The sequence below is a fragment of the Bufo gargarizans genome, chromosome 8 (genome assembly GCF_014858855.1).
Source record: "Bufo gargarizans isolate SCDJY-AF-19 chromosome 8, ASM1485885v1, whole genome shotgun sequence".
Taxonomy (NCBI): Eukaryota; Metazoa; Chordata; class Amphibia; order Anura; family Bufonidae; genus Bufo; species Bufo gargarizans.
Window position 1 is genome coordinate 77,749,401 of NC_058087.1, and position 288,358 is coordinate 78,037,758.

Below are 288,358 nucleotides of genomic sequence, written 5' to 3' on the forward strand. Positions count from 1 at the left end.
TCCGCTGTGTGATTGACAGGGCCAGGGAATGGGATCTGCTGGCCCTGTTTGAATTCAAAATATCGCGCCTGCGCCGTACCTGTCTTTAATCGGCGCAGGCGCACTGAGGCGGCCGCTCTGTCGGCCGCTCCATCCTCCATGCGCCTGCGCTGATACTGTCACATCTACACCCGGCGCAGGCGCATTGATGATGGAGCGGCGCAATCCGGCGCAGGGTAAATATGACTTAGGGCTCATTCACACATCAGTGTTTTGGTCAGCTATTTCCATCAGTGATTGTGAGCCAAAAGTAGGACTGGAGCCTCCACAGACACAAGGAATAATGGAAAGATCTCCACCTGTTTTAGCAACAACTAGTTTTGGCTCAAAACCACTGATGGAAATAACTGACCAAACACTAACGTCTGAATAAGGCCTCATGCACACGACCGTTGTGTGCATCCGTGGCCGTTGTGCCGTTTTCAGTTTTTTTTTTTCGCGGACCCATTGACTCTCAATGGGTCCGTGGAAAAATCGGAAAATGCACCGTTTTGCCGAGACCGTGATCCGTGTATCCTGTCCATCAAAAAAATATGACCTGTCCTATTTTTTTGACGGACAACGGTTCACGGACCCATTCAAGTCAATGGGTCCGTGAAAGAACACGGATGCACACAAGATTGGCATCAGCGTCCGTGGCTACTTTTACACAGACGGATCCACAGATCCGTCTGCATAAAAGCTTTTTCAGAGCTGAGTTTTAACTCGATGGTGGCCAGTGCGCCCGCCCCCCTGTAGTTAAGGGGGAGGGAGGGGGGGGGCCCACAGGCCACCAACGAGTTAACTCGTTGGTGGCCAGTGGGCCCCCCCCCGTAGTTAACTCGTTGGTGGCCAGTGGGCCCCCCCCGTAGTTAACTCGGTGGCCAGTGGGCCCCCCCCGTAGTTAACCCGTTGGTGGCCAGTGGGCCCCCCCGTAGTTAACTCGTTGGTGGCCAGTGGGCCCCTCCCCTGTAGTTAACTCGTTGGTGGCCAGTAGGCCCCCCCTGTAGTTAACTCGTTGGTGACCAGCCCCCCCCTCCCTCGTAGTTAACTCGTTGGTGACCAGCCCCCCCCTCCCTCTCCTGTAGTTAACTCGTTGGTGACCAGCCCCCCCCCTCCCCTGTAGTTAACTCGTTGGTGGCAAGTGGGCCCTCCCCCCTCCTAATTAAAATCTCCCCCCCTATCATTGGTGGCAGTGGAGCGTACCGATCGGAGTCCCAGTTTAATCGCTGGGGCTCCGATCGGTAACCATGGCAACCAGGATACTACTGCGGTCCATGGTTACTTAGCAATTTGTAGAAGCATTATACTTACCTGCGAGCTGCGATGTCTGAGCTCCTCCTACTGGTAAGTGACAGGTCTGTGCGGCGCATTGCTTAATGATCTGTCACTTACCAGTAGGAGGAGCTACAGTAGGTCACCAACGAGTTAACTACAGGGGAGGGAGGGGGGGCTGGTCACCAACGAGTTAACTACAGGGGGAGAGGGGAGGGGAGGAGAGGGGGAGGGGAGGAGGGGGGGGCTGGCCGCACTGGCCACCAATGAGTTAAAAACATGTACACAGTTCTTTTAGTATATTCTAACCTGAAGCGTCCCCATCACCATGGGAACGCCTCTGTGTTAGAATGTACTGTCGAATCTGAGTTTCACGATGTAACTCATATCCGACAGTATATTCTAACATAGAGACGTTCCCATGGTGATGGGGACGCTTCAAGTTAAAATATACCATCGGATTGGAGAAAACTCCGATCCGATGGCCTTTTCAGCTCAGCAAGAAAGATGTGAGCCCCATTACTACCGTTACCTTCCCTGATAAAGTCCATGGCAAATAAATTCCTGCTAAAATGGACCAACACAACTTAATGCCCTAGCACAGTGATGGGGGGGGGGGGGGGGGTCATTATTCGGTATTGGGGGCCACGTGGGGTCATTATACTGTGTAAAGGGCCCTCACACAATATAATGACCCCCCCAGTGGGCCTCTCACACAGTATAATGACCTCCCCCCTCACGTACCCGCCATTGCTGGAGTGCAATTATTCACACCGAGTCCCCTCACATAGTATTTATTTTTTTTCCCCCTTAGTGACAACAGACAGTAGTAATCAGATTAAGATTATGTGCCCCCTCACAGTAGTTTTGTCCAGATATGTCCCCTTCACAGTAGTTATGCCAGATTATGTGCCTCCTCACAGTAATTAAGACAGATTATTTGCCCCCTTCAGGGGATATAAAACAAAAACTGTAAATGCTCACCTGGTTCCTCCGATGCTCAGATGCTAGCGCTCCACAGCAGCAGCAGGAATCTGCAAGACATGACACTGCTGTGTAGGATGAAGAGCACACAGCTGATTCCCAGCAGCGCAATATACGACAGTACATCGCGCTGCTGAGGAGCGCCGGCTGAGGTCATGACATCTCTGCTTGGCCAGGCCTGGAGGAAGGAAATAGGTGCTCCAGCAATGGGCGCTAACATCTTTATTGATCAAAACATTTATAGCAGCTGGCCCTGTGCGCATGCCCTCTCTGGCATGCGTGCTATAGGTTCGCCACCACTGCCCTAGCATCTTGTGAAGCTAAAAAAATAAATAAAATTGAATCTTTTTTTCTAAAGACTCATTCACAGGTCAGTGTTTTGGTCAGTGATTGTGGGTCAAAACCAGGATTGGAGCCTCCACAGACATAGGATATAATGGAAAGATCTGCACCTGTTCTGTGTTTAGCGTCGCACCCAGTTTTGGAAATAGCTGACCAAAACACTGATGTGTGAATGAGGCACAAAACATCAGCATAAGCAATAATTAACGAAGGCCTCATGCACACGGCCGTGCCATTTCTTTTGCGGTCTGCAAGCCGCCTGTGTTGCCTTCCAATATAAATGCCTATTCGTATCCACAAAGCGCGGACAAGAATAGGACATGTTATATTTTTTTTGCGGGGCCGCGGAACGGAGCCACGGATGCGGACAGCACACGGAGTGCTGTCCGCATCTTTTGCGGCCCCATTGAAATGAATGGGTCCGCATCCGAGCCGCCAAGATGGCGGCTCAGATGCGGACCCAAACAATGGTCGTGTGCATGAGGCCTAAATCTTGTTTTGTGGTCCGCAAATTGTGGATGTGCAAAACATGGATGCCGCCTGTGTGCTTTCCACAATTTGCGGAATGGAACGTGCTGGCCATAATAGAAATGGCTATTCTTGTCCGCAAAATGGACAAGAATAGGACATATTTTATTTATTTTTTTGCGGCCCCATGGAACGGAGCAATGGATATGGACAGCACACGGCAGGCCCCATTGAAGTGAATGCGTTCACACCGAGCCACAAAAAAATAAATTTATAATAATAGTCTCGAATGCGTAACCAAATCACGTTCGTGTGCATGAGCCCTAATTTTGGGGCCTGGGATCCATAACAGTTGTGGATGACCCTCCTAGTGGTAAAATAATGAAGTGGAGTCTATAGTCGAAGCAATTGTATGTTATAAATGCCATTGAAATTCCTTAAGTCTGGCTTTGCCGAGACTGCAGCCGTGGCACAGAACTGCTGTCCCCTCACACTGCAGGGTCTCAATGTTTTTCCTGAATAATACAGCTTGAGGCTGTCTGCCCTGTCATCTCACTCCCCTGTAGTTTTCTCTGGGCCCACACTGCACTGTCAGGACCTAGGCACGCACTATGACATTGTACGCCATCAGGTCACAGTGCTGTGTGGGCCTGGAGAAGACAAGTGTGCGGAAACTGCAGGAGAGAACACCGGACCTGGAGAGTAGTGACTGAACAGGAGAGGTAAGTTCATTTATTTATTTTGGGTCTGATCTGAAGTCTGAGGATCTGCTATGAGGATCTAATATGGGGGTCTGAGAATCTAATATGAGAGGGGTCTAACATGGAGGTCTCATCTGAGGTTTTATATGGGAGTCTGAGGATCTGATATGGGGGTTTGATTTGAGGATCTAATAGAGTCTGATCTGAGAATCTGATAAGGCCTGATATTGGGGTCTGACAGGTCTAAAGGGGGTCTCATCTGAGGTTTGATATGGTGGTCTGATCTAAAAGGTAAGGGAATATATTTTGTACTGGCGCACATTGTAAGGGATATTTTTCTACTGGCACACATTAGGGGAATTATTACTGGAGGACTACAGGGAACATGATTACTAGTATGGGCACTATTACTGTGGCGGGCATCAGGGGCGTAGCGTGGGGGGGCCGGGGAGGGCCGTTCCCCCGGGCGCCGTCACAAGTTAAATCGCAGACGCCGTGTTTTTTTTTTTCGTCACACAGCGTCCGGCTGCAGAGCAGAGTGAGGAGGCGGGCCATGCACGGCAGTTCCCGATAGGCTCTGCCCACCTTCCAGGCGGGAAAGACAGTGCAGACTGCAGAGCCAGGAGCCGGAGCAAGAAGAAGAAGATGGCTGCAGCTGAATCAGTAGTAGACTGTAGTCCAGCCTAGAGACAGTGATTCAAGCGACCCTGAGACAGAGTGAGTGACAGTCAGTGTCACTGTCCCAGAGTCCCACCCTGAGTGTGTAATTAGGTCAGTAGTGTACTGTGTTGGCATGGGCTGAGGGCAGGCAGGCTTTAGGGGTAATATATGATAATATGAGTTAAAGGGCTTCTGTCACCCCACTAAACAGTTTTTTTTTTTTGTTGTGTGTACTTATAATCCCTATACTGCAATTTATCCATACATAATGTGATTAATCATTTTGGTTCAGTAGATTTTGCTAAAAACGTACTTTTATAATATGTAAATTACCTGTCTACCAGCAAGTAGGGCGGCTACTTGCTGGTAGCAGCAGCATTCTCCTATCATAATGACACCCCCTCCGCATGTTGATTGACAGGGCTAGCGAACAGGATCGTTCTCTGCTGGCCCTGTTTGCATTCAAAATCTGGCGCCTGCGCCGTACCTGTCTTCAATCGGCGCAGGCGTACTGAGAGACGGACGCTCGCTCGGCCGCTCCATCCTCAATGCGCCTGTGCCGGGTGTAGATGTGTCATCGGCGCATTGAGGATGGAGCGGCCGAGCGAGCGTCAGTCTCTCAGTACGCCTGCGCCGATTGAAGACAGGTACGGCGCAGGTGCCAGATTTTGAATGCAAACAGGGCCAGCAGAGAACGATCCCGTTCGCTAGCCCTGTCAATCAACATGCGGAGGGGGTGTCATTATGATAGGAGAATGCTGCTGCTACCAGCAAGTAGCCGCCCTACTTGCTGGTAGACAGGCAATTTACATATTATAAAAGTACGTTTTTAGCAAAATCTACTGAACCAAAATGATTAATCACATTATGTATGGATAAATTGCAGTATAGGGATTATAAGTACACACAAAAAAAAAAAAAAAAGTTTAGTGGGGTGACAGAAGCCCTTTAAGTGCCACTGAGCCAGTCAGTGTCATGAGAGCCAGGCCAAGGCTGCCAAGCAGATGGCACCATGGCACTGCAGTCAGAGTGCTGGTGAAGGATGACCAGGGACACAGACAGTATGCCTCTCTGGGATGCCATCTGCCCATCTCTGCTGTCCATATACCAGGCCTACCATGGTATATGGACAGCAGAGATGGGCAGATGGCATCCTCTGGGCAGTACTGTCTCTCTGGTCTTCCTTCACCAGCACCCTGACTGCCACAGTCCTGCTTGGCCTGGCTCTCATGGCACTTGGCCTGGTGCTTGGCTATCAGCGCTGAGTGACTCAGTCACACTGCAACATTGACTGAGTCACTCAGTGCTGATAGCCGAGCACCAGGCAGTGAAGTGCCAGCATTACCCCTTGATATACCACCTGCCCGCCTGGTCACCCCACCTAACACTCAGGGAGACAAGTGACTCAGACTCTTAGGGGTGGGGGGGACCAGGCGGTATATGGACAGGAGAGATGGGCAGATGGCATCCTCTGGGGGTTGTGTCTTACATGGGACTGTATGCTGGAGGAGCTGAAGGGACAGTGATGTATTTTACATGGGACTGTTTGGAAGAAGGACTGAAGGCAGGGGGAGTGATGTATCTTACACGGGACTGTATGCTGGAGGGGCTGAAGGGGGCCATAATTATTACTATAATAATACAGAGGGGGCCATTATATATTATAATTATACAGGGAGCATTATACTTATGGGCACTACGGGGGAAGGGGACGTCTGTTATCTGAGGACGATAGTAAATGAGGAATCTAAAACATTTTCTGCGAAACTTTGCAGAGACGAGACGCGGCTGAAAGAAGGTGTTATGACGGTCCTATCTCCGAATGAAGACGTTGAGGAAAGTCTATATCACAGGAGATGTCACTGGATGTAACAGGTATGGTGCTGTATTCTCCTGTATATTTCAGAGCAATGTATGTAATGTCCATCCAAATATCTGTTGTAGGGTAGGGGGGAGGGGGGTATATAGAATTTGTCCCACACTGCCTCAGTCTGGCCCCAGACTTGAGGTCACACTGTGTGTCTTCTGAATTCTGGGACCTCACACTCATCTACTACATTATCTGTACTCAGAGAGCCATCAGTGTGTTATCTGTGGTGTTACATAGGACTGCAGGCGACATCTACAACATTATTTGTAAAAAAAAAAAAAACTTGCAAAACTTGGCTTGCCCCGGGTGCTGGCTACCCACGCTACGTCACTGGAGGGGATCGTAGCACAATATCAGCTTAGAACAATTATTTTTGGGGGACATTATGTTTATACTATTAGTATCAGGAACACTATTTGTTGGGCGCAGTTATGTTTTAGGGCACTTTGTGCCAATAATTATTGAGGAGGGCACTTTTAGCGAGGTACTAGTACAAACCGGATTCCAAAAAAGTTGGGACACTATACAAATTGTGAATAAAAACTGAATGCGATGATGTGGAGATGGCAAATGTCAATATTTTATTTGTAATAGAACGTAGATGACAGATCAAACATTTAATCCGAGTAAATATATCATTTTAAAGGAAAAATATGTTGATTCAAATTTTCACGGTGTCAACAAATCCCAAAAAAGTTGGGACAAGTAGCAATAAGAGGCTGGAAAAAGTAAATTTGAGCATAACGAAGAGCTGGAAGACCAATTGACACTAATTAGGTCAATTGGCAACATGATTGGGTATAAAAAGAGCTTCTCAGAGTGGCAGTGTCTCTCAGAAGCCAAGATGGGTAGAGGATCAACAATTCCCACAATGTTGCGCAGAAAGATAGTGGAGCAATATCAGAAAGGTGTTACCCAGCGAAAAATTGCAAAGACTTTGCATCTATCATCATCAACTGTGCATAACATCATCCGAAGATTCAGAGAATCTGGAACAATCTCTGTGCGTAAGGGTCAAGGCCGTAAAACCATACTGGATGCCCGTGATCTCCGGGCCCTTAAACGACACTGGACCACAAACAGGAATGCTACTGTAAAGGAAATCACTGAATGGGCTCAGGAATACTTCCAGAAACCATTGTCAGTGAACACAATCCACCGTGCCATCCGCCGTTGCCAGCTGAAACTCTACAGTGCAAAGAAGAAGCCATTTCTAAGCAAGATCCACAAGCTCAGGCGTTTTCACTGGGCCAGGGATCATTTAAAATGGTGTGGCAAAATGGAAGACTGTTCTGTGGTCAGACGAGTCACGATTCGAAATCTGGGACGCCATGTCATCCGGACCAAAGAGGACAAGGACAACCCAAGTTGTTATCAACGCTCAGTTCAGAAGCCTGCATCTCTGATGGTATGGGGTTGCATGAGTGCGTGTGGCATGGGCAGCTTGCATGTCTGGAAAGGCACCATCAATGCAGAAAAATATATTCAGGTTCTAGAACAACATATGCTCCCATCCAGACATCATCTCTTTCAGGGAAGACCCTGCATTTTTCAACAAGATAATGCCAGACCACATTCTGCATCAATCACAACATCATGGCTGCGTAGGAGAAGGATCCGGGTACTGAAATGGCCAGTCTGCAGTCCAGATCTTTCACCTATAGAGAACATTTGGCGCATCATAAAGAGGAAGGTGCAAATAAGAAGGCCCAAGACGATTGAACAGTTAGAGGCCTGTATTAGACAAGAATGGGAGAGCATTCCTATTTCTAAACTTGAGAAACTGGTCTCCTCGGTCCCCAGACGTCTGTTGAGTGTTGTAAGAAGAAGGGGAGATGCCACACAGTGGTGAAAATGGCCTTGTCCCAACTTTTTGGGGATTTGTTGACACCATGAAATTCTTATTCAACATATTTTTCCCTTAAAATTTTACATTTTCTCAGTTTAAACTTTTGTTCCGTGATTTATGTTCTATTCTGAATAAAATATTAGAAGTTGGCACCTCCACATCATTGCATTCAGTTTTTATTCACGATTTGTATAGTGTCCCAACTTTTTTGGAATCCGGTTTGTATTTTGAGGGGGGATTATCTGTTTCTGCTGTATAGTATTGGAGAGCACAGTGTCCACAGTATTGGGGTGTTGAGAAGGTGGGAGGATGATGGAAAAGTAGGAAACCAAGATTTTGTCAATCGCTGCAGTGACAAGAGATGGCTGAAAGAAATCATCACGGCGGTCTGGTCTGAATGGAGAAGATGAGGAAAGAACTACATCAGAGGAGATGTCACTGGATGTAAGAGCTATGTGGCACTGTATTACCCTATATGTTTTCCAAGTAGGTTAGGGTTGAGAATTTGGCAGGGGGCTAGAAAGGGAAGGGGGTTGTCTGTTTCAATTTTTGCCTCAGCAGAAAGGTTAGGTGCACCGCTGCTCTTTGCCACACAGCACTGAAGGAAGGGGGCCCAAGCTGAACTCTTGCACCAGGCACATGGTGATCTTAGGCCTCTTTCACATAGGTGTTGCGTGTGAGGGCCGGATAGGATGCGGGTGCGTTGGCGGGAAAATGCACGATTTTTCCGCGCGAGTGCAAAGCATTTTAATGTGTTTTGCATGCGCGTGAGAAAAATCGGCATGTTTGGTACCCGGACTTCTTCACAGAAGTTCAGGTTTGGGTTAGGTGTTCTGTAGATTTTATTATTTTCCCTTATAACATGGTTATAAAGTAAAATGTCCATTGAGGGGTTAAAAATAATAAACAAATTTAAGTCATGCCATCAACTTGGTCGCGTAGTGGATCTCCTCTTCTTTCATCAGGACCTGGGTAAAGGACCTTTGATGACATCACTGCACTCATGACATGGTTTATCACATGGTGATAAACCATGTGATGAGCTCAGTGACGTCATCAAAGGTCCTTTACCCAGGGTCCTGAAGAAAGAACAGGAGATCCGCTACGCGACCAAGTGGATGGGGGGAGTTAAATGTGTTTATTTTTTAACCTCTCCATCCCTAATATACTTAGCATTCAGTTTTAAGAATGCTATTATTTTCCCTTATAACTATAAGGCAAAATAATAAAGATTAGGGTCCCCATCCCGATGTGATGCGTGTGAAAGAGGCCTTAGGCTTGTTTGTAGATTATAGAAACCCATTTAGTCAAGCTCTGGCCACATAAAGGCTGATTTAGCAAAGTATTTTTGAGTAATTAAGATATTTCCTGATGTGAACAAAGTTATCAATATATTGCAACTGGTCTATGTGTGTTTTGCACCTCGTACAACAGTTTTAGTAGTCCAGCTGTTCTATGGTGTGTCATGCATACAAGTGGGGACTAGCACTCTGGAAGGTCTCTGAAGCCAAGTATACTACAGCTGGCTGCACTGCATAGGCTCCGAAAACAATAGGGCACTGCACAAGCAGTGGGAATAAACTTGTTTTGCTTTGAAGATGGCCAGCAGATACCGCAACAAAAGACAGTATAAAGGGTACACACGTTCTTGTGTCCTGCAGAGTCCAGTGACTTGGTAACATGGTAAAAAAAAAAAAAAAAAAATATATATATATATATATATATATTTACACACACACACTTTTTTTTTTTTACAATGGGACTCTATGGTGAATGGATGGCACTGTATGGCATCAGTCTGAGGATCCGATTAACCTATACTTATTTCTTTTATGCGTTAAATGGGTGGGAAAAACGCAGTGTGAACCCAGACTTAGATACAAGACGACTTGAGCTTTAAAGGGCTTCTGTCAGCCCACTAAACCCTTTTTTTTTTTCGTTAATATTAATCCCTACACTGCAAGCTCCCTGTACATATGCTAAATATTAATTTTCGTTCAGTAGATATTGTTAAAAATCAAGTTTTACCATATGTAAATTACCTGTCTACCAGCAAGTAGGGCGGCTACTTGCTGGTAGCAGCCGCATCCTCCTCTCATCATGACGCCCCCTCCGCCGTTTGATTGACAGGGCCAGGGAACGGGTTCGTTCTCTGCTGGCCCTGTTCGAATTCAAAATATCGCGCCTGCGCCGTACCTTTCTTTAATCGGTGCAGGCGCACTGAGAGGCGGCCTCTCTCCCGGCCGCTCCATCCTCAATGCGCCTGCGCTCTACAGAGCACTAGCGAGACCTTATTTGGAGTATTGTGCTCAGTACTGGAGACCATATCTCCAGAAGGATATTGATACTTTGGAGAGAGTTCAGAGAAGAGCTACTAAACTGGTACATGGATTGCAGGATAAAACTTACCAGGAAAGATTAACATGTATAGCTTGGAAGAAAGACGAGACTGAGGGGATATGATAGAAACTTTTAAATACATAAAGGGAATCAACAAGGTAAAAGAGGAGAGAATATTTAAAAGAAGAAAAACTGCTACAAGAGGACATCGTTTTAAATTAAAGGGGCAAAGGTTTAAAAGTAATATCAGGAAGCATTACTTTACTGAGAGAGTAGTGGATGCATGGAATAGCCTTCCTGCAGAAGTGGTAGCTGCAAATACAGTGAAGGAGTTTAAGCATGCATGGGATAGGCATAAGGCCATCCTTCATATAAGATAGGGCCAGGGGCTATCCATAGTACTTAGTATATTGGGCAGACTAGATGGGCCAAATGGTTCTTATCTGCCGACACATCATATGTTTCTAGGAGTGGTTTTTTTCTCTCTGGCTGTGAGCGCATCCAATCAGAGCGCCCTGCTCTTAGCCAGGGAGAAGGAGCTCAAGTTCTCGCGAGAATCACAGAACAGGTGCAGATACCTCATCTCTGTGGAGGCATCAATCCTGGTTTTGGCTCACAATCTCTGATTAAAATCACTGACGTGTGAATAAGGCTTTAGGCTGGTGTGGAGGTGGCCTGTCGCCTGTTTTTTTTTTGGCTAGCATTTTCAGGCATAAATTGTCAGCACCAGATGTTGCAAAAGAGAAAAGTAGAACGAGTTCTGAACGATCAATAAAATCAAGAAGTATCTGCTCCTTTAGATAGAGAAATACAAGCAGCCTCTCAATCCAGGTAGGGATATTCACAATACTTAGGCCTCTTTCACACGGGCGAGATTTCCACGCGGGTGCAATGCGTGAGGTGAACGCATTGCGCCCACGCTGAATCTGGATCCATTCACTTCAATGGGGCTGTGCAGATTAGCGGTGATTTTTACGCATCACTTGTGCGTTGCGTGAAAATCGCTGCATGCTCTATATTGTGCATTTTCCACGCAACACAGGCCCCATAGAAGTGAATGGGGCTGCATGAAAATAGCAAGCATCCGCAAGCAAGTGTGGATGCGGTGCGATTTTCATGCACGGTTGCTAGGAGACTATCGGGATGGAGACCCGATCATTATTATTTTCCCTTATAACATGGTTATAAGGGAAAATAATAGCATTCTTAATACAGAATGCATAGTACAATAGGGCTGGAGGGGTTAAAAAATTATTTTTAACTCACCTTAATCCACTTCTCTTAACCCGGCTTCTCTTCTGTCTTCATCTTTGCTGTGCACAGGAAAAGGACCTGTGGTGACGTCACTACACTCATCACATGGTCCGTCACATGATCCACCACCATGGTAAAAAAAATCATGTGATGGACCGTGTGATGAGCGCAGTGACGTCATCACTCAAAGAAGACGACAGAAAAGAAGCCGGGCTGCGCAAACAAGTGGATTTTAGGAGAGTTAAAAAAAAATAATTATATATATATATATATATATATATATATATATATATATATATATATATATATATTTTAACCCCTCCAGCCCTATTATACTATGCATTCTGTATTAAAAATGCTATTATTTTCCCTTATAACCATGTTCTAAGGGAAAATAATACAATCTACACAACACCTAACCAAAACCCGAACTTCTATGAAGTTCGGGTTTGGGTACCAAACATGCTGATTTTTCTCACGCGTATGTAAAACGCATTACAATATTTTGCACTCGCGCGAAAAAATTGCGCATGTTCCTGTAACGCACCTGCATCTTTTACCGCAATGCCTGTGTGAAACCAGCCTTAGAGCCACAACAGTAGTATTGAATCTAAACAGACTTCCTCTCAGCATCCTCCCATTCACATGGCCAGAAAATCAGTGACAAATATAGGAAATCCCTTTTATATCTTCCAGTAATTATACAGGGAGTGCAGAATTATTAGGCAAATGAGTATTTTGACCACATCATCCTCTTTATGCATGTTGTCTTACTCCAAGCTGTATAGGCTCGAAAGCCTACTACCAATTAAGCATATTAGGTGATGTGCATCTCTGTAATGAGAAGGGGTGTGGTCTAATGACATCAACACCCTATATCAGGTGTGCATAATTATTAGGCAACTTCCTTTCCTTTGGCAAAATGGGTCAAAAGAAGGACTTGACAGGCTCAGAAAAGTCAAAAATAGTGAGATATCTTGCAGAGGGATGCAGCACTCTTAAAATTGCAAAGCTTCTGAAGCGTGATCATCGAACAATCAAGCGTTTCATTCAAAATAGTCAACAGGGTCGCAAGAAGCGTGTGGAAAAACCAAGGCGCAAAATAACTGCCCATGAACTGAGAAAAGTCAAGCGTGCAGCTGCCAAGATGCCACTTGCCACCAGTTTGGCCATATTTCAGAGCTGCAACATCACTGGAGTGCCCAAAAGCACAAGGTGTGCAATACTCAGAGACATGGCCAAGGTAAGAAAGGCTGAAAGACGACCACCACTGAACAAGACACACAAGCTGAAACGTCAAGACTGGGCCAAGAAATATCTCAAGACTGATTTTTCTAAGGTTTTATGGACTGATGAAATGAGAGTGAGTCTTGATGGGCCAGATGGATGGGCCCGTGACTGGATTGGTAAAGGGCAGAGAGCTCCAGTCCGACTCAGACGCCAGCAAGGTGGAGGTGGAGTACTGGTTTGGGCTGGTATCATCAAAGATGAGCTTGTGGGGCCTTTTCGGGTTGAGGATGGAGTCAAGCTCAACTCCCAGTCCTACTGCCAGTTTCTGGAAGACACCTTCTTCAAGCAGTGGTACAGGAAGAAGTCTGCATCCTTCAAGAAAAACATGATTTTCATGCAGGACAATGCTCCATCACACGCGTCCAAGTACTCCACAGCGTGGCTGGCAAGAAAGGGTATAAAAGAAGAAAATCTAATGACATGGCCTCCTTGTTCACCTGATCTGAACCCCATTGAGAACCTGTGGTCCATCATCAAATGTGAGATTTACAAGAAGGGAAAACAGTACACCTCTCTGAACAGTGTCTGGGAGGCTGTGGTTTCTGCTGCACGCAATGTTGATGGTGAACAGATCAAAACACTGACAGAATCCATGGATGGCAGGCTTTTGAGTGTCCTTGCAAAGAAAGGTGGCTATATTGGTCACTGATTTGTTTTTGTTTTGAATGTCAGAAATGTATATTTGTGAATGTTGAGATGTTATATTGGTTTCATTGGTAAAAATAAATAATTGAAATGGGTATATATTTGTTTTTTGTTAAGTTGCCTAATAATTATGCACAGTAATAGTCACCTGCACACACAGATATCCCCCTAAAATAGCTAAAACTAAAAACAAACTAAAAACTACTTCCAAAAATATTCAGCTTTGATATTAATGAGTTTTTTTGGGTTCATTGAGAACATGGTTGTTCAATAATAAAATTAATCCTCAAAAATACAACTTGCCTAATAATTCTGCACTCCCTGTATAGGGATGGATACTTTATCGGGTGAAGATTATAATTAAAGGATTGAAGTCAACACTAGAATCATTGCCTTCAAAGAGACAAAACCTTTTTCCTTCTCACTGATGTAGCTGTAAGGGGGCTGTAGTTTTAGTACTATTAACATGTTACTTTTTATTCTATAGGTCAGTATGACCTAATTCAGAGCATGTTTTTGTTTTTTTTTACTACTTTTGCATGACAAAAACTCTTTAAGTGCTCATGCACACGAACATGTGCTCCCGATGCTGCGGATCACAAATCGCTATCTGCAATGCACAGGTAACGGCCATGTGCCCGCCATTTGAGGATGCAGACCCTTTCACTAGAATGGGTCAGCGATCCGTTAAATTCAGTTCACACTGCAAAAAAATAGAATATTCTATTTATTTGCGTTGCGTATTTTCAAGTGGATTGGTCAGCATCCGTTATACAGATGAGACCATATTCTGAGACACAAAAGTTGAAAATTATTTTACTGAAGACCTGTGCATCACACAAATACGGCGATCTAACTTTGTGAGCAAGGAGGAGATTCGGAGGACGCAGGCGGTGCTGGGCTCCTTCACAGGGGGACGTGGCTGGGCTCCAAGAAGGTTAGTACAGCCCCTTGGGCTCCTTACCAGGCTCATTTACATATCTATAAAATCATTTTTTTAAACACAATTAATAGTACAAGCAGTTTTTGGACTCTGAGATACCCATGATCATTGTTTTTTATTTTAATAAATTTAATTTTGTTTTAAGGGGATGATTTCAATTTTAATACTTTTAAAAACTACCTTTTTTTTGTCGCCCTACATTAGATTGGTATTTGTATCCTGTTATGGTATTTTATCCATTACATAATTCAGAATATTCCAATGTAGTGCTGCCACCTGCAGGCCTGTATTGGAATATAAAAGTGGCCAAAGAGGCATCAAGCAGGCTCCAGCCTATCATTGCACACCCAATCTCAGCGGGGAAAGCGGTTACTGGAGCGGGTGCACGTGGGTCCTTCATTTTGACCACAGCATCTGAGGGATTAAATGTCCATGATTGCCGTTATCGCCAATTGCAGACATAAGACCCTGGTATCTACTGTGTGATACCTGGCAGCTATGGAGCTCGCTCTGCGTGCCATCTTTAAAGGCCCAACATCCACCATACATCTACGGAGAACGTCAGGTGTGGGTTAATATTAGATTAACTGCAGTCCGACTCCCTGCACCCGCCAATCAGTTTGAAGAGGTAGCTGCACTAGCCTGATTGCTGCTTGTGCTTCAAAATTACATACACCTCATCTCAGTTGTAGAGGCGGCGCAGTGTCATTATATCCATTCAAGTTAGACAGGATGAGACATTGTAGTTACACTGTGCGGCCATTGCAAACAAGGTGGTACTTACGTAATTTTGAAACTGATGGGAGGGGTGTCGGAAGCCGGACCCCCTATCTGAGCATAGGTCTCCAATATCTTTGCACTGCACAATCCCTTTAACCCCTTAAGGACCAGGCTCATTTTCACCTTAAGGACCAGGCCATTTTTTGCAAATCTGACCAGTGTCACTTTAAGTGCTCATAACTTTAAAACGCTTCGACTTACCCAGGCCGTTCTGAGATTGTTTTTTCGTCACATATTGTACTTCATGACACTGCTAAAATTGGGTCAAAAAAGTTAATTTTTTTGCATAAAAAAATACATTTTTTACCAAAAATTTTGAAAAATTAGCAAATTTCAAAGTTTCAGTTTCTCTACTTCTGTAATACATAGTAATACCCCCAAAAATTGTGATGACTTTACATTCCCCATATGTCTACTTCATGTTTGTAGCATTTTGGGAATGATATTTTATTTTTTGGGGATGTTACAAGGCTTAGAAGTTTAGAAGCAAATTTTGAAATTTTTGAGAAATCTTCAAAATCCCACTTTTTATGGACCAGTTCAGGTTTGCAGTCATATTGTGAGGCTTAGATAATAGAAACCTCCCAAAAATGACCCCATTCTAGAAACTACACCCCTCAAGGTATTCAAAACTGTTTTTTCAAACTTTATTAACCCTTTAGGTCTTCCACAAGAGTTGATGGCAGATGGAGAAACAATTTTGAAATTTCTATTTTTTGGAAAATTTTCCAATATAATCAATTTTTTCCAGGAGTAAAACAAGGGTTAACTGCCAAACAACACTCAAAATGGGTTGCCCTGATTCTGTAGTTTGCAGAAACACCCCATATGTGGTCGTAAACTACTGTTTGGCCGAACGGTAGCACATAGAAGGAGGGGAACACCATATGGGTTTTGGAAGGCAGATTTTGCAGGACTGGTTTTGTTTATACCATGTCCCATTTGAAGCCCCCTGTTGCACCCCTAGAATAGAAATTTCAAAAAAGTGACTCCATCTAAGAAAGTACACCCCTCAAGGTATTCAAAACTGGGTTTACAAACTTTGTTAACCCTTTAGGTGTTCCACAAGAGTTAATGGCAGATGGAGAAACAATTTTGAAATTTCTATTTTTTGGAAAATTTTCCAATATAATCAATTTTTTCCAGGAGTAAAACAAGGGTTAACTGCCAAACAACACTCAAAATGGGTTGCCCTGATTCTGTAGTTTGCAAAAACACCCCATATGTGGTCGTAAACTACTGTTTGGCCGAACGGTAGCACATAGAAGGAGGGGAACACCATATGGGTTTTGGAAGGCAGATTTTGCAGGACTGGTTTTGTTTATACCATGTCCCATTTGAAGCCCCCTGTTGCACCCCTAGAATAGAAATTTCAAAAAAGTGACTCCATCTAAGAAAGTACACCCCTCAAGGTATTCAAAACTGGGTTTACAAACTTTGTTAACCCTTTAGGTGTTCCACAAGAGTTAATGGCAGATGGAGAAACAATTTTGAAATTTCTATTTTTTGGAAAATTTTCCAATATAATCAATTTTTTCCAGGAGTAAAACAAGGGTTAACTGCCAAACAACACTCAAAATGGGTTGCCCTGATTCTGTAGTTTGCAAAAACACCCCATATGTGGTCGTAAACTACTGTTTGGCCGAACGGTAGCACATAGAAGGAGGGGAACACCATATGGGTTTTGGAAGGCAGATTTTGCAGGACTGGTTTTGTTTATACCATGTCCCATTTGAAGCCCCCTGTTGCACCCCTAGAATAGAAATTTCAAAAAAGTGACTCCATCTAAGAAAGTACACCCCTCAAGGTATTCAAAACTGGGTTTACAAACTTTGTTAACCCTTTAGGTGTTCCACAAGAGTTAATGGCAGATGGAGAAACAATTTTGAAATTTCTATTTTTTGGAAAATTTTCCAATATAATCAATTTTTTCCAGGAGTAAAACAAGGGTTAACTGCCAAACAACACTCAAAATGGGTTGCCCTGATTCTGTAGTTTGCAAAAACACCCCATATGTGGTCGTAAACTACTGTTTGGCCGAACGGTAGCACATAGAAGGAGGGGAACACCATATGGGTTTTGGAAGGCAGATTTTGCAGGACTGGTTTTGTTTATACCATGTCCCATTTGAAGCCCCCTGTTGCACCCCTAGAATAGAAATTTCAAAAAAGTGACTCCATCTAAGAAAGTACACCCCTCAAGGTATTCAAAACTGGGTTTACAAACTTTGTTAACCCTTTAGGTGTTCCACAAGAGTTAATGGCAGATGGAGAAACAATTTTGAAATTTCTATTTTTTGGAAAATTTTCCAATATAATCAATTTTTTCCAGGAGTAAAACAAGGGTTAACTGCCAAACAACACTCAAAATGGGTTGCCCTGATTCTGTAGTTTGCAAAAACACCCCAAATGTGGTCGTAAACTACTGTTTGGCTAAACGGCAGGACATAGAAGAAGGGGAACGCCATACGGTTTTTGGAAGGCAGATTTTGCTGGACTGGTTTATTTACACCATGTACCCTTTCAAGCCCCCTGATGCACCCCTAGAGTAGAAACTCCATAAAAGTGACCCCATCTAGGAAACTACGGGATAAGGTGGTTGTTGTTTTGGGACAATTTTTGGGGTAAATTAGATTTTTGGTTGCTCTATATTACTCTTTTTTGAGGCAATGTAACAAAAAAATTTAATTCTAAAATTGTTTCTACATTCGCTATTTAGTTTTGTGGAACACCTAAAGGGTTAACATAGTTTGTAAAGTAATTTTTGAATACCTTGAGGGGTGTAGTTTCTTAGATGGGGTCACTTTTTTGGAGTTTCTAGTCTAGGCTACATCAGGGGGGGCTTCTAATGGGACATGGTGTAAAAAAAAAAAACTGTCCATCAAAATCTGCCTTCCAGAAACCATATGGAGTTCCCTTCGTTCTATGCCCTGCCGTGCGGCTATATAGCCATTTACGACCACATATGGGGTGTTTCTGCAAACTACAGAATTGGGGCAATAAATGTTTAGTTTTGTTTGGCTGTTAACCCTTGCTTTATTACCGGCAAAATGGATTTAAATTTAAATTTTGCCCAAAAATAGGTGTTTTGGCACCGTTTTTATTTTATATTTTTAACACCGTTCATCCGAGGCGTTTGGTAAAAAGTTATTTTTATAGCGACGACTTTTACGCACGCGACGATGCCCAATATGTATGGCTCTCAGACTTTGGAGACACTAAGCAGGCATCCTAAAACTGCGGCCCTCCAGATGATGTAAAACTACAATTCCCACCATGCCCTGATGATGGCTGTAGGTTGTCTGGGCATGCTGGGAGTTATAGTTTTACAACATCTGGAGGGCCGCAGTTTGAGGATGCCTGCACTAAAACTAATATTTTTTGGGGAAAGAAAAATTGTTTTCGTGTCTCCAAAGTCTGAGAGCCATAGTGTTTTATGTTCTCTAGTGAACTGTTGGGGATTATAAAAATTTAGTACTCCATGGAAGTGTGATACTCCCTGAAGCAATCGATAATGCAGAGGCCCGGATGATCGGGGCACGTGTCACATTGAGTTGTGGTGTCCTTCCGTATCCCCCTCTTGTGACACACTCTGCACTTTTTTTGGGTTCGTCCCTTCTTTCCAGTATGGGGGACCACACCTGGAAAGTGTTGGCCAGGGACGATCCGGGCGCCTCCAGTTCCCGAGGTACTCCGGCCTGCTCTTTCCCGGTCCGAAAAGATCAGGTCTTTGAGGACTGCCTCATAGAATTGGAGGAATGTCCCTGTGCTGCCAGCGCTTCGGGATAGTACAAAAGAGTTGTACATGGCAACCTGCACCATGTAGACCGCAACTTTTTTGTACCATGCCCGGGTTTTGCGCATGGCGTTATATGGCGTGAGGACTTGATCAGAGAGATCAACTCCTCCCATATACCGATTGTAGTCGACGATACAATCGGGCTTGAGGACCGTTGCCGCGGTACCTCGCACAGGGACTGGGGTGGTGCTGTTACCGTGGATTGTGGACAGCATAAGGACATCCCTCTTGTCCTTATACCTGACCAGCAACAGGTTTCCACTGGTAAGTGCACGGGTCTCACCCCTGGGGATAGGTACCTGGAGGGGGTAGGCAGGGAGGCCGCGTTGATTTTTCCGCACGGTCCCACAAGCGAACGTGGATCTGGCGGCAAGGGACCTGAACAAGGGAATGCTGGTATAAAAGTTGTCCACGTACAAGTGGTAACCCTTATCCAGCAGTGGGTACATAAGGTCCCACACGAGTTTCCCGGTAACACCCAGAGTGGGGGGACATTCTGGTGGTTGAATCCGGGAATCTCGCCCCTCGTACACACGAAATTTGTAAGTGTACCCTGAGGTACTCTCACAAATTTTGTATAGCTTCACGCCATACCTCGCCCGCTTTGTGGGAATGTATTGGCGGAAACTGAGTCTCCCCTTGAACGCAACGAGAGACTCATCAACCGCGACCTCCCTTCCAGGTACGTAGGCCTGCTGAAATGTGGCCCCAAAGTGATCGATGACCGGCCGTATCTTGTACAGCCGGTCATAGGCAGGATCACCTCGGGGTGGACATGCTGCATTATCGGAATAATGCAGACATTTCCGGATGGCCTCAAACCGGTGACGTGTCATGACCATACTGTACAGTGGGGTCTGGTACAGGACGTCCCCACTCCAGTATTGCCTGACACTGGGTTTTTGGACTAGACCCATATGCAGCACGAGGCCCCAAAATGTCCTCATTTCGGTTGCACTGACCGGCGTCCAGCCACCGGGTCTAGCCAAAACTGAGCCTGGGTTTTGAGCGACGAACTGTTGGGCGTACAGATTCGTCTGCTCCACCATCAAATTCACCAGTGGGTTACTGAAAAAAAAACTAAAAAAGTCTATTTCAGTAAACCCCACTGTGGGAATCTGGATTCCAGGATTGCCAGCGAAATCCGGAATCTCAGGCTCAAAGTCCACTGGGGGACACCAGCTAAGTTCATCGGCAGGGGGCTCCGGTGAACTTATTTGGTGGGCCGGGAAACCAGTACGAACCCCAGGGCGGCTCGTACTAGGGTGGGCCACAGGATCCCTAGCATGTGTGGCCCCTGGCTCCGCCTGGCGGCGTCTCCGCTGCCTTGGTGGCTCATCGTCATCCGATGATGATGAGGAGGATGCGGATGACAAAAGGAACGTGGGGTCATCCTCATCCTCACTGGGGCTCTCAGAGTCGGAGGCAATCTGGGCATATGCCTCCTCGGCCGAGAACACCCGGCGGGCCATGGGTGTGTGTGTGTGCGTGTGTATGTGCGTGCGTGTAAAACTTTATTCTATGTGCGTGTGTGTGGGGGCACGGGTGTTCACGTACTAAAAAGTCCAGGCAAAAAAAAGTGTTAGGAAAAAAAAAAAAAAAAAAGTTCAAACTTGCTGATCTGCGGTTCAACGCTGATCAGCGGTCGGTGGGGTGGTGGGGCGGGCGATGCGCTAACAGTGGACGGACGCTAAAAAGTGCCGGCCAGTCAGCGCACGCAGAAAAAAAAAAAAAGTGAAGGGTCTGGTGGGGGGGGGGAGGGGGTTGGGGGGGGGGGAGGGGGTTGGTGGGGGGGGGAGGGGGTTGGTGGGTGGGGGGGGGGGGTTGGTGGGTGGGGGGGGGGGCTGGTGGTGGGGGGGATGGGGGGGGGGGGAGGGGGTTGGTGGGGGGGGGGGAGGGGGTTGGTGGGTGGGGGGGGGGGCTGGTGGTGGGGGGGATGGGGGGGGGAGGGGGTTGGTGGGTGGGGGGGGGGGCTGGTGGTGGGGGGAGGGGGTTGGTGGGTGGGGGGGGGGGCTGGTGGTGGGGGGGATGGGGGGGGGAGGGGGTTGGTGGGTGGGGGGGGGGGGCTGGTGGTGGGGGGGATGCGGGGGGGGCTGGTGGTGGGGGGGATGCGGGGGGGGCAAGTGGCAGGGGGGGTCTGGGGTCTGAAAGTTGAAAAAAAAAAGTTTGGAATAAATGTGCTTTTTTTTTTTTTTTTTCTAACTTTTCCCTTCTATCCCTGCCTAAAGGTGCCTCTCCCTCACTGACCCTAACCTACCTGGGTGGCGATGGGTGCAGGAGGGTGATGGATGCCGATTTAGGGGGACACAGGAGCTGGTGCTGGACGATGCTGCACGGTCAGGGTGCTGGACAGGAAGAGGAGGGGAGAGAGGAGCGCAGGAAGTTTGAATCTCGCGCCTCTCTCCCCTGCACCAATCAGCACCCTGGACAGCGGCGTTCAGCACCAGGGCCAGCTCCGCCTCTGCAAATCCTCGGACTGCGATTGGTGGTGTAAAATTACGCCACCGATCGCAGTCTTTTTCCGGTTCATCGGGTCACAGGACACCCGAATGGACCGGAAACGCAGAAAACCGCAGGTCTGAATTGACCTGCGGTTTTCTGCGATCGCCGATACGGGGGGGGTCCAATGACCCCCCCCTGCGTTGTTACGGGATGCCGGCTGAATGATTTCAGCCGAAATCCCGTTTCGATTAACCCCCGCGGCGCCGGAATTCAGATTTTAAGTCAGGACGTACCGGTACGTCCTCGGTCCTTAAGGACTCGGGAAATAGGGCGTACCGGTACGTCCTCGGTCCTTAAGGGGTTAAAGAAGGTGATCATTTTATATTTCAGGTTATATAGACAAGTGGATACCAACAGTCTGCAAAGTTATGCACTAACAAATGCCATATAGTGATGTTAGGGTCGAACACACAAATACCATTGTAATGTGGCAAGGCAGATGAAACCTGAAACATCACAACAAAAGATACAGGTTCCATTTTGTCATTGTGTATATTTATTGTATATGTCTTGCAGATACGTTCAGCAATAATTAATATGCAGGGCAAAAGAGAGATTACACTGTGTAGCAACAGTGAACAGTTATTTCCCACAACATTACTAGAGCTGATGGTTTTACTTAAATTTATATACAATTAAATTAGTTAAGAAAAAAGGGCTCAATAATGTAACAACTCAGATGTAGCTGCCGCTCTCACTTTTACTAGGTCACTTTACATAGTTCAGCATAAGGAAAAAGCATGCTGCATCTTCTATACATCAAAGCTCCGTCACATGGGCATCTCAGCCTCCTACAGTCACAAAAAAGAAATGACATATAATGCTTAGTAGGTGCATCCAACACAATGTGATCCTATAATCTGCACCCAGGTCGGCTCAGACACCAAACTGAACTGGCTGTAAAGCACCAATGAGAAATCAACACGTTGCTTTGTATCTAACTGATGCAATATACATTTGCTAGCGGTGGGACATTCAGACATCATCTTCTACCTACTAGGACAGTCTGGAAATTGGAATGAAATGTGCCTATACATACAATTTAAATATACAGTGGCAGTTATTCATCAAGGTGCTAATGTGCATTGACACAAAGCAACAAACCAGCAATTGGCTTTGCTCAATCTAGTGCACGTTTCCCAGAAGCAAGCAGTGGTCTGCTATAAAGCTGCAGATTATAACCCCCAGTGATGGTGTAAACAGGTACCTTTACTTGGTACTCACTTGGTTTAGTGTTATGCAACATGCACATGTAAAGGTTAAATACTCACAATGTTATATACAGTATATAAAAAAAAAAATATATATATATATATATATAAATAAAAGACACCGCAGCACATCCGTTGGTGAAATAGTGGATCTTTAATCACCCAAGCGACGTTTCAGTCCGGTTACTGCGATCTTTCTCAAGCAATACATCATACCAAACTGTGTTTTTTTATGTGGTCATTGGTAATTAACATACATGAATGACAATTAATAATTTATACAAAAATGTGCAAGAAAATCTCATATAAATCCATATAAAAAAGACATCATACCTAGAAAAGAATATATCCAATACAGATAATCGTATGTCAAAAACATCCAGGTATAGTGATTGTTCAGTAACATAAGAAATTACATAAGTGGCAATCAATGATATATAATCATCACCTGTGCATGTGTAATTATGAACAGACCTAGTGTGGAATCGGGCAGGCTCAATAGTCGGCTGATACAGTGTTGCGGATATCACCGCATGGAAACGGCGTCCCGGAACTCAAGCTGCGCATGTCCATGATGTCACAACGGGGGCTATCACGTGTTCCCGTGTGGAGGCATGGAACTGGAACTGCACCTGTCCGTGACATCACCTTAGGGCTAATCACATGACCCCATATGGAAACATCTCATGACAGGCCGCATAATAATTCACTATAGTCAAATAAATGTAAGCGTCTTTATCGATGCGTAAATCGAAAGCAGCGGCTAATAAAGCAGGATGAAACACCCCGGGTATGATTTCGGATGACGTGCTATCTTACGATGCACTGTCATCCGAAGGGTATAAGTGAAGAAGGAGGGGACCGGCGGCAGCCGTTGCCCTCCCCTCTCACTCATGTAACCCTATCAGGTGAGATAAGCCGTGTAGATTCATGAGTATCCAGCTTCCTGTTGAGCAAAGCCCTTCCATCCAAGGTCCTATAAGTGGCAAAAATAAAAAAAATATTATCCAAATATATTTATTAAAAGAGGACAAATTTTTCAATATATGAGCTGACAGGGACAGAAGAGCGGGAAGTCATATAAATAGCCATGGCTTATATTCTACATTCAAACCACCCGGTTTAACAGTTTGTAACCTAAAGATCCATTCAGACTCTAGTTTTTTGAGCATTTTCATGCAATTGCCGCCAGTCCGCGGCTGTGGAACATGGTCAAGAATCATAAATTTTAAGTCACCTTCAACATGGCCCAAATCCGCAAAATGATGTGAAACAGGCAGGTCCCTACATTTCTTACATATAGAGAAACGGTGCTGGTTGAAGCGCGACTTAAAATCGCATGTGGTCTCCCCCACATACAAAAGTTTGCAGGGACACCATAAAACATAAATAACGAAACTTGAATCGCAAGTCAAATAAAATTTGAGGGGATAAGAAATCCCTGTGTGCGGATGCGTAAAATCACGTCCCTTCACCATGTACTTACAGTTCACACAGTGAAGGCACGGAAAGCTGCCACTTTTCCTAGGGGCCAAAAATCTTTGACTTATACCTTTTTGTGGCCCTATATCGTTCTTAACAAGTTTATCTTTTAAGTTACAAGCTCTCTTATAGGACATAAACGGTCTAGTGATAAATTCTGGAATATTTTTGTGTTTTGTACTCCGCATCAACCAATATTTGTTAATAATCTTACTCACATACGGGCTAGCTTCACAAAAGGTAGATACAAAGGGTATTTTCTGGGATTGGTCCCTCTTAGTGCCTCGAAATAATTCACTTCGTTCTTTCTGATTAATACGTTTGAATTGCTCTTGCAATGTAGATACCGGATAATGCCTGTTTAAAGCATTGTGTCATCTTATCCAGAGTTTTATCCAGTAAGGATGTATCACTGATTATTCTCTTTGCTCTAGTAAATTGACTATACGGTAATGACCGCACCATCGTCTGAGGATGAGCACTGTCAAACCTAAGGACGGTGTTGCGGTCAGTAGGTTTGGTATAGACCTCAGTGCTTAACACACTACCAGTGCGTCGAACATTAACATCCAAAAAGTGCATTGTGCTAGTGGAGAATTCCAACGTGAATTGTATATCGGGAATCAGGCTATTTAAAAAAATTATGAAACAATTGCAACTCTGATGTTGTGCCCGTCCAAATAACGAAAATATCATCTATGTATCTCCACCACCTCAGCACATGGCTGAAGTGGTGGGACACATAGATATGCTGCTCCTCCAAATGGGAGACTACCATGTTGGCATAAGTGGGGGCCACATTCGTCCCCATGGCCGTCCCCCTAATTTGCATATAATAATCATCTCTGAAAAGGAAATAATTATTATATAAAATCATCTGTAATAGAGCCAGAAAAAAAGTTTGAGCCTCAATGGTATAATAAAACGGATTTCACAACAGCCATACCAATGTTGTGCTGTATAGAAGTATACAGACTGACGATGTCGAAGGAGGCCAAAATGGCGTCCTCCTGCACAGTCACGTCTACCAACTCGACCAAAAAAATCTGTAGTGTCCTTCAAGTAAGATTTAGAATTAACTACATAAATCTGTAGCACTTTACTCAGTAATGCTTCCATTTTTTTGGATAAAGAGCCACGGCTAGAAACTATAGGTCAGCCGGGAGGGCACTGCAGATTCTTGTGGATTTTTGGTAATAAATAAAATAAAGGGGTAACTGGATAATATTTAATAAAAATTCACTAAGTTGCTCATCTATGAGCCCTATTAATGTATATCGGCTAACAAGTGATTTTGATTCGCGCTGTATGTCAAATTTGGGGTCCCTCTGGCGGGCAACCTCTGCTAAATACATAGAAGTATCCATGACCACTACCGCACCACACTTGTCAGCTGACTTGATTGTGAGGGAGTGGTCATGGATTAACTGATTAAGTGCCTTTAACTCCTGTTTGGTCACATTTGGATGTTGAATGTGATCAAAAAGGCCCGATTGTTTTAATTCTTGTATGTCTCAGCACTGCATCTGAAAATACTTCGAAAGCTTTAGAAGATATATGAGGGGAAAAATCTTTTTTTAATCTTAATACTGTGTGCATCCTGAAAGTGAATCTTTAGTTTAATTAATCTAAAAAAAAATACAACAAATAAGCTTCTAGTTCATACCAATTAGTAGCACTAGCTGGACAAAAACTTAAACCCTTGTCTAGCAACTGTAGTTGTACCGGTGTCAAAATATGAGATGAAATATTTACCACAGTCTGTTCAATCAGGCATGGGTCTTTCGCAGTGTTTTCCGACTCCTTGTTTTTACGGTATCTGTTTCTGTGCCGACCATCCCTTCTTGTGGCTTTTTTACGTTGGCGAGTGGTCCTAAAAAAGTTGCAGAGTTGCTAGTAGTTGGCTCATCCCTCTTTTTTACTCTCTTTTGACTCTGGTTAAAGTTGGGTCTATTACGGTCTGTCCAGTTATATGTGTGTCCCGTCGTATAGTCCATGGTATCTCTTTGCCATTTACCTCTTTTGGTTTCTTGAATCTCGTTTTTGAGCTTATTCAAATGAGGTTGGAACTTATTGTAATATTCGTCAAAGTCCTGTGTGGACAAGGTTGCCCTCAATGCGGTCTACTCCTCCATTTTGCTGGCTGTTATAGACATTAATTCTTTACGCATAAACTCTATGTTCAAAAGCATCAAGTCCAATGAATATTTATTGGAAATCTGTTGAGCCTGCCCGATTCCACACTTGGTCTGTACATAATTACACATGCACAGGTGATGAATATATATCATTGCTTGCCACTTATGTAATTTCTTATGTTACTGAACAATCACTATACCTGGATGTTTTTGATATACGATTATCTGTATTGGATATATTCTTTTCTAGGTATGATGTCTTTTTTATATGGATTTATTTGAGATTTTCTTGCACATTTTTGTATAAATTATTAATTGTCATTCATGTATGTTAATTACCAATGACCACATAAAAACCCACAGTTTGGTATGATGTATTGCTTGAGAAAGGTACCAGTAAGTGGACTGAAACGTCGCTTGGGTGAATAAAGATCCACTATTTCACCAACGGATGTGCTGCGGTGTCTTCTATTTTTGTATTGCACACCTTGGTCAGGTGTTTTCATCGCTGGCACCCGATCATTCATTACCAGGAGTGCTGCCCTGAATTTGAATTTATTATATATATATATATATATATATATATCTATCCATATTGGGAGAAGTGGGGAAAAACATTTATTCTATTCTGTTAAGGTCTGCCATTTTTTACATACTTAAAGGGATACTGTCAAAACTATTTGCCAACTTTATATATGGCGCTGTAAATCGCATCACATCAAAACCATTACTCGGATTACATTTTGAAATTGTAACTTTCCACATGGAAGTGAGGATCTGGTGTCATCGGGCTGAGTCACCTTCGCAGGCCTATCTGTATTTGACAGAGATCTCCCAACTGCTCGTTGTAATCCCAAATGTATTTGAAATCCTGTACATCCCATTTCCCTTCTCCTCTTCGGACATGTACAGTGAACTGATGTATATACACCTTAGGAGCAGGTGAAAAGAGAATGCAAGCTAGATGTATGGTGAACGCACTGAGGATCATGTGGAACAGGCAGGGGGATGTCAATCAAGGCGAGATAGGTAGGCTTGTGGCGGTGACTCCTTGACTTGGCCAGTGAAAGGAGATGACCCTATAATTCCAGGTCCCCCATATACATATGGAAAAGTAATTTTTCAAAGTGTAAGTAACTTAGCGTTTTCAATTCCGGCATTGAGATCAGTCACAGGGTCTAGCTTAAGAAAACACTTCAGTTTTGTCCCCATTCATTGTCAAAGGGGACAAAACTTAACGAAACGTCTTGGCTATAGAAGACATAATACAACCGGATCCGTTCATGACTGATGCAGACGGTTGTATCATTGTAACGGAAGCCTAAGGCTACTTTCACATCTGCGCTTTCCCTTTCTGCTTTTGAGATCCGTCATAAGATCTCAATAGCGAGGGGACACAAAACTGAACTGAGCGAAACGGAATGCACCAAAATGCATTCTGTTGTGTTTGGTTGCGTCCCCATCACGGACAGAATGTGGTGCAGAGCAAGACGGATCAATCATGACACACAATGTAAGTCAACGGGGACGGATCAATTTTCTCTGGCACAATAGAAAACGGATCACAACCGGATCTGTTCATAACGGAAGCAGACGTTTGTATTATCGTGACGGAAGAGTTTTTGCTGATCCCTGCCGGATCCGGCAAAAACACTGGTCTGAAAGTGGCCTAAAACGAAATAGCAAAGCAGACAGCTGTGATGTGATCTACAGCTCCATATACCCAACGGAGTATGGCAAACTTTGCTTACAGTTTTCCTTTAAATACATTGTGACAAAATCAGGTTTTATCACAAAAAAACAAGAAAAGATAAAAGGTAGCACAATGCACAGCAATACTTCTATATGGGTTCAGATATTAGAGCTGCCACATTCTTCAAGGAGAAGTGATAATCTTAAAACAGAATGAATGAAATGTATCTAATTATACATTATTATTCATTCTTAATACCCTTACAATAAGCATCTTCCGGTGCTTGGCCAGAGGCACCTCTCTGAGAATCATTCATAATTAAATGCATTTTTAAGTATAAATAAAAAAAACTTCTGTCATTCATATGAAACATCCCAATATTCCCAACGCTCTGACGTCTGTTTTATTAATAAGATTTGTAGAATGACTTTTTGGATGCTCTTTATCAGCAATGGAGGAACAGGAACGCGGTGTAAAGAAGTTGATAAGAAAGGCAGAGCTGTCAATACAGGGGTTATCCTGCATTTTACAGTATTAGGAAGGTTATTGTTAGATTGGTTGAAAGTTGTGAAAAAAAAACATCTGACAACTGAAATAGTCCCTCGCTTTCCTAAAATAAGAGTTTTCAAGTATCACTGCCATCACAATCAAGGGATTTATTTCCTCATTATACCTACTGGCTCTATTAGGCTCCATTCACATTTTGCAGACCGCACATCGCCGGCACTAATAGAATATGCCTATTCTTGTCAGCAATTGCGGACAAGAATAGGACATGTTCTAGAATTGCGGACTCGGAAGTCGGGACCGCAATTCCATATCCGGGCAGCAGAAATTAATGGGTCCGCATTTCCGTTCTGCAAATTGCAGACGTGTGAATGGGGCCTTACACTGGCAAAGGGTCGGTTAAATCAGCGCTAACAAGCGTTAGTAGGGGCGCTTGTTAGTGATAATCTGAAGGTGTAAAGGTGTTGCCGTTTACCCGAAGGCAGTCACCTCTTTTATGCATGCAACAAAAAAAAAAATAATAATTTGCCATCAGCAGATTGTGCCATCTAATCACACTCTGTTGCTGGCAAGTAGTGGCTCTGTATGGGGAGGAGCAATGGTATTAGTGATCGCTGCATGTAATCGCTGAGCAGGTGGTTGTCAGGAAGGAACACTTCCTTCCCGACAGTCATCGGTTTAATCTCTCAGTGTAATACAGCCCATGCTATCCACATTCTACTCCACGGAGCCCTGGTTTCCATATCTTGCACTGATGAACAGCTGTGCTTTATAATAGCAATTCTATTGTCAAATACTAGTGGATGGAAGATTGGACATAGTTACTTTGTGTTCATTTGACTAATTAAACAGGTTGTCAGACCGATCATTTTATAAAGGCTCAAAGTGGCATAAAAAAGTCATACGTACCTCAACCGGTCTTCCACAGTTCACATTCTGACAGTCCCAGGATCCCACAGCAGGTAATAGTACCTTCATTATTAGGTCTATGTGCGCTCAATAGTAAGGTATTCCATGGTCAGGTTTAAGTTATTTTTGCAACGTACACCCTTAAAACAAGTATATGGGAAAAGTAATTTGCTTCTAGGAAGAATCAAACTGTACCACTCACCAACAGGATGTCTAAGGGATCATTGATGTATCTGAAAAATCAAAACCTGGAGCTAACTGGATTTAGAATGCAAATGACCATTAAAGCGATTGTCTCACTTCAGCAAATGGCATTATACACGGCTCGTATCCAGGGGTTATGGCCACCGCTGCAGCACAGATATGAGGGGACCAGAACAGGAGCTTATGCGCACTCTTGTGGTCCCAGCTACCAGAGAGGCCAGGGCTTATTCTTGTAGTGTGCAGGCATTGCCACCACTGTGGGGGTCATAACACCTGGAGATGAGCAGTGTATACAAATGAATCAAGCCAGCAAAGGAGGCAATATGGAGAATCACAATACATTAGGAAGTGCCTGTTATTAACTTTGTCTATGTGATAAATGCCATTTGCTGATGTGAGACAACCCCTTTAAGTTAAAAGGGATGTTTGAGCTCAGCACTAAAGGTATGGCCAGACAGAAAAGTTGGCCACACATTAAAGCCATGTCCACCTGCGGCAGCATGATGGCACAGCTTTGCGGTAAGACTGTGCGATCATTGGCTGCTGCGGGTGGGACAGGCTCGGGTTTGTTTTCTTCTTCCAAAAAACAGTGCTAATCTTGTCCATTGGCTGTGTGTAATATCGCAGACCAGCCAAATGTAACCAAATGTTTCTGGAAGACAAAAAAAACAGTCCCTCTTTTTTTAATCTCATACAACTTTGTTTTAATGGTCGGTCATTTGTCTCAGAGCCCCAGGCGCTTCCAAATCAGGATAAAATCTAACCAGAATAGTCATGGCAAAGCTTCTTAAAAGTAGAGCTGATGTTTTGCTTGGTAATAGATTTGTGAAATAATTATGTAAATTACTTTTCTGGATGATGCACCATAATCATTTTACTCGTTATTTCAGACCATAAGCATGGAAGATCATTGTGGAAGTAATTGGATAAAGACAAAAGGGAAGAAAACAGATAAAATACAGGGACGCAGAAGATAGCCTCTCTGCATATGTCCTACATGTAAAACACCAAGTCGCCTACAAAGGATAACAGTGCATCTTATAACTGTGCACGCTGATAAGCTGAGACAGCACATTTCAATTTTAGTTATGATCAAAAGGATGATAGTAAATGCTACACACTACCGTAACGTGAGAAATGACAGAATCCGGAAGAAAACCTAATACACAATATGACAATAGCACCCCTTAGCAATTAAGGCAGACCTCAGTTCATGACTTACGGTACTTACTGGCCACTGACTGAACCAGATTACAAGCTCATAAAAATAATAGTCTTTCTTGAGGCATATCTTTTGCACCAAGTATCAAGTTTGATGATTGTATACTATTCTTTGGGTGGAAACAGACATATTGAAATAAAACATTCTTGTTATCTTTTATTTTACAGCTGCTATATTATTACTTACAGAATTATATGCCTATTGTAGGAATACATGCAGAGACACACTGCACACCAACGTACACTACAAAAAGATTTCATTATATGTAGATTATGAGTAGACTTTTGGTCCTGTCCATACTGAGAATAGTAACTGATCACCAGATTCTTTTTCTGTCCAGAAAAGTGCACAATGACCCTTATTCTGAAACGGCAATGTTTGATTGAATATTATACAATGAATCTAAGTTAATGGTACATTTGTCAGCCGGGTGTGCAAGAAGTCCAAAAATGTTTATGACATGGGTTACCAGTCTCTAGAAAGTTTGGTATTCTGGTCTCTTTTAGGTGGGGCTGGTGGTGGTCCCCTTCGTAACGTTGCATAGCCTGATAAATGACTGCCTCCATAGCAATTAGCTTTTTGATGATCGCCTAAAAGTTCTGGTGGTGGAGGAGGCAATACCATATCATCCATAGTAGCAGTGGGTTCAGGCCGTGATAAACGGGCTGAGGACAGAGAACTATGTCGAGTAATAGATTTTCGCTGCAGAGTCTTATTTAGGTCAGCAAGGAATCCAGGCTGTACACTAAGGCCAGGCTTGGGTGAAGTTGGAACTTGTGGACTTGCGGGGGAAGGTTCTGTCATTTCAGCTTGCATTGCTCTCATACTATCATTCCGTTTTGGCCTAGTAGGAGGTGGCGCTTTCTTTACAGATGATTTGGACCAGGTCTGCGGCTGTGGATTCACTACTGCTACTTTTGGTGAGGTATTTCCAGAAAATAACATTGGTGGGGCATCTACAGGTGGAGGTGGAGGGGGTAGAAGCTCAAGATCAGCTGGTGGAGGAGGAAATTCAGACTCTGAATCAGAAGGAGGAGATGGAAATTCTGTTGCGTGTTCTTTTGCTGTATGAATAATATGGGCAGAGAGATTTCCTTGTTGAAAAACCATTGGCAAGTTTACCCCTGAAAGATTAAGTTTAACAGGTTTTGGCGGAGCTGCTGGTGGGGGTAATGACTCTTTAGAAGGAGATCCAGGGGGCTCTGAAAATTTACACACAAGACTGTCCACAGATGTCTTCTTGGATTCATGATACTCAGCAGAACTATTGGACTTAATACTAGAATTTCGTTGTGGCGTGGGTGGAGGTTTTTTCCCTCCAGGACTTGATGTCTTGGTTTGTTTCTTAATAGGGGAACCTGATTTGTCTGGTGTAGGGGAAGGTGGTGGAACAGGGGATGTTGATGGTGGGGGTGGAGGGGGTGGGGGCGGTGGAGGAAGTAATGCTAAGCTACTTTCAGGAGGAGGAGGAGGAAATTCTGGTGAAGGAACAGAAAACGGCTGCCATTTTGGTTTTGCTTTCACAGCTGGGGGAGACTGAGGAGCAGTACTTGGTGTTGCTGGCTTAGTTGGATCTGACGGAACAGGTGGTGGAAACTGACTAACAATTTGCTTAACCGAGGGCATGGCTGACTGTGGAGAGGAAGGAGGCTTGGCAGAAAAACTTTGCTGTTTCGGTAATGTTGGTGGTGGTGTAGGACCGGATGGAGCTGATGTAGATATTAAAGGTTGTTGAATTTGGGGAGGAGTAAAGTGCAACTGCTTTTTGGGTGCTGTAGGTGGTCCTGTGGTTGCTGTAGTTGGTGGATTACTAACAGGGGCTGTAATTTTACTTACAGGTGGAAACTGCTTGACAGGAGCTTGGAATGAAGGTGGAGGGGGTGGAGGTGGTGGTAATGGTGGCGGTGGAGGAGGCTGTGCACTCTGGATAGTAATATTCTGTGGAACTTGATTAATCTTTATAGGAGGTGGTGGTGGTGTAAACTGAGGAGTGGATGGTGCACATGGGTTAGGTTTTAGCATTGCCATAGCAGAACCAGGGGGAGGTGGTGGAGGCGGAGGGGGAGGTGGTGGGGGCGGAGGAATAGCTCCATTTGGAGTGACAACCATTTGAGGTTTTGTACTTAGTGTAGAATGTTGCACTACATGGGTAGCTGATGGTGCCTTAAAATGAGGCCCTGGATATTGGGCAGCATTTTGCAATCTTGTAATTGTACTGTACTTTGCAAATAATATTGGGGTGGATTTGGAATGTGTGGGAAGAGGTGGAGGAGGTGGTGGAGGCGGCGGTGGAGGTGGTGGTGGAGGAGGAGGTGGTGGCGCAAGCGGTGAGGGTTGAGATAACCCATGTGGAGACACAGCTCTTATCTGAACCTGTGACTGAGGGGTCAATGAAGTTAAGGGACGTGTTAGAGTTTCAATGCGAGCCTAGAATGACAACAGAAAAGAAAACATGAATATAATCAATGATATTTACATGCAACATTCTTTAAACTGTACTATAACATGGTACTTTGTTAAATGTGTATTTATGCCTGCCTAGGCATTGCATCATGCAACATCTTTAACAGGGTTTTCCTGGATTTTAGTATTGATGCCCCATCTTCAGCATAGGTCATCGATACCAGATTAGCAGGGGTCCAACACCCCCATCGATCAGCTGTTTGAAGAGAAGGCTGCACTCGTGCCAGCAATGCCTTCCCTTCATTGTTTGCCTGTTTGCAGCCGAGCAGGTGTAATTACAAAATGCTGTCTCTTTCATTTCTATGGGGCGGCTCGTTCCTATAAACTTGAATGGGAAGGAGCCGTCCCATAGAAGTGAATAGGACGGCTTGCAATTACTGCTGCTCACCTCTGCGATGTCGACAGCAAGCAGGTAAACAATGAAAGGAAGGCATGCTGGCACAAGCGTAGCCTTCTCTTCTAATAACTGACCGGATTCCCGCCGATCTGATATTGATGACCTATCCTAAGGATAGGTTATCAATTTGAAAATCCCAGAAAACTCTTTACAATGTGCAGATCTTGGACATAAACAGTTACCAAACAATATGTCCAGAACTGGAAGCTAAACATCAGAGAACAGTTAAGCAGTACAGAACTACAGAAAGCATTACAAGTAAAAATAAAGGACATGGAAACATGAATGCACATCAGTGACTGATAGATGAAACCGCAGGGCAAAGACAAGTAAGGCTATGTTCACATTAGCTACTGAAAATTCTTTTTTCTAAGTTTTTATTTTCCTTTTAACAAAGGGAAATAGGGTTTGAAATACAGATGAACTGAAAGATTGTATCAGGTTTTTTCATGAATTTAGCAACATTAATTCTGAAACAAATGTGCACTGTCATCAGCGGTTTTTTTTTACATTAGGGTACTTTCACATTAGCGGCAGGGGACTCCGGCAGGCTGTTCCGGCGGGAGTTCATGTGTGCCCCCAGGACTGTCTCTCCGTCCCCATTGACTATAATGGGGGTGGGGGTGGAGTTCCGGCGGTGGCACGGCGAGAGGCAGACGGACTAAAAGTACAATGGGGACGGAGCGGCAGTCCGGGAACACGCGTGAACTAGTGGCAGGACAGATCTGACAGGCTGTTCACCCGCCAGAACAGCCTGCCGCTAGTGTGAAACTAGCCTTACATTGATGGCCAATGGGACAAAGGGTGTTGCCCAGTTGATATTAATGGGGTTGTCCAAGTTATGAAAAAATAAAAAAATTATAATTATATATATATATAAAAATAATCACTGTAAATTTGATGGGCAGCAATATATAACTGAGCCAAGCAAGTTTTAGGTAAAAAAAAAAAAAAAAAAAAAATATCTATTTCCTTATTTTCCTGGTTCTTTTCTAGCCCTTTGTTTACCTGCAATAACAACAATTTCTGCCCCTCCCCCTGCTCTGCAAAGGTAGTGAATAAGGGCACTTTCACACTTGCGGCAGAGGATTCCGGCAGGCAGTTCTGTCACCGGAACTGCCTGCCGGATCCGCCAATCCGGACGAAAACAGATGGCATTTGTCAGACGGATCCGTCTGACAAATGCATTAAAATACCAGATCCGTCTCTCCGGAAAAACGGATCCGTTTTTTTTTTTTCCCACAGATTTAAAAGGTCTGCCCATGCGCGGACAGGAACAACGGTTCCGTCAATGCGGCAATTTTAATGCCAGATACGGCACTAATATATTTCAATGGAAATTAATGCCGGCAAATGTTCAGGATTTTTGGCCGGAGAGAAAAATATAACATGCTGCAGTATTTTCTCCAGCCAAAAAACGTAAGAGGGACTGAACTGATGTATCCTGAATGGAATGCTCTCTATTCAGAATGCATTAGGATTAAACTGATCAGTTTTTTCCAGTATTGAGCCCCTGTGACAGAGCTCAATATCGGAAAAGAACACTAGTGTGAAAGTACCCCAAGTCTGCCCTGAGTGACATGTCTATCTGCTGGGAGACTCAGCAGCATGTCATGTCAGCTGTACAATGACACTGCTGATTCACAAAAAATCTTCCTCTACCTCTGTCAGCTCTTGTGCTCAGCATTTGTCTCCTCGCTACCTGCAGCTACTCAGGAAAGCCTTCAGCCCTGAGTCTGTGCTGCTGAAGGGGGTTAAGAATCCAGAGAGAGAGCAATAAGCAGCAGCCATCAGTGCAGGGGGCGTGGCCAGCACTGTGACGTCTGGTGTACAGACACAGATCTGCTCTGTCAGGCTTGTGCACCAAACATTATCAGAGCAGGGAGAGAAGCTGACATCACAGGTCATGTGACCCTCAGTGAAATCTGAGAAAGGAGCAACTACAGATGCAGTAAGTGCATGGTAAAGCTGTTACATTTGATTAGTTAGAAACATACAAAGAACATAAAAATAACTCGGACAACCCCTTTAACAAGAATGTATCTGTGGTGGACAGGATGTATACAAATTATCTTGTCCATCACAAATATCTATATAAAAGCAAATGCCAACCAATGCATTTCAAGGGTTTTTCAGGAGTTCAATATTGATTACCTATCCTCAGGAAAAGTCATCAATATCTGATTGTGGGGCACCCCCACCGATAAGCTATTTGAAGAGGCTGCACCACTCAATTGAGTTCACAGCCTTTTCCTAGGCCAGTCACAATACATTCATTAGTCATATAGCCTAGGCACAGTTCAGTCTCATTCATGTGAATGGAGCGGAGCTGCAATAACAAGCACAGCCGCTATATAAAGGGCAATGTTGGGCTTGGCAAGCTGTGAAGAGGCCACATTGCTCTTGGAAGCACCGCAGCCTCTTCAAACAGCTAATCAGTAGTGGTGTCGGGAGTTAGACCTCCACGATCAGGTCATCCATATCGAAACCTTAAAGACTGTGTGAAAAACAAAATCCCATTGAAATAAATTTAATCCATTGAGACCTCTGTTTCTGAATGCATTTTAGTCACAGAAAGATTAATGTAAACTTTGACAAAATCTGAAGGATGTGAACAGAGCCTAAATTGTAAAGAGAAATAGAGGAGGATGGTGAGAAGAGGCAAGTTAAGCAGAACATAACTGGCATTCCTACACTGCAAAGGAGGCCCTAGAAGAGATGTAGCATTCCCTCTGCAGCCAGTTGGAAAGAGAAGAGTAGTCCTCTGTGCCCCAGTATAAACTTTCTATTTGTATGTATTTTAGCCATTTTAAGCCTAATTTAGTCAATAGAGTGTACATCCAGATTCATCAGTAAATGACTGGTTCTATGCCTGCTGCAGAAACTGCACTCTTGGTGCAGGTCTCACATGTAATAAAAATGGAACTTTTATATAAGAGTATGTGCACTGAAGGCTCAGCAGCAGCTTAGCGGGGAGAGGGTCTGTGCAAGTCATGCACCATTCTACTATAACCTCAAACTACAGACCACCATTTATGTTTCTGAAGAAATATTATTTATGTACCAAGCAGAACCATTATCATCAGTTACTAATTTCCAGAGTTTTAAAACCTCCTCCCCAAGTGATCATCTCCGGATCTGAAATTGCAAGAACAGGACTGTTCATCTACAAGTAACTGGATTAATCCACAGCTTTCTATGGCAGATTTGTAACCCATGCGTTGTCTCCATAAATGTACTGACAAATGTAACCCCCACTCCCTGAAGTAGGCTGTCTTAGATGAAATATTAACACAGTACATATTTAAGTGGTTGTCCAAGTTATATGAAAACTTGGGCAACCCCTGTAAATGGCCTAAAATAACAAATTAATGCATACTCGCCTATTTTCTCCTCTGCTTCTTCCCTTGCTGCACTCCAGTCCTCCCCACTGGCTGATGCCAGCGATTGGCTGCAGAGGTAACTTTTGCACGGAATGTCACTGTTGCAGCCAAGTAGATGACATCAGCAGCAGGATGACCGGAGCGTAGCGCTCAAAGAAACAGCAGAGAAAACAGGCTTGTATCCATTCATTAGTCATTTTAGGCCATTTACAGGGCTTGCCCAAGTTGTTATACAATTCAGACAACCCCTTTAACATGTGGGAGCACAACTCAACTTATACCTCTCAAACCAATACACAAACCAATCTAAAGCGGAATTCCAGCTGAATTCTAAAAACTACTATTCAAGCCATTTAGATGCTTAATTGCTGTTTATTCTGTTCACTGTTGGTACTTTTTTTTACTATCTTTACAGTGCATATATACACTCACTGACAAAAAAACTAACAAAACAAAAAAAACGCACCCATATAGAGATGTCGGATTGCTGCAAAACGCATCCTGCAGTTGTGTCTGAGGCTGACATGTAAATGATTACAGGCAGTGTTCCCTGTAAGCTGAGCGCTCTGGAAAGCAGAGGATTAACAAGCCCAACAACAGCTTTAGGCTACTATCACACTGCCGTTTCTGGGTCCGCTTGTAAGATCCGTTCAGGGCTCTCACAAGTGGCCCAAAACGTATCAGTTCAGCCCCAATACATTCTGAATGGATAAGGATCCATTCAGAATGCATCAATTTGGCTGCGTTTGGTCTCCATAGTGTTTTTGAGGTGGTCACTAAAACGTAGCTTGCAGCGTTTTGGTGTCCGCCTGACAATGCGGAGCCAAAAGGATCCGTCCTGACTTACAATGTAAGTGAATGGGGACGGATCCGTTTTCACTGACACAATATGGTGCAATTGAAAACAGATTATTGATGTGGATCCGTCTGTGCAGATCTAAGACAGATCCCCACCGAACGCCAGTGTGAAAGTAGCCTTACCTGCGGCAAAGTTTGGAATTTTTAACTCTTTCAATTTCAGAAAACACAGTTTAGAGGGAATAGTGATTACAGGTGTGGTCCGACTAGATACTGGGTCTTGCCACAAGAGGGTGAAAAATTGCTTTCAAAGGATACTTTTGGGTAGTGTACCTCTTGTTGACAGATCAGTGACTGCGATGGGGAGCGTCAGTAGGCTGAGAGAAGCAGGATGGTCTTTTCTACAACTTGCCCACCATCTAGGCCGTTCTGACCTAGCTGTTAGGAGGCGTTGAGAGCAGTGTTTATGTGAAGGCACGCACACACGGCGAACCGGCTCCAGACGGCCCAGACAGACCACCAGTAAGGTGGCCGACAAGCACACCACCTTCACTACACACCCCTGTCTCTGCGCTTGGTGGAAGGAACTTTGGTGTTATGGCACCCCTTGCTTGCAGTGCTGTTGTGAATGAAAAACCTGGACTTCTAGAGACTGGAACCAAATCAGTGATGAATCCTGGTTCTGTCTGGGATCTGCCGACGCCCAGGTTACAGTATGGAGGCCTCGTGGCGTGCGGTTCTTTTGCTTTGGATCAGTATACTGCCCAAAACCCTGGCGTAATGAACCGGAGAGCCATTGCATATGACAGTCAGTCACCCCTAGTAGTGATACGATGGACACTAAGGGTACGTTGACAGAATGGATTTTGGAAAATCTGCTTACAAAATTCACGGTGGAATTTTCCATGTTTTTTTTGCGTTTTTTGTGTGCATTTTTGGCACGTTTCTAACATTTTTTTAACCAATGGGTGTTTACTTTAGCACAAAACTGCACTTTCAACGCATGGTTTTGGTTGAGTATGGAGCTGAATAGGCTTGCACTGTTCAATAGGAGGCGGACTCCACCACAAGATAGGGCATGCCACTTCTTTTTTTCCCATGTGGAAAAATAATCAAGTGCTGCTTCCCATTGAAATGAATGAGGGGCTGTTTTGAGTTGGAATTGACGCAAAATAAACGCCAGAAAAAAAAAAACGGTGTGAACTGAACCTAACAGCTCAGTGACTTGCAGGACCTCCTGCCTGCACATGTGTTACCTCTTATAGCAAGGCTTGAAAATTGCATTTTTTGACAGGATAATGCTCATCCACACACATCAAGGGTTTCCCAGAAACATCAGAATACACTTCCTTGGCTGCCTGGTATATCTGTAAAGAATAAATCAAGGCAACTGGACGTACTGTAGCTTTCTTGAAAACGTTTCACTCGTTCTTCCAACGAGCTTTCTCAATCCTGAATGACTGTACAAAAATTCTGGGAATAAATATGTAACTGAATCAACATCTGGTAATTATACCCAGCATTGGGTCAAAGGTGTTGATTCCATTATCCTAATTGGAGTCAGTAGGTGGTAAAGACTCAGAATTGAGAAAGCTCATTGGAAGAACGAGTGAAACGTTTTCAAGAAGTCTACAGTACGTCCAGTTGCCTTGATTTATTCTTTACAGATATATACCATGACCTGGATAAAGGAGAACCTTCACAGACACTTGGCTGCCTGGTCACCAGCATTTATGGGACCAGCTGGGACTCCAGCTTCAGCATCCTATGAGCGTGCAGGATCTAGAGGCCCAGCTCTGTGTCACCAGACACCGTAGGAAGCCTGTATTCTTCCACGCCCAACCGCATCTGTAGCCAAGCTCGAGGCAGCACAAAAGGGTACTAGAGCCTCCTTTCACCTGTACAGTTTTCCGTAATAAACCTATCCTTTCGCTCTAATATTGTAATCATATACATGTATCATCTTTACATTCACACATAGAAAGTTTTATTTGATTCCAACAACTCCTTCTTGGTGCCTTATTTTTTGTCAGTGAGTGTAGACGTCACCAGCAGACAAGCTTTGCATGTTCTCTATTGTCTGTAACTTATGTGGGTATTTTGGGTGTAACTCCACACATTTTGGCATAAAAAAGGTGAGACACAGACCACATGATGTCAAATGAAATCCAAGGCACTTGTGCTGCAAAATACTGTGGAGTTAAACCAACATATCTGGTACTAGTACTCTGTTCAATCTATTAATGTGAAGTTTTTCATGATACTAAGATAAAGGTGTGGAGTTTCTGATGTAATAAATTACCAGTACCATGGATATTTTTTTTAACGGATTGATCTGGACATATACAGGTCCTTCATAGGCACCAATGTTACTAATATGGTATGCTGGTAATAATAGTAATCTTTAATACAGACCAACATTTACACTAGAAAAGAATGATATTTGGGCAAGGAAAAATATATGTTAACCAGAAGCCGGGGGGTGTTTGTGTTAAGGTTCATATTTTCAAGAAAGGATTAAGGATTCTTTTCTTTTTTAGACAGTTAGTCTGGAAAATTCCTGTTAACAACATCCAGGTTAAATGTGCTTTTCATAGGACCCCTGACCTTAATACTGCCCCGTACAAATCGCTGTGGGCTTGATGGCCTTAGCCGAGGTGGGCTTCACATTTGGAACCTGGGACAATGAGGCAACAGGAGAAACACGAGCAGTGAAACAAAATGCGTGGCGACAGAACAGCAACATGATGCAAATGTGTATATGCTGACCCCATTCAAAAGAATTTCCCATATTACAATGAGATGTTCAAATATATATGACACTTTCGATTAAACATAGTTCGAGACTCAGATTGGGAAAATAATTGATTTACTGTCTCAAAGAGGTTTCAGCAATGGTCTACAAACTTGCCCAGTGGGATGACCACATGACAACAAAACAAATGGCAATGATCTGATATACTCTATGAGTGACACTATACAGTAATCTACATTATGGAATGGGAAATCAGGTATGGGGCACAGAAATTATAGTTGAAGAAACCAGCAGCCCGCAAGTCATGCAGCCTAGCTGCGCATGCCTTAATCTGTTAAATGGGCATTATCTGCAGGCGTTGCTACCTTGCTGGATTCCTCCAGCTGGGTTCCTCTCTTCCAGGCTTCAGAGAAGATCGAGCTCACGATGCTCTGGGAACGTACATGGCTGGTGGCCAGGGAATCAGACAGTCCACTATCTGACTGGTTTGAATGGTTTGACTGGGATTCTGTATAAGGAAAATAAATAGGATAAAAAAAACAACAACATTTCATAATAACTAAATGTAAATGGTAATGACTTGACATGGGAGCTTCCACTATACCTGGTAAACTAGAAGAGCTGGACCCAGATTTCATGCTGGAGCTGGACAAAGATGTCCAGTCATAAGCAGCTTCTGTCCTCTTCAAGGCCTCTTGATAATTGGTGTAAAGCTGCTTCCCATACTACAATGAAAAGAGTAGTGTCTGTAGGTTACAAAGACTCAACATGTAAAACACAATAGATGTAAAGTCAAAGTATCTAACTTTTTTTTTTTATACACATACAAGCAATTGACAACACACTTCTGCACAAGCTGATATACAGTTGATATAAAAACTTTGGACAGAGGTGCACAATGGTGTAGTGAATCTCTATTTGCTGGATGTTAATGTACGGCTTATTGCAGCATGTTACGTGAATATGCCTTCACATAAATGTGAGGCAACAATTGTAAAGAATTATTTTTCACTTCATTCTCGTGACTTGGAGCCACTTGCCCTGGGCAGTTCAGTGGCATGACCTCTGCTGCTTCTTTTGATGTCCGTTTACATGGCGTTCCCTTTAGATCGTGCAGGTAACATGATACAGAATGAGCATGCTGTCAGTAAACTGATCACTGCTTCTTTCACTGGGGCTGAATAAATCCGATGAAGACAATGGTCCTGGACACTTTTGCCCCTGGGCACATGTAAGAAGAGAGAGAAGGTCAGAAATGGGTTGACATAAAATACCTTTGCTATACGGATTCCATTAACCCACTGGTGCAATGTTCGGACATCATCGCAGCACAGATACTTGATATACTGAGACTTTTTCTGGATTTGTGGATGCTGTAAAAAAAATAAATGAATAACAATGCACATCATCTGTAGTAATTCGTGATGAGCGGCATGGGCAATATGAGTTTTTTTAGATATTTTGTGAATTTTTTGCATAATATTCGCAATAAATTCGCAAATTTGTGATCTCCAGTCATTTTATGTTCGCAATTGCGCAAATCGGCACTAATGATGCGCATATTTTGGGTGCAATACATACAACTTTCCATTTTATCAGGTCTGAGTAGATATTACTGATTGGTGCACTTATTGTTGTGGCATCACAGCACTATGTCTGTAGCATGTATGTATGTATGGACAGCAGAGAAACAGTAAGTCCTATCACACTACCTAACACCCTGCACTGGAGCCTATCAGCTACACTATATCACAATCTAACCTACACTGACTATCTGTATTACACATAAGTTAACTATCTAATGTAGTGTGGAAAGCACAGAGCTCAGCAATAACACTGCTGTCTCTGTCAGATCTGCAAAATACTGCATACAAGGGCTGCTGGGGAGGTTCTTATATAGTAAGGGGTAGGCAACTTTCCTATTGGTTGCTAGGGATGTTGCTAAGCTCAGACAAAGACACTGCAGCCTTCTCATTGGCCCACAAGCAAGAAAGGAGGTTACTGATGGAAATAAAACAAATAATATAATCTATAGCACTATATTCTACATCTTCGCGATAAAAATTTGCAATTAGAATATTCACAATCAACACTAGTAGTAATATGCACGGAATAGGTACTCTGACGACCCCTTACCTAAGCCGTAAAGGTTTTATTTTTATAAAAATATGATATAGTCTATTAGGATTAATAAAGATGCAGGTAGGGATTACATTTTTATGTATTTGTGCCCTATTTATAAAATGGCCATTCTTAGATATGCTTGTGCAGAATTTTACAAACAAGGTGACCAGATTTTAATCATCATCAAGTAATAAATATTTTTTCCTTCAGAAATTATATCTGAATGTTCACAAACCTTGAAAAAATATTCACAAAAAAACTAACATACAGTAAAAAGGAATTCATTAAACGTTGCAACAAGCACATTAAAGGAAAAAAGCAGAGGACTTATTGCAATGTGGTACCAGTTAAAAATGACAGCTGTTTGCATTAGTTGCACTAATTAGCGCATACAAGGATTTTGTTTCAATGAAGCCAAGTGAAAATGAATACAAAAAAGAGCAAATCAAATGAAAAGTTACTACGGGTAACTGCTAGACTAAGATTTCACCGTAGTGCTGTAATCCAATATCTTACCACTAGGTGGCAGTATATACACAAAACACTGGAGCTGAATGATGATGTAATGATGTAGAGAAGTACACTAATATGAAACTGAAGCCTCTGTGGCCAATAAATTTCCTTAAGTGTGAAATAAAACAAGCCCGTTCCTTCCCCAATAAAAAAAAAAAAGCTGTTTTTGCCAACAAGATTAGAGGAATGTGTTGCATAATCTTAGGACATTCCAGCCTATGGGGTTATTACAGAGCACCAGTAATAAAACGTTACCTTTAATACTAGGCAGTAGTCTGTAGGAGCTTTGTACTTGCTCCGGTACTCCTGACCATAGTAAACATTGACATGATCCAGCTGAAGGAAGCAGACAAGGTCTCGAGATGCCTAGCAAGAAGAATGCACGGTTAGAATAGCAGCAAGTACACAAATTAAACAATAAGGAGCATATCAATGTGCTTCCCAAGCAGACAAAAGCCATCAGCCTTAAACCTAATGGCAGTGTAACTGAATTATTCATAAAAAATATTCTCAAAGTACTAAATATATGTATATTGTCTACATAATTTAAAGTGTTACATGAACACTGTGCAAATAACAGCACAGTCTGGGGGAAGGGCTGGGACCTCATCGATACAGATTTCAGTAGAACTGCTGGGTCATTTCAAGTTACTGACCCATTGTTGTGCTAAGCAGGTCTGTCACCAATTTACGGCGCTCTTAGGGCACCATAAAACTGGTGACAGATTCCCTTTAAGAGTTAATTATGTGTTTGATACACCTAAATATGTTTTACCCGATCAATAAAAATTGATCCCTGAGGCAGATACTAAATTAAACCCAAATTTGCCTTCTAAAGTGAATACCCACTCTGATTTCTTTACCCGATTATTGCCACAATTCTGTGCAGATTCCTCTATAGAGGGCAGTTACAAAGCTCCAAGTTTCCTACATTGACTATTCTAGCTGCCAGCAGCCACATCTAGGGGGACATTTGGAGATTCATACATATGTCTGATAGATGTAGGGGATCTCTAGAACAGGGGTCCACTAGAAGCATAACTGTTTCCGTGACCCCTCCAAATTGTCTATTCAATCACACCCTGCATGCGGCGGCCAGAGGCCACGTTAAACGCGTTGGGGGGGGGGGGGGAGGACCCAATTCTAGAGAGAGGTGCAGGTTTCAGAGGGCCCTTTAGATATGCCCAAATGTCTAAGATTAGGATAGAGGATAACTATTAAATATCAGTGAGGGACCTACTAATAACTAGAACGGGGGCCCCTAAACTGAACAGAGTGGCTGGTTGGCAATGCAGGAGGCCGCTCCATTCATTTCTATGGGAATTAGAGATAGCCAGGCACTGTACTCTGTTATCTCCAGAAATCCCATAGAAATGAATGGACTGGCCATACGCATGTTTGACCGGCCACTCTGTTCATTTCAGGGGGCTGCAAGAGGTAGGGAACACTCGTTCTCGTGATCAGTTGGGGATAGGGGATACATTAATCTAACTGGAATACCCCTGTAGGTTCCTGCCTGCTGTTGCATTGAGGTAAAGCAACCTGAAAACAGGTTTGTACGTAAGACACCAGCTGAGGTATGTGACATATGAGGAGTCCCCAGGATCATGGATGCCTTGTCTAAATCCGTAACTCTGGCTCCATTTACTGACAGCTACATGTTCCTCACCTTTGCTTTCCCTTTTGGTACATAGTAAATACCAGATGCTCTGAGTAGGAAATATCTCTTCTTCCAGGACTTCTTTCCATCATCCTTCAGCCACAGGACTCCCTCTATTTCCGGGACAGTTACTGAACTACCACAGAAGCATTCCTGCAGACAAAAGACAGAATTTAAACAAATCCAGACACTTTTGTGTCTGTTCTGTTCCCATTGAGCACTCCCGCATAGCCGAATTGCTGTCAGTTTAAAGAAGAGTACGTGAGACGCTCTCTCAAATAAAAAAAAAAACTGACATGTGTCTACCATGTGGTGCAAGGGAGCGACTAATGCTGGATCAAAGACATTCCCAGTCATGTGCTTTTTTTATGAGGAAGAGGACAGAGGCATTTATCCCCCCGAGAATACAAGACTTTATCACACCATCTACATTTAATATCCTCACCAATAAGGTCCTTAACCCATTGCTTGGAGTTAAGGACATAGTGTTGTTGTTGTCCTATGTTTAACATATACTTGGGGAGGGGGGATTCAAAAGCATAGTATATTACGCTTTTCCATCCTGAAGAGTCCAGCAAAAAAGCACATGCGTTAAACTGATGTTTTTCTTTACAATGGAAAAGCATTCACCTAAGGTGTCTAATGTACAGTGCCTTGAAAAAGTATTCATACCCCTTGAACTTTTCCATATTTGTCACGTTACACCCACAAACTCAATAGAAGTTTATTGGGATTTTGTGTGTTAGACCAACACAAAGTAGCAAGTATTTGTGAATTGAAAAGAAAATGATACATGGTTTTGATTTTTTTTTTATAAATAATCAAAAAAGTGTTGCGTGCATTTGTATTCAGCCTCCTGTAGTCTGTTACCCTAAATAAAATCCAGTGTGACAAACTGCCTTCAGAAGTCACCTAATTAGTAAATAGTAGAGTCCATCTGTGTGTAATTTATAGTCAGTTATTTATTCTAATTCTAAAGATGTTCTGTGAATTACTTAGAGGTTTGTTAGTGATCAAACAGTATCATGAAAACCAAAGAACACACTGGACAGGTCAGGGATAAAGTTGTGGAGAAGTGTAAAGCAGGGTTAGGGTCTAAAAAAATATCCCAAGCTCTGAACATCTCGCAGAGCACTGTTCAATCCATCATCTGAAAATGGAATAAGTATGGTACAACTGCAAACCTACCAAGACATGACCACCCACCTAAACTGACAGCTGTCCACAGGCCAACTATTAGTCGTGTGCTCCACAAATCTTTACGGAAGAGTGGCAAGTAGAAAGCCATTTTTGAAAGCAAGCCATAAGAAGTCATGTTTGCAGTTTGCCACAAGCCATGTAGGGGACACAGGAAACATGTGGAAGAAGGTGCTCTGGTCAGATGATTCCAAATTTGACCTTTTTGACCTAAATGCAAAAAAGGCAACATGTGGCGGAAAACTAACACTGTACATCGCCCTGAACACACCACCCCCACCATGAAACATGGTAGTGGCAGCATCATGTTCTGGGGATGCTTTTCTTTAGCATGGACAGGGAAGCTAATCAGAGTTGATGGGAAGATGGCTGGAGCTAAATACAGGACAATCCTGGAGGAAAACCTGGTACAGGCGGCAAAAGATTTGAGACTGGGATGGAGGCTCACCTGGCAGGACAGCGATCCTAAACATACAGCCAGAGCTACAATGGAATGGTTTAGATCAAAGCATATTCAGATTTTAGAATGGCCCAGTCAAAGACTAGACTTAAATCCCATTGAGAATCTGTGGCAAGACTTGAAAATTGCTGTTCACAGTTGCTCTCTATCCAATCTGACTGAGCCTAAGCTATTTTGCAAAGAAGAATGGGTAAAAATGTCAGCCTCTAGATGTGCAAAGCTGGTAGAAACAAAAGATGTGCAGCTGTAATTGCTACAACAGTATTGACTCGGGGCTGAATATAAATGCACACCACACTTTCCAGATTTTTATTTTATTAAACATTTTGAAAACCATGCATCATACTTGTTACTTTGTGTTGGCCTATCACATAAATCCCAATATAATACATTTAAAGCCTCATGCACACGAACATATTTTCTTTCCGTGTCCGTTCCATTTTTTTTGTGGACCGTATACAGAACCATTCATTTCAATGGGTCTGCAAAAGAAAATGGAAGTTACTCTGCGTGCGTTCCGTTTCTGTTGAGCAAAAAATAAATAAAAAATAGAACATGTCCTATTATTGTCTGCATTACGGACAAGGATAGTACTATTCTATTAGTGGCCAGCTGTTCCATTCCGCAAAATACGGAATGGACACGGATGTCATCCATATTTTTTGCGGATCAGTTTTTTGCGGACCACAAGATACATATGTTCGTGTGCATGAGGCCTCAGTTTGTGAGTGTAATGTAAAAAAATGTGGAAAAGTTCAAGGGGTAAGAATACTTTATTAAAGCGTTATATATGTCACACGATGATAAATGGGACATAAACATTATGTGAACACAGCCTTACACTGCTAGCGGAATTCAATTTATCCTCTCTGAAGTATGAAGTAGAGAAAAATGATTGAATTCACAAGAACATAACATATTTGACTATCTTATCCAGGACACAGCTACACACACTACGAAAAAATATACCCTACCCCATTATCCCTGAAGAACAGAGGGTTTTCATTTGAAGACTGGTTTCATATCCCAATATACTTAAGATTAAAAGGCTGGATTCTCAAAAAGTTTTTATTTACCTCTTGGCTAAATAACTTTTTGCAACTAGTACATCTGTTCAGCTTAATATTAAAACCCTGACAGGCGAAGACATAACCTTTTATCCACAGCTCCTTCCCTGTGATATTCTATTTTGTTGGCACACCATATCGTTAACACGTTGCAGCTGTTCTTTATAATTTTTGAATTTTTACTTCTGAAAAGTTAATAAAAGTCTGTTTGCCAGACGAGCAACAATCGGACAGAGAAGTTGTAATTTAACTGCGTGAATAAAGCATAGACACCGTTCTGTCCTTGATATCCAGATGGGCTTCTTCCCCATATTTCAGCAGTATTGATTTGCTGTATACTCTTGGTTATCTTGGGCTAGGTTTCCCTTTGTCACCTTTTTTTTTTTTGTTAAGGGTTTAAATAAAGTAGAAGAATTTAATACAATATTAACTGCTGTGCCTATGTGTACATGAAGGTACTAAAAATGACTGATAGTTTTTCCAACCAACACAGTACAATGTCATGTATAGAAATGAGGCTGTAACTATACAGGTAGGATTTATTTTTTTACAGTGATGGAAAGGGAATACAAGACTTGCATTTGCCACACTAATAACTCAGTCAAGGCCATTTGAATTAAGGGGACATATAACCCTTTACAAGTGACAGCCCATCTTCTAGATAGGCTTGGATCTGACACCCTCCAGTACCTCTGATGCTGGAAGTGCACAGCTCTGTCCACCGCATAACGGACCGAGCGCGGTACTGTCTGCACCAGAGCTACTGCAGAACAGCGCGTCGGGGGGCGAGATGTCAGGTGCCCGGCAATCAGTTAGTGTTTGCCTATCCTGAGGACAGGCAATCACTTGTAAAGGGTTGGACAACTCCTGCAAGGAATATAAATAAAGAAAAACTACAGATAAAACAGAATATCCTAACTAAGACGTCTTACGGGTTGTACTGACAAATACAACACACGTGCTTAGGGCTACTTTAACAAGAAATGGCAGCAGGGCCTGGGATACCTTTAGGAGGCCATAAGGAAGTGATGGTTTTCAGAAGATATAAAGAGCGAAGAAGGAAACGGTGAAAAGTAGATCTAAAGAGGTGGATGAAGAAGGTCAGCTGGATTCACACATACTAGGATTGCTGTTTGCCAATTGCTATAATGTGCTGAATGGAGGGAAACATTTATTGACAGAATGAGAATAACTTGAATCAATGGTCACAAACCTGTTAGAATACCGACACTCACCTCTAATAAGACTTCCTTATTTCTGTCAGCCATCTCAGAAGTCTCTTTCCTTCCTAAAAGATAGTTCTGAAATAGAAAATTATTCATTACCAAAAGGAGTGATGACTCACTGCTCCATCAGAGTCAGTCGGCATTTTGGAAGAAAGATTAAGCAAAAGTATAAATTATTTATACAGCTACCCACACAAGCAATATGCCCATTCAACTGTTCTCTACAAGCTGGATTCTGTCTTTTCACAGGTTAGCACAGCAGCCAGCGGGAATCAGTGGATACCCAAAGATTCCTCACACAAGTCAACAGGGCACGAGGGCAGTTTTAGGTAGTACTGGACTTAACATAACCTTTCATTCTAAACTATCCGGGGGGGAGGGGGGGGGGGGGGGGCATTTAGCCCTTATACTGGATGATGTAGGAGACTCCAATGAAAAGACTGATCTGAGGTAGTACTCAAAGAAAATACAAGAAAGATATAGGACACTACAGTAAACTATGGCAAGTCTGTTTTTTTGCTACAACTGGTAACTGCCCTGTATATTTCTAAGGCCTCACACACGGCTGTTGTGCGACCGTTCCGTGCACTGGGGACCGCAATTTACACGGGCAACATCCGTGCAGCGGCCAGGATGGATTGAGACCTATTTAACTTGAATGGGTCCGTGATCCGTCCGCACCGTAGTGCTTCCGTGCATCCGTTCCGCACCGCAACTCCGGATTGTGTACCCATTTAAGAGTCATTTATGGGTCCGAATCCCTGATGCGGGGAGCACACGGCTAGTGCCTGCATATTGTGGACCCGCTGTTTGTGGGCCGCTATACGGCCACGGCCGCGTGCATGAGGCCCTAATACGGATCTTTATTCAGGTTCTTACACAATCGTTACTTTATAACATTGGCTTATTTTTTCTGTACTAATCATGGTCCACAACACAGAAGAATTGGCAAGCTGCTTAGACGGCCCTCATTCTACCCACTGTGTGCCTTTCGGAAGCTCAATAACCTCGTTCATTCAATTCGCCTTAACACATTCCCCACTGCATCATTCCCAGACACTCCTCCTCAGCACTTCTGGTGATTTCTGGACAGCTTTGTATCTGGTCCTATGCAATGTGCTGTTCAAGCTTCATTATATTATTACAGTGGTTAATGCTCATGAACACAAAACTGTTTGCTTATCTTATCAGATCCTTAAGCACATTTGCATGTAGTGCAGCATTTTCAGTTGCAATTTAACTCTATTTATATGTTTTTTTTCTATTAATATGAATATTACAGTTTTGACAGATGAATTAGATGTGACATTTTTACCTACACATGAAAGCATGTACATACAAATACTTTCTTTAATAAAACTATAATTGTTCTGATGTACTGAAAAATAGTGCAGGTAAAGATGTATCAAACATTAAGGATTTTACTCCAAATAACAGAATTTCGCTAATTTTTTCTTTTTTGAAAAGTAGGGATAAAAGAACGCGCATTACAAATTGAGTTTTTAACATATACCGGATTCATTAACAGGTTGTGCCCTCTGGGTGCATGCTGCCCTGGGGGAATGGCTGTGCGGACATTACACACAACAGCAAAAAAATTAAAAGCAGATAAACTGTCACTTTTTAACAGACTTTTCACTGATGTCTTTCTGAAAAACGGATGTTTAAAATGTAAAAAAATTAACTGTTGTGTGAATAACCCCATAGACTACCATTATGCTGTCCGCAAAAATGCGGATATGTTTTTTTTTGCGGACAGTTCAGCATGTCCGTAAAAAAAAAAAAAAAAAAAAAAAAAAAAAAAAAGGATAGCATTCAGTATTTTTGCGGACCCATAGACTTCAATGAGGCCATGTCCTGATTTTCACAGACAAGTATAGGACAGGTTTAATTTGTTTTGTGGAACCGTGGAATAGAAAAGGGCCCCATAGAAGTGAATGGGTCAGCATCTAATCCGCAAAAAAACGGATCTGCATTTTTGCGGATAGCATACGTCTGTCTGAATGAGCCCTAAAACAGATGTGTGTCCGTCACACGTCCATTTTTTACTGCCATGTGAATGTAGCCTTAAAGGGAACCCGTCATCAACTTTATGCTGACCGTACTGAGGGCAGCGTAAATAGTGACAGAAATGCTAATGTCAGCGATGTCACACATCAGCTAAAAGTAAGTGGTTGCTGAGAACCAGCATCATAGTCATTGCAGCCCAGGCCTTGAAAAGAGTCAAATCTACCTGAGAAGAGTCATGGTTATTCATGAAATCCTGCTCACCTGCTGATGACTGACAGCCTTCTCCCTAGTTTTCTCCCTTCCTCTCTAGGAGAGAACTGCCAATCATCAGCAGACGGGGAGAGAGCAGGAGATTATGGATACCTCTGACTCTTCTCAGGTAGATTTGACTCTTTTCCAGGCCTGGGCTGCAATGATTATGATGCTGGTTCTCAGCAACCACTTACTTTTAGCTGATGTGTGACATCGCTGACATCAGCATTTCTGTCAGTACTTTATACTGTCCTCAGTACGGTCAGCATAAGGTTGATGACTGGTTCACTTTAAAGGGGTTGTCTCACTTCAGGAAATGGCATTTATGACGTAGAGGCAAGGCACTTACTAATATATTATGAATGTCCATATTGCCTCCTTTGCTAAATTGATTCATTTTTACATCACAATATACACTTGTCGTATTCCAGTAGTTACGACCACCCTGTAATACAGCAGCGGTGGCCGTGCTTCGACACTACAGGAAAAAGCATCAGCCGCTGCAGCGGTGGCCATAACCCCTGGATAGGAGCAGTGTATAATGCAATGGAAAAATGAATCCATCCAGCAAAGGAGCCAATACGGACAATCACAATACATTAGTAAGTGCCTTGTATTAACCCCTTTAAGAAACTGAATTCCTCATTATTCAATTAGGATAAGAAAAGGGGCTGCAGCAAAATTCTACCCGGATATGAAGGCCACATGATTCTGCAGGTAAAACAGATATAACCTTCAAAATCGTGTGGCTACTGACTACCACATGCAGCTGGGGATTCGACTGCATGTGCTGCCGCGTGTTTCATCTCTTTTGTTTTTTACATTTTTATTGAATATTAAAAAAAAATTATATATATGTTTTACAATAACAAACCCCTGTCACCAGCTTCTTCTCTATTTTAATATGGTGTAACTGGAGAAGGTAATTAAGAGGAATAAAGCCTAATGAAGCAGTAGGCATTAGCAGGAAATGGAAGCATTTTTGGCTCGATACATAATAGCCATCTTTGCAGAGACATTTCATTACAGGGATGGGACGCAAGATTACAGTGTGGTTTGCGTGTCACAAAAAACAGAAATGATGACTCAATTGTACAACAAGAATGAGGATTAAATAGAAAAGAAAAAAAAAGACATAGCCGTCTTTATTCCTAATGATCTTATTGGAACAACCAAATAGAGCAAGCAGCTGTGCGAAAGTCAAAAACGCTTTGCTCTAAGCAGAACTATTCTATTATAGTGTAGCAGCTTTTTCTTACTGCGGCCTTGCAGAACAGCTTCATATAATGTGTCTTTCCGGCAAGCGGCCTCATTGTTCTGTAAGCCACAATCACACAAGCCTTGAAAACTGGCTGATCATGAACATGTGCATTAACCGCTCTTCAAATGTACGGAGCTGCTGTTCTCTAGACATTGCAGGTGTCAAGGTAATTAGAAAGTCCTAAGCCCCTGGGTGCTTGACAGAGATTAGTAGAAGGGAACTTATAATTACTCATGCCAGAATATGTGCTCTCATCCATTTATACAGAAATTCATGGTATAGCAGCACTTCAATAGGAAAGTACCTCGGTGCTGCATGGAGGATGACTAACCAGCTATTACAAAGCCAGTATTGACTGGCCATTTTTCGACGGAGGTCTGATTCAGCGGAGGCAGTGGAATTTCAATGTGCACGTTCACATAAAATAAAGAAGCCTTTCAAGGAATTTAATAGTTATCTGCCGAGAACCAGATATCTCATGACAGGTTTTAGCAGGCAGATCAAATGGTGTTTTCTCCAAAAGAAGAAAAAAAATGAGCTGAAAGCAATATTCCAGAATACATTTCTGTATACAGTGGATTCGGAAAGTCTTTAGACCCTTTTGCTTGCTTTTTTTTTTTACCATTTATTATGTTGCGGCCTCGTGCTAAAATAAAAAAAAGTAAACATTTTCCCGGTCATTCTGCACCTAATCCCACTTAGGCCACTTTCAGACGAGCGAGTTCCACGCTCTGGACTCCCACCACGAGTATGCAGCAGCTCCTGTCCTGACCTCTCAGCACTCACAGGTTCACATAGCATTATAGTGATTTACAGTTCTAGAATGTATTGGATAACACTGACTTTACTAAGGCCCTCCCCCTCCCTTCCTTCCCAAATTTACTTAGTTTGGTAGGATGCCCAGTCATAGGAAGAGTCCTGGTTGTTCCATTTAATAATTATTGAGGCCACTGTGCTCTTGGAAACTTTCAGTTGTCCCCTTTCCAGATCAGTGCCTTCATACAATCCTGTCTCTAATTCTCTACAGGCAGTCCTTTCCTCTTTTTGCTTTATCTGTGAGACCTCATAGACAGGCTGTCGCTTTTCAAATCATGTCCAATCAACAGAATTTACCACAGGTGGACTCCAATCAAGGTGTAGAAAGAAAAAAGGGCAGCCCCCAGAGCTAAATTTCAAATGTCATAGTAAAAGGGTGTGAATGCTTATGTCCATGTGAAATTTAAGTTTTTATTTTTGAATAAATTTGCAAACATAAAAATTCTATTTTCACTTTCTGATTATGGGGTATTGTGTTCATTGATGGGAGAAAACTTGATTTTCTTTTTACATTTTAGCACAAGATCACAAAATAACAAAATTTAAAAAAAGTGAAAGGGTCTGAAGACTTTAAGAAAGCACTGTATATAGTGGGGACTATGGATGCGTTGTCCTGAACATGCAGATCTAGCTGCATTTATTTTGAGATTGCAGTTCCCATGAATATTTTAATGACTTAACACTGGTCATGTATAATTAAAGTTGAGCTCCAACTTTCAACCACTTGAAACCTCGCATCTGCATATTCTGTGATATTACACTGATGGCCTATCCTTGTACTGCAGCTCTTCAAAGTATGGTAATACTCCAGAAAACCAGTTGAAATTCCTGGTGTTGTCAGAACAATACTGGCACTGGTAAACTCACCTGCACTGTGAAAGGAGACTTAAAGGGATGCGGATGTACAGTAAAGACCCACAGATGCCTTTGGGCACCACATCTGAAATCTGCGTAATACATATATTGTATGAGCCCTTAAAGGATCGATCCAGAATAATAAAAATGTGGCAGAAACCAAGGGACATGCTAAAATAATAGAATAAGTATAACTTGTCTGGAAAACTTGGTGCCCCTCCAGAGCTCCCGTCTCTCTGTTGCTCATGATCACCCACATAGGACTGCCGCAGCCAATCACAGTACACCAATTGGCTGCAGCGGTCACAACGTTATCACCGCAGCACAGAGTCCAGCAGGAGCGGTGGAGCGATGTGTGTAATACTCTCGTTATTGCTAGCACAGTCACTGCTGCCATGACAGCCCCTTTAATTGAGGGTTAGCGGGAATATTTTTACCAATGCTTCACTTTAAATTTTTTATGTTAATTCGTACTAAGAAAGTAATTGAATGATGTGTTTGCTTTTCCGTCATTGCTGTTCAAGGTGATCTTTTTTATATTCTTTCAGTAGATTTTTACAGTTAGTGTTTCTTATATACAAGGGAACAGCAGTTTTCTAATATACTTCTACTATATAAGAAAGGCCTTAAAAAAATATACACATGTTTTGTCCATGAAGCAAATGCTATACTCCTATATGAAATAACTGTTGGTTATATAGATCTGTAAGTGCAGGTTCACCAATGGTGATGTTTTTTGATTAGCTTTAGTCTTACTTGTGGATTTTTGAACAAAGCATATTTCTCAATGCGCTCCACAAACATCAGCTTGTTCTGGCTATCCCGAGTCCAGTTCAATAAGTTCTCAACTAAATTTTCATGATCTTCAAAGATACGATCTGTGAGGAACACAAAGTTATATCAATATAATATTATCTGTGGTTTGTAACAATAATGCATTTAATAAAAAGACCTTCTCCAACCGTCCAGCCCACACCATTAACCAAGCTGTCCTACAAGGTGACTACATGAAAGAACGAAGTTGTGCTGCTCTTGTTATTACTTCAGCAATTACTGAAAATGAGACGTGGGGTTGTAATAAAATAGCAAAATTGCAGCTCTGCTGTTAATTAAACATATGCTAAAAATGTGTTGAAGCTTAACATACAAGCAATACATTCCGCAGGGGACAAGGATTAACTAACCGCTCTGAATAGCTGTGGCAAGTTAATATAATGAAGACCGAGCGACTGGTGCTGATGATTTGCTGCATTTTCCTTAATTACATCATTCATGGTGTATGAGAAGAAAATTAAACCATTTTATTTGGATTATAGAAATAGTTCCACTATTTTAAGGAATAAAAATTAATTACAGAAAAAATAAAAATCACAAATACAAGCTTTTTATATGAAATCTCTACAAATGCTCCTGAACTTGCTTACTTAAACACTGTGCTACTTTCTCCTTTCCAAACTATCAGAAAAAACTATGGATTAAGTGGTGATGTTAAAGGGGTTGTCACTTCAGCAAATGGCATATATTATGTAGAGGGAGTTAATACAAGGCCATTACTAGTGTATTGTTATTGTCCATATTGCCTCCTTTGCTGGCTTGAATAATTTTTCAACAATATTAGGCTGCTTTCACACTAGCGTTCGATCGGATCCGTTCTGAACGGATCCGATCATATTAATGCAGACGGAGGCTCCGTTCAGTACGGATCCGTCTGCATTAATAACTTAGAAAATTTTCTAAGTGCGCAAGATGCCTGAGCGGATCCGCTTGAAGATTGAGCCATATGGTGACCTCTTCAAGCGGATCCGTTCCCATTGACTTACATTGTAAGTCTGAACGGATCCGCTCGCCTCCGCACGGCCAGCAGCGTTCAGCTGTCCGCCTGGCTGTGCGGAGGCGAGCGGAGCGGAGGCTGAACGCCGCCAGACTGATGCAGTCTGAGCGGATCCGCTCCATTCAGACTGCATCAGGGCTGGACGGCTGCGTTCGGGTCCGCTCGTGAGCTCCTTCAAACGGAGCTCACGAGCGGACCGACGAACGCTAGTGTGAAACTAGCCTTATACACGCCTCGTTTCAATGGTCATGACCACCATGACCACTCTGGAATCCAGCAGCGGTGGCCGTGCTTGCACAATATAGGAAAAGACACCCGCCTATGTGCTGTCCCATGGTCCTGGCCACCAGAGGAGCTGGCGCGTTTTCCTATAGTGTGCAAGCACGACCACCACTGGTGGACTGCAGGGTGGACTGCAGGGTGGGTGTAACCATGGAAACGAGCAGTGCATAATGTAATGGAAAAATGCATCCAGCCAGCAAAGGAAGCAATATGGACAATCACAATACATTAGTAAGTGGCTTGTACTAACTTTCTCTACATGATAAATGCTATTTGCTTAAGTGAGACAACCCCTTTAAGAGCAGCAGTACATAATGGCTCTCAGGTGTAAAAGTGTCAGTGTTGTCCACAGTAGCGCCCAGTTTTCAGGGAGTAGTCTGGTGGCTATAAGTAATAAGGACAGTGCTTTCCAGAACAATATTTGCGCATGAAAGTGAATGTATCCTTAATGGACCACATAATCCAAAAGGTCACAAAATACAGTTTTCTTAAGCATTTGCTTCACCTTCTACCATATTCATTGTTTCTTCCAGTTTAATGATAAACAGTGTATGAGCTGTTAAGAAGTGCAAGCGACAACTGCTCTGAGAAAATGTCAGATAGGTTGTCACTTCTCAAGTCCATTTAACCGTTGATGCAATAAAGTAAACAGAAAATATTTACTCTGTCAATACGAGACACATATGAGAATTTACAGATACCTGGGAGGCATCTTCCAATACTCTGTATATTTACAGCTGTGTAAAACTGATCTACTAACCCATTTGTAGCTCAGAAATGGTCTCAACTAGTGACCAATCCAGGCTGTATCCACAGTGGGATTTGTCCATCAAGTTGTCCAGGACCTGGCGTACTGTTTGCCTCTCGTCCACCATCATTGTCTTGGAGCTGTCATCTGACATGTGCACTCGGATCACCAGCTGCGGAGAGGGTGAAATAAGGGGATCAGTGATATTGAGTGCAGGAGATGCTGGGACTTTCCACAATGTTCATAAAATATGGAACATCGGTTAATACACATATTTATTGATATAATACCATAGGCCTAACTAACTGGGACAAAGTCCTCAAAAAACAAAATGTGAGAGGTACATACCTTATGGGAATAAAGATTAGGGAACAAGAAAAAAACAATGTGGATAAATATAACTGTAAAGAAAGCAATAAATGACAAACAGAAAGCATAAAAAAAAAAAAAAAATCACTAAAACAGGAGGGTAACGGGTATATATATATATATATATATATATATATATATATATATATATATATATATATATAAGCAGCCAAACTAGAGACCGAGAGATCAATTGCCAAAGAGAAGATAACTAACCCTAAAATGTTCAATTATGTAAATGGTAAAAAGAATAAATCTAAAGGTGTTGGCCCTTTACAGAGTAATGAGGGGGAGTTGCAGAGAGCAATGAGGAGAAAGCAAAGTCATAAAATATTTTTTTCTCCACTGTATTCACTAAAGACAATAAACTGTCAGATGAAATGCAGAATGTAAAAGTAAATTCCCCATTAAAAGTGCCCTGTCTGACCCAGGAAGAAGATTAAAATAGACAAATAGCCAGGACCGGATGGCATACACCTCTGTATCCTAAGAGAATTAAGTAATGTCATAGCTAGACCCTTATTTCTGATATTTAGGGACTCTATACTGACAGGGAGTGTTCCACAGGATTGGCGCAGGGAGTGTTCCAGGCACAGAGCCTGGAAACTATAGGCCGGTAAGTTTAACATCTGTCGTGGGTAAACTGTTTGAAGGTTTTCTAAGAGATGCTATTTTGGAGTATCTCAAGGAAAATAAGCAAATAGTGCAAGTGCTCGGTGCTACGTGCTCGGGCTCAGACATGTCCTTGAAGCAGGATATGTTGGCTAATCTCAAAATTTTTGCAGATGACACTAAACTGTGTAAAGTAATTGACAGGGAAGCTACAGATGGATCTGGATAGATTGGAGGCTTGGGCAGAAAAGTGGAAGATGAGGTTTAACACAAAATGTAAAGTTACGCACATGGGAAGGAAAAATGCAAGTCACCCGTACATACTAAATGGTAAAACACTGGGTAAGACAGCTGCTGCCAAGGCCAGTTAGATAGTGGGTTCAATCAAAAGGGGCATAAATGCTCGTGATCAGAACATAGTGATACCACTCTACAAATCATTAGTCAGACCACACTTGGAGTACTGTGTACAGTTCTGGGCTTCTGTGAACAAGGCAGACATAGCAGAGCTGGAGAGGGTCCAGAGGAGGGCAACTAAAGTAATAACTGGAATGGGGGGACTACAGTACCCTGAAATAAAATTTGGGTTATCCACTTTAGAAAAAAAAAAAGACAAGGGGAGATCTAATAACCATGTATAAATATATCAGGGGTCAGTACAAAGATCTATCCCATCATCTATTTATCCCCAGGACTGTGACTGTGACGAGGGGACATCCTCTGCGTCTGGAGGAAAGAAGGTTTGTACACAAACATAGAAGAGGATTCTTTACGGTAAGAGCAGTGAGACTATGGAACTCTCTGCCTGAGGAGGTGGTGATGTTGAATTCACTAAAGGAGTTGAAGAGGGGCCTGGATGTATTTCTGGAGCGTAATAATATTACAGGCTATAGCTACTAGAGAGGGGTCGTTGATCCGGGGAGTTTTTCGGATTGCCTGATTGGAGTTGGGAAGGAATTTTTTTCTCTTTAAGTGGGGAAAATTGGCTTCTACCTCAGAGTTTTTTTTTTGCCTTCCTCTGGATCAACTTACAGGATAACAGGCCGAACTGGAAGGACAGATATCTTTTTTCGGCCTTATCTACTATGTTACTATGTAATACTAGATTATACAGCATGATAACAATCTGGACAATGTTCTGGTAATGTGCTATACAATTTAGGGTACTTTCACACTTACGGCAGGACGGATCCGACAGGCTGTTCACCCTGTTGGATCTGTCCTTCTGCTGTTTCGCCGTGCCGCCGCTCTGTCCCCATTGACTATAATGGGGATGGGGTGGCGCTACGGCGCAGTACGGCAGTTCGCGGCTAAAGGCCGCCGGACTAAAAAGTCGGACATGCAGGACTTTTACCTTTTGCCGTGCACTGCTGTACCGCGCCGGAGCGCCGCCCCCGTCCCCATTATAGTCAATGGTGACAGAGCGGCAGTCCGGTGTAAAAGTGGAAGGACGGATCCGACGGGGTGAACAGCCTGTGGGATCCGTCCTGCCGCAAGTGTGAAAGTACCCTTATAGGCTTTCAATGTAAATAAATCCAGTTGTGTGCTGCATGATGTGGAATATACCTCAATTTTTAACCATGAATAACTGTTTTTCAAGGATCATTTAAATGGTGTTCCTGATTATCAGTGCTAGCAGCTTGGTTCTTCTATGGTGCTCCAATGCCTTACTCCCCTTTTACATAAGCAAATTGACTAACTGATCATCCCAGGCTGAATCCTGAAGTAACGCAACACCCTAAAATGTACAGGGGATTAGTTTGACAAACCCTTAGCTGTACTTAGCTGTCAGCTCAGGAACAACACTTTCAGGATATTGCTTGTAGGCGAACTGTAACCCTGTCTTCAGCTATAAAACCATCAATGGTGACACTTTAGGGGTATTCTTAAAGGGTGTCGAGTTTTAAAGTTATCACCTATCCACAGGGAATCCCTCAACGATCTCAAGAATGAATATCCCTTTCCCCCGATCTGATGGAGAGGCAGGTCAAGTATGCACCCTGTACCTGTATTCATTCTCTGCGTGACCTCAGGAAATACGGTAACGGAGCTCCTTACTCAGCCATCCCTGGTGGTCAAATAGAGAATGAATGGAGTGGCAAGGTGCATGCCCAAACTGCCACTCCATGAGATCAAGGGAATAGGACTCTCATTCTTGGGATCAGTGGAGGTCCCAGCAGTTGGACCACCACCGATCAGTTAGTTATCCCCTATCCTGTGGATAAGGGATATCTTACTAAGCACAACCCCTTTAAAGGGTTTGTCTGCTTTTTACTATTGATAACCTATCCTCATCGTCAATATCAGATACACGGGGGTCTGAATTCGGGCATCCCTGCTGATAAGCTGTTTGAAGAGCTGTTTTACCTGCTTGCTGCAGCAATTGCAGTGGTGAGCAGGTTTAGGCCTCATGCACACGTCCGTTTTTTCGGGTCCGCACTTGAGCCGCAGTTTATGCGGCTTGGGTGCGGACCCATTCACTTCAATGGGGCCGCAAAAGATGCGGACAGCATCCGTTGCTCCGTTCCGTGGCCCCGCAAAAAAAAAAAAAAAAAAAGTCCTATTCTTGTCCGTTGAGGAAAGATCATCAACATTAAAAAGCGGACAACCCCTTTAGTTGTTCAATTGTAGACAGTGGAAATCACTGGGTGTTACTAAACTTGCTCAAGGGGTCTCATACTTATTTTAATACCATTTAGCAGCTACAAAGGGAATTTAATTTACCACATTGCTGTTTTTAACAATACATTTAATTACGACATGCATATCGTGCCCAAAAGAAGACTATGGGCCAGATTTATCACGACTCTAACAGCTCACTCCACTTTCACATATGGCTAAAGTCAGTTTTAGCCAAGTCAGATTTATGATCGCCCCTTTAAGACTGTAATAAATGTGGTTTGACGGTAGCAGTTTATCCGTCCGTAAGCAGCTTTACAAAAGTCGCAAGTTTTTATGAAAAAGTCGCATGTTCTATTAAAAAGTCTCATAAGATAAGCATGATCCTCACTGGAGTGAAGTTGCGACTTTTTTGCGACTTAAAAAAAAAGTCCCAATAGTAAATCTGTCTAGAGATTCATTTACATACGAAAACACGCCCACTTTCAGAAAACTGGCGAGCATAGTGCAGAGCAGAAAAAAGTCGCAAATTTGTGCGCAGTTTTAGCCTTTGGGACTTTTTTGCGACTTTTCCACTCCACAAAAGTGACTTTGCCTAATGATATATCTGGCCCTATGTTCTTTATAATAACGAGGTGTGCTAAATTCTAAACTATCAGACAATTGTGCCTCAGGACTGATCGCGAATAAGGACTGATTGTGAATAAAGCTCTTTTGTCAACCTTCATAGAAAAACGTCCATAATTGTAGATGCATAAATGGGAAGGGGATTTTTTGTAAGAGCACTGGTCCAGTATATTGGAATCTGTTCCTAATATACGGTATCTTTGAAAGAAAAAAAAAATCGACAGTTCTATATTCTTCATGAAAAGTAGGATATGGACCAGATATTAAACATCCAAAATGTAGTATGGAGCCTGTGGATCTTCTGTATATGCTATAGAGTTGTGAGTACCGCACTGTATAGTGGACTACCATTCTAGGATTATTAATAAGGTATATCCTGTCACTCTCCAGCATGAGCCCAAGATCTGTTTACTAGGCCAAGTAGAAGATCTATCATTAGATACAGATCATAAAATAGCTGTAGGTTGCTTACTATATTCTGCATGTAAACTGCACACCACTGAATCCCAGCTAGTAGGGAATGTATGGATAAGGTGAATACATTATTGCTACATGAAAGCACAATTTATCAGAAAACGGAGGCTTACTTCACATTTGAAAAGCTATGGCCTCCAGGGTTGGATTCACTGGGCATGGCTGTTCAGGAACAGGGTGCTACCTCTTCCAATCCCTTTGTAAGTACTAATCTGTTAATATTCTTTAACCTACGTAGTGATGGTTTGTGTGGAAATCTGGATGGGTGTGCGATTAGAACGGCTTTTGTTTTTTGGACTGTGTTCAATGTGCACTAAAAAATGACGTTACAGCATTATAATATGTATGTAGTTTTTCTCATGCTTTGCTCCAAAAAAAAAAAAAAAAAAAAAAAAAAAAAGATTTTTTTTTATGTTGCCATATTCTGACACCTATAACTTCTGTATTATATTTTCATATTTATATGAATATTTTACACAATTGTGAGAGGATCTGTTGCTTTTGCAATGAGTAAAGGAATAAAAAATAAAATAAAAATTGCACCCTTAGAGGAGCTAAAATAGGGGTGATCGTTTCATCACTTATACCACAGCCTAAAATACTTTAGTACTGCAGTGAATGTGATTTCTTCCTTTAAAGCTCTACAGCAAGCAAGGCTTAAAGGGGTACACTGGTTGCAATAAGTTTTCCCCTATCCATAGAGGCCCCCACCGATTATGAGAACAGAAACCATGTACCCCTCAGAGTCCCCAAAAATGAAGGGAATAGCCGGTTGAGCGCGCTCCATTCATCTCTACAGGAGTTCTAGAGACAGCCAAGTTCAGCTATTTCCAGAACTACTATGGGACCCCAACAGATCAGGAGGAGAGAGACATGAGACAACTTGTTACAAATGGAATATCCCTACAGAGGGTTTGTCCCATCTGGACATTTGATATATTGATAGGATATGACAAATGTCTTAATAGGTGTTAATGCCACCCCTGGGAGGGGATTCTGTTACAAAAGAAGGGTCATGCTATGAAAAAAGAGGTCAAAGTCCCATAAGCAGTGAATGGAGAAAACATATCGCTATGCCATGCATGCCCAGATGGGTTAAACCCTTTATTAAATAGATTAAAATCGCAACCCTGGGAGCCTTCACAAGGTCCAAGCTGCAATGACAACAGTTAGGGCAATCCGTAATTTCACCGTGTGTGCGCACTAGGGTTGGGAGAGCAGAGCACAGAGGGAGCCTTCAAGATAGGGGATAAGTATCTGATTGGTGGGACTGCCAAGAATGAAGTCCCAGAGTCCCTAGAGTGAGGGGTGGTCAGACATGAGCGCTGGCGCTCTACTCAACTCTATGGGACTGCTGGAGAAAACACAGAGCAGCAGTCCCAGAGAGTTACGTGAACGGAAGTGTGCATGCATGACTGCTGCCCCATTCACTCTGGGGACTTTAGCATCCCTATAACCCAGGCATGCTCAACCTGCGGCCCTCCAGCTGTTGGAAAACTACAACTCCCATAAATCCCAGACAGCCTACAGCTATCAGCCTACAGAAGGGCATGGTGGGAGTTGTAGTTTTACAACAGCTGGAGAGCCGCAGGTTGAGCATCTCTGCTATAATCCATGGGGATGAACCCCCACTAATCAGATACTTCTACTTTATCCTGTAGATAGGAGATAAGGTCTTGTAATGGAAATGGCTCTTTAGTGGTCATGGTCATTTAGTGGGAAAAAGAGGCATGTCCATCAAGTAAAACCTTCCTCAGATCAATTATACATTATTCATAATTTCATTGCTAAATTAATTATAACCCTCAATGCAATGTACCCTTAGATAAGCATCTAGCCTTTCTGAATGTTGTCATAGTATCTACAGTACCTTTTTAACTTGAGCTTCTTTTATCTTTTCTAAAGCTACTCGAATCTTCTCTGCCTTTATTTTAGCAGCCTGTTCCTCCTGTGGAAATAGAATAAAACATTTAATAATTAAAGCTGCATAAATTAAACTTTTCTTTATGGTACTTTATCTGACTATACACACACTATAACAAGAATATGCAGAAATCGGCCATAACATTAAAACCAAATACTGAGTGGTTAATCTCATGCAGCCCAAACAGGGATGAGTGTAGGCAACAGATCCTGTAAGTTGTGAGGTGGGTCCTTCATGGATGAGACTCGTTTTTCTGGCACATCCCAGCAGAACATTGCACAGACTATCACATACCTCCGTCTGCCTTCTTCCCACAGGACATCCTGGTGTCATCTCTTATCCAGCTAAATAACACAGAGACCCAGCCATCCACATTATGTAAAAGAAACAGACAAGGACACCTTCTTCCTTAGCTCCATTGTCTGGTTCTGATGGATCAATAAACCCTCTATAGGTCCAATTAACAGTGAACAGGGATCAGCATGGACACTCCAATGGGCAGAAGCTATGCCAACCCAAACACAGTAAGCAGTGGGTTCTGATACTTCTTCTTTTAGGCTAGCTGCACACCAGCATTAAAATCTTCCAGCAAGCTGTTCCAGCAGAGGAACAGACTGCCAGAGTACATCATATCGCATAGCGGAGAAGGCCGGAGCACCACCAGGCCCCACCGATAATAAGGGGGCCCAGAGGGGATCCAGCCTGTTTGTGGCATTAGTGCCGGGATTCGGCTGGACCCAAAAAAATGTGCTTGAGGCGCTAATTCTGGAAACAGGCTGGATCACCGACAAGTCCCACTATAGTCAATAATTAGTGTTGAGCGAACTTGTGTTTTAAGTTTGGCGTCTAAAGTTCGGGTTATCGAAGTATCCCGTTATGGATTCCACTACCACGGACCATAACGGAATTTAGAATCCATAACGGGATACTTCAATAACCTGAACTCGAACTTTAGACACAAGTTCGCTCAACACTATCAATAAGCTCTGACAGGGAAAGGCAGTATCTGGCCATGCCAACTCTCTGCCGGAACAGCCTGCCGGAAGATTTTAAAGTTAGTGTGCAACAAGCCTTAAAGAGGTATTCAATTTTTCAGCAATATGTGCTACAGTAGCCTTCCAGGCTTATAAGAACAGACGGCTAGCCTCCCCTTCACAGGCGCATCAATAATCCTTGGTCCCCCATATACCTAGCAGTGCTCACCGGTTGTTCTTTCTTAAACCATTTTAGGTAGATGCTAACCAGTGAATACCAAGAACACCCCACATGATGCTTTTGGAGATGCTCTCACAATTTTGGTCTTTCAGGCCACACAGGTTCTCACAACTGTCTGCTTCCAACACACCATCTAATTGTTCACTCGCTGCCCGATATCCCTCCTCTGACCGGTCTCATTCACTGGTCAGTGGTTTAATGTTATAGTAGAGAAGTGCCTACACTCAAGAGTGCTGCACATACGAAATACAGAAGGGTTTAAATGCAAACTATGAATAAAGGATAATCACAAATGTTATATAGTTAAAAAGCATTGAAGGATTTCAGGCCCACACTATATTATAGTATTATTCTGGGTTAAAACAATCAGGAACCAACAAAAACCCTTTGACTGAAGACATACAGTTACATAAAGTACAGATAACATAACACAGCTTCCATCATATTATGCCATTCTCTTATCATATACAAAGTTTTTAATTGAAGCTTCAGCGATCAATGTTTGGAAAAAAGCCAAAGCTCTGCTCGTCTTCAGACAACACTGTACATTGTCTGTGGGCCGAGAGCTTACTTCCAATAGGATCTTCAGAAACATTCCTTGCCGAAACACAGAAACCACTGAAAGCAAATGACCCTCATCCTGCAGTGACTACAGTACTGTGTATTTGTACTGTCCTTTTGTTTTGGGGGTTTTGATCATTGATAAAACTATGATAATCTCCGCCAAGCTGACCAGTGAGTACAATGAGAGTGCGTCTGTCCTTTATCCGCTTTAGATTACCTAGAACTAAGGCTACTTCCACACTTGCGTTTTGTGCGGATCCGTCATGGGCGGATCCGTTCAGATAATGCAACCGTCTGCATCCATTCAGAACGGATCAGTTTGTATTATCTTTAACATAGCCAAGTCAATGGAGGACGGATCCGTTTTCTATTGTGTCAGTGAAAACAGATCCGTCCCCATTGACTTGCTTTGTGTGCCAGGACGGATCCGTTTGGCTCCGTTTCATCAGACGGACACCAAAGCGCTGCAAGCGGAATCGAGACTGAACTGATGCAAACTGATGCATTCTGAGCGGATCCTTTTCCATTCAGAATGCATTAGAATGCAAACTGATCCGTTTGGACCGCTTGTGAGAGGCCTGAACGGATCTTACAAATGGAAAGCCAAAACGCGAGTGTGAAAGTAGCCTAAGCCGGCAACACCAGGCTAATTTACTTGTTTTTCCAGTGGAATGACCAAGGTGTAAATTACTTTAGCATACCTGCACATTTTCAAAGTCATCATATTAGTTGAGCTTGCAATTATTATATTAGGGCTAATGAGCTTAGTCCAGAATATTATATGCAGATAATTCCAGTTAAAAACTATGGACGCCTTTAAGGGCAAGTTTTTTTTTATCATTGAATCTTACTCATTTTGGAATAAAAGTCATTCAATGGGTCTTAGCTCAAAATGTTCAACAGTTTTTCATCTACAGCTTTTTTTTCCACTGCATCTCCAGACTAGAGTCCACCAGGGAGCTGCTGTGACGGCTGGATCTGTAGCTCTTCTCTCTGATCTCCTGACAGCTCAGTAAGGCTACTTTCACACTAGCGTTCTGCTGTCCACTCGTGAGCTCCGTTTGAAGGGGCTCACGAGCGGAGCAGAACGCTTCCGTCCAGCCCTGATGCAGTCTGAATGGATGCGGATCCGCTCAGACTGCATCAGTCTGGCGGCGTTCAGCCTCCGCTTCGCTCGCCTCCGCACGGCCAGGCGGACAGCTGAACGCTGCTTGCAGCGTTCAGGCTGTCCGCCTGGCCGTGCGGATCCGTCCAGACTTACAATGTAGTCAATGGGAACGGATCCGCTTGAAGATGACACCATATGGCTCAATCTTCAAGCGGATCCGTCCCCCATTGACTTTACATTGAAAGTCTGAACGGATCCGCTCAGGCTACTTTCGCACTTAGAAATTTTTCTAAGTTATTAATGCAGACGGATCCGTACTGAACGGAGCCTCCGTCTGCATTAATATGATCGGATCTGATCAAGCGCAAGTGTGAAAGTAGCCTTACACTGGTCACAACTAAATTCTTATCAAACTAAGGTACTTTCGCACTCGCCGCAGAGGATTCCGGCAGGCAGTTCCGTCGCCGAAACTGCCTGCCGGATACGGCACTCCGGACGCAAACGGATAGCATTTATCAGATACCGGATCCGTCTCTCCGGTGTCATCTGGAAAAACAGATGCGGTCTAAAAAATTTTCACAGATTTAAAGGTCTGTACATGCGCGGACCGGAAGAACGGATCAGTCAATGCAGCAATTCTAATGCCGGATCCGGCACTAATACTTTCCAATGGAAATTAATACTGGATCCGGCATTCCAGCAAGTCTTCAGGATTTTTGGCTGCAGAAAATATCGCAATACACTGCGGTATTTTCTCTGGCCAAATTTCCATAAGAGGGACTGAACTGAAGACATCCTGATGCATTGAAATGTATTAATGCCGGATTCGGTACTGAGTGTTCTGGAAAGATGGACCCGGTTTCCCGGTCTGCGCATGCGCAGACCTTTAAAAGTGCGAAAAAAATTAATACCGGATCTGTTTTTCGGGATGACACCGGAGAGACTGATCCGGTATTTCAATGCATATTTCAGACAGATCCGGAAACAAATGCTATCCATTTGCATACGGATTTCTGGATCCGGCAGGCAGTTCCAGCAAAAGAACTGCCTGCCGGAATCCTCTAACGCAAGTGTGTAAGTACCGTAATAAGAATATGACTTCAATTAATGTTTACATTTGCACTGGGTAATCATTATGACTGATCTGGGTGATCATTGTCCCGTGTAAAAGCTAGCTGTTGTTAACTGCATCTTCGTTTTACTTATCCCAAGGCTTAGACTAGATACAGTAAATTCACTTGGTGTCACTCATGTTTCACATACCAGAAAAAAACTGAATTCTTATCTTTTCGACCAAACATATTAGATTAATGTCAGCCAAACCCGCTGTTTTTATCAGGACTAGCCGACCATTTAAAGGGACAGTTTATATCACCGTGTCATTATCTGTTCTTCTAATCCACCAGAAGACCAGAAAAGAAAAAAAAAAAAACTTAAGAAAAAACAATATCAATAAGAGCTCACTGAAATATAGGTCGGCTTGCTATACCACCTAGCTGCTTAATACAATTAATAATAAATGGCCGGCTGTTTATCAATCATATATCTACATTTATTTTATGCAGAATATAGATAAATCTCAACAATTTGACACAATAAAAAAAACGTTAAAATGCTTAAAAATAAAACATATGAAGATAAAGTAATATATAGTCACGGTCCCTCTATTTGTAATTAGTGCGGAGCTCAGGCACTTTTCAGAATTATCTCCCACAGCAGTACTAAAGGAGTTCGCAAGATATCCCGTTATTCCAACTCTCACGATGTGACGTTTTTAGTTTGTTTAAAGTAAGCCTATTCTGGCTATTTTGTATATCAAATAGTTACGGTTGTAAAGTCTTATAGTTGCCACTTTTTTACTTAATTTTGTGCAAGGCACACAGTGATGGTTAAGTGGTTTTACAGTCACTGTTTGATCGATCAATACAACAGATAGCACAAGTGTCATGTGTTTTAACCATGCAGCTTATGAGGTTATCTGCTTACCAGACTGTCGCTGGTAAGCAGATAACAGCATTTAGGCATTTTAAAGTTTTTTTATTGTGTCAAATTGTGATTTATGTATATTCTATATAAAATAAATGTAGATATATGATTGATAAACAGCCGGCCATTTAATATCAAGAAAAGAAAAAAAAAAAAAAGGCTCCTGTGCATCAGTTATGCACATCTGGCATCCTTTTGAGATACGTAATATAATATATATACAGTACAGACCAAAAGTTTGGACACAACTTCTCATTCAAAGAGTTTTCTTTATTTTCACGACTATGAAAATTGTAGATTCCCACTGAAGGCATCAAAACTATGAATTAACACATGTGGAATTATATACATAACAAAAAAGTGTGAAACAACCGAAAATAAGTCATATTCTAGGTTCTTCAAAGTAGCCACCTTTTGCTTTGATTACTGCTTTGCACACTCTTGGCATTCTCTTGATGAGCTTCAAGAGGTAGTCACCTGAAATGGTCTTCCAACAGTCTTGAAGGAGTTCCCAGAGATGCTTAGCACTTGTTGGCCCTTTTGCCTTCACTCTGCGGTCCAGCTCACCCCAAACCATCTCGATTGGGTTCAGGTCCGGTGACTGTGGAGGCCAGGTCATCTGGCGCAGAACCCCATCACTCTCCTTTATGGTCAAATAGCCCTTACACAGCCTGGAGGTGTGTTTGGGGTCATTGTCCTGTTGAAAAATAAATGATGGTCCAAATAAAAACGCAAACCTGATGGAATAGCATGCCGCTGCAAGATGCTGTGGTAGCCATGCTGGTTCAGTATGCCTTCAATTTTGAATGAATCCCCAACAGTGTCACCAGTAAAGCACCATCACACCTCCTCCTCCATGCTTCACGGTGGGAACCAGGCATGTAGAGTCCATCTGTTCACCTTTTCTGCGTCGCACAAAGACACGGTGGTTGGAACCAAAGATCTCAAATTTGGACTCATTAGACCAAAGTACAGATTTCCACTGGTCTAATGTCCATTCCTTGTGTTCTTTAGCCCAAACAAGTCTCTTCTGCTTGTTGCCTGTCCTTAGCAGTGGTTTCCTAGCAGATATTCTACCATGAAGGCCTGATTCACACAGTCTCCTCTTAACAGTTGTTCTAGAGATGTGTCTGCTGCTAGAACTCTGTGTGGCATTGACCTTGTCTCTAATCTGAGCTGCTGTTAACCTGCGATTTCTGAGGCTGGTGACTCGGATGAATTTATCCTCCGCAGCAGAGGTGACTCTTGGTCTTCCTTTCCTGGGGCAGTCCGCATGTGAGCCAGTTTCTTTGTAGCGCTTGATGGTTTTTGTGACTGCACCTGGGGACACTTTCAAAGTTTTCCAAATTTTTCGGACTGACTGACCTTCATTTCTTAAAGTAATGATTGCCCACTCGTTTTTCTTTACTTAGCTGCTTTTTTCTTGCCATAATACAAATTCTAATAGTCTATTCAGTAGGACTATCAGCTGTGTATCCACCTGACTTCTCCACAACGCAACTGATGGTCCCAACCCCATTTATAAGGCAAGAAATCCCACTTATTAAACCTGACAGGGCACACCTGTGAAGGGAAAACCATTTCAGGTGACTACCTCTTGAAGCTCATCAAGAGAATGCCAAGAGTGTGCAAAGCAGTAATCAAAGCAAAAGGTGGCTACTTTGAAGAACCTACAATATGACATATTTTCAGTTGTTTCACCCTTTTTTGTTATGTATATAATTCCACATGTGTTAATTCATAGTTTTGATGCCTTCAGTGTGAATCTACAATTTTCACAGTCATAAAAATAAAGAAAACTCTTTGAATGAGGTGTGTCCAAACTTTTGGTCTGTACTGTACATATATATATACATATATATATATATATATACACACACATACACACACACGTATGTGTGTGTGTATATATATATAAAAATACGGCGGCCCCAGTAAACTGGCTTTACCCTTAATATACACCAGAAATAGGACAGCACTCCAAGACTTGAAAAAAACTGTGTCTTTATTCACCCATGTGAAGCAGTAGTGATGTTTCAGCTCAGTTGTGAGCTGAAACGTCGCTACTGCTTCACATGGGTGAATAAAGACACCGTTTTTTTCAAGTCTTGGAGTGCTGTCCTATATCTGGTGTATTATATATATATATATATATATATATATATATATATATATATATATATATATATACACACACACACACACACACACATATATATACATACACACACACACACACACACACGAGAAACTTGAAAAATTTGACTATCGTGCAAAGTTCCTTTATTTCAGTAATGCAACTCAAAAGGTGAAACTAACATGTGATAGACTCATTACATGCAAAGCGAGATATTTCAAGCCTTTATTTGTTATAATTTTGATGATTATGGCTTATAGCTTTTGAAACCTTAAAGTCACAATTTTGAGGTACCCTTTGCTCAGGGGATATAGATTAATTAGCCGACTACAGTGCGACACTTTGAGCCTAGAATATTGAACCTTTTCACAATATTCTAATTTTAACCTCTTCCCGACTGCCATGCGGCTATATACGTGCTATCTGCACATGCCCCGTGCAGCTAGCACGTATATGCACATGCAGGCAGCTGATCAGCGCTGAAATTAAAGCTTCTGCAATCTAGTAGGAGAAGGTTGGGTCCCGGCTGAGACTCAACGGGGACCCTGAGGAGAAGACAGGAGCGGTTTATTACCGCTTCTGCCTTCTCCTGTGCTGGCAGGAGATCGCTGAAGGAGCGCACAGTGGAGAGAACAGGCAGAACCGCTTCCTCTGTTACTCCCGGCGGTCATGTGACCGCTGGGGGGGGTCTGGAGCTAGGGTAGGAGCAGAGCTGCACGGTCTAGAGACCCTGATCCGCTCTGCCTATGTGTAATGCCCCCACAGGCAGTTTTCCTCTATAACTGGGGCTCCTGTGCAATGCAGAGGGTGGACTCAGCAGCAGTATCTCCATCCCTTGTGTTTGTACCAGATGGCTCTCCATCCTGGCACTATAAGAGGGGGGCCCTGATTAAAGGATTCCCTCCATTATGAACTCCATATGCCATAGCAGGACATAGGGGTGGGCGGTATAGGCGATATAGGCGATATGCGATATGAATTTGGGCCACGATATGGATTTTCGCCATATCGCCTATATCGCCGGACCGCGATATGATCGCGCGCACCATGTTCTGAGCCGGCCGGCACAGCGGAGGGAGGAGGAGGGAGTCTCTCCCTCCCCACTGTGCGCGGCTGCCGCTGAACACCAATGAGGACAGAGTAGGAGGAGGAGGGGAGGGACTGTGGCCACTGCACTACCAATGAATGTGCCGGCCATATCCCTCAGGGTCCCCCTCCTCCACCCCATCATTGGTGGCAGTTTGCAGTTCCGATCGGAGCCCCAGCAGTGTAATGCTGGGGCTCCGATCGGTTACCATGGCAGCCAGGAGTCACGCTGCTGTAGTCCTAGCTGCCATGGTATGTTAGTGAGCAGAGAGCAGCGCATTATACTCACGTGCGCTGTGGCCGGCGGTCGCTCCTTCTTCTGTCTGTGCGGCGGATAGCTAATGCTTACAGCATTAGCAATGCGCCGCACAGACCTATGAGAAGAAGGAGCGACCGGCGGCCACAGCGCACGTGAGTATAATGCGCTGCTCTCTGCTCACTAACATACCATGGCAGCCTGGACTTCAGCAGCGTGACTCCTGGCTGCCATGGTAACCGATCGGTGCCCCAGCATTACACTGCTGGGGCTCCGATCGGAACTGCAAACTGCCACCAATGATGGGGGGGAGGAGGGGGACCCTGTGGCCACTGCCACCAATGATTAATACTGGGGAGGGGGGGTTTGCGTTACCAGAGGGGGCAGATCAGAGGCTGGGGAAGGGAGGCAGATCATAGGCTGGGGAAGGGAGGCAGATCAGAGGCTGGGGAAGGGGGGCAGATCAGAGGCTGGGGAAGGGGGGGCAGATCAGAGGCTGGGGAAGGGGGGCAGATCAGAGGCTGGGGAAGGGGGGCAGATCAGAGGCTGGGGAAGGGGGGCAGATCAGAGGCTGGGGAAGGGGGGCAGATCAGAGGCTGGGGAAAAGATCAGAGGCTGGGGAAAAGATCAGAGGCTGGGGTAAAGATCAGAGGCTGGGGAAAAGATCAGAGGCTGGGGAGAAGATCAGAGGCTGGGGAAGGGGGGCAGATCAGAGGCTGGGGAGAAGATCAGAGGCTGGGGAGAAGATCAGAGGCTGGGGAGAAGATCAGAGGCTGGGGAGAAGATCAGAGGCTGGGGAGAAGATCAGAGGCTGGGGAGAAGATCAGAGGCTGGGGGGCAGATCAGAGGCTGGGGGGCAGATCAGAGGCTGGGGGGCAGATCAGAGGCTGGGGGGCAGATCAGAGGCTGGGGGGCAGATCAGAGGCTGGGGAAGGGGGGCAGATCAGAGGCTGGGGAAGGGGGGCAGATCAGAGGCTGGGGGGGGCAGATCAGAGGCTGGGGGGGGGGGGGGGCAGATCAGAGGCTGCCGCCATGGTCAGCTCCCTGCTGTTGTGTGCACTATGCACAGGGCAGCAGGGAGAGTGTAAAGTCCTATTCACCCTAATAGAGCTCTATTAGGGTGAATATGACAAGGGTTCTAGCCCTTAAGGAGGCCAATAGTTAATAAATAAAAAGTAAAAAATAAATAAAATTTAAACACCCCCCCCCCCAATATAGAAAACAATATATCGCAATATATATCGCATATCGCACATGCTTAAAATTATATCGCAATATAGATTTTAGGCCATATCGCCCACCCCTAGCAGGACATATAGATATGGGGTTCATGCTGTGAGACAACCTCTGTAGCAGCCTCAGAAAGCAAACGTAAAAATCTGGAGCTTTCCATTTATGAAGGTAAAGGAAGAGGCATCTCAACATTCATGTACTAAGAAAATACAAATAAAATCACAATATGAAGTAAAATTCATCACATGAATCGACTTGTAGGACGAATAGAGTGAAGAGTTAACAAATCAACAATAGGAAACGACAAAAAAAGCATCAAAGCATTTCTTGAGAATAAACATTTGAAGGAGTTTGCCCGGATGAATTATCTCCCAAGCAACATAAAATATTAAAGAGTAGGCAGCCATCTGGGGAAAGCCATTCAATGAAAGTAAGAGTGTCCGTCTATCTGCCTGTGCCAAGCGTGCCCAGGACTCTACAACAAACCAGGATCCTGTTCTCTCAACACATGGATCGAAACTCAAGGCTCGGGTTTCAGGCTCCTTCTGTCATTCACTGCTGCACAACATCGGGCAGGGAGTGGTGACATGTTTTATAGAGCCTTCTGCACTGTTCACACCATAACAGACATAGCCGACTACTGCAACATGAACACTTTATGGAGTACGGCCAGCACAGAAGTGCTGGCTAACAACCTACGTACACTCGCCTACGGGTCGGGCGCGCTTTGTTCTGACTACAGCTCTTACAAACACAAGAAAAATCCCACTGCAATGGAGAAATCTGGTCTTGTAAATGTTTTTTTTTTAAGAACACAGCCTACATAAGGGCTCTTTCACACGAGCGGATCCCATGCGTGGAATCCTCTGCATGAAAGACAGCCAAGCCCTGTTCCGGACAGCGGAGACACGGAGCAGTAACATGACTGATAATGCTCCGTGCCTCTCTGTGATCTTTTTACTACAAAATCACAGTTAGATAAAGTTGTCACCGTGTTTTTGTAGTAAAAAGGTCACAGAGCTGCACGGAGCATTATCAATGATGTTACTGCTCCATGTCGCTGCTGTCCCGAACGGGGCTTGACTGTCTTACACGCAGCGGATTACACAAACGGAATCCACTTGTGTAAAAGAGCCCTCAGAGTCCGAATAAGAATAAGGCTACATGCACATGACCGTAGGTGGTTTGTGGTCCACAAAAAAATAAATAAAAAAATATGCCATCCGTTTATTTATTTTTTTGCAGATCCGTTGTAACAATGCCTAAAACAGACAAGAATAGGACATGTTGTATATTTTTGCGGGGCTACGGAACGGACATACTGATGTGGACATTTCTGACGGTCCCATTGAAATCATAACGTCCACATCCTATCTGCAAAAAAAATAAATAATCGGAACGGACGCGGAAACAAAATATGTTCGTGTGCATGTAGCCTAAGTGCAAGATTTTTTTTTCTGCATTTTTGTGGCTTATGTTTTGCAATTTGTGTGCTAAACCCCCCCCCCCCCCCCCCCCAAAAAAAACAAAAAACTGTTGTACATGCTTTGCAGTGAATTTATCAAGTGTTTTAGACACTTTTCTAACCTTTTTACACCTTGTCTGACAAGGGGGAAGTGGCTTGGTGGAGAAAGGTGCGGCTTAAATGTACCTCTTTGGACAAAAAAAATAAAAAATTTAAGCAGCAAAATAAGTAAAGCTAAACTAACTTATAGGTGGCGTAAAGTAAAAAGTCTAAAGAGGTGAAAGATTTATCCTCCAGCATCAGCCTATGATAAATCTGGAACAGTTGACACCGACTCCACATCTGTGGTAGCAGTGTTCCTCTAGCCTGTTCCAGCAGGCAAGCGGAGGATCGTCCGGATACAAACCGCAGCATGCAGCAGTTTTTACAGCATTTCACCTTTTTCATTGCAAGGATGAGATCTGGGACAAAATCACATCAAATCCGCACCAAAATAAGTAAGCAACTCATGTGGTATTTGGTGCGCATTTGGCGTGGAAACACAGAAATCCTCACAGAAATTCGGGGGGCATTTCTACAAGACAGCTGGCACCCGTGGCCAGGTAGCCTCATGCTGGTTTGCTTGCTTTTTATTTCTTCGCTAATTTTCTCTCCTTAGTAAACTGATAGTTCTCATCACTTAATTGATAAAATACATAAAAATTAAGTCATTGCTACTAAATAATAGTACATCTGATCCCCTATCTGTTTGCGCTTGGATTTATTTTCCCATTTTTCATTCTTTCTGCGACCATATCTCCCTACAAAGTCTACCTTAAGAGAGTTGTCCAGATAGAAAAATAATTTCAAATAGTCTTCATAACATACAGCACTTGAGCTAAAAAAAGGGTCCATCAATCTCTTGGTGTTAGCCCCCAATCCAGGACAGAGCGTCTGGTGACCAGTGGCCGGCTGGCTCATTTCAATAGCAAAGCCTGACCACTCTACTGTCTCAGCCAATGCATGGGCAGAGAAGGGGGTGGGCTTTTTTCTAGCTTAAAAAAAAAAAAAGGTAACTTTAAATTTTAAAAAGGTTATTTAATGGAAGAAACTGTCGTATGGCCACCCTCAAAACCCCCCTGTCAAAGCCAGGACAGAAAGCGGCTCTGTTAAAGGTGACTGCACGTTTATCGGAATACACATGGGTTTTACCGTGCTCGTTCCCATGCAAAAAAAAAAATAAAAATGAATCACACGTACACTTTGAAAAAAAAATTCCATGCGGAATTTAACCTGCTGTGCAGATTTAGAAATCCACAGCATGTCAATTATGTTTGCTGTTTTAGCTGCAGATTTCAGCCTTTTCAAACGAAAGGAGAGATCTGCGGCAAACCGCATTAAATCTTTGTGAAAAAAACACCATTAGAAATAGCAGTTTTTGGTGCGGTTTGGATCCAGAAACACATCAGAAATCTGCATGTTGAAAGGCCAAGAGAGTCTTCTGCTGTGATGGACCAGGCCAGTATGCATTATATAAATGCCACCATTTCTTGACCTCTGTTTTAGGCCTCTTTCACACTACCGTTTTTTTTTTCCGTTTTGCGGTCCGTATACGGAACCATTCATTTCAATGGTTCCGCAAAAAAACGGAATGTGTTCCGTATGCATTCCGTTTCCGTTCCGTTGAAAAGATAGAACATGTCCTATATTTGGCCGCAAATCACAGTCCGTGGCTCCATTCAAGTCAATGGGTCCGCAAAAAAAAACGGAACACATACGGAAATGCATCCGTATGTCTTCCGTATCCGTTCCGTTTTTTGCGGAACCATCAATTGAAAATGTTATGCCCAGCCCATTTTTTTCTATGTAATTACTGTATACTGTATATACCATACGGAAAAACGGAACGGAACAACGGAACGGAACAACGGAACGGAAACGGAACCACAACGGAAGCAAAAAACGGAACAACGGATCCGTGAAAAACGGAACGCAAAACACTGAATTCAACATACTGTAGTGTGAAAGAGGCCTTAAATGGGGATAGCTTCATGAGACATCCTTTCCAATGTGAATGTCCCTTTCTGGACCTGTCACTGTGTAAGGGTAAAGTTCACCTACTATTTATTGGCCACTTTATTCTGGACATACATAAGTGTGCCTTCAGGCAGGCCAAATTTTGTTGCCGAAATTTTCGGCATACGAAAATCAGTTCCATTCACCTGAAATGTGAATGTGACCAGGCAAATTGCCTCTATGTGAGGTCTCCTCCATTCAAATACACTGTACCTGCCGTAGACTCCCAACAGTGCAAGTACAGATGGCAGGTGCAGTCTATTTGAATGGAGGAGAGGAGACCTTACATGGAGATGACTTGCCTGGTCACATGACCCTCCATCAGCAGCCATCTTATGGACAGGACCTCTGTGCGGACAGAACAAAAGACTTGGCAAACAAGGGGTATACCTTATGAAATATAGAAAACGGCACAGAGTTTCAACAAAGGCTATATTAGTAAGTGTCATATTACCATCTTACAAACACATTGATCAAAAGTAACCAGAAAGTGGCCAACCCTTTAAGGAGAAAAACATTAAAAATATAATTAAATAAACTCCAGAAGATCTGAAGGCATATCCACACCATTACAGTGGGTGTCAAGCTTTCCCCAAGGAACCTTTAACTTGAGTTTTAATGGAGACTAATATAACCGCTAGGAACTATCCCCTCTCATTATGTCTTGCCCAGGTATCAGATAGTCAAATCACATTTAACAGAATATATATGTATATAAATCATTCAAAATTCAACAAGAAGGTTGATCACCATATATGAAGCCAAATGCAGAAGAAAGGCTGCACACAGTCACGCATGTCACAGGCCTGGTGCCAATGCCGGGTAGTGTGGCAATGCAAGCAAGTCTAGATTATTTTTTGAGAGCGAAATGGTGACATTATTGCACATGGGAAGTTTTTGTGAATGAGGATGAGATCCGTTACTGAACAGAGTACCGCTTGACTTTTTAAAAATTAAAATATATAAAATACACGTTTTAGAGTGAGGCTTTGCCGTATCTTGATGAAGTAATAGAAACCATGCAGTAAACCCCAAAGCTGCATTCTTGTGTCCATTACATCCTAACAATAACTATAAAAAAAAAACAATATTTTGTTACAATACATTATACATAATATAACAAACTTCTGTCCTGTAGAGGTGCAGGGAATAAGGAAAAAAGAACATGTTAAACCGATAATACAAATCAGACCTATTAGAAGATTCCCCCCATTGGTAACCATACAAATAGACACAGCCGAGGTACACAAGGGAGAGGGGGCAGCAGTACATATTACAGTCTTGCACTTAATAGACATTTCCATTCATAATTTAGAAGACTGTGTAACTGATGTGCACAACTGGGAAAACAAGTAAGGCAGCTGGAGGCGTATGACTGACACGTGTCCAAATATACATTACATTGCAAGACTATTAAGGAAGAAGCTGATGCAAGGATTATTGTATGTGGAAGATATTATAATATCAATAATAATAATATCTACAGGAACACCACTAAAGAGCTCTCTTTCTATTATAGTAACTTCTGATATGACATAGATAGACAGTTATGGTTGTAGACATCAGACTGGGTCAGGATCTAATCAATCTAACAGATTAATACCTGGTATAACAGGAAATTATTCTTAAAACAGTTTTATGCATTTAGGTAATAAACTAAAGTCATGCAGTTAACCAGTTACTATAGATAGAATATTAAAATTCATACAGTTTAATATGTTTCACAGTGAATGGTTTATGACCTTTAAACAAACTAGATTAGTAAAAGGACATGTGAACTGGGCTGGCTGCAAAAACCTGCTCCATCACCTGAAGGTATGGCCGTTTTGCATAATTTATTTATTTATATATATATATTTTTTATCCTAACCCCTGCAGTACCCTCGGTATATAGTATGCCCTCCCTCCCATAGAGCTCCAGTATTATAAATGACCCCCATAATGCCCCCAGTAGCATATATAACCCCATAGCGCCCACAGAATTATAGATGTCCCCAATAGTGCCCCCAGTAGTATATATATGGTACCATAGTGTCCAATATATATTATATATATCCGCCTAAGTTGTGTAGAGGTGCCGGCTTCTACATAACTTAGGCTCCTTTCACACCTGCGTTCAGGTGTCCGCTCGTGAGCTCCGTTTGAAGCGGCCCTGAACGCAGCCGTCTGGCCCTAATGCATTCTCAGTGGAGGCGGATCCACTGAGAATGCATCCGTCTGCCAGCGCTCAGCCTCCGCTCCGCTCAGTGAGCGGACACCTGAATGCTGCAAGCAGCGTTCAGGTGTCCGCCTGGCCGTGCGGAGGCAAGCGTATCCGTTCCGACTTATAATAGAAGTCAATGGGGACGGATCCGCTTGAAGATGACACCATATGGCTCAATCTTCAAGCGGATCCGTCCCCCATTGACTTTCAATGTAAAGTCTGAACAGATCCGCTCAGGCTACTTTCACACTTAGAAAATTTTTCTAAGTTATAATGCAGACGGATCCGTTCTGAACGGAGCCACCGTCTGCATTAATATGAACGGATCCGCTCGAACGCTAGTGTGAATGTAGCCTTAGGTGGACTTCAAACTTGTCTAAAGCTCCCTCACTGGCATAGATTTAGACCATTTTCTACGCCTAAAAGAGGAGTAGAAAATGATAAATGAGACGGGCTGCCCTTTTCCCTGCCCACACTATGCCCTCTTTTTTTAAACCTGGTGTGAGCAGCGGAAAAGGGGAAAAAAAAGTCGCTGATTGTGGCGCAAATACCTATTGCGCCACAATCTGCGACAGATACAAGCCAAAAAGTGGCGTATATCTGTTCCTAAATAACCTCTATAATACATTCAAGTGTTTGCATTTCTCCCCTCGGTGAACTGCGAGTATAGAAGATATATACGAGATCGTGGCTTATAGCAATTAAACAGCACGTGAGCATATGCCTGCATGCTGTACAATGCTCCCGACGCCCCGGAGTTTCCGTTTCACAGTTGGTACAGTTTAGCTGAAGAGGTAAATCATGCAGATGGAAAGAGCAAGCTTCATCACCTTAGTCAGCAAGTGAGAGGGCTTTCCTGAAATGTTTCTGAGCAGAAGGGAGGTCTCCCTGTCCAGATAGGAGTGCTTGCACAGAAAAAGAAACAGACAGAAAGAGAAAAAAGTGGAAAATACAATTAAAAGAAAAATCTGAGCAGGGCATATTCATTTGTGTGTTCTGATTAATGCAGTAGGCGTGCAAAGGAAAAGATACAACTCCCTAATACATGATATGTTAACGTCCAAATTCCCATATAAACAGGCAGATGTCCCCATTCTACCATCCTACTATGCTGAAATATAGACAAGGCACAAAATAAAATCTCAGGATAATTGTTACAGATACTAGTCCACCCATACATACAGAGAGTGTGCAGTCCTCTTTACAATACTATAAGTTACCCGTTTTCCTTGTGTAAAAGGTTTCAACACAGAGAAACTACAACTCTCAGCATGCACACTTGCTCAATTTTTCTCAGAACTTTTATAAAAGGAAACGGAGCATGCTAAGATTTGTACATTTATGCCGAAAAGCAGCCAAGTCCCCGCCAGATCCCATTATAGTCAATGAGGATCGGGTGGTTCCGGCATTATCTGGCTGTGCCGGATAAGGTGAACTCCAGCAGGGTACTCCTCTGTCAGAACAGCCTGCTGGATTTTGAACACTGGTGTGAATGTACCCTTAGAGGATCTGTGTACTTGTCCACTATCCATAGATTTTTCAGGATGATTTTCTAGAGGACTTTACCAGCAATAGGGCTCAGTCCCACAAAAACAAGGAAAGCACAGTGGCAATCCAAGTGAGTCGCAATGGTGACCACGACATTACTCTGATGTGTCCAATCACAGTTTTTGCCACTAGCTATCCATTAAACAATTGATTGGATGGTAAAGGCAATATAAACAGAACCAAAACCATAAAACAGCAAAAATGCACATATTTATCAATGTAACTTTTTATGGGGCATCTGGTTATCAGAAAGAGTCCTACAGTTCTTTTAGATGGGTCAAGGATGAGAGCAGTTATTGGTGAGGAGCCATCGTACAAAATTCACTCCCAATAATTGGGAAACGCTTATTCATCAGCCGATCACATCTTTTATAGGTCGTATAGTCCTGTGTAAACAAGGATGTATAGGGAAGAGCAATCACACCAGCGACCAAGACTGAAGCAATCACCTTATCATTTCTTCTAGGAAAGTCCAGTCACATACTTGCATTTCTTAGAAGCAATAATTTTCAATAGGAAACTAGTAAAATTATATGGATAAAAACAATTTAAGCTTCATTATTATGTCTGCTACAAAGGGTCCTTGAAGAGGATACCCCCCCTGAAATAACAATATTGTCAAAAATAAAGGTCTTTGATTTTTAAATTTAGTTCTCCTTGTGCTGGGTTACAATCCTCCCCGAGAAAGGGTGCAATAGTGGACATAATCACTAGCAGACTATTTCTGCAGAAACCGATCCAGCTAAGCAATGTCGAAACCAAAAGTTAAGAATTTTGTTGGCATTTTTGGGTCATTTCAAGGGGAACAGCTCTTCAAACAGCAGAATTCATGCATAGTGGTCATGCTCCACTATTTAGCTGCCTATCATCTATGGCTAAGAACAAAAGGCATGCAGCTCTTTCCTTCAACTTACAGGGCTCACTTCAGCCTCTTGCGCAAAGTCAAGGCGACGCCTGGCTTGAAAGGGTCTTCTCAATATAACATGCTGTAAAATTGGGTCAGACGAGGCAAATGGAAGGAATAAAAGGTGCACAGGAACAGTGGGGTGAGAGAGTGACCAAAGGTTCATGCAAAAGTGACCAAGATAACAAACACAAGTGCATTATTCATAAACCACATGCAGGACAAACATCAGGTAAAAAAAAAAACTGAGCCATGCCTGAGGTTGACATAAAATTAGCAGTAAATCATTAGTCTGAGTGGTAACTAAAGTTTAGAATTTAGTTTTCTCCCTTTTTACAGTTATTTGTATGCTTTATGGAGCATTCATATTAGTGTAAGTGACAGCAGGAAGTGCAGCCACGCTGATCATCAGTTTAGAAGAAGTGGCATCTCAGGTAACCGATGGTAAAATGCCTTTCTGTCCACATATACATAACAATAAAAAAAATATATGACATCAGTAAAAAAAATTGGTTGCTCTAAAAGAAAACCTGTTGGGAGTGCATTGTTTTTCATTTATTTTATCAAAAATGTATGGTAAAAACATCAATGCTGGACCATAAAATAAATAGTTTGTCATGTATGCTCCCCCTCAGGTCCTTTGAAGAACTATAGGACTCACAGGACACCACATGGATGTCCACCTGTGTTGAGTTTGTGAGGTTCTTTTACCAGCATTTTAAAGGACCACAATATAAGAGCAATTGTGCCTAGAAATTCAGTTTTGACAGCTCATATATATTGAAGTGTGTGTAATAAAAAAATGAATAAATAATAATAATAATAATATAATATATATATATATATATATATATATATACACAGTACAGACCAAAAGTTTGGACACATTTCATTCAAAGAGTTCTCTTTATTTTTATGACTATGAAAATTGTAGATTCACACTGAAGGCATCAAAACTATGAATTAACACATGTGGAATTATATACATAACAAAAAAGTGTGAAACAACTGAAAATATGTCATATTCTAGGTTCTTCAAAGTAGCCACCTTTTGCTTTGATTACTGCTTTGCACACTCTTGGCATTCTCTTGTTGAGCTTCAAGAGGTAGTCACCTGAAATGGTTTTACTTCACAGGTGTGCCCCGTCAGGTTTAATAAGTGGGATTTCTTGCCTTATAAATGGGGTTGGGACCATCAGTTGCGTTGTGGAGAAGTCAGGTGGATACAAAGCTTCCCAAAAATTGGGAAAACTTTGAAAGTGTCCCCAAGTGCAGTCACAAAAACCATCAAGCGCTACAAAGAAACTGGCTCACATGCGGACCGCCCCAGGAAAGGAAGACCAAGAGTCACCTCTGCTGCGGAGGATAAGTTCATCCGAGTCACCAGCCTCAGAAATCGCAGGTTAACAGCAGCTCAGATTAGAGACCAGGTCAATGCCACACAGAATTCTAGCAGCAGACACATCTCTAGAACAACTGTTAAGAGGAGACTGTGTGAATCAGGCCTTCATGGTAGAATATCTGCTAGGAAACCACTGCTAAGGACAGGCAACAAGCAGAAGAGACTTGTTTGGGCTAAAGAACACAAGGAATGGACATTAGATCAGTGGAAATCTGTACTTTGGTCTGATGAGTCCAAATTTGGTTCCCAACGTGAAGCATGGAGTAGGAGGTGTGATGGTGTGGGGGTGCTTTTCTGGTGACACTGTTGGGGATTTATTCAAAATTGAAGGCATGCTGAACAAGCATGGCTAACACAGCATCTTGCAGCGGCATGCTATTCCATCCGGTTTGCGTTTAGTTGGACCATCAGTTATTTTTCAACAGGACAATGACCCCAAACACACCTCCAGGATGTGTAAGGGCTATTTGACCATGAAGGAGAGTGATGGGGTGCTGCGCCAGATGACCTGGCCTCCACAGTCACCGGACCTGAACCCAATCGAGATGGTTTGGGGTGAGCTGGACTGCAGAGTGACGGCAAAAGGGTCAACAAGTGCTAAGCATCTCTGGGAACTCCTTCAAGACTGTTGTAAGACCATTTCAGGTGACTACCTCTTGAAGCTCATCAAGAGAATGCCAAGAGTGTGCAAAGCAGTAATCAAAGCAAAAGGTGGCTACTTTGAAGAACCTAGAATATGACATATTTTCAGTTGTTTCACACTTTTTTGTTATGTATATAATTCCACATGTGTTAATTCATAGTTTTGATGCCTTCAGTGTGAATCTACAATTTTCATAGTCATGAAAATAAAGAACTCTTTGAATGAGAAGGTGTGTCCAAACTTTTGGTCTGTACTGTATATAATTTTATTTTTTAATACCTGGGTACAGCAGGTATACATTAAGGATTCACTAACTTTAAAAAAAAAACAACTTGGTTGGTGGGGTTGCTTAGGGCTGTATCATTGCTAAAAGGCATTTGAAGTAATGCTCGTTAACGAAGATTTGCCAGAGTAAAAGTGCTTGTTCATTGGGCCATCGCAATTTTTAAGCAGGCTAAAAAAAAATTTTATGTTTGCCGGCGGCAGATGATGCAGTCTAATCACGCTCTGCTGCCAGAAAATAAGGATTCAGTATGGGGACGAGAGATGGCATTTGTGATCATTGCATGTAAGTGCGCTGGTCTCCCCCGCTGACAAGCAGGCAATTGTATGCACATATACAGAGCAGCATCCTGAGGAGCAGAGGGGGGACAGAGGAGCGCTGCTCTGCATACACCAGACTCAAACTACGTGTGCGGCGGATTCTTTCACCGCTCCTAGCAGCCAGACAACACAGTACTTTAGCAGCTAGCAGTACAGACCCTTAGCTGTAATGATGCTTGCACATAGGCCTCAGTTGGGACGTGCCATTCGTGTACATTTGACTGCTGAAGCAAGTGACTGGCTGCAGGGGTCGCATGACCAAAAACAGGTTCCATCACTTCTGCCCACCACTGGAACGGAGGGCACCTTAAAAAGTCAGCGAGTTTTTTTTCTTTTTTTAATCCCACTCCTGCCCACCATTTATTTTTGAATTATGGCGGACGACCCCATTGAGGTCACATTTGCATCAGAAGCTCTGTTCGGGGTCCATCAAAAACCTCAAAAAGCACAGGAAGCTTGACTTATTTTGCCCTGACTCCCAAATGGAAACCCAATGGACCCCATTATAGTCACTGGTGTGTGTCCGGCACGGCCGGATCTGGCATTTCCACCATTTTCCTTGTTCTTCTCCTGTTCTGCTCATTAGTGCAGTGAACAAGCCCTAGCTAACTGATCGGCTTTAAAACCCACGGGGGTTTCCTAGAATGCACCGATTTGGTGAGCCTCACTGCAATGCGAGAACGAATGGCAGGAAAATGTTATTTCTGTCACACAACCCAATGCTGAAAGCTTTATAAACCGTTCCGAGGTTACGGTGATGTACAGCAATCCTCAGAAACAAGCCTCCAGTTATTTTTACCATAGACTAATTGCATTATCCCATGGGCGCCTTCTGATTGTTTTAGTAAATGTTTCAGTGTTAAAAATCATCAGTTTCTATGGCAACTCGTCAGTGCTCTGGGATCAAGGGACATACCGACTCTCAAATGCTACAAAAAAATAAAAATAAAAACATCCCTCATTAGACAAAAACGTATAGACATAAAAATATACTATTACAGGTGTGAGTGCACACACTGAAGGACGACGAAGCGTTAACCACGGGTTGGCTTACGAAAAGCGAGCTTCCAACTGCATGCAGAAGTAGATTAGTACATAATCTCATGACAGGCTGACGGCTATCAGACACCAGATAAACCAGTCAGACGATGAAAGACAGATCATCCGGTTGTTAGAGGTAGGTGGACTTCTCTGAATGACCACAGGGATCCAGTCATACACATGGAAACATCAGTATCTTCAGACCCCAGCATTTCCTCCTGGATGCCACATTGCAGATATAATACTGTGCGCATTTCATTTTTTCTTATTATTTGGAGCAGGGTATACATGACCATTTTCGGTTTAATAGACTGAACTACATGAATGTGCGGCCATAAACGTCTGACGGCGCATATCAATCAATATCGCTCCGTTAAGTCTGCTTCTTCATTTATGTACCACTTTACAATTCAATGGGTTGCATTCTGGTGCTACACGACAAAGAATCTGACGACAACCTTTGGGAACGTCACCATCATAACCAAATCATGCGCCTGAAAACAGACGGGATACTCTCTGGCTCTTGTATGATGGGACACTACAGTATCGATGGGCGTAAAAACTGCGACAGACAAGTGAGTGGCTGAACAGACTGACTCTATCCAATGAGTGCTGCCATGTTCAGACTGTGCAGGTACACCCCCCCCCCCCCCCCCCTAAACTTGTTACATCCCCTCTGCACCCTTACTGCAGACTGCTAGCAATTCATTCATAACTTCTAGTAGAAATAATACAGGAATTACACAACATACAGACATGAAGCTATTGAAACAGGCATGTCAGGAGCGGTGACAGGTCCTCTTTAACTTCCTGTGCTCACCCCAGGAGGAATGGCAGGCAGAAAATACTGGTGTGGGGTATTAATATGTACGATTCCTATGACAATGACATAATATATAGACATGTCAATATTCCAATGATAATAGACATAAATCTATATAAATGTGTGTTAATAGTAACAAGGGGCCGTGATGGTATGACATATATATAGGCAACTGATATGGAATTGGGGATATAGATATACTTCTATCTCAGCAGCAGTAGACATGGTTGTGTTTGTGCATCCCAGGTATGGAGGTGGACGTATCAGGCAGGAGCTGATCACCACCACCCACCAAACCAGTTCCTTGTATAAATCCAAGCATCCGTATCACAACATCTGGTAGCAGCTTGGGGACACATGATGACATATTCCAACTTTTCTTATTTGGATATATTCAAACACATTTCATCACAAAATATACAATTATCCATAATATGACTAATCAGGACAGGCCACAATATAGTCAATGGCTAAAGAGTACACTGAGGAGATAGGAAGGGAAGAACCAAGCAAGAACAGGAGTAGAACGAAAACCACGTCCCCACCTATCCCTTGGTTGAACTTGGACGGATGGACTTATGTCTTTTTTCAACAGTGTTAACTACGCAGGCTGTGCAGGAAAAGACCGCTGGACGGTAGATATGATCATATCCCTTTATAATATTGCGCACATCCACAACTGTATATGTTTTGTATAGGTTTTAATTTAGACTATTTTATGTTGGAATTATTGTAATAGTATATATGTTTAGTAGTATAATATGTTTTATTGTGACATGCTTGTGTTACACATCTGTACTGACCTGTCCTTCACATATGTTGTGATTTTGGTGTATAGGGAGTGGGTGGCTGCTAATCATGGCAACCCCCATGTGTGTTTCATTTTTAAATGTTTTTATGGCGCTAGTTATACATGGTATGCATTTGGGACTTTAATAAAGCTGGACAATATCTTTTAGATTTGCCCTTGGTGTGCTCCACTTTACTGCCTACCATTCTTCTTTAGTGTTGTATGGTTATCTTCCGGTATGGCAGAGTAGCACTCATTGTATGTATTCTGGGTTGTGCACCTGTTTGTTGCTGGTATAAATACTTACATTATAATGCTGTATCCGTACAGCATTAAAATGTATTGGCTCCCTGGAGCCAAAGTTAATTTTGCCCGAAGTCGCACAAGACTTCGGCTAATTCCTACTGTATACATATCTGAATATTGAAAAACAATTTAAAATGGGAATCTAAAGTGGGCTTTGGTACCAAGGTACCAGTCAGTACCAAAGCCCAGTTTGGATTGTTATTTTAAATAGTTTTTCAATACTCAGATATGCCTACAGTAGGAATTAACCGAAGTCTCGCGCAACTTTGGGCGAAATTTACTTTGGCTCCAGGGAGCCAATACATTTTAATGCTGTACGGAATACAGCATTAAAATGTAAGTAGAAGAAAAAAAAAATAGAAAAATCAGCGGCACTCACCAGCTGCAGGGTATCTCCATTTCTTTATTGCAGTAGCAAAAAACATGCAGACATAGCAGGGCTGAGGCGGACGAGCCTTCACAACAAACAGCCGCCTGAGCGGCGAGGGGCAGCAACGGCCGTTTTGCACGAATGTGCTTCTTCCGGCTACCTGTATGACGCAGACAGGTGTGCCAGCCTATTTAAGGAGGAGCGCGAGGTTAACCCTAAAAGGGCATAGCTCTAAATCCGCAGAGGACACCACTTGTATGCGTGTTATAAATCAATCAACATAGCAATCAAATTACATCATAAGTAATAACATGTATATTTCAAACAAATACACTAAGGTCATTGTGATCATTAAGGCCTAAGGGACCCATTGCATTTTGTAATAGGAGGCGATGCCTATCACCTCCTTGTGTCATTGCTGGAACCACCTCAAGTCCTGCAAAACCCAGGCATTGTACAGATTGACTTCGATATGCTCAAGCCTCGTTATATGTACTGCCTTGAATGCTTGCTTAATCAAAACCTTCCAAGGAGGCATAGACTTATTTACCGTGTGACCCAAGACCTTTGGCTGTCCTGACTAATATGTTGCCTGGAGCAGATTCCTCCGGTTCTGAATCTTTAATGCCCAGGTATAGCTGTAGGTATCCATGTGTAGTTAGCACATGAATACAAACATCTATAAACTGGGGTAATTTTCCCAGTAATCTGCCGTGTAAACGTGCTGCCGATCACATGATGAACAAGTAAGGCTACTTTCACATTAGCGTTTTTTGCAGATCAGTCATGGATCTGCAAAAACGCTTCCATTACCATGATACAACCGCATGCATCTGTCATAACCGGATTCGGTTGTATTAGGTCTTCTATAGCCATGACGGATCCGCCTTAAACACCATTGAAAGTCATTAGGGGAAGGATCCGTTTTCTATTGTGTCGGAGAAAACTGATCAATCCAGATTGACTTACATTGTGTGTCAGCACCACATCGCAGTGGGAGCGCAACCAAACGGAACAGAATGCATTGTGGTGCACTCCGTTTCGTTCAGTTCAGTTTTATCCCCATTGACAATGAATGGGGACAAAACTGAAGCGTTTTCTTCCACTATTGAGATCCTATGACGGATCTCAATAGCGGAATTGAAAACACTAATGTGAAAGTAGCCTAAGGCTACTTTCACACTAGCATTTTTGCTGGATCCAGCAGGTTCAGCAAAAACGGTTCCGTTACTGATAATACAACCATCTGCATCTGTTATGAATGGATCTGGTTGTATTATCTTTAACACAGCCAAGACGGATCCGTCATGAACACCATTGAAAGTCAATGGGGAACAGATCTGTTTTCTATTGTGTCAGATTGTTCCAGAGAAAACGGATCCATTTCCATTGACTTGCACTGTGGGTCATGACGGATCCGTTTTTGCTCCACATTCCAGGACAGAAAGCATGCTGGGGTTTGCTCTCCGGTATAAGAACGCAATGCATTTTGGAGCACTCCGTTCTGTTCAGCTGTGTTTTGTCCCCATTGACAATGAATGGGGACAAAACAGAAGCGTTTTTTCCGGTATTGAGACCCTATGAGGGATCTCAATACAGGAAAATATCCATCGGGCGAAATGATCTTCCATGATCTTCAGCACATTAAATCATCTGCAATCTGCTGCCCAGAAACAATTAATCTGTATGAGGAGAAGCTGTAAATAAAGCTCTTTACCTCCACCGACCAAAAGGCAGTTATCGGGAAGGAACTTCCTGATAATTGCCTGCTCCATCGGTACATGAAAATTTGCCTTAAAGGGGTTGTCTCACTTCAGCAGATGGCATTTATCAGGTAGACAAAAGTTATTACAAGGCACTTACTAATTTATTATTATTCATATTATTTCCAGCAGAGGTGGTCGTACTTGTACACTATAGAAAAAAGCTCCGATCGATGCGTGTTCCCGGCCACCAGAGCCGGCACTTTCTCCTATAGTGTGTAAGCACAACCACCAGTGATGGATTGCAGGGTGGTCGTAACCCCCTGGAAACGAGCAGTGTATAATGTGATAGGAAAATCAAGCCCCCAAAGGAGGCAATACAGAATCACAATACATTAATAAGTGCCTTGCGTTAACTCTGTATACATGATAAATGTCATTTGCTAAAGTGAGACAGCCCCTTTACATTTATACCAGGCACTGTGCTCCATTAAAGTCAATATAGGCTGTCAGGCGCTATAGGGATCCATCATATGGCTGTCATTTTCTTATGGCAAAATAAGAAAAACAGAAAAGTGGACTATGATGACAGCCTAGCCTAACACTTGTGACTTACATAGAGCGGATGTCAATAATGGCCACAAGAAAACGTAGCATTGCGGCGCTGGGCGTGTGAATCCTGAAGGGATCACATAAACGGTCTCCTTCACAAGCTTAGAGAACATAATAGTCCATCTTAAGGGAAAGCTGCAACTATGGCCTGAACAATGGGAGCGCTGGGATCGCCTACAGCAGGGTCTGTGGTTCCAAACACCCCGACAAAGGCCACTTTATTCCGAGATATCTCGAGCACGGGGAAGGAAACAGGAACTAAGGGGTTTTACCACACTGATTAAACCCTTTGAAATAAACCTGATGAACTGAATTTGTAAACTCTACATACAATATGTTTTCCATTACACGCAATTACGAAAGGATTTGACTGGAACGTCATTAAGTAAATAAAGAAAACCTGAATCTTCTGCAATTCTCTGCATGTGTTTCTAAGAAAATGCTTTTCCAAGAACTCCCCCACGAGGAGAAGACGTCAGACCCAAGTTCTACTGTATGAAACCTACAACTAATAGGAGATACAGTACATAGGACATATGTGAAGAATCTAAAGCCGCAGACCGAAGCCTTGCCAAGCTTTGACAGGACTTCATTCAAGTTGGAGAACTTCAGGAATCCCTCGGGCTACCTTAAAATCTAACAGGATATGCCGTATTTCGAGCTACAATATGTCTGTTTTTTGTCTTTTAGGTTGGGTTTAGGTTTTAGCATTGACATTTGCTCCACAATCCACATACAGTATGTAGCACGCTTATTTTACACGTTGCATTTCAACATGTGCGATCCACTACCAATGGGCAATGATATGCCTAGAATATGCTGCCAGACTAGGTTTCCATAAGGCCCCATGCACATGATCGTATTTATGGTCCTCAATTTTTGCAGATCAGATGTGGACCCATTCATTTTAATGGGGCCACAAAAGATACGGACAGCACATGTGTGTTACACCTTCTCGGAATGCACAGACGGTATGCACAATTTGCAGACCACAAATTTGGTCGTGTGGATGGGGCCTTAGTCACTATATTTACTTCCATTACAATAAAATATGTTTTACCGATATGTAGTAGTCTAAAGGTGGCCATACACATTAGAATAATGTCAGCTGAAGCCCCCAACCATCTAATGTGTATGACGGTGTACCAACTCCCCCTATCATCAGATGACAGATTTCAATATGCCCAATCCATCTGTTCTTACAGGAGATAAGATACTGTCAGACATGTCTGGCAGCAGCTAACGCCCCCTTCCCATTCAAAGCACATGCATGCCCAGGCTAGCCAAGCATACAGGTGTATGGCAGGGCAACAATGTCAGAAGAATAAACAATCAGGCTATTGAAATACAACATGCCCGATCCTTCCAGAACACACGCATGCTTGATCGACTGCAACTGCTTCTAGACTGTGTGGCCTGCTAAAGGCTCTTCTCAATTTGGCTTAGGCTTCTCTCACACTAGCGTTTTTACTGGATCCAGCAGCGTCCAGCAAAAACGCTTCAGTTACTGATAATACAACCATCTGGTATGAATGGATCCGGTTGTATCATCTTTAAAGGGAACCTGTCACCGGGATTTTGTGTATAGATCTGAGGACATGGGTTGCTAGATGGACGTTAGCACATCCGCAATACCCAGTCCCCATAGCTCTGTGTGCTTTTATTGTGTAAAAAAAAACGATTTGATACATATGCAAATTAACCTGAGATGAGTCCTGTATGCGAGATGAGTCAGGGACAGGACTCATCTCAGGTTAATTTGCATATGCATCAAATCGTTTTTTTTTACACATCAAAAGCACACAGAGCTATGGGGACTGGGTATTGCGGATGTGCTAACGTCCATCTAGCAACGCATGTCCTCAGATCTATACACAAAATCCCGATGACAGGTTCCCTTTAACATCACCAAGACAGATCAGTCATGAACTCCATTGAAAATCAATGGGGGACAGATCTGTTTTCTATTGTGCCAGAGAAAACGGATCCGCTTTTCTCCACATCCAAGGACGGAAAGCAAACTACAACATGCTGCGGTTTGCTCTCCGGTATGGGAACGGAACAGAATGCATTTTGGAGCACTCCGTTCTGTTCAGTTTTGTCCCTATTGACAATGAATGGGGACAAAACTGAAGCATTTTTTTCAGGTATTGAGACCCTATGGCGGATCTCAATACCGGAAAATATTAACGCTAGTGTGAAAGTAGCCTTAGGCCAAAAAACACATACTCAACCATTCCTTGCTGATGATTGTAGCCAATGGGGCAAATCTATGAAAAATGTAGACTATATTTCATGGCACATCCCCTTTAAGCATTTCATAAATATTTCCAAATGTTTCTCAAGTTCATCTCCTCATACTTTCCACATACGTTTTTTTCTACAGATGGAAAATTTTTAGTCACCAAATTCCTTAATGTCACCAGCTAAAACAAAAAAAAAAGTGTCTTTCCAGAACGTAAGCAGGCTTAGCAAAAGGAAAAAATTAGTTACTATATTAGAAACAGACTCATTTAAAACAGGTCTAAAAATCCACGGCAGTCTCAGACACGTGTCTACCGCCTCAGACGTGGCCACTTTAAGATCTTTGTGGCACAGAAATGTAACGGTAAAAACTTGTGATCCCATAAAACGGTCACGTGCCTGCCAATGCTGCATTACTGACTGCGGATTGTGACATCTCCGTCTTCCTGTGTGTGTACACGCTTGTGGCAATAAAAATACATGCGACAGGGCTCAGAGGGCATGCGTGTGCTTAACGGGGGGAGTCCTTTTAAAAACATGTTGAAAGTCAGGACAAACTTCAAGCTCTTTCACACGAGCGGATCCCGTGCGGGTAATATGCTGCGTGAAAGACAGCCAAGCCCCGTTCCGGACAGCAGAGACACGGAGCAGTAACATGACTGATAATGCTCCGCGCCTCTCTGTGACATTTTTACTACAACATCACGCAGCCAACTTTATCTCACTGTGGTTTTGTAGTAAAAAGATCACAGAGAGGTAAAGAGCACTATCAGTCATGTTACTGCTATGTGTCTCCGCTGTCCGGAACGGGGCTTGGCTGTCTTTCACGCAGCAGATTACCCGCACGGCATCCGCTCGTGTGAAAGAGCCTTTAGGCATCGTCCACAATTCCATGTCAGTATGATGTCATTGAAAATTATCGTCTGTGTTTCACCTGTGAAGATGTCCGTGAAGAAACATGTTTGGTACGTGTCCGTTGTTACCCTGCGTGTGTCATTTGTACTCCACGGACGTTGCTCAGCTGAAAATTTATTTCCAAAGCACCTCCTACCAGTCTTCTGTGAAAAACAGACGCAACACAGATGCAATCCATGTTTCGTCTGTGATTGTCACGGACCCACAGACTTCAATGGGCATGTCGGTCTGTAAAAAAGTACTGATGTATGAACAGATTCAAAACAATGGGTACATGTGCTGTCCGTGGAAAAGCAGCACACGTCAGATAAAAATCGCAAATGTATGCAAGGCCTAAAACATGTTCATCTAACGTGTATGGCCACCTTTAGAGAGCATCTGTCAGCAGATTTTGTACCTATGAAACTGGCTCTGCTCTCTCTGCACCTGCCGGTGTCCTCTGCACTTTGCTTTACAGGGCCAGGCAGTGTAAACATGGTCATGCCTGACCCTGACTTCTCCTAACGTCTCACACGGCACCATGTGCTTCAGTATCCAGCGCAGGCGCAGTACTGGGAAGTGGCTCACAGTACAGAAGAGAGCTGCCGGATACTGAAGAGCACAGTGCAGCACGAGACTTTGGGAAAAATCAGGGCCAGGCATGATTACGTTTAATTGACAGAGCCAGGCAGAGTAAAGAGCAGCAATTCTTTTCAGCAATTCGGGCACACAGGAACATGGGACCAACACAGATGCCTTCAGCTGCCAAGCTCACACGCAGCAGGTCAGCCAGTGTCATGGGTAGAAATTTACTCAGAGGGGAGGGGGTGCTGGGGGAATAGTGATGCACAATTCTCCCAGTTGAGAAATACTTAACTTGCCAATCTACTGCCACTCCTGTGTCGCTCCTGTCCGCCAGTCTCTGTATCCTAGCCTCTAGTGATGAGGTTTTAATGAATGGCTGCAGCAGTCAAAGTAATCCCAGCAGGTGTGTTGCTCTCAGCAAGGTGGGGGGGGGGGGTTGATCCGGGAAGCAGTGGATCGGGAGTGGCAGACAACTTCTTAGTTTAGGATTACTCATTTTGTTATTTCACACCCCTCTAAACAAGGTAAAAAAGCGGCTGTACAGTTCTCATTCCGAGCAGGACAACCCCGGGCATCAGCTATTATCGCCCTCAGCAGGAGTTCTATGCCAGTCAGGGCATATAATAAACGTCTAATAAATTCTACAAGCTGTACATCAATGGTAACATATAATCATGTTAAATATACATTGGCAGTGAACTGGATTATGTTGGTATGCAAGTGACACCACACAAATTTGATAGCAATCTGTAATTCCATTCAAGTAAATATTAAATGGTAGCGGAGGTATGCCCGACTAAGGCTACTTTCACACTAGCGTTCGCTGGTCCGCTCGTGAGCTCCGTTTGAAGGGGCTCACGAGCGGACCCGAACGCAGCCGTCCAGCCCTGATGCAGTCTGAATGGAGCGGATCCGCTCAGACTGCATCAGTCTGGCGGCGTTCAGCCTCCGCTCCGCTCGCCTCCGCACGGACAGGCGGACAGCTGAACGCTGCTTGCAGCGTTCGGGTGTCCGCCTGGCCGTGCGGAGGCGTGCGGATCCGTCCAGACTTACAATGTAAGTCAATGGGGACGGATCCGTTTGAAGATGCCACAATGTGGCTCAATCTTCAAGCGGATCCGTCCCCCATTGACTTTACATTGAAAGTCTGGACGGATCCGTCCGAGGCTATTTTCACACTAAGCTTTTTTTTTGCCATTTTAATGCAGACGGATCCGTTCTGAGCGGAGCCTCCGTCTGCATTATTATGAGCGGATCCGTTCAGAACGGATCCGCCCGAACGCTAGTGTGAAAGTAGCCTAACGGTCATGGGAAGCAGACTGTTTTTTGGGTTCTGGCCCGTGTCATTGAAAAGCAAACAATGCACAAACAGGATGTACAAGGCCAATTTATAGTGGTAAGGTAAGGTTTGCTCAGGACTGCCAAACAAGGGGTATAACATGCCCCTTGAGGATACAATGCAGCAGGAACACTTACCAAAGAGCCGAAATCTTAATGCTGACGAAAAATGGGATTGAATAGAAAAAGAGAAGCTCTTGTCAAAAGAGAAAACTTCTAGCAGCACAAGATGCATGGCCTCTCTCTCTGAATACACAGCGCTGTCACGTGGCCAGAAAAGATGGGCAAACTACCAACCCCAATGCCATCAATACAGCGCAGGCTAATTGGAATTGTAGCATTTCCAACAACCCAGAGTCATGACGGCCTACCGATCACAGCACGTGAAAAGTTACTTTGGGGGACAAAATACTGAATCTGCACCTTCTAAAGATAGTCATGTCACATTCAGTCTAGATGGACTTGGGCCTCACTATAAGGCCTCTTTCTTTTTTTCCCCGTTTACGGGTCGTTTTTTCCGTTCCGTGTATGGTCCGTATACGGAACCATTCATTTCAATTGTTCCGCAAAAAAATTGTAAAAAAAAATGGAATGTGTTCCATATGCATTGCGTTTCCATATTTCCGTTTTTCTGTTCTGTTAGATAGAACATGTCCTATTATTGCCCGCAAATCACGTTCCGTGGCTCTATTCAAGTCAATGGGTCCGCAAAAAAAAAAAAAAACAGAACACATACAGAAATGCATACGTATGTCTACCGTATCCGTTCCGTTTTTGCAGAACCATCTATTGAAAATTTTATGCCCAGACCAATTTTTTTATATGCAATTACTGTATACGCCATACGAAAAAACTGAACAAAAACGGCAACACAACGGAAACAAAAAACGGAACAATGGATCCATGAAAAACGGACAGCAAAACACTGAAAAAGCTATACGGTCATGTGAAAGAGGCCAAAGGGTGCATTCAGACAGCCGTAATTCTGGGTCTGCATCCGTTCGGCAATTTTGCGGAACGGGTGCAGACCCATTCACTTCAATAGAGCCGAAAAATATGTGGACAGTACACAGTGTGCTGTCCGCATTCGTTGTTCTGTTCTGCGGCCCTGCAAAAAATATAGAACATGTCCTATTGTCCGAAATCGCGGACAATAGGCATTTTCTATATAACACCAGTCATGTGCAGTATGCAAAATGCGGATCGCACACGGGCAGCATCAGTGTTTTGAACACCTGGAATTTATGGACTGCGGTTGTGTGAATGCACCCTACTATAGTAGTTTTCACTGTACTTTGTGGAGCGAACAGGTTTCCTTCACACATACACACGGTCATACCACAGTTTAAACAGGTTGTCTATTTAAGTCACTCACTTTCTCTGGTATTGTTTTTTGGTTTTTTGTTTTATTCCAATTTTTTTATTCATTTAAAAGGGGTTCTCCGGGAATAAAAAAAAAAAGAAAAAAATACTTAAATATGGCTCTATAGTACAGACAAAACCTGTCCTAATCACACAGCAGGACAAGTTACTTCACAACACTGAGGTAAAGAGCTGCCTCATCCTCCTCCTCCTTTTCTCTACTTGTCAGGGGACTTTAGTTCATGAGACCTGAAGTACAGAGAGGACGGACAGGACAGCTGTGGTAATGGAGACTGCATACAAATGATACTGCTCATTAGCCACACCTCACCCTCCTTTCATGTCTCATCATCTCTATTCCCACAGAGATTCACCTGTATTCAGGATCCTGATTCCTGACAAGCAGAGCAGAGTGGAGGATGAGGCAGCACTTTAGCTCAGTGTTCAGAAGTAACTTGCCCTCCTGTGTAATTAGGACAGGTTTAGGCCTCTTTCACACTACCGTATGGCTATTTTAGTGTTTTGCGGTCCATTTTTCACGGATCCGTTGTTCCGTTTTTTTGTTTCCGTTGTGTTTCCGTTTCGTTTTTCCATATGGCATATACAGTATACAGTAATTAGATAGAAAAAATTTGGCTGGGTATAACATTTTCAATAGATGGTTCCGCAAAAACGGAACGGATACGGAAGACATACGGATGCATTTCCGTATGTGTTCTGTTTTTTTTTTTGCGGACCCATTGACTTGAATGGGGCCACGGAACGTGATTTGCGGGCAATAATAGGACATGTTCTATCTTTCAACGGAACCGAAAAACTGAAATACGGAAACGGAATGCATACAGAGTACATTCAGTTATTTTTGCGGAACCATTGAAATGAATTAATGAATACGGAACGCAAAAAACGGCCTGCAAAACGGAAAAAAAAAAAACGGTAGTGTGAAAGAGGCCTTAGTGTGTACTGATATGATGGCGGACATTTTATTTCTCCTAATGATTCCGTATGACCTGGAGGAGGGGCAGACACTTGGAGAGCTGCAAGCAAATCATTTCAAGTGCTTTTAGTCGATCATACCTTGTATGATTTATTTTTATTTATTTTTTTACTAATTAAAGCAAGATAGATTAGAAGAAGGAACAGATTTTACTATTTCTATTTTCTGGTGGTAGATATTTTAAAATCTATTTTCTGTATGCGATTACAAGGACGGCCATCTTGCCTGAGCGCTTGGTAACAGCAAGTCAGAGATATGCTTTATAGCTGCCACCATGGGCCATAAGAGCCTGTAATCTGGCAATGTGGGCCATAAGAGCCTGTAATCTGGCAATGTGGGCCATAAGAGCCTGTAATCTGGAGACAGCTCATTGTCATTTTCTTCCATAGAATTAATCTGTGACAAAGGTCATAGTGCAAGGAGTGGGAGAAGGTCAGATGTGACAATCGCCTACTGTGAATGGTGAATCCTGCGTTACCCATCACTGTAACCCTTCTTGTGATAATAAGATGACTACTGAAAAGTGATTTCTACAGAATAGGATTTTTTTTTTTTTTTTTATATACATATTGAAATGGCAAATTAAAAAAATGTCCAGGCTGAGCTCAAATATAAAAAAAATATATATAAAAAAAAAAATATATATAAATAAAAAAAAAAAAAAAAAAAAATAAAAAAAAGGTGGTGGTGGGGGTAACAAACACTTACCTGGTGCCCTCTTTTTTATCTTTTCAGCTGCAGATCCTCCAAGTCGTACTGTGCATTTGGTAGTCCAAGACACTTTCTGCTTGCCCAGCCCTGCTCTTGGATTGGCCAATCCAAGAACTGAAGGAAGGGTTTTGGGCTACCAAATGCACAGCATACATTTTTAATTAAAGCTATTACTTTTTAGCCCCAAATATAAAAACACATACTAGTGAGCTGGTATAAATAGTTTCTAAATGACTAAAAAACAGTGTGTGATGTTAATTGCAAAAATATACTTTTTTTTTGTTTTTGTTTTTTTAACAGCCTTACCTCAGAAATGGGCTGACTTTGTATCAGGTCTAGCTCCTGAGGTCTTGTAATTTTGTCAATATCCAGGGAGTCCATACTGGAGGTTGCTGATGTAATGCTGGAACGTGAGGAGTTGCTAACAGAACGAATATCACCATCGCTGACTGTGCCTGCTGAAGCTGTCCGCCTATGATGGATGGTTACAGCTGGCTTAGCATCTTCTACAGCTGTCTGCCGTGCCGCCTCATCCATGCTTAGAGAGGCCTGTTCCAACTGTGCAGTGATATCATCCAATGAAAAATTGGCATGAGAAGGTTTAGTTATCCTCCCAGATGAAGAAGGCAATCCTCTTAAACTGCTCTGTTTGGTGCTTGTACGTCCAGCTGGTGGCTTCTGGGAAGACCTGCGTTCATGAGTCTTATGGGTGTTCATGGAGGAATGGGACCCAAAGCTGCTAAGTTCCTGCTCAATTGAGCAGAGGTCTGCCATGAGAGCATCTAAATCCACGGTTTCTCCTTGATTTAAAGCTTCTACAAAAGACACAAAATGCAAACATCAAAATACATAAAAGAAGCTCCCATAACACAGTGGGGGGCATTTCCTAATGCTTTTATGTCTCTAGTGTGGCGTAAAAACCATACAAATTATGGTGCATGCCAGAACTCACAACTTTTTAAGGGGATGGGACTTGGCACAACCCACCAGGATTACTACAACTTGCGCCAGAAACTGACATAAGTTATAGCTCAAGTCTACGCCAGCCTCTGTGCACCAGAAACTCAAGTCTACTCCAGGCAGATTGTAGAACAATTTATTAAAGGGATTCTCCAGCAATTAAGCAAAGGAAAATACTTAATTAGGACTTTATTATAAATATATTCCCAAAGACTTTTCATTAGTTATAATGGTTCATTTTGTCTGGGGAGCAATCATCAGGGAAAATAAAATGGCCGGCGTCCTATTAATACACATAAAACCTGTCCTAATCACACAGCAGGACAAGTTACTTCACAACACTGGGCCAAAGAGCTGCCTCATCCTCCTCTCCTACATGTCAGGAATTATGATACTAAATACAGATAAGATCTTCAGCTGAATCTCTGTAGTAATGGAGTTCATGAGGAGACATGAAGTACAGAGAGGAAGTGGGGATGTGGCTAATGAGCAGCAGCTCTTGTTTACAGTCTCCACTACCACAGCCCCACATTACCACCGTCTGCCCTGTCTGTCCTCTCTTTACTTCAGGTCTCTTCATGAGCTTTATTCCCACAGAGATTCAGCTGAAGATCATATTAAACTGTATTCAGGATCATAATCACTGACAAGTAGAGCGGAGAGGAGGGTGAGGCAGCTCTTTACCTCAGTGTTTTGAAGTGACTTGTGCTGCTGTGTGATTAGGACAGGTTGTGTGTGCACTAATAGGACGGCAGCCATTTTATTTCCCCTGATAATGGCTCCCTAGATAAAATTAGCCATTATATCTAATGAAAGGTATTTGGGAATATATTTATAATAAAGTAATATTTAAGTATTTTCATTTTATTAATTCCTGGAGAACCCCTTTAGAGATTTCTGACCCTTAATAAATTAGGCACATCTTACTCCAGTGCAGGAGATTAATACTGGCATATGAGAACACTAGACTTGAAAAATCTCCCCCAGTCTGTTTTCCAGTGATACAATTATATAAGTAAGCTATAATGTAACGTATTGAATGGTTTTTAAAATTGTCTTTAAAATCACTCCTTCAGCTTTAGCTCGACGTTGGGGCAGCGATAGACTGCAGCAAAAGTTTAAAAAAAAGAATAAAAAATAAAATAAATCCCTCAGGGGCCACCAGAGGTGGGGTATTAAATTGGTGTATAACCTCTCGAGTAAGGCCTCGTGCACACGACCGTGCCGGTTTTTGCGGTCCGCAAACAGAGGATCCACAAAAACCGGAAGCTGCCCGTGTGCCTTTTGCAATATGCGGAACGGAACTGGCGGCCCATTGTAGAAATGCCTATTCTTGTCCGCAAAACGGCCTCGGAATGGAGCAACTGGAATGGAGTGCTGTCCGCATCTTTTGCCAAAATGGCAGCTCAGATGTGGACCAAAACAACGGCCGCGTGCATGAGGCCTTAAGATTATAAAACAGTTTCACTTGTAGAAATCTTAGACAACCTCTAAGTGGCCAAAAATAAATCGAATACTTCAGAGCTGAACTCTAGGAAGTAAGTATCACTTCTTGTATTTAGCTTTTAACACTTGAAGATCAGACATTTAGTCGAGTTACATTTTTTTAAATTCTGTCTCTTACCATTTATGTTGTACATGGAAAACCTATATGAAAAGTTAGCAAGATTTGTGTCCTGGCGCAGAGGTGATCTCTTCACTGGTTCTTCTGGCTTCTCAGTGTCCAGACTCTGAGAAGAAATGAAGAAAATACTGACATCAGATCTGAGTTTGCTAGTATGTATAAATCAGGCTCTGTTAACATCACATTTATGGCTTCCCTTTAAGGTATACAGGTCTATAGGTGATGGAGGTTTGATCTGAGGCTGATGGTGGTCTGATCTGAGGTCTGAGGAGAATGGGAGTCTGATGAGGATTGGAGGTATGATCTGACGTCTGATAAAAAATATTTATATTTTCGTGTTTTACTCCTGTAAATCCTAGATGCGTCTTATAGACAGGTGCGTCTTATAGTCAGAAAAATATGGTACATTTAAAATATGCATCAATTATTCTTACTAGGTACTGTGGTATGGAATATGTTAGTCTGAAGTATACTGGCCAGACAAAAGCCAAAAGGATATTAATCTAGCTAATGTAATCCTATTAGACACGTTTAGCATCTGAGATATCACAGCATACACCCTAAATGTATAATCACAAATGTGCTGTGAACCGAGCCTTACAGACACTACGTAAAATGTGACCTTAAATCCTGCCATCTAATTGTCATCCTATCACTTTACTGCACGACAGGGACTGGGCTTGTTAATAACCACTGAATACGGTACATGCTCTAAGATCTAATACATGTTTATGTTCTGTAAGCTAGTAACTGCTCTAAAGCCAGAGGGGCACATTAATCATAGGAAATGCACCAAAAAAACTGCTGCATTAGACAAATGATACAAATGACATGTCTGTGGATGTCGACCATTTTTAATCTGTTGTATGACACACAGTACAGCTTTGAATGATAAATGATAAAGTCATGTCTAAACAACTTGTGATGTTTGCACATTTATGACGACTGCAATTTAGTGCCATGAATATAGAAAAGAGAACAGTTGGCAGCACTATACATAAAAGTGCCCCACCGTGTCACCGAGTAGGGTAAGGTTCTGTTGTATATATAGTGTCACCGCTGAATACCACATTCCTATATTAAAAAAAAAAAAAAAAAAAAGCATACAAGTTTCACGCATTTCAGACTATAGTCCTAACCCAGGTGAGTTGCTCCATTCGTTACTTTGTATTAGTTTACATAGTGATAACATACTATGCAGAACTGACCATACACACTTTGTCATTTGTCATACAAACATCGGTTTTAAATGAATAAATCTAAAAAAAAGTCCATTCACACTGGCTGATTATCAGGAACGAAAGTTCATACGAAAACTTGTACCAGATAACCGGCCCGTGTAAAGGTGCAGCCAATCACCCAGAGACCAAGGAAACATTCGTTCATCAGAGCAGCAGATTATCGGGATTGAAGCGTAGCTTCCTGACAATTTGCTACTTGCTGGTGGAGGAAACTGCTTTATTTACATGCAGTGATCTCCTCCACAGTATGGGGAGGAATGATCACCAATGCCACCGCTCTTGCCCATAATGACTCGTTGTTTGAGGACAGCAGATCGTGTCTACACAGCACAATCTGCTGCCGGCAAAGGAGGATTTTCATGTCCGAACAAACGATTAGAGTAACTGGGTAATCGGCGGTGCGTTAACACGGCCAGATAATCGCTCCTTATGAAAGTTCGTTAGCGATTATCTTTAAGATTCTTGGTCCATGTAAAGGGCCCTTAACACCCAAGCCATTGTTTCTGTGCAGCAAATCATGCTGTGTAAACAGTGATCAGAAACAATTAATCTGTATGGGGACGGACTTACAAGAGATTACAAGAGCGATCGCTTTTCCCCATACGACGATGATTGCTACATGTAAACACAGCTCTCGTCTGCTCGGATACGCAATTATTGGGAATGAACAGTTCTTTCTGATAACTGCCTGCTTAGTCGGCCCGTGTAAACTGGCTTTAAGATAATCTTTGTTTTCACCTGAGTAAGCTTGTCCAGCTCCCCTAGCCAAGCTCCAAACATCTTATCCAGATCCTGGTCTTCCTTATCACTGTCTTCTTCTGCTCCATGATCAATCTCCTCATCTGATAATTGCTCCATCTGCAATTTAAAGTCAAGAGTCAATATCAATTTTATAACATGCAAAAACTGTAAAGCGAGCAGTGTTTTCAACAGCAAGGTTTAAAAGAAGGATTGGCTTCTTTGTAGAAGTGAGATCCACTCACTCAACCTATGGATCGTTTCTAGTTCTAGCATTCTCTTTTAAAGGCTCTCTTATGGTAACAGAACTGGATCCCTGATCAGGACAAATGCTGCACCGTGACCCACCAAAGGAAATGATAGTGAGGGTCCACCTTCCACTCATACAGAACCTGTGCACATTTTAATTGTAATTTTTGTTACAGTGATTGCACGCATGGGACAAGAATTTTATAGGAACAAGTAAGGCTGATAAAAATTAATTTCAGACACAAAAGTTTGTCGGTAGAATTTAAAGGGGTTTTCCAGGACTTTACTATTAATGACCTATACCAAACCCGCCCTTATCAGGTGTTTGAGAAGGTACTGTGAGCGCCACGGCCTTCTCCCTGCTCACCAAGCACAGCGGCTTACATTGTACAGCGGCTGTGCTTGGTATCGCAGTTCAGTCCCATTTACTTCAATGGAAATGAGCTGCACCTGGACCATGTTACAGTTGAACGTGTCATCGCTGGCCTAGGGAAAGCAGAGAGAAGGCTGTGGTGCTACTGGAAGTGCCGCTGCTTCTTCAAACAGCTGATCGGCGGGGGTCCCAGGTGTCGGACCCTCACCAATCAGATACTGATGACCTATCCTGAGGATAGTATTTAAGTACAGGGCACAGTTTTTAGCACTGGGGCCTTGCAGCGCTGGGGTCCTAGGTTCAAATCCGACCAAGGACAACCTCTGCGTGGAGTTTGTATGTTCTCCCCGTGTTTGCGTGGGTTTCCTCTGGGTACTCCGGTTTCCTCCCACACCCCAAAGACCTTGTGAGCCCCAAAGGGGACAGTTGGATGAGGATGTCTGTAAAGCGCTGCGGAATATAGTAGTGCTATATAAGTGTGTAAAATAAAATTATAATAAATAAGTCTTGGAAAACCACTTTAACAACAATAATTTTGGCAGACACATAAGGCTACTTTCACACTAGCGTTCGATCGGATCCGTTCTGAACGGATCCGCTCATATTAATGCAGACGGTGGCTCCGTTCAGAACGGATCCGTTTGCATTACCATGAACAAAAAAAAAAAAAAATAATATTTTTTTTTTTTTTTTGTTCATGATAGTTCAAACGGATCCGTTTTGACTTTACATTGAAAGTCAATGGGGGACGGATCCGTTTGAAAATTGAGCCATACTGTGTCAACTTCAAACGGATCCGTCCCCATTGACTTACATTGTAAGTCTGGACGGATCCGTTTGCCTCCGCACGGCCAGGCGGACACCCGAACGCTGCAAGCAGCGTTCAGGTGTCCGCCTGCTGAGCGGAGCGGAGGACAGACGGAGCCAGACTGAGGCATTCTGAGCGGATCCGCATCCACTCAGAATGCATTAGGGCTGGACGGATCCGTTCGGGGCCGCTTGTGAGAGCCTTCAAACGGAACTCACAAGCGGAGCCCCGAACGCAAGTGTGAAAGTAGCCTAACACTGTCATTCTCAGACATATTTGAACGGTTTGGCAAATATTTTTCATTCTTATGAAAGATCTTTCATCCAGAAATGATCCACTGATTCAATAAAAGAATGATCCCCAAAAAGATAGTTCACCCTTTACCAGATGTTCTTGAACACTTATGGTCAGTGGGAACAGGCCATATGGACAAAAATGTATTCTTCGATCATCAGCCTACTTCTAGCTAATGTTTTATTTGATATTGCTATTTGGGAATCTGCCTTGATCATCAAACCGTGTAAAAGGGCTTTAAAGCGTACCAATCATTTCAACAAACTTGAAGCTGCATGTTGAATATCTAGTTAACAGTTCTCTTAGATCTGGTGGATAGAGACCAGCTGCTATCCACTGCACAAAAAAAGGAGAATCTGATTTCGAACTTTCTCTTATTCATTCAGAACCAGCCCCAGGATCATGGAGGACGTAACAGAGAAGTACTGAACTGTATAGATATGAATAAAGCACTTGGGCTGAGATATAAACCTCCTATGAAGCTGCAGTAATCTATTTGTTGTCTCTCGTAAAGGGAACCTATCACCTCCAAAGACCATCCCAAGCCGCCAGCAGTACCTGACAGTAGCCAGCAGCGTGTTTCCGACGATCATTTTCTTCCTGAAGGCACATGCAGCTAAAGCTCAGAAAACGTTCTTTTATCCCCAGCCGGCGCACTTCTCTAGTCATGCTTGAAGTCAAGGGGGCAGCAGCCTCCTTGCTTCAAGTCAAGATAACCACGCCCCCTTCCGAGCTCCTTCGCTGTGACTGACGGCGCTTATGCAGAGAGTTCGGCAAAGTGAGCTGAACTGCCAGGGGATAAAAGAACGTTTTCTGAGCTTTAGCTGCATCGGCCTTCAGGAAGAAAATGATCGTCGGAAACAGCTGGCTACTGTCAGGTACTGCTTGGGATGGTTTTTGGAGGTGACAGGTTCCCTTTAAAGTCCTGTCTCACTTAGCTCTTGCTCACTACTCCCCCCTTTTGTATTGATTTGTATTGATACATGTAACCTGAACCTTCTATGCGCTGCTCCAGTCCTGGACAATTCAAAGCATATTTCAAAGAGAAAGGCATTTGGCAATGTGGAAGGGGAGGGAAGAGGTAAACAGCTGGCATGAGAAACAGACATTTTTCTCTACGACATATTACAATGCTTCTGATGGACGCTTTTACTATTGATTTATGCAAAGTTGTGTGAAAAGTTAATGACCATTTAAAGTTGGATATAGACACTGGATATTTGCTGGAACACTCCTATGCATTCCATCTGGATAAACAAGAACCCAACCGGACGCATTTTACCTAGACCGTTCTTTTGTTTTTCCTGCTAATAAGCCCCATCAGATGTGTCTGAAGGTAAAGCCATACATTCAGGTTTTGTGATGCCGTTTTTGAAGCCAAAATCAGGTACAGATCATAAAAGGAGAGAAGGCATTAAGGACAAAAACTACTTCTCTTTTTGAATCGACTCCTAGTTTTAGCTTCAAAAGCTGCATAAATAAGCTGAATGTGTGGCCGTAAATATTACAGTCTTTAAAGGGCACCGGACACCAGGAGAAGGCAGTTTAATCTGCTAGCAGGATGTTATAGAGCAGGAGGAGCTGAGCAGATTGATATATAGTTTTATGGGAGAAGGTTCAGCAAAGCTCATACGTCATACAATTAGATTCCTGTTTATTCTGGGCTTTAAGGTCAAGGAGGAGGCCCCATCAGCCACAGCTTTTCTTCTATGACTGTATAAAAAAGAAAAACATCTGTCAATTACTGATAGGACCCCTTGACTTCAAAGACCAGAATGAGCAGGAATTTAAAATGAACGATATACAGGTTATACTGAACCTTCTCCGCCAAACTACATATCCTATCGGCTCAGCTCCTTCTGCTCTATACCATGCCGCACAGCATTTTATAGTGACAGGTTCCCTTTACATTGCCTGCTTCTCTACTGAAATAACATATGTGCTTGCCTGTCCAAGTTAACTGGGGAATCAGCAGGATAACCCTTGGCCGAGTGAAGAGAATAGTCTGCCAAATAAGCAGCCCTAGTTTTCTTGGTTGAATATGAGTATTCTGTTAATAGAGCAGGACGATAAATGGCTGCTAGACACATCTTGTTCTGCTTGTCTCCAGGTTAACAAAATAACTATTCTCCCAATGGTAACCCTTTGCCAGGCCTCACATCGACAGTGGTTTCCACTCAATTTGGCATGAAAAGATTAACACCCCATCTTCATGGCACCAAAACCAAAAATCTGCCGATTGCCAGATCCAGATCTGCAGGGCTCCAAGCTAAAGTAATATCAAGGAATTGAAAAATGTAGGAGCCAAAGAAATTTGCAGTTTTTTAGCAGCTTTTTTTTTTTTTTTTTTTACATTTAGAAAATAAAGAAATAAATATAATACTCAACCCCTCTGCTTGCCTGTCAGTGAATGAAAACCTCTCATTTGCTGTTGTTTCTTGAGGAAAGATCGCCCATATCCTAGTGCTGCTCACTGTGTAACTGTGGCTGGACATGGACATTCAGTCTGTGAATGTCAACCTTGAAGGCCTCCTCTGGCAGCTGAACTAGCCTGTGCTTAACCCCTTATAGGCTGCCTCAGTGCTATTTTCCCCCATGTCTGTGGAGCAGAAAGGAGCAGCTAAGCGCTCTCTGCCCATCACCCACGTGTCAGTAAGGAGCCGCGCACGGACATAGTCGTCCTTTTCTAGAATGTGCGCAGTATAGGCAGCAATTAAGGATGAGCGAATAGACTTCAGATGAAACATCCAAAGTTGATTCGCAGGAGTTCCGTACAGTATTAGAATGTATTGGCTCCGATGAGCCGAAGTTATTGCTTCACAAAGTCATCAATTCATAAATCAGAGTTCGGGAAATGTTTTTTTACAGTACAAATTAATTTATGAAGTTATTGCGTGAAGTGTCGCCAGACTTCGCAAAGCAATAATTTTAGCTCATCGGAGCCAATACATTCTAATACTGTACGGAGCTCCTGTTTTATGCAGATCGACTTCGGACGTTTTATCCGAAGTCGAGTTGCTCATCCCCAGCAGCAATCTCTCCTGGTCAATCTGCGTGCCTTGGGACTGCTGAGCGAACCCCTAGGCCGGGAGTCCCATTGTTTCATCATTCTGCCGGCAGTAACACGGACTTCACATCCACATAGGGGATGGCATACTGGTCTTGTGGAATAATGATAATAGATTATGGGATTTATGGCCAGAAATGGTTACCAGTCTGTGCATTGATAGGATTGTGCTGGTTTCTGTACTGCTGGGGTCACATAGCATTAGATTGATTTATGATGCGATGTAACCCTTACAGTTCTGGAATGTATTGGATAACACTGACAGCATTAGGTCAGTGTTATCCAGTATATTCCAAACCTCTAAGGCCCCTTTCACACGAGCAAGAATGCCGATTTTCACGGATGGTTGCTAAGAGATGTTTGCACACATTCCGTTTTTTAATCACAGCAGTGCAAAACCCAGTAAATCACATTGCACCGGCGCAATAAAAACTGAACAACTGAACGCGATCGCAAACAAAACTGAATGTATTTGTTTGCGAAATCTCGCAGTTTTAACTGAACGCATCCGGACACGGTCGTCTGCAAGGGGCCTAAGGGTTACATAGCATCATAAATCTATATAATACTATGCTATGCAGACCAGGACAGCGGATCCCACCGACATACTGTGGTGTTAAACCAGCACAGCCGGTGCTTATACTTGTTCTTACAGGGTTTACCGACCTGGCTTCTCCTGGTGACCCCATAGGGACCCAGTCCTATAAAACACCCTAATAAAGCTGCATACGGGTGACTCGCCTCGCGCTACCAGCCGTGGACTGTGCGGCCCTAGTTGAAATGTCTCCAGCAGCTCAGCTCCACAGCACAGACTTAACTCCAAACTTGCCAGACTGCTGGAAGCAGGAGTGCAAGATGCGGGAACCCAAGCCACGCCCACCCTCTATGGCGGGTAGTGTGAGGGGCAGATCTTCACCCAGCAGACGTCTGCAGCGTGTGTCTGCTGGATGAAAGCCTTTTTTTTTCTTAAAGAGGCAAAGCAGCGGAGGGTCTAGGTCGCCATCTTGCAATTCTAGGTTGCATTGGCGACGCTATTGCCACGGCTCATCCTCATACCGCTGCACTTTTTATGACTTGTAGAGTGCTGCATGATCTGCTGCCCAGAAACAATCATTTAGGAGCCTGCACGAACCACAGGATCACACGATGAATGACCGCTTTGCTCATTCAATGGGTGATCAGCGGCAGATTGTTGGGAACAAGCGTTCACAGGAACATTAGTCTCTGACAGTCTGCCAGATAGTCCATCTTTACTCGTTTTGAGCCATTTAAGGCTCTAAAGGGGTTGCGCAGCACTAGTATACTGATGAACCATCCGACTCCCAGGACTCTTGCTGATCCATCCAAGTGCAACTACAACTGGCTGTCCCATTCAAGCAAAGGGGATGAGAAGTTGTGGTTACACCGCACCGCCGCTAAAAGCTAGACAGCATGCAGTGAAACAGCGAAGAGGCCGCAGCGCTCACGTAAGTGCCACAGGCTCTTCAAACAGATGATCAGCACGGGTCCCAGGAACTGGATCCCTGCTGATCCGATATTGAGGACCGGTCATCAATATATTAGCGCTGCACAACTCCTCTAATCATTGCATCAAGAGCCTGGCTAAAAATGCGTAAGCGGTTGGGGTGTGCATACCACTGTTTTAACATGATGTGAAAAAATATGTTATGTTTTATTTTTCTTATGGAGTGCTGGAACTACACCATCACCACCTGGATACAGCTCATTTATACGCTCCTTTTGAAAATAATATGACGACATCTGGACACTTTTTAATGCTGCAAAAGAAAAAAAAAACTGCATGAACTGAGAGTGGATACCGTATAAATCTACTCCTAAGCAGTGCATGCAGCGCAAGCAGATCCTCCACCACACCATCACCATTTCCTGTCCGTGTGGTTTCCGCTGCGGGCCTCCTTAAACCCCACAGATAACACACAGACTTCATGACCTACAAATTATACGGCATAAAAAGGAAAAAAAAAAAAAAAAACCTACAGGAACCACAGCGCACACTGAGGGCACTTTCAATGGCTTTTTTTAAATTACCTCTGTCTAGCAATTTCTTTAGGGCGTTTGGGAGGGGAGGGTCATATCTAGTCCGTTTGGCTTAAAACAGCAGTCTGTGCGCCAAATTTATCACACGTCGCAAGGGGTTTGTAAAATCTGCTGCATCTTTAAATCTAATATTTTGGTCTAGAAGCTATACTCCAGATGTTATGCCACTCACCTGCTGGAGACTTTTCAAAAAGTCTTAGTTGATAAATGTAGAGTGAAACTAATTAGCATAGCTAACCACACCCACTTCTCAAAACCGGAGTGAGTGATGCAGAAATGTAAAGTCAAAATGTTTGCGCAAGAAGTGGCAAAGCCCCATCATGGGGTGTATTTCCTATTTGGTAACAGACAATAGTGATGAGCGATCTTCACGTTTTGGAGTTAGAGTTCGGCGTTCGGGCAATTTCGTTAACATGGGCCAGAACGGAATTCTATGACGGAATGCATCACGGAAGCCTTTAAGAGGCATTCCGTCCTAATAGATGAAGTCTGTGGGCCGCATGACGGATCCGTCTGGTTTCCATTATGCAGGAGTCCTCGCCTCCACAATGGAAACCAGATGGATCTGTTATGCGGCCCACAGACTTGACAGAATGCAAAACGGAATGCCACTTAAAGCTATCCCGTTATTCATTCAGTCATAGAATTCAGTTCTGGCCCGTGGTAACGGAATCTATAACAAAATTACTGGAATATATAGCCAAAAACATGAAGTTCGCTCATCGCTACAGACAACATAAACCTGCACAAATACTGACAAAGCACAACAGTAGGTACCACGGACAAAGCCATAATACAGATGACTGCACTACGTCCGCTATATACGGTAGATAGACAGAAGGTGTAAAAGTGCCTGTGTACATAAAAGCCGACAACTGCACCGTAAAAAGCTAAGAATATTCAGTGCACAGGGCCGCACATAATGTGCGCAACCAAGGAAAGACGCAGACGTCATTCCACAACCTGAGAGAGTGAAAAAGCAGAATCATAGAGCCCTCCTGCCGTGCCAACAAAACTGATGACTGCAAGTACAGGCAAAGTGCTCCATTGATTTGGTATTTTTAACTTAAGCAGAATGCTGATCCAGCAAAGTCTGACACAGTCACTTCCTAGACTAACAGCACACTGCACAGCAGCCATCTGTCAATCTGCTGAATAATATTCACAGGCATCAATAAGGCATCATCAAAGGACAGAAACCAACAGCCTAAGGGTCCATTCACACGTCCGTAACGTGTTTTGCAGATCCACAAAACACGGACATGGCAATGTGTGTTCCGCATTTTGCGGACCGCACATCACTAGCACTAATAGAATATGCAATGTTCTATTTTTTTTTTCAGGAACAGAAATGCCGAGCCGGAAGTGCGGCACCTGGGGGGTTAATAGTGGCGGATCGCAGCGCGCAGTCATAGAGGCTGGGTGCCAGGTATGGGATATGTCCAGCACCCGCATAGCAGCCTGCGTTTCCATTGTAAGCATAAACGATATTCATTGGCGGCGCAGTGGCCATAGCCCCTCCCCTCCTCCTCCCTGCTATCAGCCCATTGGTGGCAGCAGCAGTACAGGGGGAGCGACCGCCTCCTTCTCCCTTGTCACTGTGTTGTTGAGAACATGGCCAGCGCTGACAGCAGCGCGTCCCATGTCAGCAATGTGAAAGCGGCAGAGCAGCGGCGGGTCTAGGCGCAAATGGCGACAAGACTACAAAGTCATCCGTATTTTTTTGCAGATACGTTTTTTGCGGACCGCAAAATTCATACGGTCGTGTGCATGAGGCCTTAGTGGGGGTGTCTGGTCAGACCACCACCAATCTGACCCACCAGAGCTGGGGTGTGGGGGACTGCAGAGAGGAGTAGTACTTGAGCCATTGCACACAGTGACTACAGCCAACAGGAGATGTAGTGTCAGAAGGCTTTCCTAGTTCTGCTGCTACTACCTTCTAGCAATATGTCACCTATGTCTACTCCAAGACATCCCCTTTAAAACTGGTCCAACTTATATTAGCACGTGTTGCTTGCTTTTGAGGGTCCTGTGACAAATAAACCAACAACATTTACAAAATACCATCATGGACTTAATCTCAGCTACTGACGAAGAGATCCAAACCCTGAAGTTCGCTCCGGTAACAGACCCTTCCATGTGTAACGCACAAGGAGAAAAACAGCTGTTTCCTCTATTACGAAATAATCCACCATGAAAAAGAGCAGGAACCTTTCCTCTGTAATCCTCCCTATACCCAACAATGTGCACTTGACATTTCACAGGATCACATCCATCAGCTTTATGCGTTTTCCATATTACTGGTTATTCCCCTTGTAAGGACATTCACCGCAGTAAATGTCACGGCATAGGCTCTGCTTAAGCATGTCTGACAAGTGATGTCTGCCCGTCATCCTGACAGGTTTCATGGCACAACGTCCAGAACTGCACCTGAAGGAACACTTTAACCCACATTGATTAGGAATTACAGCAAAACTCAAAAAAGACAGATTAAGATAGAAACCCAGTTTAGAAATAAGAAGTCTGTGACATCAGGACCTTAAATGATGCACTGAAATACGGATGGTGCTTCAATACATCTACTAGTTCAATACGGACATTGTCCGCTGAACGCATGCTTCTGTACATTTGGCTTCTCGATAAGTGGAGAAGAGCTGCATTTACATACAGCGATCATCTCCGCAGTACGAGGACGGCCGATGGCTGCTGCTGAGTGAGGTGTCGCTTATTGGGCGATCTGCGTCACCTTCAGGCCATTTATAGGAACCCTTATTCCAGATAATCGGTCCAAACATCGGGCTGTGTAAATGTGGCTTTAGTAGCCAGCTCTACAGAGAACTTGGCGCAGACATTACCAGGAGCATACAATGTTCCTCCACGAGATAGAATATGGAGTATGCATTGCCACTCGAAGGAAGGAACTCCCAATGTTGCCACTATGCTGGATAAATAATGGGGTCACAAATAACTTAGTACCACCTTGTGCCTCACATTAACAGTAAATAACCCTGTCATGTAATTCACATATTAACCCCAAGGTAGTACAGTACATCACATAATACCGCTTAGGGTGAGGCCACGTGGAGAGTCATTAGGGCAGCCAAGAACTGCTTCAGGCTAGGCTTCTCATGGTTTTCCAATTGACTGTACTGTGTTTTCGAGATGGTTGGAAGAAATACCAAAAGTATAGAGCAGGTCCCCATAGTCAAAGAGCGTCCAGATGCCCCTTTTCCACAAGACTCTACCCCTTGCTGAACATGTCAGAAAAAGGTGTAGAAACCCTAGATGAGAAGAGTTAGTAAATCTTGGCCAATAAGTGTAGCTGCATCTCCTGCTGAACTGTGCAGCTGCAGTGGGACATGCCATGTCAAGCAGGAAGCCCACACCAAGGCTGCTCCTGAAGAACTCGGTCCACCCAATCTAATGCATCCTGAAGAACTCGGTCCACCCAATCTAATGCATCCTGAAGAACTCGGTCCACCCAATCTAATGCGTCACCTGCTGCCCAATGCACATTTCAGCGGAAGATGCAGCTGAATAGATGGCTATTCTGTTGGTATAAATGTTGAAATTTACAGTATAAAATCAGTGTAACTTCAGACAACAGTATAATGGTACATTATTTCCATGATAAATGCACAGCAAGAAAACTGGCCCGATAACATTGCATCCACATCAACAATCCTAAGCTACACTGCAGCAAAGCTTACATGTCTTATCTTCATCCCTACAAATCTAACTTTTATAACAGATCTATAATGGAAAAATGGGTAGTCAGCAAATCCTTTTAAAATAACACCATGGCCAAAGCTAATACCCAGTGTCATACCTGGTAAAGAACCTGAGGGCATGGTTACGGGCACAGTGTGTGCCATATACTGCCCTTCAGACCAACATATAGAACACAAAAATAAAAGGGCGCATTATTATGGTATTTAGGCCACTTTTTAGTGTGGATGGGAGTTCGTGAGGTCGGCAGGCCCGAACATTTATCTGCATTTACGCCATTTTTCTATGAGAGGCCTATGTCTCTGCATACATTTGTTGCATCTTCCGGCTGCGCAGGGGGAAATAGAGACCAGCGCTGAAAATGTCTTCATAAACCTTCCCCAAAGTTTTTTCTTAAATCAAATGGATTTAAATATAAATGCTTGCATAAATAAAGCACATGCCGCCCCCAAAACTCATATCTGTAACGAACACCAAATGATGGATGATTACAATCTTGTGCTGACAGGTCTTGGACAATACGGCTACAAAGAAAGGTCCCAACGTGATTTGGCTGCTGTACAGTAAGCCCTGTTGTAAGGCCTCATACACACGGTCCACAAACCGCAGCAAAACACCGATACCGACCTTGTGCGCCCTGCACCATCGTAGGAATACCTATTCTTGTCCTAGTTTGTCTGTATTGCGGACATGTTCTAGGTTTTTTGCAGAGATGCAGACCGCACAAGGTGTCCCGTCTCCGGCCCTACACAAATGGCTCTGCATCCGATCTGCAATGAGGCCTTATAGTTACATTACGGAGCTCCACTCCTAACTGCTGAATTGTGATGGCAGAAAACTGTCTCAAATGTGTTTTGGCCGTTGCAGATATTTGGAGGGAACAGATCCATCCAGTAGGAACGTTCTCCGGGGGCTCTGCCAGAGAATTAAAGAACCTAATTGTTTTTATTAAGGAGCCTATTGCAGCCGTTGACTGTGTAATGCAGGATAGTAAAATGCTAAGAATGCCTGTTCCCTGGGGTTTCTAAAACATGCCTGCAACATGGCTATAAATCCTACAGAGACTTCCCATCACACATTACAATACAACTTGCCCCAACAGGTTAAATAGGAGGCCACATCTTGCTGAAAACATCCCTATAACAGAATGTGTCAAGGGGATTGTGAAAGGCCATTAAGGAAACGGGATTATTCCTAAATGTTTGCCTTCTATAACCCATTACCCAGATTTGCAGATGAGCAGAAACTTAGAGACATACACAGACGAGCAGACTGCTGCCAAGCGCGGACAAGAATAGGACACGTTATAATTTTTTTGCGGGGCCACTGAACGGAGCAACAAATGCGGACAGCACACATGGAGTGCTGTCCGTATCTTTTGTAGCCCTATTGAAGTGAATGGGTCCGCATCCGAGCCGCCGTCCAAAACAACGGCCGTGTGCATGAGGCCTTATGCAGACATTTTAGGCTAGGGACAAGGTGAAGATTAGGGATGAGCAAACTTCATATTTTGAAGTTCATGTTGGGGTATATGGTGAATTGCGTTATGGATTCCGTACCACGGACCATAACGCAATTCACTGACGGAATGAATAACGGATTACCTTTAGAGGCATTCTGTTATTCATTCCATCATAATAGAAGTCTATGGCCTGCATAACGGATCCGTCTGGTTTTGGTTATGCTAGAGTCCTCTCCTGCAGAACAGAAACTGGACGGATCCGTTATGCAGTCCATAGACTTCTATTATGACGGAATGAATAACGCAATGCCTCCAAAGGCATTCAGTCAGTGAATTGTGTTATGGTCCGTGGTAACGAAATCCGTAACGCAATTCACCATATACTCCAACCCGAACACAAACTCCAAAATATGAAGTTGGCTCATCCCTAGTGAAGATGTTCTTCAATGGGCAACTGACAGGAAGCTAAGAAAAATGTCTGACTCCATGATCACCACTTCATCTTGCACATAGCAGAAACACATGTATAAATGACAGATCTCACCCGCTCGTCTTCTAAGGATGCACTTTAAAGCTGAAGACTTTTGGGGTCTTTACGGCAGTATGGCGGGATTTGAGCGTTTTCTCAAGCTGGTAAAGCCCTCCCCAATCTTATCTTACATTTATCTGCTTAGAGGAAACGTAAGGATACAAATACCGTATATACATGTCTCCCCGCCTGGATCACTCCACATGCCAAAGACATTCTATTACCACATGTAGATTTTGTGATAAATTTCCCACATTTCAAATCCATGGCATTTCCGTGAGGAATCCGCAGCAGCGCATGTTGTAATGTATTTTTAGGGCTTTACATTCAGAAGTGGACAGTGAAATGTCAGAATCCCAGTTTATGAAAGGAAGTGATTTTAGTCTTGTATTTGGAGAGACCAAAATGCTTCCTGTTTCCATTATTGTGAGAAAAGTCGCCTGAGCAGCTGATGGAACGGATGCGTGAGAAAAGTATGGGAGCCTCAAAAATGTGTCTAGTAGAATGTCACTTCTCTAAACACATCGGTCCCATTGACCAGAACCTAATCACGGCAAACTGCACAGTATTTCTATAAAACACATGCAGCACGGCTATATAAAATGTTGTATGTCCTCCGATTTCCGTAGCGGCAGTGGCAAGAACTATAATGAAGGCTAGATATGATTTAACCCCTTCACTGCCACGGACATAATAGATCGGGACTTTAATAGCTTGTCGCAGGTAGAATACATTAAAGACCAGAATCTTAGCTTTCAAATAATTAAAGGCTCAATAAGGTCGGTCCAATATTCAGTGGGCAAATTGGGAAGCAGTATAAAAAAAGTTTTCCTTTTCTTCCGCTGGAACCGTTAGAATCTAGCAGCATAAAACTGCTGACAGATTCCCTTTAATATAAAAACATTATTTAAACAAACAATAGGTCGTTTTCTGACGACACATTCCCTTTAAGGCCTCTTACAGGGCTGCCTGAGTGAAAATAGGGGTATGTCCGTTCAACTCCAAAACCAGACAACCCCTTTAAGATTTGACAGGAAGATTGGGGAGACCTGGGTAAGTGGTAGCCGCTGGCCCGGGGGACATTGGCATCTATCTGTGGATGCCCTTGACATTGGATATGTAGACAAAGATTATTACAGATTTGTATACAGCTATAATATTTGCATATCCTTATGTTACTTGATGTTATATAATGTTTATAAGGCTCAATGGATATGATGCATTTTTCTATGTATCGAGAATAAACCATATATAAAAAAAATAAAAAATAAAAATCAGTAATCAAGCAAAAAGCCAAATCCTTTGTGGAATGAAGCAATATAGTCAAGTGTTTAATGTAATCCCGCTATGTCGCTGCACACAAGTGGCAAAACACACACACCCCAGACCTAAAAATGCAACTAAGTCCCTGGCATCTTCTCTTCTCCTAAGTGCCTGGTGAAAACCCATCCCTGCTGCAAAAATAAATAAATTCAGCTTTCTGCTCTATTGTCTGTTGCCATAGTAACCGCCAGGTCTCATTCTCTGTATGGATTAACCCTAAAAAGCCAAGTGCCTCAGAAAAGAAAGAAAGAAAAAAAAAATCACTTTCAATACGGGCAGGACTACGCCGCCAGATGTAGCTGTAACGGCCTCACTTGTGACGTTGCCGTAGCGACAGGATAACCTTCTCTTGCTTCGGCTGATCTGGATGGGATGTAGAAAGCTGCGCATTGCTGTCCGACAGCCGCAGCCATATCATAGCCCAGTCTGCCATTTACCAAGCTACCAGCAAACAAAACAAAAAAGCGTAGAACTGGTTAGTGCGGCTGCCTTGTATCTGCCCCCGGTTATTCCGGTGTCCCTGTCCAGTCCTAATAAATACAGCGGAAGATTCACAAAGACTGGCCTTTCTTACATCAGTTTTAGGTAAACGTCAGCACAACATGAAACGTATCCCAGTTACGGGCCGAGCTACATTTCAGCTATAAAACTTACGCCAATTTTTGGAGCCAAGGAAGACAAGCCCTTTTCTACAAAGCCCCTGCCAATCTAAAGAGAAGTCATCATAAAATCCAAAAATGTGTGAAAACTGGCATATAGCCCTGATAGAGTCCCACAGAGGACAATGTGGAGATTCCTTAATATTAGGCCTCATGCACACAAAGTTTTTTTTTTTTTTTTTAAGGTCCGCAAAAACGGGGTCCTTTCAATGTAAAGTCAGGAGTCACTTTTATACCATCGGATCGGAGTTTTCTCCAATCCGATGGTATATTTTAACTTGAAGCGTCCCCATCACCACGGGAACGCCTCTATATTAGAATATACCATTGGATTTGAGTTAGATCGTGAAACCAGGGCTGTGGAGTCTGTAGATAAATGCTCCGACTCCTCAGTTTTTTGTACTTCCGACTCCGACTCCTCTGTATTTAATATGCGAATGTATTTTATACATTCCTTGAAGGAAAGAAAGAAGTTCTTCTAAGCTCTTCTAGCACAGAGAGGTAGTTGGGCAGAAGCTGCTGCCTTCTCCTTTGTGTGCTGATCTTCTGCTGAAGACAGGGCAGTGGGAGGATCCAAGAAGGGACATTTATTTTAAAACATGATTTCCCTAGAAGTATCCCATAGTCATGTTTAAAGTTTAAGATAACATTCTGAGTTTACACGTTTTATAGCCTTAGCTGAATGACATCAGTTTTTCCAATGGTTTACAGCAGGGATGTCAAACTCGTGGCCCTCCAGCTGTTGCAAAACTACAACTCCCATCATGCCTGGGCATACTACAGCTATCAGGGAATGATGGGAGTTGTAGTTTTGCAACATCTGGAGGGCCATGAGTTTGACATCCATGGTTTACAGCTTCAGTCTTGAACTATTGACCCTCCATTCCCTTCACTTATACAAGTGTCTCTAGTCCTGCAAAACACATTTACTTAATCCCTTATCAGTGAGAGGCTAGGTAAACCACGGGCATTGTGTTCCCTGTAACATCAGAACACAACACAATGGAAAGTATATGTATTGCCACTCCTAATTGTGCATTGCGTGCCATATAGTGAAGCATATGAAAAGCATGCTTCTTCACATCACTGAACGCGTTTGTTTTTCAGTTACGTGAGGCACTGCATGCATTGGCCTTTATTCTTACAGTAGAGAAGTCATTAATTATAACTGTTTATGAATTCGGACATTTAAACTTGCTTTTTTATTTTTTTATTCCAATTTAAATTTAGGAGTCGGAGTCGGTTCATTTTTTGCCGACTCAGACTCCGACTCCAGGTACCCAAAATTGACTCCGACTCCGAGACTCAGACTCCACAGCCCTGCGTGAAACTCAGATCCGACCGTATATTCTAACACAGAGGCGTTCCCATGGTGATGGGGACGCTTCAAGTTAGAATATACTAAAATAACTGTGTACGTGACTGCGGCGCATTGCTTATAGCACAGACCTGTCACTTACCAATAGGAGTAGCTCCCGGCCGGTCACAGACATCGCAGCTCGCAGGTAAGTATAATGCTTTTAAAAATTGCTAAGTAACCATGGCAACCAGGACTGCAGTAGCGTCCTGGTTGCCATGGTTACCGATCGGAGCCCCAGCGATTAAACTGGGACTCAGATCGGAACTCTCCGCTGCCACCAATGATAGGGGGAAGGCCCACTGACCACCAATGAATCTACAGTACTACAGGGGAGAGGGGGCAGGGCAGCCGCACTGGCCACCAATGTGTTAACTACAGGGGGGGAGGGGGGGCGGCCGCACTGGCCACCAATGTGTTAAATACAAGGGAGGGAGGGGGGGCCCACTGGCCACCAATGTGTTAAATACAGGGGAGGGAGGGGGGCCCACTGGCCACCAATGAATAAAAAAAATGGGGAGGGAGGGGGGGTGCCACCTCCTGCCTGGCAGCACATGATCTCTTACAGGGGGCTATGATACGCACAATTAACCCCTCAGGTGCAGCACCTGAGGGGTTAATTGTGCGGATCACAGCCCCCTGTACAGGGGCGTACATACAGGGGTCGCAGTTGCGACCGGGCCCGGCACTCCAGGGGGCCCGGCCGCCTGTGGACCCCTGGCCCCGCCCTGCAGTAGTGTTGTGCCTGCCTGTATAAACCAGGCGGCCGACCAGGGGCCCGCCTCCCAGTGTTACGTGCACAGCCCTACCCTCCTTCAGTCTCCTCGCTCCGATTCTCCTCCCCGTGGGTGCGGCGGTGCGGCGTGCCTCATCATTTCCTGTTGGGCGGCCGCACAACAACCCGAGACGCAGCAGGGAGAAGGCGCCGGTAAAGCTCGCGAAGATGCCGGTGCCGGTCCGAAATGAAGATAAGCTTAGATTTGTAAAGAAAAAAAAAAAGGTCTTCATAATTGCTCACCACATTTATGGTGAGTGAGTTCAGAGTAGACTCAGAGTAGGGTCTGCTGGGGGCTGGCAGGCGCTGACTTTATAACTAGCTCTCCTTAGGCTACTTTCACACTGGCGTTTCTGGGTCCGCTTGTGAGATCCGTTTCAGGGCTCTCACAAACAGTGCAAAACAGATCAGTTCATCCCCAATGCATTCTGAATGGATAAGGATCCGTTCAGAATGCATCAGTTTGCCTCCGTTCAGCCTCCATTCCGCTCTGGAGGCGGACACCAAAACGCTGCTTGCAGCCAAACGGATCCGTTCTGAACGGTTACAAGCGTTTGCATTATAGGTGCGGATCCGTCTGTGCAGACACCAGACGGATCCGCACCTAACGCAGGTGTGAAAGTAGCCTAACTCTGCTACTGGTGGAGGGATGTTGGGGGGAGGGGGCGGCGATGGGGAGGGGGGCCCCCATGGATTGTGTGTACGCCACTGCCCCTGTAAGAGATCGGGTGCTGCCAGGCAGCAGGGGGCAGTCATATACACAGTTCAAAGTATATTCTAACTAGAAGCGTCCCCATCACTATGGGAACGCCTCTGTGTTAGAATATACTGTCGGATCTGAGTTTTCACGAAGTGAAATCTCAGCTCTGAAAAAGCTTTTATGCAGACGGATCTGCGGATCCGTCTGTGTGAAAGTAGCCTAAAGCCACGGACCACGGACGCGGATGCCAATCTTGTGTGCATCCGTGTTTTTTCACGGACCCATTGACTTGAATGGGTCCGTGAACCGTTGTCCGTCAAAAAACTAGGACAGGTCATATTTTTGGGACGGACAGGAAACACGAATCACGGATGCAAAACGGTGCATTTTTCCGCGGAAAAAAACGAATAAACGGAACAACGGCTGCGGATGCACACAACGGTCGTGTGCATGAGGCCTTAAGGACATGACCCCAATGTACTAACGCTACACGTGCGACACTCAGCACATGCACATCTGCAAAGGACTTTTTACTAATATCCCAACAGGTTTCTACGCCTCGTTACACTGCTAAACACGCTCTTCACTATTCTCCTTTTTATTTTTTTAAATGTTCTAGTTAGAAAAATGAGGGCCCAGAGTAAATAGTAGGAGTTTGAAGAGCAGTAACCACACTGACCTCGGCTACCCACATATCTGCATACTTAGAATAAGTCACTGCTGCTAAATAACATCATTCTCTGCAGTTTTATTGCCAAAAGTAAGGTTATGGACCTCAAAGAATTCCTTTGGCACAAGGCATGAAAATATAAAAAAAAAAAGATAAAAGGAAATGGTTCACAGCTGTTCGAATAAATACAACAGATACTGCATACACCATACATGGAGGATAAAAAGTGACAGTATCCAGGCAGATCAGCAGCAATGTTTTTTTTTTCTGTTGAGCCCTCAGTCAAGGCAAAAAAAGATAACTGCATGCATAAAATTCTCTGGAGGTATGATGCATAGGAATCTTTCTTTAAAACATTAGTTGTTGAGGGTCACTTGTTTTAGGGAAAAGATGACAGAATAAGGCCTCATGCAGACGAACGTATTTTCTTTCCGTGTCCGTTCTGGGTTTTTTGTGGACCGTATACGGAACAATTCATTTCAATGGGTCCACATAAAAAATAAAAATAAAACACAAGTAAGGCTCCATTCACACGTCCGTAATAATGGCGCCGCATCCGTTCCGAACGGGTGAGGACCCATTCATTCTCTATGGGGAAGGATGCTGTCTGCATCCGCATTTCCGGAGCGCGCCGCTGATCTTCCGGTCCGCAATTGCGGACAAGAATAGGCATTCCTATGGGGGTGCCGGCCGGGTGTACTGCGGATCCGCAATACACTACGGACGTGTGAATGGACCCTTACTCCGTGAGCATTCCATTTCCGTATTTCTGTTCCGTAAAAATAAAACATGTTCTATTATTGTCCACATTACGGACAAGGATAGTAGTTTTATTAGGGGCCAGCTGTACCGTTCTGCAAAATACGGAATGCACACGGACGTCATCCGTATTTTTTGCAGAACAGTTTTTTTTGCGGACCGCAAAATACATACGGTCGTGTACATGAGGCCTAAAGAAGATGTAGAAAAGGGAAAGCTTTACCCTTCTACCATGTTCTGAAAAAAAAAAATACTACAAAAAATATGTGCAATCTACCGATTCCCATTATACAAAAAAATATATAACAAACAGCACTTCATAGAGCAATCAGGAAATAGCGAACCCAGCGACATCCTTCCCCAATATCACTAACTAGGAATATGCTCCCTCATAAAATATGGATTTTCTATATACACAATTACACATAGGAACGGTTAACAAATTAGCTAATTTGAAGCAGGTGGTTGCACTCCCCTGCAACAAGCTGCACCTTTCAGACCTTGTCGTATAGCATTTTATATATAGAAATTCCCTAGTTCCCAGTGCACTCTGATATGTTACATATTGATGTACTACTTAGGGTCCCCTCATATATGTCAGAATGTTCTGAAACACAGATATCCCCCATGTTAATCTATGGGGATGAAAAACATCAATACCAGCGCTCTGCATTGCATTGCCGGATTCTACAGATCACCACCGCCAGATCCCTATGGACTATAACGGGATCCGGCAGTGACCCGGCCACTTTCCGGCATAAATGCTGGATTTTGGCAGAACTAAAACCGTTGCATGGTCTGGCCGAACAGAAATCCGCAACATAATTCGCAAAGAAAAAAAAAAAAAAACTGAAAAAAGACCATCAAATTCCGCAGTATAAATCCGTAACAAAAACTACAACGTTGCAAAATCCACACCTGCAGATACTGCGTGTGAGGGCACTCTTAGGGAGTTGTGCAGTGGTTTAATACTGATGACCTATCTGCAGGACAGCTCATCAATATCAGATCGGCTGGTGATCGACACTCCCTGACGATCAGCCGTCTAATCGCCGATTCATCTTCAACATTTTCTGCGCTCCGTCTCCGTTGTAGCAGCAGTGCAGCGTAATTACAACTGCTCCGTCCCTTTCTTGTACGTCATTCCTTTAGATTCCTGTTCATTCTGGGTTTAGGAGTCAGAGGCGGTTCTGTTCAGTACCCTACCTCTATGACTGGCCTGCAGAGCTGCCATTCAGCAATGGGACCGACTCCTTGACTTCAAAGCCCAGAATTAGCAGGAATCTAAATGCCCGAAATAGAGGTCATGCTGAATCTATTCCCATAAAACCATCAATCTGCTCAGCTCCTTCTGATCTGTAACATGCTGCCTGCAGATTACACTGCACTTTCACAGTCGCAGGTTCCTTTTAAAAATCCTGACTCTTATGGCTTCTATTACCGATTCTGCCTAATCTGTGTCACTTCTGTGTTAAAAAAAAAATAAAAAAAAATAAAAAAAAAATTGCAAAATCTCAACAATGGGCAAATACCAAGAGAGGAAAGCGCTGAGATTCAGCTTCAATCATTTATTGAGAAGATAAAATGTCTAACAAAGAACAGGTTTTGGGGGTTCCAACCCCTTCTTCAGATCAGGACAGATGTAATCTGTGGAGGATATAACTAGACCATCAAACTCAAGGACTTCTATTCCTTCTATATTTTAGGGGTTACAGCTCCATAACCCACATACAAAGAAGCTAAAAACATTTGGTGAATATTTGTGAAATTGTATTGTAGGTAAAATAGCAATTATTTTTCTCACAGATGGAAAGCTTTAGCTTTTCCCCATAATTGTAGTCAGAAGGAGAAGAAAAACTCCCCGCAGCGCAAGAGTGGAGAATCGGTGAGAAATTTATAACAGGATGCACTTCCCATTACTATCCCAGGGATCAGTGGCCTGTGGAGTAATCCCCAGCAGAAGCCGGCGTCTCAGTCTTCTGTCCATCAGATACAGCAGCAGGAAACTATGGGAATCTACTTTATGTGCACATGTGCAGTATGCGTGTGCTATTTATATGGTACTGGGAGGAAGTGGCCAAACTATAGTCATTACTGCAAGTGCTACTTGGAAGCAAGAAAACTGTCTAGCGCAGCTGCATCCGTTGCCAAACAAAAAAAATAATATACAGTTGCTATCCAAGCGCGGCTTCTGATGCTCTTCACCATCGGCCATATTTTTTGCAAACCACTAAACCAAGCGGTATTTAGAAAGACCTACATGAACCGGAGAGACCTAAATGGACTTTACTGGGCAGTTTTCTTGAAGTGTGGACTGTGACCTTAGCATCTGTTCTTCATTACTATAGAGGCTTCCAGGAACTCATTAATCTGCTCCATGATAAACACACAGTTGGCTCCAGAGCGGAGGCTTCTGCATCCAGAAGATCATAGTCGTACGAGTTGGAGCATTTGCTGTAAAACCATGGAATCACGACATTACTTCATACGTATACAATATCCAGCAGCTCCCATATGCCTTGGCGAGAAATTCTTTCAACATGACATTTCTGGGCCACGGTTAATAAATGTACATTTTTTTTTTTTTCTTCAATATGAAGGAATGATACATTTTAAGCGTCCCCTGGAAAAGTTTGCTACGTTGGAAATATCTATTGAAAATGCATTTAGTGTCAAGTCATTTCTTCTCCATTCATCTGGATACTTGGCCAAACCAAACACAACACTTGAATAAAAGGTATATTAAAAGCAAATGCTTCCACACAATTTTCCTACACACTAGGTTGCAATTAAAAAAGGAACCCCATAAGGCCAGAGGAGTAATAGGAATAATCATGGAACACAAAAGACAGCGTACAGCATGGCCCAGTAATCATGGAGGCTTGTGGGAGCACCTTGTACACAATAACGGGGATGGAATAGTATAAAGATACAGAAGACTCTTTAGTTACTTAGCCCTTAAGCCCACGGTTGTATTACTGCTCAATCATTACAACAAATCCTGTTCTATGTCAAAAGCAGCGGTAATTAGAGATGAGCGAATCAAGCTTAGGATGTTACATTCTAAGTCGCTTCGTTCAAAACTTCGGATTAATTCTGTACAGAGATCCGTCTCCATAAGTATTAGAATGTACGGGCTACATTCAGACCATTTGGAACCAAAGCAGAGTTCGGTTTCAAGTCACACGCGACTTTGCAAATAACTAACTTCCGTTCATCAGCGCGCATACAGCCTAATACTGTACAGAGACATCTCTCCGTACAGTATTAATCTGAAGTTTTGAACGAAGTAACTTCGAGTGTAAGATCCAAAGTCCGCTTCGCTCATCACTAGCGGTAATGATTGTTGCGTGGATCAATGTCGTTACCTACAACAATATCAATGCCTGTGCTCAGCCCCCACAGCGGCTGTACATGCGTGGCCGCTCTCCCTACACTTTCAGGGCCCCATTCTGGATAGATGCTGGTCCCATCTTTTGGACCCGCTTCTATCGGACATTTGTGGCAGATCCTAGCCATAGGTCACAAATGTTGAGATGGGAGAAGTATCCTCTCTTCCCAGTGACTGAATATGCATATACAATAGACTTGATATATGGTACGTATAGGGTCGCCTCCAAAATCAGTTTCATACTAAGGATACCACCACACAGGGCAAGTCCCCTCCAAGACATAACCATACTTTGTGAAAATCCAGCTGACCATCTAATGTGTATCGGCCAGTGGCTAAAGGCCCTTTTATATAGGCCTAGGATCAGGGCAATTATCGAGGATGAGCGTTCATTGGGCTATAGCAGGAGCACAGAAAACAGCAGGAGATTGTCCTGTGTAAGCAGGGAACTGCTGCCATCAAACAACCATTGATAGTAGCAGCCATCCACATAAAGACGGAACGACTGCCACATAAAAACGTAGCTCTCCCCTCTGATGAGAATGTGACTATGAAAGAAAGCGAGAGATTAACACTAATAAGAAATCTTTAACATTATCTACCACAGACATTATATAATTAGAAGCAAATGAGAGAGATCATCGTTCTATTAACTTCCATCTTTGGAGTTGTTTTCAAATATCACCCGAAAAGCAAAGCAAACAGGAAGGCAGCAGAAATCCCTGCAGTACGCGTGAGATCATTTATTACATCTACATTTTCCTGTTTACTTGGCTAAAGACCCAAATACCCAATAGACAAACAGGTAGGATTATGCGAAACGTTCCGCTACTGCATTACCGATTTCCCTTGTATTATACTCTAGAGCTGCATTTAAAATTCTGTTGGTTGTTATTGGAAACCAGCAACAAGCTTGTAGACAGGCGCATCCCTAACAGCTTGGGTTCTCTAGAATACAGGGGGGTGGTCCGCTTTCCTACATCAGATTACTCAAAGAGTGAAGTTCAGACACGGAGTCAGCAAAGCTTCTACAATTGTGAATACTGCTCTGGAGTATAATAGTAATGCAATGTATTCATTATGTCGCAATATACTGTAATAAGCTAACATACCATTTAAAGAGCACCTGTCAGCAATGCACAACTGGGCGTTACCATTTCCTTTCTCAAAAGAGCACGTCCCTACAGAGTGTGAAACGGTCATCACTGATTGGGCAACGCAAAGTGTATGGGGGCACACGCCTAACCAGCAACACCCAAAAAGAAAAGGCGTTAAATAATCCACAAGCAAATACCGTTATCATACATGCAATAACACCTATAAAAGTGATGATTATAATCAGCTGTGAAATATGTTGGCGGTAGATAAGCCATGGAGAAAAGATTGCTACTATTCATACATCACTCAGTGGTCTTCTTCTCCAGAGTCCTGTGAAGACCATGACCATTATGCCAAACTAATCACTAGACTAATTAATGCACTTTAATAGTTTAGCATTTTTTGACAGTGATGCCGAGTGTTAAAGTATACAACAGTTAATCCACTGCAAGAACCTTTCTTTGCTAAAAATAATATGACGCACAGTGGCCAAGTTTTGAACATATGATTAGAGGGAAAGGGCTGACTCAGATGTTGCAATGTTATACCGATATATAAACCTTCAATTACATCAATTTGAGGCCGTATTTCTCAAGAGTTCTTTAGAGGAAACCAGCAATGGAGAGGACTGATCTGTAACTTAGTAGCATTAACACTGCTAAAATTGATCCCAAGAGACAAAACGTTTTTTCATATTGCTGTTACAAGGAACACCAAGTACTGAAAAAGGAATAACAAAAAATGTAAAGCAAAAAGCTGAGGCTCTCTAGATCTGGCATTGCTGGATGTTGCCTGAATGCCCGCTGGCCCCAGTAACTATAATGGGGACTGGCAGAGATCCGGCCGCAACCCAATCGGCCTGACAAATACCGCTGCGCGCAGCCTCCTCGCAGTATACCAAGCATGCAGCGCACTATGAAGCTGTACAGTATATTGGTACATGTTTTGGCCAGAATTTGTGACTGTGAAAATGCACCTGTATTATGTCATGTTAGGCCAGGGCTACACAGCCATCTTGGCTGCAACACCCGTCACACAACCAAAAGATCCCACTTTATTTTCGCTACATAGAAGCATAGTGAAAGTGCATGGAGCCACATGGCGACTTGTGGCTTGATGCGACCACGGCAATACAGACTGATTTCTGGCATCTGTGGTGTTGCAGGGGTCGCAACACAACTCACGCTCACTTTCACTGCGCTGCGATGTAGAAAAGTGCAATCTTGCGTCGCAGCCAAGAACGGCGCGTGGCCCTGGCGTTCTAGAGATGCTATGACCGTTAAAGAGCGATCTCTGCAGAACAGAACGTGTCAGCCTATTACAAAGCTCAGTGCCAAGAGTTGTAACTGCAAGATTTCCAGATCATTTTCTTTATGTAGGGGAAAAAAAAAAAATTGCCACGTTCTTCTCATGAAGAAATTTTTCACATATTTTGGCCCCACAGCACAAAAGACCTCAACAGTAAGCAGTGAGCCTTTGTAGCCTAGATGTTAACATGAAGTGGCCTAAACATTAACACTTAGCCCTGTATTACCTAGCTAGCTAAATCGTCTAGCGCCATTAGCTCCTTATAGGGTTAGAGAACGAACGCTATATAAACACTATGTCCAGAAGTGCTCGCTGTATATATCTGGTTATGGGAGACAGGTAATGTATACAATCTTTATAGAAATTTTTATTTAATTGTAACTCAACGAAGACCCTTACATGTCAAGTAACTGCACAAGAAGTGAGAGAATTAATAACCGCATGCACTGGGCAGCATTTGTAACTTACCATTCACCCGCAAAAGTCCTACCCCATAGTGAAGACATCCCTATTTATAAGCATTATACAAAATGATATGAAAATTATCCAAACACCAATTGATTGCGGCCTGTCACCTGTTCCGTCTTCCTGCGATTTTAAGTTGTCTCAATGAATACTCTAGTTGATCTCGGCCTATGCTTTTGGCAGACGCATTATTATAATTTTTCTCTGTCTAACTTTTTGGTGAAAGCACAATAATGGCTGGAACGAAGGATGGATTGCGTCTTTTATACTCAAATCTGTACAGTTTACTATTCACTTCAATGGGGCTGTGAAAGATTGTGCTGTCCGCATTCGTACATCCATTCCGCGGCCCTGCAAAAAATAAATAAAAAATAGAACATGTCCGTATCATGGACAAGGAAAGGACTGGTCTATTGAAGACCAGACCTTTCGTTCCACAAATTGCAGAACTCACGCGGCTGGAATCCGCGTTTTGCGGACCACAAGACACAGTACGGCCAAGTGCACGAGTCCTAAACAAAAGACGATTCCATAGTGAATAGGGGACTGATCAATGATCTATACTCCCCTTGTCCAGACCACGCAAACTCAAGCAAATTCGTAGACTCAGATCTGTATATCAACCCAAAAAGTAACAAAAAATATACAAAACTATATATTTATATACGACAGATACCAAACCTTAAAATATTGCATAGAATGTAATGGAATCTATAAGACGAGCCTGCATTAATATAAAGATATGATGGTGAACTGGCAAGTAATAGTCCTGGATCCTAACGAGAGCTTTCTGTATCTTTAGTTAATTCTCAAGAGCAGCGTTCACACTTCCAACATGTAACAAGTGCAGACACCTTCCAGATCAGCAAGAAATCTATGGCGGTGGGGGCACTTTTAAACACTGCATCTTATTAACTCTTTTTTGGGTTACCTTGAGTTTCTGTAGTAACAGATGAGCCAACAATGTAGAAAGAGCAGGAGAGAATGAACATTATTCATCTGATCATTTTGGTAGCTTCCATTTCAATACATTTGTAAAACACATCTGTACTTAAAGGGGTTGTCTCATCATGGACAATGGGGCTATATCGCTAGGATAAGCCCCCATTGTCTTATAGGTGCGGGTCCCACTGCTCGTTTCCATAGTTACGACTATCCTCCATAGTGGTGGTCCTGCTTGCACACTATAGGAAAAAGCACTAGCCTATGTGCGCTTCCACGTTCCCGGCCACCAAATAGGCCAGCAGATTTTCTTATAGCGTGCAAGCATGACCACCGCTGCTGGATTGCAGGGTGGCCGTAACCATGGAAACAAGCCGTGCATAATGTGATGGAGAAATGAATCCAGCCAGCAAAGGAAGCAATATGGATAATCACAATACATTAGTAAGCGCCTTGTATTAATTTTCTCTATATAATAAATGCTATTTGCTGAAGTGAGACAACCCCTTTAAAAGTGAACATTGAACACAAAGGAATACAAAAAATATGGATACAATGCACTTTTAGAACAGGGGTAAAGATGCATGGGTACATGGTCGCAGGCATGAATTGTAAGAACTACATGCAATATAAATAAAGTAGTGACACAAAGAGTACATTCATACAATATATAGTTTTTCATACTACATGAGCCTACGATCAGTGGTTACCAAGGTGGCCCTTTTTGTATGTTCTCCATATTAATCGGCTGCTCTATTTTGTCAAAAGGAATGTCTTCCGAAAATTGATATCGTTTACATTTTATTTTTATGTTCAACAGCTACAGTTAATAAAAATCTTTAAAATCTGCCGTTTCCATCCTGGCCGCTAAGCCTAAAAACACGCTAATGCTTTCTGTTCTGTAGAGCTTTTAGAATGCATCTCATCATCAATATGGAGATAACACTGGATCCGCCATTCACAGAGCAGGTCAATGAACATCGCAAGTCAACTGTGTCCTATGCTCCATGTAGATTCTGTAAAGCAGACCTGTCAGCAGCAGCTCAGGCAAGATGGCTGCCCCCGTAATCATATACAGAACGCAAAATAAAAAAGAAGGCCATCCTATTTGAACTGGTCTCTCTCAACGCAAGCCTAACAAAAATATGGCTATAGGCAACAACAGTCTAAATCCCAAATTACACAGCCTAGGGCTATAGCTATAACAGTTACACTGGGAGAGTCACATTCTTTACCTGTCCGCACATGTACACCTCCTGCTGCCCAGCACAGCCCTCCATGATAATTGAAAGCCCTAGGGTTATAGCTGGGTGAAGCCTAGCCTGCATTTTAACTTAAAGGGGTTGTACACTTTCTGGCTACTTTTGGCCAATGTGTATGTAAGTTGGCTGTGCGACACTTAGGCTGGGTTCACACCTGAGCGTTTTACAGCGCGTTCCTACGCGCTGTAAAACGCTCAACAAGGAGAAACCAATGATTCCCTATGGGAATGGTTCACACCTGAGCGTTTTACAGCGCGTTCCTACGCGCTGTAAAACGCTCAACAAGGAGAAACCAATGATTCCCTATGGGAATGGTTCACACTTGGGCGTTTTACAGCGCGTACGATCTCGCTGTAAAACGCCCGACGCTCAAAAAAGTACATGAGCGACTTTTGGGGCGTTTGTGGCCATAGGACACTGTAGTGAATCACACAAACGCGCGTCAAACGCGCGTTTACTATTACAAAAACGCGCATAAAAGTGCGCAACAAAAACGCGCGTAAAACGCGCATTTGCGCAACGCTCAAGTGTGAACCCAGCCTAAGGCCTCTTTCACACGAGCATGTCCGCTTTGCACGCGCGTGATACAAAACTAACTGTGGAATCCAGACCAGAACTTCTTCACAGAAGTTCAGGTTTGGGTTCAAGGTTGTGTAGATTGTATTATTTTCCCTTTTAACATCGTTATAAGGGAAAATAATAGCATTCTGAATACAGAATGCTTAGTATAATAGGGCAGGAGGGGTTAAAAAAATAAATAATTTAACTCGCCTTAATCCACTTGTTCGCGCAGCCGGCATCTCTTCTGTTTTCATCTGTGAGGAAAAGGACCTGTGGTGGTCACTACGCTCATCACATGGTCATTCACATGATCCATCCCCATGGTGACAGATCATGTGATGAGCGTAGTGACATACTCCTCCAGCCCTATTGTACTATGCATTCTGTATTCAGAATGCTATTATTTTCCCTTATAACCATGTTATAAGGGAAAATAATAATGATCGGGTCCCCATCCCGATCGTCACCTAGCAACCGTGCGTGAAAATCGCACCGCATCCGCACTTGCTTGCGGATGCTTGCGATTTTCACACAACCCCATTCGTTTCTATGGGGCCTGTGTTACGTGAAAAACGCACAAAGAGGAGCATGCTGCCATTTTCACGCAACGCACAAGTCATGTGTGAAAATCACTGCTCATGTGCACAGCCCCATAGAAAAGAATAGGTCCGGATTCAGTGCGGGTGCAATGCGTTCAACGCATTGCACCCGCGCGGAAATCTCGCCTGTGTGAGAAAGAGACCTTACTAAATACAGCCTTTGTTGATTTTCTATGCTGTTTGCTTTATTTAATAAATCATGTCCCCTGGTTAGACGAATCTTCTGTGGTCTCCACAAAGGGGTCCTGATGATAAATTGGCCTCTGATGAAGGGCCATGATGGCAAACTTTAGCCATAAAGTGACAGCTGTAGCCCACCAGAAAACAACTTGGCTACAATTTAGCTTCAGGGCATCTTAGGCTACTTTCACACTTGCGGTAGAGTGATCCGGTAAAACCCCACAAAAATGAAAATTGTCCCCGTCATTAAGGAGTTAATAACTTGACAGCGCTGTTGAGTTCCAATGGAAGGGGAGCGATTCCAATAAAAACACTATTAGATAATTAGCTGACAATACAATTCCCCAGTTCACAAACTCCAGTCACAGAAGTCTTGTCTTGTTTATTCTTTTGGCCAAAACTGGGATTAGATCCAAAACCCGAGACATATAAAGCCTGCATTCATACTTCTCTTAAGATGGACTCCCGGTTTTGGTTTTCGAAATATCACCAACGCTGCAAACACAATATTTAAATTGAAGCCACGTCGGGCTCTATAGTCATAATGTATTAGGCCTCTTGCACACGACCGGTCCGCAGAAAAATACGGATGACGTCCGTGTGCATTCCGTTTTTTGCGGAACAGCTGGCCCCTAATAGAACAGTACTATCCTTGTCCGTTATGCGGACAATAATAGGACATGTTCTATTTTTTTTGCGAAACTGAAAAAACGCTCTGTATACAGAACGCAAAAAAACGCCAAAAAAAGAGGCCTAAACCAGTATTTTCCAACGTAAATTATTATTTCAGCAATTCACAGATGAGGCAATCCTGACAAAGACTTTCAGACTTCTTATACAGTTGGTTTTTCCTCAGGATAGGCCATCAGTATGTGAACGGTGTGAGCGCCGCCGCTTTCTCAATGCTTTCCCTAGGCCAGTGACATCACAGTCATCAGTCACAACTCTCACAGGTCTTCTTAAACAGCTGATTGGCGGTAGTCACAGGTGCTGACCCCCGCCGATTAGATACCGATGACCTATCCTGACGATAAATCATCAATATAAAAGAAAGAAGTTAAGAAGAAAACTTTAAGCCAGTTCTCTCTGCTCTGTCCTGATGAGAGGCATTCACCCCGATACAGCCGTCTGCAGATGAGGAACTGTCTTCGGTGAGATCCGTCATAGAGGCTCAATACCGGAAAAAAATGCTTCAGTTTTGTCCCCATTCATTGTCAATGGGGACAAAACTGAACAGAACGGAGTGCTCCAAAATGTATTCCGTTCCGTTTAGTTGTGTTCCCATACTGGAGAGCAAACCGCAACATGTTGTAGTTTGCTTTCCATCTTGGGATACGGAGCAAGACGGATCTGGCATGACTCCCAATGCAAGTCAATGGGGACGGATCAGTTTTCTCTGACACAATAGAAAACGGATCCGTCCCCCATTGACTTCTAATGGAGTTCATTAGCTATATTAAAGATAATACACAATCGGATCCATTCATAACGGATGCAGGTGGTTGTATTATCAGTAACGGAAGCGTTTTGCTGAACCCTGCCGGATCCAGTAAAAATGCTAGTGTGAAAGTAGCCCAAGGCTACTTTCACACTGGCGTTCGGTGCGGATCCGTCTTATATCTGCACAGACGGATCCGAACCAATAATGCAAACGCATGTATCCGTTCAGAACGGATCAGTCTGCATTATTTTTTTTAAAGTCTTAAGTCAAAACGGATCCGTCCCGACTTACATTGAAAGTCAGTGGGGGACGGATCCGTTTTCAATTGCACCATATTGTGTCAGTGAAAACGGATCCATCCCCATTGACTTACATTGTAAGTCAGTACGGATCCGTTTGGCTCCACATCGTCAGACACCAAAACGCTGCATTGGGGCTGAACTGATCCGTTTTAGCCCGCTTGTGAGAGCCGTGAAACGGATCTCAAAAGTGGACCTAGAAACGGCAGTGTGAAAGTAGCCTTATATATAATTCTAAATTGTGCCTCAAGGCCTGTTTAATAGGTCAATCATTATTGGAAAGCTACATTGCATCTGGTGGCACAGCAGAGGTAAGCGACTTTTCTTCTTTTCTCGCGTAATGCCTTTTCCCCCCAATCACAGTTTGGCTGCATGCACACGACCGTGTCCGTTTTGCGATACGCAAATTGCGGATCCACAGAACACGGATACTGGCCGTGTGAGTTATGCATTTTGCGGAACGTCCGTCACACAATAAAGCAGTCCTATCCTTGTCTGCGATATGGACAAGAATAGGACGTGTTCTATTTTTCTTTGCGCGGCCATGGAACAGTGTGCTGTCCCCAGCTTTTGCAGTCCCATTTAAGTGAATAAGTCCGCATTCGACCCGCAAAAAATACGGCTCGGATGCAGACCCAATCCACGTCGTGTGCACGAGACCTTTGACAAATGCATACGGAGCAGAATTACCATGATGTTCTCAAATGCTGACTGACTACACCAGCCAGAGCTCTTTAGGCTCCTGCTAAATGGCTAATAGTGGCCCCGATTTACTCATCCCATCTGATTTGTAGACCGAGTAAACTGCGACAGACAGTCTTAGTGTAAAACCTATGGAGGTCTATAGGGCTATTCACATTCACGTCGTTTTAGCAAGGTCTAGTGAATAGAGGCTGTAAAAAACTAGGGCATGTCCTATATTTGGCTGTTATCACTGGTAGATGGATCCCAATTAAATCAATGGGACCGTAGTTCATGAGACAGAAGTAGCATTTTAGGGGTTAAAATAATAATAAAATAAAAAAAAATCTCATCCACTTGCATGTGCAGAGGCTCCTCTTGATGCTGAAGGACCTACGCTACCAGCGTGATGACATAACCATGTGCAGCCAGCATGAGCGCAGCCAGTGGATGAGGAGAGGGATGCTTTTTTTTTCCCGGCTTAAAAATAAATAATTACAGCACATTACTACTGCTGGGGGCCACCATGAGGGAAATTACTACTGCTGGGGGCCACCATGAGGGAAATTACTACTGCTGGGGGCCACCATGAGGGAAATTACTACTGCTGGGGGCCACCATGAGGGAAATTACTACTGCTGGGGGCCACCATGAGGGAAATTACTACTGCTGGGGGCCACCATGAGGGAAATTACTACTGCTGGGGGCCACCATGAGGGAAATTACTACTGCTGGGGGCCACCATGAGGGAAATTACTACTGCTGGGGGCCACCATGAGGGAAATTACTACTGCTGGGGGCCACCATGAGGGAAATTACTACTGCTGGGGGCCACCATGAGGGAAATTACTACTGCTGGGGGCCACCATGAGGGAAATTACTACTGCTGAAGGCCACCATGAGGGAAATTACTACTGCTGGGGGCCACCATGAGGGAAATTACTACTGCTGGGGGCCACCATGAGGGAAATTACTACTGCTGGGGGCCACCATGAGGGAAATTACTACTGCTGGGGGCCACCATGAGGGAAATTACTACTGCTGGGGGCCACCATGAGGGAAATTACTACTGCTGGGGGCCACCATGAGGGAAATTACTACTGCTGGGGGCCATTAAGTATACTGGGGGTACATTAAGTATACTGCAGGGGTTAGAACTTAAATTTACAAAAAGCCAATGAAAAGCACCCACTTTTAATGACGGATGCAAAACAGCAATTAAAAGCGGCCAGACAGCCAGAAAATGGATGCAAAACTAAATGTGTCTTATATAAAGTAAAAAAATAAAAATAAAATGGATCCTGTGCATCGGTTGTACATTTGGCATCTTGCAGGACCTTTTTCCATCTAAAAATAAAAAATTCAGATCTTAGACAGAAATGGCCCAAATGGATGTCAAACGTGCATAACTGATGCATTGGCTGAGTTTTTGGCTTGCAATAACTGATGGAAATAACTGACCAAATAACTGAAGTGTGAACCCCATAGGATCCTTTTTTTTTTCTTCTGTTTTTCTGGTGGATCAGAAGAACGAAAAATTAAACAGTGATGTAAGCTCCCCCTAAAAGAGTTCACTGAAGACGATTCAGCTCTTCCAGTTTAGGCTGAACAAACATCAACTTTATATCACTGCGTGGTCGGAGAGATAATCACCAAGTGACTTGTGAAGGGTAGTGGAAAACTAGCACCTTATTTTTAATTGGTGACATTAGTGCCAAGTACTATGTCAGGATTGGGAAAAGAAGCAAGTAAAAATAAAGCTGAATTACTTAAAAAAATAAAATCTACGGTATATTATATGACAGCAGGAAAAGAGGACAAACTCACAAGCCTAAAGTGGCTCTATCCCAGCATCCCAATAGCAACAGGCCAGATCCTGCGGTCAGGCAAGGGGTCCCCCACTGCTGACGATCTCTACCTGTCAGAAGTGTCCCCTACTGGGGCCCTCATCAATCAGTAATATTAGGCAATAATTACACGGCGTCCTTTGGTGTGAATGAGTGGTCAGTGTATGAAGGACAGTCCTCCAGAGAAAAAGATGTTCTTTGTAACCACTCTCCACGCCGGCCAAGAGATGTGAATCTGAACAGGACCCCTATTAAAGGGGGTTTTCAGGATTTTAATATTGATGACCTATCCTGGACACCGGGAACCTCCGCCGTCCGTGTGAGCGCTGCCTTTACTTGCACGCCGTTGACAGCGCAGCGCCGAGCAGGTGTCATTACTAGAAGCCATTACATTCATGGTAATGGACAGCGGGCTCCTCGTCCAGTGTATACAAACGAGCCATCCCATAGAAGTGGACGCAGTTACACCTGCTCACTGCTGCACAATATTAAAACCCGGAAAACTAGGGTATGTGGAACTGGCTTTTCTAGATTAACCCCTTTAAACCTTATTATAAGATATAGAACTGATCTGAATTTCCATCCATATCAATGTTCAAAGTAGTTCTGATCTGGATGGTTTCTCACATCTTTAATGTGCACTAATATTTCATCTACTTTACATATTTTGTCTGTAAGAATTCCTTTAAATGACGTTGTACTGGATTTTAACATTGATGCCCTATCCTCCGGATAAGATTGATTGGGGTCCCAAGCCAAGGACTCCTGCTCAGCTCAGTTGTAGCTTCAGTGCTGGAACTACACAGCTCCATCCATTGTGTAGTGGTCACAGCTGGTAACTGCAGCGTTGTTTCTATTGAAGTAAATGGGACCAGCACTGCAGTTATCAGCTCCGTCCACTGCACAAGGTCACTGGGTGTTGGGCCCCCCACCAACCTGATATTGACGGCCTACTCGCAGGCTATGCCAAACTCAAAATCCCAGACAACCCCTTAAGATATAGTCAAGCTTCATCACCAGCTGGTAAATGCAACTGCACAGTGCATAACCACAAATCTCATTAGTAAGCAATCCTCCTGTGTGTACGCCTACGAGGATTATTGGTCTAAAGTAACATTTCTCCCCAAGCAGTTATTAATAGTTCACTCCCCGGCATCCCACATCATTCCTGGCGGCAGTTATAATCCAAATGTGGATTCAATGCAAGAATGGAAAATATCAAAATGAGCAAAGAGCGTTTAAAATAATAAGACATTCCCAAGATAATCCTTAGCACAAGTCGGAGTCTACTCAGCGCGGGCTGATGCGTGAAGCTGTGCATGCCAGAATGCCTGAAAGGAGATGGGGCCCTAAGGAGAACCCTGGTGACAACACAACATTTAAGTCATAAATGCTACATATTTTGGGTTTATTTTCTTATCCCTGACAAGTAGAGCAGAGAGGAGGAGGGTGAGGCAGCTCTTCATCTCAGTGTTGTGAAGTAACTTGTCCTGCTGTGTGATTAGGACAGGTTTTGGTGTGTACTAACAGGACGGCGGCCATTTTGTTTCTCCTAATCATTGCTCCCTAGACAAAATGAGCCATTATAACTAATGAAAGGTATTTGGGAATATATTTAAAATAACTTAATATTTACGTATTTTAATTTTCTTAATTCCCGGAGAACCCCTTTAAGTCATTGCTTGATGACAGCCCATCGCCCTGTGTAGGGACATACTGCTGGCAAACAATCTGTATGGGGACAAGCATTCACAGTAGCCCATGCAGTGAGATGACTGCTGCATGTAAAGGCAGCTCACAATAAGGCATCATGCACATGACCGTATGTATTTTACAGTCCGCAAAGAATACGGATCCGCAGAGAATTGTCTGAGCTTTGGTTCTGGTAAAAGAGCCACACAGAGGGGTTGTCCATCTGAATGTTTATAGCATATCGACAGGATATGGCATAAAGCCCGACAGGTATGGGTCCCGCCTCTGTGACCTGCAGAAGTATTGAGAACAGGACTCTGAATTGAACAGGAAACAAGTCGCACATGCGCACCCATCTCATTCATCGCTATGGCATAGCCAGTTTGGCTATTTTTGGCACCTATCAGACATTTTTGGCATATCCTGTCAATATACCATAAACATCCAGATAGGACAACATTCTCTACCACAAAACACTGAAAGAGTTGATGCACTGGATGCATTTCTTATATCACACAGCTTCCACTACAATGAGGCAATTGGCAACCACCATAGGAGTTTGTGTGAAATATATATAATAAAAAATAAAAATAAAATAAATAAATAAAACACATGGAAACACAGAAGGGACATTTATGAAAAGTACAAATAAGAGACTGATGCTGTGTCCTAAAATTTCAAGACAGGAAAATGAAAGAAGTAACCTAATTAGCGTCATATCATAACTTTATATGTATGAATGACATCACTAATTTGGAAGTACATGGTCACTGATGGGTATAAGAGACGGCCAGAGCAGAGCAAAAGAAAGGACCTATGGTCATGTTCATACAGGAGGGGAAGGGTGGAGATCTGAACTTCAGCCCTAATTGGATATTTAAAATAAAAAAATTATTTAAAAAAAGGCCACGTTGAATTTCCCCCCAAAATGCAGTAAAATTTTAATTTTAGATTGAACTGGATCAAATATATTGCAAAATCCTCATGATGACAAGGGCTTATTTTCTGTCAGTCTATGAATTTGGTTATGGAATAAAAAAAAAAAAGGGGGGGGGGACCAAAATTAAACTTTATATAGGGCCATATAGAGAAAAATAGGGTTTCCATAGAATAGGGGATGTATCTGATCACAGGGGGACCAACCGCTGACAAACACTTGATTCTCATAGGGTACTCTGGGTCCTCGCTTTGTGGACAGAGCATGGGCATTGTTAGTAGGAAAACCCAATTAACATTGGAGCAGGAGATTTGGACTTCAACTTTTCGTCTTTAAAGTGAAGCACACCGCTTTCTGCATTTTCACAGAAAACAGGATCAGTTCCAATTTTGACGTAAGCGTCCCTGGAGCAGTCCACAGATGTGTTGGTCTCCTAACCGTGCACAGAGCACAGATGAATATGGCTCTGATCGGCAGATAAAATAGAAGTATGACTGCTATAATGAATTCATTAAAAAACTAAAATTAAAGCATATTAGGGTACTTTCACACTTTCGTTTTGGGCGGATCCGTTTGTATTATCTGTAACATAGCCAAGACGGATCTGTCATTAACTCCATTGAAAGTCAATGGGAGACATATGCGTTTTCTATTGTGCCAGTTTGGCTCAGTTTAGTCAGACGGACACCAAAATGCTGCAGGCTGAGCGGAATGGAGACTGAACTGATGCATTCCGAGCGGATCCTTTTCCATTCAGAATGCATTAGGGCCAAACTGATCTGTTTTGGACCACTTGTGAGCCCTGAACGGATCTCACAAACGGAAAGCCAAAACGCGAGTGTGAAAGTAGCCTTACTTCTATAATTTTTTTAGCCTTACAATGTCCAACACACAAGACTGTACTGTACATATCTAGATGAAATAAGTGCAGGCATTCTCATCATTTATCCAGCAGGCGCTGGTTTACACAGCAATGTATCAATAGCCTAAGGGAGTGAAGAACATGAGGAGAGGGCTCAAGCAGAGTAAGAACTCGGGAGGTAAACATATATGGTTTCATAGTTTGTAGCTCACATTTCAGCATCCAAAATCCAACATTGATCAATACATGCATTGTGCCCACATAATATACGGTCGGTATACATGAGTAAATACACAATGTCTGATCTGCACATTTCATTTATTTCAGGGGACAGAAACCTAGTGCAAGTGCCCATGCACGAACCGAATTACAAATCTGTGCTGTGCCGCTACGTAACTGAGGGCCCATAGAAGTCTACTGCCGGTTGACGCACAGAGCTTTTATCCACATGGGTTCATACATTCATGAGAATTGCCGAGCCCTATAGATGTTCCTTACATTGTATACTTTTTCAAATGGATTAGGGTTCACGTGCACAAAAGTATTTTTCTTCCATGTCCATTCAGAGGTTTTTTTTGCGGCCTGCATTACTTCAATGGGTCCGGAAATGACTCAGTGTACATTCTGTTTCCATACGTCCACATAGCTGTTCCGCAAAAAAAAAGATAAAAACAGGTCCTATTCTTGTCTGTTTTGCGGACAAAGACAGGCACTGTTATAATGGATCCGCAAAAAAATTGATGCAATAAGTCATCCGTATTTTTTGATGATCCGTGTTTTGCGAGCAGCAAAATACATACAGCATGTGCATGAGCCCCAACACTGAATCTAATATTGTAGTCTACAAGGATATTCCAGTTTGTTTCATGGTATACTGACAATAAAAGGCTATGGACTTGTCCAAGAACTAAACCAGCATACACGTAGATGAAAAATGCTTCATTTTCTGCCCTATCAACAGAATGCAGGCTTAGGCCTTATGCACATGACTATATGCAAACTGCGGATCCGCAAAATATGGATAGTGGATGTGTGCATCCCGCAGTTTCTGGAAGGGCTCCATTGTCAAATTGCCTATTCTCGTCTGCAAAATGGACAAGAATAAGACACGTTCTATTGTTTTGTGGGATGGACACGTGGATGCAGATGGCACAGAATGTGCCTTCCCCATTTTTGGTGGCCCCTATGAAATGAATAGGTCTGCAACCATCTGCAAAAAATGCGGATCGGGGGTGGAAAAAAAAAAATATGGTGGTGTGCATGAGACCTTAAACTGATTTATTCAGAACAAGTTTAAAAAGAAATCTCTCTCATAGCACACGTTCATGCTGATCCATATCTGTTCTGCAACATGATCCATGGCCAGTGGTGCAGTAGGAGGTCCTACTTCTCCTTGTGGAAGGCTTATAGGCCATGCAAAGCTTCTCTGGTGAAAAGGTAAGCAAATTAGCGCTCGTTTAAAAAAGAAAAGAAAAGAAAGAAAGCAGTGTCTTCAGAACCACCAGCTACCTTCCAACTAGTGGACCAGCTTTCTTCTCATTTCTGGAAAGATAGCTCCTCTGTATACCTCCAAAGAGAAAGCCTGCAGAAGAGGTCCTGTCTCCCCATTCTTGAGCAGCAGTAACACCTCGCTGTGAGGGAGTAGGGACAGTACTAATAATCATAAAGGACATATCCTGTGACTGTAGACTAATATGGGGGATGGGACGTACAGGAAGCAGATAATTACTCCTTAGTTAAACACAATCATTAGGTCATATTGGAACAGCTGTAGAACGTACTGGACGAAGTCCCGCATATTGTACGATAGGAAGAGAGGAAGCTATCCTTTCCAAACCATTCTTCCCAGCGTCCTGAAGATCCTGGCACAGGCACTGCGTTATCCCCAAGGATGCATCACGTGTTTCCTATACACACTATTAGTTCAGACCCTTGCTATGATATATATAGGACCAGCTCACATTTTTGCAGAGTCACTGAAGCTCAAAAATAAAAACAGAGCAGTTATTTTTAGTGCAAACTGATGCCAACTATGCCCAACTGATGCCCAAAATAAGACTGATCACATGGATGTGAAAGAACCCTAACTAATAACAGAAAGTCAAACCTAATGTATATGGAGTATAACAAGGCAACGTAAGGTTTTCTGGGAGACACATCTTCTATGCAAAGCGTTTGAAGTCTGTGGCTATAGCAGAACCTCCAGCCGTCTTTCAATTTGAATGATGGCAGCAATACGCTTACAACTTCTGACGGGGAATCATGCAACGTACATGGAGACCAGTGGCTTTGTTACCGGCATCCATGAGGCACCACCCTTAGGATGCCTCCACACTGCAGATTTTGGTGCAGAATGGAGCAGGCGGCACATGGATTTCTGCAGGCCCCATTCAGGTGAATGGAACAAAATCGGCAGCGGGTGAAGACATCGCCACCTGCACACGCTGCGGATTCAGCGTTAACAATCCGCAGCGTGGTACAGCACCAGCAGAGTCTAGGAGATTACACAAAGCTCATGTACACTTTGTGGATTATTTTCAGTGCGGAAATTAACCGTCATTGCAGGTTTCCAAATCCACAGCAAGTCAATTATGTTTGCGGTTTTAGCTGCAGATTGGCGAGGATGAGATCTGCATCTAATCCGCGCCAAAATCCAGACACACTAATTAACACCTCACTTAGGGCCCATGCACACGACTGTAGACCCTTTTGGGGTCCGCAAATTGCGGATCTGTAAGACACGGATACCGGGCATGTGCTTTTTGCATTTTGCGGAATGGAAAGTTCAGCCCATAATTGCTGCCCTATCTTTGTCCATAATATTTTTACATATTTTTTGCGGGGCCACGGACAGACATACAGATGCGGACAGCAATCTGTTGGGCTCCGTTCCTTTCAGTTATTTGCCAAATCTGGCACTTCCGTTATTTTCTTTCTTCTGTTCCTATAACGGAGCAGAAGAACAGAAATAGCCAATATGAAAGACACCCAGCGAGCGTCACCTTGTTGTCCATAGCCACCTCAGCTTTCATTTCCTACATTTCTTTGGAAAACTATACTGCTAGCTGGTTTCTATGGTTACACGGCCATTTTTCCCTGCCAGACAGTTTGGATAAATGAAGCCCATTAAGTATAGTCAATCAGCGGGCATTCTGTGCGTTACGTTATGTCAGTAACGGTCAAAACTACAAGCAACAGCTGCTCTCTCTGGCTTCGGCTCGGGCACAGGGCAGGTGGACTGGCGGCAGTCATTCGGAGCCTTGTTTCCACTATACCGTGCTTTTAGAGTAGACTTTAAAGGGACATTGCAATTCAGTCTGGGTATGCAGGACCTTTCATACAAATAGTGAGTATAATGAGCTTTATTTTCCAATCCAGTATTTACCGCATGCTGCTGAGCCATTTCATGTGATCAATTTGAACAGATAATTTTCTTCTTTTACATTCCAAGTGAAAGAACTCGTATAGGAACGAATGATAAACGGAAAACCGGGATAAACAGAGAAATCCTGCAGAGAACACAGAGACTAAATCGATGATCTGTTCTATGTTCAGCTAAAGAACTACTAAGGGGCAGGACTTAACCAATGGGGCGGGGCTTATAGAGCGCTACCTCTTATTACAGACAGGGAAGGGGGCAGGCTCCTGCTGCAACCAGTAAGGAGAAGGAGTGGGGATATCGATAACGGTATGCGATGCGATATTTTAAGGGAATTGTGCTAGAGGTCTATTTGCTTGGATTTGCAAGCACACACAAATTACTGATAATGCTGACATGTAGTTATGCTCAACTCAAGAGCTGAAATGCACAGTGTTTTTCAAAATAAAACATCTTTTACTAAATTAAACAACTGTCTGGCAGGGAAAAACAGGTCCTATTCTTGTCTGTTTTGCGGACAAAGACAGGCACTGTTATAATGGATCCGCAAAAAAATTGATGCAATAAGTCATCCGTATTTTTTGATGATCCGTGTTTTGCGAGCAGCAAAATACATACAGCATGTGCATGAGCCCCAACACTGAATCTAATATTGTAGTCTACAAGGATATTCCAGTTTGTTTCATGGTATACTGACAATAAAAGGCTATGGACTTGTCCAAGAACTAAACCAGCATACACGTAGATGAAAAATGCTTCATTTTCTGCCCTATCAACAGAATGCAGGCTTAGGCCTTATGCACATGACTATATGCAAACTGCGGATCCGCAAAATATGGATAGTGGATGTGTGCATCCCGCAGTTTCTGGAAGGGCTCCATTGTCAAATTGCCTATTCTCGTCTGCAAAATGGACAAGAATAAGACACGTTCTATTGTTTTGTGGGATGGACACGTGGATGCAGATGGCACAGAATGTGCCTTCCCCATTTTTGGTGGCCCCTATGAAATGAATAGGTCTGCAACCATCTGCAAAAAATGCGGATCGGGGGTGGAAAAAAAAATATGGTGGTGTGCATGAGACCTTAAACTGATTTATTCAGAACAAGTTTAAAAAGAAATCTCTCTCATAGCACACGTTCATGCTGATCCATATCTGTTCTGCAACATGATCCATGGCCAGTGGTGCAGTAGGAGGTCCTACTTCTCCTTGTGGAAGGCTTATAGGCCATGCAAAGCTTCTCTGGTGAAAAGGTAAGCAAATTAGCGCTTGTTTAAAAAAGAAAAGAAAAGAAAAGAAAGAAAGCAGTGTCTTCAGAACCACCAGCTACCTTCCAACTAGTGGACCAGCTTTCTTCTCATTTCTGGAAAGATAGCTCCTCTGTATACCTCCAAAGAGAAAGCCTGCAGAAGAGGTCCTGTCTCCCCATTCTTGAGCAGCAGTAACACCTCGCTGTGAGGGAGTAGGGACAGTACTAATAATCATAAAGGACATATCCTGTGACTGTAGACTAATATGGGGGATGGGACGTACAGGAAGCAGATAATTACTCCAAGCAACAGCTGCTGAATTTAAAGGGACATTGCAATTCAGTCTGGGTATGCAGGACCTTTCATACAAATAGTGAGTATAATGAGCTTTATTTTCCAATCCAGTATTTACCGCATGCTGCTGAGCCATTTCATGTGATCAATTTGAACAGATAATTTTCTTCTTTTACATTCCAAGTGAAAGAACTCGTATAGGAACGAATGATAAACGGAAAACCGGGATAAACGGAGAAATCCTGCAGAGAACACAGAGACTAAATCGATGATCTGTTCTATGTTCAGCTAAAGAACTACTAAGGGGCAGGACTTAACCAATGGGGCGGGGCTTATAGAGCGCTACCTCTTATTACAGACAGGGAAGGGGGCAGGCTCCTGCTGCAACCAGTAAGGAGAAGGAGTGGGGATATCGATAACGGTATGCGATGCGATATTTTAAGGGAATTGTGCTAGAGGTCTATTTGCTTGGATTTGCAAGCACACACAAATTACTGATAATGCTGACATGTAGTTATGCTCAACTCAAGAGCTGAAATGCACAGTGTTTTTCAAAATAAAACATCTTTTACTAAATTAAACAACTGTCTGGCAGGGAAAAACAGGTCCTATTCTTGTCTGTTTTGCGGACAAAGACAGGCACTGTTATAATGGATCCGCAAAAAAATTGATGCAATAAGTCATCCGTATTTTTTGATGATCCGTGTTTTGCGAGCAGCAAAATACATACAGCATGTGCATGAGCCCCAACACTGAATCTAATATTGTAGTCTACAAGGATATTCCAGTTTGTTTCATGGTATACTGACAATAAAAGGCTATGGACTTGTCCAAGAACTAAACCAGCATACACGTAGATGAAAAATGCTTCATTTTCTGCCCTATCAACAGAATGCAGGCTTAGGCCTTATGCACATGACTATATGCAAACTGCGGATCCGCAAAATATGGATAGTGGATGTGTGCATCCCGCAGTTTCTGGAAGGGCTCCATTGTCAAATTGCCTATTCTCGTCTGCAAAATGGACAAGAATAAGACACGTTCTATTGTTTTGTGGGATGGACACGTGGATGCAGATGGCACAGAATGTGCCTTCCCCATTTTTGGTGGCCCCTATGAAATGAATAGGTCTGCAACCATCTGCAAAAAATGCGGATCGGGGGTGGAAAAAAAAATATGGTGGTGTGCATGAGACCTTAAACTGATTTATTCAGAACAAGTTTAAAAAGAAATCTCTCTCATAGCACACGTTCATGCTGATCCATATCTGTTCTGCAACATGATCCATGGCCAGTGGTGCAGTAGGAGGTCCTACTTCTCCTTGTGGAAGGCTTATAGGCCATGCAAAGCTTCTCTGGTGAAAAGGTAAGCAAATTAGCGCTTGTTTAAAAAAGAAAAGAAAAGAAAAGAAAGAAAGCAGTGTCTTCAGAACCACCAGCTACCTTCCAACTAGTGGACCAGCTTTCTTCTCATTTCTGGAAAGATAGCTCCTCTGTATACCTCCAAAGAGAAAGCCTGCAGAAGAGGTCCTGTCTCCCCATTCTTGAGCAGCAGTAACACCTCGCTGTGAGGGAGTAGGGACAGTACTAATAATCATAAAGGACATATCCTGTGACTGTAGACTAATATGGGGGATGGGACGTACAGGAAGCAGATAATTACTCCAAGCAACAGCTGCTGAATTTAAAGGGACATTGCAATTCAGTCTGGGTATGCAGGACCTTTCATACAAATAGTGAGTATAATGAGCTTTATTTTCCAATCCAGTATTTACCGCATGCTGCTGAGCCATTTCATGTGATCAATTTGAACAGATAATTTTCTTCTTTTACATTCCAAGTGAAAGAACTCGTATAGGAACGAATGATAAACGGAAAACCGGGATAAACGGAGAAATCCTGCAGAGAACACAGAGACTAAATCGATGATCTGTTCTATGTTCAGCTAAAGAACTACTAAGGGGCAGGACTTAACCAATGGGGCGGGGCTTATAGAGCGCTACCTCTTATTACAGACAGGGAAGGGGGCAGGCTCCTGCTGCAACCAGTAAGGAGAAGGAGTGGGGATATCGATAACGGTATGCGATGCGATATTTTAAGGGAATTGTGCTAGAGGTCTATTTGCTTGGATTTGCAAGCACACACAAATTACTGATAATGCTGACATGTAGTTATGCTCAACTCAAGAGCTGAAATGCACAGTGTTTTTCAAAATAAAACATCTTTTACTAAATTAAACAACATTTGCATCACTGCAACATAGAAAATACAAAACTTGCCATTTTCTTAATAGCGCTGCACAGAACAGATAAATAAAATAGAATAGATCTAAGAACACGTGTTCATTAGGGCTCATTCAGACGGCTGTATGCTGCCTGCAAAAATGCGGATCCGTTTTTTTTGCGGATTCAATGCTGTCCCATTCATTTCTATGGGGCCCTTTTCTTCCATTGCACGGCTCAGCAAAAAAATGAAACATGTCCTATACTTGTCCGTGAAAATCAGGACATGGCCCTATTGAAATCTATGGATCAGCAAAAAAGCTGAATGCAATCCGTTTTTTTTGCGGACATGCTGAACTGTCCGCAAAAAAACGGATCCGCATTTTTGCGAACAGCATACGGCCGCCTGAATGAGCCCTTAAAATAAGATTTTCCGTATACTGAACAAACAGGAACTTTTTAAAGAACACCAGTCAGCAGCAATATAAGGTAATATACCGTGTTTTTTGCCCTATAAGACGCACCTAGGTTTTTGAGAAGGAAAATAAGAAAAATAAAATATTTTGAACCAAAAGGTGTGCTTTTGAACTAATGGTGGTCTGTGGATGACACTATTATGGGGGGGGGGGAATCTGTGGATGGCACTGTAATGGGGGGGGATCTGTGGATGGCACTGTAATGGGGGGGGGATCTATGGATGGCACTGTAATGGGGGGGGATCTATGGATGGCACTGTAATGGGGGGGAATCTGTGGATGGCACTGCTATGGGGGAGGGGGGGGATCTGTGGATGGCACTGCTATGGGGGGGGGGGGGGAATCTCTGTATGACACATATATAGCATCTTATGCTATGTGCCATCCACAGATTTCCCCCCCCCCCCCCCCTCCCCATAACAGTGTGCCTACAGTGTGAATGACCCCTAATACAGGGCCTGGCATCTGGATTAGGAATGACAGCGGGGACCAGTGCAGTCCCTGTATTCTAATGCACCGGCCCCGCTCACTGTTGTATAATCTTATCTAACCTGTAGGCATTGTTAAAATATAATTATTATGTGTAATCCAGCTGTATTACTTACAACTAAGTTCCGTAGCAGATAGAAGGGAGAAGGCAGGCTATGTCACGCGCCCGCGCCGCCTGCTTCATTCATTCAGGCGCTCCCGGCCTGCGTCCTCCCTCCTCTCTGCTACGGAACTTATTTGTAAGGATTACACATGATTATTATATCTTAACAATGCCTACAGGTTAGATAAGATTATACAACAGTAAGCGGGGCAGGTGCAATAGAATACAGGGACTGCATCGGTTCCGACTGTCATTCCTAATCCAGATGCCGGTCCCCAGCCCCTCCTCTCTCTGTTGATACACCCGCCGACCGCGCTGTGTGGCATTGTAGGTAATTGCAGCATTTTTGGGTCGGCAAAATCGCCATATCGCAATCATCGATTATACGATTGCTTTGGCGATGTACACACACACACACACACACACACTTTCTGAGTTAATTCCAACAGGACACAAATAGGATTTATAAGATGGAGAACCACTGGGATATTTTTCTATGTTTAGTGTTTCATTAAAGGGGTTTTCTGGGAGTTCAGTACTGATGGCCTATAGCAGTGATGGCGAACCTATGGCACGGGTGCCAGAGGCGGCAATCAGAGCCCTCTCTGTGGGCACCCGCACCCTGGAGATAGTCTATGGTGTATCAATATGCCTTAGAATTTGCCTGCCATTCAATAGTGCAGGACATGCTATGAACAGCACAGGCAGCACATTGAATGTAGGCAGGTTATTATAGCTAAATGATAAAGTACATGGAAGATATATGATATTGGTGTTCAGGTCAAATTGCCGTGTTGGCACTTTGCGATAAATAAGTGGGTTTTGGGTTGCAGTTTGGGCACTCGGTCTCTAAGAGGTTCAACATCACTGGCCTATAGGATAAGTCATCAATATCTGATTGGTCAGCTGTTTGAAGAGGTTGCGGAGCACTGCTGCCTCCTCATAGCTTACAGCACCTCACACTGTATGGTGGTTGTGTTTGGTTTTGCAGGTCAGTCCCATTTAGGTAAATCCTAAATACACATTTCTAAAATCACATGCACACATTTACTGGCATCAATAGGACAGTAAAAAGAAAAAGCTGTAAAGGCTGTAAAATTCATACTCTTGACAACACAATACAGAGAATACCTAATTAGAATGGTCATTGCTCATCATAATTTCGTGCAAAATATGAAACATTACAAATTGATATACACTGAACACCAAGAAAGAAGAAAAACAGTTCAAGGTACCACATAATTCAGTATACTCTTAAGCAACCCTTAATCCTTAATAAGAACATATAACAGAAATACACATTATTTAAATATATTTTCTGTATAATTTTCTGAATCTGTTTTCTGCTTTGCCAAGTAGATTGGGACAGAGTCAGCAGATTCAAGTCATCATTCATGACAGATGAGAGCTAGGCACTTACACAGGACAATTACCATTACCATTTCTTAGCTCAAATTACCGTAACCAAAACTGTCTGGATCAAATATATAAATTATGAACAATAATGTAAATTACTTGTGCATCATAAATGTAACTGGCACTTTATTGACATTTACAAAGCATACACCTTGGGAGGGTCATACCAAATTTAGGGTTATGCAGTATTATGTGCAGAACATTTCGATGAATGGTAGAGTCATACATAGACACAAGCTAAGGACTCATGCACACGGCCATTCTTTGCTGTCCGCAAAACATGGATCCCAGCAGAGTGGATACCGCCATTACTAAAACAACGTTTGTAGAAATGTCCTATCCTTGTCCGTAAAACAGATAAGAATTGGACATGTTCTGTATTTTCTTTAAATGAATGTGTCTGCATCTGATCAGCAAAAAACGCAGACAGAAACTAAGGCTGTGTGCATGAGCCCCAAGTCTCCCAAAGCAATAGATGCTCTTGGTTAGCAGCGACCATTATATGACTGACCAAAGCTCTGTATGAGGCCACTCCATGGTCTCCAAGAATATATTAGTCTATTCACAGGTTGACTATACACTTGCACTCATTTAATACTTTGATGTGAATTGAAGATGTGCCACATGACTGGATCTCCGATATTATCAAAAAGACATGAAGAGAAATTCTGCAAAATGAAAATTGAGATTCGTCACCGACTCCCTCAGCGATGTTATCACATTAACAGAGACAAGTAGAAAAAGATGATTGCCAGCCAAACAGCCAACCGTCCATATGTCACATGCAGAGAGCAAATGTACTGCAGGAACTGTTCCAATATCCAATGCAAGGTCTGTTATGCTATAATACAAGACTCCACCAACATATGAACATTCAATAATCATAAGATTTGGCAAGGTATTAACCACTTAAAGGGGTTGTTTGGCTTCAGAGCTGAACCCGGACATACCTCCATTTTCGCCCCGGCCGCCCCCCTGACAGTTCATGCTCCGATGCTCTCCTTTGCATTTTTTGGAGATCCGGTGACGTACAGGGGCTCTCCATGGGGCTGCCAGGAAGCCCGGTGACGTCACCGGCACTGATGGGCGGGATTTAGCACTGCCCTAGCCAGTAAAACGGAAGTCTCCGCTCGGCAGTGTGTTATAAAAAATAAAATAAAAAAATAAAGAGAGAGAGAGAGAGAGAGAGAGAGAGAGAGAGAGAGAGAGAGAGAGAGAGACCTTGCCCTGCACGATTTTGCGATTTAGCGCAGGGCAAGAGAGTGCATCAGAGCATGAGATGCTCCGATGCTAGCTTTAGGGATGCTGCTGGGGTGAAAATAAGGGTATGTCCGGGTTCAGCTCTGAACCCGGACAACCCCTTTAAAAGGAACCTTGCCGTACATGTACGTCACAGCTGGACAAGACTTAAGGACCAGCGACGTACATGTACGGCACAAGGTCCACCGGGTGCTTAGAGGGAATCGGGGAACCATGGCTGCTCTTACTGGCAGACATCCATGCCAGGTAAGGGCACCATGGTGCAGCAGATCCAAACCCCGCGATTGGCCAGTCAATGAAGACTGGCACATCTTAGAGCGGGAAGCATTATGGAGCTGTGGAGCAGGTGACCGTTGCTGAAACGGTCAGTACCTGTTTCCTCGGAGGTGAGGCAGGGGACACCAGTGTTTGGCATCCCCTGCCAGCGCTGCGATTTGTTGGAACAATGCTCCAGCCAATGGCAGCGCTATAGCTGCACAGGAAAGAGCTGAACCTCCCTGCATGCAGCCATTCTAGCTGGTGACTGCATGCTGAGAGGTTCTGTGCTTTTCTAGGCTGCTTGTTGGCTTGCTGGGACTTGTGGTGCACCACCACTGCAATTTCAACTTTTCCTGCTGAAAGAAGAACATCTGGAATTGCTGCACCGATTTATTTTTTCTTCATTTGCAGCTGTTTCAGATCCCTAAACCACTCTCCGTCCCTGTACCTTCCCGCCCCCCCTTTTTTTAACGGACACCATTTGGTCCATGCGCCTTTTTTATTTTATTTTATTTTTTTAATCTCTGCACCAATTTTTCTGCATGCGAGCTGTGACCGCCAAGTTCTGTTCAGTGCATACCTGCCTGATCAGCACCTGGGGATTAGTCTACTTTCACACTAGCGTTTGGTGTAGATCCGTCATGGATCTGCACAGAAGGATCCGTTCAGATAATACAACTGCATGCATCCGTTCAGAACGGATCCGTTTGTATTATCTTTTATGTTTCATCAGACAGACACCAAAGCGGAATGGAGATGGAACGGATGCAAACTGATACATTCTGAGAGGATCCTTTTCCATTCACAATGCATTAGGGCAAAACTGATCCGTTTCGGACCGCTTGCGAGCCCTGACTGGATCTCACAAATGGAAAGCCAAAACGCCAGTGTGAAAGTAGTCTTATTCTTTGCCCTTTTTTTTTTTTTCTTACATCTGTGTTGATTTTTTTTTTTTTTTTTTAAGATTTCCTTTTTTTTGTTTAAAAAGAAGTTGTAGTTAGGGCTTTAAATAAATATATACAGAGTTCTATAAACATATACATTTTTAGCCAGTGTTCACTTTTTAACACTTTTATTGTTTGCAAGCCCCTTCACGTGTGAAACACACCCCTCACACTAAATAAAGGTTTACACATTTCACACCCCCAATAAAATAAAAATGGCCCGTCCATCCCAACGAGTCTGCCAGAGAGTGAGAAGAGGATGCCACTTTCCTCTACCCCCTCATCATCCGCTCATGAGGGACCATCTAGAAGGCGTGCGAGGGCAGCAGCGGAGACAGCCCCCAGAGTGAACCCTTATGGACCCCACCCCTGACGATTATCAGCCTCAAATTCTGGATTTTGTGGGCAGCTCCGGAATACAGATGGACTGTGCAGGCTTCACTGAACTAGATTTTTTCAAAATGTTGTAAATGTAATGGTGGCCCAAACCAATTTATATGCCCAACAATTCATTGATCAGAACCCTACATGCCATACGGTAGATGATGAAGTTTTGGGAACTGCGTAGAGATGGAGCTCCGCACACTAAATTAACTGGTGCCAGCAAGGACTTGGTAGTCGTACTTCTAGAAGAGAAAATTACGGCACACAGGAGTTTATTTGCAATTGTGTATCATTTATTGATTAAGTGTCATAATTTTTGATTCATGATCCAGGTATTTCATGTACTATTATAGCCACTTTTAGTGAACATATCGACAGGATGTTTCGATCCTAGTTAGACCTTCTTCAGCGGTCTAGTTATCTGGTATCCGTGGCTGGAGGTATGGTGTGCTGATCACAGGTGTGATCCATACACACTTCGCAAAACATCAGGTCCCACCAATATTGTCTTCCACCAGATATTCCTGTAGGATATCAGAAAATGCACTGATAGTGACGCACTGTAATCCAATGCTATGATTATACTCACGAGCGCAAATGAACATGAAATGAACAAAACAAATCCGGAGGCTTCACTTTCCTTCCTTTCCTCTCTTTTATCCAGTGTATTGTTCCCACTTCACCTTCAGGAATCGCTGCGGTAAATCCTGGTAACAATGGACTGGAATTTTAAAGCTTTGTTGTATTTAATTTTTTACTGACTACTGTATATTACCTATGCAGTAATGTATATTACCCATTACCTATATATATGTAAGTATCTAAACCAGGGGTGGCTAACCCGTGGCTCTTGAGCCGCATACGGCTCTTTGCTTCTTCGACTGCGGCTCTAGCTGTGGAGCCGGGAAGCAGTCAGGCCGCTCACTGTCTGCCCCATGCTCAGATTGGGCACTGATCGGGCACTGCAGCTCCAGCTCACTCTCCACTACGTCCTGACGCACACAGTGTGAGAACATAGTACCTGGAGACACGCACTATGACCGGACGTTGTGCTCATCAGGTCACAGTGGAGAGCGTGTCAGACCTGCAGAGTAGCAGGTGCCCGAGCAGGAGAGGGAAGAGATTATTTTAAATTATACAACTGAGCATGGGGCTCTGATCTAAGCATGATGGGGGGGGGGGGGGTTGGGGCAGGGTCCTGATCTGAGCAATGGGGGTCTGATCTGAGCAATTGGGGGGGGGGGGGGGGATCTGAGCACTGAGGGTCTGACACTGGGAGTCTGATTTGTGTTGTCTGAACCAAGCATTGGGGATTTTATTTAAGGTCAGATGAGGACTGAGGATCTGATTTAGGAGTCTGATCTAAGGTCTGATGAAAAATATATGTTTTCTTTTTTTCACTGCTAATGAAAATAAGTTTTTTTTTTTTATCAGACCTCAGATCAGATGAAAAATATTTTCTCTCTCTTATTTTTCTTAAAACCTAGGTGCATCTTAACCTAGGCGAAAAATACGGGGACTCGTGTGTAAATGTATAACTTGTGGCTCCTGGTAGTCATACTTTTTTTATTTTTTTGGAGCTCTTTCTGTCTGTAAGGTTGGCCACCTCTGATCTGAACCATCCGCTAGGTACTTCACGTGGCAGATGTCACCACGACTTCTTCACAGTGATTTCTACGTTTTTTTCGTTGTGGATAAAAACTCCATAAAATCAAAAAACAGATCTGTGGGCGACCTCTGGCTTGCTCTGTGGTCCAGACTTCTATCTATGGGGTGCTCAATCATATTACAAAGTGGCTAAAAGTCTAAAACCTGCCTTTTTGGCTGTGTAAAACCAGTGTATGATCAACTTCAGGGTGAGCAAGTAGTTAACCTCCCATTGTGTAATTCCTGGAAGAAAACCCTTGATGTGGCGCCGAGGGCATTCAGCAGGACCCCAGCAGGGCCTTAAATCTAATTTTCCTATCTCGCCTCATATGCACGGCTTACTGTCTATGCGAAAAATAAATGTTCACAAACATAAAAACCAAATGCCGTTTACAAGGGAAGCAAATAGGTCACTAGAGAAGTGGCAAGACAAATACACGAGGAAACCCAGGTTCTCACACATCATGCTGAGGAGTAATGACCACATACATGGTCATTCAGAGCCTATCTGGCCAGCCCTCATAGGCACAAACAGCCAGGATGAAAGGGAAGTGTATGATCTCTTGAGAAGTGTCAAATGACAGCGCAAGTCGAGTGATCTTCACAGATTTGGCCGTCTCCCATCTCCTGCTGGCAGCGCTTACTTTTTATTAGCATAGTTTTATCTGACAGCAAACTCCTTCATGTGTTAATTAACTGTATGCGAACAGCAACATACGCTGCTTTCCTAAGCCACACAAATGACAAATGCCTCTTGATGAGATATATATATATATATATATATATATATATATACACACACACACACACACACACACACACACACACACAATCCAGGAATATCCTCTTATACAGGATAGCCGACTACACTATAGACATTGCCGTCAGTCTCTGTAGTATACAGCTCCATATACACCATCCAGGAATATCCCCTTATACAGGATAGCCGACTACACTATAGACATTGCTGTCAGTCTCTGTAGTATACGGCTCTATATACCATCCAGGAATACCCTCTTATACAGGATAGCCGACTACACTATAGACATTGCTGTCAGTCTGTAGTATACAGCTCTATATACACCATCCAGGAATATCCCCTTATACAGGATAGCCGACTACACTATAGACATTGCCGTCAGTCTCTGTAGTATACGGCTCTATATACCATCCAGGAATATCCCCTTATACAGGATAGCCGACTACACTATAGACATTGCTGTCAGTCTCTGTAGTATACGGCTCTATATATCATCCAGGAATATTCTCTTATACAGGATAGCCGACTTACACTATAGACATTGCTGTCAGTCTGTAGTATACAGCTCTGATACACCATGCAGGAATATCCCCTTATACAGGATAGCCGACTACACTATAGACATTGCCGTCAGTCTCTGTAGTATACGGCTCTATATATCATCCAGGAATATCCCCTTATACAGGATAGCCGACTACACTATAGACATTGCTGTCAGTCTCTGTAGTATACAGCTCTATATACACCATCCAGGAATATCCCCTTATACAGGATAGCCGACTACACTATAGACATTGCTGTCAGTCTCTGTAGTATACGGCTCTATATACCATCCAGGAATACCCTCTTATACAGGATAGCCGACTACACTATAGACATTGCTGTCAGTCTCTGTAGTATACGGCTCTGATATAAAAACATTCAGCCTGCAGTAACCTTGGCTGACACAATTAGTATTGGAAACTCAAAAACACCTAATTATAATTCTTTATTCATATTAGCTGATAAAGTAAGCAGTGAATTGTTACATATAGATTCATTCAATGGTCTTAAATGTATTGGAGTTCAATACTGATTGGCTATCATCAGGTTAGAGCTCCATGCACACAGAGTCCGCAAACTGCGGATCCGCAAAACAGGGATACCAGCCAAGTGCATGCAACCATTTTTTTTAAACTCCTGTGGAAATGTCCGACACTTGTCCACAAAACGGACAAGAACTGGACATGTTCTATGTTTTTGCGAGGCCGTGTAACGTACATATGGACACAGAGTGTGCTGTGTGCATCTTTTTCGCCCCATTGGAATTAATGGGTCAGCATCTGATCGGCTAAAAATTGCGGATTGGATGCTGACTAAAAGTATAGTCTAAGGGCTCATGCAAACGACCGTATGGCTTTTTCAGCGTTTTGCGGGGCGTTTTTAACTGATCCGTTTTTCAGTTTTTTGTTTCAGTAGTGTTTCTGGTTCAGTTTTTACGTTCCGTTTTTCCGATGGCATATACAGTAATTACATAGAAAAAATTGGGCTGGCATAAAATTTCCAATAGATGGTTCTGCAAAAATGGAACGGATACAGAAGACATACAGAGTACATTCCGTCTGTGTTCCATTTTTTGCGGACCCATTGACTTGAATGGATCCACGGAACGTGATTTGCGGGCAATAATAGGACATGTTCTATCTTTGAACGGAACGGAAAACGAAAATACGGAAAAAGAATGCACACGGAGACACACAGAATGCTGACCCATTGAAATGAATGGTTCAGTATAAGTAACACATACTGAACAAAAAAAAAACGGCCAGTATACTGATCGTGTGCATGAGCCCCAAGTCATCAATAACTGATCGATGGGGTCAACGCCTAGCCTCCCCGACGATCAGCTGTTTGCAGAGGCCGTGGCGCTCTGGTGAGCACTGCAGCCTTCTCACAGCAAACTAAGCACCGCACCATACATTGTAATGCAATCCAGGACTATTGAATGGTACTGAGATGCAAACAGGCCATGTGACCAATGAATATGCCGTCACTGGCCTAGGAAGAGGCTGCGGCACTCTGGTGGTACACAGCAAAGCCACTATACAATGTATGGTTGGTATCCTGGAGGAGGCCGCAGCGATCTTCTACACTGTGGCCCTTTCAAACAGCTGATCGGCAGGTGTGCTGGGAGTCGGACTCCCACCGATCAGATAATCGCCTATCCTCAGGGTAGGCCATCTATACTGAACTCTCGGAAAACCATTTTAAATGCTAAATATTATGGGAGGAATTTTCTAACCGATTTACACCAAGTTTTATACAAAGTTGCAAATGTCGCACATTTGTGTTAAAATGTGCGACTTTTTACAGTTACAATAAAGATAAATTTGTCGTGGCTGCTGGCCAGGCCCCTTTGCATGCCCCCTTCCGGAAAGGTGTTGAAGACCGTCTAAAACCGGGGTGATGCAAATATTTTTTTTCAAAGTTGAAACACCACATGGGTACAAGGGAGATGATAAATCTGCCCCCAAGTGTCTTACGAGCAAGAAACCAAGACAGAGATTTACCAGAAAAGACTAGTATTTCAAGTGTAATTGACGACTGTTTCACTGCAAGTGGCTGCTGGGTTAAAACAATACGCAAGCCTCTAGTTATTACTGGCTCCAAAACAGGAACGCTGCCGAGAAGTTGTCAAGTATTTTCAGCTGTTCTATCCAGACTATGCAGATAAACTACTACACAATAGACAGAGAAAAACTATTAACAAGTCATATTCTTGTGCGGACAAATGTTATAAACTTGGCTGGGGGCCACCATCATAGTACCACGTAAGAACAACATTTACCATGAGCTACCAACTTCTCTGTTGGACTGTTATCTCCATGTATACCACCAGCTTGCCGGGGTCCACGCACACAGCCAGCTTGCCGGGGTCCACGCACACAGCCAGCTTGCCGGGGTCCACGCACACAGCCAGCTTGCCGGGGTCCACGCACACAGCCAGCTTGCCGGGGTCCACGCACACAGCCAGCTTGCCGGGGTCCACGCACACAGCCAGCTTGCCGGGGTCCACGCACACAGCCAGCTTGCCGGGGTCCACGCACACAGCCAGCTTGCCGGGGTCCACGCACACAGCCAGCTTGCCGGGGTCCACGCACACAGCCAGCTTGCCGGGGTCCACGCACACAGCCAGCTTGCCGGGGTCCACGCACACAGCCAGCTTGCCGGGGTCCACGCACACAGCCAGCTTGTCGGGGTCCACGCACACAGCCAGCTTGTCGGGGTCCACGCACACAGCCAGCTTGTCGGGGTCCACGCACACAGCCAGCTTGTCAGGGTTCTGGCAGTCTCTTTGGACTTTTTCTATTACATGTCATTCATGGCACCTCACTGGAATAGCGGTGTGCTACAATACCAGATACAGTGCATCATCAGCACGGGCACCAGTGTGCTTGGGATCAGAGGGGTTTCCAGTGGACAGATCAACACTAATCAGACAATGATGGCTCATATGGATATGCCATAACTGCTCAGGGTAGGAAAGGGATGTCTATAGACAGAAACGAAATAAAGATCAACACCATTCTAAAATCCAAGTAAGGCTATGTTCACACTTGCATCAAAGACTCCATTTAGTCAATGGGATCCAGCAGGACCCAGTGTAAACAATCATACATTGGTTCAGGCAAGGGTGAACATAGCTGAACACGGATATTCAATTCTTAGGCCTCTTTCAGACGGGCGTTGCAAGAAAAGGTGCAGGTGCGTTATGTGAGAATAATCGGCATGTTTGGTACCCGAACTTCTTCACAGAAGTTCAGGTTTGGGATCGGTGTACTGTGGATTGCATTATTTTCCCTTATAACATGGTTATAAGGGAAAATAATAGCATTCTGAATACAGAATGCTTAGTATAATAGCGCTGGAGGGGTTAAAAAATAAATAAATAATTTAAGTCACCTTAATCCACTTGATTGCGCAGCCGGCATCTCTTCTGTCTGTCTTCCTTTGCTGTGTGCAGGAACAGGACCTGTGGTGACGTCACTCCGGTCATCACATGATCTTTTACCATGTAAACAGCAAAGGAGACAGAAGAGATGCCGGGCTGTGCGATCAAGTGGACTAAGGTGAGTTAATTTTTAAATTTTTATTTTAACCCCTCCAGCGCTATTTTACTATGCATTCTGTATTCAGAATGCTATTATTTTCCCTTATAACCATGTTATAAGGGAAAGTAATAATGATCAGGTCTCCATCCCGATCGTCTCCTAGCAACCGTGCGTGAAAATCGCACCGCATCCGCAGTTGCTTGCGATTTTCACGCAACCCCATTCATTTCTATGGAGCATGCGTTACGTGAAAAAACACAGAATATAGAGCATGCTGCGATTTTCACGCAACGCACAAGTGATGCGTGAAAAACACCGCTCATGTGAACAGCCCCATAGAAATGAATGGGTCGGGATTCAGTGCGGGTGCAATGCGTTCAACTCACGCATCGCATGCGCGCGGAATACTCGCCCGTGTGAAAGGGGCCTTATTGTTTTATCGCAGAAGGTCCTATCTGAGGATAGCACAAAGGAAGAGATATGGAGAACTATGAACTCGTGTTAGAAGGGTTGCTATAATGGTAGTGCTTTTTACATATGGAAACTTATTTGGGCTTGTGTTTGCATAGACTGCACTCATAAGCAGCAATTGGTGTGTTCATCAGAAATGCAAGCAGCTGTCGAGCAGCAATCAGACAGGAGAGCAGGGTCTGGGGTAGCCTCCTAACACTGCCAGCCTCAAAACAGCAGCTGCTCCTGGAGCAAGAGGCTACACCCTCCTCAAGTCCCAGCATATCAACGCCCTATACAAGGGAATGGGGATTCAGCCGGACCCTCACCAAGGCTTTATGATCCAGTGAGGCCGGACTAAAAAGCGGAGCTAAGGGGAGGCCAGCATGACGCTGGTTTGGTTGGCGAGGAGTCAGGCGGTGGAAGGGTTAATTAGGTTTGCAGCCGGGAGGTGGAGGGGTTGCCGGGGTAACAGAAGGGGGAGAGGGGTTCGGGTGCCATTTTGTTTGGGCGGTTTAGCCAACTCCCACCCACCCGCCCTTATTTGCTGGGTATCGGGGGGACGGTATTTTTAAAGTTATAAAAAAAAAAGAAAAAGAAAGAAAAAAAAATGAAAAGAATAAAAGCATGGGGATAGTGAGCGAGGGTTGATGAATGGTGGCATGGAGATGGTGTGGTATTGTCGCGGCAGTCGTGGCGGTGGGAGGTCCTAGAAGTTGGTGGATATGGTGTTAGTGGAGAATGGGAGGGCCCCCACGGGTGGGGCTGGACTCTCATCGGTTATCAGGAATCGAGGATTAGGCGCCCATCACCTGGTGCCTCCGAGCTGGCGTTCATCGGCTGGGGGCAAGATGGAGTTGCCATTTGGTTTGGTAATTTATCTTATGTGGGCTTCTAGGACTTCCCTCGTCATTTACTTGGTATTGGAGTTAATGTTAAATTATTCATGTGCTGTTATGTTATGTAATAAAACGGCTGCTGTGGCCGAATTTAATCCGATTCTGGAGTCTGACTCTTATTTGGTAAACGGGGGGTTGGTAAGAGGGGTAAGGATAGGAAGACCCGAGCAGTCTAACCAATACCCTAGTCATGCTGCAACTCATACCTCTACTGGACAAACAGCACGGTCAATGAGCGCATGAGCACACAACAAGATATTGTGGGGTACTGAAGACTGCCTGCCCACCTTTGTCTTGTCTACCATACATGTCTCCCAATTTGTGAGATCTGCTAGGAAGGTCACCAGGTATTGGACTTCCATGGTGCCCTACGGTATGACACAAGAAAGTATCGATGTGAACAGACACCGGTCACAGGTGTGATGCTTTATAACCGTCAAACAACTGAGAATTAATTATTTTCAGTACTAATAACACATTCAATATTTTTTTAATTATGTCAATCAGAGCTAGAGTTTAGGGAACACTTAAAGGGGTCCTCTCACTTCAGCAAATAGCATTTATCATGTAGAGAAAGTTAATACAAGGCGCTTACTAATATATTGTGATTGTCTATATTGCCTCCTTTGCTGGCTGGATTCATTTTTCCATCATATTATACACTACTCGTATCCAGGGGTTACGACCACCCTGCAATTCAGCAGCAGTGGTCGTGCTTGCCCACTATAAGAAAAAGCTGCGGTCCTCTCAATGTTTAAGGTGGCCATACACACTAGATAATTGTTGGTTGATGGTGATCGACTGTTCTGCGACCATACGAATTTCAGTCCTTATTGGCCGTTCAAGATTTTCAACTGACCACACATGTTCAATGTAATCAGGGCAATGGATGAAAGATCTTTCTGGGAATATTCTTTTAAAGAAAGATCTTTCATCCAGCGCTATTAAAGTAACTTATTAAAAACCGCACGGTAATTACCAACGCCCTTTGAACAACCAATCAGATTCAATGATTCACTTAAATACCAGTGCAGCTTGTAGGACCACTGCATGTAGTATGGCCATACCGTCTGGCCTCATTCACATTTTCACTTCCGTTTGACATCCATGGAAAAATCAATTCATGTTTCATCCTTGAAGATAGATGTAAAAGGGACAGTGTCCGTTTTTTTGGCCCTCTGTGCGTCATCTGTATTCCATGGACACCACTGAGCAGAAAATTAATTTCCAGCGCATTCCTTACTAGTGGTCAGTGAAAAACCATCCGATGTATCCGTGGCTTTTCATGGACCCATAGATGTCAATGGGCGTATTTGAGTCGCATTACGGACCAAAGTAGTGCACTGATGAGTAAATAAACACATTAAACTCAATGGGTATGTGTGCTGTACACAGGAAATGCACATAGCACATGTCCATGAAAAACAGAAATGTGAACGAGTCCTTGGGGTACTGCCACATCTCACAGCTGTGCTGCGTTTTTGGTGCACCAAAAAAATGCACCAAAAAAAGCATGTCGTTTTTGCATACAACATACCTGCGCTTAGTGTACGTTTTCTTCCAGCAAAGGGATATTACATTAACGTAATTAATTGGATCTGATTACTTTTGTAATTGCATGTAATAAAAAATTTGGCATAGTCACTTATTTATTTAATAAAATGTATTGGAGGCAAGAAGTGTCCATAACGGTAAATCACACTTCCGCACCAGACACGCTCATCTGAAAGAGGCCGTAAAAAGGACCTTTCATGGTTTTGTAATAATGGAGATAAATACCGGTACCTTTACTTGGGGGGGTACCCCCCACTGATGCTGCCACCCTGCCTGATTTTTTTAAATATCGCTCCTGCACCCCGCTGTGCCCCCCTGTAGTTTCCGCTCTCAGTATGCGAATACTGAGCATCGGTACAGGGAGGAGGAGACGCCAGGGTTTCTCAATGGGCGTCTCCTTCTCCCTGGCTGTGACGCAATCCAATCACAGCGGAGAGCGTCACTGCCAGGGAGAAGGTGAGCTTTTTTTCCTCCCTGGCTGTGAGTCTCTCCGCTGTGATTGCTCCCTGTACCGATGCTCAGTATTAGCATACTGAGCGGGAAAACTATGGGGGACGGGTAACAGCTGGCACAGGAGACACATAAAAAAAAATATATATAAAAAAATATATATATAAAAAAAAAAATAAAAAATCAGGCAGTGTACCCCGCAAGTAAAAGGTATTGATCTCAATTAATAAAAAAACATGAAAGGTCCTCTTTAATGCTGCACCAAAAACGTAGCACAGCCGTGACATGTGGCGGCACCCTTAGGGTGAACTACCGACAGTCAGGTTGCGGACAATTTTACTTGTGTAGTCAGATCACAGCTCTACCTCATGGCAGAAGTAAAGCGTGATCTGTGGAATTAAATACGGAGAAGGGTCCCTTGGCGACGGCCTTCACGTTTTACTCTGCGGTACATCTACATGCAGCCAGTGCTTGTGGCCATGAAAACATGTCACACGCCTGGGCTGATCCTGTCGTACGTCCCACAGTTGCCAACGAACACATTTATTCATCAATAAACCATTCTTTCAAGAAATGACGAACAGATTACAAATCACTTAGTCATAAAACACACCCTGATAGTGTCTGCTCCTACCGAGCACAGGATTTCACATGCGGCAGGTTTATTATCTGGTGTGAAACCTATGAAATCACAGCTAAGGGCGCCCACTATCCAAGATGGAGCGAGTTGTGTAAAAATGCTAAACGTCACAAATGTTTGCAAAAATAACCCCAGAATAAGCCATATAATGAGACTTAACTTAATATCTCCTATAGCTGTGACTAAATCTCACAAACGCAGTTAGAGGTCTCATGCAGACCTCAGGATCTGTTCAGGAAAAACTGATGATCTGTACGTGACTTTACTTGTGTGTGGTTTTTTTCCGTCCGGATTGTATGCATTTTTTATGAAGCCCCATTCACTTATATGGGGCCAGGGCTGCATGAAAGGCAATCTTCCTGAATGCAGGGAGGACGCCTGAAATGAATGGGTCCGGATTCAGTGTGTTCACTACATGCATAGCATCCGGATGAAAAGTGTGAAAGAGGCCTAAAATGGGATAAATGCCACAAACAGCAGCACACTACACTCGCCCAGCGCTGTAGTCATGGTTGAGGCACAATGCACCTCAATCAGTTACCCTTTTTCTTTTTCCAGTAACAGAGAAAAAAAAAAATATATATTCCTGTACTGGTTGTCCATTTCAATGGCAGACAGCTCAGGGTAGTTCCCAAAGTGTCAGAAATCGCTGGCTCCTGGGCGATTGTCACACAACTGCAATAAAAGTTTATGTGGAAGGACACATCAAATAAAGACAAAGATTCCTGTGTGCCGACACTAGGTATGCACTAACCAGGACGGAATAGGACACAGGTGTGCAAACACCAGCTCCCCGCCATGGGGTGGGGGTGCAAGAAAACATACTAGGAGTCTGTCAACTAAAAAATTGTAATGTTGCTCTGTCACTGCCTAAGGTTACATTCATACGGCCATATCCGTTTTGCGATCCACAAAAGACCAGCCGTGTGCATCCTGCACTTTCAGTGAGCCCTGTAGAATTTGAGGATCGAAAACATGGTCGTGTGAATGTGGTCTAATTCAGACAACTATGGGATGAAAATATACAGTGGGGGAGAATTATAAAAACACTGGTGTAAATGAAAAGGGGCTTCGTCGCCCATATCAGCCAATTTCATTTTGCAAAGGAGCTCTGAAAAATGACAGTTGGAATCTGATTGGTTGCCATGTCCGTTTTCCTTTATACCACTTTTTATAAATCACCCCTAACGAGATGAGACAACCCTGCAAATAAGCGTCCAGAGAACGGTCCTTCATTTAGGAACTCCTCTTCCTGGGACACGGGAGCAAAGGGTGGACTTGGGACAAGTAATACCACATGAAAATCATCAGGGCGCCTTCTGCCAGGGTCCTTAAGAGAAAGGCCCGCAGCCAATGAAACAACCCAATTAATGTCTGAATGACAGGATTGAAGCCCCTGTGAGCTGTGAAGGTGGTACAAACTGGTTGCCAAATCACCAGCGTCGTATGTCCCATGGAAACAATCCCCCGTGCCCCATTCTTTGCCAGCAAAACCAGCAACGGCATAATATTGAGGACCTATCCTTTCCAATATCAAATCCACTGGGGTCCGACTCCCGGCACCCTCTATGATCAGCTGGTAGAAGGGGTCGTGGCAAATCTTCCATGTTGAACCGCACACATTGCTTACATTGAAGCGGCGGTGCGGTGTAATGACGCCTTCCTCTCCCATTCAAGCGAATGAGATGAGCAGCTGTAATTACACTGCACCAAAACCTCTTCAAACTGTTGCTCGGCGGGGTAATGGGAGTATGTCTCCGACCAATCGAATACGGACAACCCATCACTAATTTATGCCACTGCACAACCCCTTTAACTTACGAAATCCCCCCAGTACCTGGCACCACGCACCCCTGCCGCCCCATAAATGCTGTTACTGCCCAGCCTAGTATACTGCAATTCTGACGTATACAAGAAACAGATGCAACCAGGAAATGACCAAATACTACTATTTACAAACCAAAGGAATTCTAGTTTGTGCTAATATTTGTGTCTTTGGGCATAACTAGCAAATGGCGCATACGATTAATAATATCCCATGAATACACCTCTGTGCTGCCCAGTATCACAGCTCGTAGTTTTCCATATAGACGGAGCAGTCAGCAGGAACTTCTCTCTGCTCCAGAATGAGCACGTGCCAGAGGCACAGAGGGCGGCCTGCCACCGAACACTCACATATGCTACTAGAAATGTGGACATATGGTACTAGCAGAAAATTGCAGTCTTCACTTATCACACACCTAAGGCCGCTATCACACTAGCGCTTTTGCTGCATCCGGCAGGGCTCAGCAAACACGCTTCCGATACTGATAATACAACTATCTGCGTCTGTTATGAACGGATCTGGTTGTATTATCTGTAACATAGCAAGGATGGATCCGTCATGAACTCCACTGAAAGTCAATGGGGGACGGATCCGTTTTCTATTGTGTCAGAGAAAAAGGATCCGTCCCCCTTGACTCCGCATCCCAGGACGGAAAGCAGACTGCAGAATGCTGTGGTTTGCTCTCCAGTATGAGAACGCAATGCATTTTGGAGCACTCCGTTCTGTTCCGTTTTGTCCTCATTGACAATGAATGGGGACAAAACGGAAGCATATTTTTTTTCCCTGGTATTAGGACCCTATGACGGATCTCAATACCGGAAAATAGTAACGCTAGTGTGAAAGCAGCCTTAGCCACAAATTCCTGCACTGCTCTACGGCTAAGGGTCCATTCACACGTCCGTTTTTTCTTTCCTGATCTGTTCCGTTTTTTCAGGAACAGATCAGGACCAGATCTGGACCCATTCATTTTCAATGGGTCCTGGAAAAAATCGGACAGCACAATGTGTGCTGTCCGTTTCCGTTGTTCCGTTCCGCATGTCCGTTTAAATATAAAACATGTCCTATTCTTGTCCTGAAAAATCGGATCCTGGTACAATACAAAGTCAATGGATCCGCAAAAAACGGATGACATTCGGATGTCATTCCGTATGTCATCCGTTTTTTGCGGATTCCGTTCCTGGAAACACATAACCAATTTTTTATTTTTTTTTTTCAATTTTTTTTCAAAGAAATCCAAACAACTTTATTTGATTATTGAAATGTATACATGTTTCCGTTTTTTGCGGATCCGCAAAAAACGGATGACATACGGATGACATACGGAAACATTTTCAGGAACAACGGATCCGCAAAAAACGGACCGTTTTTCAGGATGAAAAAAAACAGGACGTGTGAATGGACCCTAACACTTATTAAAAGAAAGATAACAGAGCACTTCATCCAAATACATTTTTTGCAGTAACACCACAAGAAGAAATGACGACAATGTGATAGATATTAATATGTGCTCAGTCTCGCAGAAATCTTGCAGGGAACACAGGAGTTAAAGTTGTTGGCCTATCCGGGATATGCCAGATGTGGGACTGGCAAACATCTCAGAATGGAGCCACCCTTCATTCACTGCCATTTGCCTGCTCGCCTTCTTTCCAGTGGTCACACTCTCCATTCGGCGCTATGGGATTTCTGTAAAAGCCGAGCACGTGGCAATTTTCGGGACTCCCCCATAGCGATGAATGGAAGCATGGCACACATGTGCGTTGTGCTGTCCTCCAGTTCGGGGGACCTTGTTCTAGACACAGGAGGTGGGACACGCACTTATCGGACACAGATAGCGTATTCTATTGATATGTCATCAATGTCCCAGATGGGACAACCCCTTTAATTTCCAGGGGTTGGGGGTCTAGCCAATAGCAGGTCGCGACGAGCCTCCCTAGCGTCATTCACAATGCTATGAAGGCTCATCTCCGTCGTGGCCTGCTATTGGCTAGCCCCTCAAACCCCAGACCGAACCGCCCGGCGGTCGTTTTGATCCACGTGACGGGGAGATGCAGCAGGAATAAACAGCGTTGTGGGTGCCGGGGAGCGGGGTCAGTATAACCTATATGAGAGGCCCAGGCATTTGGGGGGGGGGGTCCTTATAGTGGTTGGATAACCCCTTTAAAAGTGGAAGTGCAGGGATTCTTGCAGGAATTACCTGTGGATTGTTCTGCAGATGTGCATACTTCAGCACAGGGGTTCTTAGCACTACCGTGCAGGGTCCACGAGAATAATAACTGTCCGCCATCATTTTTTTACACGTTAATGATATAATGGACTTTGCTAGTCGTTAACATATAGCATGAGCGGCTTCATACACATACAGCAAGAACTACCAACCTAAAATACATCCCCTGTGGCATCCACGAAACCCAGGCAGAGCGTCATGATGTTGTGAACCGGCTCCAGCACGTTGCTGAGAAATGACAAGTTGTACCACGCAGGTTTCAACAGCAATAAAAATGTTAGGAGGGCGATCACTTACATGTTACTACAAAACCTGCATAACTTTGGCTCCTAGCAAGCGAGTGCTCCATCAGCAAGCAGACGCCATACCATTAAGAGAAAGCATGGCTCCTAGTCACTAGGACTCGGGTAACACTCGGTAATGTAGACTGCAGAGGACAGGGATCGGCTGCAGCGGTCATGTTCTGTATTCTGGCAGGTCATCACTGCAGTCTGTAAACAGACAGCAGCAGAAAACCGGACCAGCACCACAAAGATTGGCGCTGGAGAAAGAGCATAAAAATATATTTTTTTATATTGAGCAATTTTAGGGTTTGCCTTCTAGGGTGTAAGCTTCCGTTTTTACACTGCTGCAGCCAAGCTCCGGCCGCAGCAACGTCATAACAGAGGTTTACATACTGGGAGCTGAGCGGAGAAACTAAGGACATGCTTTCCTTCATAAGTCTACAAAAGAGGGGGTTTCCCCCCCCCCGTTCGCCCTCACAAAAGGTGCACAACTCCTTTAAAGAGGTCCTGTAACTTCTCCTGACATGGCTGTTTTAGTAACTACTACCCGAGGTAATAATTCTGGAGCATCTATTCTTATGTCACTATGTTAAGCCATTCCTTTATTATTCCTGCTAGAAGTTTTAAATACATTTCCAGCAGCCTGCAACAAAGGTCCAGCTAGGTGTTACCACACTCTGACACTAGCACCACTGGGACACATCCCAGCTGGTGACACCGATCTGGACCTTCGCTGCAAAATGCTAATAAATCATTCATAACTTTTAGCAGAAATAATAAAGGAATGACACATCATAGAGATATGAGAATAGGTGCTCCAGCATTGTTATTACATGGGGAAGGCAAATAGTTACAGAAATAGACATGTCAGGCTACGGCTTAAAGGGGTCCTCCGGGTTAAGAGCTGAACCCGGACATACCTCCATTTTCACCCAGGCAGCCCCCCAGACTTGAGCATCGGAGAAGTTCATGCTCCGATGCTCTCCTTTGCCCTGCGCTAAATCGCGCAGGGTAAAGGCATTTTCAGGAGTTCCGGTGACAAACCGGGCTCTCCATCACATCACGTCACCGACACTAATGGGCAGGCTTTAGCGCTGCCCTAGCCAGGAAAACGGCTAGGGCAGCGCTAAAGCACGCCCATCAGAGCCGGTGAAGTCACCGAACACACAGTGTGTTATTGTAGACAAAAGAGCCTGTGCCCTGCGCGATCTAGCAGGTGGGCTGTCTGGGTGAAAATATGGGTATGTCCAGATCTGAACCCGGACAACCCCTTTAAGGGTCATCTTTAAGATCGATGGACATTTTCTTGCTGTATGAATAGATCTTGTCTTTGAGCAAATTCCATTAAACAGTGAAATTGACCGACTGTGCTTTTCGAACAAGTGCGTCACGGCAGAAACATCAGCTGAAAGACAAAAAAGAACCAGTGACTGGGCAACTCAACACTGCTACAATGTGCTAAAATGTGACAAGGTCTGCAAAACTCCATTCGCAGAATACAGGCTGCTGCAAGCGGGAATGGGGCCTTTGAGGTGTAATTTCAGAAAACAAAAGAAAAGGGGTTTCCCACTCTTGTTTGAATAATGGCTATTTGCAGCACAACCAAAAGATCTGCATCTTTCGAACATACCTTGTGTTTCAACATCACATCCACAGAAAAAAATCTATTTATGAAAGATCCGTGTTTGGTCCGTGTGTTCGTTTTTTTGCCCTCCATGTGTCATCTGTGTTCCAGGGACATTACTCAGCTGAAAATTAATTTCCAGAGCATCAGACCAAACATGGATGCCGTTTATTTTAATTTTTCACAGACCTCTAGACTTCTATGGTCTGTTTGGTTCGCATTATGGACCAAAACAGCGCATGTCTCGCAGGTCAGTAAAAACTGATGTGTAAGCAGACACATTAAAAATCAATGAGCACGTGTGCTGTCCACGGAAAATGCAGACAGCACACATCAGTGAAAAATGAATGAGGCCTAACAGACAGGATTGCCTAGACTGGACACAAGTGTAGAAACTTACTACAGACCTGTGGATTGGGTTATAAGGATTCTGGGATTAGGGCTCTGTGCCCATGCTGTGGACCGCAAATGGACTGACTTTATTGGGTCCACGATCCACAAGGTACGGCCAAAGATGGGACAGGTCCTATCTTTTGCGGGGTGGAGGCACGGATTTAAAGCCTGCAGAACCACCACAAAACGCCTTTGGGTCCGTGCTTCCGTACTGCAAAAAGCCAAGACATTTCATATCTTTTGCTGGATCTTGCAGATTGTGGACCCATTCAAGTCAATGGGTTCACATCCGCAGCACAAGCAAGGGGCCGTTACATTCATGTGCATGAGCCCTTACTTATACATAGCCCCCAGATAAATTTAGAGAACCTCCAAATTCTCTTTACGGAAGAGGACAGTGAAATGAGACACTATTTCCGCTAACTAAAACATGACATTATGAGATTTTCAACACTCGTGTAGATCTGTGAAGTTTGACACTCCTGCCAGCCATCCTCTGCTGGTGAAAGCATCACACACTAAAATTCTTCTTTCATCAGGAATTCATGTTGGAGAGGAAGGGAAAAGCAGCCGTGACACGGAAGAAAGCCAGGACGAGCAGCAGGTGCAGCAACGATGGAGAGGATGCACCGCATACCAGACTTTTTGCCAGAATGGCATCATAGCGCGACACTTAGGCCTCTTTCACACAACCATATGGCTTTTTCAGTGTTTTGCGGTACGGAAACGGAATGCATATGGAGTACATTACGTTTTGTTTTGTTGCGGGACCATTGAAATGAATGGTTCTGTATACGGAACTCAAAAAATGGCCCATACACATAAAAAAAACGGTCATGGGAGAGAGGCCTAAGGGAACCTGCATCCAGGTGCATACTTGGTGACCGTAAATCCATAGAGATTTCTGGGGGGTTTTCTCTGCCAGAAGAAAAAAGCTGCAGTTTTTCCCCACACGGAACAACTGCTCATAATCTGCATCATGTGCAGGTAGCCTTATGGTCCATTTCCACAAACTACCAGTTTCTGGCGAATTGATCAGCTATCGTTTAAGTGTTCACTAGACAGGTTTTCCACAGGCAATGACTGGTTTGTGCAAACTGTGTAAGGTGCCGTCACACGCTGCGGATTTTGCTGTGGAATTTTCTGCAACTGAAAAATCTGTTCCATTCATTTGAATGGAGCAGCAAGCACATAGATTTCTGTAAGGGTACTTTCCGGTAAGTTCCATCCTCGGGGCTCAGTTTTATCCTAATTCATTCTGAATGGAGAGCAATCTTCAGTTCAGTCACTGTACGGTTTTTGTACAGAGGAAATACCACAGCAAACATTTGCCATTGAAATGCATTAAATGCCGAGTGTTCCAGAAAAACTGATCCGGTTTTGTGGTCTGCGCATGCCGGATCCGTTTTTCCTGGATGAAAGAGTGAGAGATTGATCCGGTATTGCAATGCATTTGTGAGTCCACAAATGGTATCTTCATTCAGCAGGACCTGCGCCGACGTCACCGCGCTCACCATGTAATGTCAGCAAAGGTCCTTTTGCAGGTCCTTCAAGAAGAACAAAGAGTATCCCGGCTGCGCAATCAAGTGGATGGGGTGAGTAATGTTTTTATTATTTTTTAACCCTCAATTGACATTATACTTTGCATTCTGTATTAAGAATGCTATTATGGAAAATAATAAAAATCTACAGAACACCGAACCCAAACCCGAACTTCAGTAAAGAAGTCTGGGTTCGGATCTGGGTGCCAAACATTCCGTTTTTTTATCACGCGTGTACAAAACGCATTGCACTCGTGCGGGGAAAAAAAAGATTTTCCCTGAACGCACTCGCATCCTGTCCGGCCCTCACTCGCGACGCCCGTGTGAATGGACCCTAAGGGCATTATTTTTGTACTCCTCCTTTTCACACAAGCAAGTACCTTATCCCTGTGCATTGAAAAGTGTGGCAATCCAGCAGAGCACAGATAAGGGGAATGATGCAGCATTCCTGCCACACCTTATCTCTGGCAGTTGCACTATGCCCTGGAAGTCCGATCACAGAGAACAGCAGCTGGAAGGGCGGCCAGATGCCAGAGTTTAACCGTCACTTTGATAGCAGATACCCTTATACAGTAGTTACATCGGTCTATTCACTGGTGTACGGCTAGGATTTGCTCCAGGACAAGCAGTTGGCACAATAATACACCCCATTGTTCTCCAACAGAGCATGAACATATTGTGCGACTATATCCAGTGCCTCCAGCTTCACAGCAATCTACAACATTGGATCCCGGGACTGGCAGTCACAAAGGCATCCGATGGTGTCACAACGTCCTAAATGTCTGGTCCTGGTAATAAGAGAAGGGGATGATTTTTTACAGATATGTCCACATGACGTTAGTGTGGAAGAAACGCAGCGTAGTTCAGCACCAGATCGTGTACACTGCACTTTTCTTAGGTGAGGAAATCGACTTGTGGATTCTGAAATCTGCGACATGTCGATTGTTGTGCTTTTTGTGCAGACTGCACCCTTTTCAATAGAAGGGGGGAAGATCTGCGGAAACTTCACAACAAATGCGCACCAAAAACACGATAAATAGTGTGGATTTATGCAAGTTTTTTTTTTATGGTGTTCTCACTGCAGTTTTTAAGTTTTTTCTTTAAATTCAATACAAATTAATGAAAAGTCTACATAAAATACAGCTTTTTTAAAAATAATGTTACAGCTGAGCAATGTTTACAGATGACACACGCATGGTAAAAACGGACACACGGACCAGCCACGGTTCTTTCACAGATGAAACACGTACGCTTTTTTCATTGACATGACATGGAAATGTGGAGGCCTTAGGCTGGGTTCACACCTGAGCGTTTTACAGCGCGTTCCTACGCGCTGTAAAACGCTCAACAAGGAGAAACCAATGATTCCCTATGGGAATGGTTCACACTTGGGCGTTTTACAGCGCGTACGATCGCGCTGTAAAACGCCCGACGCTCCAAAAAGTACATGAGCGACTTTTGGGGCGTTTGTGGCCATAGGACACTGTAGTGAATCACACAAACGCGCGTCAAACGCGCGTTTACTATTACAAAAACGCGCATAAAAATGCGCATCAAAAACGCGCATAAAACGCGCGTTTGCGCAACGCTCAAGTGTGAACCCAGCCTTAAAGTGCTTATGAATTCTGAAAAAGTAGTGTGAAGGAGACCATTTTCTGCCGTATAATTAGATAAATGCCAACATCTGCTGAAAAGTTGATTTGACTGATGTTTTTGGATGCACAGACCAATCACCGTTCATTTTAACTTATGCATGTTGTCAACCAAAACGTCAACTTTCACAGACCAATCGAGACATTCGAAAAACAGCCATCTGAAAAATCTCTTGGGTATGGCAAGCTTTAGGCTAGTTTCACACTAGTGGCAGGCTATTCCGGCAGGTGAACAGCCACCGCTAGTGCACATGTGCCGCCGAAGGTCCACTCCGGCCCTATTGACTATAATGGGGTGGGCCAGAGTTCCGGTGGCAGCACGGCAAACATGCCAAGAGGCGGCTGGAATAAAACTAACATGTCGTCGTTTTATTCCAGGTGCCTCTCGGCATGTTTGCCGTGCCGACACCAGAACTCTGGCCCACCCCCATTATAGTCAATAGGGCCGGAGCGGACCTTCGGTGGCACACGTGCACTAGAGGCAGCACGGATCTGGCATGCTGTTCACCAGCCGGAGAAGGGTGCTAAGAGTGTGAAACCCATCATCAAATGAATGACAGCCAAACCCACCAATTTGAGTGGAACTGGCCAACAACCTAACGTGTATGGGAGTTGGCAGGTGTTGGGGGGAATAAGATGGGTCAGGCATGTTGGATTTCAACATGCCCAATCTTTTTGATCTCAAAAGGGAGACAAGCCAGCACCAGAGGTGTCTTGCGGGCATTTATTCCCCTGTCCCTACCGAGAACTCACAGAAGCTTGCTCAGGACAAGCATCAATGTGTATGTGGGGGCCCAGCTCTGAAAGTTTACTATACCGGCACATTCACTTTCAGGTACAAATATTAATTAGCGTGGATGAAATCAGATGTGTGAAATGCATAAATTCGGACAAATTCCAAAATGTACTCATCCATAGAATAAAATTAAAACAGACTCATCCAGGAGAGAGCGATTCCACAATTTGGCTGCAGTGCAAACTGGTCACAGATAGACCCGCTGTCTCTCCCACTGAGAATTCAATTTCACTGGTGCTGCCCCGCCAAAAAGGTAACGGAACAAGTTGTTTATTTTCAATAAGCATATCATTTCCTTTTTTCCTTTAGTCTGCACCAAATTTCTGGCTGTCCTTCTCAAGAAATTCTCACTGATAGGTTTTCATATGGAAATAAGTGCAAATCAGCATAAGCACATCACAATATCAGAGCTTTAAAGAACTGCCACTAACATTTTAGGGAATTACTGGGAGACAAGCTGAAGAACACAGAAAGAAGAATTAAACAAGCCGGCCTAAATAGAACTGGGACAACACATTTCACATAATGTTTTAAAAAATTCTCCAATTCATAAAAAGTACCCCCCCACCCCCCCCAAAAAAAACAAACAAAACTTGTTATACCTTAGGACAGGCATGCCCAACCTGCGGCCCTCCAGCTGTTGCAAAATTACAACTCCCAGCATGCCCGGACAGCCTACAGCAGGGTATGGTGGGAGTTGTAGTTTTACAACTGCTGGAGGGACGCAGGTTGAGTATGCCCGACCTAGAACAATGATCCACATTTATAACGCCAGTCTAAGAAAAAAAAAAAAAAAGGTAGTCAAAGTAATTTGAGCAAAGATTTGAGCAAGACTTGAAGACCATGCCCCCTCCAAATTTGGCAAGTAGAAAGAAAAGTTAGCAATCATGCCATGAATCACAATTCTTACACCATAAATGATTGTATACTTCTCAAAAAAAGGCGAGTAAAAGTATTCTAATATTAGTGACAAACCATTGGATTGTAAACTCTCGAGGACAGGGACAAGTCTCTGTTTGGCTCAGTGTTCAGGCTAAATAATGGACCACACTGGGGGAGATTTATCAAACTGGTGTAAAGTAGAACTGGCTTAGTTGTCCATAGTAACCAATCAGCTTCCACCTTTCATTTTCCAAAGGAGCTGCAGAAAATGAAAGGTAGAATCCGATTGGTTGCCATGTGCAGTTTGCTAAATCTCCCCCAGCCTTCACAAGTGTCTGAGCTCATGAGGCTTTAGTCAGTGATTAATTGCACTTAAAATCAATGGCGCTATGCTATGAGTGCTCCTGAGGGTCTCAGATGGTAAAAGGACTGCAGAGGTTCCCTCATTTGGAAAAGCAGGATAGGTCAAAGCTCAATGCTATTTTCTGCCATGTTCATATGCTTTTATTAAAGGGCCACACACACATTTATTTTCCATCGGCGGATTCCAATAAAACGGTAGGATCTGGTGAAAATCTGGTGTCTGTGGGCACAGACGGACCATGATTATAATCTATGCGTGGCAGATAGGATCAGTCTCATGTTTGGTTTTATGACCATTACCGCAGCCACTCACACAAATTTAGTTGACCAAACCCATGCTAAGGCCTCCTGCACACGAACATGTGCGCTCCGTGGTCGTGCTGCGGCCCAAAAATTGTGGGCCGCAATGCACGAACACCGACCGTGGGGTAGCCGCAGCGGATCGCGGACCCATTCACTTTAACGGGTCCGTGATCCAGCTGCTCCACAAAAAGGTAGGACATGTTCTATCTTTTTGCGGAACGGAAGTACGGGACAAAACCCCACGGAAGGACTACGTAGGGATTCCTTAGGGTTCCGTTCTGTCCTTCTGTTCCGCATCTCCGGATTTGTGGACCCATTGAAGTGAATGGGTCGGTATCCGTGATGCAGAATGCCCACGGATTGGTGCCCGAGTATTGCGGTCTGCAAAACGGCAACAGGCAGCACATGTTTGTGTGCAAGAGGCCTAAAGAGGACATCAATCCTGACACGTCCGTTATAGTAACTACTTGCATCCCCTATTGGTCTGTGAAAAACCCAAATCCAACAGAAACGTCTTCTTCTGGCAGCTCGGTGACCCCCAGTTGAAGTAAATCTGTTAATGGACGGATGCTGCCATTTATATTAGTTGTGAATTTCAGATGCTATATAGAGGACAAAGCCCTTACAGAAACACATGAAAGGCTGTCCAGCCAGGAAGTACTAGAGAGCTGCCATACAAAAGATGGACTTATTAGCATTCTCTGTAGAAGACAGGACGCACAAACTGGAGGCCCAAACAAGGGCCCATTACTACTTCAGGAGGCACCCTCCTCTGTACGGGGACTAAGCTGAAAATACCATAATCGCGTTAAGTCAAAGACATAAAAACACTACCACAATAGGAAGCTTTCATAGACATAATCTAATTCTACACACTGCATTAGGGGCTCACCCATTCACAGCCACGGCCTACTCAATTACTTCAGAGCTGCGTCTCATTAACATTACATCAAAAATATTCATCAAAAAGTGCACTTTCAATTTGAAACGAGATTAGATAACGGTATAAAGCCTCATTCACACCCCAGTGTCCCATGTAGGTGTGCTGTACGTGTTCTCCAGGGACAGCACACGTCCCCATTCAGGGTTTTACCATGGTCCGTGATTTTAGCACGGAAACATGCTCCATTTTGTCCGTGTTCATGGATCCATCACACCCATTATAGTCTATGGGTCCGTGAAAACCACGGATACAACACAGATGCCATCCGTGTTTCACGGATCATTAGGAAGAGATGCTTTTCAGCTGTGCAGTGTCCGTGAAACACGGATGATACACGGACAGCAAAAAACTGACACAGGGACCCAACACGGATCCTTCGCGGACATCTTCATGGAGGCATCACTAACTTCTTTTTCACCGATTTCAGCACGGACACGGACGTGTGGATGAGGCTTTCGATTATCCTCCTCAGTAAACATTCCTTTAGTTGCAGAATATGCTGATAAAGCCAGGTTCCATCTGCACTGGTTGACTGCCTGATCTGTTATATGATGGACACCAGCAGTGCCCCCAAGAGAACCCAACCCCTATAATGGGGTCCACTGTGGGTCTGGCATTTTACTGGGAAAACTAGTGCTGCATGCCGTGCTATTTTTCCTGATTCTTTTATAAATTTGAAAAAGCACGTAGATGTGGTTAGAAACTAAAACCTATGGGCAATTTCAATATCCCACAGACACTTGAGGACTACTGGAGGCTGTTTATGGCCGCCTGTAGTCCACTGATGTTGTCCAGACATAAGACGGACCTGAAAACTCACAGGGAATTCAGCAAAACTCTGACATGTTTTTATGAGAAACCAGATTTAAAAGGGGCTGTTTTCATGAGAATTCTAAAGATACATACATGTAGGGTAGATTGCAGGTTATGGACCTCCCTGGGGGCACTTTCCTAAACTAAAGAGCATAATTTTTTTTTCCTAAAAAAATCATGTTTGTAGATGGTCTAAAATTTCAACTTCTTCTACCTGTGTGTACGCTCAAACACTGCGGGCTGCTCAGAAGTATCTGAAGTCCAGGCTCTCTCTCTTTGCTCTCCTGAATATTCACAAAGTGGACATCCCTTCTGATTACACAGGGTTGTCCAAGATTTGACCTACCCTCATTGGTGATGGTCCCTCTCCCAGCACCCCTGCCCATCAGCTGTTTGAAGTGAAGAGGCTGTGGCCTCTTCAATATATACCAAGGGCCTAGGAAGAGACCTCTTCAAGCAGCTGATCGGCGGGGGGTATCTGGAGTTGGACAATCAGATGCCGATGCCCATCCTGAGGATCCCAGTTCTTTTTCTTTGGTTGTAAAGATGTCAGCTTAGATTTGTGTTCAGGAGAGCAGTGAGAAGAGCAAACTGATTTGTCAGGACTTTATCTTCTGGGGGAAACAAGGGGACGGGTGTGTGGAGACTAAACACACCAGAGACACTGGGTACAGTCCAGGTGGACACTGGCAAGTCTGCCGATGTTTTCGGAGCGTCTACACCCGGCTTCACAGACTGGACCTTCTTGTAATTAAATAGATCAATGAATTTCCAGTAACTCACATGTACAGTACGTGAAGGTTTTCCAGGTTCCTGTTTATCCACTACTCCACTTTATGATTTAAAGGAACAGTCTGTATTAGGCTACTTTCACACTAGCATTACAAGTTTTCCAGCATTGCGTTCCTCCCTAGGGGCTCAATACCAGTTTTATCCTTATGCATTCTGAATGGAGAGCAATCCGTTCAGGATGCATCAGTTCAGTCCCTCTTACGTTTTTTGGACAGAGAAAATACCGCAGCATGCTGCAGTTCTCTCTCCGGCCAAAAATCCTGAACACTTGCCGGAATGCCGGATTCGGCATTAATTTCCATTGAAATGTATTAGTGCCGGATCCGCCATTAAGGGCCATTTCACACAAGCGGATGCCATGCGTGAAATCCGCTCCGTGAATGACAGCCAAGACTCGATGCGGACTGCAGAGACACGGAGCAGTAACATGACTGATAATGCTCCGTGCCTCTCTGTGACCTCTTTACTACGAAATCACAGTGACAACTTTATCTCACTGTGATTTCGTAGTAAAGAGATCACAGAGAGGCAAGGAGCATTATCAATCATGTTACTGCTCCGTGCTTCTGCTGTCCACATCGGGTCTTGGCTGTCATTCACGCAGCGGATGTCACGCACGGCATCCGCTCGTGTGAAACAGCCCTAAGAGTGTTCCGGCAAAAAGGAACCATCTTTCCGGTCTGCACATGCGCAGACCTTTAAAAATGCAAAAAAATAAATATAAAAAATGTATAAATAAATGTGTATATGTATATATACATACATATACATACACACAGGATCCATTTTTTCTGGATGACACCGGAGAGACGCATCCGGATCAGTCTGACAAATGCTATCCGTTTGCGTCCGGATTGCCGGATCCAGCAGGCAGTTCCGGGGATGGAACTGCCTGCCGCAAGTGTGAAAGTACCCTTAGACCTGTCCAGAGCCTGAGGGGAAGGACCACGACACAGGGAATCACTCTCTGGTGCTCTTAGTCCCTGTGTCGTGGTCCTCAGGTTCTGCATTTGGCATTACAAGGTGTAACTATTCTGACCACAGTTTTTCTTCAAGCTAAGGGTACGTTCACCGGATCCGGCCTAGCGAGATAATGCCGTGCACACCCGAATCCCTATTGACTGTAATAGGATCTGGCCCTTTTCCAGGTTTTGGCTGGACAAAAAGTCATGTGTGATGACTGCCCACCTGAGACCTGACATTTATGCCGGAAAGTGGACGGATCAGCTATAGTCAATGGAGTCCAGAGGTGCCCAGCAGTACCCGGTGAACTCCGGCAGAACAGCCTGCCATATAAACATGTCAACACCAAGAAGGTATCTGAGAAAGCCTTGTACAAGCTGGATGGCAGCCACAGGATCAGCCTTCTAAGGCTATGTTCACAGTAGCATTATGAAACCCAGCAGAGAAACAACCGGCTGGAATTCACTGTATCGATAATGCCGGGAACCACTGGATCCCCTTGACAATGGAATCTGATGGGAATCCGCTCACTTTCCGGCATGACGCCTTTTAGCCACACAAAGGCTACATGCTGTGGTTTTGGTCCGGTCGACAGCCGGCATTTGTGCCAGAATAGGTTTCCGGATTTCTTAATGCCAATATGACCTCGCATAACTAACATGAAGAAATCCAACTGAAGGGGGGCTTAGGATTTTTAGGAGAAAATGCTCTTTAGGCAGCTCAGCACAAGTGTACATGTGGTCCAGAAGATAGCACTGAGCCCTGCAATAATAAGATTACAAACCCAGAAGCTTAATAAGCCATTGCCGTTCCTGGAAACGTACTGAACTAATGCTGCACCTACAGACGGACCTGCAAGAGCCACGCAGCGCAGGAGACCATTAATAATTAAGGGCCGAGGAGAGATTGAAGCCAGAAGATAAGATTCGGAGACCGGTTGTTTCTCATCTACCTCAAAGCTCCACAAGATCCTGCAACCGACCTCCAGTGGTCTGGAGAGAGAAGATTGCCACATGTCTATTACCGTCACGTCACGGGATTTTCCAACTCTACCCTAAAGAGATACGAACATATGATAGACAACCGTCCTGAAGGTTTCCTCAGATCCCGCATGTTACAACGAGCCATGCTGGGAGCTGATGACAGGACCTAAGGCTGGTATGTAATGGGTTGCTGTCCTTAGGGGATACAAAGTGCCATTTACATCGGCCACAAACCGTTCTCCGAGGCGCGCCCCAGAGGGCTGGTGCGAAGGCTCAAATTGAATTGCAAGACTGCCCTAAGAGAAAAGGCCCTGGCCATTAGTGTAATCCGTCTGGACCCTGCTCCCCACCCCCAGGGCAGGACACTGCAGAGCGCCACCATTTACACACAGGCCACGGAAGACTATGACAACTGACGGGACCACGGAGCACCGCATGTAGCAGAACGGCATTCTAGGGAGCTCAGGGCAAAGGAACCCGGATACGTTCTCACATGTTCAGTAGTACGAAGTATGGAAATACACGGAATGCTTCAGTAACCCTGTCATGGCTGGAGAACAACCTCAGGTTTAGCAATGGCGGCCACAGGTGTGATCACAGGATCACCACACAGTTTCCAGCAGGAGATGCCCCTGACCTGTGGGCACCATATACCAGTTGTGGTGCCCTGCTGGCCTGGCAGCGCATCCCCCATGACGATCCCTCCTAGTGTAACACACACAGGTTCTGGCCCTGGCAACCACAAACGGCATGCAGACGTATGACCCACACCCTACAATACACAGCAGTGTACACATGACATGCAGAGCCACACGTGTGACCCACACCCTACAATAGACAGCAGTGCGCACACACACATACATGACACGCAGGGCCGCACATGTATGACTCACACCCTACATTACACACAGGGCCGCACATGTGTGACCCACACCCTACATTTCACAAACACACACGACATGCAGAGCCGCACATGTGTGACCCACACCCTACATTACACACACATACATGCAGAGCCGCACGTGTGACCCACACCCTACATTACACACACATACATGCAGAGCCGCACGTGTGACCCACACCCTACATTACACACACATGACATGCAGAGCCACACGTGTGACCCACACCCTACAATAGACAGCAGTGCACACACACATACATGACATGCAGAGCCGCACGTGTGACCCACACCCTACATTACACACACATGACATGCAGAGCCGCACGTGTGACCCACACCCTACATTACACACACATACATGACATGCAGAGCCGCACGTGTGACCCACACCCTACATTACACACACACACATACATGACATGCAGAGCCGCACGTGTGACCCACACCCTACATTACACACACACGACATGCAGAGCCGCACGTGTGACCCACACCCTACATTACACACACACGACATGCAGAGCCGCACATGTATGACCCACACCCTACAATAGACAGCAGTGCACACACACATACATGACACGCAGGGCCGCACATGTGTGACCCACACCCTACATTACACATACACACATGACATGCAGAGCCGCACATGTGTGACCCATACATACATGACATGCAGAGCCGCACATGTGTGACCCACACCCTACATTACACATACACACATGACATGCAGAGCCGCACATGTGTGACCCATACATACATGACATGCAGAGCCGCACATGTATGACCCACACCCTACACTACACACGGCGCATCCTGTCTATGACATCATAGCCCACCGTGTAACATGTACGTCCATGTGCCCCCTCCCCACACCCTGCACATCCCTGTCCTCATCTTCCCTTCCAGGCCCGGTGCCATGGAGCGGATCCTCCCGGGCACACGCCCCGTGCTCACCTTGGCAGCGGAGTGTTCACAGCCCCGGGATCCTCCTGACGTATTCCCAATGCGGCTCCGGGCACAGCGTGGACACCGGCGGCCTCTAAGCTTCCCTCGGCTCCCGGCTTGAGAGTGACGGCGGCACCGGGGAGGAGGGGGTGAGGGAGGGGAGGAGATGGGAGGAGGAGAAGGTGGGGATGGAGGGCCCGTCCTCCCTGCCGGCTGTATCCAGGGCTCGTCTGCCTCCCTGTGTCCCGCGGCCTGTGCACGGTCTTCTCCGCTCACAGCGCGCTATGGTCCGGCATGTGGCTGTGACTGGCTCCATTAGCCTCTATGCCTCTTCCTCTGCCGTCTCAGTTTCCCAGCCGTTCCCTCCTCCGTCATCTGCTCGTCCTCCTCGCCATTATCTCCTGCTTCTTCCTTCTCACCTGGTGTCCACTTTTTTGCCAAAAATTCCAAATAATCAGCATTTTTATTAGAGCGTGTATGTTCTGTAAGACCAGACTCGGGGCTCAGGCACACAAACCTGTTTCTGGACTTTTTTTGGCGGATCAGATGAGGGTTCGTCATCTGTCCGTAAAAATGCGGATCCGTTTTTTTGCGGGTTAGGTGCTGTCCCATTTACTTCTATGGGGCCCTTTTCTTCCATTGGACGGCTCAGCAGTCAGTGAAAATCAGGACGTGGCCCTATTGAAGTCTATGGATCAGCAAAAAAACTGAATGCAATCAGTTTTTTTGTAGACATACTGAACTGTCCGCAAAAAGAAAGGATCCGCATTTTTGCGGACAGCATACGGCGGTCTGAATGAGACCTAAGGCTACATGCCCATGTTTTTTTGCGGATAGAATGCGGATCTATTCATTTCAACGGCTCCGCAAAAAACACGGACAGCACACCGTGTACTGTCCGCATCAGTATGTCCGTTCCATTGCCCCACAAAAAAATTAATGCATGTCCTATTTTTTTCTAGTTTGCGGACAAGGATAGGCATTATTACAAAGGAACCCCCCCTCCCAAAAAAAACTGATGCCATACGGAACGTCATCTGTTGTTGTTTTTTTGCGGATTCTCAATTTGCGGACCGCAAAACACATACGGTCGTGTGCATGTAGCCTAATTTCCATGGGAACGCAAACAATGTGGTAAGCGCACCCGTGTACTGTCCTGTTCTTGTACAAGGAGAGGACAGTTCTACAGAGGGCAGGTATCCGTGTTTTGGGGATTTGTGGATTTGCAGACTACAAAAACCGGCAGAGTACATGAGATACAGACGTGGTGGAAATTCAAGAGAAAATCCCAAGATGTGACATTGGTGGGCATATAATCATAGTTTTGTAGTGTTTCATCAAATCCGCCTTAGGCTAGGGTGGACGGCGACACTCGGGTACAACTGCATCTCGCACCAATGTAGTGCTACATTTATTGTAATGATAGTCTATGGTGTCACGCTGCGACGTGATGGATTTTTTGCGACTATCGTGTCACAGTCGCAGCACGTCGCAGTGTCACACCATGGACTATCATTATAATAAATGACTCCCGACACATGTTGCCATGTACATTGCCTCTCCATAGCTGCTGTCTTGTCCCGTAGAAAATGAATGGCACGGCAGGGCGTATGCCTGACATGCTGCTTTATCAGATCGGGGGAACGGCGTCGGTCGGGCCCCCAGCAATCAGCAAAGCGTTCAGTGCAGATTTTAGCACGGATCCAGAGCAGAATACACAATGAATCGCCTGAAAATCCACGTGCCTCAAGCATATGTTAAGGCCTGATCAGTCTTACTAATGCCATCAGTTGGCATACGTTTTGCTTGACGGATCACTCTGCCGCATGTGTGAAAGTACCCTAAGGGCTCATGCATATGGCCGTTGATCATCCGTGCAGATTCCGCAGACGGATCCAGACCCATTCAACTTGAAAGGGTCTGTGATCTCTCCGTACCGATAAAAAGTAGTGCATGAACTCCTTTTTTGCGGTGCGGAGGCATGCAGAGAAACTCCACGGAAGCAATCCATAGTGCTTCCGTGGGGTTCTGTGCCTCTGTTCCACATCGGACCTTCCAGATTGCGGACCCATTCAAGTGGATGGGTTCTCATCCATGATTCGGGGTGCACATGGCGGGTACCCATACATTGTGGACCTACTGTTTGCGGTCCGCAATACGGGCTCGGTCATGTGCATCAGGCCTAATGGGCATGTTAATATAAAACTAAAAGGTATAATACACTAAATACAGAAGGACTGCTGTGCATTACATAAGAAATGAAACAGAACGTTTGCTAGTGGGACAAAAATAAAAAGAAGAAAATTATTTTTTACAAATGTTAAGTATACAAAAAAAACTCCGCCTCCTTTAACCACTTAAAATGTGAAAAACAAATAAATCCCCACCTCAAATCTGGAGTCCCAAAAGGCCCTAAGTCATAAAGGTATCACTATATGTAAGCCATAACACCATATCAATAAAAAAAATTCTAAAATTGTGCGGTGCGGGGGGTTGTTCATCTCACTTCCCAAGAAATTAAAAGCATCCAAAAAGTTGTGTGTACCCGAAAATGGTGAAGGTAAGACCTAGCAATGCAGCAACACAATTGGCCATCAATCTCAGATTGGTAGGGGTCTTAACCCTTCAGCCCCCCGCTGTTCTGCAGTAGCTCCAGGGCTAGAACTACACTGCTCCTTGTGTTGTGGACTGAGCGTGTAACTGCAGAGCAGCTTCTATCCGCTTCAGTGGGGGCAGCACTGCAGTTACCAGCTTTGTCCACTGCGGACCATTTTTTCCTTATTTTTTTTACATTTCCTACATATAAAAACATAAATACTTAAAACAAAGCACCATGTATCACAAAAAAGGTGCAAAAACTAAATTACACAACCAAACAGGAAAAAAAAGCTGTCAAAGACGAAACAATGGAAAATGTGCCTGGGGGGGGTAAATGGCCTGGTCCTGAACTGAGTGCAGAACTTACTGCCCGGCAGGGATCATCAACCTCCGCCACTCCAGCTGTGGAGAAACTATGACTCAGAACCCCCAAAGAAGTGAATGGAGCATGCTGGGACTTGTAGTTTCACCACAGCTGGGGGTTGCTGACCCCCGTTGTATAGGTTTTTTTCCACCAATAATGTTTATCATCTACAGTATCCACAAATATGCTGATAGCATAAGCAATATATAATATGTTGAGTAAAGTTAGGTTGCATTCATATGGCCATGTTAAGGGCTCGTTCACACGAACGTGTGCTGCCCTTTGCAGTATTGCGGACCGCATATGCGGATCCACAATACACGCGCACCGCTCACGGATGGGTACCCGTTTACTTCAATGGGTCTGCAGATCCAGAGATGCGGAATGGAAGCACGGAACGGAACCCTACGGAAGCACTCTGCATCAAATCCGCACAAAAAAACACAAGTAGTACTTAGAGGTGAGTGAAATTATGAAATATTCGATTCGGCTGCTTCGCAGAATTTCACAAAGAAATTCGATTCATGATGAATTACTTTGTCACGAAGCACATTCCTTTGTATATAGCGGGCGCAAAGACGGGGTAGTGTTGAGCCAAATATTCGAATCGCAAATTTTAATCGCAAATATCTCCACTTCAAGATTTTGCTAATATTTAGAATATAGTGCGATATATTCATATTCGCGAAAAGTGTTGAATAATCTAATCACGAATTTATGGCGAATATATTACATTGCCGAATTTCGCAATCAAGTAAACAATGACTGGAGATCACGAATTCTCGAATTTGCAAATTTATGGCGAATATTCAGCCAAAAATTTGCGAAACACCACAAATTCGAATATTGCCTATGCCGCTCATCACTACTGCGGGTAAACATACATAAGATCCGCATTAATTTCTATGCGGTCCGCATCTAGGTAGGATGTGGACCCATTCACTTCAATGGGGCCACAAAAAATGCGGACAGTGCTGTCCACATCCGCGCGTCTGTTCTGTGGCCCCACAAAAAAAACAAAAAACAGAACATGTCCTTTTCTTGTCCGTATTATGGACAAGAATAGGACAGTTCTATTAGGGGCCGGACATTCCTTTCTGTAGACTGAAGAATGCACACGGCTCGTACCCGTGTTTTGCGGATCCACAATTTGTGGACTGCAAAAACGGCTAATTGACTTGCTGTGGATTTGGAAATCTGCAATGCAGGTGAATTTCCGCACAGAAACAATCCACAAAGAGTACAAGAGATTTGTGTAATCTCATACATTTTGCTGGTAATGTAATACACTGCGGGTTTTCCCGCACGGGAATCCACAAGGAAAAAACGTGCGTATTCCACCACGTGTGCAGGTGGCCTTACACTGAAGAATCCTGTTTGATCCGGGTGTTTTTCTTTCATATGCTTTAATCTTTAGCATGTTTTTGCTGTGTTTGCTTTACATTTATCTTTTCCACACTTTTTCTTCCTCCACCTGGTAACCTATTGCTATAGTCAACTCAGATAAGTGCAGTATGCCTGGTTACACTAGGTGTGCCCGATTTTACTAGCCAAGAGAATTTGACCCATTTGTGACTGGTAAATTTCACTTATGACTAGGGTACTAAAACAGTTTTATAAAACAGATCAGACTTTCTTGTTGTAACACATTAACAACCAGGAAATTCATTTTTAAACCTAGTAGGGCAGTCTCGGCATAGTGCAGTCTAGGGCAGTAGTCCTGTGAAAAACGGCAGAATGAGCTGTTAAGTATATCAATATGGTAGAAAAAAGATATAAGTAGGGCTGCAGCTAACGATTATTTGAATAATCGATTAGTTGCCGATTAATTTCTACGATTAATCAGGAAAAACGACAAAATTACAAAACAAAGCGGTTTATACGATTTTACTTGAAAAACTATGTTCAAAGGCCATATTAAAACAAATTGTGGATGGCACTGTTATGGGGGGATCTGTGGACGACACTATTATGGGGGGATCTGTGGATGGCGCTGTTATGGGGAGGATCTGTGGGTGGCGCCCTCCCCATAGCAGTGTCATAGACAGATTTCCCCCTCCCATAGCAGTGCCATAGACAGATTTCCCCCTCCCCATAGCAGTGCCATAGACAGATTTCCCCCTCCCCATAGCAGTGTCATAGACAGATTTCCCCCTCCCCATAGCAGTGCCATAGACAGATTTCCCCCTCCCCATAGCAGTGTCATAGACAGATTTCCCCCTCCCCATAGCAGTGCCATAGACAGATTTCCCCCTCCCCATAGCAGTGCCATAGACAGATTTCCCCCTCCCCATAGCAGTGCCATAGACAGATTTCCCCCTCCCCATAGCAGTGTCATAGACAGATTTCCCCCTCCCCATAGCAGTGCCATAGACAGATTTCCCCCTCCCCATAGCAGTGCCATAGACAGATTTCCCCCTCCCCATAGCAGTGCCATAGACAGATTTCCCCCTCCCCATAGCAGTGTCATAGACAGATTTCCCCCTCCCCATAGCAGTGCCATAGACAGATTTCCCCCTCCCCATAGCAGTGCCATAGACAGATTTCCCCCTCCCCATAGCAGTGCCATAGACAGATTTCCCCCTCCCCATAGCAGTGCCATAGACAGATTTCCCCCTCCCCATAGCAGTGCCATAGACAGATTTCCCCCTCCCCATAGCAGTGCCATAGACAGATTTCCCCCTCCCCATAGCAGTGCCATAGACAGATTTCCCTCTCCCCATAGCAGTGCCATAGACAGATTTCCCCCTCCCCATAGCAGTGCCATAGACAGATTTCCCCCTCCCCATAGCAGTGCCATAGACAGATTTCCCCCTCCCCATAGCAGTGCCATAGACAGATTTCCCCCTCCCCATAGCAGTGCCATAGACAGATTTCCCCCTCCCCATAGCAGTGCCATAGACAGATTTCCCCCTCCCCATAGCAGTGCCATAGACAGATTTCCCCCTACCCATAGCAGTGCCATAGACAGATCCTCCCCCCTCCCCATAGCAGTGCCATAGACAGATTTCCCCCTCCCCATAGCAGTGCCATAGACAGATTTCCCCCTCCCCATAGCAGTGCCATAGACAGATTTCCCCCTCCCCATAGCAGTGCCATAGACAGATTTCCCCCTCCCCATAGCAGTGCCATAGACAGATTTCCCCCTCCCCATAGCAGTGCCATAGACAGATTTCCCCCTCCCCATAGCAGTGCCATAGACAGATTTCCCCCTCCCCATAGCAGTGCCATAGACAGATTTCCCCCTCCCCATAGCAGTGCCATAGACAGATCCTCCCCCTCCCCATAGCAGTGCCATAGACAGATTTCCCCCTCCCCATAGCAGTGCCATAGACAGATTTCCCCCTCCCCATAGCAGTGCCATAGACAGATTTCCCCCTACCCATAGCAGTGCCATAGACAGATTTCCCCCTCCCCATAGCAGTGCCATAGACAGATTTCCCCCTCCCCATAGCAGTGCCATAGACAGATTTCCCCGTCCCCATAGCAGTGCCATAGACAGATCCTCCCCCTCCCCATAGCGGTGCCATAGACAGATCCTCCCCATAGCGGTGCCATAGACCGATCCCCCTCTCTATAGCAGCGCCGGCCCTGCTGCTCACAGCAGACTAATCCCTCACTGTATCTTTATTTTACCTTACAATCGTGACGCTCCAGTAACAACTAACAGGCAGAGCGGAGGGCGGCGTAACGTCACTTACTCACGTGACGCACTGCTCCGCCCACTTTATGAATAAAGTGGGCGGAGCAGTGCGTCACGTGAGTAAGTGACGTTACGCCGCTCTCCTCTCTGCCTGTAGTTGTTACTGGAGCGTCACGTGAGTAAGGTAAAATAAAGATGCAGTGAGTTAAAGTAAACCGCCCGCCCGCATAGCAACGAATCAGCGATTATTCGATAACTGGATTCGTCGACAACGAATCCAGTTATCGATTATTATCGATTACATCGATTAATCGTTGCAGCCCTAGATATAAGTTCATCAATTTCAACCAAGGGATGGGTGGCGATGTGAATTTAGAGGCTGGGTTCCAGGCAGATCGGTGCACACACGCTGTGCTGCCTTCCTGCCCCAGACCCTCCCTCTCCTTCTTGATATACAGGGCTAGGCTCCAGCAGTATCCACTTACCTGACCCTGAAATCTTGTGTCTGCGCCATCTACTAGCAGACTGGCGCATGTGCAGGAGAGACCTTTGCCAGGCTGGGACACAGTGTTTTAATGTACATGCATCGATGTTCCAATCAGGGGTGCACCTAGCCTTTCTGCTGCCTGAGGCGAAATTGAAAAAGTACTCAAATTCTCAACCTAACTCCTTCCCTCCTAACATTACGTGTATCACTACAGAAGATACAGGGTAATACAGCGCCCCATACCTCTTATATCCAGTTATGTCTCTTTGATGTACAGTCGTGGCCCAAAGTTTTGAGAATGACACAAATATTAGTTTTCACAAAGTTTGCTGCTAAACTGCTTTTAGATCTTTGTTTCAGTTGTTTCTGTGATGTAGTGAAATATAATTACACGCACTTCATACGTTTCAAAGGCTTTTATCGACAATTACATGACATTTATGCAAAGAGTCGGTATTTGCAGTGTTGGCCCTTCTTTTTCAGGACCTCTGCAATTCGACTGGGCATGCTCTCAATCAACTTCTGGGCCAATTCCTGACTGATAGCAACCCATTCTTTCATAATCACTTCTTGGAGTTTGTCAGAATTAGTGGGTTTTTGTTTGTCCACCCGCCTCTTGAGGATTGACCACAAGTTCTCAATGGGATTAAGATCTGGTGAGTTTTCAGGCCATGGACCCTAAATGTCAACGTTTTGGTCCCCGAGCCACTTAGTTATCACCTGCCTGCGGCCATTCCTGAGCAAGCTCTGCACTGGTGGCACTCCGATCCCGCAGCTAAATCCTCTTTAGGAGACGATCCTGGCACTTGCTGGACTTTCTTGGACGCCCTGAAGCCTTCTTAACAAGAATTGAACCTCTTTCCTTGAAGTTCTTGATGCTGCATCAGATAATAAAATAAAAAGTGTGCTCATATTATGCTGAGCTTATCCTAACCAACGTGTTGTACCTGGCTTAAAGGGCATCTGTCAGTAGATTTTTACCTATGACACTGGCTGACCTGTTACATGTGCCACTGGCAGCTGAAGACATCTGTGTTGGTCTGATGTTCATATGTGTCCACAGTAATGAGAAAAATGATGTTTTAATATATGGAAATGAGCCTCACTGCTGTACGCCTGCCCAGGGTATATAAAAACTGTGAGTACCAAAAACACCCTCGGTTAGTAACTACCCCTGTGACCTCACCCTGCAGGGCTGCGTACTGCAATTATTACTGTAAAGAGTGCACAATGGGCATTATTACTGTGAAGGGGGCACAATGGGAATTATTACTGTGAAGGGGGCACAGTGGGCATTATTACTGTGAAGGGGGCACAGTGGGCATTATTACTGTGAAGGGGGTATAATAGGCATTATTACTGTGAAGAGGGCACAATGGGCATTATTACTGTAAAGGGGCACAGTGGGCATTATTACTGTGAAGGGGGTATAATGGGCATTATTACTGTGAAGAGGGCACAATCGGGATTTCTACTATGGAGGGGGCACAGAGTGCATTACTAGCACAGTGGGCATTATTACTGTGAAGGGGGCACAGTGGGCATTATTACTGTGAAGGGGCACAGTGGGCATTATCACTGTGAAGGGGGCCCAGTGGGCATTATTACTATAAAGGGAGCACAATGGGGATTATTACTGTGAAGTGGACACAATGGGATTATTACTGTGGAGATGGCACAATTGGGATTATTACTGTGAAAGGGGCACAGAGAGGGCATAACTACTGTGAGGTGGCACAATGTAAACATAACTACTGTGAGAGGGCACAATGTCGGCATAACTACTGTGAGAGGGCACAATGTGGGCATAACTACTGTGCAAGGGCACAATGTGGGCATAACTACTGTGAGAGGGCACAATGTGGGCATAACTTCTGTGAGAGGGCACACATCTGTACAAAACTAATGTGATGGTTGCATAGGCGTGCGCAGCCTATTACATTAGGGTGTGCACCCTAAAGCACAAACATACACGCCGTGCGCGCGTGTGTATGTATATATATATTATATCCACTGATCCTCCATGACAGTGTGTCCATTTTTATTGTACTAACCTAATACATAAAAGACAAGCTTTCAGGATTTTTCTTTTCTTTCTCAGTACACTTGAGTATTCAGAAACAATTTATTCCTAAGGGTGGGTTCACATCTGCGTTATGCCATTCCATCATAGGTTCAGTTTCAAACGGAATATAACGGAATGGCCAGATGGAATGCAAAACGGAAACCTTTAAGAGGCATTGCGTTTTGCTCTGTCCTAATAGAAATTTATGGGAAAACATCACGGATCCGTCTGGGTCCCCTTATGCAAGACGGAAAACAAAGTCCTGTCAACAGGACTTTGTTTTCCGTCTTGCATAACGGGAACCAAATGGATCCGTTTTGATTCCTATAGACTTCTATTAGGACGGAGAGCAAACGGAATGCCTCTTGCAGAGTCTGCACTGTACGAGAGAGAGATAGCAGTGGCTGTGAAGGGGAAAGTTCCAGAGCCTTTCTGCTGCCTGACCAACCGTATGCTTCCACAGCGCCAGCCCAGCCTGTAGGACATCAGAGAGGCCCGGGGTCCACATTATAGCCCCACTACATTTACTTATTATCAAAAAGCATCATATATAGCTAAAAAAAACATTTTTTTACTGTCCATTTAAGCAAAAGAGAGAATATAATAAAATACAAAAACAGACATTAAACTAAATTTATAATAAAAAATTTACTTTACAAAAGAAGCTATTCAGTCCTCTGCTTGCTTCCACGGATTCTTTCCCCTCCTTTCTGTCTCTCCTCAGTGCGCAGGCGCACTGTTATGGGGGATCTGTGGATGACACTATTATGGGGATCTGTGGATGACCCACTGTTATAAAAGATCTGTGGATGACACATTGTTATGAGGGCATCGGTAGATGATGCAATGTTAAGGGGATATCTGTGGATGGCATTGTTATGGGGGCATCTGTGGATAACACTGTTGTGGAGATCTGTGGATGACACACTGTTATGATGGATCTGTGGATGACACACTGTTATGGGGGCATCTGCGGATGACGCACTGTTAAAGGGATATCTGTGGATGGCACTGTTATGGGGGCATCTGTGGATGACGCACTGTTATTAACAGTGCGTCATCCACAGATTCCCCCCATAACTATCATCCACAGATGACCCATAACAGTGTCATCCACAGATCCCCCCATAACAGTGTCAGATTCCACACAGATGCCCCCATAACAGTGTCATCCACAGATATCCCCTTAACAGTCTATTAAGGGGATATCTGTGGATGGCACTGTTATGGTGGAATCTGACACTGTTATGGGGGGATCTGTGGATGACACTGGTATGGGGGGGATCTGTGGATGACACATATTTAGCCTCTTGTGCTATATATGTGTCATGATCATCAACAGATTCCCCCCCCCCCCCATAACAGTGTCCCTGGCTGACAGTAGGGGGCAGGCCGGCAACTATTGTTGGAACGCGGTAGGGTATTTATGTAAAGTGTTAACTTACTACTATTACTAACATACTTGGCGGTTGGGTTTCCAGCTAGTATTCACTGGACTGGTTTTTGAAAAAAATGCACAAAAGGTGGGATTATTAACCACTTAGTGACCACCCATACACGTTTTTACGGCAGTCACTAAGGGGCATTAGGCTGGGCCTCCGCCTTTTCATGGCGGCCCAGTCTAAGCGCTGCACGGAACACCCTCTGTATCCCATCAGCATCACGCAAATGAGATCACAGGGTGCTGATGTGTGTATATGCAGGATGGGACCCTGTATAAGACCAAAGCCTGCCTTGAGTGTTTCCCAGCTGTCTGCGTCTCTCGGGTACAGCATGCTAGTCAATGTCAGTATAGCACTGACATTAAAATACAATGCACTATAGCAATAATCAATCAAATAATCAAAAGATTGCCTGTTATAGTCCCCTTGTGGGACTCTTAAATGGTTAAAAAAAAGTAAAACAAAAAAAACATTACATTGAAAAACCCAATAAAAAATATTTTCTATAGAAAAATTGCAAAAATAAAATCTCCCCCACGTTTGGTATCGCCACATTTGTAACAACCCGCGCTACACAAATATCATGTAAATTATCCCTTACGGTGAACACCGTAAAAAAAAAAGGAACAACAAAAAATGCCAGAATTTCTGCTTTTTGAATAGTCTTCACCAAATATGCTTAATAAAAAGTGTTATTTACCCAAAAATTATACCAACAAAAACTACAAGTCGTCCAACGAAATCAAGCCATCAAAGAGCTCTGTAGAAAGAAAATTAAAAAAGTTATGGGTCTTGGGATGCGGCGATGCAAAAAGATTTTCTTCTTTTTATATGTTTTTTTATATTTGGCATCACTGTTATCGTACTGACCCAAAGAATGTGGAAAAATGAATGCAAAAAACACATAAAAACACAGTGGCAGTATTGCTGTTTTTTCCCATCTCCCTAAACAAAAAGGGTAATAAAAGTTAATCAGAAAGTTATGTGTACCCCCAAAATCATGCCATTAACCCGTTTGCTACCAGTACATGTATGGCGCCTGAGTGAAGTTAAAACATTGCGCCCGCTCGCGCGTGCTGTGGGTGTCATGGCTGGTGGGTCTCCACTGTTTCAAACAGCAGAGATCCACAGCTAATGACCGCTACTGGCAATAATGGCGATCATGGTCATTAAAGCCTTTAGATGGCGTGATCAAGTGAGATCACGGCATGTATTCAAGCTGCAAATCTTATTTCGGCCAGCAGGTGGCAGGCTAGCATAAGAAATGAGCAATTCTGTACAAATCATGGGTCTGGAAGGTTCAAGTTAAAAAAAAAAAAAAAGGGGTTTGTATGCTCAAATACTAGCTTCAAAATCGTAAAAAAAAATTACAAATATAAAAGTTTAAATCACCCTCTTCCATAGAATAAAAAAATAAATACATAAATAACAAAATATAGACATCATGGGTATCACCGCGTCCGAAAACACCCGTACTATTAAAATATAAAAAGATTTTTCCAATACAGCTATGTTTAAGGAAAAATTAAGGCTCAAAGAAAATGAAAATGAAAAACTCCAAAAATATACAAATAGGCAAAATTAGATTCCTACGAAATTGACCTTAGTGTGCGTTGGGGTCGAGCACCTATTTGGCAGCCACTGACTTCTTAGGGAGTCACCCCAGTTACACAACTATCCCTGCGCTTTGAGTCCTTCTGAGAAAAGCATGTTACAAATGTTTGTCATTTGTCATAGCAACCCTTGAGATCCACCTACAGTAAAGAACTAGTAGGCCAATCACTTCCCTTGTTGGGAGGACCGCTGAGGCCAGTGATTGGCTGTAGTGGTAGCGTATTGTCAACATGGTGTCACCACTGCAGCCAGGTAAGTAGAGTCCAGCTGTGAGAAACAGAGCAGTGGTGCAGGATCTGTAAGGAAAGGACTTACCAGTTCTTTACTGCAGGTAGATCCTGAGGGTTGTCTGATTTGTTCCGCAAACCACACAACCCCTTTAAAATTTCTCTTCACTGGATTTAAGAATCCTAGGGCAACCCCTGTGAAACAACTCATAGCATTATCCCTCCTCCACCAAACTTTACAATTGGCACAATGTAGTCAGGCAGGTCACATTCTCCTGGCATTCACCAAACCCAGACCCATCCATCAGACTGCCTGATAGAGAAGTGGGATTTGTCGTTCGACAGCACACTTTTCAGTGGAAGCATGCTTTATTCCGCTACACTGGCTGCTTGGCATTGTGATTGGTGACGTAAGGCTTGCATGCAGCTGCCCAGCCGGGTTTGATAAACGTCCCTTTATGTGCTTGAGCACACGGCTACCCCCGGTCTTCCACTTTGTGGCTGGGGTTCTGTGGTTCCTAAATGCCTACACATTACAATAATACCACTTATAGTCGATCGTGGAATATCTAGAAATTTCATGAACTGACTTGTTGCCATGCTGGAATTCACGGAACTCTTTAGAACAAGCCATTCTCAGACCAGTTTCAGATGAGCGAGTTGACTATGAGAAACACATTGCGTGTGGGAACGTGATATCCCATCCTGAACTCTGCTCTTGTAAAACAGGACCTCAAAGCATTATAATGATTTATAATGCTGTGTATCCCTGTCTGACATAATCTGTAATAATTTGTACTGACGGCATTATGCGTAGCCCATTACAGCTGATGTTGGGCAGGGACTTTTCACAAATGTTTGTAAAGGCAGACGGCATGTACCTGTATTTTATAACCTGTGCCAATGGGACTCAATAAAAGAGGTGTGTCCCAATATGTTTGTTCATATAAAAAAAAAAAGAACACTTTGCAAAATGGTACCGTATCAGCTTCTTAAAAGGGTTGTCCAGGTCTTTAATACTGATGACCTATCCTTAGGATGGGTCATCAGTTTGTGGTGGGTGGACATTAGCTGTTTGAAGAGGCTGAGGCTCTCTGGTGAGGGCTGTGGTCTCTTTGAACAGCTGATCGGCAAAGGTCCTGGGAGTCGCACCCCCACCGACCATACTGATGACCCATCCTGAGGATAAGTCATCAGTATTAAACATTCACACAACCCTTTTTAATATGATGATGATGATGAAAATGATCATATTTACATTTTATAGCTATTCAGCCACTAAACTGTATTTGTATTGTTTTATGTTGTCAGAGCCATGCAGCAAAGAACGAACAGCATGTTCTACTTTGGATCAGAATGTCCTTGTTTTCAAAGCTGATGTTGTATTGAATTTGTGTAAACTGCAAATAGTGAGGAAAAAATGCATTCTGTAGGAGGAACACCATAAGGAAGCAAGGTCAGCAGGTCATATCTCCGAAGAGGATATTAAGTGGTAAGTGCAGGAAAGTCCTTTACAAGTAGCGTGCCAACACCATGTCAGTCTCAGTCAAATGTCATCACTAATTAACAGGCTGTACTATCTGCTGTTTACATTTAGGCTAATGCTCCACTGCCACTTTATGTAGTGTATCGCTCCAGATTTAACCATGGAGCTACCACTTCTGTGCAGAAGAACTTCTGTGCATGAAACTCGGTTCAGTTTTGTGGACTGCAGCCAGTGTTGGACTGGGGTACCTAGGGCCCTCCAGTAAAATGTATTTTGGGGCCCATCGTACGGATACATTCAAATATAGTAAATAATCTAACAAGTTTTTTATATGGACATAGGCTGGTTGAGGTGCTGTACATTGAATATATGTATGTATTGCACTAAATCTAATGTGTTATGTGCCACTTGTGCAGGGGGTGGGAGACTAGGGGCCCACCTTGCTCAGGGGCCCACCGGGTGATTCCCCTGTACCCCTGTGGGCCAGTCCGAGCCTGACTGCAGCTGTCACTTGGAATGTCACAGTACAAAAAGTTGCAGGATCTATAGCCTTAAATCAGACCTGCCATCCTTCTTGAAATGTCTCTCTTAGTACATACTTGCACTCTTGAAGACTTCCATGTACCTTGGCCCCCTAATTCCCCAGACTTGAACCCAATTGAGCATCTTTGGGTCCACCTGTATTGTCATGCACCCTCCAGCACCTGTGGGATAAAAAGCAGTCAGCATGGCTCCAGATACCTGTGACAACCTACCAGGACCTTATTGAGTCACTCTTTGCCCATCTAGCTGCTGTCCGTGCTGCACACAGTGGTTACAAGGGTAAGACTGGGAACTTAAGGTAGTCCTGAAAAAAAAAAAAAAAAATTGTCCCCATGTTGCAGGTAGGTCAAAATTGACAGAAGGTGTGGCAACACAAACAGGCAGGGTCAACAATACCATAGCGCAAAATACTGTCCCAACAGAATCATATACCACAGTGCAGCACAATATATTGCCCCAAAAGCTGTCCTGGTGTGGTGGCCATCAATAGCCACCATCTTCTGTCCTCCTCCTCCACTTGTCTCTGATTAAGATATAGAGCAGCTGGCTTAGGAGGGTGTGTGCCGTTCCTCTCCAGGTACAAACTGTAAGTACCTGATTCTCACAGCGTTAATTAACCCTGGAAGCTCACTATGTATCTGGCCAGTGGCAGAGAGGAGGACTTGGGAGGACCAATTTCCCTGTAATGTCTATGGCCAGTCTACCCCTGGCAGTTACACTGGATATAAGCTGGTGGTCATAATAATGTGACATGACTGTGTATATAAATGTTGTAAGAAACAGTCATGTAATGTGTCTAAGTTTCATTATCCTGGTAAACTGTGTTAAAATTTAATGTATATAATGTATAATGCTATTCTAGTAATACAGATAAATGTAAATGCCTGCAGTATTCGTTTGGTCAGTAGATGGCAGCATAGGACCAATTTGCATTGAAGTTTACCATAGAGAAAGTGTATTAATGTGGTAGTGGCTCTTTAAAACAGCAGTTAAGTGTTGAAGTGACACGCCCCTTATGATGTCAGCCTGCCTCAGTGTGAGCAGGAGGAATGAGGAAGAGAGACTGGAACTATAACGGCTGCCATCTTGGCTAGAAAGAAAGCAAGTTCTGTGCTGTGTAAGACGTGTGTGGAGATACTAAAGGATGTTCCTGTGCAGCCAAGCTGTGTGAACTTCAGTCTAGAGACGGATGGAGTATAAAGAGACTGTGCATATAGTGAAGGCAAGTTAAAAGGACTGTGTGCAGCAACTAACCTGTGGAGCCGACATTGGGCTGAGTGGATTGCCCCAAACAGTAAAGAGACTCACAGTGCTGTCGAGGTACCGGACAGTCACTGTAAAATTCTGGATTATATCCATCTGGTTTTCCGGCCTGCTGAGGAGGACTTCTTTGTTGCGGATCCTGCGCTGGTTATAAAGGAAAAGGACGACATCGGGCCCCACCGTGCACTTCCACAAACTGTAAGAGGTCCACTTGGACCACTGGGATAAGGGGGGTGCGCACCCGCTTGAAAGTTAGGGTCAGTTAGGGATAGTTCCTGGGACTGCTATTCCTTAGTGTCCGCACTGCGAACACGGACACAGCAAAGGTGGAAATTGTTGTAGTATTTGACTTGAATTGTTCATACTGTTTTATATATTTTGCTTGTCTTTATCTCTGTACTTCACTGTTAACCTGCTTTTATTAATTTATAGTAAATGCAATTTTCTTAATCTTGACTTCTGCGTACGCACTCTTTTCTGGTTGCGGAGTCATACCACCTGCCTTGCTCTCGGTTCACAATGTTATTCCAAAATTGATATTTTATGGGGAATGCAAAAGTATTTAATAAATCAGAAAGGTCAAGAGTAGTTTTGTAGCTTTATTAGTGCATGTCCACATTTTGCCAGTATTGTAATGGAGACCCTCACAAAAAAGCCCTAAAGAACACTACGTTGCTAGCCTTCACACAGGCATTGTTTGGTCAGTGATTTCCATCAGTGATTCGGAGCCAAAACCAGGAATGGAGCCGTCAGAGATAAGGTATAATGGAAAGATCTGCACCTGTTCTGTGTTTTTCACCTGCATCTGGCTTTACTCATAATCACCAATAGAATTTACACTGACTGTGTGAAGGCGGCCTAAAGCTATGAGGAATAGCACATGCATCCTAAAAATCTGAATGCACCCAAAACCAGATGTGCGATTTAAATTTCTAAAACTCAGATTTACTTCATTGTAAGAGAAAAATTGTGTGAATATACAATTGTGCTTTTACCATAATCTTTATTGTGATTTCCATGAGGTTTTATGTTAGATTCCATTAGTCATACAGATTAAAATGGATTAGAACAGCCTACATTTGCAGTCGTTCTTCACCAAGTAAGCGTAATATACTCTCAGTGAGTGATGTGCGATTGTTTTATTCTGCCAATAAAACCTTTTGTGTGTTCTGTTTAGCATGGATGACTAAATCCTCTTTCCACATCGGCATGATGACAAGATTTTCTTCCCTATTTTGATGTATAAATAAATGTATTTTTTTATGCACTGGTATATATACAATGGTCTCACAAGTCACAGTGGCCTTTTCAGATTCACCGCAGACAGTGCCACCCGATCAGCACATGCATTTCTCTAGCAAAGATGTTTGCAACTCTTCCCATTAAAGAGGTTGTCCGTTTTTTTTTTTTAAATCTAACATCCCAGATACGGGACCTGTTAAGAAATCTCTACTGATCCCTTCTTGTCCCTGTCAACTTCCTGCAAGGATGTGGTCATGTCTTCTACTGCAACAAATGGCTGACTTCAGCAATGATATGACTCCAAGTGCCCATGACCAGGAGTGACATGCCGCTTGCGCACACGTCACCACTAAGGCCAGCTATTGGCTGCAGCAATGTATGTGAACTTGCCCGTTAAAGGATGGGAATTAGGAGTCCAGTTAAAGAAGTTATCAATGTAGGAAACTGGATAGGTCATCAATATCAGATCATCAGGGACCTCTGCCAATCTGATATTCAGCTGTATGAAAAGAACACAGTGCTCCTGTGAGCGCTGAGTTATCTTCACTGTTTACCTGTTCGCCATTAGCATCACAGCAGTGAGTGGATTTAATCAGTGATGGCCAGTTCGACGGCGAACACATACGGGCTGCCATCTTAACTCACAAGTCCGGCGATGCACAGGTAAGCCCTTACCTGTGCCTGTGCCACGAGCTGGTCTGAAACTAATGCGGGCAACGGGAGCAGGCAGTTCCGAGAACAGCCACCGGGGGCCTTCATCGGGCTGTTCCCTGAACTGCCTGCTCCCGGTGACCGCATTTGTTTCAGACCGGCTCGCGGCACAGGTAAGGGCTTACCTGTGCATCGCCGGACTTGAGAGTTAAGTTGGCAGCCCGCATGTGTTCGCCGGCGAACTGGCCATCACTGCATTTAATTACAACTCCTCTGTCTAATTCACTTAAGTGCATGCAATGATTGTCTATCTAATAGTGCCTCTCTGTGGTATGACATAGAGCTCAATGTACTGCTCTCTACCCTGGATCTAAGTGAGGCCGAGGGAAATGAGCACTTCTATTGGGGAAGTGCTCATCTCTCTATATTCAACTGTATCGCAGTCCTAAGGACAGTGATACAGTTGAATGCTGCAGCAGGGCATGGGAGCGATGTCTCGTTGGCCTGCTCTTCCCTCTCACAGGCTTCAGGCCTAGTGCCTGTAGCCTATCAGAAGCTGGTATAGGCGGCACAATGACATCATTATGATAGCGCCGCCAGAGCTGGGCAGTTACAGCAGAGGATGCAGGCTGGAAGAGGCCTGCACTGAATTGCTGACAGTCTCATGGAGGTAAGTATTAGTGTTTGTTTGTTTATTCATTTGACACCATGTTGTTTGGCCAATATGGGAAAGGGGGAGGGGGAGAGGAGCACTATGGGAACATCTACTGGGGACATTATATAGTTGCACAAATTATGTGGGGCACTATGGGGAAGGGGGAGAGGAGGGCTATATGGGCATCTACTAGAGGCACTATTTGGGAGCACTAAGCGGGGGTATTTTTTGTACGGGCACACGGTAGGGGGCATTGGCACACATTATGGGGGCACTAAGGGGACATTGGTTCTACTGGGGGCACTAAGAGGAGGTATTTTATTGTACTGGCACACAATGGGGACTTTTTTTGTACTGACACACATTATGGGGGCATTTTTTATACTGGCACATATTATGAAGGGGCATTTTTTGCTCTAACACACATTATAAGGGGGATTTTTTGTACTGGCGCACATTATAAGGGGGCATTTTTTGTACTGGTACACATTATAAGGAGGCATTTTTTGTACTGGCTCACTTTCTAAGGAGGCTTTTTCTGTCACACAGTATGAGGAGAATTATTAATTCTTGGGAGGCATTATGATGAGCTTTATTAATACTGGGGGACTATGGGGAATATGATTACTAGTATGGGCACTATGGGGACATTAGTACTGTTGGATCCAATGTAGAGGCACTATTACTACTAATTGCACTCTTACTATTTCTATTACTACAAATTATTACTATTGGTGGGACTTTTTGGAGCACTATTACTGTGGGGGGCACCCTAGCACAGTATCAGTTTAGCACAATTATTTGTGGATGACACTTTGTTTACGGCACTATTATCGGGGGCACGGTTTGCTGGGTGCAAATATTTTTTGGGGCACTGTGTGCCAATAATTATTGAAGGGGGCACTATCTGTGTGGTACTAGCATTTTCAGGTGGACATTTCTGCAGTATAGTATTGGGAAGCACAACTGGCACAATATTGGGGGTGGCAGGATGGGGTGTTCAGAAGGTGGGAGGATGGAAAAAAAAAAGTCGGAAACTAAGATGTCTGTTTGTCAATCTCTGCAGAGATGAGACATGCTTGAAAGAAATCATCATAGCGGTCTGGTTTGAAAGGAGAAGATGAAGAAAGAGAACATTACATCAGTGGAGAAATCACTGTATGTAAGAGGTATGTGGCGCTGTATTACCCTGTATTATTTGCAGTGCTGTATGTAATGTTAGGATGGGAGAGGTTAGGTTGAGAATATGGATGGGGGGGCACCGTTTCAATTTTCACTTGAGGGAGCAGAAAAGCTAGGCGCACCCCTGTGTGTGCAATACCTTTACTGTAGCAGGACAAGCTGTTCTTTTGCCTGCTAGGTAAGAATGACTAACTGAGGCAGGTTTACTAATCCTGTCTAATATTTAGGCACTGTCATCTTAGAGCAGGCAGTCTGGAGATTTGCTAAATGTACAGGTGAAACTCGATTTTTTTTTTATATCGTGCAAAAGTCCATTTATTTCAATAATGCAATTTAAAAGGAATTGCATTAATGCAGCTTAAAATTAGAATTTTGTGAAAAGGTTTAATATTCTAGGCTCAAAGTGTCACACACTAGTCAGCTAATTAATCTACATAGGCGTGCGCACGGGGTGTGCCGGGTGTGCCTGGGCACACTCTAATAGGTTCGTCACCTCCATGCGCACTGCCCCCCAGCCTATTTCCCTGTCTGTTTTGCTGGCTGCCGCCGCCCGCCGCGCTGTCAATTCATTTACAATATCTGGCTGTGGGCTGCCGGCGGGCGGTGGCTAGTATTCAAATAGGGGGCGGAGTCCCGGACCCGGCAGAGGCAGAGAGGGAGTGCGTGCTGTGCGGCGCAGGCTGAGTTGACGTTGACGTCACGTCACGCTGCATCTGAATACTATTACCCTGCCTGCGCGCCTGGCCGTCTGCTAGCTGGTGAGGTGAGGGCTGGGCATATAAAAAAAGTAGTATGTACCCCCCCGTCCCACAGTGCTACGAATCCTCTGTTGTCGCCTGTATTATAATGATACCCCTCAGTTATATAATATATCTGAGGGGTATCAGGGTAAATCATACAGGGGATAATATAACTAGGGGTATCAGGGTACATGAGGGGAAATATAACCGAGGAGGGCTAGGCTACTATCAGACATTATACAGGGGTAATATAACTTATCTTACCCCTCACCCCTGTATTATGTCCCTGATAGCCCTGCTCACTTGTATTACCCCTGTATAATGTACCCTGATAGATACCCCTTAGTTATATTACCCCCTGTATAATGTACCCTGATACCCCTCAGTTATATAATATAACTGAGGGGTATCAGGTTAAATTATACAGGGCGGGGTAATATAACTAAGGGGTATCAGTATACATTATTATACAGGGGTAATATAACTAAGGGGTATCAGGGGACATTATTATACAGGGGTAATATAACTTAGGAGGGCTATCAGGGGACATTATACAGAGGAAATATAACTTATATTACCCCTGTATAATGTCCTTGATAGCCCTCCTCAGTTATATTACCCCTGTATAGTGTACCCTGATACCCCTTAGTTATATTACCCCCTGTATAATTTACCCTGATACCCCTCAGTTATATTACCCCTGTATAAAGTCCCCTGATAGCCCTCCTCAGTCATATGTCATCCACAGATCCCCCATAACAGTGTGTCATCCACAGGTCCCCCATAACAGTGTGTCATCCACAGGTCCCCCATAACAGTGTGTCATCCACAGGTCCCCCATAACAGTGTGTCATCCATAGGTCCCCCATAACTGTGTGTCATTCACAGATCCCCCATAAAAATGTGTCATTCACAGATCTCCCATAAAAATGTGTCATTCACAGATCCCCCATAAAAGTGTCATCCACAGATCCCCCAAAACAATGTGTCATCCACAGATCCCCCATAAGTGTGTCATACACAGATCCCCCATAACAGGGCACCTGCGCACTATGGAGAGACTGAAAGGAGGGGAAGATCCGCGGAAGCAAGCAGAGGACGGCACAGCAGACGACTGAATGGCTTCTTTTGTAAGTAAATTATTTTATTATAGTGCTGAAACTGCTTTAAACTCTAAAGAAAAGTTTTGGAGAGTGTTTCTCTCTTTCTCAGGTATGAAGCAATACCGAGGAAGAAAGGAAAACTCTTGAAAGCTTGTCTTTTAAGTATTAGGATAGTACAATAAAAAGGTACCCCTGCATACCGCAATACTCTCCTATTTTGTAATCTTATTTATATATACTTATTTAGTTTTTTTCAGTAGTATGATTATATGGTGGAAATTATTAGTGCCCCCCGCCCCCATTTTTGACTGTGGTATATTATGTGCCCTCCCCCCCCCCCCCCCCTATATATTGTTCCTAGGCGCAGAGGCGGAGTCACGGCAATGCTAGGGTGAGGCCCAGCCTGTGTGTATATAATTATATATATACAGTGTGTGTGTGTATATATATATATATACACACACACACACACACACACACACATATATATATACATACATACATACATAAATACACAAATACACACGTGCGCGGGGCGTGTGTTTTTGTGCTTTAGGGTGCACACCCTAATGCAATAGGCTGCGCACGCCTATGTTAATCTATACCCCCCGAGCAAAGGGTACCTGAGATTGTGACTTTGGGGTTTCATAAGCTATAAGCCCTAATCATCCAAATTATAACAAATAAAGGCTTGAAATATCTCACTCTGCATGTAATAAGTCTCATATGTTAGTTTCACCTTTTAAGTTGCATTACTGAAATAAATAAACTTTGCGTGATATTTACATTTTTCGCGTTTCACCTGTATAGCAGTGTCTCATGCGGTATGATAAAATTTGTGCTTCTCACCAGATATGTTACAAAACTATGTCTAACTTTACAGTATCTATTAATTTGCTTACTTTGCATACGATGGTTTTAGTCCAGCCAATTCTCTGAATATTTGCCAGGTAGTGGCCAGATCTCCGCTGGTCCCCATTATACAGTATTTAATGGGGCCGGCAGGCATTTAGGCAGCGTCCGGCAATACCGTATCCAGAGAGCTCCGGCAGGCTGTTTCCAGCCTGGAAAAGCCTGCCGGATCTCTCAACGCGGGGGGCATTCTTGGAGATAAAAGGCAGATTATTTGTGAATTTATGCCACTTTTCAAAAGCGGGTGGGGAAGAGGGCATGGTTTGCTTTGTTAATTAGGTGCACACAACATTTATCAACTGAGATCCTACTCCAGTTCAAAGATGCACCAAATATATCAAACAACATGCAATATTTTTAGTGTGAAGTGTATGACCAGTATATTTTTGGGTAGTTAAACATGTCTAAATCTGTGATTTTGTATTAAAAAGTGGCGTTTTGTGTGTGTGTGTGTCTGTGCAAGGGAAAGTTGCAATACAGTGCATCACAGGATGCCTATTTGTGACGCAATGCATCACAGGGCCAAAATGTGTCGAAGACTATGACAAAAAAAGGCGTAAAATAGGTCTTAACAAAAATCTGATGGAAAAATTGACTTGTAGACAGTCTAGTCTAGTATTTCATAAATAGGTACAAGTTGTGGTGCATGCACTTAATATATTTGGTGCACTACAATAAAGGCCCTCTCCATAACTTTGGTGGATCTTCCACCATGTCTAACTGTAAGACAGCTTCCTAGCTGTCTTACACGTAGACCATTTTCTACACCTAAAACCGGTGTAGAAAATTATAAATTTTCTACACCGGTGTAGAAAATGATAAGGGCCTGCTGATCCGTCCCCACCCATACCATGCCTACCTTTTAAGAACTGGTGTGAGTGGGGAGAAGTTGAAGATTGCGGAGCAATTTAGGTATATTTCTGTTTGATAAATGAACCGCTGACTTTACAATGCACTCCTGATGTCAGCTTCAAAAACTGCATAAAAAGAACTGCATCAACACGGCATGTATGAAAGCTCCCTCAGAGCTCTTCATCAAATGTTTAGAATGTCAATCAATGAAAATGCTTCCTAATGATAGCAATACACAACCTGAAAACAGCACCGCTATGAAATGGTTGCTCCAATGAAGTTTATGTGCTCTTTGCACCTCTGTGGTGTAATGTTCCATGTCAGCACCAAGTTTGATTTTTTTTTTCCGTGGTTACTGGGGATCTGCACTAGGCGGCACTGCAGTAGGTGAGGTCACTGTCTATGAAGGAGCACACACCCTGCCTTTCTGCACAAGGATCTTCTGTATTAGAACTCCATACAGTTCCATGCAAATACAGAGCTGCCTTCTTTAGAGGGTGTGTTAAGTAATTCTGTTTTGTCAACCAAAACTTACAAGGCACAATGAACCATGTGTTTAAACTTTGAAGCGAAAAAAAAAATCATTGCCTACGTCTTAACGGAAAGTTATAAATATTAGTGTAGTTGGATTGGTACATGGTTTTTACTTTTAGCTAATTATGGAACATAATACAAGCCTATTTCATAGCAACATGCGGGTTAAGTTGGTTACATATCACATAAGAGTTTACCCTTTTGAAATATTGAATTCATGCCTTCCAAAAGCCATAACTTTTTGTTATGTTTTAATAAAAAAAAACTATGTGAGATAACTTTTTTTATAGTTATGTCTACAGAGCTGAGTAAGGGTAATCTGTTGTTTTTTATTATACCATTTTATAGTATGTATGACTTTTTGATCACTTTCTATTTAATTTTACGAGGAGCTAAAGCAACCAAAAAATTGCGTTTTAGACGCTGGTCTTAAAAAGCCCTATATCTGTCAGTGGATCCGCCAAAGTTATGAAGCGGTGCCGACTTCTACATAACTTTGGTGCATCCAGCGCCAGTCTACACCTAAAACAGGTGCCTACCCCATGCAAACTATTTTAGACCTAGTGTGAGCGGGGAAAAGTTGCAGATTGCGGCACAACTAACTGTTAGGGCCCATTCAGACGACCGTATGTGTTTTACGGATCCGCAAATATGCGGATCCGTTCTTCCATGAAAAAACGGAACGGATGGTGTTCCGTTTTGGCGGATCCGCTAAAAAACGGAAGGTGTCTTTGTAATTTTTATATAAAGATCTTTGTGCAGAAAAAAAAAAGGGATATAAATAATTCCTGTCAGATAGCTAGAGCGCCATTTTGTCTAGCTTTGATTACACCAAGAGCTTAGTGTGAGACTTGTGCTTGGTCGGCATCTGTTTCGTGCTATATTTCTGGTCTATCATGGCTAATCATCGAGAGGTTCTTCTTTACCGGCTAATTTCTCGCAGATTTGGACAGCAGCCAGCAATGCTGTCTGAAGAACCGAGGAGGAGGCGGTGGGTTCATCCCATTGTCTTGCAGCATCTACAGAAGGGCCACTTTCACAAATTATACTTTGACTTATGGCAGCACCCTGATAAATTCCAGGGTTACTGCCGTATGTCTGTACAGACATTTGATATGTTGCTCGCGTCTCTCCATTCTGGGCTCACTTTCCAGGACACCAACATGAGGCGCAGCATCTCACCTGAAGAAAGACATATAAGTCACGTTGAGGTAAGTTTATTAGTCTATCCTTTATTATTTAGTAAAAATATTTTTTTTTAAAAACCAGAAACTTAATAATGTCATTTTCTCTTCACAGGTTCCTTGCGACTGGGAACTCTTTGCATCTTTGCATTATGAGTATCTGCTGGGAATCTCAACGATATCTGGGATCGTCTGTCATACATGTCAACTTATCTGGCAGCGACTCAGAGATGCGGTGATTCCCAACCCAAGGCAGAAGATTGGCTTAGAATTGCTGATGGGTTTTATCAATCTGCACAGTTTCCAAACTGCATGGGGGCATTGGATGGAAAACACATACGTGTTAAGAAACCGCCTCACTCAGGGTCCCAGTATTTTAATTTTAAACAATATTTTTCTATAGTGCTGTTGGCATTAGTTGACAGTAATTATAGATTTATTTTTGTTGATATTGGGGCCTATGGAAGCACAGCAGACGCCCGCATCTTCTGTTCTTCCAGAATGGGTGAACGGCTTCGCTCCAACCAACTTGCCTTGCCAGAGCCCAAACGACTACCCGGATCTTCTGCTTCAGCCACTCCATTTGTAATCGTGGCAGACAAAGGGTTTGCATTATCTCCACATGTAATGCAAGCTTTTCCTAGACGCGATTTGGATGACCGAAAGCGCATATTTAATTATCGTCTGTCTCGTGCACGTCGATATGTAGAATGTGCTTTTGGGATACTGTCCAATAAATGGAGAATGTTCTTGTCATGCTTGCAAATGAGTCCGCAAAATGCCACCCTGGTGATACAGGCATGTGTGATTTTATACAACTTCACCAGGATTCATGATGCACCCTCTGAACCTGAAGTGGCCCCTTTTCCACCAACCACATCTGTTGGATTATACCATAATCCGCAAGGAAGGCCTGGATCTGCTGGACTAGCAGTTCGAGAACTCTTTGCGGATTACTTCATTAGTAGAGAGGGTGCATTATCATGGCAGCTGAACAGCATCCGTGGTACTCGTCGTTAATTTTTGGGTTATGGTTATCTAAATTAATTTAAATTAATTTTCTAGTTAGTTAGTTCCCATATTGTTAGATTAGATTAGGGACTCGCAATATAATGAGGAGCCTTGACGTTGGCTTGCGAGCTAAGGTATTTTGGAAAATCATCCAAACATTTTAATGAATGATTTTGCAAAAAACGGACTAATACCTCATTGGGATATAGAAACAAAATTTATGCTATATCACGGCTGAATGTAGTCAGGCACATTTGGTCTGGGGGCAGCCCATATGTCCCGGAGTGGCATACATTGTGCGTATGTCAGTGCACAGTATCATAGATTACAATGATGCTCTTCCCATCGGGCTAGCTGCTGGATTATTTTTTTTGTTATCATTTATAATTACAGTACAATAGTACCATACTGGCGGACCAATGCACACAGCATCATATGATACTGTGCGCCTAATGTATGCTACTCTAGGACATAGGTTAATTTCACACTTGACGCTTGACGGATCCGACAGACTTTTTATCCTGTTTGATCCTTTTTTCTGGAAAGTGTTAATTACGTAGTCTGAATTCCATGGAGAATAGAGTGTGGAAAATTGTGAAAAGGTATTTTCAAGGGTCAGCCCACTCCTAGCCAGAGCTCCCTAATGCGCCACTAAATTTAAATGGGATTGCACAGCGCCTGCCCAGCAACATTAGTAAATCTTTACTATGAGGCGCACAGACATAGAATATGCTATGACCCATAGTAAAGATTTGAGAGCTGACCCCTGCCCTGTGGCCATTGGTGGTCCACAATACAGCCATGGCCGCCCAATGTCCGTGTGTAATTAGAGGCCTCAAATTACTGAATGGCTAGACCAGGGATGGCTAAACTCGACCCTCCAGCTGTTTCAAAACTACAACTCCCAGACTGCCTACAGCTATCAGCCTACTACATGACATGGTGGGAGTTGTAGTTTTCCAACAGCTGAAGGGCCGCAGTTTGATGAACACTTAAATTAGTATAAAAAACCTGCGGAGACATTTTTTATCAAACAATGTAGTGTAAGAGCTTACATTACCTTGCTCTAGCTCATTGGACACAGTCTAGAGTTACCTGAATTCATAAAACAATATGAAAAAGGCCTAAATGTTTTTGAATCAAAATCTTTTTATAAAGAAAAAAAAAAATTCATAACTCATATAGGTCTTGGGTAAAAGAGTAACCCTCAGATGTTGAGGAGGTAGAAGCGGGGGGGTAAACTCGTGTGACCCTTTGAGGCTGGCTCAATACTGGCTCAAATTTTGGCTGGTCAGCCGTTACATGCAGCTTTTTTCTTGCCTCATTTAAATAATTAAAAATGTTCATGGGCATTATTGGCCCTGCAAATAATTCTAGGACAGCAGTCAATGACGACACGCACATATGCTGCCTTGACCGTGGTACTCTTTGCAGAAAAGGTCCCAGTCCCAGCATTATAGAGTCCTCCTGGCACTCCGGCCTGTTTCTGGATAAATACTCGAGAACGTGAGTATCCACCAGGTCTCGAGTATTTGATCCCGAAATAGGCTGGGGAGGGGGACTCTGTCGTCTCCTCTTTCTGGATGCTCTGCTAGTCTGGGGTTCATCAGGAAGGTCAGCTGGTGGAGTTGAAGGCTGCGGTGTTGTACGCGCTGGAGAGCAGGGGTCCGGAGGTGACATCACCGGATTACTATCCACAGACCGCGTTTCTGATGGGCCTTCATCCAGCCTGTTGACAGTTCTTAATAAGGAATAAAACAAGATTTTGTAATGAATATTTTCAAATTTGGAGAATGTTTTTTTTTTTTACCTAAAAAAATAACTTGAATATACTTACGGCCGCAATTCAAAAATGGGCTTCAGGAACTGAAGTTGCTTGGTGTATAGATATGGCTTTTTTTTTTCCACCACTATCGCCACTGCGTCCTTTTTTTGTCGTCTCCTCCCGCCGAAATTGATCACGGCAAGAGTGCCATCTGGTTTTCAAGTTTTGGACTGTATTTTAATAAAATAAATATAAAAAAAATTAAAAATATAGTGTCAATTCTTTAAGGTCACAATACAATTTCAAAATGTAAAAAAAAAAGTACCTGCAAGTACACTAAAAGCAAATGACATGATGCACGTGCACTTAGATAACATGCTTTGGATGCTCAGGGAAGTTTGCAAAGTTCTCTGAGCATGCAGATCATGCTAGATAGTACCTGCAAGTACACTAAAAGAAAATGACATGATGCACGTGCACTTAGATAACATGCTTTGGATGCATATACATTTTTTGTTTACTTACCAAGTTTCTTGTGCACCTTGCCATCGCCCTTCGCCCATTCCTCAGGCAGAAGCTCCTCAACAATTTGGTACCACAACCTATCCTTACGGACCCGGTCGTGGTACAAATCAGAGAGTGTATCCCACAGCTCTGGCTTTTCTTGAATTAACACTATCAAGCACTCCACAGAGAAAGACATCTTTGCTGTCAGACAAATATGGCTCTTCTATCTGATGTTTGTGAGGGGCACATAGACATGTCTGAAAAAAGTATCCATTTTTAATGGGGGCAGGGATATGTAAATAGCGGACATTCATCCGTATTTTGACGGATAACATACGGAATCACTCCCGTATGATCCGCTTTTTCACGGACCCATAGACTTGAATGGGGCTACGGAACGTTTAATGCGGACAACTATAGGACATGTGAGTTTATTTTAGCGGATCCGCGGAACGGAACAACGGAATCGGACAGCACACGGTGTGCTGTCCGTATCTTTTCAGAGCCCATAGAAGTGAATGGATCCCCATACCATACGCAAAAAAGCGGAACGGATGCGGATCCGTTCATACGGTCGTGTGAATGAGTCCTTAGTATAATAAATAACCCCCTTTGTTTTGTTTTTCATTAGGACATTCATCACACAGGATAAATACTTTTATATTTGAATAACTCAGGCATGGCAATATCAATGATTTTGTAAAATTGTTTCTTTTTATAAGCAAAATGGGGGACGATATAAATGTTTATTGGAGTCTATTGTGTGTCTTTTGATCCTTGCCTAAGATAGTGCACAATAGGCACTTAAAGGGGTTCTCCGGGAATGAATAAAATGAAATGACTAAATATTACTTATTATTATAGACACATTCCCAAATAGCTTTTATGTTTTCTAATGGCTCATTTTCTTTAGGGGGTATGCATCAGAGGAAATAAAATGGCCACTGCCACACTACCACACACAAAATCCATCTTAATAGCACAGCTGGCTGGGCTACTTCAAATCAGTTAGTTAAAGAGCTGTTTCAGCTCTCTTCACTACTTTTGCTGTCATGAGCTATGATCTTACATATAGCTGATACGATATCAGCTTTGTGTGAAGTGAGCAATGTGATGAGGAAGACCGGTGGGGGATGTTGCAAATGAGCAGCAGCAATTGTATGCACACTGCAACATTACCACAGCCCAAACCAGTTTATCTTGTCCATCCCCCTGTACTTTCACTTCTTTCCACTCTTAAATTCAGCTGATATCAACTGCATGCAGGATCCTAATTCATGACAGCAAGAATAGTGAGGAGAGCTGAGACAGCTCTTTAGCTAACTGCTATGAAGTAAGCCACCCAGCTGTGTCATTAGGACAGGTTTTGTGTGTGATAGTAGGGCAGAGGACATTTTATTTCCCAAGTGAATGGAGCTAGTATTTGTAATTGCACTGCACTTCTGAGACGACGGGCAGTGTAATGAAGAGGAAGCAGCACTCTCATGGAGCATATTGTCCAAGCTAAGCTAAATAAAGTAAATTTGAACAAGGCTTCAGGTCCAGATGGATTACACCCAAGAGATTACAAAAAAACTGTATGGTTGCACCTAGACAAAAGTTGTCAGACTAACCTAGGGCGGTTGTGTGGATATAGTGTTTTTTGAGGCATTTGATACTGTATTACACATATTCTCAATGGGTAAAATAAGGTCTATAAACTGAAGGCCTCTTTACATTGCCTGATGTTTGGGCAGATTATTGTTAATGATTGTTCATATAGGAACAAGCGATGGCATTAACGATTACTTCTCCCCATACCGTGTAGGGGTCGCTGCATGTAAATGTAGTAGTCACCTTCACTGACAAGCAAGCAATTGTTGGGAAGGAATGCTTCCTTCCCGACAATCACTTTCTACATTGGGCAATGTAAAGGGGCCTTTAGAAATCATAGTTTGTAATTGGATTAAAAACTGGACCAAGGACCGCGTGCATAGAACTCCAATTATAAACATTTGTCTTCACTGTTTAGTGTGGAATGTTGTAATAGGACATTCACCAGGAAGCCCCACCTGGCAGTCCACCTAGGGCCATCTTAGTTAAAATCCTTTGCTCTAAAGACAGAGTGTTCTAAAGAAGCTCAGTTCAGTTATTGCTTTGCCTCTGTTCATAATATATACAGATTCCTTAATGACGGCATTGTACCAAGGGATTGTTGCAAGGCGAATATGGTGCCCATTTTCAAAAAGGCACCACAGAAGTGGACATTAAAGGCGGACATTAGAAACTTGAAGACAAATAAGTATAGAAAAAATAACCTGTCCAATGAGGAAATTAAAGCAATAAAATGTCTACAACAGAATCATTAAATTACAAGGTGGGGTGATTGTAATTTTAGACACAAATATAAGGATGAGTGTAAAAGGCAATTAGCAGATATTGATACTTATCGCTTATTAGAACAAGATCCTATAGATGGATATTATAAGGAATTGCTACTTATGTGTAATAAGGCTTTGGAGAAGGGTATTCTTAATAACTCAGAGTTTGACTTCATTCTTGGTACCCCCAAAAGGTTGCCGGTCTTCTATTGTATCCTTTAGGTACACAAGGATCCAATCAACTCTTCGGGTAGACTGATCTAGTTTCTGGCATAGGCTCCTTGGCATCAAATCTGTCACAATATCTAGATTGATTTTTACAATGCTATGTCTTACCTAAAGGATACCACATCCGTGGTCAAACTGTTTGAAGGTTTACCCTGTCAATCTGGTTGGATTTTAGCTACCATGGATGTAAGTTCTCTTTACACCTGTACCAATCATAATCATACTGAAGCTGTTTCGAAAATATTAGGTCAAAAAGGCAACATGAAGCGAGAGCAAGTATAGTTTATACTGGAAGGTATTCATTTTGTATTATCTCCAGATAACAGGGACTGCCATGGGCACCATTGTATTAGTTTTGGATAGGTCACAGCAGGAGTTAATCCAGTTTATTTAGGGCATTAATAGCAATCAGTTAAATCTTAAGTTTACACCAAACATTAGTCCTCAAATGATAGAATTTCTAGATTTGAGGATTGAAATGAGAGGGGAGGTATTTATCTGCAGTGCATTAAAAAAAGAACTAGCTAAAAAGAGTTTTCATCACAAGTCACAAGTTGTCATCTGCCAAGATGGTTACTTTAGGTACCCATTAATTAGTTTTGATGTCTTAAAAGAAACTGTACGGATCAGTTTGAAGTGGAAGCACAACTGATGAAAGCACAATTTTTGGAAAAACAATATCCATTAGAGATTTTGGAGGATTCACTAACAAAAGTCAGGGAGATGGATAGGGCCTCATTCTTTCAAGAGAAATTACAAATAGGCGATACAACAGAGGAAACATCTGAATTGATTTTACAGTTTAATTTCCCAAAAAAATCTTAGGTATTATTCAGAAATATTGGCATTTACTATGGGAGGATGAATTGTTGGTAGTTAACCTCCCTGAAAGACCACCCACAGTATATACTAGAGCCCCTAATTTGGGTTTTCAGGTGGCACCAACTTTTAGAAAAACAAGGGAGAGGTCTTTGACATCCCCTTGGGGGCTACTGAAAGGTTTTTACAGATGTGGAGTCTGTAGATTGACCAACTTTAATAGGAAAACAACTACAGTGACCTCCACAACCAATGGTTTCAAATGGGAAATCAAAGAAACCCCATCATGCAATGGTGAAGCGGTTATATACAAACCGGATTCCCAAAAAATTGGGACACTATACAAATCGTGAATAAAAACTGAATGCAATGATGTGGAGGTGCCAACTTCTAATATTTTATTCAGAATAGAACATAAATCACAGAACAAAAGTTTAAACTGAGAAAATGTACCATTTTAAGGGAAAAATATGTTGAATCAGAATTTCATGGTGTCAACAAATCCCCAAAAAGTTGGGACAAGGCCATTTTTACCACTGTGTGGCATCTCCCCTTCTTCTTACAACACTCAACAGACGTCTGGGGACCGAGGAGACCAGTTTCTCAAGTTTAGAAATAGGAATGCTCTCCCATTCTTGTCTAATACAGGCCTCTAACTGTTCAATCGTCTTGGGCCTTCTTTGTTGCACCTTCCTCTTTATGATGTGCCAAATGTTCTCTATAGGTGAAAGATATGGACTGCAGACTGGCCATTTCAGTACCCGGATCCTTCTCCTACTCAGCCATGATGTTGTAATTGATGCAGAATGTGGTCTGGCATTATCTTGCTGAAAAATGCAGGATCTTCCCTGAAAGAGATGACGTCTGGATGGGAGCATATGTTGTTCTAGAGCCTGAATATATTTTTCTGCATTGATGGTGCCTTTCCAGACATGCAAGCTGCCCATGCCACATGCACTCATGCAAACCCATACCATCAGAGATGCAGGCTTCTGAACTGAGCGTTGATAACAACTTGGGTTGTCCTTGTCCTCTTTGGTCCAGATAACATGGCGTCCCAGATTTCCAAAAAGAACTTCGAATCGTGACTCGTCTGACCACAGAACAGTCTTCCATTTTGCCACACTCCATTTTAAATGATCCCTGGCCCAGTGAAACGCCTGAGCTTGTGGATCTTGCTTAGAAATGGCTTCTTCTTTGCACTGTAGAGTTTCAGCTGGCAACGGCGGATGGCACGGTGGATTGTGTTCACTGACAATGGTTTCTGGAAGTATTCCTGAGCCCATTCTGTGATTTCCTTTACAGTAGCATTCCTGTTTGTGGTGCAGTGTTGTTTAAGGGCCCGGAGATCAGTATGGTTTTACGGCCTTGACCCTTACGCACAGAGATTGTTCCAGATTCTCTGAATCTTCGGATGACGTTATGCACAGTTGATGATGATAGATGCAAAGTCTTTGCAATTTTTCGCTGGGTAACACCTTTCTGATATTGGGAATTGGTGATCCTCTACCCATCTTGGCTTCTGAGAGACACTGCCACTCTGAGAAGCTCTTTTTATACCCAATCATGTTGCCAATTGACTAATTAGTGTTAATTGGTCTTCCAGCTCTTCGTTATGCTCAAATTTACTTTTTCCAGCCTCTTATTGCTACTTGTCCCAACTTTTGGGGGATTTGTTGACACCGTGAAAATTTGAATCAATGTATTTTTCCTTTAAAATGATACATTTACTCGGATTAAACGTTTGATCTGTCATCTACGTTCTATTACAAATAAAATATTGACATTTGCCATCTCCACATCATTGCATTCAGTTTTTATTCACAATTTGTTTAGTGTCCCAACTTTTTGGGAATCCGGTTTGTACATATTGGAGTCTCCATGCCCTAAACAATATGTAGACCGCATGGGAAGAAAACTCAAAGTGAGAGTATCAGAACAAATTAATAATATAAGGAAGGGATATGAGAAACATATGCTTTCAAATCCTTTTAAATCCAACAGGGTTGAAATATATGGCCATCCAGTCAGTGAAGAGAGACTGGAGGTGGGAGAGGGGCAATTTTATATTCAGGATGTCAAGAAATGAATCGAAAAAGATTTTTGAATTTGGATCCTTGTTGCCTTTTGGATTCAATTCAGAACTGGAGATTTTGGGGTTTCTATAATGGGGTGCATGGTTGGGACACATCAGCATGAAAAATCACTATGGGGCAGATTATACAAAGGCTGACATTTCCTACGCTAGTGTTACTAAGTAGTCCACTGGTGTACACCTCTTAATAAATTAGGCGCCTCTTTCGGCAGTACATGCAACTGTCTGCTCACTGATGGCATGTCAGTGACAGTGTGTCACGTCTCTCCAGTCCCCTGCAGTGCCTTTCACAATCATTACTCAAACATACTGGGGGACATTTACTAATCATGTTGCACCAAAATTATGGTGTAAAATGCGCCTAAAATAAAATTATTTTTACCAGAAAGATTGAAACACACCGGAAAAGTGTTTTGAATGTCATAGTGGACGGGCTACCAAATTGGCGTATATTATGTCTCATTTATCAACTTATGTTCAGCTTAAGAGGTGTAATATGTAGCAGTAGATTAAGCTTGCTTCTGTGGTAGTGTAAATAGTTAAAAAGGCACGCAGAAGATTAGATATATGCAACTTTTATTTAAACAGTAACAATTTTAGTGATTAAATGTTGCATATATGCCTTAAAGAAGTTGCACGTTCAAAATCAGTTGAGCACAGATGCATTGTTGCAAATTCAAATAAATGTCGGCATAAAAAATGCCACATTTCTTTATAAAATGATTCTTGATGTAAAGTTTCTTCTGGCGCAAAATACGTCATTATTGATAAATGTCCCCCACTAAGTTCTGACAGTGACCGGTGGCACCTGGTTGGTCTTTGTAATGGGACTTCTTCAGCGGCATCTGTGTCACTGTGAGCACCTGTCAGATGAGATGGAGATGAGATGCCACAAATGTGCAACACACTGCTACAGAATATACTGGCTGTACAGCAGTATACAGCGCTATACAGCCTCACTGCCGGGCTGATTAAGGTCTGTGGAAGATCTGACCGCACATGACCGCCAGGCCGGAGCAGGAAGCAGCAAATCACAGGGCGTTTATAGCCAATGGGCGGTTGGGAAGTGGTTAAATTATATATGACTTGTAATCTAAAATATAAAACTTTTATTTAAAATTTTTATTTATTTTTTTGCCGACTTCTTGATATGGGGAAAAGCTTATAGTCATTGCATTTTCAGTTTAGGATGGGAATTTCTACCCTCTCCTACATAGTACGTGGTACTTACCAAGCCTTCTGGGACGTATTGCGTGATGATTATATCCCATATCCCACCACAGAACATTGGCTACAGATTGCTGAGAAGTTCCTTGAAATCTGCCAATTTCCGAATTGTGTCAGTGCTGTGGACAGAAAACATATTAGGATTGTTAAACCTTCCAGTACCAGCCCAGAATTTTTTATGATTAAAAATATTTTTCTATTATATTAATGGCCATTGCTGACACTGAAAAAAGTTTTCTCGCTGTTGACATCGGTGCATACAGCAGAGCTAATGACTCTATCGCTTTCAAAAATTGATGGGATATCTCTTATATGCAAAAGATTTCGGAATGCTGCCACCGATACCATTGCCGGCCGGGTACAGATGGACCACCAATGACGTTTGTGGTTGTAGGGGACGAGGCATTCCAGATGTGTGAAAACCTTATAAAACCAAACTCAAGTCGTGACCTGAACCAAAGTAGGCATGTGTTCAATTACAGACTAACCAGAGCTTGACAAATGGTCAAGTATGCTTTCGGAATTTTAATTGCCAAATGGAGGATTCTCATTCAAGCCGTTGTGGGGTGGACGATCTTGGGCCGGCAATGTTTGCCCCTCTGTCCTCGGTCACACCTGCCAGTAAAAATTCATGGGGTCTGGGAAAAGATGCAGGAGGGATTGGTAGTGTGTGGAGAGGGGTCAGATGTTAATGCTTGTTTCCTAGCATGTGTAGAACTGGTAGGGATAGAGGTTGGAAGTACAAAGTTGTACGGACCGCGGTATGGAAAAGGTTAACTGTCAGGGTCAGGGGGCTCCCTCCCTCTCCCATCAGGGGGCTGCTGTGCCTTTGCAGCCCCCAGACAGGATGGGGTGACAGAGGTAGGGAGCCCCCCTCCTTACCCTTCCCCGTCTGCGAAGTTGTGGCCACAACTGAGCAGACGGGGAAGGTCCCCATGGCAACAGGATGCCTTCTCAGGCGTCCTGCTGTCCATGGTGCTGAACAGATCTATGCTAAAGGCATAGATCTGTTCAGACAAAGTGTAAGTAAAATACAGTACAGTACACTATATAGCGTACTGTACTGTATTATACAGACATCAGACCCACTGGATCTTCAAGAACCAAGTGGGTCTGGGTCAGAAAAATGTAAAAAAAGTGAAAAAAGTTAAGATAAAAAAACACATTTATCACTGAATAAAAATTAAAAAAATAAAATACACTACACATATTAGGTATCGCCACGTCTGTAACGACCTGATCTATAAAATTGAAATTTTGCCCACCTTACTTCTCAAAAAAGGTAATAAAAGTGATCAAAAAAGTTGCATGTACGCCAAAATAGTACTAATAAAACCGTCATCTCATCCCGCAAAAATCATACCCTACTCAAGATAATTGCCCAAAAAATGAAAAAACTATGGCTCTTAGACTATGGAAATACTAAAACATGATTTTTTTGGTTTCAAAAATGAAATCATTGTGTAAAACTTGCATAAATAAAAATAAAGTATACACATTAGGTATCGCCGCATCTGTATCGACTGGCTCTATAAAAATATCACATGACCTAACCCCTCAGGTGACCACCGTAAAAAAATAAAAGTTAAAACGGTGTAAAAAAAACATTTTTTGTCATCTTGCGTCACAAAAAGTGTAATAGCAAGCGATCAAAAAGTCATATGCACCCCAAAATAGTGCCAATCAAACCGTCATCTCATCCCACAAAAAATGAGACCCTACTTAAGATAATCGCCCAAAAACTGAAAAAACTATGGCTCTTAAACTATGGAGACACTAAAACATTTTTTTGGTTTTAAGTCATTGTATAAAACTTACATAAATAAAAAAAATGGTATACATATTAGGTATCGCCGCGTCCGTGACAACCTGCTCTATAAAATTACCACATGATCTAACCTGTCAGATGAATGTTGTAAATAACAAAAAAAGTTCCAAAAAAGCTATTTCTTGTTACCTTGCAGCACAAAAAGTGTAATATAGAGCAACCAAAAGTCATATGTACCCTAAACTAGTACCAACAATACTGCCACCCTATCCCGTAGTTTCTAAAATGGGGTCACTTTTTTGGAGTTTCTACTCTAGGGGTGCATCAGGGGAGCTTCAAATGGGACATGGTGTCAAAAAAAACAGTCCAGCAAAATCTGCCTTCCAAAAACCGTATGGCATTCCTTTCCTTCTGCGCCCTGCTGTGTGCCCGTACAGCAGTTTACGACCACATATGGGGTGTTTCTGTAAACTACAGAATCAGCGCCATAAATAATGAGTTTTGTTTGGCTGTTAACCCTTGCTTTGTAACTGGAAAAAAAATATTAAAATGGAAAATCTGCCCAAAAAGTTAAATTTTGAAATTGTATCTCTATTTTCCATTAAATCTTGTGCAACACCTAAACAGTTAACAAAGTTTGTAAAATCTGTTTTGAATACCTTGAGGGGTGTAGTTTCTTAGATGGGGTCACTTTTATGGAGTTTCTACTCTAGGGGTGCATGAGGGGGGCTTCAAATGGGACATGGTGTCAAAAAAAACAGTCCAGCAAAATCTGGCTTCCAAAAGCGCACCTTTCCCTCTCCGCCCTACTGTCTGCTCGTACAGTAGTTTACGGCCACATATGGGGTGTTTCTGTAAACGGCAGAGTCAGGGCAATAAAGATACAGTCTTGTTTGACTGTTAACCCTTGCTTTGTTAGTGGAAAAAATGGGTTAAAATGGAAAATTAGGCAAAAAATGAAATTCTCAAATTTCATCCCCATTTGCCAATAACTCTTGTGCAACACCTAAAGGGTTAACAAAGTTTGTAAAATCAGTTTTGAATACCTTGAGGGGTGTAGTTTATAGAAAGGGGTAATTTTTGGGCGGTTTCTATTATGTAAGCCTCGCAAAGCGACTTCAGACCTGTAGTGGTCCCTAAAAATTGGGTTTTTGTAAATTTCAGAAACATTTCAAGATTTGTTTCTAAATTTCTAAGCCTTGTAACATCCCCAAAAATTTTAACATCCCCAAAAAATAAAATATCATTCCCAAAATAATTCAAACATGAAGTAGACATATGGAGAATGTTAAGTCATCACAATTTTTGGGGATATTACTATGTATTACAGAAGTAGAGAAACTGAAACTTTGAAATTTGCTAATTTTTCCAAATTTTTGGTAAATTAGGTATCTTATTATGAAAAAAAAATATTTTTTTTACTTCATTTTACCAGTGTCATGAAGTACAATATGTGACGAAATGAGAATGGCCTGCAATGTGTTTTAAAGTTATCAGCACTTAAAGTGACACTGGTCAGATTTGCAAAAAATGGCCAAGTCCTTAAGGTGAAATAGGGCTGAGTCCTTAAGGGGTTAAAGGGAACCTGTCACCTCCAAAAACCATCCAAAGCTGCCAGCAGTACCTGAGAGTAGCCAGCAGCGTGTTTCGATCGTTTTCTTCCTGAAGGCAGATGAAGCAAAAAGTTCCAAAAATTTTCTTTTATCCCGTGCCCGCATGATTTTCTAGTCATGCTTGAAGTCAAGGTAACCGCGCTCCCTTTCCCTGCCCTTTCGCTGTGACTGACAGTGCTTATGCATGAGAGTTCAGCTGTCAGTCACACGCTGCTGGCTACTCCCAGGTACTGCTGGTGGCTTGGGATGGTTTTTGGAGGCGACAGGTCCCCTTTAAATAGCAATTCTAATAAAATCAGGACATTTATTGGGCGATTCATGGATCATACACTTGTGAATTTGAATGAATCAGAATGCACAGGGACGAAATGCAAGCGTTTTGGTCTGGCTTTGTGCCGGATCTCAAAACCAGAAAACCTAAATGCAGTGAAAGTAGACTTAGAACTTCATGTAAGTGCCCTCCTTATTTGAGCCCTTATACTGTATCACATTTTTGTAAGATACTTTATTGCACACTTTTGCACTTGGTTATTTTTCATATCATCATATCCATGTCTTGTGGCCCGTTGTGTATATTAATCCCATTCTGGGCAGTTCTTGGTAAGGAGGGTTTCTTTTTGACATTCTCAGAGACTAAGACTAATACAGTTTTCATTTTTTGCAAAATCTTAGAGGTGGTCTAGGGAAAATAAGCTATTTCAGAATGTATAAAAAATAAAAAGATGGCAATTGATCTCAGGAAGAAAGCACAGGAGTATTCCTAGATAAGTTTGGAGCAGGGAGCAAGTAGAGGTAGGGAAAGAGTTCAAGCTTTTAACATTTACTATCGCTAATGATATTGCATGTTCTGTTACAATATATGAGTCACTTATGTACAAACCGGATTCCAAAAAAGTTGGGAGACTAAACAAATTGTGAATAAAAACTGAATGCAATGATGTGGAGATGGCAAATGTCAATATTTTATTTGTAATAGAACGTAGATGACAGATCAAACGTTTAATCCGAGTAAATGTATCATTTTAAAGGAAAAATACGTTGATTCAAATTTTCACGGTGTCAACAAATCCCCAAAAAGTTGGGACAAGTAGCAATAAGAGGCTGTAAAAAGTAAATTTGAGCATAACGAAGAGCTGGAAGACCAATTAACACTAATTAGGTCAATTGGCAACATGATTGGGTATAAAAAGAGCTTCTCAGAGTGGCAGTGTCTCTCAGAAGCCAAGATGGGTAGAGGATCACCAATTCCCACAATGTTGCGCAGAAAGATAGTGGAGCAATATCAGAAAGGTGTTACCCAGCGAAAAATTGCAAAGACTTTGCATCTATCATCATCAACTGTGCATAACATCATCCGAAGATTCAGAGAATCTGGAACAATCTCTGTGCGTAAGGGTCAAGGCCGTAAAACCATACTGGATGCCCGTGATCTCCGGGCCCTTAAACGACACTGCACCACAAACAGGAATGCTACTGTAAAGGAAATCACAGAATGGGCTCAGGAATACTTCCAGAAACCATTGTCAGTGAACACAATCCGCTGTGCCATCCGCCGTTGCCAGCTGAAACTCTACAGTGCAAAGAAGAAGCCATTTCTAAGCAAGATCCACAAGCTCAGGCGTTTTCACTGGGCCAGAGATCATTTAAAATGGAGTGTGGCAAAATGGAAGACTGTTCTGTGGTCAGACGAGTCACGATTCGAAGTTCTTTTTGGAAATCTGGGACGCCATGTCATCTAGACCAAAGAGGACAAGGACAATCCAAGTTGTTATCAACGCTCAGTTAAGAAGCCTGCATCTCTGATGGTATGGGGTTGCATGAGTGCGTGTGGCATGGGCAGCTTGCATGTCTGGAAAGGCACCATCAATGCAGAAAAATATATTCAGGCTCTAGAACAACATATGCTCCCATCCAGACGTCATCATTTCAGGGAAGACCCTGCATTTTTCAACAAGATAATGCCAGACCACATTCTGCATCAATCACAACATCATGGCTGCGTAGGAGAAGGATCCGGGTACTGAAATGGCCAGTCTGCAGTCCAGATCTTTCACCCACCTATAGAGAACATTTGGCGCATCATAAAGAGGAAGGTGCAACAAAGAAGGCCCAAGACGATTGAACAGTTACAGGCCTGTATTAGACAAGAATGGGTGAGCATTCCTATTTCTAAACTTGAGAAACTGGTCTCCTCGGTCCCCAGACGTCTGTTGAGTGTTGTAAGAAGAAGGGGAGATGCCACACAGTGGTGAAAATGGCCTTGTCCCAACTTTTTGGGGATTTGTTGACACCATGAAATTCTGATTCAACATATTTTTCCCTTAAAATGGTACATTTTCTCAGTTTAAACTTTTGTCCTGTGATTTATGTTATATTCTGAATAAAATATTAGAAGTTGGCACCTCCACATCATTGCATTCAGTTTTTATTCACGATTTGTATAGTGTCCCAATTTTTTGGGAATCCAGTTTGTAGGAACCCAGCAGTATATATATTTTTTTAAACAGCTTGAAGAAAGGCAGTTTTTGGTGTTGAGGTGGTGAGACTTAGCAGAGCTGCTATTGAAAGTGTTCTAACCTATGGTATTACAGTATAGTTCAGGATGACAGCTTGCAGGAACAGTGATTTCTTTGTGGAGAATTGCAATCACTGACAGACAAGTGATTGTACAGTTTTGGAATTATCCGACAACTTTGTGAGACAGTGTGGTGGTGCTACAAATAGAATTGTGCAGCATCAGTCACACCCTTCTCATGATCTGCTCTTAAAAAATACAATGCAACAGCACTCTGCAAACCAAACAAAGTACAAAAAAGTATTCTAATGCTAATTCTAATGCTATGCTTATTATGTAAATTAGAGATGCTTGGCATTTTTTCTACCAAATTATTTGGGCCTGTCTGCAGCTTAGCCTCCTCTCCCTCACTCACTGGTGGCCATTTGGCACCGGGAGAGGTGTGAAGTGGGCTTGGCATGCATGTTGGTACCTGCATTCCCTGGATTTAATGGAGGCCATTTTGGCACCAAAGATGACAAAAATTAAGGTGGGCCCAGCATGCATGTGGAACCTACACTCCCTTAATTGTATGGTAGCCGTCATGGCACATAACAGGTAGAATTTAGTGTTGGGTTCCCGTCTTACAGAGATCGTCTTGATGTGCGGCCACTGAGAGACAACTATTCACCGACAGACACTGGACTGGAGACAGTGGGCGTACTGTGCTCTGTACAGTCAGGAGGCTGTGGGACATTGGCTGAAAAAGCCGCATGTGTTCACAGCGTGTGAACAGGGACTTAGGTGAGTGAGGAACATTATGTTTAGTTAGAGCCTGGACGGGGGAATGTTTACTATTTTGGTCATTTTGCTTGTGCTGGTGTATCACAATAAATTAACAGTTTGGACCTGAAACCTGGTGTCCTGAAGCCGTACCTGTGAGGATGATCCCCTGAAAGAAAGCTACCCCTCACAATTTATGAATTCTTTATTTTTCAATTTTCAATATGACATGTACAGAAATAGCCATGAAAAATTTTCATCCATTGTCACACAGTGATAGGCGTAATGATCTAATCTTAAACAGACATGGATTATTGTTATTGCTATTGTTGATCATTTCCCTTTAAAAAGGGATGTAATATGTGAGAGATAGATTGAGCGGATCTGGCTTTCTCACCTAGGTATCAGTGTTGAGCTCATGGAGGGAAACAAAAATAAGAGGCAAGAAAGAAAGTATGAGTAAGAAAAAGAACAAAGAGAAGAAAAGGTCAAGGTGGAGTAGGGATGGAAAAAGGGGGGGGGAGGGTGTACATTGACAAACGATGCTTTTTCCCAATTGTTAGTGTAACTGTCAACCAGGGGTCACCTCCGCCAGAGATCTCCAAGGACTCCACAACTTCATGAACTTATCATGAGTCCTGTTTATCCACCCAGACATCTCTTCAAATCGACAAATTTGGTTGACCTTAGCTTTCCATTCTGGTATAGAAGGAGGATTTCTGTCTACCCAATGTAGGGGAATTACCATTTTGGCTGCTGCCAGAAGGTGCGATACTAGATTCCGTTTGGATGGGGCATAATCAGGTGTGGGAAGGGCCAGGACCACCATCCTTAGAATAAGCTTGAAATCTGGGGTTGTATGTTTCTGGATTAACGCTTCCACTTCTCTCCAATAGGCCCTAATCCGGGGGCAGTCCCACCAAATATGTGACAAAGAACCTATTCCCTCTCCACACCTCCAGCACTCTCTTGTGGCAGACAAACCTCTCTTGAAGAGAAAGTCAGGTGTTCTGTACCATCTTGCTAGTATTTTGAAATGGTTCTCCTGTAGATAAGTACAGGTAGAGAATCCATGTGAGTTTGCTAGCACCTTTTAGACCTCTGCATCATTTAGAACTTTGTTCAATTATTTTTCCCACTCCCTAAGATATAGGGGTTTCCGTGGTTCACCCAAGCCTCCCAACAATGGATAGAGCTTCGCTAGAAACAGGGAGTGGTGAGTAGACCAATTTCTCAAAGTCAGTCAGGGACCTTTGGAGGGAGTACTGCTCTTTTAATTCTCCGCACACAGCTCTAATATGGGATTTCATGAGAAAAAACCCAGGCGAGTCAACAATCGTATGCGGGAGCGTTCCAAGGATGGAGGGCTCGACATCAGGTGTGACTTCACTAAGTCTAGTTGATGCCAGGTAGGACCACAACTGCGGTTTATCCCAGTTGGCTCTATTTAGGAGGTCTGAAATACCGGCTTACCGGCATCAGGGGAGATGGGATAGATGCCAGGGTTTTGCACATTTCTCTCCAGACCTCTCCAAGTCCTCTAAGCATAGGATCTACAGTCATATCTCTGTGTATGTATTTATCTGGAAGCCATAGGTGTTTCTGAAAATGTTGACCTGCACTATGTCTACAGATAGCGTGTACGTCTTTTATGGTCCACTAATTCCAGCCATCTATTGAGTTGTATCGCTCTATAACAGTGATGGCGAACCTTTTATAGACCGAGTGCCCAAACTGCAACATAAACCCACTTATTTATCGCAAAGTGCCAACACAGCAATTTACCTTGAATACTACAGTCCAATATAGAATATCTTCCATGTACTTTATCATTTATTTACAATATCCTGCCTACATTCAGTGCGCTGTCTGTGCCGTTCATAGTGCGCCCTGCACTGCTGAATGGCAGGAAAAGTCTAAGGCATATTAGTACACCATAGACGTTTTCCAGGGTGTGGGTGCCCACAGAGAGGGCTCCGAGTGCCGCCTCTGACACCCGTGCCATCACTGCTCTATAATAACTAGAGACGTCAGGTAATCCTAGGCCCCCTTGCTCCCTACATCTAACCAGAATTCCGTGAGAAATACGAGGCTTTCTACCATTCCATAGGAATCTAGAGAACATTCCCCGTACACTCGAGAGAAAGGATTTAGGGAGCCATATTGGGACTAATTGCATAATGTATAAGATTTTGGGCATCACATAGGCTTTTAAAATGTTTTTCCGTCCCATCCAGGAGACAGGGCCGGCGTCATAACCCGGCATCCCCGGGCAAGTGCCGGGGCCCAATGCTCCTGGGGGGGCCCACTGAGCTGCTATGAGCACTTCCAACAATACAGATGAGAGCTCTCACTGCTGTCATTTCACTTACGCAGTACTCCTTTGGTGGGCCCTCTGAGCTGCAGAGACTCAGACACGCCCCCTCTACACAGGACACGCCCCCTCTACACAGGACATGCTGCCTGAGGAGAGAGACCGCAGGGCTGGAGCTGGAGCAGAGAAGTGTGAAGACAGTCCGTGAGTGAGTCTGCACTGTGACTGTCTCTTGTCTGTGGGACAGAAGGAAAGGGGGGGACTCTTCGATCTGCTGTTGCTTCATTCTATTTAGTTGTGTTACTGTTTCATTAAGCAGTTTGTCTCCATGACACCTGCCCCCCCCCCATATTCTGTCCTATCTCATCCTCATGGGGCCCCTGCTGTCTCCTTTCCTCCCTCATTTATCCAGAGCTCCTGTCCCACCCTCCTATCTCCTATTGCTGCCCTGCACAGACTTCTTCTCCCTACTTCTTGTATGAATCCCCCTCAGAGCCCCTTCCACCTACTTGCTGTGTCCACCCCTCCTGTCCATCCAGGGCCCCTGTCTCACTCCTCTGCCTCTCATTATGGTGGCATCTGAACAGCATTCACCATAAGGACCTTCTAACGTCACAGGGTCATGTGACTGTGCCCCCCACCCCGTACTGTGCCCCTTTATACCCTGCATTGTGCCCTCTTACCACACCATGTGCAGTGCCCATAGTCATTCCCTGTACTGTGCCCTCTTATACCCTTTTATCCAGTCACTGTATGGCGGTGTTATCACTATATGGCGGTGGTATCCAATAACTGCATGGCCATAACTGTATCCTCTTCCATGCCCACACCACTTTTTTTAGACCTGGCATGAGCGGGAAAAGATACAGATTGCGGTGCTAAGGACCTTTGCGCCACAATCTGTCAGAAATACGCCTAATATAGACGTATTTCTATATAATAAATGACCCCCTAATTGTATTATTTTGGGGTAGGGCTAATATCTTTATAGTATAAAGATTCTAGTGTATTATACTGTGCCCTGTATTTCCCAGTAGAAAATGATCCTTGGGAAACACAGTCCTCATCCCTGACCACAGGACCAGGTAGCGCTCTGTCAGTACATGGCGGCCTCCCCTCCCGCCACGCTGCTCCGCTGTGCACTGGTGATTATTCTCTTTATTTACAATTGGTCAATAGACCATTATTGTCCCTTGATTAACACGTGTTACTGAATGTAAAATTTAACATTTAAAACATTTAGAACATCTTAGTTTAAAAATGTCAGCTCTGCCTGCCTTGTGTATTTTGTAATCATTCAATGTCTAATTGTTAGGTGTATCCCCTAGGGGGCGCTCTTCCCTATTGGTTATTTGGGTCTCTATTTCATTATCATCTGCGCTCAGTTAGTGCACATTGTTACTTTCACAGTGCGCTATTCACTAGCGATTTTGTCCCCTCTCGTGGATACACTCCTTACAATTATATCAACCAGACCTATGTTGGCTAGGCATCCGCTGTTTAAAAAACACCCTAATAGCACTTTCTGCTCCCCGACATGTTTCGCCAACAGCTTTGGCGTCTTCAGGGGTATGAGCAGTGAACTATTAGGGTGAATGATTACAAAATACACAAGGCAGGCAGAGCTGACATTTTTAAACTAAGATGTTCTAAATGTTTTAAAAATAATTAATAAATGTTAAATTTTACATTCAGTAACACGTGTTAATCAAGGGACAATAATGGTCTATTGACCAATTGTAAATAAAGAGTATGGGAAGTCCCAACACGTGTTAGGGAGGTATATATAACTTTAGCTGGTGATTATTCTGTCACTAGGGCTGGGTTCACATCCTATTTTTGCCATCCATTTAATGTACACCAAAAATGTATGCGTTAACAGATGCCTCAGTGGCGTCCGTTCACCATACAGTTCCATAAAAAAAAAACCTATACGTTAACGTATGCATTTTTTACTTGACTCTGCAGGATACAAAAACGTGGAGTGCTGCACATTTGTATACATCAAACCGATAGGAAAAACGCGATGTGAACACACATTGGGGGGAGGGGGGCGTACTCAAATTTGCTGTGGGGCCCAGTCAGTTCTAGCTACATCACTGCACATCTCCTTCTCTCCTCCAGGCCTGGCTCACTGCTGCAGCGGGCCGCCGGAGAGAAGGAGCGCAGGGAGCTGCGGTTAGTGAATGACAGGACCACCAGCTCCCCTGCAATGAAAGGTATGTGAGGGGGCCACTGGGGGGTCATTCATCACACTGTGAGGGCCCCTTACACAGTATAATGACTCCCAGTGCCCCCCATTTAGTATAATGATCCCCATTGACCCTCCATTTAGCATAATGACCACCAGAGCCCCCATTAAATATAATAGCCCCTTGTGCCCCCTCCATACAGTATAACCCCCAGTGTGGGGGCGACTGGGGGTCATTATTCTGAATGGAGGGTCACTGTGGGGTCATTATACTGTGAGAGCCCTTTACATAGTATAATGACCCCCAGAGCCCCCTCCATACAGTATTCCCCCAGTGTGGGGGCTACTGGGGGTCATTATTCTCAATGGGGGCGACTGGGGGTTATTATTCTGAATGCAGGGCCACAGGTGGTCATTATACAGTGTGTGGGGGGGGGGAATTGGGGGTTCATTATACTGTGTGAAGGGCCACTAGTAGTCAATATACTGTATAGGGGCCACTGGGGGTCATTACACCGTGTGGGAGCCACAGGGGGACATGTCAATGTAAAAAAATGCTTCATGGGGGCCCACTGGGATTTATCGCCCAAGGGCCCACATGAACCTGGAGCCAGCCCTGCCAGGAGAGATAGGGGAGACTATAGGTTTGAAGCAAACTTTGTATCTCTCTTAAAAGGGGGGGGGGGGGGGGGGGGTGTAATTGTGCAAGTATAGGTCGTTGGTGTCTTTGGGGATTTGGATCCCCAGATATTTAATTGACCCTTTAGTCCAATGGAATGGAAGATGAGCGCTTAAGGCGGTTACTTTAGATACTGGTAGGGAGATATTTAAGAGTTCGGATTTGGCGTGATTTACTTTAAAGTCAGAGAGTGAGCTTTATGTATCTATTCTGTTCACCAAGGGGCCTAGCCCTCTTTTAGGATCTTTTACTAAGAACAATAAGTCATCTGCAAATGCAGTGCATTTTAATTCTCTTTGGCCGTATTTAACTCCCGAGATGTCCCGCGATTGTCTGACTAACTGTAAAAGTGTTTCCACTACTAAAATAAACAGCGAGGGGGACAAGGGGCACCCCTGCCTAGTCCCATTTGTGATGTCGAAAGTCGGCGAGAGCGGGCCATTGACTTTCAATCTAGCATGAGGATTTCGGTAGAGAGTAAGGATTGCTTGTATAAAGGTGTCAGGAAAGGCAAAACGTTGTAGAGTCAATTTTATAAACATCTGATTGACCCTATCGAACGCCTTTTCGGCGTCAATGCTAAGTAAGGCTAGAGGAAAGACTTTTGTATGGGCCATGTGTATGGCGTGAAAATTTCTGTGAGTATTGTCTTTCCCCTCACGACCCTGATTGCTCAAGTCCTATAAGAGCTGGCAAAAGCTTGCTCATGCTACCCCTCACAATTGGTGTCGGATGCGGGCAAGTGGGCACCAGGGCATGACAACAGATTGCTAGGGGCACCAGCAAGCCTTGTCCATGCGGAGGTGATGTCCTCTGGGGGAAGTGGCCTGGTGTGGCGGAAAAGCGAGGCCACCGAGAAAGTAAGGAGGAAGCCGAGTGCTGCACTTGGAGAGGCTGCTCTGAACTTGCCTGAGAGTGGAGTGCTGGAGGAAAATGTGTATGCCATTGCCAAGGGCAACCGACGGGAAGAGAGTGAGATGGAGAGAGGTGCGACTCTCAGGAGTCCCGGTATTCCCTGGCAATGGGTACAGAGTCCTAAAATGGGCGGCTGGAATGACCGTCCGGATGGAGACTGAAGTCGAGGTGTTTCCGATGGCAAAGACTGCACTGAGTCGCCTGTGTGTATTCAGGTGACCAGGAACCAAGGACTGGAGGTTCCCAACATCCCGGAAAAGGAAGATGACTGCTGTGGAGATGTGCGTACAGAACTTGGGAGCGCCAAACCCATGATGGCTGTGGGTAAAAGCGTTCCAGTTGTTTCTTATACAGCAGTTAAAGTGACAGGCAGCAGGGCCCTGGAGGTTGGGGATGTTGCTGACCAGTGCCCTAATGCCTCAGAAGCCCTGTGCTGTGGTATGAGCCAGCAGGAGTAGCTATCCGCCGAGCCAGTCAGTATAAAAACACCAGGACTAGAACTGCTACACAAATGTGTGACCTTGTGGAGAAGGGCAGTCCTAGTCCAGGCGTTGTTGGACGCAGAGAGCCAGGTGATCCTGGTACCTGCCAGCCGGGTAGCTGAGAACTATGTGCGGGACTTTCATGGAGATAGCATGAACTGTCCGGTGGCTCTCCCTGAGTGTGAGACTCCAGTGCAATCTGGGACTTGTGAACTTCGTGATGCAGTTTCACGTATACCTAATGTGTTATTGGTCCGTGATATAGTTTTGTTGCTGTGGGGTAAGGTAGACACTTCTGCAGATAGTGACAAAACTCCTGCAGAACCTGTACCTGTCTCTTTAAGTGAAGATCTAAGGGAGCTGCACTTTGACCTCCATGGGGAAAGAATATTGACCATTGAAAACAATGGTGCTGGTAAAGTGCAAAGTGATGGTGACAAAAGTGCGGAAATGCATAATGAAAATATGATGTCATATGAAATATGTGGTGACAGTGATATACCTTTTCCGTTGCAGGTTATGGTCAGGGGAGAAACGCCCCCTGGTGGTAAAAATGTAAATGATCTATATGACTTGATCAAAAGTTTAGTAGTGTGGAGCAAAAGCACAGCTCCAGCTCAGTGTTTGAGGGTGCAGGAAAATATTATAGGGCGTTGTACCGCACGTATCAGAGGTAGTTATGCAGTCTCCACAATGTTTGTTGGTTTCTAAAGAAGTGTCCCAGGTGGGGATTAGCTCATCGGTGACCATAGAGGTCAGAATTAATAATGACACGAGCGGTATAGGTGACGTATGTGCTGTGACCGATAGCAACTCAGAGAGTTAAGCTACCATGTCAAGGTCCTGTGAAACAAAGGTGGTTACTAGTAGCAACCAGACAGTTATATCTGACGAGATGAGAATTAAGTCGGGTGACGTCAGCCTAGTGTCTGAATCCCCTATCCAGACAGTTGTGGATGACCTGACATGACAGCACAGCTGCAAACAGGAGGATGATTTCTCTCTCTCTCTCTTCACGCTCCCCAGAAACGTTAGAGAAGGGACTAGCTGTCTTCACAGATCAACTGAAGAAGGCTTCAGAAAGGGCAAAGGAGGAGAGCCAGAAAGAGAATGGTGATACTCCTACATCTGCTGCAGCCAAGCAGAGCGAGGAGCAGCTGGAACCGGAGGCCCAAAAGCGGGGCACTTCCCACAAGCTTGTGCAAAAAGCTGAAAATAAACTGTTGAAAATCATGGAGTTGATGGTTCAGCGCCTGGAGAAAAAGGCTGTGACATACCAAAAGTTGGAGAAAACCAAGACCAAACTTCAGTGAGAATTGGATGATCTAATGGTGGACCTGGATCACCAGAAGCAAATTATGTCTAACCTACCGAAGAAACAGATGGAGTTTCACTGGCTCCTGGCTGAAGAGAAATACATCTCAGCTCGATATGTTTGTGAAAAGGAGACCAAGACCCTCTCCTTGGCTAGAGCCCTTGAAGAAGCGCTTGAGGAGCATGCTGAATTTGAGAGGCTGAACAAGCAACTCAGAGCAGAGTTAGATGATCTTGTGAGCTCAAAGGATGACGTCGGGAAAAACGTCTATGAGTTGGAAAAGTCTAAGTTAGAGCCTATTAAGAATGGGTCTGGAGATGGTGGCACTGCGGTGCTGGCTGTGGCAGAGAAGATGGAAGATGCTTCTGCTTGAACCAGTTGATGGGGCTGATGTGGATGCCGAAGACCACAGACCCCTGGTAGAGTGTAGCCAGGGCCTGGAAGACGTCCCCTCTGCCTACAAGGCCTTCCAAATAGCCAGCAGCCTGCTGGGGAAGAAGTACGAGGAGGTCAACGATCAGTTTTTGGATCCGGGCTATTATGATGGGTTGTCTCTCCTGACTCCTCCCCAAAAGGAGAACAGTGTCCTGGGTGAGCCTCTTGAGAAAATGCGAGAAGACGAGGAGTCTGCTGAAGACCCCGGTGCCTCCTGCCTCGATGAGAAAGAGGGGGAGGAGCTAAGAGGGCAAGTGTATGGTGCCATGTCCGAGAAGGATGAGAAGGCGGTCAAAGAGACTGGAGACTCCAAGAAGACAAAGGCTGAAGAAGTTAAGGCCGATGTTTTGCTGACGTGAAGTCCCCAGGTGCTGCAGAGACCAAAGTTAAGACAAAGGGAGCGGCAGCCGAAGTAGAAAAAACGGCCACCGTAGCTGGGGAAACTACTGCTGGAAAGAAGGAAGAAGTGACCCAGATGCAAGTAAAAAAAGTGAGCAGGGGCAAGTATGCTCTGCTGAAGGAGCCCCGCAAAGCAAAGGAGGAAGTGTCTGGACATGACCATGACTGGGAACAATTCAGTCAAGAGTTGCAGCAGTCCAAGAAAGGACATGAGGCGCATGTGCGGGAGCCAGAGGATCTAAAAAGAGAGAAAGATCAAAATGTACGAGAGCGCATCATTATCACCCGGGAAATAGTAGATAAGAGTATCTGGCCATGAGATGGGCACATGAGGCCTTTAGGCAGTTTATATTGGGCAAAATGTTAGTTTTGGTGATAAATCCAGCTCTGCTGGCGTGGGTCTGGCAGAACAAAGGGAAGGTTGTAGGCCAGGTGGATGCCCTCTCACCAGCCTCCCGTGGTTATGCAGGTGTTCACCCTCACGGGGTTGAACAAGGGGAGGGGGGGGGGGGTATGTGAGACAGTGACAGGTCTCACACAGGGTAGAGGCAAGGAAGGAGTGGATAGTGCGGTCCACAACCCTATTCCACCACAGGTGAGACCAGCTGGAAGTAATCAGGCTGGCATAAAGCAGGGTGTGAACAGGGACTTAGGTGAGTCAGGAACATTACAGGGAGTGCAGAATTATTAGGCAAGTTGTATTTTTGAGGATTAATTTTATTATTGAACAACAACCATGTTCTCAATGAACCCAAAAAACTCATTAATATCAAAGCTGAATATTTTTGGAAGTAGTTTTTAGTTTGTTTTTAGTTTTAGCTATTTTAGGGGGATATCTGTGTGTGCAGGTGACTATTACTGTACATAATTATTAGGCAACTTAACAAAAAACAAATATATACCCATTTCAATTATTTATTTTTACCAGTGAAACCAATATAACATCTCAACATTCACAAATATACATTTCTGACATTCAAAAACAAAACAAAAACAAATCAGTGACCAATATAGCCACCTTTCTTTGCAAGGACACTCAAAAGCCTGCCATCCATGGATTCTGTCAGTGTTTTGATCTGTTCACCATCAACATTGCGTGCAGCAGCAACCACAGCCTCCCAGACACTGTTCAGAGAGGTGTACTGTTTTCCCTCCTTGTAAATCTCACATTTGATGATGGCCCACAGGTTCTCAATGGGGTTCAGATCAGGTGAACAAGGAGGCCATGTCATTAGATTTTCTTCTTTTATACCCTTTCTTGCCAGCCACGTTGTGGAGTACTTGGACGCGTGTGATGGAGCATTGTCCTGCATGAAAATCATGTTTTTCTTACCTTGCAGACTTCTTCCTGTACCACTGCTTGAAGAAGGTGTCTTCCAGAAACTGGCAGTAGGACTGGGAGTTGAGCTTGACTCCATCCTCAACCCAAAAAGGCCCCACAAGCTCATCTTTGATGATACCAGCCCAAACCAGTACTCCACCTCCACCTTGCTGGCGTCTGAGTCGGACTGGAGCTCTCTGCCCTTTACCAATCCAGCCATCTGGCCCATCAAGACTCACTCTCATTTCATGAGTCCATAAAACCTTAGAAAAATCAGTCTTGACGTTTCAGCTTGTGTGTCTTGTTCAGTGGTGGTCGTCTTTCAGCCTTTCTTACCTTGGCCATGTCTCTGAGTATTGCACACCTTGTGCTTTTGGGCACTCCAGTGATGTTGCAGCTCTGAAATATGGCCAAACTGGTGGCAAGTGGCATCTTGGCAGCTGCACGCTTGACTTTTCTCAGTTCATGGGCAGTTATTTTGCGCCTTGGTTTTTCCACACGCTTCTTGCGACCCTGTTGACTATTTTGAATGAAACGCTTGATTGTTCGATGATCACGCTTCAGAAGCTTTGCAATTTTAAGAGTGCTGCATCCCTCTGCAAGATATCTCACTATTTTTGACTTTTCTGAGCCTGTCAAGTCCTTCTTTTGACCCATTTTGCCAAAGGAAAGGAAGTTGCCTAATAATTATGCACACCTGATATAGGGTGTTGATGTCATTAGACCACACCCCTTCTCATTACAGAGATGCACATCACCTAATATGCTTAATTGGTAGTAGGCTTTCGAGCCTATACAGCTTGGAGTAAGACAACATGCATAAAGAGGATGATGTGGTCAAAATACTCATTTGCCTAATAATTCTGCACGCAGTGTATGTTTAGTTAGAGCCTGGATGGGCGAGTGTTTATTATTTTTGTCATTTTGTTTGTGCTGGTGTATCACAATAAATGAACTGTTTGGACCTGAAACCTGGTGTCCTAAAGCTGTACCTGTGAGGATGATCCCCTGAAAGAAAGCTAACCCTCACAATGTGTATAATTGTAATGTATGGGGGGGTTGTCAGACCTTACAGAAAGTATCTTTTTTTTTGCTTGAAATCGTATATGGCTCTCCACTCTAGGATAGCAGAAGGAAACTGGTATACCGTTAACAAGGAGGTTTTACTAAACTCAAATGGGGCATCAAGCTTAGTGGTTTCAGCAGTCTTAAGACAGGCAGCGGAGACAACAAGCTTGGTGGTTTCAGAGTCTCTGAGTGCACCCAGTCGCAACAAACAAATATAACTTTAAGAGACAACAACTTATTCATCAACTGACTTGCATTGCACCCAACTTTCTGAGTGTGGGCATTCTGACCCTGGTCTTTTCAGAATTATAGCAAAGAGCAGGGTCGTAGCTAAAGGCTCATGGGCCCTGGTGCAAGAGTTCAGCTTGGGCCCCCCTTCCCTCAGTGCTTTGTGGCCAGGGGCAGGGAAGCAATTAGGCTTTGTGCTGCCTGAGGCAAAAACTGAAACGGCGCACTTCCCCCTTCATGCCAAATTCTTGACCTAACCACTACATTCAAGCCAGAGGTGTACCTTGACCAGCATGCACTTTCTATAATACCAGTGTCTTCTTATGTGGAACAAGGGTCTTTGGGCCCTTACAGGCTCCTGGGCCCGGTAGCAACTGCTACCTCTGCACCCCCTATAGCTACGCTCCTGGCAAAAAGTATGACTTTTCTGCTTTCAGGTCATGGTAGCCCTCTACATTCTGTGCTGGCTTCTCTTCAGTGGTCAGTGTCTGTATTCTCACAACACATTAATGCTCCCTCTGCATAAGTACACTCACTGTGCACACTTTATCTCTCAACAATTGTGATATCTCTCTTAACAACAAACACTATGCAGCTTACACTGTGGCAGGTTGACAGCTCTATAGAGGGCAGGACGTTTTGTTTTTGCAAAATGCGTAACGCACAAAGCTGGTATCCGTGTTTTGCGGACCACAAAAACACCAACAGTCGTGTGCAATAGCCCTAAAACACATGGTATGGCTGGGTCTGTCTCCAACATCAGGTACTCCCTAGCAAATACTTTCCCTGTGACTAAGAACTACTGACAAAAGGTCAACAGCGTACTGCTGCTTATCATCTCACAAGCATGTGCTCTCACTTTCACTTGGGGACCAAAAAGATCTGTGCACATATTATACTATAGCAATAACCCAACTGGATGCTAGGTGGCACCAAAACCCCAATGCTGTTTACAACATGCACATATGCAATGCCCACCAACAACCTGCATGAGGGAATTTGACTCCCAGAGTGTCACTTCACTGTTACAGGCTACCTGTGACATCAGCAGTCCATATTATACTGCAGGCATCCTCAAACTGCGGCCCTCCAGCTGTTGCAAAACTACAACTCCCAGCATGCCCGAACAGCCTACAGTTATCAGCCTACAGCAGGGCATTGTGGGATTTGTAGTTTTACAACAGCTGGAGGGCCGCAGTTTGAGGATGCCTGTTATACTGCATAAACATGTCCTTGGTGCTCAGGGTGTTTCTTCCCACATTCAAGCTTATACATATCTTGTTTCACCACTGGCTTCGCACAGCAGTTTAAAACCTCATAGCAACACATTATATGGCACAAATAGTATGACATTACAACATGATGCTGGTTGCATGGCACACTTAAAAGGGTTTTCCGAGATTTTAATACTGATGATCTGTTTTCAGAAAGGTCATTAGTATCTGATAGGTGGGCGTCTGACACCAGGGACCCCGGCCGATCAGCTGCTTGAGAATGCACCGGCACCCCATTCACTTCTATGGGACTGAGCTGCTCCTAGGCCACTTGACCGATGAACGTGTCATCAATGGCCTAGGAAAAGCTGTGAGAATGCCATGCACTCAGCGCCAGTGCCTTCTCAAACAGCTGATTGGCAGGGGAGCCAGGTGTTGGACCCCCACTGATCAGATACTGAGGACCTTTACAGAGGATAGGTGATCACTATATAAGTCTTGGAAAACCCCTTCAAGTGCGGGGCGATATAATGGCATGTAATAAATATAACATTAAATATGTGTTACATGTACTCCTCGCAGGGGCGGATTAAGTGCATGATAGGCCCGGGGCTGTCTACCCAACTCAGCCCCCCCCCTCCCCCTCCATTTTAGATTTAGTTTTTTTTTCTGTGTGAAGAGGCTGCGGTGCTTTGTAGGCACCACAGTCTCTTCCTAGGCCATATGACACCGTTCACATGGTCTTGGTGCCACTCTGTCCCATCTGAGTGATGGCTGCAAAAGGAAGCAAAATAGGGATAAGAGCAGGACAATTGCCTTGCAAACAAATGTGGATAGGGAAATGAAATTAAATAACATGGAATTTAAAAAAAAAGTTAAAATTATCTTGAACTAGGCGGAGGTCAAAGTGGAGTAGAAGGTTAGGGAGGCGGTGGACGTGGCAGTGTAGGTGGAAGCGGTGGAGGAGGAGGAGGTAGCCAACACTATTTTTGTATTTTTTTTTTTATTTTTAATAAATTTGGGAAGACCCCAAAACATTGGGAAATATAAAAAAGAAAGCAAACAGGAAGTGCGCTGGAGTATAACAATGGGTGGGTGCGGCCAGTATACTTGTCTATTATGCACAAGGTACGGTTAACAGCCAAAGAAAACTTAATATTTTATTGCCCTGATTCTGCAGTTTACAGAAACACCCCATATGTGGTCGTAAACTGCTGTATGACCAAACGGCAGGGCGCTCAAGGAAAGGAGCGCGATATGGTTTTTGGAAGGCAGATTTTGCTGGACTGATTTATTTTCATTTTTGCGAGGCAAGGTTACAAAAAATTGAAATTCTGAAATTTCATCTCCTTTTGCCAATAACTCTTGTGGAACACCTAAAGGGTTAACAAAGTTTGTAAAATAAGTTTTGAATACCTTGAGGGGTGTAGTTTCCTAGATGGGGTCACTTTTATGGCATTTTTACTCTAGGGGTGCATCAGGGGGGCTTCAAATGGGACATATGCAAATAAACCAGTCCAGCAAAATCTGCCTTCCCAATACCATATGGAGTTCCTTTCCTTCTGTGCCCTGCCTTTGGTCGTACAGCAGTTTATGACCACATATGGGATGTTTCTATAAACTACAGAATAAGGGCAATAAATATTGAGTTATGTTTGGCTGTTAACCCTTGCTTTGTTACTGGAAAAAATGGATTAAAATGGAAAATTTGCCCAAAAATTTAAATTCTGACATTTCATCTCAATTTGGCAATAACTCTTGTGGAACACCTAAAGGTTTAACAAAATTTATAAAAATCCGTTTTGAATACCTTGAGGGGTGTAGTTTCTAGAATAGGGTAATTTTTGGGTGGTTTCTATTATGTAAGCCTCACAAAGTGACTTCAGACCTGAACTGGTCCTTAAAAAGTGGGTTTTGGAAAATTTGCTTCTGAACTTCTAAGCCTTGTAACGTCCCCAAAAATAAAATGGCATTCCCAAAATGATCCAAACATGAAGTAGACATATGGGGAATGTAAATTAATAACTATTTTTGGAGGTATTACTATGTATTATAGAAGTAGAGAAATTGAAACTTGGAAATTTGCAAATTTGTGGTACATTTGGTATTTTTAAAAAATAAAAATTATTTTTTTACTCCATTTTACCAGTGTCATGAAGTACACTATGTGACGAAAAAAACAATCTCAGAATGGCCTGGATAAGTAAAGGTGTTTTAAAGTTATTCACACATAAAGTGACACTGGTCAGATTTTAAAAAAATGGCCTGGTCCTTAAGGTGAAAATGAGCCCGGTTAAACCAGGCACCCCCTGCTCTGAAGGGGAGAGGGTGTCTGGTTTACAAAAAAAAAGTTAGAACATAATATTGAATAACCTTTCTTTACAGTTTTGTCATGTAAACTCATTTGCATAAACATTGGCATATGGGAAAGACATGCAAATGAACAGAATCTGCCTTGTTTTTCAGCTGAAAAACCATTTGTGATAAAAATTTGCGATTAGAATAGTCATGAACAGCGCCATCTATTGGATTCATAGTCTTGTCATAAGACTATGAAACCAATAATATATAACGCATCATCAATCCTTACATAAAAACGCACTACCATGAGACTACACAACAATAAATCCACATGAACTCCGAAATGAGACACTGTACATCTCCAGGAATACATATAATAAAAAGAAAACTTTAAACCACATCACCTGTATAGAAGGGGGGAGGGTTAGGGGCGGAAGGGAAATGTTTAGGGAAAGGTTTGTTGCACTGTTTATATGTGTTTTATCTTTGTTTTCACTGCACATATCTGTAAAAAAGGAATATGACCTGTAATTTGATCCAATATGTACCTTTGAATGTTAATGTGCAAATTATAACAAAACCTAATAAAATGTATTAAAAAAAGACCATGGGCCAGTTTTATCATTAGCAAATTTTTGCGCAATCACTAAAACTGCTCAAAGATTTGCAACTTTTATTGGCTCTGCGCTATGCTCGCTAGTTTTCTGAAAATGGGCGTATTTTCTTATGTAAATGAATCTCTAGACAGATTTACTATTGCGACAATTAAAAATGCGAAATTTTTACTCCAGTGAGGACCATGCTTTTCTTATGTGACTTTTTAATAGAATATGCGACTTTTTTGTAAAGATGTGCGACTTTTGTAAAGCCGCTTACTGAAGGATAAACTGCTACCGTCAAACCACACCACATTTATCACAGTATTTAAGGACCATTAATAAATCTGATTTAGCCAAAAGTGACTAAATGTGGACATATTTAAAAGTGGAGTAAGATGAAAGTATAATGATAAATCTGGCCCTATGAAACCAATAGATGGTGCTGTTCATGAATCATGAACAGCGCCATCTATTGGATTCATAGTCTTGTCATGTCTTGTCATAAGACTATGAAACCAGTAGATGGCGCTGTTCATGAGTCATGTCAAATTTTCCATGCAAATGGTGTTTCAGCGGAAAACAAGCAGATTCAGCTAATTTGTATAATCCCACGGTTATGCAAATTAGTTTACATGACAAAACTGTATAGAAAGGTTATTGAATATTATGTTAGGACAATCAGAAAACTTTGTCAACCTAATAATAATGGTCTAGGTGCGCAGATCCACCCAAGCCATCCAACAGTTATGAAGCAACTTTGAGGCTTACTGGCTCTCAGTCAGATGAGAGCTGGTTTTGAATGTCTCATAGTGCACAAGGCTGCCATTGTAAGGTATGCTGATTGTATCTGCCTCATGGATAGATTGTTGGCTTGCACATACCTGGCTTTTGGCATATAACCTTTGTGTGGTTGTCTATTGTATGTAATAGGTAATGGGTTCAAGACGCATCTAGACATTCTCCCCATGCTGTTTCCATCAATTTCTAACCTTTCTTCTTCAGAGCAGGGGATGCCTGGTTTAATGCTCGGGTCTCCTATTGATTTTCATTGCGTGGAATTGTGCTTGAGCATACACAGTATTTGCTATAGTGCTGAACACACATTCGGACAATACACTGGCCGCAGGGCAGGCCAGCACCTCCAAGGTGTAAAGGGCAAGCTCAGGCCATGTGCCCAATTTGGAGACCCAGAAGTTGAATAGGGCAGACCCATCAGTCAGTACGTGTAGGCTTGTGCACATGTACTGTTCCACCATGTTGCTGAAATGCTGACTCCTGCTAAGACGTTCCATATCAGCTGGTGGTGCTGGTTGTTGTGGCGTACTGACAAAGCTTTTCCACATTTCGGCCATGCTAACCCTCCCTTCTAAGGTGCTGGCGGTGCCACAGTTGCATTGGCGACTTCTTCCTCCTCCTCTGCCTTCACCTTGTGCTTCCGCTGAGCCCCCAGTGTCAGGTTGAAATGCCATAAGCAGCATGTCTACCAGCGTGTGCTTGTACTCACGCATCTTCCGATCATGCTTCAGTGACGGAATTAAGGACGGCACGTTGTCCTTGTAGCGGGGATCCCGCAGGGTGGCCATCCAGTAATCAGCACTGGTTAGAATGTGAGCAACTAGGCAGTCGTTGCCCAGGCACTGCAGCATGTAGTTGTTCATGTGTGCCAGGCTGCCCAGAGGCAACAACAAGCTGTCCTCTGTGGGAGGTGTATCATCTGTGTCCTCCAGTGAGGTGTATCATCTGCTACGCTCCAGTGATGCCCATGAGCTGCTTTGGGTGCCACACTGCTGTGAACACGGTTCCTCCTCCTGATCATCCTCCTCCTCATCCTCCAGAACTGTGCTGTGGCTGGGCAATTGTGTACCTGGCTTCTGTTGGTGTAGGAACCAACCCTCCAAGCCACTTGTCAATGACTGGCCTAATTACCGTGGAAATGATCCCTCTTCCTCCTGTGCCACATCCTCTTCCATCATCACCCGAAGCGTTTTTTCAAGGAGACATAGAAGTGGGATAGTAACGCTGAGGACTGCGCCATCGGCACTGGCCATGTTGGTGGAGTACTTGAAACAGCTCAATATGGCACACACGTCCCACATGGAGGCCCACTCGTTGGTGTTGAAGTGGTGCTGTTCCGCAGAGCGACTCACCAGTGCGTGCTGCAGCTGAAACTCCACTATCGCCTGCTGCTGCTCGCACAGTCTCTTCAGCATGTGCAAGGTGGAGCTCCACTGTGTGGGCACGTTGCATATGAGGTGGTGAGCAGGAAGGATGAAGTTACGCTGCATATTGGGGTAATTTTTCAGGAACCTCTGCAGCACCAAATTCAACACATGCGCCAGACAAGGGATGTGCGTCAAACCGGCTAGGCCGAGAGCTGCTACGATATTTTGCCCCCAGGTGGGCTTAAGGCTCAGTGGCACCAACCACTCATTGGTCTTTTGTTCCATGCCCGTTTTTTCCCCCAAACAGATGTTTCAAAACAGCCTGCTGTCGTTTCCCCCTGGCTGTGCTGAGGTTGGTGGTGAAGGTGTTACACTGACCAGATGAGGAGGCGGTAGAGGAGGAAATGGAGTAGGAGGAGGCAACAGGAGGTAAAGAGAAATGTCCTGCAATCCTCGGTGGTGGAAGGACATGCGCCAAACTGCTATCTGCCTTAGGCCCAGCTGCCACTGCACTTACCCAGTGTGCATTTAGGGAGATATAACGCCCCTGCCCGTGCTTACTGGTCCACGTATTGGTGGTTATTTGGACCTTGCCACAAAAGGCGTTGCGCAGTGCACACCTAATATTGTCTGCCACTTGGTTGTGCAGGGCTAGGATTGCTCACTTGGAAAAGTTGTGGTGGATGGCAACCACGTACTGTGGGAGAGCCACTGCAATAAGTTTTTTTTTAATTCTCCGTTTCCACCAGACGGAATGACAGCATTCTAAAGGCCAGGAATTTTGAAATGCTGGCATTCAGGGCCAGGAATCGCGGGTGGGTAAGGGGGTGCCTCCTCTTTCTCTCCAGTGTTTGGGAGATAGACAGCTGAACGCTTCCATGGGACATTGTGGAGATGATTGGTGTCGGTGATGGATGTGGTGTCGTTGCTGCCACACCCTCTGTTTGGGGGGTGGCAGGTGCAACTGTCACTCCAGAGGGGGAGGAAGAGGCCGAGACTGCAGCAGAAGAGGGACCAGGATGAGCCTGAGATCTTTTGTGTTTTTTGAGGTGTTTACTCCACTGCAGCTCGTGCTTTGCATTTAGATGCCTGGTCATGCAGGTGGTGCTCAGGTTTACAAAATAACAATAACTACAAAGACAGGTGCACTCTGCGGTCTTACTAAACCCTCATACTGATGTCTGAATGTGCCTTTATTTCCATCTACAGGCAACATTCTGTGCGCATGTGAGGCCTGGTTTATATCAGACAGTCTTGAGTGGGGCTCAGAGCTCTCTCCCTCCTCCCATTGTAAGCATGGCTGCATGCTAGAGGTAACTGGGAGTTTTCTGTGAGTCGGACCTTGCGCTTCTGTAATTTGCCCACTGGCTCCTGGTATTGCCCATACGGCACAGGGAGGTTTAGTGTTAGGTCCCGAGCTACTTCAGAAACCTTGGCACGGTGCTCAGGCTCAGACATGTCCTCCACAGTAGGATATGTTGGCTAATCTCTCAATTTTACATTCGTATGAGGGTTTAGTAAGACCGCAGAGTGCACCTGTCTTTATAAAAGTTATTATTTTGTTTATCACATCCACACATTTGCTCTTCTGTGTAGGATGACTATTGTGGTACTTGTGGGACATCCTCCATTGTATGCATTTTTGCTAGGGATTGCCATTAGCAGCTGACCACAAGTGCAGGATCTGCCACCCCCGGTACAGATGCGCAACTGCATATGGGGTTGAGCACTTCCTGCTTTTCATTACCACGCCAATTTGTAGTTTATATATTGGTGCTCAGGTTTAGAACATTTATGCCTTGCTTCAGGCTCTGATTGCACAGCGTGCAAACCACATGCGTTTTGTCATCAGCACATTGTCTAAAGAACTGCCATGCCAGGAAACTCCTTGGAGCTGGATTTGGTGTGCTCAGTCCCTGGGTGTGGTGGGCAATAGCAGGCGTACTGGCTAGGGGACGGCCACTCTGCTTTTGAACACTGCTCCCTCTTTTGCTGTGCGGCTGGTGCTGTGTTACCACCACCTCTTCCTCCGAACTGCACACATCACTCGCATGACCTTGATTCCATGTGGGGTCTAGGACCTCATCATCCTCCACATCATCTTCCACCCACTCTTCACTCCTGCCCTCCTTGCCGGTCTGCACACTGCAGAAAGCTGCAGCAGTTGGCACCTGTGTTTCTTCATCATCAGAGATGTGCTGCGGTGGTCCTCCCATGTCCACATCCTGAAACATAACTGGTTGGGCATCAGTGCACTCAATCTCTTCCACTTCTGGAGCAGGGCTATGTGGATGATCCTCGGAAACCCTGCCAGCAGAGTCATCAAAAAGCATGACTTGAGGTTCAGACTGCTTGGCTGATTTGCAAGGGGGTGAGATGAAAGACAAATGCCTGTGGGCTGCAGGTGCCAATTCTGCACTTTCAGCAGGAACTGGAGGCACTGTCAACCACCCAATCTACTACCGCCTTTACTTGTTCTGCCCTCACCATTCGTACACCGGTATTCGGGCCTACAAAATAACGCTGAACGTTCTGTCGCCTACATACACCTGAGGAAGGTGTTTCATTTGAGCGTGTAGCTGGCACAGATGGACCACGTCATCTCCCTGCAATAGGAGCTCCACCAACACCAGCAGCACCACGACCAGGGCCACGTCCCTTATTTGATGCTCTCCTCATTCTTTGAGGTCACTCACAGATTAACTATATTATTTTCCCTGTCACATATGCAGTGCAGGTGTACTTCACGCAATAAATGGGTATATGATGTGCACCTAACTAACAGACGGATTAACTATATCAATTGCCCTGTCACGTATGCAGTGCAGGTGTATTTCACGCAATAAATGGGTATATGACGTGCATCGAACTAACAGACGGATTAGCTATTATATTTGTGTGTCAGGGGTACAAAGTACAATGTTGCATTGCACCCACAAAAAAAATCTCTGTAGGTCACCCACAAAATTAACAGCCAGATTTATGATTAGCTTTCTGTGTCGGGGTGCAAAGATGGTGCACAAAAAAAATCGCACTAACACTGTCCCTCACTTCATCTGCCTGCTTTCTGTCTCTTCACAACTGAGAGCTGATGGGCCGTGCTACACGCAATCCAGCTTATATAGAGGCTGGGTCACATGATGCACTGGCCAATCACAGCCATGCCATTAGTAGACCCTGCAGCCTTTCAACAAGCTTTATTAAATGCCCGAACACTGATCTCTAACCTGAACTTTTCCGGCAAAGTTCGGGTCCAGGTACCAAAAATCGTAAAGTTCGGTATGGACCTGAACTTTACAGTTCAGGTTCGCTCAACACTAGTTCCCGATAATCTGCCCGATTATTGCTCTATATTTAGAGAAAAACAGACCGTAGTAATGATTAGAGATGAGCGAATTTCTCAAAAATTTGATTTGGTCGGTTTGTCGAATTTTCCAAAAAGATTTGATTCGATCCGAATTTGTTCATGAAGAATAGCGTCAAAAAACTGAGATTTCCTGGCTGCTGAGAACCTGCATAGTAGTGTAGAACACTGTGCATTGCAGAAACATGCATAGGGAGTCCGCTGTGCTAGTGAACCAGTACTGTGAGTCAGTATGACACGCAGATGATAGGCCGTACTGTTAGAATCACTTCACACTGCACTTATTTGGTCAGTTAAAGGGCCAAAACTGACCAAATAACTCGAGTGTGAACTCAGCCTTACAGATCAGTGTTAGCGTCAAGAAGAAGAGCACTCCTTTTACACCGTCGTAAGCCGATTCCACATAGATTTCCACAGAAGCTGTTCTGTTACACGCTGAAACAAGTAGTGCTACCATGACCGAGTGGTGAGGTGGCAACAGCATGAGTCGTCAACACAGTGGTGAGGTGTTGGGAATCGCATGAGTTGTCAACACAGTGGCCCAATCACAAAGAGGTGAGGCTGGGAATCGCATGAGGAATCACATGAGATGTTAACACAGTGGCCCAGTCACAGTGTGGTGAGGTGGCAGCAGCATAAGGAGACCACAGAGTGGAGAGGTGGCAGCAGCATGAGGAGACCACAGAGCGGCCCAGTGACAGAGTGAGGAGGTGCACCAGCTGAAGATGGTGGGTGGCAGTAGGAGCACTTGGCAGCAGATGGGTGGCATCATCAGAATATGAGCTGAAGCAGGTAGCCAGAAAAAACAGGTCTCTTTTGACAAAGTTTGAGTGTGGCACCATGGATTTTCTAGTCTGATGCATCAGACACTGGTGTGTGGAAATCCTGGCTGATCCACGCCTGATTCATCTTCACAAAGGTCAGTTTCTCCACATTTTGGACAGGCGAGTTCTCCTTGGGGTAACTATGGGCCCCGCCCCACTAAACACCCGCTCTGATGCCACACTACTAAAGCTTGTCTAGGGCAAACGCAGCCAGTTGCGACCACAAATCAAGTTTGGCTGCCCATTAGTCCAAGGGATATTCGATTTGGGGTGGCAGGGTGCAGTCCAAGTATGCCACAACCTGCTGGTTCAGGTTCTGCTCCAGGTCTAGCTGCTGCTTCTGGTGAGTAGTTTCTTCACTAGGTGAGTGAATAAATCTGCTCTTCAGCAACTCTAGACTTAAGTTGCTGCTGATAGCGCTGGTATTGCTCCTGTACCCCCCTCTCCCCTCCAGCAGCCATTGCAGTGGAACGTGAGCACAGAGGGCGGTCAGACCTGCGTGTGGATGGGCGATGGTGCACTTAGGCAGCGGCCAACTCAGGGGCGTAGCTATAGGGGGTGCAGAGGTAGCAGTCGCTACCGGGCCCAGGAGCCTGAGGGGGTCCAAAGACCCTTGTGCTACATAAGAAGACACGGGTATTATAGAAAGTGCATGCTGGTCAAGTTACACCTCCGGCTGGAGGGAATGGGTTAGGTCAAGAATTTGGCATTGGGGGGAAGGTGCCATTTCAAATTTTGCCTTAGGCAGCAGGAAGGCAATGTGTTTCCCAGCCCCTGACCACAAGCTCTAAGGAAAGGGGGGTCCAAGCTGAACTCTTGCACCGGGGCCCATGAGCCTTCAGCTACGCCCCTGGGCCAACTGACTACATACGATCTCTTGATAGTAGTTCAGTTTGTCCTTCCTTTCAGCAGGTGTAAAAAAGGCCCCCATTTTGGACCAATAGTGAGGGTCTATCATGGTGGAGAGCCAATAGTCATCCCGCTACAGAATGGTGATATTTCGGCTGTCACTAGGCAAGCAACTGAGCATGCATCAGGCCATTTGTGCAAGTGACTCGGAGGGACACTCTGCCTCCATCTCCACTGCATACTGCCACAGTGTGTCTGGGTCATCTGCCTCGTCTTCCTCATCACCCTGTAGCTCCTCTTGCTTCTCCTCTCCTGTCATCTGTGGAGAAAAAACACTCATTTCTCTACGCATTATTTGTGCTCGAATGTCCTCCTCCTCCTCTAGTTCAGCCCCTACAGGGCTCATGTGGCCGTGAGATGTAGTCACCACGTGTCCTGTCCCCTGGCCAGCCAGATTTAGCAGCATCTGTTCCAGGACATGAAGCAGTGGAATGACGTTTATCCCGTAGTCCTGGCGAATGACAAATAAAGTGGCCTCCTCAAAGGGCCCGAGCAAACGGTAGGTGTTATGCATAGTGATGAACGAACATCGGCCGGGATGTTTCGCAAACGTGCGTTCGCAATCAAATGTTCGAGAACAGTGTGTTCGCGGCGGGCCCTATTCACTTTAATAGCAGGCGAACCTGAAAAACCTTCAGGTCATATTTGCAGCCACCAAATACTTACTAGAAGTGCACAAATAGTCCCACAACATGGACAGTGGCTGACCACAGAACAGTCTTCCATTTTGCCACACTCCATTTTAAATTAACCCTGGCCCAGTGAAAACGCCTGAGCTTGTGGATCTTGCTTTGAAATGGCTTCTTCTTTGACTTCAGGAACCTCTTTACAATCAGATTGAACACGTTCGCCATGCAGGGAGCATGGCTCAGACCTCATTGACGCAGCACCGACACCATGTTCTTCCCGTTGTTGGTCACCATTGTTCCGATTTTGAGTTGTCGAGGAGAAAGCCAGGATTTGATTTCTTGATGAAGGACACGGAGCAGTTCCTCCCCTGTGTGACTCCATTCGCCCAGGCAAACTAGGTGCAGAATAGAATAGCACCGCCGTGCCCTGCACATGTGGTGTGCTGGAGGAGCACTGTGAATTGTCTCTACAGTGGAGGCTGAGGACACGGTGGAGGATGAGGAGGCAGAGGCGGACATTGTCGCAAGACCAACGGCGTGAGAATGTGGAGGCGGCATCAGCGTCACCTGACCAAGTTGCTGGTGTGGCTGGGCAGGAACCACATTTACCCAGTGGACCATAAAGGACATATATTGTCCTTGACCATAGTTACAGCTCCAAGTGTCGGTGCTGCCGTGTACTTTGGCAGACACCGACTGGCTCAAGGACTGGCCCACTTTCTGTTCAACATAGGTGTGCAGGGCTGTTACTGCCTTTTTCACAAAGAAATGATGGCTTGGGACAATTCACCTTGGCTTGGCACAAGCCATCAGTTCTCTGAAAGGTGCACAGTCCACCACTTGGTGAGGGAGGGACTGCAGCACCAGCAACTTGGCCAGGAGCACGTTCAGCTTCTGCACCGTTGGATAAGTGCACGCATACTATTTTATCTTGGCAATCGCTTCGGTGATCGATTGCTGATGAAATGACTGATGAGGAGTAGGAGGACGAGGAACAGGAGCATCAGGACCAGTAGATGATGGGAAGGACAGACAGCTCCCTTCGGCTGAGGAGGTGGAGCCTTGACTTGTGGAAAAGTAGTGCGGGCCACTTGGTGATGCAGCGGTTGCTGTGGCAGTCTGGACCACTACATTAGCACAACGGTTCTCCCAGGCCACTTTATAGTGATGCTACATGTGTTGAAGCAGGGCCATGGTGCCAACATTGGCACCCTGCCCATGCTTCACCTTCTGCCCACAGATTCTGTAAATGGCCATGTTTACCTCCTCCTCTTGACAAAAAACTGCCAGACTATAGACTATGACATTTTCCCCCCAACACTCCGTGCTGACTGCCTGCTAGCACTGCCTCTTTGAAAACTTGCACTTCTATTTTCCAGGCAGGTAGGCATCTGCAAAGTGGGCGGTCTATCTCGGGCACGTTTGGCTCTGACCTCCCACTGCTGCCACCCTGCTGATTCCCAGTCACGCTACCACCTTGCTGGCTCAGCTGCTGTCTCACTTTCAAGCTGCCACCCTCTTCTCCTGATGATGATGAAGCCCCTCTTAACCTGGCTCCCAAGTGCGATCCACTACATCATCATCATTCGCTACTGTCTGCACGTCACTGATGTCCCACTCAATGGTCTCAGGGCCAGGAACCTGACCGCTCACAAAATCAGCTCTCACGCGACTCTCCTGGGCCATGCCAACTAAGCTTTGTGTCAGAGAAACGCACCGACTGTTGGTTGGGGGTGTCTGTTGTCACTTGTGACAAATCGAAGACCGAGTCAACCATTGAAGCATCGCTGGGTTGCTGGTCAAGACACAATCGCTAGAAGACACTGGGAGCTCAGGCCTCTTACTGCGACTCCTGCTGCCTACCCTACTTCTTCTGCTGCTACTTCTGCCTGCGCCAGAAACATTTTGGCCACTGCCAGTTTTCTTTGAAGGGCCTGTAACTTGTCTGTCCGACATACTTTTAATTTAATTATTTTATTTACAGTAAGTTAATACACCCCAAAAATGTCTATAAAACAATGTACGTTCACTGCAAAATGGCTAATAAGCCCTTTTTTTTTTAATACACCACAAAAATGTCTATGAAACAATGTATGTTCACTGCAAAACGGCTAATAACAAGCCCTTTTTTTCCTTATTATTACACCAAAAAAATGCTTATGAAACAATGTACGTTCACCATAATAAACAAAAATCACAGAAAAGAGATAAAAAACAAAGATAAAAACATCCTGCACAATATGCTAAATAAATATGTGGATGTCCCTGGCTAAATTTATGAAAAAAAAAAAAAAATCACTGAAAAAAAGATAATGCACTAACAAAATAGACGCAAGCATTATATATGGACTAAACCCTCATTCTGATGTAATAAAATCTGAGACTCTTAGCCAATAAATTTTGATCAAAACACATCTGTGCCCACCTACCCCAGCCAAGGTGATCTCAGGTCAGGCAGGTTCTACGCTAAAACCTATGCCATTGGACATCTATGTTCAGAAGCGCAGACTCTACACATACTGTATAGTGTGCTGCTCCTAGTCATCAGGGCTTAGTCCATATATAATGTTTGCATCTATTTTTTTATTTTTTTTCTGTGATTTTTTTCATAAATGTAGCAAGGGGCATCCACATATTTATTTATCATATTGTGCAGGATGTTTTTTTATCTCTTTTCTTTGATTTTTGTTTATTTTGTAGTATATGCTTGAGGGAGTGGCACCTTCAAGTGTGATTACTATCCTATTTTTCCTTGGGAGTAGCATTCCTGTGCACTTTTGCCCTTCCTATCAAACAGACCGCCTTGATTAGGTGGTACATAAAGTGTGCTTGCTCTTCCTCTCAATGGTTGCTGGATGCACATAGAGGTGACTTGGAGAAGCTCACTATATGTGCAGAGTCTGTGCTCCTGAACATACGTTAGATTCCCACAGTACGTTCACCACAGAACGGCTAATTAGACGTACTTTTTTTCTTAATACACCACAAAAATGTCTATAAAAAATATTGTACGTTCACCTCTGAATGGCCAATTAGACCTACTTTTTTTATTATTAATACACCACAAAAATGTCTATAAAATGTCTATCTTTTGAATCCAGAGGAAAAAAGCAGTCTGGTTTGAAGCTGCGTTGGCGACCTCTTCCTCCTCCTTTGCCTTGTCTTTTCACTGTACCCCCGTTGTCAGGTGGGAATGCCATCAGCAGCGCTTCTACCAGCGTGCGCTTGTACTTGCACATCTTACAATCACGCTCCAGTGATGGAATTAATAACGGTATGTTGTCCTTGTAACGGGGATTCAGCAGCGTGGCCACCCAGTAATTAGTACTTGTTAGAATGTGGCCAACTCGGCGGTCATTGCGGAGACACTGCAGCATGTAATCACTCATGTGTGCCAGGCTGCCCAGAGGCAACGACAAGCTGTCCTCTGTGGGAGGTGTATCGTCTGTGTCCTCTGTATCCCCCCAGCCATGCACCAGTGATGGCCATGAGGTGGTTTGGGTGCCACACTGCTGTGAAAATGGTTCCTCCTCTTCCATCTCCTAGTAATGCTGAGAACAGCGTAATCGGCACTGGCCATGTTGGTGGAGTACTCAAAACAGCGCAACAAGGCACACAGGTCTCGCATGGAGGCCCAGTCATTGGTGGTGAAGTGGTGCTGTTCCACAGAGCAACTCACCTGTGCGTGCTGCAGCTGAAACTCCACTATCGCCTGCTGCTCACACAGTCTGGCCAGCATGTGGAGTTCGACTTTGTGGGCATGTCGCATATGAGGCGGTGATTGGGAAGGCCGAAGTTATGCTGCAGCGCTGACAGGCGAGCAGCAGCATGGTCAGAATGCCGAAAGGGTGCACAGACGGCCCACAATTTCTGAAGCTGCTCTGACATATTGGGGAAATGTTTAAGGGATTTCTACACCACCAAATTCAGCACATGCGCCAGCCGTGACATTATACGTTCTCCGGGGGTAGTGAGAATTTCGTTCGCATTAGAGAGGCTTGCAAACTCAATTTTCACCTACTTCCCCATTCCTCTGGCGATGAGGAGTAGAGGGTGGGGATCATCATCTCGCTGCTCAGGAATAACGCTCAGTCCTGGGCCTTTTCGCTGCCGGTGGGGGCACGGCCCCTTCCGATCGGTGGATGAATTTTTTATAGCCCTGGGGCAGATATATGATGACCCGGATCGTATTGCTCTGGCTGAATCTAAACTGCGTCTTTTATGCCAGGGTAAACAGTCCGCAGAAATATATTGTTCTGAATTTCTGAGATGGGCAGCTAATACTGGTTGGAATGATGCTGCACTCCAAAGTCAATTTTGCCATGGTCTTTCTTAAAGATTGAAAGATGCCTTTGATTTTCATGAGAGACCAGCCTCGTTAGAATCTGCCATGTCTCTAGCTGCTCGTATTAACAGGCGTCTTAGAGAGAGAGAGAGGAGACTACTCCTTCCTGTCATATTCAGCCCAAGGACAGTGGGGATGTCTCATTTAGTGTGCAGGGGTCTCAGTCTCTCTCAATCCCCTCTGAGGAGGAGGCCATGCAGCTGGGTTTGCTTGCCTCTGATAGTAGAGGATTCAGCTCTCAGAGGAGGGTTTGTTTCTGTTGTGGGGGTATAAATCATTTGGCTAATGTTTGCCCCTCTGGGAGATTCATGGAGTTTTCTCAGGGTAATAAAAAAAGAAAAAAAAAGAAAAAAAACCCTCTAAAAACTTTCCATTTGCTACTATTGGCAAGGTTGATGCGGAAATTGAAGGTTTGCCGTTTGCTTGTAGTTCCCATTTTCTCCTACCTGCCAGGGTGGCGCTAGACAGCAAGAACATTGTGAGATTTTTGTAGATAGTGGAGCAGCTGTCAATCTCATTGATAATCAATTTGCAATAACGCATGGTTTCCAGGTATGCACTTTGGAAAAGGATATACCTGTTTTGGCTATCTATTCCGCTCCACTTTCTCAAAGATCGTTAAAGGGCATAGTTCACAATATCTGTTTGACTGTGGGTGACGCTCATGTTGAGGATAGGTCATGTTTCGTCCTAAGCAGATTACCTACTCCTCTAGTGTTGGGGCTACCCTGGCTCACTAAACATAACCCCACCATTGATTGGCAAGCAAGGCAAATAAATGGTTGAAGCGAGCTTTGCTGAGAGAATTGCCTCACGGCGTCTCTTTCAGAGGTTTCTACCAAGACTGTGCCATCTTTTCTCTCTGAATTTTCGGATGTGTTTTCCGAGAGTGGTGTCCAGGAGTTGCCCCCTCACCGGGAGTACGACTGCCTTATTAATCTCATCCCAGGCGCCAAGCTGCCAAAATCACGTTTATACAATCTCTCTCAACCTGAAAGAGTCACTATGCGTACTTATATCTCTGAGAGCCTGAGAAAGGGCCACATCCGACCCTCAAAGTCACCTGTTGCCGCTGTTTTTTTTTTTTTTGTTAAGAAAAAAGATGCTTCTTTAAGACCTTATCTGGATTTCAGGGAGCTGAACCGTATCACAATTTGTGACCCATATCCGCTTCCTCTGATCCCGGACCAGTTTAACCATATTGTTGTGGCTAAAGTTTTTTCTAAGTTGGATTTAGGAGGGGTATACAACCTAGTCAGGGAAGGGGATGAATGGAATACGGCCTTCAATACCCCTGAGGGTCATTTCGAGAATTTGGTTATGCCCTTTGGTTTGATGAATGCTCCAGCCGTCTTTCAACATTTTGTGAACAGCATTTTTTATCATTTAATGAGGAAATTTGTTCTGGTGTATCTAGATGACATTTTGATTTTTTCTCCCGATTTCAAGACTCATCGGCACCACCTACGTCAGGTTTTGCTGATTCTGCGGGAGAATAAATTGTACGCTAAACTGAAAAATGTGGTTCCGGAGGTTCAATTTCTTGGTTTTCTTCTCTCCGCTTCTGGTTTTTGCATAGACCCTGAGAAGGTCTGCACTGTGCTTGATTGGGAGCTTCCTGAGAATCAGAAGGCATTGATGCGGTTTTTAGGTATTGCCAATTATTACAGAAAGTTAATTTTGAATTATTCCTCTGTTGTTAAGCCACTCACTGATATGACTAAAAAGGGGGTAGATTTTTCCTCGTGGTCGATAGCCTTTTCTAGTATCAAAGAGAGTTTTGCTTCCGCTCCCATTTTGGCACAACCTGATGTTTCTCTACCATTTATTGTTGAGGTGGACGCTTCTGAGGCAGGTGTGGATGCGGTCTTATCTCAGGGTCCCTCTCCTGCCAAATGGCGACCGTGTGCCTTTTTCTCAAGGAAACTTTCCTCTGCAGAGAGAAATTACGATGTGAGATGGGAGATAGGGAGTTGTTGGCCATAAAATTAGCTTTTGATGAATGGCGCCATTGGTTAGAGGGAGCCAGACACCCTATTACCGTGTTTACCGACCATAAGAATCTGGCCTACTTGGAATCGGTCAAGCGTCTGAACCCGAGACAGGCCAGATGGTCTTTGTTCTTTTCTAGGTTTAATTTTGTTGTCACGTTCCGCCCTGGGGTTAAAAATGTGAAGGCAGATGCCCTGTCACGTTGTTTTCCGGGAGGGGGGAACTTTGAAGACCCGGGTCCCATTTTGGCTGAAGGGGTGGTCGTCTCTGCTCTTTATCCTGATTTGGAGGCAGAGGTTCCTGATCTTTGTCCTCCTGGGAGGTTGTTTGTGCCTCTCGCTTTACGACACAAGGTTTTTAAGGAGCACCACAATACTGTCCTTGCTGGGCACCCAGGGAGTAGAGCCACAGTGGATCTCATTGCTCAGAGATTCTGGTGGCCGGCTCTTTGTAAGACGGTTGAGGGTTTTGTGGCAGCCTGCGAGACCTGCGCTCGTGCCGAGGTCCCTCATTCACGGCCATCGGGTTCTCTCCTCCCGTTACCCATTCCTTCCCGTCCTTGGATGCATCTGTCCACGGACTTCATTACGGACCTGCCTTGTTCCTCGGGCGCATTTCATTCCCTTTCCTGGGTTACCCAATGCTAGGACGATGGCGCAAGCATTTGTTGTATCACATTGTTAAATTGCATGGCATTCCTTCAGACATCGTTTCTGATAGGGGCACGCAATTTGAAGGCCTTCTGTTCTCGCTTGGGGATTCGGTTGTCGTTCTCTTCTGCTTTTCACCCGCAGTCAAATGGTCAGAACGAACGCGTCAATCAGAATCTGGAGACATATCTGCGCTGTTTTGTGGTGGAGAATCAGGAGGATTGGTATTCTTTTCTGTCCCTTGATGAGTTTGCTTTAAATAACCGTTGCCAGGAGTCTTCTAATAAGTCACCATTTTTTGGTGCATATGGGTTTCATCCGCAGTTTGGGACAGTCTCTGGAGAGGGGTCTTCTGGTTTACCAGATAAGGAGAGATTTTCCTCGTCCTTGTCATTTATTTGGCAAAAGATTCAGGGTAATCTGAAGAGGATGAGTGAGAGATATAAGCGTGTGGCGGATAAGAGACATGTGCCTGGTCCGGACCTGAATGTGGGTGATCTGGTGTGGTTGTCTACAAAGAATATCAAACTGAAGGTTCCCTCCTGGAAGTTGGGTCTTAAATTTATTGGGCTTTACAAGATCTTTTCCGTCAACTTATCCCGTTGCCTTCCGTCTTGATCTTCCTCAGACTTGGAAGATCCATAATGTTTTTCACAGGTCCCTATTAAAACCTTATGTTCAACCCACTGTACCCTCCTCTTTGCCTCCTCCTCCGATTGTTATTGATGGTAATCTTGAATAGAAAGGTCTCTAGGATTGTGGATTCTCGCATTATCCGTGGTTCTCTCCAGTACCTCGTTCATTGGGAGGGTTATGATCCTGAGGAGAGGATGTGGGTCCCAATGGCGGACATTAAGGCCACTCGTCTCATCAGGGCTTTCCATAGGTCTCATCCTGAGAAGGTGGGCCCCGAGTGTCCAGAGTCCACCCGTACAGGGAGGGGTACTGTCACCGCCAGTTCTGTGAGAAGGTCTGGCAGATGTCCTTCTCTACCTCTTGCCTGATGTTATTTGTTTTGGTTTCACTTTGTCATCTCCTTTCCTTCTCCCAGGTGTCACCTATTAAGACTAATCACCTCCCTTTATATTCTCTCCCATACTGCCTCACTTTGCGGTTTATACTACTTCCTGGATGAAGTGTTCACTGCTGGAGGCTGCTGCTGCTGTTTACTCAGATAAGTCTTTTCATGTATTGTGTTTCCTTGCTGGCTTGATTCTAGGTGACCCTGACTCCGTCCGTATTAAGTGCAGAGAGCCAGTGGTCGTGTCCCCTCACTATTATAGGGTTTTCAGTTGTCACACAGTATTAGGTACGCGGGCATGCAATCGTCTACCATACAGACGTTGCATGTGCATAGCAGTCAGGGAGAGCTCTTAGGGTTTTATAGGGCTCATCTATAAGCTCCTTAGTTTGGGATCAAGCCAGTCGCTTGTTTATTTATATGTTCCAGCTATCTGCTAACTTTATCCGTGACAATTGCACAGCCATGGGCTGCAGGTGCCAACTCTGATCTTTGAACAGGAGACTGGGTGGGAGACAATGTAAAGGAACTGGAGGCACTGTCAGCCACCCAATCTACTATAGCCTGTACCAGAGGCGTAGCTATCGGGGGTGCAGAGGTAGCAGTCGCTACCAGACCCAGGAGCCTGAGGGGGCTCAAAAACTATTGTGCTGCACAAGAAGACACCGGTATTCTAGAAAGTCCATGCTGGTTAAGTTACACCTCTGGCAGGAGGGAAGGGGTTAGGTTGAGAATCTGGCATGGGGGGTACAATTTAGGCCTGACCAAATAACGCTGAAGGTTCTGTCGCCTACTCGCACCTGAGGAAGGTGTTTCACTTGTGCGTGTAGCTGGCACAGATCTACCATGTCCTCTACCTGCAAAAAGAGCTCCACCAACACCAGCAGCACCACGACTGGCGCCACGTCCCTTATTTGACGCTCTCCTCATTCTTTGCGTTCACCAACCAAACTAACAGATGGTTTATTTCAGGCGACTATGTAACTGCCAATAGTTACAATTAAGTTCACTGGCAGTAAGACAGTGTCGGTGTCATAAAGAGGAAACATTTGCGGGGTGGCAGGTGCCACTGTCACTCCAGGGATGGATGAAGAGGCCGAGACTGCAGCAGAAGAGGATGCAGTACCCTTCCTTGTTTTTTTTTTTTTTAATCAGATAATTTTTATTGAAGTAAAAGTAAATGCAAATGTATTCAAAAAATACAATAACAAAATCCCCCATAACCCCAACATTATAGGAAAAGAGCAGCAAATCTAACATAATAGTTAGATACATTAGAATGTGCAAATACACAAGTCACAGTAATGAATTCCATAGTGGAGACAACGGAGACGTCGGCAGACCCGCAATATCAAGCCCATAGACAGACTAGCCAAAATGACAACAATGGTTCAATAGCAAAAGTGACATGTACGGTCAATAATCTTGGCCCCAGTATTCAAGAAAAAGGAGATATCAGCACACTCCCTGTACACCTTTCTTCGACCGACAGATAAACATTAATAGTTGCAAGCACATAAGCGCCACCCCTGCTTTAAGAACGACCTAGAACAGTCCAGCTACCACAGTGCAAGGACAGCCATTGACTGCACACTCCTGATCTGTCTATCCACGGTCCCCATACGGAGTCGAATTTCGACAAACAGTTTCTCTTCAAATACGTTCCCCTTTCTAGCCGTATAACCACATTGATCCTAGCCACAAATTCAGAAAAACTAGGAGGAGACGACTGAATCCATTTAGCAGCGATGGTTTTCCGAGCTTGATACAGGATTCTGTTGATACCCATCTTAATGGGTGGTTGCAAAGACTCAGAGTCAAATAGTCAGAGTATGCACATTCTTGCATCTAGTGTATATGTAGCGCAGTATATTTTGTTAATCAGTTTTATTATCTTAGACCAGTACCTATGTATCGTGTTGCATTGCCAGATCATGTGGAACAGCCCAGTGTCTTCCGTCCTGCATTTCGGACATAATGAGTCAGGGCGACACCCTATCATCTGCAAAAAGAGTGGCGACCTGTATACTCTATGCAAAAGAAAAATCTGGGACAATCTAGCCGCCTCACTCATAGACAGTGTTGGAGTTAACTCCAATACCTCTACCCACATCTTTCTCCCACTTGCTCTTAATTAATAGTGGATACTTTTCCAGATTCCTTTCCTGCATTGCCCCGTAGGCTCTAGAGATCCCTCCTCTGGAGGTCCCCATCACCATCAGATTGGACAACACCTGATGGGAGGTGAAGACCAACGGTCCAATTTTTACTTGTGAGCTTAAGGCATGTCTAAGCTGTAAGTATTTGTAAAATTGTCTGGAGTTCAACTCAAACTCTGTACACAATTGTTCAAATTGCTTCAACACTCCCTGGGAGTACAATTGACCCACATTCCACAATCCCTTGCGCTCCCAACTTCGGAAACCTGACAATTGAGACACCTCCTTCAGATTGGGATTGTTCCATATTGGCGACAGATCTAGTAATCCCGCCACATTTAAAACCTCTCTAGACTTAGTCCACACAGTTCGCATCAATTTAAAAATCGGGAGATCCCTTACTGACACTGCCACCTCCTTTTCTAATACCAGTATTGGGGGATTGCAACCAGCGACCCACTTAACCAATTCTCCACTTCTCCCTGCCCACCCTATATTCCCCCAACCTTTAAAATGCTGTAGTTCAGCTGCCAAAAAGTAGAGATAGGGGTTTGGCAGAGCCAAGCCACCCATGTCCTTGCCCCTCTGTAGGGTTTCGTACTGGATCCTACTGCGCTTGGCCCTCCACACCAAAGACCGAAAAATCTGCAGTATTTTGTGAAAGTGATGTTGGGCTACCCAAACTGGCGAATTATGCAGAACATACAATAGTTGTGGCATAAAAATCATTTTGATAAGATTCCCCCTGCCTATCACCGACAGAGGAAGTTTGTTCCATATAGCTGTTTTCATTTTAAATTTGGCCAGTAATGGTATCAAGTTATCTACAATATATGCCTGGGGTCTAGTGGAAACCTCCACACCAAGGTACTTAAATGACGATACCACTTTAAGTTTAACGTGATCCAAACATAGAGATTGAGGCAGAGGGGACAGCGGCAGGATGACAGATTTATCCCAGTTGATATATAGACCCGACTGTCTGCCAAAGTCGGATATTAAGGAAATAATTGGGTCTATCGATAAAGCCAGAGCACCAATATACAGAAGCATGTCATCCGCGTAAAGCGAAATTCTTTCCTCCACCTCCCCTCTCCCCATGCCCCTAATCAATGGAGTAGACCGCATCACACAAGCCAATGGTTCAATTGCAATGGCGAAGAGATGGGGCGACAGAGGACAGCCCTGCCTAGTGCCCCTCTCCAACGCCATCAAAGGCGAAAGTAGGACCCTTCCTTGGTTTTTGAGGTGTCTACTCCACTGCAGCTCGTGCTTTGCACTTAGATGCCTGATCATGAAGGTTGTGCTCAGGTTGAGAATGTTTATGCCTCGCTTCAGGCTCTGATTGCACGGCGTGCAAACCACTCGTGTCTTGTCATCAGCACATTGTCTGAAGAACTGCCACGCCAGAGAACTCCTTGGAGCTGGCTTTGGTGTGCTAGGTCCCTTGGTGCGGTGGCCAGGGGTTACACCTGTGCGCGTAGCTGGCACATATCTATCCCTGCAACAGGAGCTCCACCAACACCAGCAGCACGTCCCTTATTTGACGCTGTCCTCATTCTTTGCGTTCACCAACCAAACTAACAGATGGTTTATGTCAGGCGACTATGTAACTGCCAACAGTGTGACAGGAGAATTTTATACAATTGCTTCACGGCCACAAAAAGTTTAAATTTGTCAACCAACAATATAACTGCAGTATTTTAAGCTTGTATTTGACTCAGAAATGCAGCAAAAGCCGCAAATGCAGTGTCTTGCACAAAATTGGTGTTTTTTTCAAACCAGATTATAACAGCAGTATCTAACGCATGTATTGGACTGTCAGAAATGCAGCAAAGGCCGCAAATGTAGTGTCTTGCACAAAATGCGTGTTTTTTTAAACCCAGACTATAACATCAGTATTTAATGCTTGTATTGTACTCTCAGAAATTCAGCAAAGGCCGCAAATGAAGTGTCTTGCACAAAATGGGTGTTTTTTTCAAACCACAAGTATTTAACGCTTGTATTGAACTCTCAGAAATGCAAGAAGGGCTCCAAATATAGTGTCTTGCGCAAAATGTTTATTTTATTTTTTTACCCAGAATATAATTGCAGTATTTACAGCTTGTATTTGACTGTCACAAACGCAGTGCAGGGCACCATTTTTTTAAGCAAAAATAAATAAATAAATTTGTCCCCAAGAATCTAACTGTCATGGGTAAAGACACTAGGCCTCACCGCTAGCGACAGAAAAGGGTCACCACCTAGAAAACCCTCCTCCTGGCCCTAACTCCTATCTGTATGGGCACCTCTCGATGGTAGAGATACCCATACACGGGAACCTAGAAAACCCTGGTGACCCTCAGATGCCCTAAAGATAATGACAGGGCAGAGACCACCCGTTCCTTCCCTGGTGAAGGAACTAGCGTCTCACTGGGGCCTAGTAAACAACTGGGGAGGGGGGGGGGGGGAATACAAAACACGACAAGCGGAACACTTAACTTCAAAGGATGAAGGATAAACAGGACTTCAACACGAACCAAACTCCAGCTCTTCCAAGATCAAATGAAGCTATCCCAAGCAAGGAGTGATGGGAAAAGTCAGACTAAATAGGACGAGGTAAAGGTCACATGATCCACACCTGAACAGGAGGTGTGGACATACCAGCAACACACAGACAAAGTGAAACCAAAAGAGGCTGTCAGATCACTAATGCGTAGATAATTTTTCAGACCTTCTGAGACCTGTCACAGATGTGACAGTACCCCCCCCTTCTACGGGTGACCTCCGGGCACCCAGGACCGACCTTCTTAGGATGAGCTCTGTGGAATGCTCTCACCAGACCACTAGCATTAACATTGGTCGCTGGAACCCACATCCTCTCCTCTGGTCCGTACCCTTTCCAATGAATGAGATACTGGAGGGATCTCTGGAGAACTCGGGAGTCCACAATCCTGCTGATCTGAAATTCTAAATTGCCGTCCACCATGACAGGAGCGGGAGGCAAGAAGGACAGCTCAACAGGTTCGACACATTTCTTTAGCAACGATTTATGAAATACGTTATGGATTTTCAATGCCTGAGGAAGTTCAAGCCGGAAGGCTACAGGGTTAACAATGGCAGTGATCTTATATGGACCAATAAATCTTGGGCCCAACTTCCAAGAAGGTACCTTAAGTTTAATGTTTCTTGTAGACAACCACACAGAATCACCCACTCTCAGGTCTGGACCACTCATACGTCTCCTGTCAGCCACACGCTTATACCTGTTGCCCATCTTTTTCAGGTTATTTAGGATTTTCTGCCAAATAGAAGACAAAGAAGAGGAAAATCATTCCTCCTCAGGAATGCCGGAATTTTGAGCATCAGAAAATGTACCAAACTGTGGTTGGAACCCATATGCCCCAAAAAATGGCGACTTACCAGTGGATTCCTGTCTACAGTTATTTATAGCAAACTCAGCTAACGACAAAAATGAAGACCACTCTTCCTGATTCTCTGAAACAAAATATCTCAAGTAAGTCTCCAGATTCTGATTACTGCGCTCCGTCTGTCCGTTCGGCTGAGGATAAAAATCCGAAGAGAAGGACAATTGTACACCCAGACGAGTAAAGAACGCTTTCCAGAATCTGGAAACAAACTGAGTCCCTCTATCGGACACCACAGCAGAGGGAATGCCATGTAGTTCACGATGTTGTCGACAAACACCTGTGCAAGAGTTTTAGCATTGGGTAGACTAGGTAATGCAATAAAGTGTGCCATTTTACTAAAAAGATCTACAACCACCAGAATCACATTTTTTCCCGAAGAATTTGGTAAATCCGTGATAAACTCCATGGACAAATGGGTCCAAGGTCTGGACGGGATGGGCAATGAAAGCAGAGATCCGGAAGGTCGAGTATGTATCACCTTAGCACGTGCACAAGTACCACAGGCTGACACATAGTCCTCAACACACTTATGCAACCCCAGCCACCAAAATCTGCGAGAGATGAGATCGACAGTCGATCTGCTCCCAGGGTGCCCAGCAAGCACCATACATTGATGTTCCTCAAACACCTTGTGACGTAATTCGGAGGGAACAAACAACTTCCCCGGAGGACAAGAGTCCAGAGCATCCTCCTTTGCCTCCAACACCCTGGCCCCAAGTACAGGATAAAGAGCGGATATGACTACCCCGTCAGATAAAATGGGACTAGGGTCATTAGACTCACCCCCCCAGGAAAGCTACGCGACAAAGCGTCCGTCTTGACGTTCTTAACCCCAGGGCGGTAAGTGACGATGAAGTTAAATCTGGTAAAAAATAATAACCATCTGGCCTGCCTTGGGTTCAGTCGCTTAGCCGACTCCAGGTAGGCCAGATTCTTGTGATCCTTAATTACCGTAATGGGGTGAATTGCTCCTTCCAACCAGTGGCGTAACTACCGGGGAAGCAGGGGAAGCAGCTGCTTCGGGGCCCGGGCTGCCAAGGGGGACCGGCGCCCCAAGCAGCGTGTGTGACAGTTTATTTTCAAGTTAGATAAATATCGTGTTCAGGGCCCCTTCACAGCCGCTAGAGTGATCTAATTTTACTGTCTGCTAAAAGTCTCCTGGTCTGGGATTCGAACCCACAACCTCCAATCTATAAGTGAATCAGTGGCAAAGCATTTACCCTCACAGCCATAAAGGCTGCATTACAACTGACTGTAAAAAAAAAAAAAATACATCTATACACATGACAGCTGCCCAAACACACCTAGCACTGCTATGCTATATCTGTATATGACAGCTGTCCCTGCACATTCAGCTCTGCTACATCTCTATATATGAACAGCTGCCATGTGTATAGATGTACACTTAGCCAGCTATAACAGTAGAAGTCTCATATTTTTTCACTCAGCCTCAAGGCAGCTCTTATGGTCTAGTGGTTAGCTGCTCTGCCTCTGAAGCAGAAGGGTCCTGGGTTCGAATCCCAGCAGACTCTTTTCTGAAATACAAGCACTGACTCCATATAAGGGCATACAGGGCGGGACAGAATACAAGGCGGGACACAGGAAGAGGCTGCATCGCATCGCTGACATGGAGGTAAGTAGAAGTGTTTATTATTTTTTTTTTAATACCCGACTGTTACTGCCATGGGGGAGCGGAAGGCACCTGATACTGGCACCTGGGGGGGGGGGGGTTGGCACCTGATACTGGCACATGGGGGGGGGGGGGTTGGCACCTGATACTGGCACATGGGGGGGGGGGGTTGGCACCTGATACTGGCACATGGGAGTGGGGTTGGCACCTGATACTGGCATGGGGGGGGGAGGGAGAGAGGCACCTGATACTGGCATTGGGGGGGGGGGGAGGGAGAGAGGCACTTGATACTGGCACTTTTTTGTGGTGGTGGTGGGGGGGGGGGGAGATGGCACTATGATACTGGGACATAGGGGGGGGGGGAGGCACCTGATACTGGCACCTGGAGGGGAGAGGGGGGGTTGGCACTTGATACTGGCACATGGGGGGGGGGCACCTGATACTGGCACATGGGGAGGGGGGAGGGAGAGAGGCACTTGATATTGGCACTTTTTAGTGTGGGGGGGGGGGAGATGGCACTATGATACTGGGACATGGGGAGGAGAGAGGCACTTGATACTGGCACATGGGGGGTGGGAAGGAGAGAGGCACTTGATACTGGCACATGGGGGGAGATGGCACTATGATACTGGGACATGTGGGGGGGGGGAGAGGCACTTGATACTGGCACATGATAGGGGCACTTACTGGCACATTATTGGGGGGCATTATGGGGGACACTAGGCCGGCAGCCTATCAGAGGCCGGACACTGAGCGGCATCTACTGGGGCACTATATATGGGGCATTTTATACTGGTACATTTTGGGGGGCACTAGCAGGAAGGGGGGAGAGGAGCACTATGGGGGAAGTTACTGGGGGCACTATATAGGGGTATTTTATACTGGCACATTTTTTGGGGCACTATGGGGACATTAGCTCAACTGGGGGCATTACAAGGGGGTATTTTTTGCACTGTCACATTATAAGGAGAATTATTACTACTGGGGGGGGGGCATTATGGTGGGTTTTATTACTGTCCCATGGTATGACCCCCTAGTAGCGGCACCAGCCTCTCCCTGCTCTGCTATCCCTCTGCCCCTTCTCCAAATCCTTATTATAAAATCTTTCTCATTAGGATAAAACACAACATCAGCTCCGCCGAGCCCCCGGCCAAAGTGTGGAAGTGGCGTCCGAGATCCCCAAGGACCAAGCCATGTAACTGTAAGTGTTCATGTGGAGTATGTTTATGTTATACACATATAGCTTACACTGTGCCCCACAATATACAGTATACCGCTACACTGTGCCACACAATATACAGTATACCTCTATACTGTGCCTCACAATGTACAGTATACCTCTATACTGTGCCCCACAATGTACAGTATACCTCTACACTGTGCCTCACAATATACAGTATACTGCTACACTGTGCCACACAATGTACAGTATACCGCTACACTGTGCCCCACAATATACAGTATACCTCTACACTGTGCCCCACAATATACAGTATACCGCTACACTGTGCCACACAATATACAGTATACCTCTACACTGTGCCTCACAATATACCGCTACACTGTGCCACACAATATACAGTATACCGCTACACTGTGCCTCACAATATACCTCAACACTGTGCCACACAATATACAGTATACCGCTACACTGTGCCTCACAATATACCTCTACACTGTGCCACACAATATACAGTATACCTCTATACTGTGCCACACAATATACAGTATACCTCTATACTGTGCCACACAATATACAGTATACCGCTACACTGTGCCAAAGGAGTGGGGTTTACACAGGAGGAGGGAGGTGCGAAGCGCGCTGAGGGGGGCCCTTACAAATATTTGCTGTGGGGCCCAGTCACTTCTAGTTACGCCCCTGCTTCCAACCAATGTCGCCATTCCTCGAACGCCAACTTAATAGCCAGCAATTCTCTATTCCCAACATCATAATTCCTTTCAGCAGTAGAGAGTTTTTTAGAGAAAAATGCACATGGGCGCCATTTAATACAGACGTGGACAAAATTGTTGGTACCCTTTGGTCAATGAAAGAAAAAGTCACAATGGTCACAGAAATAACTTTAATCTGACAAAAGTAATAATAAATTAAAATTCTATAAATGTTAACCAATGAAAGTCAGACATTGTTTTTCAACCATGCTTCAACAGAATTATGTAAAAAAATAAACTCATGAAACAGGCATGGACAAAAATGATGGTACCCCTAGAAAACACAGAACATAATGTGACCAAAGGGACATGTTAATTCAAGGTGTGTCCACTAATTAGCATCACAGGTGTCTACAACCTTGTAATCAGCCATTGGGCCTATATATATGGCTCCAGGTAATCACTGTGTTGTTTGGTGATATGGTGTGTACCACACTCGACATGGACCAGAGGAAGCAAAGGAAAGAGCTGTCTCAAGAGATCAGAAAGAAAATTATAGACAAGCATGTTAAAGGTAAAGGCTATAAGACCATCTCCAAGCAACTAGATGTTCCTGTGAGTACAGTTGCACATATTATTCATAAGTTTAAGATCCATGGGACTGTAGCCAACCTCCCTGGACGTGGCCGCAGGAGGAAAATTGATGACAAATCTAAGAGACGGATAATCCGAATGGTAACAAAAGAGCCTAGAAAGACTTCTAAAGAGATTCAAGGTGAACTTCATGCTCAAGGAACATCAGTGTCAGATCGCACCATCCGTCGTTGTTTGAGCCAAAGTGGACTACATGGGAGACGACCAAGGAGGACACCATTGTTGAAAACGAATCATAAAAAAGCAAGACTGGAATATGCCAAACTACATGTTGACAAGCCACAAAGCTTCTGGGAGAATGTCCTGTGGACAGATGAGACAAAAATCGAAGTTTTTGCCAAGGCACATCAGCTGTATGTTCACAGACGAAAAAATGAAGCATATCAAGAAAAGAACACTGTCCCTACTGTGAAACATGGAGGAGGCTCTGTTATGTTCTGGGGCTGCTTTGCTGCGTCTGGCACAGGGTGTCTTGAATCTGTGCAGGGTACAATGAAATCTCAAGACTATCAAGGAATTCTAGAGAGAAATGTACTAGCCAGTGTCAGAAAGCTTGGTCTCAGTCGCAGGTCATGGGTCTTGCAACAGGACAATGACCCAAAACACACCGCTAAAAACACCCAAGAATGGCTAAGAGGAAAAAATTGGACTATTCTAAAGTGGCCTTCTATGAGCCCTGACCTCAATCCTATTGAGCATCTTTGGAAGGAGCTGAAACATGCAGTCTGGAAAAGGCACCCTTCAAACCGGACACAACTGGAGCAGTTTGCTCATGAGGAGTGGGCCAAAATACCTGCTGAGAGGTGCAGATGTCTCATTGACAGTTACAGGAAGCGTTTGATTGCAGTGATTGCCTCAAAAGGTTGCGCAACAAAATATTAAGTTAGGGGTACCATCATTTTTGTCCATGCCTGTTTCATGAGTTTATTTTTTTACATAATTCTGTTGAAGCATGGTTGAAAAACAATGTCTGACTTTCATTGGTTAACATTTATAGAATTTTAATTTATTATTACTTTTGTCAGATTAAAGTTATTTCTGTGACCATTGTGACTTTTTCTTTCATTGACCAAAGGGTACCAACAATTTTGTCCACGTCTGTAGGTGAAGGACCTTGCGACAGGCATTTTTGGGTGAGAGGTGCTGAGTCAATTGCAAAGACAGAAATACTTTTCTCTAATGCATTAGTAGTCAACCCATGAATGCGTACTGTAAGGGATCGCCTCTTATTTGGGGGTCATTCGCACAGATATCTTCAGGACACCAAGTTTAAGATCCAAACACTGTGCTTTATTGCGGCACATCCGCATAAACAATAATACAAAATAACAAACACTTGCCCGGCTAGGCTCTAACTAAACAAATAGATGCCTGACTCACCTAAGTCCCTGTTCACACCCTGTGAACACGTGCGGCTTTCTGAGCCAAAGTCCCACAGCCTCCTGGCTGTACAGAGCACAGTACGCCCACTGTCTCCAGTCCAGTGTCTCTTGGGGAATCGTGGTCACTCAGCCCTCCTGGCTTGGACCACACTGACAGAGCCTCCAGGCCTCTGTCCACAGGTACCACACTCCCCCCTTTGACACTCTGGGAGGTGCTTTGTGCTAGGCTGATTACCTCCAGCTTCTCTCACCTGTGGTGGAACAGGGGTGTGGACCGAACTATCCACCCCTTCCTTGCCTCTAACCTGAGTGAGACCTGTCACTGTCTCACATATCCCCCCCTTTGTTCAAGCCCGTGAGGGTGAACACCTGCATAACCACGGGAGGCTGGTGAGAGGGTATCGACCTGGCCTGGACGTGGGGAACAGCCATCCACCCTGCTCTTTGGCTGCTCCCAATAAGAACCGGCCCAGATTGGCTTTGCACATGTACCTTTTCTAAACCATGCTAGACAGTCAAACACACCTAGCATTTCTTTTTTAGGGGAAAAGACATATCCCTCTCATCCTCCCCTAAAACCAAATATACAGATCACTCAGTACTTCCCAAAAATAAAAAGAAAATTAGAACACGAGGAAAGAGAGGAGGACAACATCAAAAAAGGAAGAGTTGTTTAAAGAAACATGAACCTCCCACTTCCACTAGAGATACATCTACAGTAAAAATATTCAACTTATCTACACATTTATTGACAGCACACGAAAATGATGTTTTACAAAAAGGATTGTCCTTCTGCCCCCAAAATCGGGTCGATGCTCTGGGTCTATTTATGGACATCCAGAAATTCAGGCGCAATCTAACGATAAAGAGGCATTTTGATATAGAAAAAAACAAACCACCTCCCCAAAAAATAAGAGGAAAATCTACTAGTGACAAAGATAAGGAGACCATAGGAAACAATGGAGAAATTCCACAAATGAAAATAGATAACTATAAACATATAGAAGTTCGACCCAAATCTAACTTCTTTCCACTACATAGTCAGGGATATTTTATCCCGAAGTTTTTTGATCTTGTATCGACGGATCTGAAAAAACTGACCAATGGAACAAAAACTGAAAAAATCCATATACCCAAGGGAAATTTAACATACCAGGAACGCAGAGCTCTGGACACATTAAAAAAGAACGAAGAATTGATCATTCGGCCCGCGGATAAGGGAGGGGGGCTAGTTATACAGAATTATGAAGATTATGAAAAAGAAGCAGAAAATATTCTCAGCGACACCATTTATTATGAACAAATTACATATGATCCTTTTCCTGAGATTACGAAAAAGGGTACATAAATAAAAAAGAACATAATTTCCTGTCTCCAAAAACACCATGCACCCCGTATTTTTACCATTTACCCAAAATTCATAAAAATATAAAAAATCCACCCGGCAGACCCATTGTATCCAATACAAAATGTGCCACTAGCAACTTATCACAGTTTATCGATATACACTTACAGCCATACGTAAAGAAGTTACCAAGCTATCTCCATGATTCAAGCCAACTTATTCGAGAACTCAAACAAATAGAGTGGAAAGATACATATGGACTACTCACAATGGATGTGACAGCACTCTATTCCAACATCGAGCACGATATAGGAATAGAATGCGTAAAAACAACACTGCAAAAGGATGACACACTAACATCGCCCCAGATAGAATTTCTCCTGGAGAGCCTACGTTTTATCCTCCAGAACAACTACTTCATATATAACGGTACGGTCTACCACCAGCGCAAAGGGACCGCCATGGGGACGCGAGTAGCGCCGGCGTTTGCGAATCTATTTATGGGGGAGTTTGAAGACAAATTCATTATTAACCACCCAAATCACCATAAACAGATCATATATTACAAAAGGTATATTGATGACCTGTTCATTATCTGGGATGGTAAGGAAGACACTGCGCAAATATTCTGTAGTTCCCTCAATAATACCGACTGGGGAATCTCCTTCACTCCAAACTTCAATAAAGTTGAAATAGAATTCCTAGATATCATTATCTCATATCACAATAACCATTTAGGTACAAAAACGTACTTTAAAACGGTAGACACCAATAGCTATATTCATTATTCAAGTTTTCATCACAGAAAGTGGCTGCAAAATATACCTTACAGCCAATGCAAAAGGATCAGACGTAACTGTACAAAAAATGAGGACTTTAAAATCCAGACCAAAATACTTGAAAATAGGTTTCGTGACGAAGGTTACCCCAAAAAACTGGTAAAAGATGCCATAAAAAAGAGCAGTCTACAGTCACAAGAGGAATGCCTATCAATTACCACCAAACAGCAGGATCCCATAGAAATAGTCCGGTTTATCACGCAATATAATACATCGAATAGACAGATACAAAAAATCTTGAAAAATCACTGGCATATCCTCCTGCAAGATCCGTATATAGCAAAACATCTACCTTCCATACCAAAAATCACCTATAGAAGAGCTCCCACCCTAAAGAACATACTAGCCCCAAGCAGACCAAAACAGCATACCCAAATGATAGGCGAAAGCGAACAGAGCCAGGAGAAAGGGAAAGCAAAAGGGAGCTATAGGTGTGGAGCCAAAAAGTGTTTGTGTTGTAAAATTATTACACACAAACAAACTTCCTTTACCTCTAATTGTAATGGCACATCATTTCCAATTAAACACCATCTTACCTGCCATTCCACCTATGTTATTTATCTCATCGAATGCAGATGCGGCCTACAATATGTCGGCCGCACTACCCAAGCCCTTCATTGCCGGGTGAACCAACATAGGTACAATATACGTAAACAATATCTGAAGCACGGGGTATCCAGACACTGTGCATCTACACCAGAAAAAGAGAAACATGAGATCAAAATTACTCCAATCGACTTTATACCGGAAAATCCCTTTAACCGGTTTGAAAGATTACAGAAAAGGGAAGTATACTGGATGTACCAATTAGATACGCTGAGCCCACGAGGCCTAAACGAAATCAGTGAGACCATCCTATGATGACTATATAGGTTAAAGTCCTTATCACTATAGACCCCAACACGAATTGGGTCCACTGATGGGTACTGGTATGCTATCATGTACGTATACACGGGGGTATATATCCATACAACGCTTATTCATACAATCGGGGCTAAGAGTATGGTGTGTAGAGATGCCCCCCTTCCTTTATAGATTCTCTACATATATTATAATATCTGTATAACACACTCATGCACCCACCTAGCCATTTAAACTATTGACAGTCATTATGTACCCTCCATATCACTACCAGTGATATTCTCTCTTCTACTGGCTATTATCTTATTATTTTACATATTATATTATAATGCATTCATTGTGTTTGGAATGTTCTAAGACATTTGGACCTCAAGGAAAATCCTGCCATACAACCTTGTAGTATATCCCTCAGGTCCACATCAAAGGAAAAAAGGTTTTTATCGATTTAAATTATTGAAAATTACTGATAACCATATAGCTATAACACTAGTTATTAGTGTAATATTAATAGATGCTTTCCATCTCGTTCTATACTTAGAAGTTCTGGGGATGTGTGTATGGGTATGTGTGTGTGTGTGCATATGTGTGTATATATATATATATATATATATATATATATATATATATATGTGTGTGTGTGTGTGTATATATATATATATATATATATATATATATATATATATATATATATATATATACACACATATGTGTATGTTTTATAAACCATAACATATTTTAATTGTGGTTTTAATAACACCAAAAGTGGCTGTAAGGAATTTTAACCAGTATTAACCTCACCATTTGTTACTTTATATAAGTGGCCGACATAGGGTGACAACTAGATATCATAGTATATATATCTATACATATTAAAATTAGAGGATCCCCTCTGGGAACAATAATCCAGAACCCCTGAACAATTAGCGCAAAAAATCCTATTTAGAACTTAGCAGTTATAAATTAACAGCGCTACACCAGACTGACCTGCGGCTTGTAAAGATCCCGGTCTGAGAGATCGAGCAGCGCTGAGCGTTATAGCACGCAGGAGAGCCGGCAGGCCCTGCAGGAATAACAGACAGGCGAACCGATGCATGGTGAAAGCGGGGAGCCAGAGCCGCACACAGCTCTATGTGAAGGTCCGCTGCAGTCTCACAGTGGCTAGCAGCGCTGCATCACTCAACCTATTACTATGAAATGTTCGATACAAACTAAATAATGTAACATGTATCACTATGGATTTTATGAATGAAACAATGTATTTGTTTCTATTATAGATCGCTTTACTCCTCATCTGTCACTAATTGCCAAGAGATACTAGCAATTAGCCTCATTTTACTAAGCACGCCCACTCCACCCCTGACCCTCCCCGTGTTTAACCCGCCAAAACAGCGTTTTAAATACCTCTAACACAAGTGTATTTTATTCTGTATATTGTCCTGACGAAGGGGGCACTTCGCCCTTGAAACGCGTTGACTTTAATAATAAAAAGAATCCTATTCATCTCAAGGAGTGATCTTTAAGCCTGCAGCGCCGGATAGTGGTCTGAAACCTTTTTAAATTTTCTGCAGATTGGCTTTACAGCCACACTAAGTAACCCCGTGTCAGCGAGCACTAGCTGCCGCTGACACAGAAAATTACCGGTTCTTATTTCACCGAGTCCAGGAACCTCGGTGACACGTACCTTCCCTTTGTTCTGCCAGACCCACGCCAGCAGAGCTTGGTTTATCACCAAAACCAACATCTTGCCTAACCGAAACTGCCCAAAGGCCTCATGTGCCCATCTCATGGCCAGATACTATTTTCTTACTCTTTCCCGAGTGATGATGCGCTGTCGTATATTTTGATCTCTCTCTCTTTTTAGATCCTTTAGCTCCTGTACATGCGCCTCACGTCCTTTCTTGGACTGCTGCAGCTCTTGCCTGAACTGTTCCCAGTCATGGTCATATCCCGAGACTTTCTCCTTTGCTTTGCAGGGCTCCTTCAGCAGAGCATGCTTGCCCCTACTCGCTTCTTTTAAGTGCATCTGGGTCACTTCTTCCTTCTTTCCAACAGTAGTTACCCCAGCTACTATGGCAGTTTTAGAGACCTCTGCTTTTTTAGCGGCTTTTTCCACTTCGGCCGCGGCTCCCTTTGGCTTAACTTTGGCCTCTGTAGAACCTGGGGACTTCATGTCAACCAACATATCGGCCTTAACTTTTTCAGTCTTTGTCTTCTTGAAGTCTCCAGTCTCTTTGACCGCCTTCTCATCCTTCTCGGACATGGCACCATACACTTGCCCTGTTAACCCCTCCCCCTTTTTCTCATTGAGGCAGGAGGCACCAGGGTCTTCAGCAGACTCCTCGTCTTCTTTTATTTTCTCCAGAGGCTCACCCAGGACCCTGTTCTCATTTTGTGGAGGAGTCAGGAGATACAGGCCATTGTAATAGCCCGGATCCGAAAACTGATCGTTCACCTCCTTGTACTTCTTCCCCAGCAGCCTGCTGGCTATTTGGAAGGCCTTGTATGCAGAGGGGACATCTTCCAGGCCTAGGCTACACGCTACCACGGGTCTGTGGTCTTCGGCATCCACATCAGCCCCATCAACTGGTTTAGCAGAAGCATCTTCCATCTTCTCTGCCACAGCCAGCACCACAGTGCCACCCTCTCCAGTCCCATTTTTAACAGGCTCTGGCTTCTTGACGTCTTCCAGAGAACTCTCCTCTTCAGGTTTCTCACCTTCTACCTGCTGCTCGAGAGCACACTTAGATTTCTCCAACTCATCTTTTAAGCTCATGAGATTTTCAGTCTCTGCTCTGAGTTGCTTGTTCAGCCTCTCCAATTCAGCATGCTCCTCAAGCGCTTCTTCCAGGGCTTTAGCCAAGGAGAGGGCCTTGGTCTCCTTTTCCCAAGCATCAGTCTCTGTTTGGTCACTTTTTTCACCATATCGAGCAAAGATGCATTTCTCTTCAGCTAGGAGCCGGTCACACTTCTCCTGTTTCTTTGCTGGATTAGACATAACTTGCTTCTGGTGGTCCAGGTCCACCATCAGATCATCCAATACTCGCTGAAGTTTGTTCTTTGTTTTCTCCACCTTTTTGTAAGTCACACCCTGTTTCTCCAGGCGCTGAACCACCAACTCCATGTTTTTCAGCAGTTTCTTTTCAGCTTTTTGCACAAGCTTGTGGGAAGTGCCCCGCTTTTTGGCCTCCGGTTCCAGCTGCTCCTTGCTCGGCTCTGCTGCAGCAGATGTAGGAGTATCACCAGTCTCTTTCTTTGCCCTTTCTGAAATTTTCTTCAGTTGCTCTGTGAAGACAGCTAGTCCCGTCTCTAACGTTTCTAGGGAGCGTGAGGAGAGAGAGAGAGATCATCCTCCTGTTTGCAGCTGTACTGTTGTGTCAGGTCACCTACAACTGTCTGGATATGGGCTTCAGAACCTAGGCTGATGTCACCCGACTTAATTCCCATCTCGTCAGATATAACTGTCTGGTCGCTACTAGTAACCACCTTTGTTTCGCAGGACCATGACATGGTAGCTTCACTCTCTGAGTCGGTCACAGCACATACGTCACCTATACCGCTCGTGTCATTATTAATTCTGACCTCTAGGGGCACCGATGAGCTAATCCCCACCTGGGACACATCCTTAGTAACCGACCAACATTGTGGAGACTGCATTTCCACCTCTGGTACGTGCGGTACACCCTCTAACCCGATCATATTTTCCTGCACCTTCAAACACTGAGCTGGAGCTGGGCTTTGCTCCACACTACTTATATGCATGTCTTCAAACCTTTTGATTACGTCATATCGCGCTTCATGAAACATAGCAGATGCAGAAAATAAAGTTTCATCATCATTTACATTTTTACCACCAGGGGGCGCTTCTCCCCTGACCACAACCTGCAACGGAAAAGTTATATCGCTGTCACCACATATTTCATATGACATCAAATTTTCCTTATGCATTTCCGCACTTTTGTCACCATCACCTTGCACTTGACCAGCACCATTGTTTCCAATGGTCAATATTCTTTCCCCCATGCAGGTCAAAGTGCAGCTCCCTTAGATCCTCACTTAAAGGGACAGGTACAGGTTCTGCAGGAGTTTCGTCACTATCTGCAGAAGTGTCTACCTTACCCCACAGCAACAAACCGATATCACGGCCCAACACTCCCTCATGCATGAGCGTATCTGTAACATCAAGTTCATCAGTCTCTGTTCTCATTGGAGTCTCACGCTCAGTGAAAATCAGTGGATAGTCCTTATCCGCACGACTGTCCAGCACCTTTAATATTTTATCAGTCTCTGGTTTCAATATTGTGCTACCTCTTACCCGGGCTAGCATGGGATCCCGGATCCTTGTCATCCCAAAACTAGCTTTGGTCATGGGCAACTGAGGAAACCCAGAAACCTTCTCCCCTGCAGGTCTCTGCGAGGGAGCGATCACAGCAGGCTTATCCGCCTGTCCAGACACAGTTTTTTCTCTGTGTGACTTATCACCTACCGGCCCAGCAGGTATCCCCTGCCGCCGGCTCACTGTCACTGGCTCTGCCACATGGTTAATAACAGGAACAGTCTTACCCTTTGTAATCAACCAGTCTGGTAAAGCAGTGACATCCTCTCCCGCGGACTCATCAAGTTTGTGGTTGCTCCTAGCAACAGCTTTACCGCACCTCTGCACTTCCTCTCTAGGACTCCGGACACAGTCGCAGGGAAGATATGCACTCCTGAGAACCGCACCGCTCTCCACCTCTTTGTCTTCCCGACGGTTGCCCTTGACAACGGCACATATCTGCTGTTCATCGGACTCTCCAGGTACACAATTTGTAGCATTTTCTCCGCTCCACAGCTGCCAAAATAATAGGAAGTCTTTGCCAAGCACAAACTCCACTTCCAGGGTCTCACATTTTAAGAGCTCCCATTGCACAGGGCCATAGTCTGTTATAAAGGTCAGAGACACGGTGACATCTGTCTCTGGCCCTCTCTCCAGAAAGTCCAGCACTTCAGGCCTGACGCAAGACACCTGCTGGCGGGCATCTAGAGTGACCCCCAGCGGGATTCCCCCAATCACCAACTCGCAGGATCTTTCTGTACAGGGTCCATACAGTGTTGAGAACCCATTTCTCAAGGCCAGCTGCAACTGTGCCTCCAAAGCCTCTCGCTCTGCATCGAATTTCGCCAATTCATTTTTAGTGTAGCCAATTGCTATGGCCATTTCTTCTGCCTGCTGTATGCGCCAGCGCTGCTGGAAGTACTCTTCCCCGAGACCCATGGTAGCAGGAAAAGCTTTCAGCCACAAGTCCACTTTTGCTGGGCTACTGGCCCTTTAATTCACTGCAGTTTTACTTGCACCACAGCAAAATAGTTCACACTCTTATGAGCAGCACCTGCTCCACTGGACAAAAAAAAGCTTCAGTTCCTTTAACGCCACACACGGCAAAAAACAGCTTTTAGCAGCACCTGCAGTCTCAGCGTTGCCCCTAGCAACCGACCGTTGCCCTTCTCTCATGGACAACTGCCCGCATCCGACACCAATTGTAAGGGATCGCCTCTTATTTGGGGGTCATTCGCACAGATATCTTCAGGACACCAAGTTTAAGATCCAAACACTGTGCTTTATTGCGGCACATCCGCATAAACAATAATACAAAATAACAAACACTTGCCCGGCTAGGCTCTAACTAAACAAATAGATGCCTGACTCACCTAAGTCCCTGTTCACACCCTGTGAACACGTGCGGCTTTCTGAGCCAAAGTCCCACAGCCTCCTGGCTGTACAGAGCACAGTACGCCCACTGTCTCCAGTCCAGTGTCTCTTGGGGAATCGTGGTCACTCAGCCCTCCTGGCTTGGACCACACTGACAGAGCCTCCAGGCCTCTGTCCACAGGTACCACACTCCCCCCTTTCTGACACTCTGGGAGGTGCTTTGTGCTAGGCTGATTACCTCCAGCTTCTCTCACCTGTGGTGGAACAGGGGTGTGGACCGAACTATCCACCCCTTCCTTGCCTCTAACCTGAGTGAGACCTGTCACTTTCTAACAGTACAAACTCTCCATCAACATAGAAACATAGAATGTGTCGGCAGATAAGAACTATTTGGCCCATCTAGTCTGCCCAATGTACTAAATACTATGGATAGCCCCTGGCCCTATCTTATATGAATGATGGCCTTATGCCTATCCCATGCATGCTTAAACTCCTCCACTGTATTTGCAGCTACCACTTCTGCAGGAAGGCTATTCCATGCATCCACTACTCTCTCAGTAAAGTAATATTCCTGCCCCACTGTCGATAAATGCTTTGATTTTCACAGCTTTGGACTCTAGCGCCACCTTGGCAGACAGGAGAAAACGGGTGCTACCAGTAAAAGACAAAAGTAGGTTTTCTTGCTCCCCATCCACACCACCAATAGTAATTTGAGGATTAAAAGTTTTTTTTTTTGTTTACACCTTGGTGCTGCAAGTACGGACAAATATTCAATGTCCCTTCTTGCCACAATAAAAGCAGACTCCTTTCACATGACCCAAGCTTTTGCCAGGAGTAGCTCCTCATAACTGCATAGGCTCATCACAAGGCGCAACTACCAGTGTCTCTCCGCCATAAGTGTCAAAGGAAGCAGTACCCTTATTGGACAGTATGTCCTGAAGGTGAGGACCCCTAGATCTCTCCTTCAGGCGTCTATCTAGACGTACAGCAAGGGACATAGCTGCCTCCAATGACACAGAATTTTCATGAAAGGACAAAGCGTCCTGCAGTCTCTCAGAGAGACCCTGACAGAATTGGCTAAGGAGAGCAGGATCGTTCCACTCAGTATTGGTAGCCCATCTCCTAAATTCAGAGCAATAGGTCTCCGCGGAAGGTTCTCCCTACCACAAACTCCGTAACTTGGTCTCGGCCTGAGAGATCCGATCCGGGTCATCGTAGATGAGACCCAAGGCTCTGAAGAATTAATCTACCGACCGGAGGGACGGTGATCCGGTCGGCAGAGAAAAAGCCCAAGATTGGGCGTCCTCTTTAAGCAATTAAATAATCATACCCACACGTTGACACTCATCCCCAGAAGAGTATCGACGCAGCTTAAAGTATAATTTACATGACTCCCTGAACCGGATGAAATTGTCACTATCCCCGTAAAACCTGTCCGGGAGAGCCACGCTCTGTTCAGGACAGGCCTGGGACCCACCACCGGAACCAGCAGCCTGTGGACTCTGAATCTGCAAGACAGTTGCGCGGAGGTCTGCTACCTCCAAAATCAGATTCTGCATCTGTTCGACCAGTGCAGACATAGTATCCATAGCTGCACAGATCAGAACAAAAATGGCGGTATCGGCTTGGGAAAATGTCATGGATGTAGTAGGGTAGAACGCCAAAAGACAATCAAGAAGGAAGGGGAAAGACACTAGGCCTCACCGCTAGGGAAGGAAAAGGGTCACCACCTATAAAACCCTGCTCCTGGCCCTAACTCCTACCCGTATGGGCACCTCTCGATGGTAGAGATACCCATACACGGGAACCTAGAAAACCCTGGTGACCCTCAGATGCTTAAAGATAATGACAGGGCAGAGACCACCCATTCCTTCCCTGGTGAAGGAACTAGCGTCTCACTGGGGCCTAGTAAACAACCGGGGAGGTGGGGAATACAATATACGACAAGCGGAACACTTAACTTTAGTGGATGAAGGATGAACAGGACTTCAACACTCCAGCTCTTCCAAGACCAAATGAAGCTATCCCAAGCAAGGAGTGATGGGAAAAGTCAGACTAAATAGGGCGAGGAAAAGGTCACATGATCCACACCTGAACAGGAGGTGGGGACATACCAGCAACACACAGACAAAGTGAAACCAAAAGAGGCTGTCAGATCACTAATGCGTAGATAATCTTTCAGACCTTCTGAGACCTGTCACAGATGTGACACTAACAGATGGATTTACTTGGATTGTACTTTACAGAAACAAATGTGAATATGAATCCCCCTGGGTCCCTGAACTCACAGAATGATTTCATATATTATTTTGCCTTCCCCGGGCACATATGCAGTGCAGGTGCACTTAAAAAGTGGGTATATGTTGCCCACTGAACTCAAAGAACAAGGTTAAATTATTGTCCCTGGCACATATGCTGTGCTGGTGCACTGAACTTGCACAAAACGGCCACCGACACCCACCTAACTAACAGATGGATAAAGGTTATTTTTCTGTGCCACTGGGCTCAGGGCAGGGTAAAAAAAATGTTGCACTGTACCCACAAAATAAAATCGCTGAGTTAACAAGTTCTGATAACAGATAGAACATTTCCTACTCTCTCCCTCACAGCAGCAGCATCCTATCCCTACACTAGTAAGAATAGAATAACGTGCAGCGCTACGTGACTCCAGCTTATATAGAGGCTGGGTCATATGTTGCACTGACCAATCACAGCCATGCCATTAGTAGGCATGGCTGTGATGGCTTCTAAGGACACATGAGTTAAACGCTTGTTGATTGGCTGTTTTGCAGCCTTTCAAAAAGCGCCATTAAATCGCCGAACACCGAACTTGAACCCGAACTTTTACAGTTCGGGTTCGCTCAACCTTAGTCACAAGTACCTCAAAGGCAGTGTTTTCCGAAATACTACCTGTACCACTTTCCACACAAGAAAGGCAGCGGGAAATTAGGGAGGTTAACAAGTGGCTCAAGAACTGGTGCAGGAAGGAGGGGTTTGGGTTCCTGGAAAACTGGGCTGACTTCTCTGTTGGCTCTATCGTAGGGATGGGCTTCACCTCAATGGGGAAGGGGCAGCTGTTTTGGGGGAGAAGATGGCTATAAGGTTGGAGGAGTGTTTAAACTAGGGACTGGGTTAGGGTAATTACGTTATAGGAGGGGAAGCTAGTGCAGATAGAAACCTGGGGTGAGGCAATGGAACTGGGGGAGGAATGGAAGGGGGGACTAGAACAGTTCATAAGGAAAGATTTAGGGTAAAAAATTTACATAAACCTCTCAATTGTATGTATACTAATGCCAGAAGCCTGACTAATAAAACTAGGGAACTGGAATTAGTGATGTGTGAGGAGGACTATGACATAGTGGGAATAACTAAGACATGGCTGGATGATAGCTTTGACTGGGTGGTTAACGTACAGGGTTACAGTCTGTTTAGAAAGGATCGTGAAAACCGGAGAGGGGGGGCACACTTCAGGAAGATATAAGTGAGAGACATGAACATGTGTAGTCACTGTGGGTAGAAATACATGGAGGAAAAACAATAATAAAATTCTAATTGGAGTTTATTATAAGCCACCTAATATACCAGAGTCCACAGAAAATCTACTTCTAAACTAAATAGACGAGGCAGCAAATCATAATGAGGTGGTTATTATGGGGGACTTCAACTACCCAGACATAGACTGGGAAACTGAAACCTGTACATCTCATAAAGGAAACAGGTTCTTGGCAATAACCAAAGACAATTACCTTTCCCAACTGGTTCAGGACCCGACTAGAGGGATGGCCACACTGGACTTAGTATTAACCAATAGGCCTAACAGAACAACAGATGTGCAGGTTGGGGGACACCTGTGAAATAGTGACCATAAAGTAATAACCTTCCAATTGTCATTCAAAAGAATGTTTCTTCAGAGAGGAACAAAAATACCAAACTTCAAAAAAGCTAAATTTAGCCAACTAAGAGATGCTATAGGCCTAACTAACTGGGACAAAGTTCTCAAAAATAAAAATACAGCCACAATATGGGATTTTTTTAAAAGCATCCTAAAATCTAATTGTGAGAGCTACATATCTCATGGAAATAAAAGGTTAAGGAACAAGAAAAAAACAATGTGGATTAAAAGAAATGTAAAGAAAGCAATAAATGATAAAAAGAAAGCATTTAAATCACTAAAGCAGGAGGGTAGCGAGGAAGCATTGAAAAACTATAAGGAAAAAATTGAATATGTAAAAGACAAATAAAACTAGAGACCGAGAGATTACTTGCCAAATATAGTAAAACTAACCCTAAAATGTTCTTCAATTATATAAATGGTAAAAAGTATAAATCTGAAGGTATCGGTCCTTTACAGAGTAATGAGGGGGGAGTTGCAGAGAGCTATGAGGAGAAAGCAAAGCTAATAAATATTTTTTTCCCCACTGTATTCACTGAAGAAAATAAACTGTCAGATGAAATTAAAAATTTAAAAGTAAATTCTCCATTAAAAGTGCCCTGTCTGACCCAGGAAGAAGTACAGCGGCATCTTAAAAAGATTAAAATAAACAAATCGCCGGGTGCTGATGGCATACACCTCTGTATCCTAAAAGAATTAAGTAATGTCATAGCCAGACCCTTATTTCTGATATTTAAGGTCTCTATACCGACAGAGTGTTCCACAGAATTGGTGTAAAGCAAATGTTGTGCCAATATTTAAAAAGGGTCCCATCATCTATTTATCCACAGGACTGTGACAAGGGGAAATCCTCTGCGTCTGGAGGAAAGAAGGTTTGTACACAAAAATAGAAGAGGATTCTTTATGGTAAGAGCAGTGAGACTATGGAACTCTCTGCCTGAGGAGGTTGTGATGGGGAATTTACCAAAAGAGTTCAAGAGGGGCCTGGATGTATTTCTGGAGGGTAATAATATGAAAGGTTATAGTTACTAGAAATTGGTCATTGATCCAGGGAGTTATACTGTTTAGATTATCCTGATTAGAGTCAGGAAGGAAATTTTTTTCGGGAAACACAACAAAACCAAAATCTATTGGTACACATTCAGTGTTAATTAATGTATACACTGATGCCTGATAGAACGTTGAGAAGAAAATAATAAATGATTTATTCAAGTAATTGATTAAAATTGGGGTAGATATATATCAAATCAAGTTAAAAATCAGGCAACCAGGTAGCCCCACTGTAGAGAGGGGGTAAAGTAAATAACCATCTACATGTGCGGGATCCTGTGTTTAGTGGCACACTAAGTGCTATTGATAGTTGCAGAGGCAAGTGGGCAACGAATAATAGCTAGTATAATGTCCCTCTCCTATACCGATAAATCATATGTAGTGGGTAGAGGGACCAGCTAGTCTTGTAGGAGCCTCTTAAAGCCCTTAGGGAGACTGCCTATATATGCTAGGTGTGAACTTAGCTGTTGAATCATATATGTGAGGTGCAGCAGGTCTTTCATTTGTACCTCTTTAAAAATTCAACTTATTTAACTGGGTGAAGGATTTGCATTTGTACACACGTAAATTGAAATAGAAAAAGTATTTTCTCTCCCATGATAAACGCAGATGTCAGACATTGGGAATAGGGCTGGAGGACCTCCAGGATGTACAGCTCCTGGCGGGTTTATGTGAAGAGGGGAACAGGAACATCGCTGATGGTCCTTTTACTGATCAGAAAACTAAAGAGGGTGGTCCCTCAGGGGAGGATGGTGAAATGGCACCCCCCCTTTTACTGATCTCATGAACCCCTTTAAACTTTTTCCCCCATTAATGATAATACACTGATTGATACTTTTCTATCGAATGTCACCCAAGATCTCGACAGGCTAGAGAATAACTATTTTGGCCCAGATAATCTGATTCCAGAGGAAAGAGAATCACTAAAGGTGTTAGAGGACAAAAGTGTTTGTAGAGCAGCACCCACGGACAAAAATGGCCACACCGGTAATGCAACAGCTGAGCCATGACCGCAGATCCTCAACAGTCGACCGTATAGCAATCGTACGCCAGGGACACAACGGATGTTCTGCAGCGACTTGATGGCATTCAGTGCAAGGATGACGTATGGCTAGCTAGCCTTGATGTGGAGGTCTTATACAGCTGTATACCTCATGATACTGGGTGTCAAGTTGTTAAAGCCTTCTTATTCGGTATCCGGTTTTCCTTGTCCGCCTCTTCCCTCCCGATGCGTTCTGCTGTGGAACGGATCGGTTATTCTAGTATTCCACTTCATATCGTTGTATTTAAACATAATACGACTACATAGAAACCCTCTACCCACATTGATTAATCTAGTCAGCTTAATTTTATAATCCTAGTTCGCTACCATAGATTGATAAAGTCCCACCCGATGCGTTCCACTGTGGAACGCAAACGGGCACTTCTGCTTCCGGTCTTCTCTAATTCCATTTAAAAGAATACGAAGGCTTTACCTGGTTTTTACACATATGCATAAAGCTTTTATTAATTTATTTTTATTTGTACAGGTGCTTAATGTCTCTACTTACTCTACTAAGCAAAGGTCCGAATTTCAGGTGACCAGGAAGTGAGGTCAGAGAGGCCTAGCCCTTCCCCTCCTACCCCCATCAGATGATTGATGACCATGTGCTCTATTTTGCCTATATAAAGGTTGTTGTATCTGCTCTTGTTATGTTGTCCTGCTCTTGAAAAGGGGATTTTATCCCAAAACACGTCAACCTTTTTATTTGTCATTAAAAAGACTTCTTACTTAGTCTGGATTCTCAGTATCATCCATTGGTAACCAAGGAGCCTGATCTACCATCTACTAGCGATCTTGGTGGGGAAGGCTGGGATATAGGTGTCTTGAGCTTATCCTATACCTCCCTCCCCGGTAAAGTAAGTCCCTCACCACTATATGGAGTTCTTTGTACATCAGCGATTACCAATCACAACATAGTGGTATACACAAAGTAATTTTAATGTATATATGTGTTTTTTTTTATATATATATCTTCTTTGGTTTTCATCTCACATTCATATCCTCACTCATCTACATACTCGTCTCACCTCTTAATATCTAACATCCCTGATAGGAATATTTCTCCATTTTGCATCTTAATTCGACTCTGTGGCCCCCTCTGTACTCTCAGGATTCACCTGAAAGAGCACCGTAAACCATATTTTCCCCATACTTATCCAACAGTCCACCTTTGTGTACTGATTCTTTTTATTGGTTTGGGGAGCTGCCTCATCACCATTATCATCTTTTGTCCATCTATTTCATCACTTCCATCACCTATCATCATCATTGGTGTATCCCTTGGCACCTCATACCCTATCTATTCCCTTCCCATTTCTTTCCTCCAATCCCCCACCCCATTATACCTGTCTAGTCATTCTCCCCTTTTTTTTTTTTACAATTTTTTTCTCTTCACATAAGGCCTTCTTACAACAGAGAGGTGAACACTGTTTCCGCCATAATGCCTTCTTGATGAAGTTGCTTGAATTCGTCCTTACGCACAATGTATTTCTCTTTGACCGTCAAGTTTTCCACCAGCTCAGGGGAGTTGCGATGGGCAGTCCCTGTGCCCAACTTAAGCAAATCTCTACCTGGGCTGGTGGAAAAAAAGGAGTTGTGTTCAGTGATACTTTGGATCATTACTCATTATCAATACAACTATGGATTAGATACATCAATGTATTTATCCTATGGAAAGGGACTAAGAAAAGCTTTAGTGACTTTGTGGCGCAACTTAATGCTAATCAACTTGGCCTGTATTTTACGTCAGAGATTCATGAACGTGAAATAGCGTTCCTGGATCTCATTATCTCATTGGGTTTTGAGAACCCGGTTCACTAATCGGGGTTACCCACAACACACGCTTCAACAGGCCTTTCAAAACTCTGAGTGTTGACCGCGGACAACTTCTTGTTCCCAAAACAAAGCCAAAAGAGGATACGGCCCCTCGAATCATAGCCAAATATGATAAAGCACACAGGCAGATACGTGATATTCTGCAGAGACATTGGCCCATTCTTCAATCTGATCCTGACATTGGAGCACTGGTATCTGAACACCCCCCTATTACATATCGACGCAGCGCAAATTTATGCAATCGTCTGGTACACAGTTTGTGCATATGTGCAGGCTCGGACTGGCCCACAGGGGTACAGGTGAATCCCCCAGTGGGCCCCTGAGCAAGGGGCCCCCCTAGTCTCCCACCCCCTGCACAAGTGGCACATAACACAGTAGACTTACTGCACTACATACATATATTCAATGCACAGCACCTCAACCAGCCTGTGTTCATATAAAAAACTTGATAGATTATTAAAGAAACTCCCCAGTTTATTATTATAGACACGGTTAGAGCTGAGATGACTTCTAGGTATAGAGGAAAGCTAGCCAGTGTCCTCTTCTCCCCAGGACCTACCTTCTCAAATTTGCTGCAGGGACCCCCATATTCAATCACCTGGTAGCATCTTGCTGCTGTGTGAGCAGGTTATATTTGAATGTATTAGTATGGTGGGCTCCCAAATTATAAATTTTACTGGGGGCCCTAGGCACCCCAGTCCAACACTGCATATGTCCCAGAAATTCTTTGACGGGCACCTTCCCTTGTGGCTCGTGGCTCATAAGTGGGAATATTATAAAAAATACATTTTTCACCAGTTCAGTAACTAAGAAGAGATATTCTATGTGCTCCTTTATCAACTGTACATAAGTAGGAGCCGTGTACTTACTTAGGCTACTTTCACACTGGCGTTTTGGCTTTCCGTTTGTGAGATCCATTCAGGGCTCTCACAAGCGGTCCAAAACGGATCAGTTTTGCCCTAATGCATTCTAAATGGAAAAGGATCCTCTCAGAATGCCTCCCTTCCGTCTCCATTCCGAATTGGAGGCGGACACCAAAACGCTGCTTGCAGCGTTTTGTTGTCCGTCTGACAAAACTAAACCAAACAGATCCGTTCTGACACACAATGTAAGTCAATGGGGACAGATCCGTTTCTATGACACAATCTGGCACAATAGAAAACGGATCCGTTCTCCATTGACATTCCACGGTGTTCAAGACGTATCCGTCTTGGCTATGTTAAAGATAATACAAACGGATCCGTCCTGAACAGATGCAGACGTTTGTATTATCTGAACGGATCTGTTTGTGCAGATCCATGATGGATCCGCACCAAACGCGAGTGTGAAAGTAGCCTTACCTGTCAGTGTGGTCTGCAGTATGTAGGCAAGACCAGACGCGAAATGAGAAGGCGAATCTGCGAGCATATTTCAGACATAAGGTAATCCGGGTGTGCTGCAAGTACAGGGGATAGAACATATTAAGACATCCATCTGCAGAGGCGATATTGACACAATATTGACCGCGAAGAAACTTTTTTGATTTTTAAATTGGACACCGGCCATCCGAAAGGACTTAATGAAACGATCTCCTATGCATGTTAAATCTAACATAGCACGTTTTCCCTTTGTAAATTGTTGTGTGCCCCCCCTCCTCTCTGTTGGGGCTTACTTTTATTTTCCATATAAGCTTTCTGATTATTTACCTGCTATGATATGATTGCAGAAGCTCTGATTTGTGGCACTTCATCTCCATTATCCCTAGATTTTCTATTTACTTTTGTAATAGTCATATGTCATAGTTATGTCCTCCCTCCTTGCCTCTTTCCCTTATTGTCCATCCAGACCATTCACTTTACTATTATTCAACTGCAGCTCAGATTCCCCATGTACCTTTGGCGCGCATGCACACCCCCTCCAGCTTGGCAATACATTATCTGCTTTAGTTCAATATAGTGGGCTATTGACGTGCCCCCACCTCTGATAGTCAAGCTGGGTGGGGTTTTTCTTATATCAACTCGGCGTGTGTTCGGCCGTGTACGGCCATCACAGCGCCGGAGCCGGTGTTCTGGTTCTGCGGTTGGGAGAATTGCGCGTCCATGAGTCAATGCTCACTCTAATTTTACCTTACCCATGCCCTGGTACTGCACTTGCACGGATGTACCAGGGCATGGGTACCAGGGCATGGGTAAGGTAAAATTACAGTGAGCATTGACTCATGGACGCGCAATGCTCCCAACAGCACATGTGCTCTCAGGGGTAAGGAGATCTGACGGGCTTTTTGTCTTGTTAAATCTCCTTACCCTCACACTGCACACGCGTGGTGTCCATGTGCACGTCCATGAGTCAACTCTCACTGTAATTTTAACTTACCCATGCCCTGGTACTGCGGAGGCGCCGTACCGTGGTACTGCACTTGCGCGGAGGCGCACACCCCCGGAAGTCAAGTGAGGTAAGCGAATCTGACGAGTTAAGGTTTTCTGACAGAACACCGGCACGCAACAGTACGGCTGCTATGATTGTTTAAAGGCACTAGTTTACTCCAATCGCTCCTGATGACACGTGGTGCACCTTGGCCACGTAGAAACGTGTTGAGCTTATGTATTTTACAGACATAACTCACTAGGCAGGGCAAGTTGTAGTGAGCTTCTGAAGTTGCCTTGCATTAGCTCACTTGGCAGGGCTTGTTTGTGTAATCAGGGGGTATCGTCCTTCTGGGGTACACATTCCACCTACAGACTTACAGTTCTGTTTGCCCAATACCTCATACATACGTAGTTTATCACTATAGGCACCTGTCTGTATCATTGAAGCCCTGACCATGACTTTATGTGTGGCGGGACTGCTACACTTCACATATATGATTCAACAGCTAAGTTTACACTTAGGCCTAGTTTACACGAACGTATGGCTTTTATAGTTTTTTTCGGTCCGTTTTTCACTGATCCGTTGTTCCGTTTTTGAGTTCCGTTGTGTTTACGTTTACATTGTGTTTTTCCGTTCCATTTTTCAGTATGGCATATGCAGTATACAGTAATTAAATCTAAAAAATTGGGCTGGGCATAACATTTTCAATAGATGGTTCCGCAAAAACTGAATGGATGCGGAAGACATACAGATGCATTTCCGTATGTGTTCCGTGTTTTTTTGCAGACCTGTTGACTTGAATAGAGCCACAGAACGTGATTTGAGGGCAATAATAGGACATGTTCTATCATTCAACGGAACGGAAAAACTGAAATCCGGAAACGTAATGCTTACGAAACACATTCAGTTTTCAATGCGGAACCATTGAAATGAATGGTTCCGTATACGGAACACAAAAAAACGGCCCATACACTCGCAAAAAAAACGATCGTGTGAACTAGGCCTTAGCATATATAGGCAGTCTCCCTCAGGGCTTTAATAGCCTCCTACAAGACTAGCTGCTCCCTCTACCCACTATATGATTTATCGGTATAGGAGAGGAACATTATACTAGTCACTAGTCATTGCCCACTTGCCTCTGCTGCTTGTGAGACTGTCCAGGATCCTGCACATGTATCAGGCTGTGTATACAAGGAAATTTGTGGGAAAATTGGCTTCTACCTCACAGGGTTTTTTTGCCTTCCTCTGGATCAACTTGCAGAATAACAGGCCGAACTGGATGGATAGATGTCTTTTTTCAGCCTTATAAACTACTATGTTAAACAATGTATGTTCACCGCTGAACGGCTAATTAGACGTACTCTTTTTTTTTTTTATACACCAGAAAAATGTCTATAAAACAATGTACGTTCACCGCTGAACAGCTAATAACACACACTTTTTTTCTTATTAATACATTAGACGTCCTTTTTTTCTTATTAATACACCAGAAAAATGTCTATAAAACAATGTACATTTACTGCTGAACAGCTAATTAGACATACATTTTTTTATTAATACACCACAAAAATGTCTAAAGAAATGCACATTCACCGCAAAATGGCTAGTAAGATGTACGTATGGTTCCTATTAATACACCCCATAAATGGCTGTATCACACAGCACTTACACCTCAATAACAAGCAAGGTTTGCTGGAATTACTGAGCTATCATACAGTGCAAGACTAAAAGCAGCAGTATAACAGCAATTTGGATCCCCAGTTAGTGCAGCAAGGTTTAATAGAATCGCTCCTATTACCCAGGCTGTACACTCTCCTATTGGACCCTGTTCTCCTTTTATAGTGTAGATGATGCCTCCCTATCCTTTCCCTACACCTTGATTCCTTGAATGATCTTTCCCTGAACGTGTAAATCTTTTTTTCAGTACAATAAAGTCCTTCCCAGCACTGTCCATAGCGCCTTTCACGTCTCTCCCTGCACTAAGTACACTGGAAAATGGCAGCATCAAAGAGGGCTGAGGCTATTTATAGGGCTGTGACATGACAGGGGCTGGCTGGCTGCTGATTGGCTGCATGCATGGCATTGTGGGTGATCCCTCGTTCCCAGAGTTCTTTGCTCCATGTCCTAACGTGCAGCAGCCGTGTGAACTTTGTTTCGCTCATCTCTAGTAATGATCATCAGTATAACTGAATGTAATGGCAGTGCACTGCTACGTATAAATGATAGAATCTGCTTGTAGTGAGAAATTGATGCTTGCACAGTTCAAAAGTTGTAGATTGTAAACTGTCTGTTAGCAAAATAAAGCTCTGGTTGATTGATCTGCGCTGTGGATTATTACTCACTGTTCGTTCATCTGGTTACACTTGTTTAATGGTACTATGTACTGTGCGGTGATACAGCTAGGACAGACATTGTTTATGCGCTTGCACAGGCTCTTTAGCATTCACAGATGGTCTCAAACTGCCGTTCGCTGGGCTCAGTACCGCCTCAATTGACAGCTCAAAGATGTACCTGGCACACTTACTGCTCCTTGAAGTGCTGCTTTAAAATCTCAGATGTTGAGTCTCTTGGTCCACTGTGCGGACATCACCAGTGCAGCTTAAGCATTTCAATGCACGTTATACTATGTATTGCACTTTCTGTGACAAATAAACTTGAAACTTGAACAGCTGAAAGGTTTGATCCATAAAAATGGAAAAATAAATCCATAGATAAAGGAATGAAGGCCACAGAAGTATTGGTCAAGCTAGACGCGTTTCGGGGTACCTGACCCCCTTCTCAGTAGTACAGGGTGGGCCATTTATATGGATACACCTTAATAAAATGGGAATGGTTGGTGATATTAACTTCCTGTTTGTGGCACATTTGTATATGTGAGAAGGGAAACTTTTCAAGATGGGTGGTGACCATGGTGGCCATTTTAAAGTCGGCCATTTTGAATCCAACTTTTGTTTTTTTAATAGGAAGAGGGTCATGTGACACATCAAACTTATTGGGAATTTCACAAGAAAAACAATGGTGTGCTTGGTTTTAACGTAACTTTATTCTTTCATGAGTTATTTACAAGTTTCTGACCACTTATAAAATGTGTTCAATGTGCTGCCCATTGTGTTGGATTGTCAATGCAACCCTCTTCTCCCACTCTTTACACACTGATAGCAACACTGCAGGAGAAATTCTAGCACAGGCTTCCAGTATCCGTAGTTTCAGGTGCTGCACATCTTGTATCTTCACAGCAGATGCTGTCCGCATCAGTATGTCCGTTCAGTTGCTCCACAAAAAAATAGTGCATGTCCTATTTTTTTATAGTTTGCAGACAAGGATAGGCATTGTTACAATGGATCCGCAAAAAAAAAAAACTGATCCGCAAAAAAAAAAGGATGCCATACGGAACATCATCCTTTTTTTTTTTTTGCGGATCCGCAATTTGCGGACTGCAAAACACATACGGTCGTGTGCATGTAGCCTAAACTTGTTGTTTTAGTAAAGAGGATCTCAAAAGGTAATTGGATTACTAGGGCTTACCATATGTTAAGAACCGGGATACCAATAACTTAAATGGCTTAGAGGAATGATCATTAAAGGATGTGTTAATATGATTTAAAGCTAGGGCTGCACAGGGGATATTGAATTGTGCTCTCAGTACAATGAGGCTGGTGCAAAGGGATAAATCAGATAATATTTCACTTGTCACTGATGTGACTGTTAATGATGGGTAATGATGCAACAACTGTTATGCTTAGCCAGTGATCTCAACTGTGTTGTTTAATACTGCTGTTTTTTGTGCATTATGGACTAATATGGCAACCATCTGAAGGCAGACATTTTGATTTTGCTCCCACATATTCCAATTCTACTCATACTTTACTATATTATAATAGCGATCAGTGCCAGAGGCATAAGATACTCTGTACAGAGCAAGCTAGCCAATATATGAAGCAAGGCATTTTGGGAGATGTAATATTTGGGAAACAACATTGGGAAGCATGGGTACGCACATGCATCTGAATGGGCATCAGCAAGCTGGGGAATAAAACGGAGAATGATGGTGGCTGCTAATTAACAAACCTACATGCTGATAAAAGGTAAGGGCTTTTATATAGCAGGAAAATAAATAGATGAGAGCAGTACATGCTGAGGTATGGTACGATAAAAAAAAAAGCCAGAGCGCCTCATTAATCGCCCTGAATTGGTCCCCTGACTATTCTGCTTTTTGTTTATTGTGGTTGTGCTTTGGCCCCTACTATAAATATATTATTTCCAAGGGGCGGCAACAACATCTCTTCTCCTGAGTGAAGCTCCCTTTACTGCTCTGATGCCGTCTAGTCATGTCAGAGATTTACATTAATCTCACAAAACCATGCTGTCTACTTAGGCCAGAAGATCTCATTCTGTCTGAGCAGAGACACATATAGCTGTGGACCCGTAGATCCTGTTCTTCAGACTAGCCAGTGGGGAAACATACCACTGAAGAAGGCAGAGGAGAACTTCCAGGACAGCTGGAAGCAGCAAAATCCCCTTTGTGACAAGCATCAGTGGTGTGACAAGCCACATTTTCAACATTATGAATATACAGTCGTGGCCAAAGGTTTTAAGAATGACACAAATATTAGTTTTCACAAAGTTTGCTGCTAAACTGCTTTTAGATCTTTGTTTCAGTTGTTTCTGTGATGTAGTGAAATATAATTACACGCACGTCATACTTTTAAAAGGCTTTTATCGACAATTACATGACATTTATGCAAAGAGTCAGTATTTGCAGTGTTGGCCTTTCTTTTTCAGGACCTCGACTGGGCATGCTCTCAATCAACTTCTGGGCCAATTCCTGACTGATAGCAACCCATTCTTTCATAATCACTTCTTGGAGTTTGTCAGAATTAGTGGGTTTTTGTTTGTCCACCCGCCTCTTGAGGATTGACCACATGTTCTCAATGGGATTAAGATCTGGGGAGTTTCCAGGCCATGCATCCAAAATGTCAACGTTTTGGTCCCCGAGCCACTTAGTTATCCCTTTTGCTTTATGGCACGGTGCTCCATCGTGCTGGAAAATGTATTGTTCTTCACCAAACTGTTGTTGGATTGTTGGAAGAAGTTGCTGTTGGAGGGTGTTTTGGTACCATTCTTTATTCATGGCTGTGTTTTTGGGTAAAATTGTGAGTGAGCCTACTCCCTTGGATGAAAAGCAACCCCACATATGAATGGTCTCTGGATGCTTTACTGTTGGCATGACACAGGACTGATGGTAGCGCTCACCTTTTCTTCTCCGGACAAGCCTTTTTCCTGATGCCCCAAACAATCGGAAAGAGGCTTCATCTGAGAATATGACTTTGCCCCAGTCCTCAGCAGTCCATTCACAATATTTTCTGCAGAAGATCAATCTGTCCCTGATGTT

At 43.9% G+C, this 288,358-nt stretch overlaps 1 protein-coding gene across 3 annotated transcripts; it reads right to left on the reverse strand.

Moving 5' to 3' along the window:
• Nucleotides 1–31,213: 31,213 nt before the first annotated feature.
• Nucleotides 31,214–180,415, reverse strand: RAPH1 (Ras association (RalGDS/AF-6) and pleckstrin homology domains 1). 3 transcript variants are annotated; one of them, XM_044303574.1, is made up of 16 exons: nt 180,140–180,415; nt 102,556–102,675; nt 100,577–100,682; nt 98,299–98,807; nt 79,947–80,021; nt 63,755–63,832; nt 57,196–57,355; nt 55,079–55,200; nt 49,138–49,203; nt 45,188–45,331; nt 43,774–43,884; nt 42,156–42,254; nt 41,486–41,606; nt 41,247–41,389; nt 40,734–40,803; nt 33,385–33,512 (listed from the first exon to the last, which is right to left on the reverse strand). In XM_044303574.1, the coding sequence occupies exons 2-15, from the start codon at nt 102,673–102,675 to the stop codon at nt 40,735–40,737; spliced, it is 1,923 nt and encodes a 640-aa protein (XP_044159509.1). In that variant the 5' UTR covers nt 180,140–180,415; the 3' UTR covers nt 33,385–33,512; nt 40,734. The 3 variants fall into 3 exon arrangements, with proteins under 3 accessions (XP_044159507.1, XP_044159508.1, XP_044159509.1); XM_044303572.1 differs by lacking the exon at nt 40,734–40,803 and having other exon boundaries at nt 31,214–33,512; nt 180,140–180,414; XM_044303573.1 differs by lacking the exons at nt 40,734–40,803; nt 79,947–80,021 and having other exon boundaries at nt 31,214–33,512; nt 180,140–180,412.
• Nucleotides 180,416–288,358: the final 107,943 nt, after the last annotated feature.

Excerpts from the sequence above, each read along its gene's own strand:
- RAPH1 (XM_044303572.1), bottom strand. The coding sequence starts at position 102,675 with ATGGAGCAATTATCAGATGAGGAGATTGATCATGGAGCAGAAGAAGAC. Across the intron at positions 49,204-55,078 it reads CTTTGTTCAAAAATCCACAA|AACTATCTTTTAGGAAGGAA; the intron begins GTAAGACTAAAG and ends TTTCTATTTCAG. Across the intron at positions 41,607-42,155 it reads ATGGAATCCGTATAGCAAAG|TATGGGAAGCAGCTTTACAC; the intron begins GTATTTTATGTC and ends TTTTCATTGTAG.